Source organism: Meleagris gallopavo, chromosome 1 (assembly GCF_905368555.1).
Source record: "Meleagris gallopavo chromosome 1, MGAL_WU_HG_1.1, whole genome shotgun sequence".
NCBI lineage: Eukaryota > Metazoa > Chordata > Aves > Galliformes > Phasianidae > Meleagris > Meleagris gallopavo.
In genome coordinates, this window is record NC_139404.1 from 72,739,345 (window position 1) to 73,014,018 (window position 274,674).

General features: G+C 41.4%; 3 protein-coding genes, 3 long non-coding RNA genes and 1 pseudogene across 22 annotated transcripts; 4 read left to right on the forward strand and 3 right to left on the reverse strand.

Annotated features, from left to right (window-relative positions):
• Positions 1-14,689: 14,689 nt before the first annotated feature.
• TIGAR (TP53 induced glycolysis regulatory phosphatase) lies at positions 14,690-29,704 on the reverse strand. Of its 3 annotated transcripts, XM_003202576.4 has the most exons (6): positions 29,578-29,704; positions 26,270-26,307; positions 22,739-22,860; positions 19,773-19,850; positions 17,145-17,255; positions 14,690-16,776 (listed from the first exon to the last, which is right to left on the reverse strand). In XM_003202576.4, exons 1-6 carry the CDS (start codon positions 29,607-29,609, stop codon positions 16,312-16,314), a joined length of 846 nt encoding a protein of 281 aa, XP_003202624.1. In that variant the 5' UTR covers positions 29,610-29,704; the 3' UTR covers positions 14,690-16,311. The 3 variants fall into 3 exon arrangements, with proteins under 3 accessions (XP_003202624.1, XP_010714932.1, XP_019472897.1); XM_010716630.3 differs by lacking the exon at positions 19,773-19,850; XM_019617352.3 differs by lacking the exons at positions 22,739-22,860; positions 26,270-26,307; positions 29,578-29,704 and adding an exon at positions 20,990-21,125.
• Positions 28,948-29,855, forward strand: LOC146545409 (uncharacterized). 2 transcript variants are annotated; one of them, XM_085233996.1, is made up of 3 exons: positions 28,948-29,083; positions 29,181-29,361; positions 29,538-29,855. In XM_085233996.1, the coding sequence occupies exons 1-3, from the start codon at positions 28,983-28,985 to the stop codon at positions 29,784-29,786; spliced, it is 531 nt and encodes a 176-aa protein (XP_085090122.1). In that variant the 5' UTR covers positions 28,948-28,982; the 3' UTR covers positions 29,787-29,855. The 2 variants fall into 2 exon arrangements, with proteins under 2 accessions (XP_085090122.1, XP_085090113.1); XM_085233987.1 differs by having other exon boundaries at positions 28,953-29,083; positions 29,178-29,361.
• An 8,939-nt stretch (positions 29,856-38,794) lies between these two features.
• Positions 38,795-87,056, reverse strand: CCND2 (cyclin D2). Of its 12 annotated transcripts, XR_014885855.1 has the most exons (10): positions 86,897-87,056; positions 85,704-85,924; positions 84,094-84,309; positions 81,301-81,460; positions 80,091-80,147; positions 70,233-70,381; positions 57,983-58,096; positions 56,839-56,881; positions 54,920-55,129; positions 52,925-53,729 (listed from the first exon to the last, which is right to left on the reverse strand). XR_014885855.1 is itself a non-coding variant. In XM_085233942.1 (8 exons), exons 2-7 carry the CDS (start codon positions 85,896-85,898, stop codon positions 56,876-56,878), a joined length of 783 nt encoding a protein of 260 aa, XP_085090068.1. In that variant the 5' UTR covers positions 85,899-85,924; positions 86,897-87,056; the 3' UTR covers positions 43,236-43,469; positions 56,839-56,875. The 12 variants fall into 12 exon arrangements, 10 of the variants coding, with proteins under 10 accessions (XP_085090030.1, XP_085090039.1, XP_085090068.1 ...); XR_014885866.1 differs by lacking the exons at positions 52,925-53,729; positions 54,920-55,129 and adding an exon at positions 43,236-43,469; XM_085233942.1 differs by lacking the exons at positions 52,925-53,729; positions 54,920-55,129; positions 57,983-58,096 and adding an exon at positions 43,236-43,469.
• Positions 87,057-87,180: 124 nt separating this feature from the next.
• Positions 87,181-242,186, forward strand: LOC146545410 (uncharacterized). Of its 3 annotated transcripts, XR_014885921.1 has the most exons (7): positions 87,181-89,373; positions 99,944-100,000; positions 109,253-117,741; positions 148,225-148,320; positions 172,723-172,918; positions 204,368-204,523; positions 210,826-242,186. It is a non-coding gene; the product is annotated as an uncharacterized LOC146545410 (long non-coding RNA). The 3 variants fall into 3 exon arrangements; XR_014885915.1 differs by lacking the exon at positions 109,253-117,741; XR_014885922.1 differs by lacking the exons at positions 109,253-117,741; positions 148,225-148,320.
• On the forward strand, positions 119,456-125,121 carry LOC146545411 (uncharacterized; annotated as a pseudogene).
• Positions 126,224-137,314, reverse strand: LOC146545412 (uncharacterized). The gene is made up of 3 exons (XR_014885923.1): positions 137,229-137,314; positions 132,325-132,393; positions 126,224-126,498 (listed from the first exon to the last, which is right to left on the reverse strand). It is a non-coding gene; the product is annotated as an uncharacterized LOC146545412 (long non-coding RNA).
• LOC146545413 (uncharacterized) lies at positions 186,647-191,009 on the forward strand. The gene is made up of 2 exons (XR_014885924.1): positions 186,647-189,201; positions 189,926-191,009. It is a non-coding gene; the product is annotated as an uncharacterized LOC146545413 (long non-coding RNA).
• Positions 242,187-274,674: the final 32,488 nt, after the last annotated feature.

Sequence of the window (274,674 nt, forward strand, 5' to 3'; positions counted from 1 at the left end):
GATCTAGCTGTCCCTGTTCATTGCAGGGGAGTTGGACTAGATGGCCCTCTTCCAACTCTAAGGATTCAACAATTCTATGATTTGTCATAACAGTCCTTCAGGGCAGGAGGAATGATGCACCATGTTCAATTGCTGCATGCTGAAGCTGGTTCTGATTTAATCAGAACTCATTATTCTTTAATTTGTGTGATTTTTACTGTAATACCATTGATAAGGCATATAGCAACCACAGTAAAAATGGCAAACGTTTTTATGTAGCAATTAACATCATATGATTCAAATTATTGGCTGTTCTCACCTAAAGAGAACACCTTGAGGTACACATTGGAAGTCTCCATCTTTCCACGTTATACATCAATGCACCCAGGTCCTTGAGCATAAACAGTCCCACAAAAAGGCTTGCCTTTGCCTGAGGCAGGAATAACCCAGACTGTTTTGCCCAGCATGTTTTTCATGTGCATTACGGGGACTTTATCTTCTTCTACAATACACAAGAGGTTTGATTGGGCAGGACTAGCTTGACTGGCAGATCTATGGGTGTTGAGTAACCAGTTGGCTTTAGCTAAATGTGTGCCCCAATGTTTGAATGTCCCAGGACCCATTGCTCTCACTGCAGTCTTTAACAGTCCAATGTATTTTTCAATTTTCCCAGACTGGTGCATAACAGGGGATGTGATATAACCTCTTAATGACATGCTTTGTGGCCTGTGTGTTTTGGAAATGAATCCCATTATCTGACTCATTTATTTCTGGGGTATCTTGTTTTTCAAGGCCCAGGATAGTATTTTTGGGAGTGGGATGGAGCATGGGATATGTTTCCAGTCATCTGGTGGTTCCTTCCACCATTGTAAGCGAATGACATTTGCCATGGCAAGTTTGTGGAGTGTGATTTAATCAAGCTACCTGACCTCCCCTTATTTACATTTCAGCCATTGTCATCCATACCAAAGAGGCTTTATCCACTTGGCTTGCTTAACCTCTGCAAGTCTCACATTCATAGATAACCTGTGCAATAGGATACACCCCTTGATCCCAAGTACATCTATTGGTTGCTTCTCTTCCTTGATGGCCTAAGATGTCATTGATCCACCAAGCTAGAAATAATTCACCTTGACATTGAAGTGGCTCTGATAGATCAGGACTGACAATCCTAGCAGTCTGATCCACCCTACTGGTTATTTTTATGTTCTTCAGTGGCATGACTCTTGAGTATGTGGGCATCTATCTACATGACTTAATTTTATAGAAACATTCTCTATCTGGGCAGTAGTATCTTCCTTTCCATAATGTAGTAACTCATTAATTTGTCTCTGCACTGAGAGCTGTTCTGCTTCCATTGCTGTAACAACTCCCATAGGACACTTGTCACTAGTCATGAATCAGTACAGAGGTAGAACACTGGCCGCTGCTCATGTTCAGCAATATCTAAAGCCAGATGGACGGCCTTCATTTATGCAAACTGGCTCAATTCAGCTTCTCCTTACATAGCTTCTAAAACTTGTCTTGCAGGGCTGTATAGAGCAGATTTCCACTGCCAGTGCTTTCCCACAATATGACAGGATCCATCAGTGAATAAGGCATATTGCTTCCCATTCTCTGATAGTGTTAAAGAGGCTTCTGTTTAACTGACTGTTTAACATGTGTGACCTACTCTTCTGGTGATATTCTGAAATCTTTGCCGTTGAAGTAATCCATGATCACTTCCAAGATTCCTGGGTGACTGGGGTTACCTATTCAAGCCCATTTTATGATCAGTAGAACCCACTTACTCCACATTAACATCAGCTGCATGACATATAGTGGAGACCCTACCTTTGAACATTCAGCCCAGCACACGCAGTAGAGTGCCAAAAGGAGTTGTGCTTCAGTACCAACCACTTCCAAAACACCTTGAAGTCTTTCATATACTGCCAATCTCTATTTCATTTGGAGTGTCATGGACCTCAGTTTCTCTGTATCCCCAACTCCAAAGCCCTGAGGGTCAACCTTGAGTCTCCCTTGGAGCTTTCTGCAAGAAACTCTGGGTGGGACCATTCTCCCTGTCTGTGTTTCTTACATCTCGTCATGCTTGGACTGGCCAACGGCTACTGCTAACTGTTTAATTTGTTAAAATGATTGTTGTTGCTGAAGAGCCGATGTGAAATTGTTCTTTTTCTGAGTCACTTGAAAAGAGAGGGTTTATAGTCAGACTGTAATTCAGAATATGCAAAAACCCAAAACACCTAAGAAAGCTTGTGTTACTTTTTCTAATTGGTGTGGACAAAGCAGTTATTTTGTTTATCACACCTATAGCGATCTGACTATGTACGTCTTTACATTTCATTCCTAAGAACTGGGTTTGGTGTGCATATCCCTTTACCTTACTTCACTTTATGGCAAAACTGGCTTTCAAAAGGATATGGATTATTTTCTTCCCTTTGTCCAAAACTTCCTCTGCTGTACTGTTCCACATCATGAAGCAAAAGCATAGCATCATACTAGACACCCTGAAGAATATCAACTCTGTTACAGCTGAAACCAGGACAGAAGAATAGATTGCCTGGGTTGAAGGGACCTTAAAGGTCATATAGTCAAACCTACCTACCATGGGCGTGGAGCATCAGCTTGCCCAAAGCCCCATCCAATCTAATCTTGAACAGTTTCAGTGATGAGGAATCCACCGCTTACCTGGACAAATTGTTCCTGTGCCTCACCAGCCTCTAAGAATTTCTTCCTAATATCTAATCTAAAACAACCTTATTTTAATTTAAAGCTGGTACCCTTTGTTCTATCACTACCCTGATTTATAGAGAGTCCCTCTCCATCTTTCAAATTGACCATCCTTTGATACTGAAAGCCTGCTATATGGTCTCCCTGGAGTATTCTCCAAGTTGAACAGCTCCAGCTTGGCTTGTCTTCATAAGAGAGATGCTTCAGCTCTTTAATCATCTTCATTGCCCTCCTCTATCTATGTGTCCATTCAAAATGCTCATTGCGAGAAGAAACGTTTACAGGCACAACCATCTGTCTGCTTTCCTCAAGAACAGCCCTTTTCCCACATGCTGGAAGATGCCTGTGTTGATCACCATAGTATTTGGCAGAGGCTGTGGGTACCAGCCAAAAGATGATTCCTCAGTGATCATCAGCAGAGATGGAAGTGGTTTCAAAGTGACTGCTTCAGACCAGCTTTCTCAAGGCAAAACAGCAGGCAATATGGGCACCCACCAGGCAGATATCCATAACAGCTGGGGCCAGGATGGTACTAGTCATGGAATGGTTTGGAATGGACCTCGAAGACCATGTAGTTTCAATGTCAGCCATGAGCAGGGACACTTCCCACTGGAACAGGTTGCTCATGGCCACATTGAGCTTGGCCTTGAACACCTCCAGGCATGGGGGATTCACAGCTTCTCTGGGCAACCTGTTCCAGTGCCTCACCACCCTCTCAGTAAAGATTTTCTTCCTAAAGTTTAATCTAAATCTACCTTCTTCTAGTTTAAAGCCTTGTCCTACTGCTATAGGCCCCTCACCGTATTACTGTAAGTCCCATTAGGTAACATAAGGCTGCAGTGAGGTCTCCCTGGAGTCTCCTCTTTTCCATGTTGAATAACTCCAGCTTTCTCATCCTGCCATCATAGGATAGGTGCTTCATCCTTCTAATCATCTTCATGGCCCTCTTCCGGACACCACTCCAATAGATCTATGCACTTGTCCTGGGAGCTCAGACCTGAATGCAGTACTGCAGTGGGATCTCACAAGAACAGAGCAGAGAGGGACAATTACCTCCCTTACCCTTCCGGTCATGCTTCTTTTGGTACAAGATATAGTTGGCTTTCTGAACTGCAGGCAAACCTTGCCAGCACGTGTCCGGCATCTCATTCACCAACAATCACAAGTTTTTCTCCTCAGGGTTTCTCCATCCAAAGATCACCTAGCCTGTATTTGTACTTGGGATTGCCCCTACCCACATTCAGGACTTTGCATTTGGCCTTGTTGAACTGCATGTTTTATGAGTCCATCTCAGAAACCTGTCAAGGCTCCTCTGGATGGCATCCCTTCTTTCCAGTATGTTAACTACACCACTCAGCTTGGCATTGTCAGCAAACTTGAGGGTTGCATTCAATCCCACTGTCCTACTCATCAACGAAGATGGACTTCAAGCCTCCTTCAGTTTTATGCTTGAGTTCCTCCTTCTATGCTTGAGGTTTGCATTTGTTTTTATTCCTCTCATATAAATCAGTTAAAAATATTTTGTTGCAAGCTTAAATAATCGACAGTATTTTCATAGGTCTTCTAACTTTTCTCCAGAGGTACTCACATTGCATTTGGACAGTGCTTTCTTCTCCAAAGCAGCTGCAGATGCAAGGACAAGAAGCAGATTGGACTAAGATGGCCACTTTAAGAGTCACCAGCTATTATTTCACTTCACTGGGAACTCTGTAATTCTAAGCTGTTCTTTGGTAGCAATCTTTCACAGGGTGAAGATGATATCCTTAATTTGAATTAATAAGGATTCACTCTCTTTTTCTATTTTTTATCTGATTCTATGCTTTTTAAAAGACAATAGATTCTCAAAGAAAATCCACAGTTAGGAAAGGAGGAAGGGGCTTATGCAGAAGACATACACTGAAGTTAAAGAGAATACAAAAATCAAAAATATTTCCACACTCTTATTGCACAAGCATGCATGACTTTTCACATCAGGAAATGAAGCCTGTTTTTTGTTTTTGTTGTTTTTAAATAAAGAAATATGCAAAAGCAGCATGAATATAGGATGCTACTCACAGGCCTTAGGCAATACCAGGAGATGAAGATTATGAGGCTACTCAAATACAAGAATCCTAAAGGTCTGTATTTAAAGTTTCTGTCCTTCCAATAGAGAAAGATGGGACATGAAAATTTGTTCACATGGTGTCCCTGACAAGCAACTGAAAGTACAGTCCTGGCACCCTTACTGTAGCACCTGTTAATTTCTGAGCTTTATGTTACTGTTCTAGATCCTAAAGCACGATAATACATATTCCATCCAGAACTTTTACACTTCTTTTTTTCTTTTAATTTTGCAAATCCTCATTAACCTTCCATGTCCATTCTATTTCAAACTGTCAAATTCTTGATCTGAATAGTATCTTACAGAAATCTGAGAATTTGCTTATTAACTTAATTGAGGACCATGCAATTTTGCTGTAGCAAGGGAAAACTCCATACTGCAAAGAGAAGACTGAATAAGACCACAAACCTGTACCAGGAATGTAGGCAAGACCTTGTTCCCACTTTAGCAGTTCCCCACTTTACTTGAATAACTTTAGTGCATAAGCCAGGAGTTTCCTTGTCAAGGTAAGGGCAAAATCCTAGACAGAGCCTAAATGTTTTTAGAAGTGATTTTAAGACTCACGAAGTAGTAAGATTAGCAATATTTCTAAGGTTAACATAAATTTCTATGATTTTTGGTGCTTTACTGAGTTGGAAATCAATTCTATTCATAGCATATAAATGAGATGCAAGGCTTGTATGATTCACTTGCCCAACAGTGAATTTCACTTGTTGTTAGCTTTTACAGTTGGCAAAATGTGTAGGAAGGCACAATTTAGAAAGAACAGTTTTCCTAAGTTAAGTATTTTCCACTCCTCAAAGGTGACAAAAATTACATGTAGTTCTGCAGGTGCAATCTCATCACCTCTCATACAATAGCATTAATGACTCCTTACCTCGACCAGAGACACCTATCAGGATTTGGCTTGCCTAAATGCAACACCACCAACTACTCATCAAAGGTTTGTACTACCCCAAATTATTCCCTTCTTTTGTTGTTTTCAACAGCTTTCAGCTTGTAGCATCATTACTTTTGAAGCATATGAGCTTGCAGTCTGTAGAAGCTTGTTTCATGCCACTTTTCTAATCCTACTTCTCAAATTCATTATTTCTTCCTCTACATGAAATTTTGACCAACTTAGTTGTTGGTGATGCCTCCTGACATTTCCACATTCCTAGATTTTTTCTTCAAAGTCATTACAAAAAAAATTGCCCTAAGAGGAACTTGATCTCGAACACTACTTCTTACTCATATGTGTGTAAACTGCTTGCATGACTACTTTTTTTTTTTTTTTTCCCTAATAACATTCATCTTTTCCAGCTGAGTTGAGGACTTCCATCATGGCATTGCATTAAGAGTTCAGTTAAAATTCACTTGGTTCTTATTCCACCAGTATTCCCTTGCCTAGGCATAAATTATTTAATCAAAGAACCATCAGTTTGGTTGTGTGAACTACCTATGGTAAAACCTTATTAGTTATATTTCAGGTTTCATTTACTTCTCTGTCTGTAGAACAAACTCCTTCAGAGTTTGTTCTAAAGCTCTCAATGTTATCAATGTTCAGTTCAGCAAGATTATTTTGTCCTCTGTTCTCAAATAAAATATTTCCTTTTCTCTGGTCAGTTTCACACTGTTTGACAGATGTATTTAAAATACTTGCATATACATTTGTAATTTTATATATGCTTTCAGAATTCTGAAATAAAGATTAGTCATTTCCCATGATGACAGCATATAAAATTCAAATTTTTTTTGCTTTACAAGTGGTATGTTTCCTATTTTCATTTCCACTATCCATCCTTATTTATCCTCATGTTCAATACTACTGTAAATGAAGTAATGCATTTTGGAAATAAGGTTTAAAGCTTCTTAATCTCTATTCCATTCACACCCTGTAACAGTTCAAAATTTCCCTTCCTTGCTCTCTAATTTAAATACATACATATTTCAAGATGTTTTTGCTACTTGTTCTATTATGGAAATTCTCATAATTTCATATCTAAGATAGAACTTTATGTATGATACAGCCTTCTCACTGTTATCTCACTGAGATGATTATCCATCTAACTGGGCCTAGAAACCTTCCTCATAATTTTTGCCTATCTAGGATGCAAATTCAAGGCAGTTTTAAAATCTAATCTTTGTATTTTTGTAATTGCCTATTCACACTTTGTATTTTTATCCTTGGGTCCTTATATCACCCTGAGTCTGTATTCTTAAGGCCTCTGCTCTTATCCTCTGTGCTCCCAACAGCCACACTATAAGCTTCTAGTATTCAGGTAGGACATTCAGAGACTCAAATACAGCTTTCTACATGCTAGGGAATCCCACAGATGTCTGCAAGTGACACTAAAGATATCTCAGTACACGAAACTTGCATGAATAGTGCTGAATTTGTCATGCACGTACAGATAATCCACACAGGTTTGCCATAAACTCAGATAACAGGCAAATACCATGCTCACATACCATGCAGATGACTTGTGCTCAAGCTGTTGCTATTTGCCTGGGATTACCCTGCATAGAAAAATCCAAGGCTCACTGCTAAGGACATCATGAGAAACACATCTGGACTTGACATACTTCAAGACCAGGCATGAGGATTGTGGATCTCAGGCTGTCTCATGAAGTAACAAAAACCTGGATAGAGAAAGCATCTAATCTAAATTGTGCAAATAAATAAATGAATGAGAAAAAAAAAGAAAAACAAAACAACAAGAAACAAACCAAAACACTACAGTAAGAACAGGGCTATGTCTGGAAAACATAAACCCAATGGAGAACTGTGTGAATAATATCTATTTTGAAAAAGAACTGATACTTTAGAGGATACTACCAGTGGACTTTGCCAAACAGCATTCCTGATGACTGCTAGACATACAGCAGACCTGCAAGCAGACAGTGTTAGTAGAGCCAAACTAAGGAACAAGTGTGCTATCATGCAAAGAACTTTGTATGCATCTTAGCTCTCCTGTCACCTTTTGCAAATTAAGCCTAACTTCCTAAAACACTGCTTGTGCATGAACTCCCTACATTTTGAAGCATAACTGTTTTGGGAGCAGAGTACCACTGAACACTTCAGCATGAGAAAATATTAGCTTAAGTTGATTCAGTTTCTTGATTTTGGTGATTGCTGCAGTCATCTTTCCCTATCCTATTTTTCAACTGAGCTATCAAAAAAAAAAAAAAAAAAAGGCTATCAAACCTTATCCACCTTAACCACTGTATAAGTCGTCAGGAGTACTTGATAAGATCCTTCCCAATTCGGCTCCAGAAGTGAATCTGATAGGGATTTAACATAAACATAAGTCACCAGGCAATTTATCATGTACTGGTCCATCTAGGCCTCGTGCTCTGGTGCCAAACACCACTTTCAATTTTTTTAAATTGTTTCATTAAGCTGATCAGATATTGGTTTATTGTTTCGTCCCCTACTTGTGTGGAAATCTCATTCTGTACAGCATACGGCCGCCCATAAAGAATCTTGTACGGACCAAATTCTTCCTTGGCTCGGGGTTTTGTTCGAATTCTTAAAAAAGTGCGTGTGGCCATGGAATCCTGGCCTCTTGACTGCATTTAACTATTTGCAGTTTGATCTGATGGTTCATCTTTTTCACCTGGCCACTCAATTGCAGCCTATAAGGTGTATGCAATTCCCAATCAATTCCCAGTTAAGGTACTAATTTGTTGAACTACTTTAGCAATAAAATGTGGACCTCAATCTGATGAGATCACCCCCGGCACCCCGAATCTTGGAATTATTTCTTGTAACAAAATTTTTGTTACTTCTCTAGCCTTATTCATTTGGCAAGGGTATGCCTCAGGCCATCCTGAAAAGGTGTCCGTTAGGACTAACATATATCCATACCCCCCTTTTCTTGGGAGCTCAGAAAAATCCACCTGCCATTGTTGTCCTGGATAATTTCCTCTTCCTATTTGCCCTAGCTGAACCTTACAATTTTTCCTAGGGTTATTTTGTAAACAGACTTCACACTGTTGGGTCACTTGCTTAACAGTAGTATACATATTCCATGCTACCACCTGTTGTGTAAGGAATTTATATAATGCTTCAGCTCCTCAATTAGTCTTCCTATGTTCTGTCAGTTCTACAGCCCATAATATGGCTGCTGATATAACTATCTTCCCTGGTGGTGTGACAGCCCATCCCTTCTCTTTCACCTGCCCTTCTAGGTCATTTATTAAATTTCAATCCTCTTTTGAGTACCTTGGCTCACTGTCCACTTGCATTTTACCATCTGGGATCAAGGAGGCCACTCGTTTAGCTTCACGATCGGCCAACATATTTCCTCTTTCTTTAGCGTCATTCCCCTTCTGATGTGACCAATAGTGTACAATTGCAAACTTTTCTGGCTGCTGTACTGCCTCCAAAAGTCTGAGTATCTCTTCAGTATGTTTGATCCCTTTTCACTGAGCTGACAATAGTCCTCTTTCCTTCCATATAGCTCCATGAGCATGGATGACACTAAAGGCATACTTTGAATCAGTCCATATATTTATCCTTTTCCCCTCTGCCAATTCCAGAGCCCTGGTTAGAGCTATTATCTCGACCTTCAGGGCTGAGGTATTTGGGGGCAGGGCTTTGGCTTCCACCACCCCATCAACAGTTGTCACCGCATAAGCTGCTCTGCGAATCCCTTGTTGGACAAAACTGCTTCCATCAGTATATCAGGCATCTTTGGCATCTTCCAGTGGTTCCTGGTTCAGGTCCGGAAGGCTAGAATATACAGCTTCAGTATTCTCTAGACGGTCACGTGATACAGCTCACCTGTATTTCCACTAAGAAAGGCAGCTGGGTTAATAATGTTTGTAACTGTTATTTCCACATCATCTTGCTCCACTAAAACAGCTTGGTATTTTAAAAATCTCTTGAGAGGAGAGCCAATGTTCCCCTTTAGCCTCTAGCATTGTGGAGACTGTGTGTGATACCAATACACTTATCTTCTGTCCCACTGTAAGTTTTCATGCTTCTTGAATGTTAATTACCAAAGCCGCAACAGCCCTTAGACATCCAGGCCAACCTTTGCTCACTTCATCAAGCTATTTAGAAAGGTACGCCACCGCCCTCCGATATGGCCCAAGACTTTGTGCCAACATGCTCAGTGCCATTCCCTGCTTCTTGTGAGAGAGCAGTAAGAAGAGCTTAGTGACATCTGGGAGTCTCAAGGTAGGGGCTTTTGTCAGTTCCTGTTTCAGCTGCTGGAACACCCTCCTGGCCTCCCCATCCCAGGTTAAATCCTTTGAGCTGGACTTTAACATTACGTAAAGAGGTTTTACCATAATTCCGTAGTTGGGAATCCATAAGTGGCACCACCCTGTCATTCCAAGGAACAGCGGAAGTTCTTTAGGAGTGCATGGCTCAGGAGCCTGGCAAATCACTTCCTTTCGTGCTGTCCCAAGTATCCATGTCCCTGCAGCAATTTCGTACCCCAAATATGTCACCTGTTGCTGAGCAATCTGCGCTTTCTTTGGAGAGACTCGGTACCCGTTAAGTCCAAAAAAGTTTAGTAAGCTAATCGTCCATTCTAGACACTCTTCTTTTGTTTCTGTGGCTATTGAGAGGTCATCCACATACTGTAATAACACTCCTTCAGTGGATGGATGCTCCCATTGTTCCAAATCCCTGGCTAACTGATTCCCAAATATCATAGGACTATTCTTAAATCCTCGTGGGAATACAGTCCAAGTAAGCTGTGACTGTCACCCCGTGCTGGGGTTTTCCCATTCAAAAGCAAATAATTGCTGAATTCCTGCAGCCAGAGGCAGGCAAAAGAAGGCATCCTTTAAATCCAACATGGTAAACCATATTAATTCAGAGGACAGCTCGGTGAATAAGGTATACAGATTGACTACTAAGGATACAAATTATCTACTATCTTGTTAATTCCCCTCAAATCCTGTACAACCCGTTAACTCCCATCTGGTTTCTTGAATCGGTAATATTGGGTTGTTAGACTCTGACTCACATTCCCTCAATAGACCATGTTTCATGAATCGGTCAATTATTGGTTGTATATTCCCTCCCTATCTTCTGTCCTTAAGGGATATTGCCTAATTCTCCGGGGCTGACTCCCTTGTCTGATTTTTATTATCACAGGAGATGCGTTCTTTGCTCAGCCTGGAGTTTCAACTTCCCACACTCCCAGATAAACCTAGTTCCTTACTTCCTCCAGAATGCCTGCAACTACCAAAGTGGTTATTAAGGCCAGGCTAAGCAGTTCTATCATAGGTTCTTCCTTCACTTTAAGCTTTATTTTCCCTTTTTCAAACTTTATTTCTGCTTCCAACTGCTCCAATAAGTCCCTTCCTAAGAGATTTTGGTGAATTTGGCATGTACAAGAATCTATGTATTCCCACCTGTTTTCCCAATTTTAACTTTAGCGGTTTAGAAAAATACGCCTTTTCTGGTTGACCTGTGGTGCCCCTTACCATTACAAAATTTTCACTTAGTGGTATCAGAAATTCATTTTAAATCAAGTAAGTAGCCCCCGTATCTACTAGAAACTCTATACTTTGTTGCTTGTCCCCTGGCTTACCTTTAACCAAGGGGTCCGCTAGAATAGATTCCCCAGGTCTACATCATTCACTCTCCATAGCTGCTTGCGTCCTAACCCAAGTACCTCTTCCTGTTGATTCCTCTGGGGGCACTCACTCTTCCAGTGTCCCCTCTTCCTACAAATCGTGCATTGGTCTCTCTCAAGAGGCTTCCTTAACGGTCTTGGCCCCATCCCCTGTATTGTTGCTACCAACAGCCTCCTCTCCCTCTTCTTTTTCCTCCTCCTCTCAGTTGCTAAATGCCCGCCATGCTTTTTCCAGCAAGCTTTCCAAATTTCGTGCAGTAAGACCCTTCATTTTTTGCAGCTTCCTTCTTATGTCCCCAGCTGACTGTCCAATAAATAATGATATAAGCTGTTGAACACCTACTTCCAACCTCGGATCTAACAAGGTATGTTTTCTCATGGTGTCTCTTAATTTATCCAGGAATTCTGAGGGAGTTTCCTTTGGTCCCTGCCTAATAGCATATAACACTGATCAGTTAACTGTTTTGGGGATTGCCCTTTCCATCCCTTTCAAAACCCATTCCCTATATGTAATCAAACGATCCCTCTCTGCTCCCCTATCAGGGTCCCAATGAGGGTCCTGCCTTGGAAAATGATCCTTTATATTATCCCCAAGCCACAAACTATCTTCCGCTAAGTTCTGAGCAGTTTTCAAAATTAAATCTTTTTCGGTCTCAGTCATGGAGTCCATTCTATCCCTTATCCTGTTTTTCTATCGCAGTACTCTGTCCTTTATTCTGTTTTCTCTAAATTCCTGCTTAGCTTGCACCCTAATACAATAGCTAATCAATAACCTGTCATTCCTTAATTCACAGTGAAAGAAAAAGTGTCACTGTATTAGTAGTAGGCTACAGGATTGCCTAGGCCAGTATCTTGTCTCTAACAATGCTAGGTATGGATAGGAGGGGAAAAAATACAATACAGCAACTGTCGCAGTACACAATGCAGATTCGGTCTACTCTGCGAGACCTTCTGAGACCAAAAAACTTCTGGCACGCTGGTTGACCCAAAATCGCTCTTGCCCCATGATACGCTGGTTCTCAGAAGTGGCTTAGGCTGAAAATAAATCAACTGTGCTATGCAACTTCCCATAGCGATAGTACAAGGAGGGGTTGGTGTCCACAGCATTATCTTAATTTCACCAGTATAGTCTGAATCAATAATAGCAAGCAAAACAAAACTATAAATTCGAGTAATAGAAGCAAAAGTAATTTTGTTCCCCATAATACGCAATCACCTATCTTCGTCCAGCAAGAGGCAATCGAAGTAGCCGGGGACGATAAGACTTCTCTCAGTCTTGCACTTCTTTCACCAGGAGAGCATCTCCTTCAGTTCGTTTGTCCCTCGGGCTTCTTCCAGCCCATTCTATGGTCTCGGCTTCTTTCAGCCCTTCTCTTCGGCTTATTGCAGCCCATTTTAGAGCTTCTTTCAGCTCATCTCTTTGGCCGGGGCTTCTGGCAGTCCGTTTTAGAGCTTCTTTCTGCTCGTCTCTTTGGCCAGGGCTTCTTCCAGCCCTCTCTTCGGCCGGAGCTTCTTGCAGCCCATCTGAGAGCTTCTTTCACCTTGTCTCTTCTTTAGGACCTCTTAGGTTTCCTCTGCCCACTTCTGTCCGATCTTCCTCTCTAGTCTGTTCGTTCTGGTCCCCCTCTGTTCTGGTCCCTGTTCAGGCACCAATTGTTGCAGGGCTGCCCCGGGCTCTTTTGCTGGAGAGGCAAATGAGGTGCAGACTCCTTCACTGGTGCAGAACAAAAGGCATTTACTGTACATTTATTACCACCTTTTATACCCGCGCAACACAACAGTTTTCCCACGCAACCAAGACTGGATACATGTAAGGGTTAGACGCCTTGTGGGTGTATAAATCTGGCTCAAGTTATTGTTGAGCTTTACCACTCATTAGCAATACAACAATCTTCTTTATCCCACAAGAAACCACAGTACATTCTTGACTGCTTATATTCATATTATATATAGTCACTGGTGAAGTCTAGCATTTAGGGAGTTCACAACAACAACAACAAAAAATAAAGAATTTTTTGAATAACTTCATTGAAAAAAAATCATAAACACGCATTTCCAGGCTGGAACTATATTCCAAACAGCTACAAATACATTAAAGACTGTAGAGCATGTAGAGAAAGAGTCAAAACTACTTTAAGTGAGAAATGTTACCCAAGAAATAGCAAAGTATTTAACCATACGTACAAGTTTCCCTAAAATATTTACCTCATCAGCAGAATCAAAATGCAATTAAGCTTGGAGGTGTCAAAAAAGAAAAAGAAGCACTTCTAGACTAAGGAAAGCAGACATTGCCAGTGCGTTTTGAAATATCCAACAAAATTTCCTGACTTTAGTAGTAAAGTGTATTACATTATCTAATTGATAAAGAATGCATGTTTTTAACTTCATTAATTTGGTCAATTCAGTTGGCTGACAAAATGCAGGATGTGGCAACTATATAAAGTTCAAGGTATTTAACACCTCTTGTTATGTAACTAGCTTCCTTGAAATAAATATGAACAATCATGGACAGCATTTCACAAAAAGCTCAAGCATTTTATGTAAAAGCCATTTTACATTCCCATTTTTATTCCTGTGGATTTCCTTTAATATATCAAGAAATCAGTAGCTGTTTATTTATGAAAAAAATTTTAGATGCTTCTAAACATGAGTAATTCCTTATGCTAATGTTATCATCTCTGTTATTTTGATGAAATAGGCACTTTTTAATTTCAATCATACATAATTATACATTACGTCAGTAACAGCTGGCTTACTAAGGATATTTCTAGTTGGCTGGCTTTCTGAAAAAAAAAAATTTCTAAGCATTTTATTGCAACTATCTTTATTCAGAAATTTTTATTAACAAATAAATATTGAGAACATCATTGTTTTGAACAAAGACTGCTTATATTAAGTCATTTGACTAAAGCTTGTTTTTATGGAAATCTTAATGTTTTCCAGGATCCTACATTGCTGTAAAATCTTTACAGATAAAACCTTCCCAGATATCCTTGTACATTCATGAACTACCTCATATTGGAAAAGAGGAGCCATAAGGAAGAGGCTTTCATCTGTATCTGTAAATAAATAAAAAGAAAGTAGTTGATCGATCAATAATAAGGTCTACCAATGCAGAAATCCTCCAATTTTAACTCGCTGATACAATTTTAAGAGAGTCCAGTCCTTCATGTTACTTAACACCCTGCAAACTGAAAGACAAATCCTTGCTGACATGTTACTAGTATCCATATTTACACATCAGACAAACTCCTTTCTATGGGTAAGTTTTCAGACACAGAAGCAGATGGCTTCCCCATAATTTATTATGCAATTTATTATGCAAACAAGTCCCATTGCAAGTAAAAGGCTGATTTCCACATTCTGGAGAACTCTGCCTTATAATACCACCTCTGATTACTACAAGGCCGAACACTTCACAATTACCCTCTACATTTTAGTATTAGTAACGGACAGATAACACAGAGAACAGAAGCAGACCCCCATTCAGTGTTCACTTAGGAATTGAGAGGACTTACCTATTGAATCACTGTCACAGGAAGAAGCCAAGTACAGTCACTATAGTCAGACTGAACAATTCTGTGTCATTTAGTTGGGCAGCATTTAAGCATATGTACTTATCTATTCAACAAAACAACAGCAATCTCTTTTTCCTTCTCAAAATTCAAGTGTCTGCTTCAAGGCAAAGAAGCCAAATAGGGTAAAGTGCACAGAACAGCACATTAGGACAAAAAAAATGTCATTTGAATAGCTATTTTTATACAATTGCTGGCAGTTTATCCTTGATATTTTAACATTAGCATGTTATTTTTTTGTTTGTATGAGAATTAGAATAGCACTGGCCTTCATGAGTAAAAAAGTGTAATTAATTACTGAAGAATAGCCTGGAGTTTCCCAGAAAAACAACAACAAAAAACAGAAGCCATGTTATCTGGGCAAGGCTTCATGGAGTATTATTAACAAGAATTATGATCTCAAAGGAAATGGAGTTCTATTCAGGAGCCTTTATTTTTAAAGCTTAAAATATGCAAATGATGAAAAAGTATGTGGAGATGATAAATAAGTTGGATAAGCTTACATAGTAACACTACAGACAATCCAGTGGGGAAGTAATGCAGCACTAACAGCAGCTACAAGCAATCAGTCATCAAGCAATCAAGCTTGCCTAATTCTAGGCCAAAATACTCATCCATTAAGTATATGACTGCGATTGACAATGGGATTCCAGTCAAGTACAGTTTACCGTATTGATAAAGTTACTTTTTAAAATACAGATTGGTGTTTCAATTATGTGTTCATTCTGCTTACAATTAAAAATAAATATTTTATGTTGTGTACAGTGCTCTTCAGTAGAGGTCTCAACAACCCTAACATTTCTTACCAAAAACTCCTGCGAGGTAGGTGTATCATCATCCCCACTTTACAAATGGAAAAGATTTGCCCAGAGTTTCACAGCTACTTAGTATCAGAGTCAAGAACATGTCACCTGGCTCTGTACCAAACTTGTACCACTAGGCAATCCCCCTTTTTAAGTTATATTACTGCAGTCAAAAATTTACCTTAAAACAACATGTATATTAACATTACAATATAGCATTTTGTAATAAAACAAGAATACAGTATAGCTCATATTTTGGGTACCATTCCTCTCCTCCACCAATAATTCTTTCTCATGGAGATAACCAAAATAATTATGGGCAAATAATAAGCAGTTTTTAATGCACTGTAATAGCAAGTGCATGGAAGACATGCAAGTGACTGGAAGTATGTTTCTCTTCATAAAGGTATGCATGGTAGGCATGTCTCCCATTATGCAGTTCAGTGTCAATAACTCGTCAATCTCATTAATTACTACAGATATATTTTTCCAAGTATTCCAAGCATATTATAATTGAGAACTACTTCCCTCTATAAAAACTCTTAAAACATTTTTGAAGCTACACATTCAGCACCAACATCCACCAAGTGAGAATCCTGATTAAGACAAACACATATGATTTCAGGTTTTAACACTGATCTGTTTTCAAGTTTTATTATAAAGTGACTAACTCCTGTATTGGGACTGACAGAAGACAGTTGAGTCTTTGTTAAATTTGCTGGCAAAGTACACTTGAGATCTGAAACAAAATAACCAACCCAGTTCCTCATGTAGGCTCCATGACTCACCACTAAGATATTGGCATCTAATAACAACTTAGAAGTTCCATCGTTATCAGAACTAAATTCACAGTGATCTGTCCAAGGAAAAACTGACTCTTCTTCATACATTCCTGAGCTTCTGTTTGTTGCGCCATGCATCTCTTGATCTTTCTTCTCTCTGATCTGTCCCACATCAGCAGCTAGCTGACACAGAAATTCAAAAAAATCCCTTGCACGTTCTCTTACCTAAAGAGAGAAGTCAGAATAGTATGTTGTGAAGAACATAAGAGACTTCAGGTTTCAAAAGCCTGAGATATTACTATTTCAGTCAAAAGATTTATCACAGACTGCCATTCAAAGACAAGGCTGAAAGCAATTGCCATCAGCCTTTGCATACAACAGCTTCACGAAGAATCAATCTCAGAATCAATATTTACCTCTAAAGAAATTCTCTAATGGGTAGCCATTGGGTCAAATGGTGTTTTTAACTTGGAAAAATAAATAAACTTTTTGTTGGGCTAAGTTTTCAGTAAGATGATCCTAAATAAGCAATAACTGTATCTGCCCTAATGAAATGGCCTAGAAACTGGGGCCTAAATACATAAATGACATACTTCATCCAATGTTTCTCCTCCAGCAGGTGTGAATGTAGGACACTGCTGTCCAGCAGCCTTTGCCATAGCCTTGAGGTCTGTCAAAGGCCTTCCTTCTGCAACACCATATTTCTGTAAGAGGCAAATTACAACAAATTTAGCAACATATAGCACTTACAATGCAAACAACTCTCAAACAGACTTAGTTTCTACATTTGAGAATCTAATGTACAAGCTTAACTACTCTTCACGTTTTATCATAGTGTTAGGAGAGGAGGTGCCTTTAAATATACTTTGGAATCATATACTCTTGACACTCATTTCTACAACACAAAATTCTTAGTATACAAAATTCAACTGAGGTTGCATTGCAAGAACCTCACAGGCAGATAAACTCCATTTACTCTTCATTTGCAGAAATATTACAATAAATTCTTTCTCAAAAGAAACAAATATTTTCTCTAGAGACCTCTGTAACTTCCACATGACAGAAGGAATTCTATTCCCCCTTTTTTCAGGATGTACATTACTTCTATGAACAGAGTTATTAGACAACAAAGAAGACAAAAATGATCTTAAAAACAATATGCAAATGAACTAATAGAACATGGAATTAACGATTTTCAATGGCACATTTATTCATAAATGCCTCCACATTTATATGAGAAACACTACGAACAACACATATATATTAACTAGTCATTATGGATCAATAGTAGTCACATTATAAATTAATATTTATAATCTCTAATGTAGCTTAGAAGAGATTTAGTTGGATGTGTATTACCATTTTTTATCTTGGACATATCTCCAGGGTGCATCTCTTAACAACAGCAATACAGATTAACATTTCTACCACTGAAGATTAATACTTCACTATCATTAACAGATGAAAAATAATTTATTCAAGTAGATAGCTTTGGTCCCTTCTTGGAAGGTCTAAAGACACTGAAAAAACTATAGTTATGAATATTTTGATAAAAGCAAGGACTTTTGCCATGGGATGCCTAAACTACACCTATTACAACACCACATCCAGTGTGATTTACATTAGTAGTACCCAAGATCCCAAGTATACAAGATTAAAAATTTCCAGCTAGTAGTGTCAAAACTGTATATATCACCTGTGTGAGGTCATAAAAAGAGAAAAGATGCAATTTTCTGAAAGATCTTTCTCCATTCTGTGTCCAGAACAATTGGAGACACTTAGTACCCACAACAGCAGTATGATTTACTGTGATAAATGCCACATTTCTTATTAGGCATGCTGCCATTCACAAAGGTATGGCAGTAGAGGTTGAACCTCCCCATCAATACTTCATTTTATTGCTCTATTGTCAAAACCCTCAGCTATGCACATTTCACAGATTGAGATGTTGATGACTGTGAAACAGACACATGCTTATTACTGAGACTTTTCTGATTTCTATGCTGTGTACATGCAGTTTGCTGCCATAATAACTTACTATAGTCTTCTGAATTTAATTGTACTGGGGCACATTTACTTTAGGTTCTCAGTTCCTTTTCCTAAAGTAAAATTCACTGTTTAAGAACATTAAGAAAGATGTAAAGAAATAAATTCTCAGAAACTACTGAAAAGAAGATTCTAATCTTGAAGATTTTTTTGGATTTCTCGCACGAATGCAAGCCATAAGAGAATAAAGCTTTTTCAATAGAATCAACAACATATTTCTTATAAAGAACTTAGCTTCTTTTCAAGCTGTTCTAACTTAATTTCAGTTATCTACAATGTTGCCTTAAAACCTGTGGCCTGCAGAAACTTTAGGGGAATTTCTACTTAGTGGGATTTCTATTACAGTACAAACACCAGGAAAGGAAAAAAAAAGAAACAGAAGTTAAGATTATACCTTGTAAAACTCCATATCACAGCCCAAAATGTTTTTGAAATTACCAGGTGATTAAGCAATTAAAGAAGATTGGGAGGCATGTAACTTGCTGATTTAAGGGGGTGAACCAGAATTTGTGACAAAGAGATCACCAATGGGAAATGCTGTGAACACGTTCCGCTCTTTAAACACTTAACTGTCTGCTGCTAATATGCCATCCACTTCTGGTTTTGTAGCATTTTCTTATTTAAAATTCAGCTGATACTGTTAATGCAGCATAGGAAGGATGATTAATACTAGCAGAAACATCCAACATCTCAATTTATCCTGTTTTAAACAGTTAAAAACAGACAGGCATTACTATTATGCAACAGGGCTAATCAGGAAAGAAGATTGTTCCATTTTGAGCAGAAAGTTTTCCATTAGTCTTCATGCAAATTAAAAGGCAAAAACAAACAAAAAGTTAACATCAGGTTGTGTCATCAGGCTAGAGAAGGGAGGCAAAGGGAACATCTTCAACTTCATATACAGGGCTAAGAAACATGAAAATAATTCTCTCCATATGCAATCCATACAATACTTAATTCAGAGCATCACAGTTACATCACTATCACTAAATTTTGGCTTTCCTTTGAAATTTTGAAATCAGACAACTTTTAGTATCAAATGTAAAAAATTCTCAGTGACTAAAAACACATCATATAGCGCTCTCCACTGCTCAATGTACCATTTACTAAATCAAGATCAGCAACAAATTGCATTTTCAATATTTAATATTCAAGCAAACTCTTACGGCACTTACTCTCTCTCGAAGTCTTGTATCACACTTGATTTCCAAACCCTTGCAGAACTTATTTTTTCCTATAATCGTGGCAGCAGTCTAAAAAGTGAATATACAGTTACATCAATGAACTGTTCTGTTTTCCCATGGGATGCCTAAACTATATTACAACACCACATCCAGTGTGATTTACATTAGTAGTACCCAAGATCCTAAGTATACAAGATTAAAAATTTCCAGCTAGTAGTGTCAAAATTGTATATATCGCCTGTGTGAGCTCATAAAAAGAGAAAAGATGTAATTTTCTGAAAGATCTTTCTCCATTCAGTGTCCAGAACAATTGGAAACACTTAGTACCCCCAACAGCAGTATGATTTATCAGTGTTTGCTGAATGTTTACAGAGCTAAGCAGTGGATGTTACCACAGGGAGGCAGTAGTTAGTGCGTTTCATGCATTAGCAACAGTGATGTGAAAGACAAGTCAGCCATGCAGATTTTGATGAGTATGGCATGCAGGCTCTTGTTCATCATTGGAGAAAATACATAGCTAACAGGGGTGACTGTGTTGAAAAACAGTGTTTTGTAGCTCTGTTACTGTGCTCTTTGTATCTGTTTTAATTTCCGTGGATATAAACAGGAGGCATTACTTTCAAAGAAATCTATGTAGTATGTGGGTTGTGCTTGCAATCAGTGCATTTCTGAAAATAGATCAGTTATTGCAACTGATAAAAATACAGATCTAACACATGAAATCAGTTTCTGGCAAGTGGCTTTTTAATATACCTAAAAAAAAAAAAATCATAGAATCATAGAATTACCAAGGTTGGAAAAGACCTCTAAAATCATCCAGTCCAACCATTAATAATATTTCCCACTGTCCCTCAGTACAATATCTAAATGTTTTCTGAATACCTCCAGGAATGGTGACTCCACCATCTCCCTGGGCAGCCTGTTCCAGCATCTGACCACCCTCTTGGAGAAATATTTCCTAACATCCTATCTGAATCTCCTCTATACTACTGAAGCATTTAAAGAGGAAGAAGAGTGTCTGCTGACAATATACAGACGTGGCAGCCTTGATCTTAGAGAGGAGACACACACTGGCTGATATACTTGAAAAAAAAAACAAAAAACAAACAAACAAACAAAAAAACACAGAAAAACAGGTTATTATATTCACTTATCATTTGATAGCATGGCCAAAAAGACACAGAGAAAGCCCAAAGGGTTTTGTTTACTTTTAACAACAGACTGGATGTCTCGAGTTTTGTGCTGTACATCCCAAAATTTCTGTCCAGCTGGTATACTTCTCTTTAAATTTCCTACTTGCTTTTCTCTTGTCCTGCTCAAGCTTCAGTGTTCAGTTGCCAGGCAGAGGCAGTATCCAGAGGACAGCATGTAACTCCTATTTCCAGTAATCAGTACATATCCTGACCCACAAATGACAAAGGAGACATTACAAGACAAACTAAACTTCATCACTAACAGTTTTGACTTTCTCTCCCCCCTCTTTTTCAAGGCAAACTGCAAACTCCTCTCATATTCGAGCTGTGAAGTGACAGTGTAGTAAAGCACACTCTTCACAGATCTGCAGCTGCCAAAGAATGAAGTTCCAAACAAATGAGAACTGCAGCTCTACGCATCATTGAAAAAGCTTCTATAAAGTCTGAATAGATGTTCCAAAGAATGGTAAAACATGTTCCCTTTATGCAACGGATATTTTCTATATTAAAAGAGCGGAAATCCTTTTCAAGGAAAAGCCTTTCTCTAATGTAAGAGAAAAAAAATATTACAAAACTAACTCTCAAATAGCTGAGCATTTCAAGAAGAATTTCCCTAAGGTGGGCACATAGCACACAAAGTCTTACAAATATTAAAAACCACTATTAATATTTTTAAAAGTAATTACCACTATTTACATATTTAAAGGAAATTACCTGTCAAGTAATCATTATTATGCAATTTAAAAATATCTAATTATTGCACTCCTCCATTTCTAGCTTGTTTTCTGCTTATATTATGTTGCTACAAGTGGGACTGAGGTGCAAAACAGATGAACAAGATAATCTATGTTAAAAATAAAAGAGATCTTAACGTAAATTTTGTTGCTATTGTTTACAACATGACTTTACAGTCTCTTGAAGCAGCACAACTGAAGAAAAACAAAACAAAACAAAACAAACAAAAAAAAGCATTCAATCATTTCTTAGTTTCAATCATGTGAAGCCTTCTCACATATCCTGAAATCAGAGAATCAGTAACAGGAGACAGAAAGAATCATAGGGCTTGCATTGCAAATGTGATCTTCAAAGAACAGCTGGTGATCAATGCCACTACATACACAACTTCTGTTTTCTTCCTTTTTTTTTTTTTTTTTTGTATATTTTATAATCTTGCACACAAAATTCCACTCAGTAACTGAAAGTGTTTCTTCTTTAATTTATTAAAATAACATATCAAAGTGAGAGATATGATACTATGTTCTTTCCAAAATCCAATGTCTCTGCACATTTAATAGTACTTGTACAGACTTTACTGCAAGACTTGATTTTTGTTTAATTGGTCCGCATTCTTTTGAAAAACACAACAAAAAGCTGCAATACGTAAAACAGTACAAACAATATTCCTGCCAATTTGCTTTGTTCCATCAAAACAAGCAAATAAACTGAATTTGGTCTGTGTTACCTTTAAATCCTAATTACTCCTTTACCAAGAAGACATACACACATACAAAATAACGGCAAATCTATAAGAAAAACACAACATCCTGTGAATTGGCCTTCATCAGTTCCTAAAGGTGCTGTATGACTGAAGTTTCCACATACACAGAGGCCTTATGAAATTCTATACAACTCAACCTTCAGTTCTAAATCCATTAAAAAAACCTGTGCCTTTCCTTCATGCTATTATTTTTGTATCAGCAATAGCAAATAAGCAGCAAAATGTGAAACTTTTAATTACATTCAGTTTCCAGAAGAAGCACTTGCCTGCTTTGCTCGAAGGAGGTCACTTGAGAAGACATGAGTAAACTTTACATTACTGAGAAATAAACCAGCAGCATCTGCTTGTCTGAAACCAGTTGGAGACAGCGGCTCATCTATTCCTTGACCTACAAAACAAAACAAAACAAAACAAAACAACATTAAAACATGCAAATTTCAAATAATTTATCATTTTAGCAAGCAAAGTTGAGAGAATCTACTCAGGCATAACATGAGGGCTGCTCCAAAAGTAACGCCTCATATTTTATTATGTTGGCCCACGAAGAAGCAGATGTCAGCGGTATGGCAGTAGAAGTTGAACTTTCCCAGCAATATTCTGTTATACTTTGTTGCCTTGCAATAGACAGCAGCAGAGAGGAACAGCATGTGACGTGGAAGTGTGTATAAAGCAAAGGGATGTAACTGAATTCTACCGTGTGGATAAACAGCACCCACTGAGATTCATGAGTGCTTGCTGAACGTTTATGGAGACCAGAAAAAGGATGTTAGCACAGAGAGGTGGCTGATGGTGTGTTTCAGCAGTGGCAACAGCAGTAGTGGGTCAGTCCACCTGTGTAAATTTTTCTGAGCACGGCATGCAGGCTCTTGTTCATTGCTGGCAAAAATGCACAGTACACGGTGGTGACTATTTCAAAAAAATGGAGTTTTGTCGTTAAGAATTTGCTTTATCAAATAGTGTTATTGTGCTCTTAGTATCTGTTATTGTTTCCATGAAAACGGAGTCATTACTTTCAGACAAACCTACGTAAAATACCTCTCGTTCTGCAAGTGGAGTGCAATGACTATTCCTATGATCACGCAGTATAAAGAAAGGGAGTACAGGCTAGAAAGATAGAAGGACCATTTACTGATATATTAATGTATATACATAAGAGAAATAGAAACATGAAAACTTTTAAACATGAATCAGAGAACTACATTTTCTAAACACGAGTAGTCATTTCAGATCACTTGTCCTTTCTATCCTCTGCTAGGCTCCCTGCTAAAGGAGTCCCAGAACTGAAAGTCTGAAAATAGTTGTGACTGCAAATAAGAAAAAACGGACAATACAGTTGAGATACTGTTGTTGATACTAAAATACACACACAGAAAAACATGCACACCAGGAGAGGCAAGTCCTAACAAGCATGATATGCTGTTTCCTCTGCATTCCCTAACTACGATAATGCCCTGAAGATGAGGAAACAAGGAGTTTTGTGTAATGTGGAAAGCAGCATGCCCTCTCTCTGCCAAAGACAGTTTCACAAGAATTTTAGAGTTGATGTAAATACAAATTGTTGTAGCCTTTTCCTCTGCTCTACTCCACCTTGCACGTTGATGCTAATGCTCATACAGTTGCACAGCAAGTATGTTGGCATAACTGATTTAGCTGAAAAGTAACCCTTGCAAATATGGCTTTCAGCTAGAATTTATGAAATGAACTGTCCCAAATGCTTTAAGACAGTGCTGAGAGAATCAGAACTTTGGTAAGCCAACATTTCATAGAATGACAGAATGGCTTGGGATGGAAGCAACCTCAAAGATCACCTAGTTCCAACACCCCTGGCCACAGGCACAGCTTGCCAATCGATAGATTAGATACTAGATAAGGTTGCTCAAGGATCCATCCAGTCTGGGGCATCCACAAACAAAAGTACACTGAGAAGAGAGAAACTACAGTTCTCCAAAATCTCCAGTACTCCCCATTCCAAGTGATAAGAGAGAACTTTTTCTTTCTGGACAGAGCAGAGAGCAGCACAGTCAGAAATCCTTTCCTATTTGTTTGTTACCCATAATTCCCTTTTTATATCATTACCTCATTTTACCATTTGTAGTAAATTAGTTAGCTCTCCTTATCTTAACTGGGTTGTCTCCTTTTTTGGTCTCCCTGAAAAGGGTGAGGGAGCATAAAAGAGGCCAGGAAGCCCCTGTACAAACTGTGACAATGCAGTACCCATGCATCCACTTTGGGGCTTCACCAGGTCAGAGTACAGAGGAACAATCACCTCCTTTGCCCTGCAGGTCACCTCTCTTTTAATTCATCCCAGGGTACTGTTAGCCTCCCAGTCTGCAAGCACACACTGCCAATTCACTTTCAGTTTTTCATCTTTCAGGATCCTTAAGCCCTCCAACTCAGCAGGCTGCTCTGAAAGAGTTCTTCTCCCAGCCCATACACAAATCTGGGATTGGCTGAAGCATAACACCTTGCACTTGGCCTTGTTGAACTTCATTATAATTACATGGGCCCACCTTATGAGTTTGTCTTGGTCCCATTGGATGGTATCCCTTCCTTCTGTCATATTGACTGCCCACTAAGCTTGGTGCTGTCTGCAGCTTTGCTGAAGGTACACTCGATCTCATCATCTATGTAATTGATAAGGATGTTTGAGAGTACTGGTCCCAAGACTGAACCCAGAGGAATACCACTCATAACTGGCCTCCACCTGGACATAGAGCTGTCAATCATAAATTTCTGTCTGCGACCATTCAACCTATTCCTCACCCACCGAACAGTCCACCATTCAAACATCTATCTCCCCAAATTATAGATAAGGATGCGCTGCAGGACCACATCAAAAACTTTGCAAAAGCCCAGGTAGATAACTGTTTTGAATAAAAACTGCGTTCTAGCTAGGACTGAACAATTCAAGTACATTTAAACAATCTTCACAACAGTGGTCTGGGATATCATGCCATTCTTACCAACAGATTTTGCTGATTACAGGTAACTTCTTTCTGCATTTTAGCAAAAGAACTGTGACAACCCTGTTAAAACCAGAAACGCACCACTCTACACTGACATTCTGCAGAGACTGAATCAGAAACTTTTCATTTTTCACAACTATCAAGCTAACATTTGGATCCACTAATAAAGGTATTTTTCTAGCCTAAAGTACACAATATTACTCTGTAACAATATGTAGGTCACTCTAAAAGTAATACCTATTTACTTCCATGGAAATGACAACAGATACCAAGAACACAATCAGGCTATTTGATAAAGCAAATTCTTAACGACAAAACTCCATTTTTTTGAAATAGTCACCACTGTGCACTTTTCCCAGGATGAACAAGAGCCTGCATGCCGTGCTCAGAAAAATTTACACAGGTGGACTGACCCACTACTGCTGTTGCCACTGCTGAAACACACCATCAGCCACCTCTCTGTGCTAACATCCTTTTTCTGGTCTCCATAAACGTTCAGCAAGCACTCATGAATCTCAGTGGGTGCCGTTTTTCCACATGGTAGAATTCATCCCTTTGCTTTATACACACTTCCACGTCACATGCTGTTCCTCTCTGCTGCTGTCTATTGCAAGGCAACAAAGTATAACAGAATATTGTTTGGAAGGTTCAACTTCTACTGCCATACCGCTGACGTCTGCTTCTTCGTGGGCCAACATAATAAAATATGAGGCATTACTTTTGGAGCAGTCCTGTTATTTAGCACTTCAGTTGTTGATTATGGGATTTCTCATTTTGCAGGAAAGAATAATTTTCAATCTCACAGAAACAAACAGAACAGCTAATACTAACCTTGCAGTATTTTGTCTTTGTTGTATCTTGTTTCTCCACTGAAAAAGATTACATACAAAAAAGATTGTGACTTAATTTTCAATCAATCACTGTTCATAAACACTATAATACGTGCCAAATGGAAAGAGTTTAAATATAAATAATGATGTACAATATAGCACAGCCTCCTTTTAAAAGGATGTATTTGAAGAATTTAAAATAAAATCATTTCAAGTAGTCAACTCCAAACATGCCATCAGTATTTAATAAGATATGGAACAAAAAGGAAAGTAATATCTTAAATTCATCATAAATGCAGCATAATTTATCTACTAAAGTGACACCTCCTCGTTGGAGAGAAGGAAGAAGTAGGAAAACTCTGACTGTACTAGCCAATGGGACTTCTGTGCATTAGAGGAAGATCAACTCAAGAGATTAGCAAAGAAAGTATCAGAGCTGACAACACACCCTGAAGAAACACAGCATAAGGCAGAGCTTCTCCACTGGACCCATCACCATCTTTGTAGCCCTCCTTTGGACGCCCTCCAATAGTTTTATGTACTTTTTGTTCTGTGGATCCCCAAGCTGCACACAGTACTCAAGGTGAGGCCACATAAGTAAAGCGTAAAGCTGGACAATCACTTCCTTCAACCAACTAGCAGTGCTGATGCATCCCAGCATACACTTAGCTTTCCTGGCTGCCTGGGCATACTGTTGACTCATGTTCAATCCGTTGTTGATCAAGATCCCCAGCATCTCATCCCCTAATCTGTACGCATAGCCAAGGGTAGCCCCCTTCCCAAGTGCAGAATCTGGCACTTGCTCTTGTTAAACTTCGTACAGTTGGTGATTGTCCAGTTCTCTAATTTGACTAGACCTCTCTACAAGGCCTCTCCATCCTCAATGGAGCCAACAGCTCCTACCAATTTAATATCATCAGCACACTTGCTCAAAACACCTTCGGGTCCTACATCTGAGTTGTTTATGAAAACTTCCTGAAGAGAACTTGCTCTGGAATGGAGCCCTGGGGATCCCCACTAGTGACTGGCTGTGAGTCAGCTGCTTACTCTAACCCTTTGGACCCAAATCGTCAGCCAGTTTTTCATTATGTTTTTGTCTAGCTGCATGCTGGATATCTTGTCCAGAAGGATACTGAGAGAAACAGTACTGGAAACTTTACTGAAATCCAAAAAGATAACATCAGCTGGCTTCCCATGATCAACTGCATGGGTGACCCTGTCATAAAAGGAAACTTAGTTAAACAGGACCTTCTCCTCATGAACTTGTATGGTGCTGAATAAACCACCCTATGATAAAAACAAAACAAAACAAAACAAAATTAAGTTCCTCCAACAGCACCATATGGCTAACCAATGATAGCCATACCTTGATTGGATGGATTTTCCTGTTCCTTTCGGTATTTTTCACTGGTACTGAAGGGACTGAGGAGAACACCACCTACACTCCCACTCCTTCACCCAATAGCCCCAGTGCCCTGAAGTACCCTCTGATAGTTCTCAGGCTTCTCCCATCAACTTCATTGCTGACAGCTTGAACTACAAAATCTGGTAATAATTGGAGTGCTTTGGAAGTCAGAATATTCTGTCTTGAACATCTTAAATTATTTTGTTTTTCCAGGAGAAGAGCAAGTAAAACTGCATACAGGTTTAGAAGGAAAAAGTTAACACAAACAAAGTTAAGCATGCTTTGTCAAGACATCTCACCTGAGTGAAATGTCAGTTGCTTAAGTTTTTGCAGCACTGAGTGCCAAACACGCTGCTTGCTTTTCAAATATCTATCAGCACTGCTGGGCAAAACTCCTCAAGATGAGCTTCAAATAGATAACCAAACACAGAAAGCAAGTACTTCTAAGAGAGAACACGATATTTTACAACGTTTTAAATGCTTTCCAGCACACATGGCAGCAATTTAATTTTTCAAACTCTCCCCAGACTCTGACAGCTACTGTCAGTCTTCTGAGAAAAATGCAGCAAGCTGAATAGTGTCCTTCCTGTTGATCATCAATTAGGGGGGGGAGAAGAGCAATATTTGCTGTTTCCCAAGCAGCATAGCATAGCATACTGGAGTCTAACACCAGTCCATTTTCTGATGAGTTAATTAATTCCAAAGTGTCTGCAAGAGTCCTAGCTGAAGATCTCAAGTTTAACAAACTGTGTCAGGCCTTCATGCTTCCTAGCTGATATAAAAGGCTGTAACTAGAACATCAAGTTATTAGATAGTCTTTAAGGGAAGAGTAACTATTAAAAGGAGGATGATTAGAAGAAAAAAAAAGTCATTGCTCCCTGCTCTAATAAAATATTAACATGTATTACGATTAAGGGGAAAAACATGTTTTAATTTTCATAAAAATTAAACTCTTAACTGCTATCAATTTGAGAAAATTGGAGAGGCTTATTCTAGTTAATCACAGGTCTCTGGGAATATCCTGTTGAAGCCTGAAACTAACCTTAACAATTCCAAAGAAGTCACAAATGCCATTTAACATTTCACAGAAGAAAGGTTAGACTACTACTCCTAAATGAACTCTTCACCACTGAGTGTGAAGAGTTCATCTGAGACCTTTTGGCAGGAGAAAGGTCTTATGACCAATCACCAGAGTTCACAGTGCTGACTAAATTTAGGTGTGATGCTGTACTTCACTCAATACTATTCTGACCCTGCTTGACTTAACAGTTAACCACAGCATACCAGACCAGATTCGTGCATGCAGTGAATGTTAATACCACCAGAACCAACAACACGGCCCGTCTGGGTCAAGCGGTTCCCTGAGGACACCGCAGCAAAGCAGGCACACCGGCAGAGCTCAGAGCACCGGTACCACACCTTCCTCACGAGCCAGGCACTGGCTCTGCTTCCTGGTGAAGCTGCTTAACTAGTGCAGCTACACATCTACTTCGCATTGTTCTAGCAGAGCGGCACTGCTGACAGCAAGCGGATCAGCGCTGAAAAAGGGTCTCCAGCACCCGCGCACAGCGCTTTGTCCCGGTAGGACAATTCTTTACGTGAGGCAACGCCGAAGGAGACGAGGGGTACCCAGCGTCCGGCCCCTACCCATCGCGCTGCGGCACTGGGCCACGCTGCCCCGTGGTCAGGTAAAGGTCCGAACAGGCACTCCACGGGGGGAGCCCTGCACAGGAAACGGACCGCCCGTGGGGAGAAGGGCGGAAATCCGTTAACGTCACGGTGCGTGCTGGCACCAGCGGCGGATGGATGCGGGAAGACAGCGCAAGGGCAAAGGAAGGGTAAGAGCTCTCGCTCGTTCCCGTAGCGGAAGCGGCGAAGGAGCACGGTGCAGCGGCGGTACTCACTGGCGGACGACGGTCAGGCCGAAGCGAACCATGGCACAGCCACGCAGCTGGGCACAGGCCCCGCTATCGGCTCCTCCGGTCTGCGCTGCAACGCCCGCCCCGCGCCCGACGGTGACGTCACAGGGCAACTGCCACCGCACCTCCCCTCAGCGGCCGAGAGCACGCGGCCCTGCTTGAATGTTGCAGGCTTGTGCGCGCCGCGGTGCTAAAGTGTGCTGGGGGCATGCTGCTTCTTCTGCTTTTCACACACGCAAATAAAAATAATTGTATTTTAAAAAGCCTGTCTACTTTGGCAACTGCCAGAACTTTCTGTAGGAACATTTTTGACAACTTCGTGCCTCCATTCCAAAAGCTCATTGCAAGGATAAGCACATGCTCAGGCACAGAATCACCTGTCCTGCTTTCACAGTGGCCTTTTCCCATATGCTGGGATACACTGGAAGAAGTAGTGCATGCATTCAGTGTCATAATATTCGGGAGAGGCTGTGGGTACTGTGGGTACCAGTGCAGGTTCACCCACTGTTTGGCAGAAGAAAATGTGCTGGGGCAGAAACTCCAACTTAGTGTGGTGGTGGGTCCATCATATAACAGAGGTGTGGGCTGCACCACACCTTAGAAAAGGTGCTTAGAAAGCTATGTATGAAGAATAATTGCTTTTTAAAACTAAAAACAATGATATGTACAGTCTGAAACATTGTAAAAGCCTCAAGGCACATATTCTGACTTTACAGTTATAATCGACTTGAGTGACTTAGCTCAGAGTAATATGAATAGTGGGTAAATCATGCCAAATACAAGCTAGTTGGAGGACTTGGAAGCCAAATGATGATTCCTCAGTGATTGTCAGCAGAGATGGAAGTGGTTTCAAAGCGACTGCTTCAGACCAGCTTTCAAGCAGGCAATATGGGCACCCACCAGGCAGATATCCACAACAGCTGGGGCCAGGATGGTACTAGTCATGGAATGGTTTGGAATGGACCTTGAAGACTATGTAGTTTCAATGTCAGACATGAGCAGGGACACTTCCCACTGGAACAGGTTGCTCATGGCCACACTGAGCTTGGCCTTGAACACCTCCAGGCATGGGGGATTCACAGCTTCTCTGGGCAACCTGTTCCAGTGCCTCACCACCCTCTCAGTAAAGATTTTTTTCCTAAAGTTTAATCTAAATCTACCTTCTTCTAGTTTAAAGTCTTATCCTACTGCTATAGGCCCTAGTAAAAAAGCCCCTCACTGTATTACTGTAAGTCCCATTAGGTAACATAAGGCTGCAGTGAGGTCTCCCTGGAGCCTTCTCCATGCTTCTCTGTTTCCCAGCTTTTTCATCCTTCATCATAGATGCTCCATCCCATTGATCATCTTCATGGTCCTCTTCTGGACTTCACTCCAACAGATCTATGACCTTCTAATGCTGGGGGGTCCAGAACTGAACACAGTACTCTGGGATGTTCTCCTTAGAACTGAATAGAGAGGGATAATGAACTCCCTTGTCCTGCTGGCCATCTGTTTTTATGCAATCCCGAGCCTTCATGCCTTTTCTGAAAAAATGAGGCAGAATGTGATCTTCTGATCCTATTTACCTAAATCTTTTCAGTACACAGGATCTAGTTGGGAGATTGGTGGGACTGCTGCAGATTGGAGAAAGGCTAGCTTTGCTCTGCAGCCATCACCATTCTTGGATGAAGAGGAACTGGGGAGAGAGGCAAAGTAGAAAGGAAACTAAACTGAACAATCCCACCCACTTACTTACCGCCTGCAAGGAATGTCTCACACATAATCCATATCACAGTGATGTTTGGTAACTCAAGATTAAAGCTGACATCTGAGCTACATAAAATAAATCAGCTCTGCTGCCTAGTATTCTTTCTGGGCCAACTGACAGCACTTGTGGGAAGATACATCTACATTTTGTAGTTCACATTCTTTTTGCTCTGCATGAGTAAAGGGATTCTTTATTCAGTTGCTAGGGATTGCCATTCAGACTCTCATTTTCCCTAGTGTGAATAAGCAAAGAAAAAGAAGTTTGGGGAAATTAAAATGTGTTTTGCCATTCTTTTCCAACCTCCTGTTTTTGAAAAAAATGTTTATGAAAAAGCACACATATATCTTGGCAACCTGCAAGGATACTATAAGGAGGATATATTCTTTAACACTAAACAGTGACCTAACTGCTGGTAAAATGACAAAGTAACAGAAGAGGCAACCAAAGATAATCATTTTCCCTTCAGAAATCTCAAGTTTTATGGTTTACAGACAGCCTAATTAACCATAATATTAGTTGGTCAGACAGCTGAGTGTCTTTGCAATAGGATTTCACAACATAGTAGAATAAATGAGTCATGTGAAAAATGATTCTGGGTTGCCAGAGATCTGACCTAACTTTGAAATTTTTTTTAACACACACACACACACACACACACACAAAAAAATATATATAATTGAATATATATATATAATTACATATATATATAATTGAAGATTAAAATATAGTTTTCATTTTCTAGCACCTTAAACCACATGATAGATATTTAATACAGCAGTGGGTCTGTTTCACTTTCCTTTTATCTTTCCTTAGTACTGTGGCATAACCTGTGTCTCAGAACTGACATTTTCAGTGGATGAAATTAGTGACATGTCTAGCCTCTGAATGATCCGATGCCAGACTCGGCTCTGACCTATTTCTATCGTTTCACCATTAAAAACAATTCATGTTTTCTTTTCCATTGTTTAATCATCTTCTCTTTGTTGATATCTTCTTCATCTTCATAGCACGTATATTTTTTATTTCCTGAGTGTTTTACCTTTCTTATTTTTTATTTTTTCTTCTTCAGTTGTTTCTCAGATCTGCTGTAGCACATCTTGTCATCCTATGATTATGGGCCTGTGTTCTAAATTGACCGAGTGAAACAAAATGTTTATAAAACATATCTGCTAAAACAAGCAAAGTAGCTTATCAAATGAGGAATAGTATTTTAAGGAAATCATCTTAGGAAGAAAAATCTTTTGTGTAGCTGTGAATTATTATTTTTTTTAATGGGTAACTTATTAAAAATGAATTTCAACAGTGTTGACTATATACTTAAGTCATTATCATGTGGATTGCATAACACTAAAATTAGACAATATTGGAAATCCAGGAAAAGTTATCCCTCTGGAATAACAGCTTGCTACTAGAAATACGAAACATAAGTCATCAGCTGGGCTGTATTCTCTGTGTTCCTTCTTCATTTTGGGTTCTGATCTTGCATCCTGATCTTACAAGGACACCAGCCATGCAGAAACCTATGCTGAATTTATCCTCTTCCTTCCTAATAATCTTGCCAAGGACCTGCTGGTATGAAGAAATTCATGACTTGGTCAAATCCTAGCACAAAGTCTGTGTTCTAGCCAGTTTTCAAATTTGACAAGTTTGAGTACATGGTTGTGTAATACCTTTACAGTAACTACAGAGATTGCCTCCCATTAATTTCCATGGAAATGCCAACAGATACAAAGAGTACAATAACACTATTAATAGAGCCAATTCTCTGCTACAAAACTCTACTTTTCAACATAGCCACCACCATTATCTATGCATTTTGACCAGCAATGAACTAAAGCCTGCATACTGCACTCATAAAAATCTGGACTAGAGGAGGTGACCCATTGCCACTCTTACCACTGCAGAAATGCACCACCCACCACCTCACTATGCTAACATCCACTGTTCGGTTTCTGTAAACATTAAGTAAGCATCAGTGAATGTCACTGGATGCATTTCTTTCTGCATTGAGAAATTCAGTTACATTCTTTGATTTATACACAATTCCATATCAGACGTAATAATGTCAGATTGCTCCTCTGCTACCATCCATTACATGGCAACAAAATTTAATGGAATATTGGTGGGAAGGTTCAGTCTCCACCACTATCTCACCACCATCTGCCTCTGATGTAATGGGAGCAGCCATCATATGTTAATTGCTTTTAGGAATATGTTTGATTATTTTTAGATGGCTTTAATTGTGATATATCAGCTGCAGGCCTGTCTGACTGTCCTGTTTTCTGTTTCTAAACATAAAACCTTCAGCACTTCTTCAACAGCACTCCAAGCCAATTTGCACAGACCTTGAACTGTGGAAGCCCTGGCCATGGTTGCATGCTCTCTCTCTGATGAAAGTGTTCAGGTGAGTTTTAGGTTAACAGAGAGGTTTCAGGTAAACACTTTGCTTTCCAGATGTCTGTTAAACTCCCAGCATTTCCTCCAGGAGCTCCAAGAGTAGTAGTAGCTGTCAGTTACATTGCTGTCATCTAGTGGCCCTCAGGAAATATGCACCCACAGGTTTCACAGTTCGAGTTAGGTTCCCATTTTAGTTCTGCATGTTACTTATATTATATATTAAATCTTTTGCTCTGGTGCTGCTAGCTATCAAGGATAATCACATCCAAATTTTACAGATTTCTGTTGCAAATTTCTGTTTTGTAAGGCCAAGTCTTAATAACTAAACTTGGGAAAACACATAGTACTGTCAGGGCACTGCAGTACGATGAATACTTTACCATGTGTAAGAAGCAAATCCAGAGAAACTGAAATAAGAATCTTTTCAGTGAGGCAAAGAGGTTGACCATGAGGAAGCTGGAAAAACAGAGGGAAACTATTGTTTGGGTGTGCTGGATAACAAGTTCTGCATTCATTGCTTATCCTCCAGCAGGTTTTGTCTCATTCACAATTCTGCTCAGATGCTGAAAAACCTAATAATCAGAAAGGTCAATTTTTTGCTCTTCAGGTAATCTCTGATTCCAGCTAGAAAAACTACAGATCTTGCTCTAAGAAGCATTACCAAATACTCTGAACAACTCTAGTACCAAACATGGCCAGTCTGATGACCTTTCTCCTTCACTGGTCTATCCTAATTCTTCAGTAGTTTTTGCAAGTTACGTTTTAAAAAAAATTACATCCCAGTTTATTTTTAGGGAAAAATCATTAGTAATACAGAGCTATCAGGACATCATTTCCACAGGAGTACAGACATTTAAGGATATATTTTCCCATTTTTTCTTCTTATTTACTATACTGTGCATCAGCTTGATTCTGTAGTAGGTTGCAGCAGAACACAGAGCAGCCCCTCTTTGCCCTGCATATTACATACATGGCTCTTAGTGAGAAGCTTCTCAGCTTTTACTTATTTTAACATCTTAATAGTTCTTAGCTTAAAGTATCTGCTACTGACAGTTACCTTTCCTTACACACTCAGCTCTGGGCAGGCAGTAGTCACAGTGCAACTGAAGCCCATACTGAGCTGTAACCTGACATTCTTCCAGGCATGTGCCTATAGTAAGATCTCTCCAGTTTTCACTGTTTCCCCCTGGCCAGTAGTGACAGTAAGATCACTTGCCCTTCACTCTGTAAAAATGTTGTGTACTTGTGCCCTTGCAGTGCGCACAGATGAAATGTAAATTCTCTCTGAAAACATTTTAAAATATATGATATTAAGAAACATTAAAATTTTGTGTGTGAGGGGAGTTTTATTTTTTTTAGTATTTCAAGGAGGTGCAGAATAAGCATGGTACAGCCAGCTTTCTCCAAAAAAATGTAAAGGGACCGCCAAAATCTTTTTAAAAGAAACTTTCCTCTAACTGGAAGAAATGTGGTGTGGAAGGCAAAGTATGAGAGCTAGTCAATTTCCCTTAGTGCTAGTGGTCTGGCTGTGATTGTGCAAAGTAGTGCAGAGAAGGCTTTAATATAATGGTCTAGTATTAAATGTGGAGGTTGGTGGCCCTGCGTGTGGCAGAGGGGTTGGAGATTCATGATCCTTGAGGTCCCTACCAACCCTGGCCATTCTGTGATTCTGTGATAATTTCTCTAGAAACTACTCTGTATTTATGGCTGCAAGTGACTGTAAACATGCAAACTATCAGCAACAGTCAGATGCATAAACAAGACTATATCCTACCCTGTTTCTTCTCTATGCATATTCTATCTTTCTATATAGATTGTCATTGACAAAAGATGTACTTCACAACTCTCAGAACGTAGATCCTAATGTTTTCTATTGAAAAAAATGACTTGGTTGGACTTACCAGAGATTCTAACTGCCTTCACAACAGTTTTGCATTTATCAATGTGACTGGTAATTTACAGTACAAGGTACAAATGAACTGAAGTTAGTGAGAAAATTATAAACCTATTAAAATTCAACAATGGAGTTCCCATAGCCTTTAGCAGGGATAGAATTTAATTCTACTTGTACTGGGTGCATTAGATCTGTAGAGCTTTTTGCTTCTTTAGAGCAGCGTTGAATGAAGAGTCGTAACATAATTCAATTCATTTAAAAATACAGTAATTGCAACAGAAGTGTTTGAAAAGACTTCTGAAACAAGCACGAAGGGTATCTTCTTTGAAACATGAAGCTAAACTCTGTACTTAGAAAGACGTTACATTTGCAGTCCCCTTCGAAAGATTTCTGAAAAAAATTAACAATCTAATTCATATGCTGAGATTGTCACTGGGAAACACTGTATGAGAAACACTGGGGAATTGCTTTTTTTTTTCCCCCTGAAATCTCAATACTAAAACTTTCTTCCCTTTGCCTCTGTAATTTTCTTAAACATAAAAGTCAGTCTAGCATGCAGTTTTTTTAGAGCATGATTTTGCTATGTTTGCTGCTCCTTAAAAAGCCCTCATGTAACATAGAATCATAGAATGGCCTGGGTTGAAAAGGACCACAATGATTATCGAGTTTTAACCCCCTGCTATGTGCAGGGTCGCCAACTACCATACCAGGCTGCCCAGAGCCACATCCAGCCTTGTCTTGAATGCCTCCAGGAATAGGGCATCCACAACCTCCTTGGGCAACCTGTTCCACTGTGTCACCACCCTCTGTGTGAAAAACTTCCTCCTAATATCTAACCTAAATCTCCCGTCTCAGTTTATTTTCCCTTGTCGTATCAGTATCCACCCTCGTAAACAGTCATTCCCCCTCCTGTTTATACGCTCCCTTCAAGTACTGGAAGGCCGCAATGAGGTCTCCCAAGAGTCTTCTCCAAGCTAACCAATCCCAGTTCCCTCAACCTTTCCTCATAGAAGGTGCTCCAGCCCTCTGATCATCTTAGTGGCCCTCCTTTGGACCTGCTTTAAGAGCTCCACATCCTTCCTGTACTGGGAGCCCAGGATTTGGACACAGTACTCCAGATGGGGCCTCACAAGAGCTGAGTAGAAGGGGACAGTCACCTCCCTCTCCCTGCTGGCCACCCCTTTTTTAATGCAGCCCAGAACACAGTTGGCCTTACAGGCTGCAAACACACTCTGCTGGCTCATGTCCAGCTTCTCATCCACCAGGATCCCCAAGTCCTTCTCCGCAGGGCTGCTCTCAAGAGATCTCCCCCAGTTTGTACAAATACTTGGGATTGCCCTGAACCAAGTGCAGCACCCTGTACTTAACCTTACTGAACCTCATTAGTTTTTCATGGTCCACTTCATGGACCCTGTCCTGGTCCCTCTGGATGGCTTCCCTTCCTTCCAATGTGTTGACTGCACCACTCAGCTTGGTGTCATCCGCAGACTTGCTGTGGGTGCACTCAATGCCATCATCTATGTCACTGATGAAGATGCTGAAGAGCACTGGTCCCAAGATCGACCCCTGAGGGACATTGCTTGTGACTGGCCTCCACCCTGACATATAGGATCATCATGTAAGAAATTGTTTACCAATGGTAAGAAGACTATGATACACACAGGCCATATAATGGAATTTAACCCTATCATGTGTGGCTTCTCGGCATTCAGCCAGCTTTTTCTAAAGAAAACAAATAGGCTTTTGACCAATTAATTTGAGTTTTAAATTCTGCTCACTATGTCCAGTAACTCATTTTCAACATACTTAAGCTACAACAGAAAATCTCTTTTCTGTTAAATCTGGATTTAGTAAAACTTCTTAGAACACAAAACTGCAAGAGCACATCACTGAAGTTTCAGTAGACTACTGAACACTACAGAGGGAAAAGAATTAATTCTACAAGACCTGAAATTAGATCAGTGGGCATCTCTTGAGCTTTAAATTACAAGTGGAAGTTGGAAGATCAACCCTTACATATTCCAGTTCTTTGACTCTTAGTTATGCCTATGAAATGCTGCAGGTTGTTGGTTATGTTAAAGTGGTGACCAGAGGAAAATGATGACTCATTATGCTTTAAAATCTGTATTTGGTAACTGGTGAAATGAAAGGCTCGGAGTCACTTTCCAGGAAAGTTTCAGAAGACTTTGCCTGAATCCACAGCTCCAATTTTGCAGGATTTTTACTAGAAAGGTCTGTATCTCCTGACTCATACATCATTATTTAGATCATATTTCCCATCCCATCAATTATTTTTCTTCTATTTGTTCATGCATATTTTTTTAGTCCTATGTTTTTTCATTTTAGGAACATGTTCTCTTCCTCTAAGTATTTTTATTCTCCTTGTTCAATGTATCTTTTTTTCTTCATTTTCTTTCACTTCACTTGTCTATTTCTATCTTTAGTATTATTCAGTTTATGACAGTATTATTTTTTCTTCCATGCCAAAACAGTTTCATTCTTCAGTGCCTCTTTGCTCTACCCAAGTGCACTCAAGAGCCTTAAATGCAGTAGAAAAGAGGCTTCTTACAGTACTGTGGAGCAGGAGATACTGATTTCAAGCCACAAGTGTCACATGTGCATGAAACGTGAAACTGGAAGAGAGTTACTGTCCCGTCTCCTGATCACAGACTAAGCAAGGAGTCTGGATGCACAAAGGGTCATTTCTTCCCATTGGCTTCACCAGCTTCACCATAAAACCCTTTACTTTCAATCACCGTTTGCTCAAAGCTTATAGGAAGAAAAACTACAAAATGTTACAGTTGACTTTTAAATACAACAGATAATTGGAGATTTAAATAAAATTTAAATTGGTTGCAAAAATATGCACTCACATGTACTTACAAGGACTTTTCCACCAGTTCATTTTCATTTCCAAAAAATATTTTAATCTAAAAGCTTACCATTTTTAGGACTTTGGTCTCCTTAAATCTCACTGGATCTTTTCACAGAAGAAACACATCAGAATTTGCCTATTAATGATAAATGACATTCTAGAAGAAAGCTTCTGTGACTACAAAATCCAATAGTTCTCATTTTATACATGTGGTAACATGATCTATCTAGATAAAAAGCTGTAGAATCACATCGTCTTTTGCACACTGAATAAAAACAAGACACGCAAATTTAGGTCAAGGTGAGTTTATTGTCTATACAGCATACCTAATTCCACCAGAACACTTTTCTTAAAACCATCTTTAAACTAGTTGAAACAACAGATTATTAATAAAAAGGACAACACTGAACAGAGAAGACCTTTTAAAAGGCTATACTGTATCAGAGTCTTGTCCATCCAAAATAATCTCATATACTTTCTAAATACTTTTGTTTACACTGATCATGTCTACTACCACACTTCCTAGCATTCCCTGACCATATAAACATCCGTATCTCTTAAGGAACATATTGTGAGAGAATAGCTGACTTGATATTTCATCACACTCGTTAAAGCAAAAAAGAAAAAAGAGCTTGAGAACAGGAACTGTGCAACTGAGAGTGATTTCTGAGGTACATGAGAAAATACTAATGAACATAGTGGAAAAAATCCAGTGGCCATGTGGTTCATTGAGTATTTAAGAGACATGCACATAAATCACTGAAATAAATATCTAATATACTATTTTTCTTTTTTATAAGCATGTTGGTAATAAATTGTTTATGAGGCGCTCCTACTCTACATTCATTGGATGGAGGAGAAGATCAAAATACCAACAACAAATAGCTGAGAGACAAATGCTTTACTCAGTTATGCCATTCATCTGGCACATCAGGAGTAGTTGTTGTTTTTTTTTTTTTTAATTAACCCACAGGAAGCTTTTATGATATCTGCAATTCAGGGAAAAAATCTTACATCTCATTTGCAATAATAATATTTTTTATAACATCTTCTAAAAGGGGCACTACAGAGTATTTTTGTTATGAATACTACTGTGAAACTATTCATGTTCTTTACAAGAATGTCACATACTTATAAAGCATGCCACTGCAGTGGATGATGCTCCCAGCACTCACAGTGGTTGCATGAGCCTGCTCTGTGGTGGACAAGTCTCTGCTCCACAAGAGCCCTGCAAGGTGCTGTTGCTTCCAAACCAAATCTTGTGCCTACTACTTCCCCCTGAAGCTGCAGTGAGGTGTGAGAGCCACAACACTTACACGTATTTTCTAGTTAAATCTATGAAACTGTGAATGTATGCCCATGCATGGGCAGACACAGCAGAGAGAAGCCTCAATGGGGAGCCATTTGGTGGACAAAGACACTGCAGAATATGGGGTCAACCTTCATCCCTTGCATGCAAGTAAACCTGTCAGGGCAAAACAGCACTTGCTTAAGTCCACTGACTTGGCTGTGTTTCCACTACAACAGCCTACAACATCCTGATGGCACATTAAAGATGGCAGAAAACTTCCTGTAATTCTCAAGAGCAGGGCAGTTCTCACAGCTACTTCTATACTCAGCCATGCTGCGTGGCAGAACTGAGAGGAGCAGAGCATGTAAGTGCAACACTTACATGCTCTTAGGCCCATGCTTTCTATGTGCAGCCGTGCTAACGTCAAGCACAGGCAACATTTTGCCCACAGTCTGCATGATTTTCCATTAAGCATTAGCATGAAAACTTGCACATGCATAAGCTGCCAGAATGTTATCTGATCTGTCAGGGAATATTACCTCATATGTGTGCTGCATGTGGCTTTGGAATCTTGCTAATCACAACACTTCCAAAAATTAACTATCTTTCATTTAAAAGTGATGCAGTTGCTGAATTTTATGTGCTTTCAGTGTGAAAAGCCACTGTCAGAACAAAGCCATCCAGTTACCGTTTTCCAGCAACACAGCTGTTTGAAACCTGCTCTGTCAGGCTGTGAGGTATTATGCCCATCCCTATAGCTGCTGTGGCCCTGAAGCCACTTGGGGGAAGAGCACTTGAGCCCTCAAGCCTCGCTAAGAGCAGTTATTGTTGGCACCTTACAAGATGGAGACTTCTGCACACAGAACAGCAGATTTGAGCACTATGGCTCAGGACTCAGAGAGGATATGGAGAGTGCTGACACTTGACCACTGAGGCACAGTAGGCAGCTGGGCCAAGTTGTTCACATGGGTTGTGAGGCAGAGCTGGCCATTCTGAACAGCAAGACTCTGAGTGCGGCCATCCTGGCTGCCATCCTGCTGCCCAAGCTGTTAAGCCTGTGGGAGCCAGGCATTACCTGTGCTTGTGTGGGCACCTGAAGGGGCTGGAGTGTCCAGAGGGAGACATGTAGCCACCACACACATCATCCACACATCCAGGATTAGGGTCTGGAGGCACAAGAGGCGCTCCTGGATATGCCCTTGAACCAGTGCATTTTTTCCACTATGAAAGACCATAAGGGAGCCAATGCCCCTGCTTGCTGCAGTTTTTCCCCAACGCACCCGGTGCAACTGTGTTCCACTGGCCAAAGCACAGGCCCTAAGCAGCCACTTGCACCGATAGCTCTGCTGAGGCTTTCAGCAGGGAGTAAGTAACTGTCATGTTGTGAGGTATTGTGAAAATGGGAACCATTTTTATCTTGTCCAGTAAACCTGAGGTAAGTATACCATCTTTGAAGGATGTGATCAGGAAGGAAAAGAAAGAAAAAAAGGAAGTAAAAATAAAAATAAATCATGAACACGCTATTAGGAAAAAAAAAACAAAACAACCCAACCTGTACAGGGCATTTCCAGTAAATCACAGAATTCATCATATCTCCACTTAACCATCTACTTCAGGATTTGAAATTTAAGCAGTAAAATAATATATTATAAAAACGTTTATAAAATAGCAGCACACTCAGTGAAACAATACAGCTAAGTACTGTTAATGTGAATAAGAATGAAACAAATCATAGCTTCTTAGCAGCGCACAAAAAAAAAAAAAACAACCCAAACAAATAACCAAAACTTTACTCCATCTTCTACCCTCATCTAGCCAAATGCAGCTGAGTCCATTCATATAATATTCTTCAAAGTAGCATGTTCTTTCTGGACTTTGTCTGAAAATTGCAACCATTAACATTGCAACCAACAACTTCATTCTGTATATTTGCAAACTGTTAATACAATCGTGCAAAAAAAAAAAAAAAAAAAATTGCTCCAACTCCTTTGCCAACTAACTGCCTCTTCTTTACAGATGGAGCAGAAAAATAAATTCAAGTACACTGAATACACCTTTGTAATGAAAATCCAAGTCTCAAACCTCAACGTTCACCACTTGTATCTTTTGCACCAGCAAATTTTCTTTCATTGTCCATGGATAACATACTGGTGGTATTCAGATCCTTCTGTGACACTGAACAATATAAATCATGAGGCTTTTATCCGGAATGTCATGACGGGAATGTCACCTGAAGCAGGTGCTGGTATTTCCAGAAACACCACAACTAAAAAAAGTACACCAGATACTGGAGAATATTGACTATAAAAAGCTATATGCTTTGCTTTTGTGTCTTTTTTCTTTTCCTTTTTTTTTTTTCCTTGGCAAAATTGTCATAAACCATTTCATTTAATCCCTTACGAACAATTTTCAAAGTGCTTTTTGAATGAAATGATTTATAATAATGTTCACTCTGGATCAATAAAGTTATTGAAATGCTCAAAAGCCATGACGGGGCAGTGGAGGAAGCTGGGTAGTTAGGTCTCACACCAAATCTCATCTTCTTTAACACAGTGAATATACATTAAAAAGAGGAAAATGGACACAGCATCATTTAATTATCTTTACACGAAGCTGAAGAGCTGCCAAAAGTTAACATGGATGTGAAACATTATCTCTGTAAAGGAATATAATGCTTTTTCACAGATGATCCACTGCATCTTGTAATCCAAAGTTCAAGGTGGTCTGATTAGCCAACTAGTCAAAATTATTTGTTGCATTTCCCCCATTTACCGTGAGTACTCTATAACTTCAGCTTGGCCCACAGTTGGGTAGAAGGGATTGCCCTCATGCCAAAGATGCTGCTGTGTTTAAAATGAACCATTTCTGAAGGAGAAGTAGAAATAATCATAGGGGAGAGGGGAACTTAAAGCAAAACTAAACAAACAAAACACCTTCTTTTCTAGCTGGCAAAATAAAGCATCTTCTTTCTTAAGTAGCAGCTACCACAGACAGCAAGAATAAACAAAACTAACATACAAAGATCCAACAAACACTTCTGACTACTAACAGAGGTGACAGATCAGCAAATCTCTTCTGCATTGAAAATGGTTCAGTTGCTTCAGGGACCTTTTCCCACATTGCCCTAGCCCTTCTTCTACTGCTTTGCAATCTAGTCAAGCCATAAAATCGCACACACAGTTCCTTTCTTAAATCTAAAAAAGGGGTGTATGCAGTAAGTTGTAATCCATAGACAAGTATACTCTCTTCCCACAAATGCAGGCTTACATTTATCTAGCTTTTATAAGCATTTAATATCACTGATACATAATCAAATAACAATTACCAAATACACTGCGGGATTCCCTTCTGTAGAACATCATGGGCACCAAATGTTTTTTTCATTATTCAGTTTTTTTTCACCTAAAAGAGCTTTAAATACGCTCTACGTGGGAGTAGATTAAAAAAAAAAAAAAATCTAAAAATAGTAACAAAAATAAAAGGGGTGGGAGAACAAGCCTGACTTTCTGTGCTGATGTCCTCACAGGTTGATATCTCTCACATCTGTGGGAGTGCTGGCCTGGTCCAGTTCCTCAACGGTCTTAGAAGGATTGCTTTGTTGTTGCTGCCGGACTTGCCTAAGGTTGCTTATTAGCACCGACTCAATCTGTTCTTGACAAGCTTTAAGGCAGTCCTAGGAGATAAAAAGCAAATTGATCTGTTCATTAGATATATTTTTTTCATACTGAACTTGTAAAGTTTGAAGAGCAGGAAACGCCTATCTGCCATGGCAGAAAATAACCTTAAATTCTCAGAGATTAGGACTGTTTACAAACTCCCCTGGATTAAATCATGGGTGTCCAACCTTCTGGCTCACATGGACCACACTGAGTGCAGAGGAATTATCTTGGGCTGTAAATAAAATATGTAATATAGTTATATAAAAGTAACAAAACGTCTTGTATTTTTTTTCAGATTTTTTATTAAAACATACACAAGAGAGCAACAAAAACATAAAGCTAGTGGGATATTTGACCTTGTTTTTGTGAAACTAATGCATCATTGTGTGGTTCAAGAGAAGCAGCTGCAATTCTTATTGAGTTCTCAAGGTGCTCATCAGACATTTTTGATGAAATTTTACTCTTCATGTTCTTCGCCTTTCAGAACAGTTGTTCATAAATGTACATATTGCTAAAAACCGATGACAAGAATAATGTACGATTGTGAAGTAAGGGGTATTTTTCTCTAGTAAGATAGAATCATAGATTCACAGAATCATAAAAAAGGTGCCTGGGTTGAAAAGGACCTCAAAGATCATCTAGTTTCAACTCCCCTGCTGTGGGCAGGGTTGCCAACTACTAGACCAGGCTGCCCAGAGTCACATCCAGCCTTGTCTTGAATACCTCCAGGGATGGGGCATCCACAACCTCCCTAGGGCTTATAAAAATCTGGTAAAGAGACATGATCAATTTTTTCCTTGAGCTGAATGCCTGAAATGCCTGATTGCTACTCTATACATTCCATCTAAAAATTTTTAGTTTATGTTTTTAAATCAATTGAAAATGGAGTTGCAAATACAACAAAAAATTGATGAGATTTTTCAGAAATCTTGAAACCTATTCTCAAATTGCCCCCACATGGTCAGAGTATCAGAAACTCTAATCAAATACATATCACAAAACTAATTAAAATGTAACACAAAACATTTTATACTTTTTGTTAGCTTAAGACATTGAAAATTACAATATTTTTCAGCACCACGCTGCTGTGGTTTAACTCAGCAATGAAGTAAGCACCACAGAGCTGTTCATTCATTCCTCCCTCAAGTGGGATGAAGGAAAGAACTGGAAACAAAATAGAATTTGTGGATTGAGATGGAAACTATTTAATAAAACAGAACAGAAATAAAAATGCAATGATATCTATCTCTCTATAGATCCAACACGCAATTACTTGCCATCCGACAACCAGCACCCACCTAAGAATACAACAACCCAATTATTAACACAGTGTCTTACCAGCCCCTGACCAACACCCAACCAATTCCCATGCAGCAGTTGCCCTCAGCCAACTCCACACAACTTTACAGCCTTCTGCATAGTATCATATCATAAGCACTAAACCCTTTCCTAATTCAAGCCAGTCATCCTGGCTTCACTCCATCCCCTGCCATGCCATAATGGTGGCATATCTTCCACCAAGCAGCCCAGCCCTGGGTGCGCTCCAGTCATTCAGGAACAACCAAAACATCGATGCTTTCTTAACACTGCCTCAGCTAAAACCGTGACATATACAAGCATTCTGGATATTTCTTCTGCAATTACTGTGTTACCTTATTATTTTACAAAATAACACAAAGCCAAGTTTAATAATTAAACAATAAAACATCCATGTCTGCTTAATAACAAAAAATGCATGTCTACGGGAACTGTTGATCAGGGCCTGAACCTCTAATTGACCACTTGAACCTCTGATTGATCACGTGAGGCGAGCAATGAGTCAGCCACAGAAGCACAGGTGAAGGCAATTCACTTGTGGTACTGGAAGGGGTGGAACCTGGCTCCACGTCTCCTAGATCCCACTTAAGTGCTCAATGCCACTGAGGAAAGATCTCCTTCTGGAGTTTATTGTGAGCATTTTTCGTTTATTATCTTTCCACCATGATAATCCCACTTAGCCTAACCTCTGTACACTTATTGATTGTACACCTATTGATTGTACAGCATGTCTTCACAGGCACACATGCATGTGTAGGTAAGCTGAAATACTGTTATTGGTAATTGCCGTATTTTACTTGTCAACTGACACAAGTACATGTAATGTGTAATATACACAGGCTTCGATTCAACTATGCACACTGTGGTGGGTGCGAGAGGCAGAGCTGGCACTGCATTGCACCCTCCCCTCCACAGTGTTTTCATCTCCTATGCAGCCTGTGGTAAAGCTGTGTGCAACTGACTCATGAAAAATCTCTCTAAAATAATAACGTTAAAAGTTTATGATCTTGTGGAGCTGCATTACTAGCTGTCCAGGCCCACAGGTTGAACACATCTAGGCTGTACAACACTAACTCTACATTTATTAGAATTTCCAGATCTGTCATGGTTTCATGATTTTTCATTATCGGTATTCCACATCATAACATCATGCAATGCACTGGGGGTTTGACTGCTGATGCTCAAGTTCCGGGTGCCTGTCCAGAGGAGAAGAGCAGCTACGTTTCCCCAGGGGGCTTTGCGGTCAGCGAGGAGATATAACTCCCGGCAAGGTCACCTGATGCTCTCTTCTTTGCCTGCGCTGCTTCGCTTGCGCTTCTTTGCCTGCGCTGCTTCGCTTGCGCTTCTCTGCCTGCGCTGCTTCGCTTGCGCTTCTCTGCCTGCGCTTCTCGCCTGCGCTTCTCTGCCTGCGCTTCTCATCTCAGCGTTGTGGTAAGGCCGATCCACCATCAATTTCACATTCTCTCTCCTTATAAAATTCTGTTGATACCATATTTAGTAAATTACTTTGTTTTACCTCAGATTGTTGCCACTGTTTTCAATTATTTCGGGGTCCCTTATTTTCTTTTTTTTTCCAGGGGCGCGGATCCGCGGATCCCTCCGCCCTTCTAGTCACGGAACCGGGCCGAACCAGCCCGTAAACCGTTGACATTCTTGGTGGAGAATGCGGGCAACAGTTGCTTTTTAGCTTTTTGAACAAATCTCTCTCTCCGCTCTCAGACAGCTTCATTGGGAAAGTTTATCTGTTTCACCAGTACTGTCTGAAAGCGTGACCTTGAAAAGTCCAGGCGGACGGCCAATACTCTAGGATATTTGTAAACTTTGAGCCTTGCTATCTTGTTTCTGTAAAAGAAAAAAAAAAAAAAGAGAAAAAATGCTTTCTCTACTGAAACTGCCTTTTAAGGGGCTGCATGCCACTGTCTCTTCTTTCTTAATGCTAAAAACATACTGGGCCTTAATTAAGTTCACCACTTTGCTCTATGGAGCAATAGGTATATATAGCCAATTGAAAACATGGATGGAAATAACTATGTGGCATCTGCATATTATGTGGCATACCATTCCAGAGGGAGCTGCTAATTTTACAGGGTTGGGGATTCTTAAGCAGGTTTCCAGCCTCTCCTTTGAATTCTTTATGCGGATTTTCAATGCTCACCTGATCACGTTATTAATCTCCGTGAATGTACTGCTCACCATTTCACTTATTATTAGTATTTATTATATTTTGAGGAAGTCTGCCCCAAAACCAGTAAATACTGAGTGGCAGGGAATGTGGAGAGGCCTGGGTGAGACTTTAGAGAGATGGAAATCTTCGGTGTCATGGAACTTTACTCCAGAACACCTGAAAGACCCTGAAAATTTAAACAGATATTTGAGACAGGAATGTCGTGGCTCAGGAAGATCTGAGGAGGCCCAAATTGTTTGGGGCCTGGCTAATGCTTACCGGGCCTTATTCAATACTATCCTGGAGAGGGAGAGAGTTTGTGAAATTGAAAAGGAGAGTCTCAGGGAAACAGTGCAAAATGAGCGAGAGAGTCTCCTGGTCGAGAGAAACAGCCTCCAATCTGAGAGAGATGCCCTCCGAATTGAGAGAGACTCCCTGCAATCCAAACTCAACAGTCTTCAATCTCAACAAGACACCCTCCAATCTGAGCTAGATACTCTCATAATCGAACGAGACAGGCTCCGAGCTGAACTGGAGGATGAGAGCATTGGAACTGACCAACCTGATCAACTACAGGAAGCACCACAATTGATGTCACTTGCCCCTGTAAGAGGACGGAAAATGAAACGAATCTCGACTCAGTTAGAAGAGAAGAAAGAAGAGGAGAGAGGTCCGGAGGAGTGGCTCCAAGATCCACAAGAAGCACCCCTAAGTCCAGGGGAGGGGCCCTCAGTAAGACCACGGTCACCGGCGCCAATGAGGGCAACAAGAAGTCCCGAAAGAGTAAGAGGTGAGCAAGATATCGTTACCATTGTTGATCGATCTCTGAAAATGAATGAAATTCGAAGTCTGAGAAAAGACTTTTCACGTCACCCAAATGAGCCTATTGCCACTTGGTTACTTCGATGTTGGGACAATGGGGCCAACAGTGTGTGGCTGGATAGTAGAGAAGCTCGCCAACTGGGTGGCGTTGCTAGGGACTCAGCCATTGACAGAGGTATTAGTACATGCCAGAACCAGGCCTTTACCCTCTGGAAGCGGATGTTGTTAGCTGTAAAAGAAAGATACCCCTTCAAAGATGATCTGATGCCTGAGAAAAAGAAATGGGCTGATATGGAAGAAGGCATCTGTTATTTAAGAGAATATGCTGTGGTGGAAATGCTACATAGCCCCGATTTCATTCCTGACGAGCCAGACCAAGAGCATGATCCCGAGAGAGTCAGGTGTACACCAAACATGTGGCGTACATTCACAAAGACCGCACCAGAAAGGTACGCCAGCACATTTGCAGCAATGTATGGCAGAGGGGAAAGAAGACCCCTTATAAGTGAATTGGTTAATAAACTTCAAGACTTTGAGTTACATTTAAGCCCTCTGCGAGCTTGTGTTTCAGCCATTACAAAGGTAGCTGAAAAGCTGGACAGAATGGAAAACAAACAAGAAGATATAATAGACAAACTATCAACCGTGCCTGAAGCTGATAAATCCATGGAGGTAACGGATACATCAAATGGGGACCAGAATCCCCAAAACAGCCTATTGGAGGGGCTGATCAACTTGATTTCCTCCCAGCCGGTGGCATCTAATGTCTCAGCTATCAAAAGAAGACGTTCTCCTGCTCGAGCAAGTGACAACAGTAAGACCACATCACGTTTTGCCTTGTGGCATTACCTACGTGACCATGGAGAAGATATGAAGGAGTGGCATAAACAACCTACTCCTGTACTTCAAGCACGGGTAAGAGAGTTACAAGACAAATCAACCACCAAGGTGAACTTCTCTAAAAAGGTGATTGCTCCAGTTGCTGCAGACAGTGAAGGTAACAAATAGAGGGGCCCTGCCCCCAGCCAGGGGGGGAAAGGGATAATAGAGTTTATTGGACTGTGTGGATTAGATGGCCTGGCACATCAGAATCACGAAAATATAAGGCCCTGGTGGATACTGGTGCACAGTGCACTCTAATGCCCTCGAGTCACCAAGGGACAAAATCAGTTTATATTCATGGGGTGACTGGAGGTTCCCAAGAGCTGACTATGTTGGAGGCCGAAATCAGCCTCACTGGTAAAGACTGGCAAAAACACCCTATTGTGACTGGCCCAGGGGCTCCATGCATACTTGGTATTGATTACCTCAGAAGGGGATATTTTAAGGATCCCAAAGGGTATCGATGGGCCTTTGGAATAGCTGCTGTAGACACAGAAGGTGTTAAGCAGTTGTCTATTTTGCCTGGCCTGTCAGAAGATCCATCTGCCGTGGGGTTGCTACGAGTGAAAGAGCAACAAGTACCGATTGCTACAAAAACGGTGCACAGACGGCAGTACCGCACCAACAGGGATTCCTTGCTCCCCATTCAGAAGCTGATTCACCAACTAGAGAATCAGGGAGTGATTAGCAAGACTCACTCACCTTTTAATAGCCCCATATGGCCAGTGCGTAAAGCCAGTGGAGAATGGAGGCTGACGGTGGACTACCGTGGCCTGAATGAAGTCACACCCCCATTGAGTGCTGCTGTGCCAGATATGTTAGAACTCCAATATGAATTGGAGTCAAAGGCAGCCAAATGGTACGCCACCATTGATATTGCTAACGCCTTTTTCTCCATTCCTTTGACCAAAGAATCTAGGCCACAGTTTGCTTTCACCTGGAGGGGCATTCAGTATACCTGGAATCGTTTGCCCCAGGGGTGGAAACATAGCCCAACCATTTGCCATGGGTTGATCCAAGCTGCACTGGAACAGGGAGGTGCTCCTGAGCACTTACAGTATATTGATGACATCATCGTGTGGGGCAACACAGCAAAGGAAGTTTTTGAGAAAGGAGAGCAAATAATCCAGATCCTTCTGCGTGCTGGTTTCGCTATTAAGCGAAGCAAAGTGAAAGGGCCTGCCCAGGAAATTCAGTTCCTAGGTATAAAGTGGCAAGATGGCCGTCGTCACATCCCAACAGATGTGATCAACAAAATCAGTGCCATGTCTCCACCCACTAATAAGAAAGAGGCACAATCGTTCCTGGGTGTAGTGGGTTTTTGGAGAATGCATGTTCCAAACTACAGCCTCATTGTAAGCCCCCTTTATCAGGTGACACGGAAGAAGAATGATTTTATGTGGGGTCCTGAGCAGCAGCAGGCTTTTGAGCAGATTAAACAAGAGATAGCCCGTGCCGTGGCCCTGGGGCCAGTACGGATGGAACAGGATGCGAAGAACATCCTCTACACTGCTGCTGGAGAGAAAGGTCCCACTTGGAGTTTGTGGCAAAGAGCCTCAGGAGAGACCCGAGGCCGACCCCTGGGATTCTGGAGTCGGGCGTACAGAGGGTCTGAAGAGTGCTACACTCCAACTGAGAAGGAGATCTTAGCCGCGTATGAGGGGGTTCGGGCTGCTTCCGAAGTAATCGGTACAGAAACACAGCTCCTTCTGGCACCTCGACTGCCAGTGCTGAACTGGATGTTCAAGGGAAAGGGTCCCTCCACCCATCATGCTACTGATGCCACTTGGAGTAAGTGGATTGCGCTGATTACGCAGCGAGCGCGGATGGGGAATCTCAACCGTCCAGGAATCCTAGAGGTGATCATGGACTGGCCTGAAGGCAAAAAGTTTGGAACACCGCCAGCAGAAGAGATATCACGTGCTAAAGAGGCCCCACCATATAATGAACTACCCGAAAATGAGAAGACATATGCCCTATTCACAGATGGATCGTGTTGTATTGTGGGGAAACACCGCAGATGGAAAGCCGCTGTGTGGAGCCCCACACGACAAGTTGCAGAGGCCACTGAAGGAAAAGGAGAATCGAGCCAATTTGCAGAGGTAAAGGCTGTCCAACTGGCCTTGGATGTTGCTGAACGGGAGAGGTGGCCAATGCTTTATGTTTACACTGACTCGTGGATGGTGGCAAATGCTCTATGGGGGTGGTTACAGCAGTGGGAGCAAAACAACTGGCAAAGAAAGGGTAAACCTATTTGGGCTGCTGACCTGTGGAAAGATATTGCTGCCCGAATAAAGAATATGGTTATAAAGGTGCGTCACGTAGATGCCCATGTGCCCAAGAATAGGGCTACTGAAGAGCAGCAAAATAACCATCAGGTAGACAGAGCTGCCAGAATTGAGGTGGCCCAAACAGATCTGGACTGGCAGAACAAGGGTGAATTATTTCTAGCCCGATGGGCCCATGAGACCTCAGGCCATCAAGGGAGAGATGCGACATATAAGTGGGCTAGAGACCGAGGGGTGGATTTAACTATGGATGCTATTGCGCAAATCATTCACGACTGTGACACGTGTGCCACAATTAAACAAGCCAAGAGAATGAAACCTCTCTGGGAGGAAGGGCGATGGCAAAAGTACAAATATGGGGAGGCATGGCAGGTTGATTATATCACCTTGCCACGATCTCGTAATGGTAAGCGTTATGTGCTCACCATGGTGGAGGCAACAACTGGGTGGCTTGAAACCTATGCAGTACCCCACGCTACCGCCCGAAATACCATACTAGGTCTTGAGACACAAGTCCTGTGGCGACATGGTACCCCAGAAAGAATTGAGTCAGATAATGGGACTCATTTTAAAAATTCTCTTGTAGGTACCTGGGCTAAAGGTCATGGTATTGAGTGGATTTACCATATTCCCTACCATGCACCGGCCTCAGGTAAGATTGAACGATACAATGGGTTGTTAAAAACTATGCTGAAAGCAATGGGAGGCGGTACATTTAAGCACTGGGAGAAGCATTTGGCAGAAGCCACCTGGTTAGTCAATACCAGAGGATCTATCAATCGTGGTGGTCCAACCCAGTCCAGCTCCCTACATACCGTAGAGGGAGATAAAGTCCCTGTTGTACATGTAAAGAATATGTTGGGAAAGGCAGTTTGGGTTATTCCAGCCTCTGAGAAGGACAAACCTCTTCGTGGAACTGTTTTTGCCCAGGGACCTGGGTCCACTTGGTGGGTGATGCAGGAAAACGGGGATGTTCAATGTGTACCGCAAGGGAACTTGATGTTGAGGGAGTGCAGTCAGTAATTCCTAGTGCGTGTGTTTATATTTTGTTTGTATATATTAAGCATGATGTAGTGATGTGGAATAAGGGGTGGAATGTCATGGTTTCATGATTTTTCATTATCGGTATTCCACATCATAACATCATGCAATGCACTGGGGGTTTGACTGCTGATGCTCAAGTTCCGGGTGCCTGTCCAGAGGAGAAGAGCAGCTACGTTTCCCCAGGGGGCTTTGCGGTCAGCGAGGAGATATAACTCCCGGCAAGGTCACCTGATGCTCTCTTCTTTGCCTGCGCTGCTTCGCTTGCGCTTCTTTGCCTGCGCTGCTTCGCTTGCGCTTCTTTGCCTGCGCTGCTTCGCTTGCGCTTCTCTGCCTGCGCTGCTTCGCTTGCGCTTCTCTGCCTGCGCTTCTCGCCTGCGCTTCTCTGCCTGCGCTTCTCATCTCAGCGTTGTGGTAAGGCCGATCCACCATCAATTTCACATTCTCTCTCCTTATAAAATTCTGTTGATACCATATTTAGTAAATTACTTTGTTTTACCTCAGATTGTTGCCACTGTTTTCAATTATTTCGGGGTCCCTTATTTTCTTTTTTTTTCCGGGGGCGCGGATCCGCGGATCCCTCCGCCCTTCTAGTCACGGAACCGGGCCGAACCAGCCCGTAAACCGTTGACAAGATCTTAATGTTTTACCTGCCTTTGCTCATTTGTGTTGTCTTGAGCAAGAACTCAAAGTGCTTCTCAGTGCTCTTGTAAAAAATGAAGAGTAGGGTATATTTTGCACTTTCCTATGCAAAGTTAAGTCATTTGAGTGATTTTTCACTTAAAAAATGAGGTTTTTCTCTTGACATTACCAACATGTGCTATACCAACACAACACACAACACAGACAGAGGCACATGAGTTTTACACCAACTCAATTCACCACATAAAAGCGAAGGGTTTTGAGGTTCCCAGTGCCCTGTCACTGTATGGGTCATGTATTTGGCATCTCAAGACAAAGGCAAACAAAAAGTGTATTTACTTGTGAAAATTCAAGCAAGAAGGAAAGGTCCAGAACAAAAGAAACATCAAAATTTGAACGGTACAGCTTCCAAAATGCACACCATAACATGGTGTGGCACAGGCTATTGATTCATGCTGTTCTTGCTTTTTCTTTTAACAAGTCTTTGTTGAAGAAGCAAGAAAACCGTCTCCGAGTTAAGTCTCCAAACAAGAATCCCATACTCTGAACAACGCATTAAACTTGAAACCCAGAATAAATCACACTGTTTTGTAGCTGGGCACTGTGGAGGGAGATAAAGTACTGTCCACAACAAGGGAACTAATTATACAGCCCCAAGTATGCCAGCAGCACTATTCTCTGAGCATATTCCACAGAAGAGAACAGATTTCAGCAGCACTGGAGAAAGAGGTGTAGGGTACCCTCTCCACATCTTTACCTGCAGAACTGGACTATTTTAACAGCACCAACAGTCACTGATCATTGTTTCACAGAGAACACTGAAGAAAAGATAGCTACGAAAAAAAGTTATAAGCCAAAAATGCATTATCAAACCTCTGAGACCACTATATTACAAATTATACAGTGTAACTTAGCAGAAAGAGCAGCATACAGTACAGCAACACAAATCTGGAAGCCCTGTACATTACAACTCCTGCAACCATCAAACAATATGAACAAATAAATAGGAAGGACTCATCGCACTTAAACCAAGACAGTGATGAAATATAAGGCTGTTGAAATATTACCACATGTTCCACGTTCTTGATAGTATGTTGGGTGGTCAAATAATGTGGTTACTGAAAAAAAACGTGAGAAAAGGTAGATGAACTCTTAGTTATAGAAGAAACTGAAAAATAACTCAAGCCACAACTATATGAACACAGTATGCCACTAGTATGTAGTGTGCTGGGACTGAGACACTGTCAATACTGAGGCACTGACCTCACACAGGCAGATCACACAGGCACTATGTTAGCCCAGAAACAGAATACAGAATGCAAATGCAACTCTAGAGAGCAAGACCAGCAACATCCACTTTCTCCACACAATATCAAGTCATTCAGGTGAGTCTGAAATAGTAACGTACACAGTTTGTCCTCCTGGTCAGACTTGCAAAGACACACCAAATGCAAAGTATCTGTTCCACTGATGGCATTTATATTCATGATGCATGCAGTTAGCTTTGGTGTGTCACAAACATCCTTTTTTCTTGGGTACTAGTCAACAACTGCTAGCTGTAAAATCACGTCCTCTCTTTTTCGTGAAGCTGTCTTATAATGACCTCTATTTGAAGATTCATCTGCCAAAGAGAGAATGTGAAAAATGGCTTTTCAAATTAGCCCAGGAAAAATGGGTTGATGGGATGCTGGCTGTATTGAAGACAAAAATATTCAGCGATGTGGATCACACCAGCTAAAGCCAACAATGTTCAACTAGAAACAGATGTTTTGAATCTGATCATCTGGGATACCTGCATGTAATCAGAACCCACAAGTTTGTTCCCTCGGGAAAAATAATTACAGTGAGTAACATCATGGTGAAACAGAGCATGATGAGTCTAAAAACCTCTGCTACCACAGTACATGCACGTGGACAGACCAAGCCTTCCCTGTGCTCACATTTGTCTTGAAAGCAGGCAACTGTGGGACTGCTTATGAAAAATCTGACTAGTGGTCAAGTTCACTGTTTTGCAGGCATACTGTATCTATCTCAGTAAAGCTCCACAATAAACAATACTTCTACTAGCAACTTCCCTAAGTTTCAGTCACTGGAGCTAAACTTCTCCATGCTTCATTCTCTGCCTCAGGCTGATATTTTTATTGAAGGGAAGAAACCATAACAAAAGAGACGTTGTTTCTGAGATGAAGGAAAGCAGGTAGTTTTACTAAAATTAGCCAGCTTTTAACCAAAATTTTCAATCATGGTGTGTTTTTAGCTCCATCAGTTCCCTATGCTCAGAATAGCTTACAAAAGGCTTGGTGCTCACCTCTTGCAGCATGAAACCTATGAAATAGATCCTTGTGAGGAGACCTATAGCAGTTGTTGCCTCCTCAGTCAGGACATCAAAGCCAAACAGGAGCCCAGATCCTGGACAGCAGAAGGAGTCTGGCAACACAGTCTCAAAAATCTTGCTACTCTAATACAGGTGTTAGCAAGTTTGGTGAACTTCATTCAGAGACCTTAAGACTGAAAAGATCTGTGGAGGAAGGCAAAAAGTTATTACTCTCCTATTCTGAAGAGAGCATTTTGCAGCTAAGCCACAGGGATGCAATGAATTCCCAACAAGCACCTGTATTTCTACCCTCTGGAATCCAGATTATAGTAAAAATCTACCGTATTACTGACAAAGGATCAGAATACAAATGTAACATGATGCCAAAGCTGGGAAGTTGGAACAAGGAGAGTTTGTTTAAAATTGTCTGGTGAGCAATGAACACTGAATTCAGGCATCTGGTTGTAGGCTCATCTCACAGAGCACAGCAGTCGCTCTCGCTTGTGCCAGTCATCATCTAAGCACTGGAAGTACTCCTACATTAGCTGTGTTCCAGAGATCACCCTTTTTGTATTTGTCTCTGGGTCATGCCCTGATCTATGTCACACCCGTATCTCATCTCAGTGCTCAGATATGATGCTCTTGGAAGATCAGAAGTACTGCACAACCAGTATAACTGTAACCCAGTGGATAACTGTGGAGCTGAGAATCATAGAGCACCCAAAATGTCAAATTAATTCAGAGATGTGGAGATTCTCAGTATATGACAACTCATTAAAAAAGCAGTACCTAGTAATGTTCAAAAATGCTGATGTCAGTGTGCCTGCCCTTCACTACACTGGCAGTCACCTGATCACTCCTTCCCTTGCTCTGCAGCCAGGACACCAGCTTGTCCCAGTGCCAGCCCTGGGCTGCATGCCCACATGAGTTTCCGCTGCGCATTGCCTCTGCTCCTCACCAATGCCAGCTGCCCTTCCCAGCATTCCATGTTACAAAACTCCTCACATGGTAACCATGTCAGCAGGAGGTTAATAAAAAAAACAAAAAACAAAAACAAAACAAACAAAAAAAACACATAGTTATCAAATACACTTTAAGAATTTGCTTAATTAGATAAAAATGGGTTTTGATTGAGGAAGGGATGCCTAACATCCAATATTCCAGAGCTTGCCCCCTAGCAGGCAGGGGATTGGGCTGCCTGTCTCTGCTTGCACTCACATTTGTGTGTGGGTCTCACAGCAGGCAGAGAAGGGAAGCTTTAAAGGAAGTTTGCTTAGAGTAAGCAGGAAGTCTCATAAGGGTGAAGACAAGATGAATGTCTTTGAAGATGCAATAAAATGTTAGCACAGTGAATTTTGTGATGAGATACAAGACAGACAAGCAAGATTTTAGCATGGCTCACTTTCTCTCGGAAGGTAAGGAGAAAGATGTGCCAGCAGCTACAAAAAAAGTGAAAAGAGAAGGAAGCCTATCTAGTTTTTTTTAAAGTAAGAGCATGTACTTTTATTTAATCAGGTAAATGTTTTTCATAGGTGGGTCTTGCCTACTGGGAACTCAATGATTTCTTAGCACTGGAATCATTTTTTAAATGATGGGAACTAAATAAATTCCTTGGCCTTTTTTCAAAGTACTTTACTGCCAAAAGCGACTGAAAACTCAGATAGAAAATCCCCTGCTTCTTGGGTGGGTTTCAAGTCCATCGTAAGCATTTACCTGTTTGTGAGACTGCAAATCATTTTTCAGGAGTACAGAGCTGAGGCAGCTACACTGACGAACAGCAGATTATGTGGCTGAAACAGCCACTTACTCAAAGAAAATGCTTCTTGCTTGTAGGAACAGGTGGCGACATTTCCTGAACAGATTCTGAGAAAATGCCTGAGACCTAATCAATATTTTGAGAGCAGATCTCATACCTGTCTCCATTTAAGTCAATGGTCAAACTGAGCAGGATCAGATCTGTAAAAAGAAGAAAGAGCAGAGCCACCCATTTGTAGATTTCTACAACAAACTATACTCCCAATGTGATTTTTGTATAGGAATCTCTTCTTCTAAAGCAGAGTGATGTAAAATTTCAAAGTAACATATCCTTCTGAATTTTATTTTTTTTACAAGCAGCTATAGACTGCTGAACTTAATGAGGCAACTTCCTTACAGCCAGGCTTGGGGAAGAAAGCGTGGTAAAATATGGAACATAAGGCCTGAGCACGTGGAGCCAATTCTCTGTTTCTAAATATTCTTACATGTTACCATTTACACCGAAATTATAAAAAATTGTAAAAAGTATTTATTTAGTGCTTTATTTAATTTATGAAGAGGCTGAAGTCTCTTAGTACTTTTATACAGAAATGGATCATGTTGTACATAAAACCAATAAGGCTGTCCAGACTGGAATTGTCACAGTTTGCATGGATTTTACCTTATACAGATATCCACGAGCCTCCGATACATTTACTGTCATGTGTTAGCTCTGACAGAATTGCTCAGGTTGGAAAAGTCCTTAAAGATCATCGAGTCCAACCACAACCTAACCATACTATCCTAACTAGCAACCCTCCACTAAATCATGTCCTTGAGCAAACATCTGCATTTTGAATGTGAAAACAGTGCATTACTTAAGTCCTTAAAACAAAAAGAACTTTGGCAAAATTACAAACATGGTACATTCAGTGTGAAAAAGCTTCCAAAAAACAGTTGCTATTTGCATACTAAAACTCAGTTTTTAGCAAGAGTTAAACATTCTTTGTAGTTTTGCCTGTAAAACATCTATTCAGGAGCTGAAATTGGCTGGCCAGCTTTCAATAAAAAATGGTGACACTCCACTTTAGGGGTTTTCAAGTCCTACAATCAAAATCTACTAAGAAAAAGAAAAAAAAGCAAAACAGCAACAAAAACTCCAGTATCTGATTCTCAAGCAAACCTCAGTCACACAGCAAAATGAGCTGGAACACACTAGCAAATTTAGTCCAGACTCTTCAGCTCCAATGACTGTGATACAATCAAGCCGTCCACCTGAGGCTGCACAAATCATTGCTCTGTGCAACCACTCTATCAACCTACTATGCTGATTTTGTGAGGATCATACACAGGCCCATGATGTCAGTTCTGCCAAGGTATTCAGACTGCATGATGGCTTTTCACTGACCACGCTATCTGCATGACAATAGGCGAAACCTGGCAAAACATAAAATGGTGTGGATGCCATATGAGCAACACGTTTTGTATCAGATGAGATACTAATTAAACTTGTCAGAGGCTCTTCTAACAAAATGGAAGTTGGCAGACAAAGTTCAGACCTAGTCAATATGACACATGATAAAAATGCTAGAATTCTTACATGATAAATCCTAAAACCACCTTTGCTGTGCCGCAATCTGCAACTAACTTTAAGAATTATGATATATAACAGCTGGATGGTAGCGTTACATTAAAGAGGAAAAAAAATAATGAATTTATGGTATCTAATCAGCCCAATGACCATAATGGGCGTAACAGGAAGTGGTGTATTTTGTAGATGGGGCTACCACTTCAGTTTGTCTCACTGGAAGCATCAATACAAATTTAAGTGATACAATACAAACAAAGAAGGAAAAAAGCTATCAGGGTAAACAATCTGGCTTTTCCCTGAGACGGTGGTATTAACCCCTAGAAGTTTCATCAATTGTTTTGCTGAACACATACATATTTTACTAGTAGACTTTCATTTTGCAAGCTCTAGACAGTACTGACAAGAAAAAATTAAAACTTTAATAAGAAATACATATGAATTACACTATTTTCAGTAGGTGTTCTTTGAAAGAGCAGTAAAATGTACTGAATTAAGGGCTTTAGATTTTACAATACAGGGAATAGGCTATTCCTTCACAATATTATGTAATTGCTTTTGTTTTTTAAATGTGTCACATGGATCAACTTCCTCATTCTTCTTTATGGTCCAGTAGATTTTAATGATGAAAATAGTTCATGTACTTTCCACTCCATAGTTTTACTTTTACTTTAGCAGATGCAGAACTGAAAAACCAATTAACTTTATTGTTTCTTCTTTTTTTTTCCTGTTTGATTATGTTTTGGGAGAGTTCTTCTTTCCTGGATGGTTTTACTAGAACTGAAAAGCAGCTGAAGGAATATAAACGCTTTTCTGTGTTCTGCGATGAGCAACTTCATAGCTATGATAGAAATGTTGATAGTAAAAATGATTGGTAGGAGCAATCACAAGTAAAATGGAAGAATCCAGTCATTCCTATCAACAATAATTGAGAATTTCCTTTTCCATGCATGACAATCTTTAAAGAAAGCAAATAGACTAGGAAAGATCACGCAAAATATCATATACAAATAATTTTCTTGAGCTTTTCAACATACTAATATATGAACTAAACTGTTCCCTAGCTTCCAGTTTGAAACTAATGTTTGTAATGCCACAATGAAAATGGTTACAATTAGCCAACATGTGAGGAATCCCACTCAACTCAATCCAACCAACAGACTCTTGCTTTGCACTGGTAGTCACTAAATTTTCAAAACTAACTGCTCCAAACTCCAGAACTACCTCATCACAACCCATACAACTTCTTCATGTATTTTCCCTAACTTTACTGAAATAAACAGATGCAAAACATAAAGCATCTTTTCCATCTTGCAAGACCACGGCCAGTCTGATTTAAAAAAAAAAAAAAAAAAAAAAAAAAAAAAAAGATGGAAGCAGAAGGCAAGAGGGCTCGATAGGTATGAAAAGCCACATAACACCCAGTTCTGCCAGGCATCAAGCCACCAGTGTCAGCAACCATCAGAGCTTTAAGTAAGCTCTTGTGATGAACTTGGATCTGGTCTTCTCCACAGTGGCTCAGGACATGGTACTTAGTGTGTCATGATTTTCCAATTTCCCTTTTGCATCCCAGTTTTGGCTTTATCTTGGCAAGCTTCCCGATATTTTAATTATTTTATCAATAATTACATTTAGGAAAACACTTGGGGGCACAGAAACTGGTTTGAACCTCACAACCAGCCTGCTTTTGCACATCCAGAATGGCATTCACTTGGCAGTACCAATGTTCAGAGAAAATGCGTTATAGCAGCATTTAAGAAATAAACTAGATTGCAACACTATTGTTTACCAAGATTCCACACTAATTCTGTTAAATTTAAATACTGCATAACCTTTAACAGGATCTTAGCTCCATCACAAAGTATAAGGTTAAGGCTGGCACCAGCAGAAACTCAATAAGCAGCACTGACTGACCAGTAAGAAACCACAAAGCTGTATCTCAGAACCCTACCAGGGAAGTATGGACATCCAGCTGTCAAAAGCATAGCCTGGCTACTCGAGTGAAAACACAACTGCAGCTGGCAGGGTTCAGCAGGCCTGTCATTGCTACTGCAGTCCTAGGCTAATGGCAAAGGAGATTAAATCCTTTGTAATGACAAAGATGAGGGCAAACACTCAAGTCATGGAGCAGATCATTTCTCAAGGATTTTCCAAACCCCAAAACTGCAGTCCTTCACAACCAACAGCAGATGAACAACTGTAGGACTGTTATTTAATGTGCATAAAATATGCACACAGGTGACTAAAAAAACATGTAGTCAGTATTTCTTTACGCTCCTGCATTCCCTAATGAGATTTAGAAGCCTGGATCTGAACCCTGGATGCTTTGCCATGTGCTGAAATTCCCAAAGCTGAGAACTCTGCAAAATTTTTCTGGTTTCGCAGTACTAAAGCATAGTTGACTTTCCACATACAGGTCAACAACTTCACAATAACTGTTAACATTCCTGATGTCTACTTTAAATATCTCCTCCTTAAAACTGATTGTACAAAGGAAACTAGAAAAGGACTTTCTTAGGTGCAAGACTTTATAGGATAAATGGAGAAGCTCAAGATACTTTAGATGACAATACTGTTCAGCTGTTGTGTAATCATTGCTTAGATAACTTGACAAAACAGCAGCGAGACATGCACTGAAGAGCTGGAATTTACAGTAATTCTAGCTGAGGAATGTGTCATCTATACTCCTAGATACAGGAGAGGACTGGATTCCTCTGCTTAGTTGTTGACATAAACAGGGATTCCTTCTCCAACCAAGGCTTTCATTTGCAAAACACCGATCATCAGCATACCACTATACTTCCAAACACCCTGAAAAGCAGCTGTGGGAATATTATGCCCATTTACTGCATTTATTCTATCTCACTGTTCTCAGATTTACTGAATGCAATTTAAAACCAGAAATATTTACCCTGCTAAATGTGAATATTTCTGCTATTGTGACAAATAGCATCAATTACAGATAAGCCTGGCTGCAAAAAAAAAAAAAAAAAAAAAAATTAGTTTACTGTTCCAAACAACATTTCAAAGAGATTATATAATATGACTAGCATGAAGCATCTGAAAGTTGGCACATTTTTCTTGGAAATTTTTCAGTCTTTTCAGCACTTTGAGCAGTATACTTTGTAGATTTGGTTCCACTGTTTGCTTGAACAGTCAGTTTGTTGGTTTCCTGTTGCTCATGTGGGTACTTCTCATAGCAACAGGGAAGAACTGGAAAAAGTGACAGTAAAGCCAAAACACTATCAGGGTGATCCAGGGGGCAGATGCCATGCTTTAATTTATACTCCCTACTTAATGCAGCTTGAGATTTCAATTTGCTGATTTCTCTCCAACAAGTGTAATAGTCTGAAACCACTAGACAAAAGCTGTGAATTTGTTACCCTGCTTTACTAAACGCTGTGATTGCTTATCAAAATATTGGATTTTCTGAAATAGCTTATTTGTCTGCCTTACACCAAGCCGCTTAAGGGCAGAGGATGCCCGGAGGGGATCTCTGCTGGCCACTATCATCATCCCTTGTCAACTCGAGCAGGTCGCACATCTGCAGCAGCAAGGGTCAGGGCAAGGCTCCAACCAGATGACTGCAGTCTATCACCAGTCCCTGAGCTCTGACAGCTATGTTTGTGATGTGGAGCTCATTACTTGGGGGCCTCACTTCCTCTGTGCGCTGGCTGGCTCTCACAGCACTGCACTCTCCTCTGCATTTATGAATGGATTTGACGGAACTCGGCTATTAGCCTACAGTGTAACTGCATCACCCCATTGTTACTACACACGCACAGCACTCACTGGGGAACAAAAAGCTGAATGAACCTGAGCAGCTGCCAACTCAGGCAAAGACAACTTAGGAAACTATCTCATTCTTCCTTTCTTTGGAGGCTATTTCGTCTGTTGTTTCCTCGCATACAAAATGTGGTCTGCAACAAATAAAGCTGGATAAGATACAACAAGTCCTGATACTTGGTTCCAAAACCACAGGCTCTGAACGCTGCAAACAGGAGAATAAATGGTGTATGTGCCTTAGGGACAATGTTCAAATGCTGCCTGTTCAAGGACAGTTTTCCATGATTTTATACTGCAGCTCAACAGGAAACGAATTCTTGAATGTGATGGTACTAAATACCATTTTTGTACAGCAATTTGCAAGGATCTTTTTGAAGGGACTTTTCAGACCTCAGGAAAAAAAAATCCCAGCACTAATATATATATAGTGCATTTAAATGTAGATATTTTAAATGCCATTTATTCTGGACCCAGTTTTCAAAACAGCCTGAATCCACATTTTCAGCAGTTCACTAATAGTTGTTTTTTGACACAACATTAAGGAAAGTTTGGTTTCTTTTTCATTCTACCACAGGCCCTCAAACATGTCTTGGATTTACAAATACTTTCAGAACACATCAGTCCCCTGTGGGAATAGACTTTTAAAAGAGACTTGTGCCTGCATACAAGCCCACATGTGGTCTGCCTGAAAATCCTCTCCCTGTTGATGATGCAGGGGAGAAGAACTTCTGTCATTCGACCACAATCCTGAAAGCTGTGCACTACAGAATGTGCTCCTTAAGCAGACATGAACTTCATCATCACACAGAATGAACCAGGCCAGCTCTTCTGGATACTACCATTCAGTTTATTTCATAAGCAACTACTAAACAGTTTAATTTGAGATCTAGCCTTGCCAGTTTTCATCAATGATTTAAGTTTGAGAGCATTTCAGTACATGAATATTATTTCCCTGTTTCTGTGCTCTTGAGATAACAGGAAAAGGTTGGAAAGCACCTCTGGATATCATTTAGTTCAACCTTTTGCTCAGAGCAGAGTTATCTTTAAAACATAGTTACATGCCTAATTTGCATAAATTTTAGCCTCTAGAATTTTTCTCCAAGGTGCTTTGTAACAGAGAAGACCTTTATTTATCTAGGACTGCAGTAGTTTCTTAAAGTCCTCAGAGTCCTCTTCTCCTCTATTAGGAGATCTGGAGAATAAGAGAACAGACAGACAGTTTTCCAGACTCAAGGGAAATGCAAGCAATAACTGGGTCAAATATGTTTGACATGCACATGATTTATAAGAATGATCCCAGGCACAAAGAAAGAGGCAACTTCCAGATACACAGCTAGCAAGCTGACATGCTAAACTGATGGGAGCTCTTCTGGGAAGTGAAGAGAGAGACTCAACTAAGGCAGATGTGTGACAAAGCAGAATACTGAACTCAAGCTCTCAAGATGCCAGGCTTACACCCTACCCATTCACAGTTATCCCTCCTCATATCCCACAGTTTTACATCACAGGCATACTTGTATCCTCTTCTGAAGCATCTGGCTCCACTGGGGACAGGATACTGTGTACACTGGAGTCCTTGTCTGAGATGCTATGAAAATTCTTGACTTGCCAAGCTGTTTATTTTTCCACTGCAATGATCCACCAAGTGATGCAAAGGGAGCTCATGCATTCCCTGTGAGAAGTCTGTTAACTATTTGCCTACCAGCCTCTTGATTCCTCTTCAAGAAATTGCAAAGGAAGCGTTCCCACTCTGGCAGCATAACAGCTTAGGCTGTGCGATCCCTATCTTGCAAAAACTGCGTAAAGCTGAGCTAAACTAGCTGTTATCAACTCTTTAGAACAATAATTATCAGAAAAGGCCACTCAAATACACCAAATAGAGCATATTTTTTGCTACCCATAAGGCTGCTGAGCGCCCTGAAGTTTCTCCAAGAGTTACTCTCTGACTATTATTTTGGTAGGTGGGAGGAGTAATGAAACCAAGATTTGCATGGGGTAGTCATCACTGCCTTTTTAGACTGTGATTCAACCTTCACCAAATGGCCAAGGGCAGCTATTTATCAAAAGCCACTGTTATCACTAAAATGATACTGACATGATGCCTTGTACCATTTCAGCTAAAGCCCAAAATACTGCTTTGGATTCATACACAGAAAAACAACATCAATGTGTTTTTGAAAGAAACACTCGTGCTAGTTGTTTGCTTATCCAGCAGCAGAGTTCTAAATCAAACTGTGTTTATTAATAACATCTTTTTGGTCTAATTCTTAATGAAACACCCAACACATTACAGCATTTAATGCCAAACTCCACTCAGCCACACCAGTGTCCACCTAAAATAACTCCACCGATTTCAGCTTTTCAGTTCATGCTATTGTTTCCTAGAAAACAGCACCTTCAACTATCTTCAAGAAATAGTAGAAGTTTAGAAAATCTCTGCAGTTTAGTTACAACAGGATTTCATTATCATTCTCCTTTTTCATATGCTTGAAAATCTAAAGCTCAATTTTTTCATGCTTTAACTCAGTGTCATTTTTTTGAAAGCTCATTAAAATGTTCCAGTTTCCAAACTAAGCAATCTCTCCACCTCCTTCATTCAGCGATGGAGTTTTAAAACACTTCTTTGCTCCTGAGTATCTCAAAAACAGTTTTAAATATCAGAAGCATGCAGGGTGGCCAGAAAGTGTCTTTATATTCCTCATAGTTCCTGGGTGGCACATCAGGAAAACTTATTTTATTTACAAGTTGAGGCCAACTCCAAAATGGCAAAACTCCCCAGCACTTCCCACATGCAGCAGAATCCTGGAGCACTCTACTGCAAGCTGTACAGATCAGGAAGGACTCTCTTCCAGCTGCCTACAGTTTTCTGCAGGCTATCGAGAGGCAGGAGGGGGCAAGAGCATTTCCCTCTGCAGAACTGTGAACTCTGTAAGTTACCTTGCTTTTTCATGCTATGATGCTCTTGCAGCCTCCAAGCTCTAAATTCTTGGTATTCCCCAACCTACCTTTTGAAAACAACATCATTAACAGAGCAATGATGAATTTATTGTGTCACTGCAAGAACAACTTCCAAGCATCAGAAATTAGGAAATCAGAGAACTGAAGCTTTTCACTCCATTTTAATTAAGACCCAGCATAAAGTATATTACAATAGTCTTTACTCTTCATTAACAAAGCCTTGAGCTAACTTTTACACAATCCAACCAGTACATTTTTCTCAACAGTATATTTTACAGATGAAGCTGACATTACTACTTATCATTAAGAGTGCCTGATAACTCTGAGACCCTGCTTTCAGCTGCTTTTCCCTGTCTCTCAAGCTTTAACAGGTGAGATGAAATTTTTCAGTCCTGGCTCCTAATTCCAAAACAGAAGTCATGGGGAACACAGAATCACAGAATTGTAGGGGTTGGAAGGGACCTCTAGAGATCATCGAGACCAACCCCCCTGCCAAAGCAGGTTCCCTACACCAGGTCGCACAGGTAGGCGTCCAGGCGAGACTTGAATATCTCCAGAGAAGGAGACTCCACAACCTCCCTGGGCAGCCTGTTCCAGTGCTCTGTCACCCTCACCGTGAAGAAGTTCTTACGCACATTCGTGCGAAACTTCCTGTGCTGCAGCTTATGTCCGTTTCCCCTCGTCCTGTCTCCACGTACCACTGAAAAGAGACTGGCCTCACCGCTATGGCCGCCACACCTCAGATATTTATAAACCTGGATCAGGTCCCCTCTCAGTCTTCTTTTCTCAAGGCTAAACAGACCCAGTTCACTTAGCCTTTCTTCATAGGGGAGATGCTCCAGGCCCTTCACCATCTTTGTGGCCCTCCGCTGGACTCTTTCCAAGAGATCCCTGTCTTTTTTGTACTGAGGAGCCCAGAACTAGACACAGTACTCCAGATGAGGCCTTACCAGGGCAGAGTAGAGGGGGAGGATCACCTCCCTCGACCTGCTGGACACGCTCTTCTTAATGCACCCTAGAATGCCACTGGCCTTTTTGGCCACGAGGGCACACTGCTGGCTCATGGCCAACCTGTCATCCACCAGGACGCCCAGGTCCCTCTCTGCAGAGCTCCTCTCCAGCAGCTCATCCCCCAGCCTGTATTGGTGCATGCAATTATTCCTCCCTAGGTGTAAGACCCTACACTTGCTTTTGTTGAACCTCATCCAGTTTCTTACTGCCCAGCTCTCCAGCCTGTCCAAGTCTCACTGAATGGCAGCACAGCCTTCAGGCGTGTCAGCCAATCCTCCCAAACACATCTACCAAGTTATTTGTGCCATTTCTAAATATCTGGCTAATGAAAAATATGCTATTCTACACAAGTTAACAATTATGGCTCCTTTCAGCTGATCTGAGACTTTGAATCTTGCAGAAGACAGATCAAATTACAGGCAGCTCTCCAAAAATGAGCATCTTCCAAACTTGGCCACATGTAAATATCTTGAAAAATTACAGCATATCTAAGTTCTTCAAAGATTTAAACGTTTAAGCAGCAAAATTATCTAGAAATCCCCTTTTTACCAGGGGTGCTCTTATTTAATTAAGAAGCTTTTTAGTAGTCTGTGCTGCTGTAGGCTACGACCAATGCAAAGAGAAGAAAACTTTTCTCAGTGCCAACAGATTCTCGAAGAGGATGTGACTAGTAACATGCTAAGAATTCATTGATATTTGGGAAGAATGATTTTTTTTTTTTTTCCTTCAAAGACACAAACTCAGCCAAATTTGGGAAGATTTTCACCAGGACAGAGCAAAAAGCACGTTTTTGACAAAAACATAGACAAAATTTCAAAGAAAAGGCACAATAAGTTTTTCAACGAGAAAAATAACATCTGTTTTTTTTTTTCTAACCACTTACGAGCTACTAGGCTTTTCTGACAGATATTTTCTTTCAAACTGAATCAATCAAGTTAAAATATTCAGAATGAGAAAAAGTTGTGCAACCTGCGAGGTATTGCAAAAAGGCCTTATATTAAGAAGCACTGGGACGCTTGAGAAAGCTTCAAGTATCTCCTATAAGAAAGAACATGAGCTTTAAATACATATCTATAAATATCCAATGAACAGAATCCAAAAACACTCCTAAAAGAGCAAAAAAATAAAAGCCACATATTCCTTCCCTGACATGATCTTGCACAATATGCCTGCAGCATTCTCTGAAAGTCAATTAACAAGGGTTCTATTAGACGTAGAAGAAAATCCAAAGAGAAGGACACCCTACTGTGACTTCTCATTTGTCCCTAAGAGCCTTCAAAAACAACCCTATTATGCAAACAGAACATGGGAAGAGCCAGGTTCTGCAACAGCTGGGATCCTTGTTGAAGTACAGTCCTGAAGGTTGAAGAGCAAGGCACCTGACAGTAACCAGAAAAAAAAAAACACAAGAGGAAGTGCAGTAGGTAAACCTGTGGTTTTAATCACCACCAAAACAAGCAACTAAGTAAGCAAACAGCTGTGTCCAGCCTTGCTTGAGTATATAAATGTTATCCAAAAAACAGTCCCATGCAGCATGAACTGCAATAGCCTAGTCTAAATGTGAGTAAGGAACAGATTACCACAGCAAAGACTGCATCAGAAAGCAATGATCAAGTGCTGACAAAACTGGTAGGTAAGGATGGGAAATGCCCTCTCCCCTACTATGGAGGAATCCAGGTAAATACAAGTGTTTTGCAAGATTCCAGTTATGTAGTCCTCGTGCCCCACGTGTTGAGCCCACTTACCCTCACCTAAAACTTGAGTATGATCAGCAGCATGTTGTCATTGAAAGCCAGACTTGTCCACACTGAAGATGCGCTAGGAAAAAGATCCATGTGGCTGCACAGAGAAACTGAAGATCTATCCTAAACAACTCCCTGACATCTCCAGAAAGACAGAACTCAATGGTTGATCAAAACCTACTAAATACAACAGACAGAAACACAGCAGGACTACCATAGCATCTCCACTCTGACAAGTAAAAATAGTTTCAGAAGTTTATCTGGAGCACACGGGTATGGAACATGGTCTAGTGATGGAAAAATTGCATCATTAAAGTTTTCTGACTCAGGCAGCACTGGCTATTCTTAGAAGCCAAGCAACTCCCCATCACCAACTTCAAAACAAGAACAGATGGTCTTTCCCTCATATTTAAATTAGATGAGTCCCAGGATGGGGTTTGAAACACAGGGACATAAATGGCTGTGGGGCATAAATCAGTAAAAATGAGCATGAAAACAAGAAGCAGTCAAGGAGTTCATTTCACCTGTCTTTTCCATGTAACAAGCAAAATCAGGATAGTTTCAATCTTTCCAACACTCTATAACATTCAGACTACTGGTAGTTCCACAAGCTCTCGATGGATAGCAGCAACTGTTTTCCTTATTATTAGGATATCCACGAATATTACCAAAAGCAGCACTCATATTAACAAGTCTTAAGTCTTTCATAAATCTTAGTCTTCCTTTATCCAATTTTCTGATGTCCACTCACATCTGTTAACTTGATATCTAGAATCTAGAGTCCTTCCTGACATTTGCTGGATGCTGCATCCAAAACTTACCACATTACATCCAGTCAAACATCCAAGTAGAAAATTTCAGTCAGCCAATAACTGCCAATTTTAATAACTGGTAATTCTTGTTTTCTAAATATACTAAGTAAACTCTATAGATTTTCTTGGCCTAGATGGAACAACCATACAAATGAGTGCTATTCATTACTTGCATTGGGCCATGAAGTCTGAACTGTTATATAGGATTCTTCTTGCGTGCTTCTGCTGTTTATTGCAATGTACCACCACTGTTCCTCCATGCCTATAAGAATGGCACAAAAAGGCAAATCACCTATGTGAAATTTTCACTTGAAATGAGCGTATGTTTAATTTCGAAAGCTACATGATTTACATTACAAGCATTCAAAATTGGTAATGTTCCTTTTCCTCTGCAAAACTCACTTCTAACCAAAAGAAATGGGAAGACCTAGAAATGCACTTTAAAATTAGACTCAGCTCACCTAAAGAAAGAAAAAAAGAAACTGAAGTTCTTCCCTTTCAGGGAAACTGGAATATTCCTTGTTAGTCAAAATTTAGAACATCTGTTAAAAAAAACAAAAACAAGCAAACAAAAAAACAAAAAAAAAAACCAAAGAACAACCACCAAACAACTTTCTCTTCACAATGTTATTACAGATCTAATAATTGCACAGAATATCTACTCCACAGGCTGTAAGAGGACTTATGTTGAATACAGGTTAAGGATGATACATTAGTAACTGATAATTTTGTGGTAAGTATTTTATTTGTGGCCTGTCTTCCATTAAGTCTCACTCGTTTTCTTTCAGGTGTATTTCAACATGGCAAAACTTGTCAGGTTATCAACAGATTAAACTGTGTTTTCCACAGACCGAGCAACATGGATTTGCAGTAGCACAGACTCTACCTCCCATGGCCACTACCAATGTAGCAATGCAACTGGAGAGTTATCACTCCTACTTAAGGTGATCTGAGCACTCCTTTTAGTGCTCCCAGCTCAGTCTACCACACAGACCTGCCTGGTACTTTTCAGGCAACAGTGAATCAATATCAGATTCACCTCCCTATTGACAAAAGGACTTCCTGACAATCTGAAGCGTTAATTTCTTAAAATGAGAGCTTATAATGAGGTTAGAGACAGAAATCTAAACAGCAATCCAGGCAGCTTGGGTCATACCCATCTCCTGATTTGCTGGCGCTGGAGGATTAGCTCAGTATTCTCCTCCTTTATGCCAAATATTTTTGGAAGGATCTCAGTGAGGGTCAGAACAGCATTTTCAAGATTGGGAGCACAGACCTGCTGTTCCTGCGCACATACTAGTTTACCTTAAGCTACAGGAGATGCTGTCTGCTATTCCACATCAGTGCCCTAGAGCACTAAAGGCGACTTCTCCCCTATAACAAGCCTTAGCATCAGTCACGGTGGATGGAGTAGGCCCGAGTACAAGCTGAGGCAAAGCAGGCTCTACTCACAAAGCTGTTGAACAAAACATGGATGAGATGTAATTCCCATGAGGCCAAGGAGCTCTGGACATCCAGAGATCTTCCAGCAAGGAGTCCACTCGCACTAGAACCACCCCCTCCCCCCCCTTCCTTCGCTTCACTGGGCTCTCGGGATCAGGCTCAGTTTGATGGACAGCTCAGTTTTCCACAAAGTTCTCAGAAGTGAAACAAGAACAGGAATCCATGACACTCACCACATCTGTGCTTGTAATCTTGGCCAGAAAGTCTGTTAGGCTGTCACCAGAGAGCGATCTGTCCCCATCATCGAGCTGAAGGCCACAGATGGCTGCTCCCACACTTCCAGTTGCTATCATTGATGGTGGGTACATGGTAAAGTTAAAATCTGTAAGAACAGATCTGGGAATTAGTCCAAGCCCAGACCAGAAAAGCTGTAGAACAGAGGCATCAACATAAAAGCCACACCCAAGAGTAAAAACGTAGAAAAACTCTTGGGTCTGACTGAGCTCATTAGTCACACTACTCATCACAAGTAGTCAAAGGAGATGTAACAGATCTGCAAATTAAGATGGAAATGCAGTTTAGTCTTTTATTCTCATTGATGCATAAAGAAAATCTGGAAAATTTTCAACAGTCTTAGTTAAAAAAAATAAAGGAAAGAAGAGAAAGGCTTTCTGTAATCAACATCAGAAATTTGGATCTTAGTCACATTAGAGCTCCATGTATAACTAGAAAACTAACTGGAATAAGGTTTCAAAAAACAATGAACTAAGATTTTAAATCACATCAAATTTAAAGACTTGATTAACTCAAGCATTTAAAGAACTGTTTGGGAAAGAGATTTTAATTAACAATTCATCTTTACTACTCTATGTTCAATATCTTTGCAATTAGCAAATGAGAATACTTACAGCTATGCTATCAAAGAAAAAACAAATGCCACATTTGTTTCTTAAAAAAATAATAGTAATGACAATTTGAAAAGCATTTCAAAACTTCTCACCCATCTGTGGAAATTAGGAGATAAATGAAAATTAAATTGAACGCTCTTGTGACCTTTATAAGGCCACCTTGTGTTTCATCCTGCTGAGGCACTGGCTTACCTGTACTTCTTTTACCTAACATGATTCTTGTTTTTTCTAGATTACAAATATCTTCCTAACATAAAACTTGGTTTGCAAGTTGTTTTAATCAACAATAGCTCATTAATAAACCCTTCTCTACCAATTTTCAGTCGGAGGAGGAGAAAGAAATCCAAGTAATATCTAGTACAAAACCAAAAAAAAAAAAAAAAAAGAAAAGCTCTTGATGTATTCAGTCTACTTTACAGTCACGTGGATACTGAAGACTGCCCTTCTGCTTAGGACATGTGCCAAGTCTTCTCTATTTAGCTAGCATAAATACTGTATGTAATTCTGATGATTTCTATCTAACTGCAGAAGTTTTAAACAGAGCTTTTTCTCCCTCAGCCTCCCAAATTCTTAGATGGCAGACACTGGAACAGATGTGGAGACATCATACTCTTCTCAAGGCTAAAGTACGTCCCTGGCATCCATGAGGAACAGAGCAGTAAGACTGCGACTCTGGTGATAACATTTATTTACAGGGACAGGAAGATGGATGTCAGAACTGGGGAAATAAAGGAAAGAGCTGAAATCCTCACACAGACTTACCTGTCTCATGGAGCCACTAAAAGACAACTACTTGCAGGTCATAGCTGCACACAACTGACCCTTTCACCCACAAAAACTGAGCTCAGAAGACTTCACACTCAGATACTTCTGAATGAGCAAATTCCCACTAACAGAACCAGTTAGTATGGACTATTATTATTACAAAAATAATAATTATACTGTAGTAGTGTATATAGAGGAAAGCTGATGGGCTTGGCAATTTTTATATTGCCCTAATTAACAGTTAAGTCAGGGGGAGACTTGACCCTTACTTGTCAGTATTGGACACAGCCCAGTGAGGGCTCATCTCAGCGCACATCACAAATCACGACACGAACATACAAAGAATTACAATTCCACTGTCAAAATCAGTGTTTCATATTTGCCTCACATAAATTCATCCTGCAGAGGAACCACCCAGCCTGTAAATATGTGGTGTAAACAAACAGCACTGCCTGATACATATAGCACAAGCATTCCCAGAACGTGCTATCCTCAGTGCCTCTGCCCATTACAGTTCTTACTGGGCCATTCCCCAAGAATATGTAATACAGTGAGATCTTAAGCAGCACTCACTACTTCTTCTGACAAGACATCTTGCTTGAAAACAGACGCTCAAAACAGCCTTTGCTTTTAAGACATTCTGTCTCTTCTCACTTACTAGAGGGCCTAGGTCTTGAATATGATGATTGTTACAGCAGCTCATTCCTGCACAAACTCACCCACAGATTGGGCAGCTAGTGGCTCTGTGGAAACATGGGCCTCCAGTTTACAAAGTTCAACCATGAAAATCAGGAATGATTCCAGGACTCCAATAAACAGGTATTTTTGTAAAGTACATAAACATTTATATGTTTGAATGATAGTCCAGAGAAAAGAAGCTCTGGGAACACCTAACTGGCAAGGCTGTACCTTGAATATTGTGCTCAGCTTTAGGCCCCTCACTACAAGAAAGACATTGAGGCCCTGGAGCATGTTCAGAGAAGGGCAACAAAGCTGGTCTAGAGTCTGGAACACAAATATTCCAAGGAGTAGCTGAGGGAACTGGGGTTGTTTAGTCTGGAGGAGGCTCAGGTCACTCCCTCCAACTATCTGAAAGGAAGTTGTAACAAGGTGAGGGTTGGTGCCATTCTGCCAAGTAACTAACTACTGATAGGACAAGAGGTAATGGTTTCAAGTATGCCAGGGAAGGTTGAGGTTGGGTGTTCAGGAAAAAAAAAAAACAACAACAACAAAAAAAACCCCAATATTCTCAGAAAGAGTAGTGAGGTATTGGAACAGACTGCCCAGGGAGATGGTAGAGTCACCATCTTTGGAGTTTTTCAAGAAAAGGGCAGATGCAACACTGACTACATAATTTAGCGGTATGGTGATGATCGGTTGATGATTGGACTAGATGATTTAAGTAGTCTTTCCAACCTTAATGATTATGATTGTGGCCTTCCAATACTAAAAGAAAGCTTGTAACAGGAGAAAGACCAACTTTTTTTTTTTTTTTTTTTACACAGGTGGCTAGCGAGAGGACAAAGGGAAGCAGTTTTAAACGAAAACAGGGGAGATTTAGATTAGATGTTGGGGGAAATTTTTCACTGGGAGGGTGGTGAGGCACTAGAACAAGCTGCCAGAAAAGCTGTGGATGCTCCCTGCCAGAGGTGTCCAAGGCCAGGTTGTAGGGGCCCTAGGAAAACTGACCTAGCAGCTGACAGTCCTGCCCACAGCAGAGTGGAGTGGAACTAGATGATTTTTAAGGTCCATTCCAAGCCATGCCATTCTGTAATTCATTCAGCCCCTGGAGCAAGTAAAAAATGTTTATAAACAATTAAGAAATATTCAAACAAAATTTATGGGTCCAAAAACCTTTTCCCACAGAGTGAATCCACTAATTTATATAGAAAGGAATTAAAGAAGGATATATTTCAACAGATCTGCTTCCACTCTTGTACATGCTGCAATTGCTTGGGTTTAGTGTCACCAGGTTAAGCCCTCGACTGGGAACAATGAGTTCAGGCTCTTTGACTTCAGTACATTTCAAATCCAGACACAGCAAGTTGTCATGGGAGCTGATGGCATTACTGGCTGATAACATGCGTAACAAAGTAGGCTGCGACACAATACCTGCTTAAGTACCTACGAGAGTACTGACTTCTATCTGGCAAATCTTTTTTTTTATTCATTAGCATGAACAACCGTGCTTTACCAAGGAGGTGGTGGGATGCATCTCCAGTATTTGATTTTCAGACTTAACAAAATGCCTTCTAATTATGCACAAGAACTAAGGAAATACCAGTGACAACAGATTTTCCGTAATTTATCCCTCCTTGTTGTAATCTTCAGGTAAGACATTGTAAAAAAAAAAAAAAAAATAATAATAACTCTTAAAAGAGTTTTTGGATGGTCTGTACAGTAGCTATAATGCAGTGGGTAAGAACAAAATGCCTCCACTGCAACCCAAAATTCACACTAGCAGCAGGGAAACAGATCCTCCTGGAGGCCCAGATGCCCATGTCCTTGCGAGTACTTCCACAACACAGCATTACTCAAAGTGTCTGGCAGGGGAGAACAGAGTAATGGGGGATGCTTATGCTGTGCACCCAATGAATCACAGAATATCAGTGACTGGAAGAGACCTGAAAGATTACCTACTCCAATCCCCCTGCCGGAGCAAGAACAACTAGATTAAGTCACACAGGAACACATCCAGGTGGATTTTGAATGTCTCCAGAGAAGGAGACTCCACAACTTTTCTGGGCAGCCTGTTCCAGTGTTCTGTTACCCCTACTGTGAAGAAATTTTTTCTCATATTTATGTGGAACCTCCTATGTTCTAGCTTGCACCCACTGCCCCTTGTCCTATCACCGGATGTCAAATCAATGCTCAGTACAGCTCAAGCCACGTGTCCAGCATCCCCTTCGACCTTCCTTGGCTCCCGGAAACTTACGTTAGGATCTCCACATTACGTGAACGTTGGTTTTCCTTTTAAATCTACAAGTTACGCACTCCCAAAAACCGTCTTCATAGGAAGCCAAATAAAAGAGCCACAGTGCCCCTGCCAACTAGCACTGCTGTAGGTCGGCTTCCACGTGGGGTCACATGAGAACATTTCTATGCCCAGTAACCTTGTTAGTTCCCTTAATGTCATTCATAATGCAAATGAGACAGCAAGCAAATGGCCAGAGGCCCAGATTGACTAAAGCTCAGCATCCTGAAAGTCTTACACTGCCTCTAGCTCTAAACTAACTTCCCTCCATAACAAGCACCATAAACTTGGCTATCAAAGCTACACATGCCCAGCCTTTGTTGTGCAACAGGCAGCGATTTGTATCACTCGCCCCTATTTTTAGCATATTAATTAACTAATGCAACTGGTGAGGCAAGTGTCTCCAAATGGAGAGTGTGGCACCATTGTCTGAAGTCATCACCTCATCTTACGCTATTGAAAATCATGACAGTGACCCTCCTGCTGATATGAATTTAACCTGACATGTCCATAAAGGGATGGGGGGGTGGTGGACCAATTTTGTGCACATGGTTCTCCAGATCACCCTGGACCCTATTAGTGCAGAAAGAGCTCATTGAAAGAAAAGAAGCCACATTGTGCTAGGCCACCTAGAGGGTTGAATAGAAAAAGCTGAGGAAAAGAGCAGGCAGTGGAACAAAGGCATTAATTAACATATTTCCATATTCAAACAAAGTAATAACTACGTGAAATGTTTTTCAAGGTGCAAAGAAAGCGTGAGTATTAAGCACCATATCTGATGGGATGCAGAACCCCTCCCCAAGTCTCTTACCTTTTATCAAGAAATTCCAAAAAAGCTTTTTACACGTTATTTTAGATTGTAATCCCCGTACCCCAATTCCTCTGTGGTAACTCAAATCTTGCCATCCTTACAGGTAAACCCACACCCAGACTTAAGACAAAAGCTTGTCCTGACATTTAAGAAAAAAAAAAAAAAAAATCATAATAAAAGGGAGAAGAGGATTTAAAACATTTGGCTTTTAGACGTGTACTTTCACTTAAAATTCTTGCTGGTGCTGATAAAATCTGAATTAGAGAGAGGACCTTATAAAAAGCGCTTCTTACAGGACACCTGAAATCAGGCTATGAGCTAGATCCCTCTTTCAAATCCACACATAACCCTGGTTAAAGCAAATCCAGTGCCTGCTCTCAAGACATAGCACTGACTTTTAACTTTGCAACTCTACATCAACATACAGAAGTCTTGTTGAAAGTAAAAGAGATAGCACAAGTCTAGGAAAGTACGAACATTCAAATACTTCAAGGAAAGAAACGGCTTTTTAGAAAGCAGAATTTGTTTTGCCTTCTATACCCAGGTAATAAGTGAACCATCCTCATCTTCAACTGCATCTTTTTTTCCTTGAAAGACAATAAAAATCTAGTCTGACTTCTACAGGCAATTTCAGGGCTGGAAAGAAAAAAAAAATATATAAGAAACAGCATCATTTGAAAGACAGCCACCTATGGACCAGACAGACAGATCAAATTCAGGGTACCTAGACTTCTTTCAAACAGTATGTTCTACACCAATGTATGCACATGCCAAGAATGTTTTTCTGCACATGCAGCAAATGTGACAAATAGTCAGGTACCCTGCAAAGAACAGTTGAGCTATTTTGCTGGCTCACTCCTGCAAGCAGATCCAGTGAACTTCACTATGTATCTGAATCAGGAAAATCAGAAGTTGACAGTCAGACTAAAGGACACAACCAGAGCTGGGAACTCAGAGTTACCTATGCAAGAAAACTGCTAGAAGGGAAAGTACATCAACACCAGGCTGAACATCCTCAGTGTGCCAAGTGCAAACTCCACCTTCTTACAATGACCTTTGTTACTGCTCTGGCTGCAGGCCATTATTTTAACAGCCAACATTCATCCCTAGAATTTGAGAGAGGCATTTGCAGCTCTGCAAACAAACAGTACGGGAAACTCTTCTCTTGAGAAAGGCAACAGTTCTTAAGGGTGGGAGAAAAGAGAATTTAAAGAATAGTATGTTAAGTCCATTGGGAGAACAGAATGATGACAGTCAACAATATCCATCTATAAACTGCTATTTAAATGCTTACATCCCAATTTCACCTAGCCTTGAACTTCACCCAGCCAGTGATATTACCATGAGGACAAGCATGGATTTTCATTTTAGGAGATAAGTTAAAAACAAAAAACAAAAAACATAGGAAAACAATATAAGCAATGCTTTTGATTCTTGCCTGGTTTGATCCCAATGCACGCACTTCCAATCAGCTGCTTTCAAAAAAAAAAAAAAAGCACATGGACACTAGTTCACATGCTTTTTTGAATGCAGTCAGTAGATTTTTTTTCCTCTTGCTTTTGCACTTTACAATGCACAGAATTTTTTCCCCAATGTTAACTATTTCTGCTTTTAAAGGCATAATCAGCTGACTCCTTAGCACTTCAAAAAATGTTACACCAGTGCCAAGTATGACCAAAGAAGAGACTATTAAGTAAAATAGGATGCAGATGTAAGTGCTCCTTTCCTTTGAGTAGGTGGGAGGGCAGACATTTAATTCTACTCCTGGGTTATAATAATGCTAAGAAGATTGGCCTTGGCATTAATGTATTTAAACCATCCTAAATGCTAATGCTATCTCACAACCCAAGTGAGATAGAGACTGGAAAACATGCTGAGCACTTTACATAAGCAAGTATATGAGCACTCAACACAACATGCTCATTAGCTGATGATAAACTATTTCTGAACAACTATTTTTTATGATCATTATTGTAATTTGTTCTACAAATTCGATACGATAGCTTAATCAAGATCATGATTACATTTAGCACTTAAGCCATCAGAAGGTCAGAACTGCAACAGGTAGGAAGAACAGTAACTTATCTGACAGCATAGGAATTCTGCCAGTGTATGTCAGCAAAGGCTCTTTTTCCTTCACTTTTTTCTGCCTCATCTTCCCCAGTCAGATGGTTCTACACAAGTACTCCCCAGGCCCTGCCTGCTTGCTGATGGACCAGTAATGGCTTCTGGAGCTTCACTCTGCCAGAGAGTTTGATATACTAATATGAACTGTCCCACCCAGGAACAAGCAAGCCTTCTTTTGCCTAGCAATAAAATCATGAGGATTATTCTTTCTTCTGACACATAGTTATGCAAGAACTATTTATGCAACTACTATTACTTCACAACACTTATTTTCCTTCTATGAGTCTGATCCACTTAACAAAGCCTCTGTGGACTTTTTTCCTCTCTCTATGAAGAGCAGATTCAGACTAAAACATATAGTGTGCTTCATGTTCTGCAGGCACCGAACCTAAAATGTCTTACATTGGCTAAAAGGGAAAGAATGCACAGTACATTGCCCAGCAGGAGTCCTGAGAACCTCCTGGTGTTACACAGCACTCCACGTGGTTATCCTCCAGGTCACCAGGATTAGGGGAGTAACTGCAGTCTTTGCTCAGACAACACTTCTATTGCACTGATTTCCATAGAACTTCTGTCTGAGTAAGGACCCAGGATTTGGTCCAGAAGTAAACAAACAAATACCCACACATATAAGGGGAAGGAACAACAAACAACATGTTTCACCTTTCTCAGCTTTCTAGCATAGATGATTAAAGCCCCAGAAACAGTGGGCAGATATCTAGCACACACTACAAAACTGGCTTAAAACTGAAATACAAAAGCAAAAGTCCATACAAAGAGATGAGTCTAGAAATCTATACAGTTGCCCTCTGTCTCTGAAAATCTGCAGCGCTTTCTGCTTTCAAGTTTTATACACCATTCACATAAAATGCCAAAAATCTGTTCACTGTTATTGGCTTCTCTATTACTGCCTGTGCCCCAAAAATACACAGTTCCTCTTACTGGAAGCCTGGTTTGCCTCTCCTCCCTCAAAATCCATTCCTTTGTAGGTCCATAGACACAAAAAGCTATCCTCTGCCAAAACAGTGCCATGTACAGCCTCCATCATGACAGCTTAGCACAGGGAAGCTGTCAGATATCTCTAGTGCTGCACAACCTGAAAGAAGAAAGAATAAAAGGCAAGCTGAAGTGGAGGAAACAGGGAACAAACGGTCTTCCTCCTGCCTGCAACGTGGCACGTCATGTACATAGCTCTGCAGTCAAGACATTTCCTGCTCCTCCAGGAACAACTCCACAACTTGAAACACATGAAGTGGGCTCATGGCAGAACAGTGAGGGATAAAAAGTTACCAACAGATATAGCTAGGACAAGAGCAGCAAAGAGATGTGATTCTGGAGGTCAAAATAATGATTTCTCTTGGGCTTGCAAATAAGCAGGATCCTCTTAATCTGAAACAGAGGTAAGCATCTGGTTTTATTATACATAAAGGCAGAGAGTCTGGCTGCAGATCTCAGGTGCCTTTAAGTTTCATAAGATTCCTGAAGAAGATTTTAGCTTACAGCAGTGGCCACCAGCAGGGTAAGAAAATGAATGACATTGTGAAAGACAAGCACGTGTCAGCACATGCTGACACATCTGAACGCTGTTACTGTGCAGTGAGTGAAGCAGCTTGAAGAAAGCTGTCTTACGTACAGTCAGTTCCCAGACAAAAGGCTCTGCTCTCCCTCACTCAGCAGTATCCTGCTGGCAAAGATGCTGCTTTACAAACACAGGCAGAGCTGGTCCAGGGGTGTGCTTCACTGCCAGACCCTTCCAGAAGGGAACAAGGCTTCAGAAAGCATTGCAACAGTAGGGTAGAGGAAAAAGAAAACCTCTTGTTCAGAGAACACGCTTCTGTCTTGCCTAGAAGTAGTATGTTCAGATGGAACCAACAGCAAGGAGGGACACGCTCCAGTTTAAGTCATGCTCATGTGAATCATTACTCGCTGCAATGAATGGGGAGAGCGGCACAGAGAGAAATGCAGAGACTGAAAAACTACTGGAGAGCAGAAGTCATCACACTGAGATGAATCAGGACGGAAAACCAGAGACAGTACTGAGCTCAAGACTGAAGCCATTAGCCAACCATCAAGACCAGGTCTAGTAATGCTTCAGAATCAAAAACAGGCTCAACACACGCATGGAAGGAGCAAGGGAAAAGTCATGTCACGTCATATGTCAAAGGAGGTCATCTAGCTGAAAGAATGCAAATGGAGAAACGAAACAACAGACTTAATACAAGCTGGCAGAGAGCAGAAGCTCTCAGAGAGAAAGGGAAAGAAGAAACAGAATGGCCGATGAAGAGAGCTCCATAACAAATAAGAGAAAAAAAGGAAATAACAACTGGATCTGGAAATAAGATTGGTAAGAAGGGGCTTTTTTCACATAGGAGAGTAAGAACAGCATTGAGAAGAGTAGGGTAGCATTAAGCGGGTAGGGAGAGAATGCAAAGCCAGTATAAAGCTGATGTAACCGATTAATTTTAAAGTAAAATGCTAATTAGGCCAGAGATATCTGATGGCTTACCAAGATTGATCCTGTAGATTTGGAGCAGTATTTCTAATGAGCTCCATGTCCTTCTGCCTGAAAGGGATCACACAACAGTGGGAAAAAAAGGGAAAGCTACAGCACTGCAGTAACTGAAATGTTAATCACCCTAAAACAGTCCAAATTAGCATTCTTTAAAACATATCAACTGAGGTAGCAAAAACTGGCCTACATTGTAAAAACAGTCTCTACAAGAAGCAGGCATAGTGGTAAGCAGTTATGCATTGATATTATCCAAAAGCTGTATCTGATGTTCCTTTTCCGTCTGTAAATACACAATGGGAAATGACTCTCTCATAACTGCATATCAAGTTCCCATCACAAAAGACTACACATATCAAACTGTAGAGAGCCTACACATTAAGTCACGTACTACCCTGAAATACCCCTGTAAAACATGGCATGCTGCCCATCTACTCCAGATTTAGCTCCTGTGAAAGTCTAATATGGTTAATCCTTTCAATGAAAATTAGGGTACATTTAGCTTTTGTATACCAGAAAGAAAAAAAAAAGAAAAAAAAAACAGAAAAAAAACAGGATTTTACAGATAAATATCTAGTAATTGTTTCCATGGAATAGAGACTTTTGCTCTTACGTAAAGCGTCAGAAACCATATACAACCAAACACAAGAAAAAATGAAAACATAATGGTTCCTTACATATGCTTTCACTGCTTACTTGAAAACAAGCTTGAGAAAGAATCCTAATGTTCTGGGTTGTTTTTTTTTTTTTAATTACTTTTAACATTTTCATTCTCAGTGCTTCAGTAAAGTAACAGGATCACATTAACTGGACAGGGTCCAGTTAAAGTTATAAAACTTGTCATTAGCCCAAAATGAATGTTATGTCATGACAGCTTCTACTACTTTGGCTATCCCATATCTGTTTGTACAAACAACCTGTGGCCCTCTGAAAACAGTAGTGAAACGGGCAGAACAGAAAATCAAACTAATTCAATCTTTCTGGCACCATGTGTTAGTCAGTAGGTACAGAACTGCCGGCACTTTACAGCTCCCCGCTACAATATCATCAATACACAGCATGAAGGCCTATTTGCAAACCGTCCCAAGAGCAAGAAAAGTTCTTTCAACACCACGATAAGGATCCAGAGACGAAAAGCCTTTGTGCCACCAGCAACTCATCTTTCCATCACACCACATGCAGGCATACCCAGAGCACCTTAGCCTACCTGTGGCACAAAGGGCAATGAACGTTTGTGCATGTTTCCGGATCAAAACCAACTTGTCTTTAGGTAGAGGCAGCTTCCGTAGAATGTGCTCAATGAAATCATGTGGGGTGACTGCTGCAAGGTTCCACTTCAACTTCCCCAGTACCACGAGCTCCCATTCCTGCAGGGGTTAGTGTGGAGAAGACAAGCCATAAGCAACCTGCAGAAAACACTTTATTTCTCTGATTGTAATTATATCACTACTAAATTGGTTTTGCGCAAAGGTTTTTTTTTTTTTTTTTTTTTTTTTTTTTTTTTTTGAGTATGCTCCTACTGCTTTGTAGCTGTTTACTTCATTCTCTGCTCCCCCTTCCTCCCCCCATCAACACTGGAAAAGTTAAACTGTACTGGAAATAATGAGATCTGGCAGCTCCAACCAAGATTTTACTCTTTTTGTATTGTGTTGAATGCCCACCCACAAAGTTTAGCCTGCAATTACATTCTGACAAGGTCATTGTGGTCCTTTCCTAGTAACTTCTTTTAAAAGGCTATAGTTATTCCTTCATATCATTTAAGGTCCTAGGTATAATGACACCAAAATAATTTACATATACACTCCCTTTCAAAATGGGGGAAATCCATTTGATGGCATTCTCTCCAAAACTCTAGTAAAAAGTTCCCGCAGACAAACCTGGTGGTGCTTAAAGTTTTGCAGAAAGAAAATGCTCGTTAACACAGTTAAGAAGTGGCCTATACAGATTATACACCAATAATGTAGGATCTAACCCCACACTATTTGCATGCCCCAAACTCCCAGTGAAATCAGAGGAAAACTTGGGTGGGTATGTAACTACTGGCCATTCACTACAATGTGACACAGAAATGATACCTCATCAACAAATCTGATCCTCCTCACAGGACTTATACCTACTTTGTAAACATTTAAAATAAAGTTTTGAATACCTTTCCGTGCTCCACAGTGTGAACAAAACTCAGGCCTCAGCCTTGTCCCTGTCTCATGCAACTATCAGTCATTAACTAAATTCCATGCCCTGATTCTTGAGTCTTAATAATGCGTTAGCCTGATGGAACCCAGCATAGCAGGGTGCCCCAGCTAAGTTTGTAGAGTTCCCAAGCCAAAAAAAAAAAAAAAAAAAAAAGTCCTTTAATTTTGCAGTCGAGGAGACGTCAATGAGGGTTGCTGAGAAACCATAAACATGGACCCTACAATGCAATTTCTGCAGCCATTTCTCTGAATAGATGCCTGCTGTAACAGCAAGTTACTTTCCTATAGACATTCCTACTGGATTACGGCAAAGCTCACCATTGCTTGGAAATCTCACATTCATGTAGGTAACAGAACCTATAAATGTTTTTCTTTCTCAACTCATGAAACATTTGAACAAAGTGGCAATTTATGTTAACTGAGGACCAGCAACCACAAATAATGGGACAGATTCTGATAGGGAAAAAAAAGCATAGAAGGCTATGCAGGGAAGCTCTTAAAACAGGCTTCAATCAATGTGACATATGAAGAAGTACATTATCACTTCCTTCTCACATGGGACATGGCATATCCTGGGGCAGCCAACACCATCTATGGGACACCTGTGACAGCTGTGTCAGGGCTTGCAGCCCACAGCCCTTTATTCTACAGATGACTGAGTTCCTGGCCCTTCCCTGGGGGAATTCCCACTGGCTTCACCAAGTGATTAATTCTGGTGAGATTCAGCTTGCTACACGTAACCAACAGGATCTGTGACAAAAAATCTGAGCAATACATCTCACAGGCAGGCTCAACGCTCATCTAGCGCTCTGTAAACGTTAGTTATTCCAATAAATGACTGTGATTCTGTTTCCACTCTTCCTGATGTCTGTTTTCACCTTGAAGTCATCAACATCAGTACCAGACGGGCCTGTTAACTTATAGTGTTTAACCGAGCTCAATTTTCACCTCGGAGATAACAACTGGAAACCATACCTGCAAGAACAAAGACACAACTTCCTCAGCTGTAACAGCGCCTGAAGCCAACCCCCTATCAGCCACACAGTACCTGGCACCTCAACCTTCCTCGACGACATCCTGCAGCCAAAGTCCCCTCTTGCTGCAGAACGAGACCAACCGCACTGCCTCCCGCAGCGCCTCTAACTGCAGCACCAGGTGGTACTTCTGCAAGGCCTCGGAGGGCAGATGGCTGCGTCTCCCTACTCCGCGCAAGGCCGGCAGGCAGCAGTCGGGGAGCTGGGCGGCCTGGCAGCGCTTCAAGGGATGAAGTCATGCCCGGTTCCGCGTGTCTGCCACCAGGTGGCGAGGAAGTGCCACGCTGAATCGCGCAGCGCCGGTGGCCCCGCGGTGCACGTGTGCGCCCGCGGCCCCGGGGAAAAGGCCCCGCGGGGAGAGCCCGGCGCCAAGGTGGAAGGCGTACACTTTCGGCAGCTCCGGCTGCCAGCGCGCCAGACAGCGGCACAGTAAAGGGGAGCTGGATACCGCGTGGTGTACAGCTGCGAATGAGCCAGAAGCGGTGGCGGTTGACCCCCCTGCAGTCCCGCCCCTCGGGCACAGCACGCTGGAGTTTTGGGTCGATCCCTCTTAGTCACGTGGGTGCCTCTAGCACGTTTGACAATTCGCAGAAGAGTGTGTGGAGGAAAAAAAAAAAAATAGTGAAAAGCATGATTTTGAAAGAGGGGTGGGCAACAGGGTGGCACGAGTGCCAACTTACTGGGGGGGGGGAAAGAAGGAGAAAAGCAGAGAAGGCTGTCAGAGAGTGCTGATGCAGAGGGCAGATGTTCTTGAGGTGTAAGGGGGCTGCTTACCAGCAGCTCTTGGGGTTTGATGGAATTGTCCGTGTATATGCAAAGCTTCTCTGCTGTGAGGGGGATTGTCTCTTTTAGCTTGGAGGCCAGGAACATGCACACTGCCCCCAGTAGCTGCAGATGGCACTTTCGAGTGGGCACCACAGCTAAGAATCTGTCCAAGTAATTCATAGCCAGAGGGAAAACTTCTTCTTCACACTTCTGTTCTTCACAGACCTGCAGGCAAGTAGCACGGGTAGGGGGGAGAAAGAGACAAATAAAAAAAGAAAAATAAATGACTAATCCCACAAAACATACTAGTGCCTTGGCACTTTAGCCCCTCCTGATTTTCTTTATCGGGGAGCTAAATTCTGGGGGAGGGAGATACCTCTGGAGAGGCTGGGAAGGCTTGTCAATCGGCTTTCACATTCCTTTAGTCCATTGAATGAGAAATGAATTCAAGACACTGTGTGGGAGAGCCGAAAAGCCTCATCCAGCTGCAAGCTAGCAGCCTCCGAGATTTTTTTTCAGTAATTTCGTCATATTTTCAAAAAATCGATGAAAATATCTTAATCTCTCCAAGAGACTTAGTTTTGGTGCTGGTGGCATCCCGGGGCGGTCCCCCATCGTTTCCGACAATTGCAAAAATTCCCCCGGGGGGCATCCTCCAGACCCACGCCCGGGGGGGGGAAGGAGGAAAGGCTGGGAGAAACGCAGCAAGGGCGAGCTGGGGTGGGGAGAGGCTGAGCGGCTAGAACGCAGAGAAGGAAAGTGAAAAAAAAATATTTCAAAAATTTACCAAAAATCGGAGCCGGCGAGAAAACGCGCCAACTCGCACATGAAAACCGAGCAGGGGGTCCGGTCTACCCAACCCAGGGAGCTGAGGGGGAAGGTCTGATAAAAATCCACCCCCCAGAGGAGATCAAAAGGGGCAAATCAGGACGGTGGGGCCACGGCAAGGCAGTCCGCGGGGCTCTGGCCCGCGACCGCCTTGCACTAAATAGCGAGGTGCGGGGAGGCTTCGCAGCCTGCTCGCTCTTCCCAGCAGCCCCCGGCCACGTTGCGGTCCCGGGGCGTGGCGGCAGGGTGCTTCGGGGTGCCCCTTCTTTGGAAGGAATGGTAAGACGGGCTGAGCGCCTCCGAGCAGTTGCATGCAGCTCAATATGGCGAAAAAAAAAAGGCACGTCTTAACCAGTGCATACGTGGTCGTAAAATGCTTGCCGAGCAAAACGTGGGGGGCACTCGTCACCCTCCGTCCCTTGCCCTACCCTAGCTCCCTTTTCCCAGAAGGTCCTCAATCCCAGGCGCTCGCAGCCGGAGATGGCTCATCTTTTTACTTGCAAATGACTTTTCCAACCTCCCCCCCCACCCCTTCCTCCCCTCTCGGCACCCCGCTTTGAGCGGTGGCAGCCCCCGGCAGGGCCATTTCCCTCGAGGACTGGGGGATGCTCGAAGCCCCTGCCCCCACCTCAACCCGACGGGTGCTGGGCAGGCTCTGTCGGTGGAATAAAAGCGAGAAAATAGAAATATACACAAGAAGTAAAATCCACCGCTACCGGAGGGGTAAATGGGTGTGGGGGTGAAAGGACGAGACAGACGTAGGTGCTGCTCGCGGGTCTGCCTTCACCAACCTCCAGCATCCAAGTGGCCACCATCCTCCTCATGAAGGGCTGGATGTCCTTCTGCACGCACTTGAAGTAGGAGCACTGGGGCAGATACCGCTCCTCTATCGTCAGTAAGTTGTGCAAAACACGGTCGTCGTAGAGCAAGCTCGGGTCCGGCAAAGCTCTCCTCATGGGATCCACTTCGCAGCACAGCAACTCCATGTTCCCAAAGCGATCTCCCTCTTACTCTGATGGAAAAGTTTTTACGGGGGGGGGGGGAGGGAGGGAGAGAAGGAAGGGGGTGGGGAAAGAAGGATAAAGGAGGAGGGCGGCGGCGTTTCTAGCCCGTTCCTGCCTCCCTTGAAGTTCGTTTGTCCTTCTCTCTTGATTTCTAGCCTAAAGTTGAAGTGACGCAAACCACTAGGGCAGGCAGCTCTCGTTATTATGGAGCACTGCAGCTGGTCAGGCGTAACATCAAACGCGGATCGCTGTTGTTTTTTTTTGTGTGTGTGTGTTTTTTTCTTTTCCACTCTATAAGCTAACAAGGAACCCGGAGGCCCTCGAATAGGGAGACACATTCACAAACGTCAGTTTCTCTTTTTCTTTACAGCGGCCGAACAGAACTTGTTCCACACTTTCCTTTTCCAGGAGCCTGCCTGAATCTGAACTCCCCTTTTCTGAGAAGCCATGGGCTCCCCCGGCACCCACAGACACTACATGGTCTGTACGCGAAATGCCCTGGTTTGGGTCAGCGCCAGATGCGCGTCCCGGCCCCCCAGGCGCCTTACCCACTCCTCCCCCTTATACACCCTGACTACGCAGCCATGGGGGCAGAACCTGTTAACTGCAGCCTAACAGCAAACGCGGAAGAAGAGCTCCTTGAAGGGTGAGCCTTCGGCAGCGTTTTCAGGGTGAAATGTAGCGATAATCAGACTGTTACTTTCTCCGCTCCATTTCTAGCAGGCGAGCTGCTTTAGCAGCGCACACTCACAGCGATACAACTTTTAGGAAATGTCGCGGGTGGAGAAGGGAGGGCCGGATGGGGGCAGGGACAGTCCCGCACCGTGCGATTTCACCCCTCCTCACGCCAGCCATGCTCGCCGCTGCCGCCGAGCGCAGCCCACCACGCGCGTCCGCGGCACGGGGCCGACCGCTCACGCTTCATGTCCGCTTTCTGCACGAACCACCTGCCCCAGCCCGCACCTCGCTGCCTCGCCTACCTCTCGGCCGGCGTAAAGCAGCCGCCTGGAAAATGTGTCAACTTTGTGAAGCCTGTGCTGCAGCCCGCTGCGAGGCTGAGGCTCCCGAGGGAGAAGGAGCCACCCACCGCCGGAGCCGAGCTCCTGGGGCGCGGAGGCGGCCCCGAGGTGCGTGCGGATAGCACGCTGCCGGCAACCGCCCCCACTCCCCAACGCTGACTGCTGGTAGGGAAATACCGCCTTAAAAGTGCGAGTGCGGAGTTTAGGGCGCCGCTTCCCCTCCCTCTATTTGCATAGCCAATGGCTCTGGGGCTCTCGCTACTGCGCGCTCATTGTTACCGGGCAGATTGGATCTTAAGGACGCGTGCTGCCCGATATGGAAAGCAGCGCGAGTGGGCTGGGGGCGAGGTGCAACTCTTTACCTGGCCGTGCCGGCAGCCCTGGAGCTGCAAGCGATGAGGGGGGCCCTTTCCAGTTCTCGCTCCTCCGCAGTGGACCAGGAGGAAGAGAGGGAGGGAGGGATGGCACCCCTGGGTTGCATTTCTTCGGGGTGCAGTCACTGAGGCTCCTCTGCAACACCGGTAGGGATAGCCCCGTAGACAGCCTTCTCTTTTGCTCCCATATAACAAGCGGGACTCCCTTCCCGCGACCCTTCAACTAACGGTAGGCAGACGAGCCCTCCGCGCGCTGCTGCTGGCATTTTCCCCACCAAATAATTTGCATGTCTCCCTCTCCTCGTCCCGTCCATGAAGTGAGGGGAGCTTTCAAGCACAGGAGGAACACGGAGGCTGCGGGCACCGTGTGCGGCCCCTTTATCCTTCAAGACGAGTGCACACTGCGCGCTTGGGCAGGGATTCGCTTGCCGAGTTGCGTTAACGACGGTGAGGGGTCCCGCTGTACGTCGGGAGTGGCCAGCCGCGATCTGCTGCGGCGCGTTGAGCTCCTCAGTGAAAGGCTGTTTAACTTCCACCGTTCATTTCCCCTTCCTGACTACTCCTGTAAACAGGGAGCGTGTTGTGTCAGCCTACGTTTTCCTTCTCCAAACTTAAATTCATAAGTGCTCTCGTCTGACTTTGTAGCCCGACAGTGCAGCGTTTGTGATTTATGCAGGTTTCGAGGGGCAGGATGACGAGCACCCTAATTGTTCGGCACCGATCTTCCGAAGTGGAGTGATGTCTGGGGTAAGAAGGGGAACTGGGGAGCCTTGGGAGCCACGCGCCTCACTACAGGGAGGCCGTCACGACCCGCCAGAGGGTCCTGCCTCCCCGCCGTTTTGGCTGGGGGAGGGCCCAATTAAAAGAAATAAAAATCAGTAAGTCAGTCCACGGAAGCATTTCAGCCCCACACGTGGAGGTGTCGCAGATCTGCAGCCACGTCGGAGTAAAAAAAAAAAAAAACCAAAAAAAAAACCACAAAAAAAAAAAAAAACAAAACAACCCCCCCCGCAAAAAAAAAAAAAAAAAAAAATCCTCGATGCCATGGCTTTTAAGGTCACTAACCGTTCACAAACGGAAAACGCTGGTCCACTGAAATGAGACCGCACTGCAGGAAGCCGGGGCGGTGGCGAGGAACCCCGGTGGGCCGGGGCGGTGCCCAACCGGCGCCGCTGGCTGCGGTATACGCGACGTCGCCGCTTCGCCTTGTCCCCGTGTCCACGTGTGCTGCCGGGTGCGTTTGGAGACAACAGATGTTTTTACATGGAGAGATTACCGAGTGCCATATGTTAAATACCGCTCGCCCTTCAAGAAAAACAAAACAAACAAACAAAACCCACACACAAACTTTTCTCCTTTAGCCGAGCTACTCCGGGCATTTAAAGGCATAAGTCAGCGAAGTGAATCCCGCCGGCGTGTTCTCGGTGCGGTGCAGCAGTGTGTCAGGTCCGCGGGACGGGACGAACAGACCCCAGCTCGTCCTGCAGGTGATTAGCTCGGTGTTACGGCTACCGATTACCCAATTCCTGATCAGTTCTCATGAAGTCAGTAACACATAACTGCGTTTTATCAGTGTCACCTCAAGAGCGCTGTAAAACACTGTGACCTTCATTATTATTATTGTTGTTGATATACCCTTATTTCGTCATTACTCCCACTTACTTTGTTTTCTTTGGAAAATCCAAAAAAACACTCTTGAAAATGTTTCAGAGGATGGATGGTATCGTATCAAGTTTTGTTCTTGAGCCATAGATTAGTAGGAATGTGTGTGCACGCTGGGTGGACACAAGAGTTTTGTTTGTATACTGGAAATAAGTATTCCTTGCAGTGCTTGAAACCTGAAGACTGGAGTGTGAAACATGAGAATCTGAAAGTGAAACCAACTGGAAGGCAGGAAAAAAAAAAGAAAAAAAAAAACAACCCCAAAAACAGAAACAGATGAATGTATTTCCACACTTTCCATGCTGAAGAAAGCGCCAGAAGCAAACACCATATATAATAAAATATGCATTAGATTTGAAAGAAAATTATGCCAGCTGCGGTCACTGGATACAGCCTATCTTGGTATTTTCTTTTTTTTTCTTCCCCTTTTTTCTTTAATATCTGATTATTATCTGCTTAATTGTAAAATTCATGTTGTGCATTCAGTGGGAACAAAGTGATATAATTCACTCTTTCCTTTGGTTTCTTATTAAAGGTTGGAAAGGGATTTGTATCCCGCAGGGACTACTGCATATTGCCTATGTATTTTCAAGGAGTCATTTCCAACTGTAAGCGCAATTTTCAGCGCTACAGATCTGTCTAGTTGGAGCTTTATCATTAACTGTCCCTTCAAACAACATAATTGCCAAGCAGGTGAAATATGTCCTGTAATAATACTTGCTTTTAGATGGTCATTTTATGAAGACGCAACAGTTACAGCTTTAATAGGTTCTGAGTGATGATTAACATAGTTTTAATTCCCTTCTTTTTTATGCAGTTTCTTCATTATCCTTTCTTATTCCTTAGTTTTAACTTTTTCACAGAAGTAATTATAAAATGTGTTTGTGCAGTGCAGAATACAAGCAGCTCTCAACTCCATGTATAAGTGTCTTCAGTAGCTGAGTTTGGAAAGGATTCAAAAAAACAAAAGCAAAACAAAAACAAAAACAAAAAAACCCTCCAAGAATGATCACATGCCTAGAAATGATGTTTTAATCTTGAATACTGTAAATTCGTCACTGTTAGCCCAAGGACGTTCCCAGATCTGACACGAACATGATCTAGGCAAGCTGAGAGAGAAGTAGAAAAAAATTAGGAAAGTAGAGGATACTGTAGCACATTTAGGCTAACAAGAGAGTGAACTCTGCAAGTTTAATTCTTCTATTTTTAATTTAGGGCTGTGTCGTTAAAGTTAAGTAGGGTTAAATTCCAGAAAGTGTATTCTACAGTAAGTAGCAACTAGACTGGAAGCAGGCTTTACTACATGATGGTCTATGACCAGTATTACAGAAGAAAATCAGATATGTAATCCCCATGATGTATTCTGGCCATATAATTGTTAGATCTGTGACTCTGTATAGAACCTATAATCTCTGGTAACATAGGTACACGCATAACTGGGGCAGAATCTTTCAGTTTTTCCTGGAGGAAGGGGAATGTCTGCTTCAACTAGGGATCTAGAATTATGATTTTTCATAAAATCCCTCACTATGTGGGATACTGGGAAATTTTTGTACTCCTTAACTCTCACAGCTTTACCTTGCAAGAATGCTGCATGCTTTCCAGTGAATGCTGCAGACTTGATGTGCTTTATGATGAACTCAGTTATAAGTCTTTTACAGGGAGCAGGAACATGTAACAGGTGCTTCCTACATGGCAGGAAATCAATTGAAATACAGAGCACTTGACATTTTTACAGGATTGGGCCCCTGGTATGCAGAAACTTACATAAACTCTATATTGTTTTTGTTAAGTACTGTGGGGAAAAGGTTAGATTTGGAGGAGAGACTTCAAAGTTCTGATGGATTACAGTTATGGACAATTGATATCTCTTTCATCATTAACAGCAGTATGAAAGATACTAACTACAACATAATGCTTTAATTTTTTTCTTGGTCTGCTTTTGAATAAGTTTGCAATTTCTTGCTTAAAATTTACTTTGCTATTATTAATCTCTTGCATCCCATTGTGTGATTTCCGTGCCTCTGGGTTGTTTCTATCAGTTCACAGTTCAAAGATGGCTTCAAGATTAAATGCATAATCTTATTTTCTTTCTAGACTGTAAGGAGAACTTAATAAAAGACTCTCTGTCCCCAAACCTTCAGCTGATCCCTAATTTTGAAGCATCTTGCTGTCACACAATTTCCTTCAAAAGTAATTATATGACTTTTCTCTGCAGTATTTCATTCTTTATCTAATACATATGTTTTTTCTCTTATCAAAACAAATATATTATTTCAATTCCTTTCTATTTTTTTTTCTGCCTACACTGAAGCAAATACTGTATACTCAATACATGTATGTAGTGCACCCAGGTCTTTGCAAATGGAGAACAAGAGAGGAAGACCTTTAGAGCAAATTTTGTCTTTTGTGTGGCATTGGGAAGGTTACTTCATGCCTGAGCTGTTAGATAGTCCTGAAATTTATTCCCACAAGCAGTATCTTAAAGGCAAGTATAATAATTTTTTCATTTCTAATAAGAAAACTATGCTGATGCACATTGAATATTTTGCTGAAATGAACAAGGTATATATTTTGTGGTGAAGAACAAGATATTTTATGGGGTGCTACATCAGTATGAAATTTTGTTTCGGAAGCCACATGAATAATTGTGTTAATAGACATTGGGATAAGTAGGGCTTCTCATTTTTGTTCAGAAATAGAGAGATTTTCTGAGTTGTGAAAGTAGATCAATTTTTTTTTTTTTTTAAGTGGAAGAGAAGCTAGATTTTCCCTCGGAACACGGCTTATTTCATCTATAAAAACACCAAAAATTATCTGTAAGGAAATAGTGGTTTTACCAGTGTTCTGGTTTAAACAGCCATTGATAACAGTATTTTGGATGTCCCCTTTGCATTCCAGGAACTATGTTGTTATCTCCTCATCGTTTTACATGGTTCCGTAGGTTCTGTCCAGTGGACTAGGGGACCACTTTCCTGAGAAGCTGATGTGATGTCCAGACATAAACTGTTTTTGATGTTGTTTGTGGGTTGGTTGTTTTTTCTTACTTTTTTTTTCCTTTGGATGGGGTTATTCAAATTCTTGTTTTTTGGTCTCACTGGTAAAATAATCATTTTGGAACAGGTGCTTCACAATGACCTGTGGGCTAGGATAACATAATTTCTATTTTACTAATGTGAAGCAGGGGCTATAGGATATAAAACAATGTCTAGGGTCTCAAGACAGAACCTGGAGTAGCACTGCCTTTTCAGTGTTAGAGCAGTACCTGAAAAGAAACATCTGCCTCAGAAGAGCAGATGTCCAGAAGAGCATCAGATAAAGTTAAAGAAGAGAATCAGAACATCAGAGAAAGTTAAGAGAAATAACTTATCTTCTGAACTGAATCACAATTCTAATGTTTGCTGACAACTTCTTTCTGATGCTTAATGTAACTGAAACTTTTTTTCCCCTTACACTACAGAAACAGCATATTCTTGTCATGCAGCTGTTCCTCACTGTGTCTTCCTTCTGCTTCGGGTGAATTTTCCCATGTTCATATCCATAGCTTTTGACTCCTGTCATTGAACAGCTGCAGGCTGATACTAGTTAAAGTTGATTTTTTTCTATGTTCGCACACAAGCAGGCTTGTGAACAAAAGATTTTTAAGAAAGTTGATAAGTGAACAAGGTCTTTTGGACAATGTGATGTTGCTAGCGTTGCAGACAATAAAAATCCTTGTACTCATTTGAAGTAAAGGAAGACATAACTCAATCTGTTTTACCTGTGAGCCTCCAAGCTTCTCCCTGTAGGCTTGAGAGAGGATGTTCTACAATGAACTAATCTTTCACGTGACAGAAAGAGAAATACTATCTCTCAGCCCAATGCTTATGTTTCTATCTGCCATGTAACTTGAATGTTCCCTTCTAATGAGAGCCTTGTTTTTTATGGTCAGAGCTCAAAAACGGATCAGGAGTTCCCAAGTGGTTTCAACTCAGTGCTGATTGCAGAACTTCCTTCTGTCTGCAGAGAAAGCAGAAATAGCTATCTCTAGATATGTCCACTTCAGGCATATTAGGAGGTTTGATTCAGTAAAGTTTGCCAGCTTTTTGGCAGACATAGGACAGTGAATGCATCTAGGCACACTGATTACCATTGTGTCCTCAATAGGGCAGTAACAGGAGCATAAATGGAGAAAAATCACATACGCTTGTCTTGTTCTTACATCTGTTTCATGCTTCCTTGCAGTCAGTGGACTTCGGTTTTTGCATGTGAACCCTGGGGACATCAGTGTTATTTGTTTTTTTTTGGTGTTTTTTTTTTTTTTGGTATGTTTGTTTGTTTTTCTTCACCTTTTTCCTTAAGTCTCCTTCCTCCCCCCCCCCCCCATTCTTTAAGTAATTCTTCCACACATGGGAAAAAAAGATACAAACAGCAAAACATTAGCAACTGACCCATTTAACTGGCCCCATTCACTGTCCATTCTTGTACAAGTGAAGACAAGGATCCTGGTGCCCGGAAAGGGGACACCACATGTAATATTCAGCCAGCCCAACCCTGAATGAAGTGCAGAATGTTTTTCTGAGGAGGGAAGAGGAAGGCCAGAATGTACAGAGCTGGCCACCCTTTGTCCCATTTGCCAAAGGACTTTGCCAACACAGACATTTGTGTGTGAAGGGAAGAGCAGCATGGGCTCACAATGGGGGGAGTAACATTCAGATAAATGGACAGAGGAGGGTAGCAGGGTTGTGTCCAACTCTGCTCAGCCTCACAAAAACAATCCTGTGTCACAGCTGCTTGGGGGATTCCATATGTGGGCTCTGAGGTAAGCATACTGGGAACAGGGGGAAACACCAAACTTAGGCCTGATGCTGGGAGAGCAAAAGGGGGCAAAAAAAAAAAAAAAAGAAAGCAAATCATAACTGTAGACAACATACCAGGTTAGTCATGTCTTTGGTCTGAACTGGCTTGACTATGTCCCACTGTTGTCCTGCTTTGCTTCATCTGCCTCTTGTCTGTGATATTTCAAGTTTGCTGGGGAAAAGATTGTTGCCCGGATTTGTGTTCGTGCAGCAGTTTAGACAATGGGCACTTCTGTGAGTCTGATGTGTGGGTATTCATGCCCGTGTGCCAGCAAGAAGACCTAGGTTATGCTCTATTTTCTGTTAGGGAAGATTTGCACTCCATCTTCCCAGTAACATGAGAGAGGCAAGGAGAAATACATTAAGGCTTTCACTGCATTTACCTGTTGTACAAAGGGCTTACGGCAGACAGAAAACCAGAGGGAAGATATTACATGTTTTTAACAGCTTTAGACAGTGAAGCCAGCCTTGGGTGGATGTCAGCCTGCCAAGGCATGTCATTCTGTTTATATAGATCTATGTGCATTACGGCCTTGTGGAGAAGAGTTAGACTCGAGAAACATTTATCTTGCAGTATACTGAAAAATAAATGAAACACTATGACTAAGGTAGCTCTTAGACAAATACGGAGCCAGAGACAGCTTCTGCTCTGGAAGAGTTTTTCTACTGTTTTTATTTTATCAGTGAAATGAAGACATGTGAATGAAAGGGGTGAGGAAAAGAAGGGTAAAGGAGTGGAATATGGGTCATGGCAAGTCCACTGTGGGCACTTTCCAATGAATGTGCACTTTCTCTTCCACTTCTTATACAGGGAAAATGCTCTTAAAGCATAGCAGAGCTTCATCACTCATCAGACCCTCCCATGCTGTTCTTCTCATCCTCCACTCCTACAGACACTTTTCAGTGATGATGTATCTGGTGTCCTGTGATTTCTGCTCAGCATGCTGAATGGTACCATCTAATTTCTTCTCTGGGCCCCGTGCCCCAGTTTAGATCCACCTGCTGTGCCTCATTATAATGCCACACGTGTGTCCAGTACTCTAATTGGAGCCTGGGATGTGGTTACCAACCCTACTTGGCACAGTGCTCCTGAGCCAGTGTTGATGAAGTGCCATCCTAAGAGTGCAATCTAATGCTGGGAAGAAGTTTCTGCTAGCTGTATTTTATTGAAAATATTTATCATCTGATGCTGATAACTTAGGAAAAGATTCTTCTGAATCTTTTGTTTTCTCCTCCTAATAATGAAGGCTTAATATAGGAGGCTGTTGAGATGAAAGCAATGTGTATGGCAATGTATGTGAGTGTAGATGACTTCCTGGAACCTTAAGTAAAGAGAGAACAGAACCACAGGAGAAAAGTTAGAGGAGCAAAAGGAAACTCAGTGTTTGTAGGTTGCTTTTTTTTTTTTTTTTTTTTTTTCTTTGAGAGTGGGAGAAGGGGAAGGAAATGAGTGGAGTTAAAGTATAAGGTCTGTGAACAATGGAGACCTACAGCAAAAAACACAGTTAAAACTCTGTAGAGGGTACTGTGCCAATAGGAGCTAAGCTACATCAGTAGGCACTGATGGAAAATGACAGCTGCAGCTTAAGTCGAGGAAGGACTCAGGGCCATCTTCCATCACATTTTGACAGGCTGCAGCATGGTACTAGCCCAGAGATACTGCATCAGCTCAGTAGTCATGAGAGAGAATTAAGAAATCTGGCAGTAATCTGAGTGAGCTAAGGAGATTAGGTGAAGGAACACAGTATCAGAGACCACCCAAACATCATAAAATGCTCTTATCTAAAGACTTAAGGAAAACAAAGTGTGTTGAGGGAAGTGCTTACAAAGTGACTGTTGTGAAAACATTTTGCACTGAAGAAGTCTCACAGTCTACAGAGTCTTATTAAGAGGGATGGTACTTTGTAAGCAGGCAGGAAAATTGCTCTGAAATAGCATAGGATTGGGAGGAATAGTTGGCATCACTAAGGAAATCACAAGCCATTGAACTGAAGTAATGAACTTGAAACGGTTCACAACCCATTTGTTCACACTGACTCCACCATAGCCCAAAAGGTTTTTCAGGACTCCAAAGAAAAACCTTAAGCAAATACATGGGAAGGGGGTATTATGGAAGAGAGGGATGGATCAAGGACTTTGCCTGAATAGTTAGCTCCTGGAGCAACAGGAAATTTTACTACCCTATTGATTTTAGAAGTTAGGTCTTCATCATTGTAGGGGAACTTTTAGGTCACAGCCTGAATTGATGATTGAGCACCCAGGGAAGGGGCATGATTGACCCAGAAAACACAGGTGCAAACAATTTACCTGTGCTTCCTACATGACCAGAAGGCGTGGACCCAGGGTCTACCCTCTCCTCCCACCCTCTGGGCCCTTTTAAGGGTTAGCCTCTGAATGGAGAATGTTTTCTCCGTGAATGTCCTTTTCTAGGAAGAAGTGCTCTACAGCCAGTAGACCTTCATCACCAGCTAGGTGAGTCAGTTTTTTTCTTGTATATGACTATGCTTTCCCTGTTATTAAAAAGATCTTTACAGAAGCAGTTCTGTTACTTCACAGGACAAACAATCACAAAGATTTCAAAGGCTCTATTGGTTGGCAGGCTGCTTATGTTCAGAGAATGTCATCATGACCGGAATTGACAGAAGTTTCTATGCTATGTAGGGCCTTGTGTGGTGATCCATGTTTTTCTTCAAACTGTAGCTGAATAGGGAAAGACAAAAAAACAACATGCTTTTCATGGAAGCATGTTGTTCATCAGCTGGTAGGAACAAAGGGTGACTCAATATTCTTGCAAACTCTCCTGGAGATGCCGTCATCTACGGACCCCTACTATGCCTATGAAAACATGACTCTCTCTGAGAATCATCCCATTTAGTCATTATCTACATAATTTTCTAATGTTTCATCTTTGCTAGGTAGTAATAAAAAGGGGAAAAAAAAAAAAAAAAAAAACTAGAGGAGTAGCTTAGAACTTAAACTTAGTGCAACGTACTGCACAAGATAAGATGTCCTGGTGCTGCCCTTAATGCTTATTGATGCTGAAATTCTCCTTGCTAGTAGGCTGAGGCCTACATCTTCTCAGCATTAGCATCTTCTGATGTGTTTAACTTTGGTAAGGCTTTTTCCTTATTTGATCTAGTAAAACTGTAGCAGGTGTTGTGAGCCTGACAGCAGCTGATGTGCACCTGTCAGTGTTTGGAGAAACTGAGGAGAGCTATCTGTAAGGGGGGCTGGGAGACATTGATGGTAAGGGTTTTGGAGAGGGAGCTCTCTGTTACCACCTGGTTGAGAGAGGGATAGTTAGTGATAGCGCTTAATTTGTATAGACTTGGTCTTCTGACTTGGGGCATTTGGGGAGCTAGAACCTGTCATCAGTTGAAGACAGGCAAAGAATGTCTTGGAGGTGTTTCTTTAGTCTATGCCCCTGCTTGTGAGGTGACCATTCTCATCAAGTAATGAATGGATGTCCTCTCTGGCCCTCCTTTTGTTGTTAGCATATTAAAAAAATAAAATAAAATCTTTATTGTTCCCCATTATATTGGCCAGCTTCAACTCTAACTGTGCTTTGGCCACATGACTTTTCTCCCTACAAAGATGAAGACCATCCCTGTAGTAGTCTTTGCATGTTGCCTGCCCTTGCTGACAGAACTTTCTTTTTGCATCTAAGCTCTCAGAGATCCTCATTCAGCATTCAGCCATGCTTTGGATTGTCTGTCCTTGTACTTTCAGGAGGTGTTTTTTTTTTTTTTTTTTTTAAAAAAAAAAAGCTGGCACTGACAGAACCCAATTCCTTCAAAAGCAGTTTGGTTGCAACTTAATATGTTCAGTTTGAGAACAGGTAGTTGTATTTGTGTTGATGAAAATTAGTTGCAAATGTACAAAAACTGATTTTTTTTTTTCAGACACTTTGAAACTTATTCTCAAATTTCTTTATCAAGATGGAAAGGGAAGCTGCTTTTTTTTTTTTTTTTTTTTGCCATTCACAGTACTGTGTTTAGTCAGTGTATCAAACTGTGTGGAATTATTTGCCATGACTTGAGCTTGCTGTAATTTAAACTTCATTTCAAATCCTGTTATGGTTTGAAACATAACATTCACCTTGAAGACATGTCAATGCTCATTTGAATGAGTTATGCAAGTCCACTAAAAACGTTAAATCTGCGAGCCAGTTTTCATCTTCAAGTTCTGGCACAAACTTTCCTTTTGATTCTGTAACTTGATGTCATTTCACAGATCATAGAATCTTCTTAGCATTTTACCTTGACTTAGCTACCTTACTTCAGAAAAGTAAATGATGTCCTTATAATCAGCATTCATACTTCAAAGAAACTCTTGGAATTGGCAGAAACACTAATCAAATATATTATGATATTAAAATTTTGTGATCCTGTGGGACTGCGCTACTAACTGTAGCCCAGGGCAGCACTGGGCTGTATGTTTAAACTTTGGGTTAAATCTCAGTCATTACTTTATATAGTTTTTATCTGGTAATGTCATGTTTGATTAAATGGGTGTGCGCGTAAATATAACATTGTGCCTATGTTGCTGAGTACGCTAGGCAATGAGTTAAAGCTCTGTATTTGGCACTTACTCTGGCTTTCTGTACATATATCATCACATCAGTAGAGTTGAGACTGAACTGGTAAATGGCAGTAGCTTTTTTTTTTCCCCTAAGAAAGTGGTTCACTACTTTGTATTGTTTTCTAGCTCCATTCCCAAACGTCTAGGCTGATACACAGTATCATTACTATGTAAACTCTCATACAAAATGAATACCTTGTTCTATAAGCTCATGTCATGATTACACCAGTGGACCTCCAGTTAAGTAGTGTGTATATATATATATATATATATATATATGACCCTTTACATGGAAAAATGTACTACCATTGTAAACATAGCTATACTTCTCCCTCTCTTTTGGGGTTGCCTCTTTTATTTAAAAATAATCACAAATGATCTCAGTTTTCTGTAGAAAATGAGTATGTAAAATTTATACTAGACTTGTCCATCATTTTTGCTGTTTTTGTTCTTTTTTTTGTAAGTTGAGATAACTAATCTGCACTGCTCAGATATAAACCTAATATACCTAGTGTGTTTCCCAGCTAATTCCACCTAGCTTAATGCATTTAAAGACTTTCAGAATCTTCAGTTTGCTTGTTTTCCCACTATTGTCTGGTTGTTACTCTAATAGCAATCCTAAATATGCTTGGCTACAAATTTGTGCCCAGGGGTGAGGCATTTGAGAGCTTCAAATGTGCTCCTAAATTCCCCCACCAAACTGGAGTGAGGTTTCACTGCTTTCAGAGATGAAATGTTTGCTGAAACGGGAAGAGTTGGCCAAATTGAGTGCGGTGCCTGGGTGCCATACAAGGGCAGAGCTGGGAGCATGCAGGCCCCTGAGCTGTGGGGAGGTGGAGTGCCCAGGAGGTGGCAAAGCTTCCTTTACATGCTGAAGAAAAGATGAAAGCGTATAATAATGTTTCCCAGTATACTCTACCAACTGGCAGCTGGGGCATCAGTGGGCTAATACTAAAGAGTAAGTGCAGGCTCTGCACTCAGCTGTATCTGTGGATGATGTATCTTCTCTGCATCAACTTGTATCTGTGGATGATGTTCACAGCTGGAAAAAGACTAAAAATCACTATTCCTATCAGAAGAAGGCAGAGTTAATGTATTTGAGGGTATAGCATGCTTTGAGCTGATGCCTCATGGGGTGGTCCAGCCCCTGTGTATCATCCACACCGCCTCTCTTGTTCCAGTTATTTAGTTTTACTGGGCAGGTGGTAAGCCAGCACAGAGATCTGATGCAGCAGAAAGCTGCTCTGATGTTTCAGCTGCACAAGTTTCCCACCACCTACTCTTCACCCTAGATGAGTTCAGCAGGAGACTGGTTGAACTCTACAGCTTGTAAGCTCCAGAGATCTGGAGGAGAGGAGGAGGATTGCCTTATCTCTGTCACAAGTTGTAATGAAATCAGTACAAGCATAACATAAGCACTATACCTACCAAATAAGACTGTATCTTTTGAGAATTAATCTGTCACTCAAGAAAAGAAAATCTTTGTGGAATTGCTGTTCAGTTAAAAAGTAACAGATCTCATTGAGTTCACTTTTTTTTATGTTGCATTGTAGTGATCGAAAAACACCATGTAAGGCTGGACCCCATACACAAAGGAGAAAACTATATTGGTAAGTAAGTCTTTACTCCAGTTTTTTGATCATTGCACATAAATGCAGGTTTTTGTGTGGAGAAAAATCAGCTGGATTTAAAAGCATGATCTTCATTGCAGGGGAATTCAAGTAGTATTGATTTTTTTTTTCTATTCTGAAAATATGTTACGAGTAAAAGCCCAAATTTGCAAGAGGATTGTCTTGGCTTACCTTTTTCTTCAAAGAAGTATGAACCTCATCTCTTCAAAACCTGTTTGTCTTCTGAATCCTGAACTTTCACTTTGTTGTAAATCATGGACATGAGATCGATGTATCAAGCCTATAAAATACAATGCTGTAGAATTAGAATTTGACTCTTTTTTTTTGTTTGTTTTGTTTGTGTATGGGGCTGCTGAATCACAGCCTGAACCTCTGATTGATCACCTGAGGCGAGCAATGAGTCAGCCATGGGAGCACAGGTGAAGGCAATTCACCTGTGCTGCAGGAAGGGGTGGAGCCTGGCTCCACCTCTCCTAGACCCATTTAAGAGCTGACTGCCAGTGGGGAAGGATCTCTCTCTGGAGATCCGCTCCATCAGGAGTTTATCTCGCGAGCCCAGGACAGGGTGAGTGATTTTCTCTTATTTCTCCAATATAAATTCTATTAGCCAAGCTCCTGGATATATATCTATACCATCTGTATATCCATTGATTAAATAGGTGTCCAAGAAAACAAAGTTCTGATCTGATTTTTGGATATTCCTCTTTTGGAGTATATCTGTGATAATTACAGGAAAGAGGAATATAGTTTCTTTTTTTGTTGTTTGCTTTTTAATATCCCTTTGCACAGTGCTCCTCTACTTAGCAGCATAATGCTGTCAGAAATCCATCTTGAACGCTTGAAGTGCTGGCTCTACAGCACAATTCTTGTTTGATAAATTCTTCAATTTATCTCAGGGTATAATTGTCACTTACTCTTTGTTTACTTCAGTAAATTACTCTGAAATCCCTATTTACCATGATGCTCTCAGTGATGTAGAGAGGCCTTGGTGTGAAAGATGATTGGTTTCTCACGTATAAAGTGGATTTGCTAGTGTTTTCTTCCACCTGCTTTCATCTGCTTTGTCTATTTAGATGATTATATGATTATGTACTTGAGAAAGGTCAGTAAGAACAGTATATCTTGTGTATAATGCTATGAGACTTGCGTCTCAAATGGGGTCTTTAAGCATTACTGTGATGCAGATAATACTACTGCTGAAGTAGTGTGACAAGGTCAAAAGCATGGAGAGATATCTAAATGGTCAAGATTCCAAAGTTCAGAAGACCTTGGCAGGCAGGTAGGGGAAGCTCTTAGCCACATCCAACTTATTGTCATACCTACTGTCATACACTTCTGCCTGTTTTCCTGGGACAGAGTAACATAGGGACTTCAAACTATATATATAAATATTAAAGCACGTTTATGTGCTTCACGGCTGTGAAGTTGTATCTGGCATGTCCTCAATCAAAGAGATTATCTGTGATGGCCCCAATCTTCTATGTATGTCTTATGCTAGAGAAGGTTGAATGTTGGAGAATTTCTGCCTAGACCTCTGCCTGGCTGCATGCTTGCAAGAGCTTTTCTTCTGGCCTACTGCTTTGCTTAGGCCAGCCCAAGTAAAACAACCCCTGCAGAAAATCTTGAAACTTCTGACCAATTCACTATTTGTATACCCTAGAGTATTTATTAGTTAGAGCATGCAGTTCAAGAGCTGGCAAGAAGGTAGTGCAAATCAGGCCACGGAGCTTGGGTCTGTTTGTGTATGATTGAACATATATTAGGTGCCTTTCTTTCTCAAAGCCAAAGACTGGGTTAGTTGTCTTTCTATTGTGCTGTGGTTGCTGAAGGCAACAAAATACAAGAGTGTTAAAAATATAGAGTGAAGCCTATCTTGTGTTTTACACTCAGGTATATTTTTCAAGGGCTAGGTTCAGAGCTGTTGCTGTCATGAGGACATGTAAAGCAACATATTCTTGTTCACACACCACAGAATCATAGAATGGCTTTGATTGGAAGGGACCTCAAAGATCATCCAGTTACAACCCCAAGCCCCATCCAACCTGGCCTTAACACCTCTAGGAATGGGTAACCAGAACTCTTCCGGGCAGCCTGTTCCAGTGCCCAATACTCTTTCAGTGAAAAAATTCCTCCTCACAACTGATACTGGCAGTTGAAGACCGTTCACCCCTTGTCCTGTTGCCTTCTACCAATGTAAAAAATTGTTTTTCCTTTTGCTTATAAGTTCCATTTACTGGAGTACAGTACTGGAAGCCTGCTGTGAAGTCTCTCCAGAGCCTTCTTGTCTCCAAGCTGAATAAGCTTGGAATGCATCTGCTCAAGTGCACAGTAACTTTTTGGTGAGATACTCGGCTCTGGAGCAGGCATTCTGTGCCGAAGCAGGGAACTGCCTCGGTTGATTGAGGGGTTCCCCTGTCAGAGAGCAGCAGCCAAGCGCCATTGTTTTCTGCATGGCAGTAGCGCTCCGATGCTGTGTGGGTGGAGTCAGGAGCAGAGGCCGGGTCACCCGGTGCGTGTATAAAACCTTCCACTAGGGAGCGCAGCAACCCAGGAGTGGCGCAAACCGGATGGGGAGAAACAGCACGGTGTGTCGAATAAGATGAGGTGTGGTAGTTTGTGTGGGCAATTTGCACAGGGTAGGCAGAAGAGCAGTTCCTCTGATCACTCAGAAGATCAGCTTGCCTATCAGTTGCCTCCCTGACAACAAATCTAGCCATGGTCTCCATTAGGTAGGAAGCTCTGGCAGGAAATAATGTGACAACTCAGACAGTGTGTTCACCTAAAAATTGGTAGTTCGAGTCTCTGGCTGTGAGGAGTGCTTGAGTCTGTTGCTGCTGGTGAATAGCAGCAGGGATTCCATTTGTATGAGGTGTGAGCAGGTGGGTGATTTGCTCAGTATGGTGGTGGAGCTCAAGAAGAAGGTGGAGAGATTGAGCATGAAAGAGTATGAGCAGGAGATAAATTGGTGGAGTAACTGCTGAAATTGAGGAAAATGCCAGGGTGATACCCCCAAACAGTGGTGGATCCCCTGCTCTGCCATCATTGGGCAGAAGGAAGGATTTTAAGAGAAGAGAAGTGGAAACAAGTCCCAGCTTGGTGTCACAGGCAACCCCCATCCCAACCTACCTTGGTTCCCTAGGTGCCCTTTCATTATGAAAATAGGCTTGAGGGTCTGGAACTTATAGGAAAGGTGAGTGAGGAGGATGCAGTGGGATGTCCATAAACTAGGCTGTCTGGAGTGAGGTATTCAACTCCACATGTTAAGATTGCCTCCACAAAGAAAGAAAGGTGATTGTCATAGGCAACTCCCTTCTGAGAAGAATGGAAGGCCCATCCTTATCTGTAGGGAGGTGTGCTGCCTCCCTTGGACCCAGGTCAGGGATGTTTCTAGGAAACTTCTCAGTCTGATTCTCCCCTCTGATTATTATCCTTTATTGGTAGTTCAGGTCAGCAGCAGTGAAGTTGCTGGAAAAAATTTTGAGAACTATCAAAAAGGACTTCACAGAACTGGGCAGTGAATGGACGGAGCAGGTGTACAAGTTGTGTTTTCCTCTAGTGGCAGGGAAGGATACTGAGAGGAGAGGGAAAACCCATCTCATAAATTCATGGCTGAGAGGCTAGTACAATTGCAAGAATTTTGTTGTTTTTGACCTTGGGGGTGGTTTACTCACTGCCTGGCCTGATGTTTGCTGATGGGTCTCACCAGTCTCGAAGGAGGAAATGAATCCTAGTCCAGGAGCTGGCAGGGCTTGTTGAGAAGACTTTAAACTAGGTATGAAGGGAATAAAACCAGGCTCAGTAGAGATGAGCCTAGGGGAATGATGACAGCACTGGGGGTGAGGCAAGGGGCTCATTTGAAGTGTATCTACACCAATGCACACAGCATGGGCAATAAACAGCAGGAGCTGGAAGCCATTGTGCAACTATGACTTAGTTGCCATTACAGAAACATGGTGGGATCGCTCCTACAGCTGAAGTGTTGCAGTGGATGGCTATCAGCTCTTCAGAAGGGATAGGTAAGGAAGGAAAAGTGATGGTGTGGCTCTCTATTTAGAGAGTGTTTTGATGTAGTTGAGCTCTGGGCTGGGAATGGCAAGCCTGAATCTCTGGGTAAGGATCCAGGGGGAGGGCCAACAAGGTGGACATATTAGTGGGGGCCTGTTACAGACTGTCTAACCAGGATGAAGAGACAGATGAGAGGTTTTACGAACAGCTGGCAGAAGTTGTGCAGTTGCCAGCCCTTGTTCTCACGGGGGACTTCAACTTCCCTGATATATATGCTGGAAATTCAACACAGCACAGAAGAAACAGTCTAGGAGATTTGTAGTGTGTGGAAGATCTCTCTCTGATGCAACTGGTAAGAGAGTCTACCAGGTAATTTTCTCTACTAGACCTGCTTTTCATGAACAGAGAAGGACAGGAGGAAGACTTGAAGGTCAGGAGCTGTCTTGGACAGGATGACCACAAAGTAACTCAGGAGAAAAAGAGAATCTACCTCCTGTGGGAGAAGGGATCAGCAACTCAGGGAGAGTACAAAGAAGTTGTTAGGATGTGCAGGGAGAAAATCAGAAAGGCAAAAACCCAGCTTGAACTCAACTTGACTGCTGGGGTAAAAGAGAACAAAAAAATTTACAAACATTAACAGTAAGAGAAAGGGCTAAGGGCAATCTCCATCCTTCTCCATCTTTACTGGTTGTGGCAGGTAACTTGACTAGAGGGAATAAGGAAAAGGCTGAGGTTCTCAATGCCTTCTTTACGTCTATCTTTAAAAGTCACACTGACTATCCTCAGGGTACTCTACCTGTGACCTGGAAGTTTTGGATGGGAAGCAGAATAAAACTCACATGGTTCAGGTGGAAACAGGTCTATTACTCCACCTGGACTGTCACAAGTCCATGGGGTTAGATGCGATCCAGATGAGGGTGCTGAGGGAGATGGTAGAGCTGATTGCCAAGCTGCTTTCTGGTGTTCCCCAGGAATTGGTATTGGAGCCTGTCCTGTTCAATATCTTTATTGATGACTTGGATTAAATGCACCCTCAGTAAGTTTGCAGATGACATCAAGTTGGCAGGAAGTGTCAATCTGCCTGGGAGTAGAAAACCCCAGCAGAGGAATCTGAACAGGCTGGATAGCTGGGCTGAAGACAGAAGGATGAAGTTCAAGAAGACCAAATACTGGGTCTGGCATGTTTGCCACAATAACCCCAGGCAACACAGGATTGGGACAGAGTGGCTGGAAGACTAGGTAGAAGAAATAGACCTGGAAGCATCAGTTGTCATTTGGCTAACCATGAGCCAGCAGTATGCCCAAGGTGGCCAATGGCATTCTGGCTTGTATCAGTAGTGTTGCTGGCAGGAGTAGGGAAGTCATCTCTCTGCTTAGCCCTAGTGAGGCTGCACTTGAGTAGTGTGATAAGTTTTGGGCCTCTCAATTCAGAAAGGATACTGAGGCCCTGGAGCCTGTTCAGAGACAGGCAACAAAGTTGGTGAGGGGTCCAGAGCACAAGTCTTATGAGGAGTCACCTTTGCTGAGCAAGTTGAGATTGTTTAGTCTGGAGGAGTCTCTGGGGTGACATTATAGCTCTCTACAATTACATTAAGGGAGGTTTTGGTGAGATGGGGGTCGATCTCTTCTTTCTAAGTAGTAACTAGCAATAGGTCTAGAGGGAATGGCTTCAAGTTGTGTCGGGAGATTCAGGTTGGATGTTAGGAAATAATTCTACTCTGAGAGAGCAGTCAGGCACTGGAATGCACTGCCTAGGGAGGTGATGGAGTCATTGATCCAGAGGTGTTCTAGAAATGTTTAGATGTTGTAATGAGTGACATGGTGTAGTGGGAAATATTGGTGATATGTAGACAGTTGGACTGGATGATCTTGGAGGTCTTTTCCAATTTCGATGATTCTATGATTCTAAGCTTCCTCAGTCTGTCTACATAGGAAAGGTGCTCCAGCCCTCTCTTAATCTTTGTGGTCCTCTTCTGGAGGACATCTTTCCTGGAGTCAGTGCTCCAGGTGGGACCTCACAAGGACAGAATAGAGGGATTCTTTCACTTCCCTTGCTCACTTGGTTGCCCTTCTTTTGATGCAGCTCAGGATACCATTGGCTTTCCAGGCTGCAATTGCACGCGGCTAGCTTTGATGAAGTTTTTTATCCAACAGGAGTCTCAAGTCATTTTCTGCAGGGCTGTTCTCAAGGAATTCTTCTTGCAGTCTGTACATATATGTAGGATTGCAACAACCCAAGACCAGTACCTTGCACTTGGCCTTGCTGAACTTCATTAGCATCTTGTATGCCCACTTTCTGAGTCTGCCCAGGTTCCTCTGAATGGCATCCCTTCATTCTGTCATATCAACCAACTGCACCACTCAGCTTGGTGTCATCTGGAAACTTGCTAGATTAAGTCACGCCGCTACTGACTGCTTCCATGCCAGATATGCTCAAACTTCAATATGAAGTCAGAGGTAAATAAATGTCATGTCACAAATGATACCACCAATCCTTTTTCTTCAACCCCTTTGGTCATGGAGTGGAGGCCACAGTTTGTTTTTATGTGGCGGGATATTCAGTCCAATTGGAATCTGCTGCCCCATAGGTGGAAACAAAGCCCTACCATTTGCCATGGACTGATCCAGGCAGCACTGAAGCAGGGTAAAGGAGGAGAAAGCTTCTGAACATTTGCAGTACATTGATAGCATCACTGTGTGGGGCAATACAGCAGAAGTAGCTTTTGAGAAAGGGAAGAAAATAATCCAAAATCCTTCTGAAAGCCATTTTTGCCATTTAAAAAAAAAAAAGTAAGGTCGTGTGATCTGAACAGGAAATCCAGTTCTTAGGAATAATGTGACAAGATGAATGTTGTCAGTTCCTTATGGATGTGATGAGCAGAATAACTGCTATGACGATACCAGTTAGCAAAAAGGAAACAAGCTTTCTTAGGTGATGTGGATTTCTGGAGAATGCATATTCCAGATTAGTCTGATTGTCAACCTTCTTCATCAAGTAAATCAGAAGAAGGATGATTTTACATGGGAGTCTGTGCAGCAACAAGCTTTTGAACAAACTAAACAAGAGATAGTTCGTTCAGTAGCCCCTACGCCAGCCAGGGCAGGACAAGATGTAAGATCCAGAGTATCCAAGGTCCATGATGCTCCAAATGAAAAAAGAGAGATTGGCAGTGTATGAAGGCATTCAAGCTGCTTCAAAAGTGGTTTGTACTTAAGCACAGCTCCCCTTGGCACTCCAACTGTGCTGGGCTGAATGTTCAAGGAAGGGGTCCTCTCTACGTGTTGTGGAGCTGATGGTATGTGGAGTAATTGGGTCACACTGATCATACAACAGTCACCCAAGAATCTTGGTAGTGATCATGAACTGGATTAAAGGCAAAGATTTTGGAATATCATCAGACGGAGTTGACACATGCAGAAGAGCTTGTGAGAAGAGTTGTATGGTAAACTACTAGATAATGGAAAGCAACATGTTTTGTTCACTGATGGGTCCTGTTGTACTTTGGGAAAGCATCAGAGATGGAAGGCTGCTGTAGAGAACCTTCTTCAGCACTTTTTATAACTTGTTGTGTGAGAAGTTGAATCAAGCCAATTCGCAGAAGACCTTCCAGCTGGCTTCTAGATATTGTTGAATGAAGTAATTGGCCAGGACTCTATACTGATTCATGGATTGTGGCAAATGTGGGAAGTGGTTGCAGCAATGGAAATAGAACAACTGGCAGTGTGAAGGCCATCCCATCAGGGTCACTGAATTGTGCAAAGATATTGTAACCCTGGAAGAGAACACTACTATAAAAGCATGTCATGTAGATGCTCACATAACTAAAAGCTGTGCCACTAAAGAACATCAGAACAAGCAGCAGGTAGATTGGGCTGCCAGGGTTGACATTGCTCTGGTAGATCTGAACTGGCAACATAAGGGTGATTTATTTCTAATGTTGTGGGCCCATCAAGGTGATAGTCCCTCAGGACATCAAGGAAGAGACGCAACATACAGACGGACTTGGGATCAAGGGGTGGTCTTAGCTATGAACTCTATTGCACAGGTTATCGCAGGTTAATGTGAAATGTGCTGCAGTTAAGCAAGCAAGGTGGATGAAGGCTCTTCGGAGTGGAGGACAATGGCTGAAATATAAGTACGGGGAGGCCTGACAACTTGATTATATCACTCTCCCACAAATGCAGCATGGTAAGTGTCATGAGCTTTCAATGGTGGAAGGAACCACCACATGGTTGGAAACATGCTTACAATTAATAAGTGTACAGAGGTTAGGCTAAATAGGATTATCACAGTGAAAATATAATAAATGAATAATGCTTACCAATGTAATAGGCTCACAATAAGCTCCACAAGGAGTGATCTCCAGGAAGAGATCCTTCCTCAGTGGCAGTCAGCACTTAATGGGATCTAGGAAAGGTGGAGCCAGGCTCCACCCCTTCCTGCAGCACAGCTGAATTGCTTTCACCTGTGCTCCTGTGGCTGACTTATTGCTTGCCTCATGTTGTCAATCAGAGGTTCAGGCCGTGATTCAGCAGTTTGCATACACATGCTACCACCCAAAATACTATCCTGAGCCTTGAAAAGCAAGTCTTGTGGCAATGTGGCCAGAGAAAAAAATGATTCAGGTAATGGGACTCATTTCCAAAACAAACTGATAAGCACCTGGGCCAGTGAGTGGATATATCATGTCCTGTCATACATGAGCTGCTGGAAAAATTGAATGATACAATGGGCTGTTAAAGACTATAGTGAGAGCAATGAGTCTTGGGCCGTTCAAACATTGCGATGCACATCTAGCAAAAGCCACTAAGTCAATATTTGGGGTTCTGCTAGTCTAGCTGGTTCTGCCCAATCAAACCTCTTACACACTGCAGAAAGAGGTAAAGTCTCTGTAGTGCGCCTGAAAAAGCTGAGCAGCAGGGGTTGAGGTGGAGCCAGGAAGGGTGGCCTGGATCTGGCAAGGGATTATTCCATTCCATCTGACACTATGTGGAAGGCTTTAAAACTCAGGGGAGTTGGCTGGGCATTTGGGCTTCTGCTGGGGGATTGCCTGGGTATTAGTTGGTAGGTGGTGGTAAGATGTTGTGTTGCTAGCAGAGTGCCAGTCAGCAAATGGTTTTGTTGTTAGCGGGGCATTTGTTGGCAAGTGGTAATAGCGTTGTGCATACATATATATATTTATATATTCATCACATTTTTGTTCCTATTTTCCTTTTCTGTCTTAGTTTGTATCTCAACCCACAAGGTCTATTTTACTTCTCTCCCTTATCCTTCTTGGGGATCGGTGTAGTGAACAAATGGCTGTGTGATGCTGAGCTGCTGCTGGATTAAACTACAAAACTAATCATACTTCTGAAGGTGCTTCTTCAAGTCTTAGTCTGGAAAAAACCCGAGAAGTGTGTGTGAACGTGTGAATTTGAAGAATTCTCAAACTGATTTCAAAAGTTGTCCAAAGTGTTCTTGTGGAGTAAAAAACCTTTCACCCTGTTATTCCTTACTAGCATTTTCTACTATAACAACTAAGAAATAAATAATTTCTGGTGAAGTCTATTTTTAATCCAGTATGTCATGACTGAAATGCAGATCCTTTGCAACAGGATGTTCTTGAGAAAGCATCTCCGCATAAAGTGAGATAGGGAATCTCCAGTAGGAACTCTTGCCAGATCTGTGATGGAAGAGAAGTCTAACAGTCAGCGAAGTCAGAAGGAGAAAGCATATTTGAAAAAAGTATGAGACAAAGAAGTGAAGCAGATCTTCAGAAACTTACGCAGTGCTGTGTTCTAAAATTTTCACACATCCCCTCCCAGAAAGAAAGATAATAAAAGTGAAGGAAAAAAATATATATTCATTTCTACATATTAGCAACATGCTCAATCTTATAGCAGGCATGTTGCACAAGTATTGTGGGGCCCTATTCCCCTACTCCTACTCATGGAGTATGAAGTCCAGATGATATGCTGTTCCATAAACTCAAGCACAATGATGTATAGATGTGCTGTCCTTGTGCTATAGCGTGCATTCATACAGTGCCACTTCTTCTGGCTTTTTTTTTTTTTCCTTTTGGGGGGAAAATACTAATATAAGCTTAACACAGAAAAGATCTTAAGGAGACCTGCAACACAGTGCCTTCTGTAAAGGTTACCTAGTGTGGAAATACTCATGCATGACCTTGTACTTCGTTAGCCATCATGAGATGCTCATGTGGGGCAGCTGTGGTAAATGAGCAAAGTATTTATTGGACATCACGGTATTCAAATACAGGAAGTGTCCTAAAAGCCTGCTGAAAGTTTGAACGCCCTTAGCTATCAGACATGATATCTGAGATGCCACCTGGAAAAGCTTTTCTGTGGACAAATGTAATTCCTTCTGTTTTAGTACATTAAATCAGTACCTTGAAATTACTTCAAAGGTAGAATGATGCCATTAAATAGTTTTAAAATGCAGTGTATTCAGTTAATATCTGTGGCCAATTGGTATAAAATTATGTGTAAGTTTAGTTTTAATGTCCCCTGACATTTGCTTTGCAGTTTGGACTTTTTTTTTAAGATTTTTCTTCTCTTAATACTCTCGTATAAAGTCTTTGAAATAAGACACTGTGTGAATTCTTTTTTATTTAAAAATCCACTGTTTTTTCATACATAAATATATGAATGTATATTAATTTATAATATATATATAGTCTGTAAAAAAGACTAGAGATCTGAATGCCGTCTCCTGATTTAACATATATTTTTAAACTGAAATTAGATTTTCTTGCATTTCCAGCCATTAACTATGGCATAACTAAGAAACATCACCTTCATGTTATTGATATGTCTGAGCACACACAGATCTTGCTATTGGGTTATCCATAGGTATACTCCTATTTAACTATTAAATCTTGGATTTCAACAACAATACTTTTCTGCAAATGCTGGTGGATCTACTGGTGTAGAATCGCTGTTGTGGAGTTTCTTAGATGTGTATTCTTCAGCGCAAGACTCTTTTATCTACATCCAACTGTATGCAGTTCTTATTCTTGAATGGTTAAAAGTCAGAAATTGTTATGTAAGTCTGAGTGGAGGTAATCAGGCTTATGACATCATGCAGTTTAGACTTGAAATTTTGGAGAAATTGGATGAATTCTCCTCTCTTCTTTCATAAGGAATATACTGCATCTTTCCTGCCATCTTTTTATGTCATTGTCCATATTATTCATTTTTATTTCTGGCCTTCTGACAACATTATTTTTCTCCCTTTAATGTATTTTCTTCAAACATACCTGTTTTCAAAACTAGCATTTCTGAGTATGACACATTCCTGCACCAGCTGTAACAAAGTCAGAGGGAAAAAAAAAAACAGCCTAACAAAAGCTTCCATGTTGAACGAGGCAGAGTTTACATGATAAGATAATGCAGCATATGTAGTCCCAGAATAGGCATACACATGTCTCAGCTGAGTTGTTTATTGCACAGTACTGAAGTGGATGAATCCTACTGGCTGCTCTGCCCATATTCTGTGCATAATTCTCCTGGAAATAGAACTGCTGGGGTTTTGGAAGGAGTCAGGTGGATCCAAGGAGGTTTATCTTCATAAGCTTTGGTGCTAGATCTGTGTCATAGGTGTGGGGATGGCAGTAGCAGCCCTATGCAGGGCATAAAGGACTGCTTTTGGGACAGCTAGAAAGATAGAATAGGAAGGAACGAATGGTGCTCCAAAGTGAGAGAGTTGAGGCTTCACTAAGTGAGGTACTGAGCACTACTGGCTTTCTAAGCATGGCTCTAGTACTCACAGTAGGTTGTGGGAGATGTGTTGTGTCGTGTTTGTACTGTGAAAGGAGAAGGTAGGAGAAAGTGTTGTATGCAAAAATGCAAGTTGATGACTTGAAGGTGTACTTCTTTGTATCTTTTGTGGGTATTTTTTTTTCTTTTTTTTTTTTTCCCAAGAGTTGTCATGCTCTACCGTTGTCCATCTCAACAGAGTGCTTGGCAGATTGATTAAAAAATTAATTCTGAAGGTTGCAGAGGGATGCCTATCAAAGTGGTATAGAAAAGCAAGGGAATCTCTTTCTTACAGTGAGAAATGGTGATCTGAGGATTATTGACTGAAGCACAAAAGCTTGATATTGCAAGAGTTTGAGTGCTTCTCATTGGCTAAGGGCACTTAGTTCAAGTGTGTAACTGCTTGCACTGGAATCAGTAGTAGCATTCACAAGCTTAAAACTTATTCAGATGCTTGTGTACTGTGGAATATCTCAAATTCATCTCCTAGGATCTGCATTAAAAATGAGAGAGGGATGCAGATAATCTTCTAAGTGGGATCTGCAGAAGAAATCAAGTAAGACAGAACACATTCCCAAGATAAGGTCTGTCTAAAACTTCTGACTTGAGTTTTCTATGCCCAGTTAAGAGTTTATGCACTGAGGCAAAGTTCTGTGCTAAATGGATCCCAGTTAATTTTCTGCTATGAAAGCATTTCAATTTTAACAATAGCTGTCATTCCCAATGTTATACATAAATAGTTTAGTAATATAGGCCTTAAAACACCAGTCTGATAAATATTTATATTACTTATTTTAAGTTAAAAGCTTGCTTATGGATTGTTTTCATTCCAGCAGTGTAAACATCCTTCTAGAGTATGCAATGTAATGTTGAGATTGAAGTCACCCACCCTTTTTGCCTAGTCCTGCTTTATCATTGCTAAAATATTCTTTAGTGGATGCTGATAAAAGTATTTTTACCACATTAATTGTACAAATACTCATATTTTCTATTCAACAGAGAGGTAAAAATAGTGTTAGACACTATTGTGTCTAACAATTGCGTCTCAATATTACAAATTAACATTTGGTCAGCAAAAGCTTTGGTTCTTTGTTTATCACATACTTTTCTAGTTTAAGTAGCAATGTGAATAAATGAACACAAAACATGCCTTTATGCAAAGGGTATATTCTGGTCATAAGTGGATATTGCTTATTGTTCAGTTAAGGCTTATTTGGTAAAGAAAACTCAGCTTTATAAAATGAGAAAGAAAATGTATTTGAGGTGTGTAAATGAGGTACCCATATAAATAGGTTCAGTTCTGAATTGATGAGCAGTAATAGATAAATAACTACAAGTTTTTTGGACTGGAATCTCAGCTGTATTTATGAGGTGAAATGGAAATATTTGAAGGATGCAAATCTCCCCAGTATTATCAAACTTTAAAGTGGCTGCAGAAATTCAGTCAATAATTTAATAAAAACTCCTCTTTTTATGCAAGCCTGTCAAGTTACAGCTCTGCCTTTATGCTCAACATAATTTTAATGTTCTCAGTCCATAATTTAGAAGAGAATTAAAGTTCCCAGAAGCTCTGCTGTTTTACAATGATTTGGTGATAGTGAGATTATCTCAACCTCCTTCTCTCATATGAAAATTCTCATGTGTGAGAATGAGTGGTGTCTGGCACTGCTGATGCCTCATTACCTGTGGATATTAAAGACATGCAACAATATATGGATTTGTTTTATATATGTGCTGATACATCTTTAAGGTTATGCCAGTAAGGTTTCTGTTTATTAAAAATAAACTTTTTAAAAAAAAATTAGAAAAGTCTTTCAAAGGTTAGAGAGCTTTTAGATGACTATTTCTTGGAAAGCTAATTTTCCTTATTTATTGAATCTCTGACAGGATAAACCTCAGACAGAGAAAAAAACATTATGACTAGTGTATGTCAGAAAGCTATTATAAAGTGCTAAAAGAGATTTTTCTACCTCAAATAACATTGTGTACTTAAAAGCCTACTGCTAATGGATGTTCTAGAGATAGAAGAAAATGATACACGCTCTGCTGTTGATCTGGAAATTCCTTATTTTCAACAGTAGGAATTTCTAACTTCTGTCATCATTTGCCTCAGCATTTTAAGTATTTATTCTGCAACTGGACTTAGATTGCTTTCTTTCTTCTTCTGCAGTTCTGGATGCTGTAGTTTTTAAGGTGTGTGAGTATCTTATTTTCGGAGAAAATGAAAAAATATTTCCCTGACAAGTGTTTTTATTATTATTAATAATAATAATAATTATTATTATTTTAGGAGACACTGTGAAACAGTATCAAGATTTGGAATAACTCTTGTGGAGGAGATTTCACTGCAAAAGTGCTGGGGTGTTGGAAAAAGATACATGAAAGACAAAATTTGTCATATACTAATTCAGTATTTCAAGGATTATCTTTACTGCATACCAGACAAACTTTAATTTCCAAGCAAAAACTTGTGTTAATACCTTTTACTTGAATTATTTAAGAAAAGAAGAGAAATCTTACCAGAAGTTATCAACCCCCTAGTTGTCTCTAATTGTCAGCTACAATTAGAGCTTACAGTTTGTCTTATGTAGGAAAAACAGGGCTACTAAAAAAACATTAAGCAATTTGTTTTCCTAAGATCCAGGACCAGACAGCTCCCCTAGAGGTAGTTATAATTTCAGCTGTCCTCTGTAACAATGACCCAAGAAACCAATTCAGTCAAGAAGGCTCAACTGTTGTCCATGAAACTAAACAATTCAGCCACCTCTAATGCTCAAGACTCTCCCCAGGCTGAATGAAAGGCACTTTCCTTTTGTACATTGCAGATAACTGTGATATCACTGGGCTGTTGTCATACGTTACTTTGCCTTCAGAAACCACAGTCCATGTCTCTGTGCAGAACACCCAGTTCTCAGAGTTGTACGATTACCTGATTGCTGCCCTGATTGCCTTTTACAAGCTCATCCTCTGCAAGTACATTTGACCATGATAGCGTTGAATGAGATGGAAAGCCTGCCACTTGGAAAATTCCTTGGGGAGGCACTTCAGGTACTGTGCATGGGCAAAGTTTGCTTTCATTGCTCAAAAAAAAGAAAGAAAGAAAAAAAGTAGCCTATGTTAGCAGAGCTTAATGTGATGTTCTTGCTAAAACAGTCCCCCTGAAGTCAATGGGAGATTTACTGGAATAAGGAGACTCTTTTTGCCATTACGTGTACCAGAAATTTACCTATCTCTGTAGCTGGGAAACTGGGTGTGGCTGTAGAAAGAAGACCTGGCAAGAAAATGGGAATGGACTGCACTTGACATGGAGCAAAAATGCATCCTTTCTCTGCAGCCTCTGGGTATACTGTAGATCCCTTTCTGGACCATAAGGCCAAGGCACTGAACTGGCATCCACCTTTCTGCTTTCCCTCTTTCCTCCCTGCACGCCTGTGTGCATTGCATCTGAAGCCAGATCAGGCTTGCTTTGAAAGTGGGTTGAGTCAATACAGTAATAAGCTCATGAACAAGAGTGTGGGCTACTCCAGCATGCCAAGTTTTTGTTGACAGACGATAGAAAAGCCCATAAAATCACTTCGTTACTCTCACTGAAGCTAACAAGCTTCTAATTCTATTATGCCATGCTGCAATCACACCTTATCGTTTCCCTGCAATGTGACTGCTTATCTCTTCTTTCGGAACTAAGACATGTTCCACTGTTGCACGTATCCCTCTGAAAGAAAGAACAAGATGTCTGACAAACTAGTGCAAGTCCTTCAAAGGGCCTCTGCGATGGTCAAGTGGCTGCAGCACATGGTGTATGAGATGAGGCTCAGAACATTGGGTTTGATCAGCCCAGAGAAGAATTAGATCGATCTAGATGCAGTCTTCCACTGGCAAAATGAGTTATAGAAAATGTGGAGCTAGATTCTTCATGCAACTGCACAGAGAAAGGACAAAATGCACACGCTGCAACACAAAATTTATGATTTTTTATTTGGAAAAATTGTTCCCTCTGAACAGTACTGTACAGGATCTGGAATCTAGGGAAACTGTGGTTTACCCACCCTGGAACATTGCCCAAGGCTGACTGTACAAAGCCCTGTGAGATCTAATCTAGCTTTGAAATTAGCCTTGCTGTGAGCAAGGGGTTGGACTAGTGATGTTCAGAACACTCTCTCCACCTGAATTATTCAGTGACTTTCATCTGGTGGAAGTTCTTCTAGCTCTTGCAGAGCTGTTTTCCATTCTATATCACTGTTCCTGCCAAAGGCTGCTTTGGGCTTACTTGGTCTGTGGAGAGTTCAACACACTGTGCTTTGTTGAAAAAAAAAAGGTCCCTTGTTCTCCTTTTCCATTCTTGTGCTAAAGTATTTTCCTAAGCCATAAATTAGGAAAATACAAAATCACCTCAATTTTGTAAACATCCTTCTCATTCCTCTCCTCCTCCTGCTTCCCTTCCCCAAAATCTTGAAAGCTTTGTTCAGTCAGCCTCAGATTTCTTAAAAAGACATTCTACCCCAGAATACTATCATGCCAATGAAAGTTTATACTGATTATTTTTCATCTAGAGAAAGAGTCAAAATTGAGTTCATAATGGAAAACTTGTTTCCACAAATTTAGCAGTTATTGAATCATAGAATCAGTCAGGTTGGAAAAGACCTTAAAAGATCATCCAGTCCAACCACACCCTAACCATACTACCCTAACTAACAACCCTCCACTAAATCATGTCCCCGAGCACCACATCCAAATAGTTTTTAAACATATCCGGGGATGGTGACTCAACTACCTTCCTGGGGAGCCTGTTCCAGTGCTTAACAACCCTTTCTATTAAGAAGTTTTTCCTGATATCCAACCTAAACTTACCCTGGTGCAACTTAAGCCATTTCTCCTCATCCTGTCACCAGTGATAAGAGACCAGCCTCTCTCTCACTGTAAGTACCTTTCAGATATTGGAAGAGAGCAATAAGGTCCCCCCTCAGCCTCCTTTTCTCCAGACTAAGCAACCCCAGTTATGCTATCAGTGAGGTGCCATGAGCATGGAGTTGAATGCAAGCAGAGAGAAGCTGGGTCTTCTCTGCATCAGTGGTTTTGTGAAGGAGTCTTTCACTGATGGAGCTTTATTCAAGCCCACCTCAACACATATACATGCTTATTTACTAAAGCAAATCAAACTACAAATGGGACCAAAATTTGCATTTAAATATCCCTACAAGTAACCTCCCCATGAAAAATGCTGGTAGAGTTTATTTTACTCAGCCTTTACAACTCACTTTTTTCCACAAAAGTGCTCTTCTGCTTTTCTAAGAGTAAGGATAATTCTATGGCTAAAACACATGACAAGGGTTTGGGGTTTTCTTCCCTGCTGTTGTGTCTCCTTCAGTAAATCTGATAAAATCTCTCTGCAAATCTGCAAAATTGATGCAGTGCTTTTTCCCCCATTCACAGGAGTTGATATTAGACTTTAGACCTTTACAAGGCAACTGGATAGAAATGGAAAAAAATGTGTGTCATTTTGTGCACAAGTATGTGTGATAATTGAATGTGAAGCTGAAAATTGTTTACTGAAATGTATTTGACGGAGCAACTTACTATTCTGCAGAAGTTTGGCTGCAAAGATTGTTCCTAGAAAACTTATGTTTTTTTCCACCAAAGTGAAGAGGATAATGTTTTAATGTGTTTTAATGTTTGTTGTCTTTTTTTTTTTTTTTAAATAAAACCAAGAAAATCCAAAGTTACTTTTGTAGTGAAAATGAGATTTTTTTGGGGGAGGGGGAATATCTCTTTCCACCAACCTATACCTACCTAGCATGTGTTCCTCAGTAGGTTACTTCAGGGTACAATAACCTCAAGGTTATTCCAGGGTCATTGTACAACACTGCATCTTACCATCCACTTCTGAACTCTGCTGTGATGAGAGAGTGAGTTTCCACCTTCTGGTGATTGTCTGTCATGATAAGCATCCTTGTCACGTGAGTATTTTTCCAAATATTTATCTAGATACTTTCATTAAAAATTATCTATTAAGATGTACCTTACTGTTTAAGATCTGAAGTTCCAATTTTTTTTAAGGTGTCCCAAGATAAGTGATATCCTGCTAGACTTGCTAGAGGCAAGTCTGGCTTGAGTTTGAAGACACTATGTATGTAAAAAAGCAACACAGCATGGATATATTCAATCCTCTGCCTTTTACACAGTGTAAGTACAGCAGTTCATTATGGGCTAAATGGACTAGTGAACTTCTGCACCTTGCTTTCAGCTGTTCATAATGTGATACCTCAGAGTGACTCGATTTTCTGTGCACTGCATGTTCACAGCTGAAACTGAATTTCTTTTTACTATGGAGCTCCTTTGAATTAATTTGACTTTAGGTTCTGAAAATAAAATCCAAAACTACTAGCTGAATTACTTGGAAGTTGAAATAGAAGATTAACATTTTTGAAATAATCTTCACTTTCAATTTGTATTTTTTTTCATATTCTTTTAAAATTATTCTTATTAATTGTCACGTGGTTTAAAAAAAAAAAAAAAGCCAAGAATGGGGCCAACTCACATCATGAGATTTCAAAGAAAATGTTTTAAAAATATTTTTTGAAAATTATAAACCATTGACAAAATTACAAGTCTTAGAAAAGGTGTTTGCGTTTTTGTGATAGTAAATTCCCATAAATTCTGAAACACTATAATCTGCACCCAACACTTTAAAGCATAATTTTAAGAAATATTGTCAGTGCCAAAAGTTCAAGCTGCAAGTATTTACAGGAGTGGCTGAAAAATTAGATTCAGGAAGTAGTTCAAGTTCTGTTCACATTTTTCAATTATCATTCATCACCTGTTACATTTTTGAGCTTTCTTGTCAACAAGGTCTGAGGATTCACCTGAAAAAAATAGTAATGAGTTGCTTGAATCACCACATATATTCAGGAGCTTGAAATTTTAACAGAGGAGTAAGTATCATGAAGTCATGATAAATCTCATGCATTGGCTAAATTATCTTCACTGTAATATGCAACTATTTCTAATGTTATAAATCAGTGCTATACATAGATGGTCCCATACCAGCTGAAAAAATTATGTACTTCTCACTTTCTTGTGCAAAAGCAAATGGGGAGTATTTCAGGTATGTTTTTCTGAAAAAAAATCCCGATGGAAAAAAATGCCCCATAGTTTAGTTACTAGTTCAAGACTTGAAAGATTTTGTCTGTACTTTGCATTCACACAAGCTTGTTGTGTGATCTTGATTAAGTCTTTGAAGGTGCCAGTGTAACACTGTGCCTGTGCACCTGCACAGCACCTTTGCAAGGAGTGGAGGAGATAAAGCTCTGTGGAAGTTCTCCAAACCCTGAGTTCTGGTGGTTATGAGTGATGGTGGAACCAATAGTGGAATGGGGCAGGGTTTGGGAAGAAACCCACTTCTACTCCCCTTGGAGAATGGCCCAGCTTGCACGAATAAAGGATAGTGTGGGTTTGCTCAATTCTTGCTTCAGTACTGTGAAACTGAGTGATGTTAGAGTATCCCCTGTGAGATACCATCAGCCCCCTTCAGCTTGACTCTACCTGTCTGCCAGCCAACTGCAGATTATACCACTTTCTTTCTTCTACCCTCTGCAGCTTCTGTTCCTCTGCATTCCCAGGTTTTGAGTGTTCTAACTGACAGGACTGCTCTGAGCCTCTCTGGCACTATAGATGCTGGAGGCTGTTGAAATAATTTTGTCTGAGCCCTTTGATCAAGTGAAAATGATGCCTTGTCTAGCAGTCCCTGTGTCAAGTCCTCAAATCCAGATGCTGAACTTGTCTATGCCTGGAGGGGGAAGTAAGTCACAAGGATTCAGACATCATATTATACTGCACCCACTTCACACCTGGTGGATAACTCTCCTTGGAGTGGATATTTTACCCAGAGTCTAAATGTCTCTGCTTTCAGATATCACCTTGAAGTCACACAGAGTCTGCTCTGTGTTCATTCCAAGCACACAGAAACCTTTGTCTGGGCACATCTTTCAGACAAAGTAAACAGTATTGTATTGTGGTATATATATGGTATTGTATGTGGAGACGAGCTTTCTCAACACTGGTGTGGAGTCAGAGGTGGATGTTTTTGTATGGGGAAGAGTTGAAGGTGGGCCAGAAAGGTAGGAGAAATGTGTGTCCCAACACATCTGTGGCTGTGTTATGCCCTTCTCCCACGGAGTAGCAGCCACAGCCAGCCTGGCCATGGCCTGGATGAGCATTGCTAGTGTGACCTGTTGTGGGCCACTCTGTGGTAGTAACTGCCTGCCCTGACTGTGATGGCAGTCAGCTCTCCTCTCACTGCAGGTTCTGAGGAATATTGCAGATCCTTTCTGAACCATTCCCAGCTGTTAATGTTTTAATGTTAATGAGCCTTATGTAGTAATACAGTTTTCAGTGGCAACAGCTTTCTCCCTGTTCTTCCTTTCTGTTCTTCCACCTAAATCTTGTTTATGAATTACTTGGGTGTTATACTTTCCAGATGAAACCCTGCTAGAAAACCTTTCTCTCCCAGTTACTCTCATACTGTGTGCACGCTGAGTCACATACCTACAACATGAGTTACTCATCGCTCTCAATTTCAGCCCAGACCTGCAAAGCATACCACAGAGGCTGATCCCTCTGATTTGAGTGCTGTGCCAGTTCCAGGGCCTTTTTCCCAGGGAACAGGATCACAGGTTTGATACAACATCTAGAGCCTTGATAATTTTCACAATCAGCAATTGCCAAGCCAATAATCTATTTGTTTCTTTATCAAGGAGATTAGTAAATGGTGCTGCTGCAGTGTGCTGTTGCTAAATCTGTCTAGAGGGGAAAAATGGCCTTTATTCTCATTCAGTACCTTATAATTATATCAACTTAGCTTAACCCAGCCAATTATATTTACATGAAATAATTGAATGAGCTTTTCAAATTTCTTTCTGCCTTTTTAATTTTAAGTGACTGTCTTGCCAGGTTTATTTCCTCTCCTGTCTGAGCTTTTCTCTGAAATACATACACTTTTTAAAAGCCAATGTAATTTGTTTTTATTCTACCCTATCAGAAGAAGGGAAGCGCAGATCGATGCCTGGATTAAGTTGGGCACTGGTATTCTTTACGAATGAGCTCACATTCTTTCTCTGCATGATAAGAGATGCATGATTTGCATCTCAGCACTGAATACATAAACATACACACAGAACAGGTGAGAATTTAGCCTGATCAAAAACTGCAATTTCCAAACAATAACCTGCCAGCCTTCTGCATGTGACTGCAGACCACAGTGACTGCTTGGTGGCAATGTCTGTTCCTTCCCAGTGAAATCTGTCCCTTCTGTGAAGAAGGGAGAAGGGGAGATGACAGATCACTGCATTCTTTGAAGAGAGCAACAGCAATTTTTTTACTATACTACGTCAATTGGAATTGACAGTATGGAATTGTGATAAATCAGATAGGGTTGTACTTGCAGATGGAAACAATAAGGAGGAAGCAGAACAGAGGGAAGTTAGGAAGAATGAACTATACCTAAAACTCTGGAGGCCTATGAGGTCTGGAAAATGCCTTTGAAAATATAATAGAACAGAAGACTGAAGGTATACATGACAGAAGGGACTTCTCTTAGGTTTCAGGTTGGTTTAAATCTTCTCTACAATGCTTCTCGTCCTTCTCCTCCTGTTTTGAGTATATTCCATAGGAACCTTTCAAAAGTTCATCTGTGAATAATTGGGAGGGCCGGTCTGCCGCATTTTCCTAAGATCTCACAAAACCAGCTGAGCACCTAGTATTCCCACACTCTGTGTGATGCCAATCATTAAAATGTTATTGTTTGATAGCAAAAAGGAGAACTAGAAGGAGAAAGGCTTCAGCTTCCTGCTTGCTGTCTCCTATCAATCTAACAGAAGTCCTTGAAGTGGGATGCAATATGTGTTTCCTTTGTTAAAAACTGAGCCTTCTCCGACCCACAGAGCTTCACAACACTTGACAGAATGCACATTTTTCCAGCATCTTTTTTAATCGTAGAATCATAAAATGGTTTGGGTTGGAAGGGACCTTCTAAGATCATCTAGTTCCAATCCCCCTGCCATAGCCAGGGATATCTCCCTCTAGACCAGGTTGCACAGAGCTCCATCTGGCCTGACCTTGACCTTTCAGGGAGAGGGCATTGAGAGAGCATCCACAACTTCACTGGGCAACCTGTTCCAGTGTCTCACCACCCTCACAGTAAAGAATTTCTTTCTAATATCTAGTCTTAATCTACCCTCTTCCAGTTTAAAACCCTTTCTCCTTGTCCTGTCACTACATGACCTTATAAAAAGTCCCTCCCCAGCTTTTCTGTAGGCCCCCTTTCAGATACTGGAAAGCCACTATAAGGTGCCCCAGAGCCTTCTCTTCTCCAGAGCCTCAGCTATCTCAGCCTGTATCCATAGGGGAGGTACTTCAGCCCTCTGATCATCCTCATGGCTCTCCTCTGGACCCACCCCAGCAGCTCAATGTCCTTCTTGTGTTGATGGCCCCAGAACTGGATGCAGTGCTCCAAGTGGGGTCTCACAGGAGCAGAGTAGAGGGGCAGAATCACCTTCCTCGATCTGCTGGTCACACTTTTTGTGATGCAACTCAGGATGTAGTTGGTCTTCTCAGCTGCAAGCTAGCTCATGTTGCATCTTACATCAATCAGCACTCCCAGATCCTTCTCCTCAGAGATGCCCTCAAGTCATTCTCCACTCAAACTGTATCTGTGCTTGAGATTGCCCCAATCCCAGTGCAGGATCTTGCACTTGACCCTGTTGAACTTCATGAAGTTGGCATGCGTCCACCTCTCAAGCCTATCCATGTCCCATTGGATAGCATCCCTTTCCTCTAGCATGTCAATTGCACCACTCATCTTGGTGTTGTGAGGGTGCACTCGATACCACTGTCCATGTCGCTTACAAAGATGCTAAATAATACCAATCCCAGCAGTGATCCCTGAGGAATGCCACTCATCACCAGGCTCCACTTGGACACTAAGCTGTTGACTGCAACCCTCTGAGTACAACCATCCAGCCTTATCGAGTGACTGGTCCAACCATCAAATACATTTTTCTCCAATTTGGTGACTTGGTTTTCTCTAAGTTGGTGACAATGTCCAACTGTGAAATAAATATATATATATATATATATACATATAAAAAATCAGGAGTGGGACTGTGTTTAGCATTAGTGTAATAGGGAGCTGCTCTCTCTGACCTCAACAGGAGGTGCAATCTCATTCACCAGAACCAGGTTTTCTTGCCCATGGACACCTCACATTTAGGAGAGTCACCAGTCTCTTCTAAGAGTGGCTTACAAACTTCTGCAGATTTGTGAATCTACTGCTTTAGCACAAGGCTACAAAAGAAAGAAGGAATTGTAGAATCGTAGAATCTTTTGAGTTGGAAGAGATCTTTAAAGGTCATCTAGTCCAACTCCCCTGCAATGAGCAGGAACATCTACAGCTAGACCAGGCTGCTCAGAGCCTGGTCCAGCCTGAGCTTGAATGTCTCTAAGGATGAGTTTTCCATCCATCCTTAGAGAGGGGTACTGGGATGTCCCAGTACCTCACCACCCTTACTGTAAAAATATCCATCTATCTATAATCTCCCCTCTTTTAGTTTGAAAACATTTCCCCTTGTTCTATCACCACAGACCTCTGAGAGTCTGTCCCCTTCCTCCTTGTAGTCCCCCTTTAAAAATACTGACAGGCCACTATTGGGTCTCCCTGGCGCCTTCTCTTCTCCAGTCTGAACAGCTCCAGCACTCTCAGCCTGTCCTCATATAGGAAATATTCCATCCCTTGGATCCTTTTTATGACTCTCCTCTGAACGTGCTCTAACAGGTCCATATCTTTCTTGTACCAAGAACTTCACATCTGATGTAGTACTCCAGGTGAGGTCTCACAAGTGCAAAGTTGAAGGACAGTATCACCTCTTTCAACCTTCTGTCCATGTTTCTTTTCATGCAGCCCAGGATATAGTTGGCTTTCTGGCTATGAGGGAAATTGCTGGCTCATGTCCAGCTAAACATCCACCAGTACATCCAAGTCCTTTTTGATAGGGCTGTGCTTTATTTCTTTGTCCCTCAACTTGTACTTATAGCAGGGATTGCTGTGACCTTGCACTTGGCTTTGTTGAACCTCATGAGATTCTTCTGGGCCCAGTGCTCAAGCTTCTCTAGGTCCCTCTGGATGGCTTCCTATCCCTCAGGTGTGTCAGCTACTCCCCACAGCTTGGTGTTATCCACAAACTTGTTTAAGATGCACTTGATCCCATTGTCAGTGTCATTGATGAAGATGTTAAAGAGCACTGGTCCTAATACCAACCCCTGAAGGGCATGACTTGTCACTGATCTCCATCCAAATTTTGATCCATTGACCATGACTCTCTGGGTACAATCTTGCAACCATTTCCTCTTCCACTGATCAGTCCATCCATCAAATTCATATCTTTCCAAGTTGGAGAGAATGCTATGGAGTACTATGTCAAAGACCTCACTGAATTCCAGATAGATGACATCAGTGGCTCTTTCTATGTGCACTGATGCAGTTATGCATCTATGCAGCTAAGACACGGTTTTAAACTAAAAACTAGCTTTACTGACCTTCATCCAGGTTCTGCTACCTCTCTGCCAGCTGTAACTGGCTTGCACCATGGAGAATGTAGCCATGTTACACTTTGCTGGAGGCAGGAAGAATGTGTTGGCTTTGCTCTGCAGGGTGGGAAGTGGATGAAAATATTTTCTGTGGCTTCAGTTTGTATGTCTGCATGGAAGTCTCATGAAGTGTAATACAGTCACAGAATCATTTGAGTTGGAAGGGACCTTAAAGTTCCAACCCCCTTGCGATGGACAGAGACACCTTCCACTAGACAAAGTTGCCCAGAGTCCCATTCAATCTGTCCTAGAACATTTCTAGAAAGGGGACATCCACAGCTTCTTTGGGCAAGCTTTTCCTATGTCTCGCCACCCTCACAGTGAAGAACTGGTATAAAAACATGAGGGCCCAAAAAAATATATGAGGACAGATTTCATGAAAACTAATGCAAAAAACAAACAAACAAACAAACAAACAAACAAACAAAAAAAAACACAAAATGTTTTTAGAGGAAGGAATATTCCCAGTAAGCTTTCAAACCCTGTAATATTTTTTTCCATTAAATTCCACAGAAGTTTTCCATGGGATTGATTTCGATTTCCCCTCTTCCAAGCTCCAGGGCTTATGTTATAATGAACTAAAAGAGTTCTATCTGTACTGACTTACACTGCATCTTTCATCAGTACCACTTCTCTAGCCACAATGAGACAGTTCTGTGCTTTCACTGATGTTCTGAGACAGTGTGAAGTCTTCAGTTTTGGAGGAATATCTGAGTGAAAGAATTGCCTTTCACCAAATTCAGTCTTTAAAACCTGAAGAAGTATGACAAAATATCCTGCAAGAGCATATCCTTCCTGTTGGATTTACTTCTGGTACTCTTATGTAACAAGGTGCACAGGCTTTGCTATTTCATCCCCAACACTATGGCCACCTTCTTGTGGTGATTATAAAATAGTGATGCTTATGCAATGAATGGAAGGGGCTCTCAATCCTGACCAACTTTTTGGTGACAAGGCTCCTTGAATACAGCTGCTCTGCCTGGTTGGGTTTTGATGGTGGTCCTGGAATCAAAGCAATGCCACATTTATCATTAGGTGTCCCTTTCTGAAAGGCTCAATGAACGTGTCTTCCTTCTTTGAATATCTTGAATTAAGTTAGTAGCTTTGTCTCTGTATTACTTCATCATGGACAAAGATACTGGGATGCCAGGTGTTACAAAGCATACAATACCAAAAGTAAGCGTGAATTCCCCTGGCTGGAGATGAAACAGGTCTGCAGGGCTATGAGAGGGAATGGAGCAGGCTCTTGGCAGCACCCAGTCTGGAAGGGATGGAAATCCTCTAAGTTGATATGTAACTGTTCCTACCTGTCACATGTGACCTCATGATGATAAAGCATTGCATGGCATGAAGCTTTTTTCTTAGAGAGGGATTTAAGATGTGATGCACTGGTGAAGATGAAACCTTGTTTCTCACGCATCCTGTCCTTGTGAAATTTTGTTAAATTATGGTTTTCCCACCGATGGGGAAATTCCCCTATCACTAATATTAGCCTCTCAGCATTTTTGACAAGTAATAGTAGAAAGCTATTGTACATGCTCTGTGCTGTGGGGCCCGGGGATTTGCAAGGGAAAATCATGGTACTTTTGCTGTGAATTCATTCTACAAATCTGGAGCTCCAGGGAGTATGTAGGTGGAGAACAACTGCACTGTAGTTCAATGGTCAGGGTATTCCAGATGAGCCTCTTTTGGTACTGAATGAGATTAATGGGCAGCTTGTTCATGAGAATCAGAGAAGAAGCAGAAGAGAAGTCTTAGACTCATAACCCAAAGTATGCACTTGACACAGTTCCATCAAACTGAATGTGAGAGCTCTCTGTTATCATTTTGCATTAATGACTGGGAATTGAAGCATGGATGCACTAATTGATAAACACAGATTTAATTTGAAGGCTACAGTTCCGTACTGTTATGACTCCTTTGTTTCACTCTCACTATTTGAAGGTAGCAGCCAATGGAGGGCGACCTAGGAACTGCACTCATTTCAGCAGCTTCTGTCCAGTGCTTTACCATAAGATCAATGTTCTTTCTAGGACAGTTTTTCCCAGGGTCTCATGTTGTGCTGTTAACTTACACTGTAATGAAATCACAATGTAATGAAATCGTTTTAAAATAATTATTGTTATTCCTCATTCCTCACTCTGTTTTAGTCCTAACCTCTACATTTATTTCCCTGCCCCTCCTTCCCCCACCCCCCCTCTTTTTTTTTTTAATCTAGTTTAGTCAGTTGCCTTTACCTCTCCTGATCCTTTCTTGGACACTATTCTTGTTCAGCTTGTTTTTATTCCTATAACATCCATCCCATCCCATCTCCATGTTCTTTCCTTTAACCAACAGGAACCTGAACATGTCTCTGTTGTTTGAGCCCCAAGTTTCCCCATAAAGCAGGCATGTACAATCTGCAGACTGCATGTGGCTGGGAAAAGCCCATCCTGTTGCTCTTCCTTGCCAAGAGTCCTGGCCTGGCCCTGGGTGCAAAAACCATGTCAGAGTACTATTAATGCTATGTGAGCTGGGAAGGGGCAGTGCAGTGCTAACTCAAGCTATGACAAATACAGCAAAAAATATGCAGCTGTGCTTTCCATTCTGATAAAGGAATTTGAGAATAGGTTTCAAGATTGCAAAAAAAAAATTTTTTTTTTTGATATATTTGCAATCTTATTTTCAGTTCATAAATACATTACCTACAAAATTTCATATGGAATGTCTTGAGTTGAAATCAGATATTCAGCTCAAAAAAAATTTTCATCATGTCTGTTTACTAAACTTTGGTAAGATCTATCTTACCAGAGAAAAGTATCCCTCACTTTACAATCATGCCTTATTCATGTCATTGTTTTTTGGCACTATGTACATTTGTGAACAACTGTTTTGAAGAATGAAGCACAGGAATAGTAAAATTCCATCAAAAATCTCTGGCAAAGAACTTGAGAACTCATTAAGAATTACAGCTACTTTCATTGAACCAGACTGATGTATTAGTTTCACAAAAACAAGGTCAAATATCCTACTAGTTTTATGTTTACATGGTCCTCTTTTGTTTTGTTTTGTTTGAATAAAAAATATTAAAGATTGAAATACTTTGTTAGTTATATATATGAACTAAATTTTATATTTTATGAGGGCTGCTCTGAAATTAATGCCTGCTATTTTATTATGTTTGCCCACAACATCAAAGACAGCTGTTGGTATATCCATAGATGTTGAACTTTTCTGACAATATTCTGTTACATTTTGTTTCTCCATGTAGAAAAAATAGCACCCAATGATATTCATCAGTGCTTCCTGAATTTTGTGGAGATCAAACTGGGTGTGAGCACAGTAGGGTGGTGGGTGATTGTGTTACAGTAGTGGCATCAGTAGTGTAAAAGACAAAGCCACAGTCTGATCAGACATGAAGATTTTCATGAGCAAAGCATACAAGCTCTTGTTCATTGCTGGTGAAAATGAATAGTTAATGATGACTATGTTTTTCACTATGATGAAAAATAGTGTTTTGTAGCTGAGAATCTGCACTATCAAATAGTGTTATTGTGCTCTCTGTATCGGTTGTAGTTTCCATGGAAATAAATAGAAGGCATTACTTTAGTTGTAACCTATGTATATGTGGCCCAAGACAATTCCTCTTCACTCAGTGTGGCCCAGGCAAGCCAAAAGGCCGGATGCCAATGCCCTAAAGCATCTAACAGTAACACTTTTGTCTCCTCCTGTGTAGGCTCAGTGTTGTTGCGCTCCTTATTTTTGTTGGCTTTTATTATTCTTGAGCCAGCCTTGGTCTCCTCTGCTCTTCGGTGGAGTGGCAGACCACCCTAGCAAACCCCAGAGAAGCAATCTGATCCCCCTTGATTTGTCTTAGGCTGGTCAGGAGAGAAAAGTTGTGGTTCACAGGGAAAGTTTTGGTTAATTCCTATTTTCCTGGTAAGGCCTGAGGGTACCTTCTGCTCCCTTTGGTCTGTGCATACATAGACAGGTCAGATGAGGGTTGGGAGAAGCTGGAATATAGTAAGAATGTACTCTTTCAAAATTTAAACTCAAAAATCACCATATACATATTTATTTCCAGACATGGCAAGACAATCTGACTTGATGCTTTTTTGTTATTACAAACAACTAAAATTTTTTTCACTAATGTCTAGGAAATAGAGAACTGTTAAACTCCAAGATATCCCTCTCCACTATATCCAGAGGTCTTGCACAGCTAAAACTTGAACTTTAGAGGCAAAGCGATAAGCCACTAAAACCAAGGTCTTGTCTGCTAGCAGCACTTAAAACAATTGTTCAGTGGCTGACTAGAGGTGACTCCCTTCTGAGCGGAACAGAAGGCCTGATGAGCTGACTGGACCCTACTCACAGGGAAGTCTGCTGCCTCTCTGGGTCCCCGATTAGTGACATTACTGGGAAGTTCCCTGGTCTGGTACAGCCCTCCAATTATTCCCCACTTTTAGTTGTTAAATTTCGCAGTGATAAAGTAGTGGGAAGAAGCCTGAGGGCTATCCAAAGGGAATTCAGGGCACTGGGGCAGTTAGTTGAAGAAGCAAGAGCTCAGGACTTATTTTCCTCGATTCCTTCAGTATTGGAAAAATACTGAGAGAAACAGGAAAACACACCTGATGAACACACAGCAAAGGCTGGTGCCATTGGAGGAATTTTGGTGATTTTTTTTTTTTTTTACCGTGGGGTATTTTATTCAGCATTAGACCTGCTGGTAACAGATGGGGTCTATCTGTCTCAAAGGGGGAAAAGGGTCCTAGCCCAGGATTTGGCACAGCTCATTGAGAAGCTTTTAAATTAGGTTTAATGAAGGATGAAAAGTGGGATAAAACCAGTTTTGCTAGAGATGAGCTTAGGGGGAGCATTGCAGGACAGGGGGTGAGACCAATAGCCTAGCTGAAATGCATCTACACCAATGCACACAGCATGGACAACAAACAAGAGTAGCTAGAAGCCATTATGCAGCAGGAAAATTATGACACAGTCACCACCACTGAAACATGGTGGGATCATTCTCAGGAGTAGTGTGCTGCAGTGGAGGCCTCTAAGATCTTTAGAAGGGATAGGCAAGAAAGGAGAGGCAGTGGGATTGCTCTTTATGTTAAGAGTATTTTGATATTGTAGAGCTCAATGCTGGGAATGATAAGGTCGAGTCATTATGGGTTAGGATCAAATGTAAGGCCAACAAGGCTGACATCTTGGTGGGTGTCTGTTATAGACTGCCCAGCCAGGATGAAGAGAAATGAAGCACTCTACAAGCAGAGAACAGAAGTCACACAATCGCTAGCCCTTGTTCTTGTGAGGGACTTCAACTTACTAACAAATACGAGAGGAAGCAGTCTAAGAGGTTGCTGGAATTTGTGAAAGCTGACACGCTGGTAAGAGAGCCTACAAGGGGAGGCTAGACCAGCTGTTTACAAACAGAGAAGGACTGATAGAGATATAGTAGTTGGAAACCATCATGGGCATAGTAATAAATGAGAGTTCTTGGTTCTTGGGAAAGTCAGGAGGGGAATCAGAAAAAGTGGACTTCCAGAGCCCAGAGTTTGACATGTTCAGGACTATTGAGATAATCCCTTTGGAAACAGTCCTGAAAGGTAAAAGCATCCTGGTAGGCTAGACATTTCTCATGGATGGAAATCTCAAAGACACAGGAGCAGGTCATCCCTGTGTGCCATAAGATGAGCTGCAGGGGAAACGACTGACTTGGCCTAACAGGGAGCTTTTCCAAGACTCCAGGAAAAAAACAATTTACCATATTTGGAAGAAGGATCAGGCAACTCAGGAAGAGTACAAAGGATGTTGTAGGATATGCAGGGAGAAAATCAGAAAGACAAAAGCCTAGGAAGAGCTTAATTTGGCCACCATTGTTAAAGATAATAATATATTAACAGTAAGAGGTGAGCCAAGGAGAGTCTCCATCCCTTACTGGATGTGGCTGGGAACATTACCATTGTGGATGAGAAAAAGACTGAGGTTATCAATGCCTTCTGTCTTTAACAGTCAGACCAGTTATCCTCAGGATACTCAAAACCCTGAGCTGGAAGCTGAGGATAGAGAACAGAATAAACCCCCTACAGTTTAGAAGGAGATAGTTAACAACCTGCTACTCCACCTCTATCACAAGTCCATGGGGCCTGATGGGATCTACCTGCACTCAGGGAGCTGACTAGCAGAAGTGCTTCCCAAACCACTTTCTGCCATCTCCCCAGACCGGAGAGGTCCCAGATGACTGGACACCCATCTACAAGTGTTAGAAGAATCTGAGGAACTGCAGACATGTCAGCCTCACCTTGGTATCAGAGAAGGTAATAGAGCAGACTGTCTTGAGTGCAATCACATAGCATGTGCAGGACAGCCAGGGGATCAGGCCTAGTGATCATAGGTTCATGTAAAGCAAATCCTGCTTGACCAACCTGATCTCCTATGACCAGGTGACCCAACTAGTGGATGAGGGACAGGCTATGAGTGTAGTCTCCCTAGACTTTACTAAAGCCTTTGACTGTGGACAAGGGGATTGACTGTACCCTCATTAAGTTTACAGATGACATCAAGTTGGAAAGAAGTGTCGATCTGCTTGAGTGTAGGATCTACAGAGGAATCTGGATAGGTTGGATCTATGGGCTGAGGCCAATTTTATGAGCTTCACCAAGACCAAATGCTGAGTCCTGCACTTTTGTCACAACAACCCCATGCAATACAGAAGGTTTGGAGCAGAGTGGATGATAAGCTGCATGGAGAAAAGGATCTAGGTGTGTTAGCTGACAACCTGCTGAACATGAGTCAGCAATGTTCCCAGGGGACCAAGAAGGCCAATGGCATCTTGGCTTGTATAAGAAATAGTGTGGTCAACAGGACCAGAGAGCTGATCACATCCATTTACTCTGCACCTCAAGTACTGTGTTCAATTTTGGGCCTCTCACTATAAAAAAAAAAAGACATTGAGATGCTGAGGCATGTCCAAAGAAGGGCAATGAAGCTAGTGAAGGGTCTTGATGACCTCGATGAGGGGATTGGATGTACTCTCAGTAAGTTTGCAGATGACACCAAGTTGGGAGGTAGTGTAAATCTGCCTGAGGGTAGGGAGGCCCTAGATAAACTGGATCGCTGGGCTGAGGTGAATGGGATGAGGTTCAACAAGGCCAAGTGCTGGGTCCTGCACTTTGGCCAAAATAATCCCATGCAGTGTTATAGGCTTGGGGATGTGTGGCTGTATGACTGTGAAGAGGAAAGGGATCTGGGGGTGTTGGTTGATGCTCGGCTGACAGTGTGCCCAGGTGGCCAAGAGAGCCAACAGCATCCTGGCCTGTATTAGAAATAGTGTGGCCAGCAGGAGCAGGGAGGTAATCTCCCCCTGCACTCAGCACTGGTGAAGCTGCACCTCAAGTATTGTGTTCAGTTTTGGGCCCCTCACTACAAAAAAAGACATTGAGGCCCTGGAACGTATCACACTTTTTGTGGTGTGACTGCTGGGCATGTCCATCCAGAGCATGGCTTGTTTTTCATGTTGCTGTTGCCTCTACTAAAATGCACCATACACAGTGCCACTGTGCTAACATCTACCAAAATGATCTCTATAAATGTTTAGCAAATGTTATTGAATGTCAGTGGGTACAAATTTTCTGCATGGAGAAATTCAATTTCACCCCTTTGCTTCATACACACTTTCATGTCAAACGCCATTTTGTCAGATGCCTCTCTGGTACCACCTGTCAGTTGGCAACAAAGTGTAACAGAATATTGGTTGGAAGATTCAACCTCTACTTCCATCCCACCAGCCTCCACCTTTGATGTAATGGGCCAGCATGATAAAACAGGAGGCATTACTTTCGGAGCAAATCTTGCACTTTGTGTCCCCATTGATATGTACTAAGGACAACTTGCTTGACACAATGAGATAGGTCTATCACCTTTGACAATAGCAGAAGTTGGTCTTTCTGGTTTTCTTTCATTCTTCCCAGATGGCTGTGGTATTACTTCTAGGAAAAAAAAAAAATAGTAGTATGAGTGAATAAGAAGATGTGGAAAGAATGTTCTTCAGTAAAAGAAAAGCAGAATTGCTTCTTATTTTCATGAATGAAGGGCAAAATTACCTTGTTTCTTCACCATTCAGCTAGAAAGAATTGCAGTCACTGTGTACAATGTACAATGTAGTACATTTACACCAGGGCCTTTGGGAGAAAGCACTGCTTTTTTTTTTCCTTTTTTTTTTTCCCCCTAGTTCAACAGTGTTATGTGATGGATGGAGTTAATTTCATTGAGTTTTGCATGGCCTTCTTTCTAGTCATCAGCCCTTTGAGAAGCATGGAGGGACCAGTCCCTTCTCAGCAATTATAGGAAATGGATACCTAGATTATGGGCTTTGTCCTATCAGCATAAAGATGTAAAGATATCAAAAACGAAAAAAGAAAAAAGAAAAAAGTATTTCTGTATCAGATTATTTGTGGGACTTCTTTGTTTGTTTGTTTTTACAGCAATAATTCCTCTTTCAGTACAACACAGCACAAATTCAAGCACATTTTTGCATCATGTATGTAGTAACATGAATCCCAGCCCTGGCAACCCACTCTCATTTTTAGTTGATTTTCTAGTGAAGTTCCCTCTACCATCTTCAGGAGAGTCTTCAAGGTTGGACCAGTGAAGATATGCTTCTTGTTCCATTTGCATTTGTACACCTTGAGCTCCATCAGAGTACCCTCTGCCTGAAATTTGTTCCATTAATGTTCCACTCAGTTGGAATGAGGAAAGTCCCAATTACCCCACTCTAGAGCAGCTCAGCTCCTCTCTGTAACAGCAGCTTTTCTTGGTGGAATGCCACATTACCAACCTGATCCTACCACCCTCCCTGCTGCACAGGCAAAGGAGTCATGCCTCTCACTGCAAAGAGTCCAGTCCACTTAGTGTGCTATACACTGACTTCATTCGCCTTAAATGTCTGAGTAAGATCCTGAAAAGAGTATGACAATGTCTCTCCCATATCTTTATCCTCCAAAAAATTACAAGTCTGCTCATACAAATTGTTGAGGGAAGTCCCTAAGGCAGTGGAAGAGATGTGTTATGCATCTCCAGAATCAGGCCATCCGATAATAGGCATTTGAGATAGGCAGTAGGAATTCACCTCTGGAGAGAGTAGTTCCATTTCACTGCTGTAGAAAGTGGCCAAAAACCCACTTTGAGCACACTGTCTAGATGTTAGATGGCTAAGGATAGGAGAGAGAGCAATTTTCACTGAGTTGGAGACCTTGCCAGTGCAAATATATATTACATATAGGATATACTTCTAGAATATAGAATAAATCATAAACATAGCATATAACATTAAAAAAAAACACTGCTTTACAAACAGGATAGCAGATTCTGAAGTGGGAGTAGCGATGAGGCTGGACTAAACTGAAGAGACTTCAACCAGCTAGAAGATCATTTTCCATATGTCAGACCAGAAGCTGCCAGCTTTGTTCAAGCTGAATGATACTCTTCCCCATGATTAGTCTCATTGATTTTATCAACTCTGCTCACAGAGAACTTGATCAGACCATAGTGCTTTGGCCCAGAAAGGGAGCTACACACTGCTGAGTTATCGCTGGGACAGATTTGTCTCCCTGCTGCGCTGGGAAGGAAGAAAACCATGACAGGTCAGTAGCTGACACAGCACATACTTCCTGCTGTTAGATGCCTTGGGAAAGGAAATTAAGGATCCATCAAATTCTCCTTCTTCCCTCCTGGGCTAATAAAATGGCATAGTCAGCAGAGGCTATTATTCCTGTGTGTGAGAAGCAAGCAAGACACAGGATGGCAATAGCCCTTTACATCTTGCATTGGCATGCTGGCCATCATCTGGTCCCAGGTGAGGGTTCTACTCTGCATGAAGAGGGGACAGTGACCAGAGGCTTTACATGACCCAGAGTATAAGGTCAGTACAAAACCCTTGAAAAAAGATGTAGCAACAGTGCATCCAGTGCATTTACTGGTGAACACAAAAGCCATTTACAAGCTGAGGAGAGGAGAAGACAAGGAAAAGAAAAAGGCATGAGTTTATTTTCAGGGCAGAAAGCATGCCATTGAGCACCTACTCAAAGGCAGAGAATTGGTCTGTCACAACACACCATTTGCTGGAGATTTCTAATCCACTGTGATATTATGGCTGATGGCTCAGAGACCTTGCCTTTACTGCCAATGTAATTGGCATGCCTGGATGTTTTTGATTGAGTTTTAGCTGCTCCTGGTGAACCTGCTGAATGGTTCTGCAGGACCTGGATGTAGGCGAAGTCCCATATTACTGATCTACCCCTCTGACTTTCTTGTCTTGCGATTTACAATAACTAGCACTGTTTTTGCACCTCTAAGGTAATTAGAGAAAATGCTTTTCCCCCCCAATTGTTCTACTGGTTTTACAGTTACAAAGCTGAAAGTACCTCATCACTTTTGTTAATTCTTTCTTCCTTTTGAGCTGCCAGTTAGTAATCAATTATTATCCTTGTCATTCATACTGCAGCACAGCAGCTGGTCACAAGAAGCCTCTGTTTCATTGGGCTGGAGCCAATCAAGTCCCTCCAGCTGTCCCTTGCTGCTCTGAATCATAATGGGCAGTACTTGTTGCTTTACAAGTTCCTTTACCAGACTGCCTTTAAATATCGGAAAAATAAAATTAAACTTTATCTCCCAGTTCTACCTAATCTCATAGCACATCTGACTCTGAGAAATTCAAGTAAATTCCCTCATGCTACATTTTTATCAGGGGTGGGGAGATACTCTGTGTCAGCACAACAGATATTTTGGTCATATTTTCCATTTTACAATATGACTGCATTGATATAAAGACTTATAAAGACTGCTGACAGATCAAAGGTTTTAGTGGTAAAATGATGTGAAAGGCAGAGACATTAGCATCCATAAGGTCCTGTCAGGATTTGCAGAACAACGGTTCTGGGCCTCCCAAGTAAAATCTGGCAGGAAGGTCTGTGAGCCCACATAGCAAACGAAAAGAAAATAAGAAAAGGTACAAAGAATATTGGAGGATGTAGTGACCCACAAAATAGTGGCAATTCAAGCTCCAAGGCACCCTGATTGAATTGCAGCAGAGGCAAACACTTTTAGGCTTTGTTCTTGTATGGAGTGATAAGCTCTAAGCCACCAGCAAGGCTTTCGGATGACTTTAATTCAGAGAGAGATACATCAGTATCATTGAATTCCTGGTTGTTTTTGTCCCCAGTATCCACCGATTGATAAAGGTCCTGAGATAAGAAGTCTTGAAGAATACTCAACCAACACAAAATATCAGGGGGAAATGGATTGCTTTGGAGAATTGATACAATCATCTTGTAGAATGTTCTTCTCCATCTAATTTAATCACAAGGAAGAAAAAGATTTCACAACTCTGCTACTGATGTATTTTCATTGGCTTCAGAGGAGCAAGTCACAGGAATAGAAGTTTGGCAAATATCTTCTGCAGCAACTTTTTGCTCTCTGATGTGCCCCAAACAATCAATTTCATGGGAGTATTAAGAGACAAATTAAAATATGGTCTAAGCCCTTACATCCTGTTACAAGAATTTCAGCCCCTGTTGTTAAGGAACCCAATCAGTGTTAACTATACAGTGGCCACCACTGATATTATCTAAAAATCTATAATTTTATTGCTGTTGCAGCTCATACCAATAAAATAATCTCTGCTAAACTGTGAACACACACATACAAGAAGTTTTACAATAGCACTACACACTTCATAGAGTACATGCTTGCTGTGGTGCTTACAATAGCTTTCCCAGATAGGGCATTATTATCTACAGCATTAGAGAAAACAAAATAAATGAAGCGCAGTCACACTTCAGACATTGAAAAACCTGAGGTGCTCAATAAGTGCTTTGCCTCAATCTTCACTGATGGTCAGTCTCCCCGTGTCTACCAAGACCTTGAAGCTCTAGGTATGGGTCAAAGGAGCAGATTCTGTCCCACTGTAACAGTGGAACAAGTCCAAGACCTCCTCGTGAAACTGAACATATATAAATCCATAGGGCCTGATGATATGCATCCCAGGGTTGTGAGAGAGATGGCTGATTTGGTTACCAAACCACTCTCCATCATATTTGAAAAATCATGGCTGCTGGGCAAAATCCCCAGTGACTGCAAAAAGGGAAACATTACTCCCATTTTTAAGAAAGGAAGAAAGGATGACTTGGGGAACTATGTGCTTGTGAGCGCCACCTCTGAGCCTGGGAAGATCATGGAGCAGATATTCCTGGTTACCATGTTAAGGGACTTACGAGACAAAGAGGTGATCTGAGACAGCCAGCATGGCTTCACCAAGGGCAGATCTTGCATAACCAATCTGGTGTCCTTCTACTATGGAAGGACAGCACTAGTAGAAGGGGGAAGGGTGACAGATGTCATCTACCTAGACTTCTGCAAAGCCTTTGACATGGTCCCTCACCACATCCTTCTCTCTAAATTGGAAAGGTATGGGTTTGAAAGATGGACAGTTCAGTGAACTAAGAACTGGTTGGCAGGATGCAGCCAAAGAGTTGTGATCAGTGGTTCTATGTCTGAGTGGAGACTAGTCACAAGTGGTGTCCCTCAAGAGTTGGTCTTGGGACCAGTACTCTTCAACATCTTTATTGATGACATAGACAACAGAATTGAGTGCACCTTCAGCAAGTTTGCAGACAACACCAAGCTGAACGTTAGAGTTGTACAATTAATAAATACACCGACATTACAGTATACAATTAACAAATATACAGATGTTAAGGTATAACAGAGAGTTTAGCTATAATGTTATTACACCAAAGCAGGAAATAGAAATGATAGGTACACTCACCCATGACCTAGGCTCATGTGGGAAACTCCAGTAGAGTGGATCTCCAGAAGAGATCCTTCTCCACTGGCAGTCAGCTCTTAAATGGGTCTAGGAGAGGTGGAGCCAGGCTCCACCCCTTCTGACAGCATAGATGAATTGCCTTCACCTGTGCTCCTGTGGCTGACTCATTGCTCGCCTCAGGGGATTAAAAAGAGGTTCAGGCTGTGATTCAGCAGCCCCATACAGAGTTTATGCAGTGGAGGGAAGCCATCCAGAGGTACCTGGACAGGCTGAAGAAGTGGATCCATGAGAACATAAGGAAGTTCAACAAGGCTAAGTATAAAGGCTGCACTTGAGCTAGATCAGTTCCAGGTATTAATGCAAACCGGAGAAAAATCTCCTTGAGAGCAGTCTTGTGGAGAAGGGCTTAGGTGTCCTGGTAGATGAGAAGCTGGACATGAGCCAGGAATGTGTACTTGCAGCCATTCCCAGTCAGCATCTTTATTAACGATCTTGATGAGAGGATTGAATGCACCCTCAGTAACTCTAAGGGAAAAACCAAGTTGTGAGGGAGTGTTGATCTGCTAGAGGGGAGAAAGGCACTACAGAGGGAGTTTCAATAGGCCAATTGTCAGGTCCTGCATTTTGGTCACAACAACCTCATGCAACCCTATGGGCTTGGAGAGGAGTGGCTGGAAAGCTGCCTGGTGGAAAGGGACCTTGGTGTACTGATGGATAGTCTGTTGAATATGAGCCAGCAGTATGCCCAGGTGGCCAAGAAGGCCAATGGCATGCTGGCTTGTATCAGGAATGGTGTGTTGAGCAGGACTAGGGAAGTCATCTTGTCCCTGTACTGGGCATTGGTGAGGCCTCAATTTGAGTACTTGTTCAGTTTTGGGCACCCCAATTCCAAAAAGACACTGAGCTGCTGAAGCGTGGTTCAAAAGGCAGCAAGGCTTGTGAAGGGCTTGGAGAATATGCCCTATGAGGAGAGACTGAAGTCTGGAGAAGAGGAGGCTGAGGCAACCCTGTTGCTCTCTTCAAATACCTGAAAGGTAATTGCAGTGGGGGTGGGGTTGGTCTCTTCTCACTGAGACAGCTGGCAGGATGAGGGGAACTGGCCTCAAGTTGCACCAGGGAAGGATATTAGGAAAATCTTTACAGATAGGGCTGTTAATCACTGGAATAGGCTTCCCAGATAGGTGGCTGAGTCACCATCCATGAATCCCTTTTGGATGCAGTGATTTAGTGGTGCGTTGTTAGAGTTAGGGTAGTATGGTTAGGTTGTGGTTGATGACTTGATGATCTTTAAAGTCTTTTCCAACCTGAGCAATTCTATGATTCCACTTGTCAACATCTGTGCCCTCCTGGTGGTGAGGATGCCTCAGTATTCTTTGTACTGAGGTACAACTCTCAGAGAGGCTACAATCACAAGATACAGTGATGTTTGGATGTATCCCACAACTTAAATAAGTTACTGTGTTTGTCAAGCCTGGCAGGGATGGTATGCGTTACCCTCCTCTTGAGTTTTATCAGTTCTGTTCAGAGGACTGAATTTCTTCGGTATGAAGGTTGCATTAACACAGACAGAGCACTGCACTATGGCAGGTAGATTGCTTTGGATAATTTAATAGCCTTTCAAGTTGCTTTGATTATCTCCATATGGCCTGCTACAGTGTAGATGGCCCTTTTGAAAAGCAGTGTGTTTTGTCATTGCACACTTCAGGGGTAGAATTACTTTTTCGTAAAGTACCAGCACCAGGGCATGCTCTGCTGCTGTCTTTCTTGTTTATAATCTGCACTCTGCTTTGGTGTAGAGATCTGCTGTTGCATGGTGCTAATTACCAGACTTGCAGTTGTGAAGCCTCTTGACTCTCAAGGAAAAGAGAACTCAGGTGGAATGAGCTGTGCCTTTCAAAAAGCAAGAATTTTCAAAGAAAGGGCAATTTCTGAAGTATGAAATCACAGGATCACAGAATCACAGGGGTTTGAAGGGACCTACAGAGGTCATCTAGTCCAACTTCCCTGCTAAAGCAAGTTCCCTACAGTAAAGTAGGTTGCACATGAAAGTGTACAGGTGAGTTTTGGATATCTCCAGACAAGGAGACTCCACAACCTTTCTGGTCAGGTTGTTTCAGTGCTCTGTCACCATCACAGTAAAGAAGTTCTTTCTTGTATTTGTATGGAACTTCCTGTGTTCCAGGTTGTACCTGTTGTCTCTTGTCCTGCTGCTACATGCTGCTGAGGAGATCCTAGCTGCAACCATTTTACTCCTGCACTTTGGATATTTATTCTTATAATAAATTTTTATCCTATCATTAAAAAATGATAGGATACCCTCTCAGTCTTCTCCACACTAAACAGTTCAAGATCTCTCAGCCTTTCCTTGTACAGGAGATCCCCTAATAATCTTTGTGACATTTTGCTGGATTCTCTTGTCCTCTTTGAACAGAGAAGCCCAGAACTGGATGCAGTATTCCAGATATAGCCTCACCAGGGCAGAGTAGAGGAAGAGGAGAACTTCTTTTGGCGTGCTGGCCACACTCTCTTTAATGTGCCCCAGAGTACCATTGCTCTTCTAGGCCACAAGGGCACACTGCTGGCACATGGTCAACTTGTCCACCAGGGCATCTAGGTCCTCTGCAGAGTTCCTTTCCAGCAGGTCAGCCCCTAACCTGTACTGAAATGACCTCATGAAGGGTCCCAAAAGGCCTGGTAGAAAAAAGAGATTTGCAGAACTGTCACACAGACTCTTTGCGAAGAGCTCAATTCCACCCTAGTGAGTGACTTTTCCACATGAATAGTGGGAGTCTTATGCCATTGAAATCCTCTAGGTACAGAACTCATGCAGATTTTCACTGACAGTAGGTTCCAAGAACCTCCAACGTCATCTCTGAGGCTCTTCTGATAGAACTAGTCTGTGAAGAACAGCATGGGAATAAAGGGAGAGATTTACGGTTCTCTCTCTCCATATTGTCTTAGAAGAACTATTGGTAAAACCCATAACATCCATTATTCAAGACATGCAGATTAGCACTGTGTATTTATTTGATTTATCTCACACCTATCAAGCAAAAAGAGAAATTGTAAAAATGTATTTTGAAGTTACACGAACACTGAAGGATCAAGTGTAAGCATTTACTTTTTTATTTCTTTAAATTTCAAAAAAATAAAATTAATTTTAAAAGGAAAAAATAGTTTGTGTTTCCATATATCTTATTAAAATACTCATATCTTATTAAAATACTTCTTTTAATCCTCTGTGGGTTTTGACATGGCAACATTATAAAAACTGGCAAGTCTCAACAGACAGTTTAAAGTATGATGAATTTCGCACGTTTTGAGATAAAAAGATACACTGCTGGAATTTTATGCTCAGAAGATAGACCTTTGTTTTGGACTTTTCTACACATGTCTTGCAGATTTGTCGGAATACATTCAGAATAACTAAGAAAAAACTTTGGTGTTGTGGTACTTATCTGAACATAGAAGTGGGATCTTCAAATTCTAGGTAGCCTCTGGGACATGGTGCCACACCACTAGTCTCAGCAGGAGATGGGCTGGTATAGTACAGCAATTCTGCTGCAATTTTTCCCAGTGCAGCACTGAACTTTTGCTGTCTCTAGAACTAGGGACACTGGTGAAGAAAGATGATATAACTTTGGCTCTTCCCCCTTCCTTCACTGTGTGGGACAGAACTTTGCCTCATGAGGGAATTAATCTCAGCCAAATGGCAGTTTCATTCCCTTGTGTTTTTTGTATCAAAGTTTTGCCAACATCTTCCCAGAAGTTACTCCAGATACATGGGAAAGGAGAAACAAAAGGATAAATGAAACTAAACTTCCAGGCAGATTTTGGTTTACTGACTCCTACTAATATTTACCCTACTTTTTCACCTTTTTCAATTTTCTCCATCAGCATATCTGATGAATAATACCTTTCCTAGTAATGTCACTATACTCTCATCCTGCTTTGTCTCAGATATCCCAAAGAAAGTAAAAGTCTTCCAGTTAGATCATAGTACACATACTGAAATGGACCACAACAATTGGGCTGCATCAAAAGAAGGGTTGCCAATACGGAGAGGGAGGTGACTGTTCCTCTCTATTCCACCCTTGCGAGGCCCCATTTGGAATACTGCATCCAGGCCTGAGGCCTCCAATACAGGAAAGATGAGGAGCTGTTGGAGCAGGTCCAGAGGAGGACCACAAGATGATCAGAGAGCTGGAGCACCTCTCCTACAAATACAGGCTGAGGGAGTTGGGCTTGTTTAGTCTGGAGAAGGCTCAGAGGAGACCTCATTGTGGCTTTCCAATACTTAAAGGGAGCTTATAAACAGGAGGGAAAATAGCTTTTTACATGAGTAATTATGATAGGACAAGGAGGAATAATTTTATATTTTATATATTTTTATAGCAGGATCTATGCCAGATAAGGTATTGTGTGCTGTTGCTGTTTAGCTTTCTGCTGTTATCACTTAAGTGTGAAATCCAAAGGCTCAAACTTGCTTTTAGATCAAGACTAAAGGCAAGACATTTCTTAAAGCAGTGATCACACCAGGAACAGCAATAATAAAACTGGCATTAGATTTTACTACTTTGAGACTCAACTCTACAACTGTAACTATATAGATCAACTTATTTTCTTTGTGTGAATATTACTTTGCTGATACTAGGTGCACATCACAGGTATGACTACCTTAAGAGAGTAATTTTGTGAGACACGCTGAAAATGCACTTCCGCATCCTCAGTTTTCTCCCTTTCAGTTTCATATGACAATGTTTTCTGCTTTGTTCAATTAATATCTACACCGTCTTTTTCTAAATCTCAATTTCCAGTAATTTTGCCCTCCTTTCTCTTCCCCCAGAATCTGAGGTTTGTAGTTCATAGTTTCCTGAATATACAAGTTGCCTCTTAATATCCAACCAAAAAGTTAAGTCTAATAAAAATGCAAAACAAACTGCAGGACAGATCAACATCCACATGTGGGCTAGTGGATGAAATTCTCCTTGTCTTCATTGGAATTCGTAATGTGAAAATCAGAGTGTTGAAGGGTGTCCATGGGAAAAGTGCTACTGGTTTTTCTTGTGATAATAAACAAGTCTTTTCAGTATCGTCTGGTGGCTCATTCTTTACAGCTACAGTTTTCTATTCAGTTTGATCAGCCACTTGGAATTCCCAAGTGTCAGCTGCAGTTTAAAAACTGCTTTCCAAAGGGCAATTATGCAGCCCTATTTTAAGATTCTTAAGTACCTGCTCTTAGAAGCAGAAGTGTGGATTTAGGCACCCATGTTAAAAATTTAGCCTACATCAGAACACTACCATTCAGACTCCAAACCTGGGCAGTGAACTAGAAGTTGATGCTCTACACTTGTCCTGTTGCAGTGTCTACCCATGGCTTGCTTATTGCCAAAGAAACAAGAGTTTACTGCCCTCTTAAGAAAATGCCTTCACAAGAGCTAACACAAGGTAATACCAGTCCTCAAAGTGATGTTGGTGGCTTGATGAGAAATCTGTCCACTGCCTTCAAATTTGCATCCTGATTTGGATGATTACTGCCCAAGATTTTTTATTGTCTGTGTTTAGTACATCAACTGTTATGAAATTATATTAGTATTAATAAGAACTACTTTGGCTTTACCAGACCTTCTTGCATAACTGCCAAATCTAGAAGGAACAGAGTGAACACAGAATCATAGAATGGCTTAGGCTGGAGGGGACCTCAAAGCTCATCTAGTCCCAACCCCCCTGTCATGGGCAGGGCTGCCAACCACTAGATCAGGCTGCCCAGGATCCCATTCAACATGGCCTTGGATGCCTCCAGGGATGGGGCATCCACAGCTCTGGGCAGCCTGTTCCACTGTCTCACCACTCTCTGAGTAAAAAATTTCTGCCTAACATCTAACATAAATCTCCCCTCCTATAGTTTGAAATCATATCCCCTTTCTCTTCTCCAGGCTAAATAAACCCAGCTCACTCAGTCTTTCTTCATAGAAGAAATGATAATACTTCTGATCATCTTCATGGCTGTCCTCTGGACCTGATCCAACAGCTCTGTATCCTTCCCCTACTGGAGGCCTCAGTCTTGGACACAGTACTCCAGATAAGGCCTAACAAGGGCAGGGTAAAGGGGGACAATCGCCTCCCTTCTCCTGCTGACCACCCGTCTTTTGATGCAGCCCAGGATACTGTTGGCCTTCTGAGTTTCATCAGTCCTAGGCGCATCCTTACCTATAATATTCCATTTGAAGGCATCCTCAACTTTTAACTAGCCTGGGCTCTCCGAATCTGTTTTTCAGCTATAAGATCTTTGCAGCAGGGGCAGATTCATGCCACCAATAGCAGAAGGGTTTCACTACTCTGCTTTTAAAGTATTTTTAATTGTTCAATTCTGGTAGCCAACAGTTTCAGAAATGTCAGTGAGGACACAACTGCTGCTTTGAGTGGAACACTTCCTTTGTTTTTCCAGACAATAAGCCCTTTCCATACATTTATACATGTTCACCATATTGTTCTAAGAAGAAAGATTTGGAGCTGTATAGATTTATCCTGTGGCTAAGAGAATTTTATTTCATGTACAGTAGTTTCTGGTGCAAGATAAGAAGGGTTCCATGTAAAAGTCCTGCAGCAGGAGAATCATAAGAACAGAGATTTTTCTTTCCTTCCAGAATGGAAATCTTTCTTTCGCTACCCAAACATATCTTGATACTTTAGCATATTATTAATAAAAACTCAACAGATATTTTAGTCTAAAACCCAGATATTCATTAAACCTTCATAGCAAAATTCTCTGATAAAATCATTGCTTCCTTTGGAGGACATTCATCTTGACTGGAAAACCATTTGCAAGTCTTGTTCTCCAAACCACAACTGATACTCGGGTGACAGTTATAACTGTATAACTGGATGATTTTTAGTTTGCTTTTTTTTTTTTTTTTTTTTTTTTCATTCTGTATTTGTTGAATATAAAACTGATTGAAAATATGGTCAAAACATCCGTGCAACAGCAGTGCTATTTCTGCCCTGGTTAGAAGCCTTGTGGGATTCTCACTGCTGTGGTAACTTCTGGTTCCCTATTGGAAGAGTATGCAAATTGCACAAATAATATAATCACAGAATTATAGAATCATCAAAGTTGAAAAAGACCAGATCATCCATTCCATCCATCTGTCTATCAACACTATTTCCCCACTAAACCATGGCCCTTAGTACAACATCGAAACATTTCTTGAACATCCCAAGGGATTGACCTTACCTCCCTGGGCAGCCCATTCCAGTGCCTGATCACTCTTTTGGAGAAGAAATTTTTCCTAACATCCAATCTGAATCTCCCCTGATACAACATGAGGCTATTCCCCATTGTCCTGTCTCCAGTTACTCAGGAGAAGAGGCCAATCCCCTGCCACAACTTCCTTTCAAGTAGTTGTAGAGAGCAATAAGGTCTCCCCTGAGCCTCCACTTCTCCAGACGAAACAATCTCAGTTTCCTCAACTGTTCCTCATAAGACTTGTGCTACAGATCCCTCACCAGCTCTGTTGCTCCTCTCTGGACATGCTCCAGGGCCTTGATGTTTTTCTTGCATTGAGGGGCCCAAAACTGAACACAGCTGGGGCAGCCTCACCAAGACTGAGTAGAAAATGATGATAACTTCCTTGATCCTACTGGCAACGCTACGATACAAGCCAGAATGCCATTGGTCTTCTTGGCTACTTGAGCACACTGCTGTGTTACGTTCAACTAAGTGTTCGCTAGCGCCTCCAAGTCCATTTCTTTTACACAGTCTTCCAGCCCCTCTGCCCCAGTCGTGTAGTGTTGCCTGGGGTTATTGTGGAAAATGTGCCAGACCTAGCACTTGGTCTTCTTAAACGTCATCCTGTTGCCCTCAGCCCAGCTAACCAGCCTGTTCAGATTCCTCTGTAGGGCCTTCCTACTCCCAGGCAGATTGACACTTCCTGCTAACTTGATGTCATCTGCAAACTTACTGAGGGCGCATTCAATGCCATCATCCAGGTCATCAGTAAAGATACTGAACAGGACAGGCCCCAGTACCAATCCGTGGGAAACACCACTTTTGTGATCAGTCACCATCTGGATTTAACTCCATTCACCACTACACTCTGGTCCCGGTCCTTCAGCCAGTTCTTTACCCAGTAAGGAACGTATCTGGCCAAGCCATAGGCTGCCAGCTTCTCCAAGAGAATATTGTGGGAGACGGTGTCAAACGCTTTGCTGAAGTCTCAGTATCAACAGCCTTTCCCTCATCCATCAGTCTGGTCACTCAATCATAGGAAGAGATCAGGTTGGTCAAGCAGGGCCTGTCTTTTGTGAACTCATGCTGGTTGGGCCTGATCTCCTGGTTGTTCTGCACATACCATGTGACCTCCCTCAAAATGATCTGCTCCATTACCTTTCCTGGCACCAAGGCCATGCTGACAGGCATGTAGTTGCCTGGATCCTCGTTACATACCTTCTTATCGATGGGAGTCACAATGGTAAGCCTCCAATTTCTGGGACCTCACCAGTTGACTGGGAATGCTGACAGATGGTGGAAAGCTTGACAGTCAGCTCCACCATTTCTCTCAGCACCCTCACCTGGATCCCATCTGACCACATGGACTTGTGATAGTCCAGGTGGAGTAGCAGGTCTCTAAATGTTTCCACTGAATTGTCAATGTTTATTCTGCTTCCCATCCAAGATTTCCAGGCCACAGGTAGAGTACCCTGAGAATAACTGATCTGAATTTTAAAGACAGATATAAAGAAGGCATTTAGAACCTCGGCCTTTTCCTTATCTTCAATGGCCAAGTTCCGTGACACATTCAGTAAAGAATGGAGACTCTCCTTAGCCCTTCCTCTTACTGTTAATATATTTGTAAAAAGTTTTTGTTTATTTTTACCCCAGCGACCAAGTTGAGGCTTTTGCCTTAGTTTTCTCCCTGCTGCCTAGTTATTCCAAATCCGATGTTACTTTGTTATGTTCTTCCTACAGCATCCCCTATTTTAGATGTTGTAAAACCAGATGTTTCCTTTTATGTTCCTACCAATCACAGTAAAAAAAAGAAAAATACCCCACACCCTAATATGAAAAAAAAAAATAATAATAATAATAAAAAAATGACAAATGAGAGTATGAGTGCAGTACTTGGTAATGCCAAGACCCTCATATTAGTTCCAAAACAGGATGCTGCCATGCATGTCTAATATTCCTTTTCTACTACAACCCAAAACAATTTATCTTGCTTTCAGAGATATAAATTGCATGAAAAATCAGCAGTCATATTGCACAGAGCAAAACTGCATCTGCTTCAACAAAAGCAGACACAGGTTTCATTAGTTTTTCTTTAAGAGATGAAAACAGAGGTGTTCTACTTGGACATAGTATACAGCAAAATCTCTTACCACTGCTATTTGCTCTGATATGTCACTGCAGTGACACAACCATCTCGTTTGTTAGTTATATCTCAGACTACCTTTGCTAATTCCTTGTCCTTTCATCTGAATAGAGCTAGTATAAAAATCATATCTTATTCTGGTCAGTCATAAGGCAATTCATCCCATCTTTGATTAGAGGTGTTCATACCTCATATGTGCATATGCCATAGTTTGTTCCACAACAAACAGACAATCTCAATTTTAGGATACAGTTATCAGTAAAATTTCAAGGGATTTATTAACACTGCCTCTTGATCTGTGGAAGGTAACAATTTACATAGTTTGGGAAAATGCACCTAAAAAAATCCATAGCCTGCACTTTTTCTAACAACAGGCTGCTATTTATTATTGGCAGAAACAGAGCACAGGCTTTAAAATTTAAGGAAAAAAAGAAAAAAAAAAAAAAAAAAGACCTCTGGCAATGAGGAAATGAGCCTAGACATTTTTTATGAATGGGATAGAGCTGCTTAACTCTGACTGGCTTGCTTTCTTTTCTTCCTATTCACATCACTCAAGTCCCACCTTATTGCCTTAAATGGCATCTTGTTCCCTGGCAGCAGGACAAGTATCTGTTTGATGTCAGCACCCTTTTATTTTCTTAAAAGCATCTTTTTGCAAGCCAGTAAATTGAAAATGACTACCGCGTCGAGAACTAGCCAATTTCCAGCATTCTCTGCAGAACTGGTCTGCTTTCACATTTAAGAGATATCATTAATTTTCTAATGAATAATGAGATCAGAGAGCTTGCATGCTGTATTATGTGTAGCAAAATGCTTATGTAAATCAGTTTGACTGTGGTAGCTTCCCAGGGAACTTTAAAGCTTATCATATCATTAAATCTGATAGCAATTCTTTTTTTCTTTTTTCTTTTCTTTTTTTTTCGTAAGGAGAAAGGTCTATTCACCACCTATTTGTAGTAATACATTTATAATAAGAAATACATGTTTATAATATGAAAGAGAAAATAAGGCTACTAGATCATATATGAGATAGTGCAACCAGAAATTACTTACTGTTTGCAAGCTGCACCCTGTATTGAGTGAAAAAGCAGCCTATATTTTTACATAGTTTAACCTTGTGATATACATTGAATACAGTGAAATCCTTGTTAAAGCCCAGTTAGCTTTTGATGCCGATTTCATTTTTCTAGGCTCCCTGCAGAAGATAAAAAAGCTCTTCTAACACTTCATTTTCAGTGACCTTAAGAATACCTTCCCCTTATTCCCCTTCTTTCCCACATTAAAGGATGATCTCAAAGAAATTAAAGGAAAATGTACAACTTCCTTGTAGTTTAGTTTTAGCATCTTAGTGACAGAGATGCTTCTGATTTAATACCAAGGCTAAAAGCATTAGGATAACATTTTTCCAGTGTCACTGAGATCAGCTCTATGGATTCTAGTCCTCATATGTATCACCCAGAAAACTTAATTAATCTTCCTGTTTCCTTCCTCTGCTGCTTGTGCTGAAAACAAAGAGCATTTAATTTGCAAGTACTGTTAATTCTGCAAGTTACAGTATTTATTTAGTATTTGTTTCTCCCCCAATTCTTACAGCATTTTTCCAAAGGGAATTTTTTGCTTTCTAGGCATGTAAAACTGCTCCATTAAACCAAGGTGAGGTGACACATCCTCTTAGTTCACATCATGGAGGATTACAGTGACTTCCACCACCCATCCATGAGGTGAGTAGCACTTGTGAGTCAGGGAACACATGGTAAGTAGGTGTGGGTTGATAGGAAGACAGGAAATTCCTCTTCCACCTTAGACCCTTCAATGTTAAATATTAGATACATTTTTTTTCACGTTTGTTAGAAAATGAGCAAGAACGCATCTGCTCCTTAGGGATGATGAACTGAAATTGGTGGTGACTGGATGGGGTAAGAGGGGGGAATCGTCTATTCAGCACAACAAAGTTAAGACTGTTTAAATGCTTTCCTGAACAAGGGTCAATAGAACTAGCTCTCTCACCGAACAATGCATTATTACTAATGGAAGCAGCTAGCATCCAAATAGACATCCAAACTTCTTGGTGCTTCGACTACTTTTTGCTGCTACTTGCAGGCCAGTTGGCTGCTAAGCACTTACAGAAATGAAGCACAGAAATCTGCCAAGAGAGCCATTCAACTCTGAAGTGCTGGTTTAGAGGGCAATGGCATGAGATGGTGAATTGAAGGTGGTGTGAGGGAGGCGTGGACTCACTTTGAACTCAAGAAGCAAAGAACACCTTTTTCTATCAAAAACTTGGGCAACTCATGATCAAGTTATAATATGAGAAAAATGCAAAACAAAGAAACATACTGGCAGATTTAAGAAGAAATCTGATTTTTCAATGTCGTATCACAAAACAACACTGTTTTTGTCCTAGCATAAATATACTGTTTTGTAACTAGCACAGATATTTGAATGTCCCTTGTCCAACTGTGAATAAAATGGATGTATCCATAAATATACTGATTTTACAATACATATGGATTCACTCAAAGCTCTTCTCAAACAATTTTTCCCTTCTCCACATGTAATTTTGGATCTATCCTTCATATGTGGATAATCCACAAACATTTAAGTAATTTTCAGTAGTATTTGCTATCTGGCCTTTTCTGCTCTCCAGTTTCGTATTTGATGTAATAACAGGAACACAGAAGTATTACCAGTGAGAGACTACACACTGAGTATGTGCACATTTAGCTCTGTGTACAGCAAGGTTATTTGTTCTGGAAGTTCTGGCATAGATCATGAGCCTCTAGATATTCCCTCCCATTTTCATGATCTCAGCTAAATCTAGCTGTCATGGGAAACTCTGGACTTCAAGGAGATGACAGTCAGGACAATGCCAGGCAGCACTGGAAAAGCTTCAGGTGCAGATCTATGACCAACAAAGAGAATGGGACAAGGTGTTTAAAAATGTGCGTGGGTCATAGTTGTGTTGGCCAGGTCATTTTGGTCAGCCTGGAGCTTGCTACTGAGTTGTGACAAGATTAAAATTCAAAGAAAGCTAGGTAAAAACAACCTTGCCCCATACTGACCTTTCTGATCATCTGCATATTTTCCAGAAGGAATATGGCAAATCATGCACTCTGTCATTTATTGTTTAGGAATAGTTCTTTTCCTAACATATCTGTGGGTATGTGAAGACAAATGAGCTGTTAGGCACTGATTTACCAAAGATGAATGTTGCTCAACCAAACCGAAAACCTTCTACCATAAGAAGACTAGATTGTGGGTGAAAGAGGAGCGTCTACCTCTACTTGAGCAAGGCTTTTGACTATGTCTCCTACAATATTCTTGCATGCAATGTTAGGATGTTATGATCTGGATGGATAAAAAAATGGTTGAATGACGAGGCTCACAGGGTAATGTTTAATGGGTGTTATTCTACCTGGAGATGTAAAACAAACTGTAGGCATCTGTCTCTGTAGCTGCAGACCTGTTTAATGTCTCTATCAATGACATGGAGGGCGTGGTGAAGTGCTTAAAAATTTTCAGATGACATCATGTTGGGAAGATCACCAAATAAGCTGTAGGTCAGGCTGGCCATTCAGAGAGACCTAGGCAAATTGTAGAATGGACCAAAGTTTACAAAATGCAACAAGGACAACTGCAAAATCTTGTACTTGGGAAAGAATAACCTCTAGCAACAGTGCAAGCTTAGAACTGGCTGGCCTGAGGGCAGCTCTGCTGAAAATGACCTGGTTATCTAGGTAGGCAGCAACCTAAACACAAAGCAGCAGTGTACTCTGGCAAGACAATAAGTCAACAGTATCCTGGACAGTATTTGCAGAATAACTGGATTGAGGAAGTGATCATTTTGCTCTAGTCAGTACTCATTAGACCATAACAAGCATGTGTTACTAAGTGCAACTAAGATACCAACACAGTGGAGGGAGTTCAGTGAAGTGACACCAAGATGATAAGGAGGCTATAGCATGTACTCTATGTGGAGGCGCAGTGAATGGGGATTGTTCAGCTTTGAAGTGTAAAAGCTCTGGTTACTGAACAGATGGAGTTAGATTTTTCACAGTGGTGCAAAGGCAAGAGAAAAAAATAGACAAGGAACATAATTGAAACAAGAGTGATTCTCACTGGTTGTAGGAATAACTTTTTCACCTTGAAGTCAATAAAAATTTGGAACAAGTTGCCCAGAAAAGGTCATGCACTCTCCACCTGGGGAATTTTTCAGAACCTTGACATGGATATAAAGGAAAGAGTTCAGCAAAGAGCTACCAGGATGATAAGGAACTGAAGCATCTCTCCTGTGACGAGATGCTGAGGGAGGTGCAACTGTGCTAGGGCGAGATTCTTTTCAATAGCATGCAGCAGTAGAAGAACAATGGGCAATGAGCAGAAACTGGAATGCAGGAAGTTCCATACGAATGCAAGAAAGAACTTCTTTACTGTGATACTGACAGAGCATTGCAACAGGCTGCTCAAAGAGATTGTGGTGTCGTCTTCTCTGGGGGTATTCAAGTCCCATCTGGAAACTTTCTCATGCAATCTACTGTAGGGAACCTTCTTTAGCAGGGTGGTTGGACTCAGTCATCTCTAGAGGTCCCTTCCAACACCTACAATCCTGTGATTCTGTTTAGCCTGGAGAAGACTCAGGATCTTATCAATGAGTGTAGATATGTAAAGAGTGGGTACAAAGAGGATGAGCCATGCTATTTTTAGTGGCACCCATTGCCAGGACAAGAGGGAACAAGCACAAGCTGGAACACAAGAAGTTCCTTCAGAATATCAGGAAGCACTTCTTTATCGTGCTATTGATGGAATCTTGCACAAGTTGCCCAGAGGGATTATGGAGTCTCCTCCTTGGAGAAGGTCACGGAGTTATCTCTTGATTTGAGACCATGGCAGGGGCGCAAACCCAGAGGGAGATGAAAGGAGGGGGGGAAGGGTGAGGCAGCGGTCGGCCCTGGCCCAGCGGCCAAATGAGGCAAGTCGTGTTGCTGGCCTTGCACTCCGGCAGAGGGGAAGAGGGAAAGGGTAGGGAGATAGCAAATGTGTAAAAAGGAAAACAATGGCAATGATTTAAGGAGGAACGGTAATTTACTAAATCCAACAAAATCAAACACAGTGAGAGAGAAAAGAGTGTCCAAAGTGTGAGATCTTATGCTAGGAGACTGCACGGGAAACATATGCTTTTCCCCGTGGAAAAACGAGAGAGAACGAGTCAGGGAGAGGGATAGTAGCTGGTGTCCTGCCAGGAGCTCCACCTTTCTTCTTCTGCCACCAGGTCTTCTGGGAATGCAGCTTCTCTCCTCCCTTCCGAGAACCCAAAATGCCCAAAAAAGGCAGTCCACGGAACCAGAACATTAACTTTTTAATTCCCACTGTTTTACATTATGTTCTGTTGTTGAATACCAACAACAAAGATCACAAAACCACAACAGAGATCTTCGAAAGTCACTTAGACATGGTTTTGGGCAACCTGCTGTAGGGACTACTAGAACAGGGGGATTGGACTAGATGAACTCCAAGGGGCCTTTCCAATCTTAACCATTCTGTCATTCTGTGAAACAACTGGATGAAGACCTGAACATCGTGATCTGATGTCATACTCATAGCAGCAGACCATTCTTTGAGCAGAAGATTGTATTAGATAATCTCATAAGCTCTCTTTCCAAACTTCCTTTCTCTATGACACTTTTTCTTTGACACTTTCACTTGTGGTTGACATGAAGGAGGAGGTCCTGAGATCTTGGCAGCCAGCTCTACATGGAGTACATCACCCCCTGCCGCCTTGCAAATAGGTGACAGAGGAGAACCAACAGGCAGACAGTGTTCCTGCTGCAGTGAACTCCCTGTCCTCTCCTCCCCCTAGCAACAACAGTGAAGAATTGGGGGGTGTGGGGCCATGGCAAAAGGCCCCTGCTTGGCAATGCAGGTGCACCCTCCCAGAGATTTCCGTGCCTCCCCAGCTGCCCCTGCAGAACAGGTACAGTGCTCTGCAGGGACAGCAGGACAATGGTGGTGATGATGGTTCTCCCCATTTAGTGGTGTTACCAAAGTCTAACCTGACCTCACTTAGTATTAAAATCTCATCGGCAAAGAAAAAAGGATGAGTAATTGTCATTGGTGACTCTCTGCTGAAGGGAGCAGAAGGGCCAACATGTAGACCAGACCCTCTACAAAGGGAGGTCTGCTGCCTCCCAGAAGCCCGGGTTTAAGACATTTGGAAGAAACTTCCTTCCCTAGTTCGGCCCTCAGATTACTATCCCCTTAACGAGGAGTCGCAGTTGGTGAGGGAGACAAGGCAAGCAAAATCCTGAACCTGCTGTTTGTTAACAGAGAAGGTCCTGTGGGGGATGTTAAGGTTGGAGGCCATCTGGGGCATAGTGATCCTGAGATGCTAGATTTCTCAATCCTTGTTGAACCACAGAGGAGAGTCAGCAGAACTGCTACCTTGGACTTTCAGAGGGCAGACTAACCTCTTTAGGACCATGGTTGAGAGGGTCCCTTGGGGGGTAGTTTTGGAGAACATGGGAACCCAGGAAGGCTGGAAATACTTTAAGGAAGTAATTTTAAAGGTGCAGGAGCTGACCATCCCCAAGTCACAGAAGATGAGCTGATAGGGAAGGAGGCTGGACTGGCTGAACAGAGAACCTCTGTCTGAAACTCAAGAACAAAAGGAATGTTTATGGGCTCTGGAAGAGTGGGCAAGCTACTTATGATGATTACAGGTATGCACTGAAGCTGTGCAGGGAGAAAAATAAAAGCCAAAGCCCAGCTGGAACTGAACTTGGCCAACAGTAAATACTTCTATAAATACATCAGCAGCAAGAGGAGGGCTAGGGAGAATTTCCGTCCCTTGTTGGACACTGAGGGCAACATGGAGAGCAAGGATCAGGATAAGGCTGAGATACTTAATGCCTTCTTTGCCTCAGTCTTTAATAGTAAGACTTGTTACTGCCTGGGAACACAGCCCCCTGCACTGGTAGATAGGAATGGGGAACAGAACAGGCCCTGTATAATCCATGATGAGATAATTTTGGACCTGCTCCAAAAGCTGGATGCTCACAAGTCCATGGGGCTGGATGGATTGCACCCTAGAGTGCTAAGGGAGCTGGTGGATGTGGCTGCCAAGCTACTTTCCATCATTCTTTGGCAGCCCTGGCTAACCAGGGATGTCCCAGCAGACAAAGACCAGCAAATGTGGCGCCTGTATTCAAAAAGGGCCTGAAAGATGATTCTAGTAGCTACAGACTTATCAGTCTCACCTCAGTGCCCAGGAAGGTTATGAAACGGATAATCTTGGGAGCCATCATGGATCAGATAAAGGTCAACCAGGGGATCAGGCCCAGTTTAGCATGGGTTTATAAACCTGATTTCATTCGATGACAAAGTGACCCGCTTAGTGATGAAGGTAAGGCTGTCCATGTGATCCACCTGAACGACAATAAATCCTTTGACACTGTCCCCTGCAGCATTCTTGTGGAGAAGCTGGCTGCCCGTGGTTTGGATAGGCATACGCTCCCCTGGGCGAAACTCGGGCTGGATGGCCAGGCCCAGAGTTATAATCAATGGAGTTAAATCCAGTTGGCTGCCGGTCACAAGTGCTGTCTCCAGGGCTCGGGACTGGGGCCGCTTCTATTCAATATCTTTATTAACGATCTTGATGAGGGGATTGAGTGCACCCTCAGTAAGTTTGCAGATGACAGGAAGTTGGGAGGGAGTGTTGATCTGCCTGAGGGGAGAAGAGCACTACAGAGGGACCTGAATAGACAGGATCAATGGGCCAAGGCAAACTGCATGAGTTTCAATAGGGCCAAGTGTCAGGTCCTACACTTTGGTCACAACAATCCCAGGCAACCCTACAGGCTTGGGGAAGACTGGCTGGAAAGCTGCCTGGTAGAAAGGGACCTTGGTGTACTGATGGACAGCTGGCTGAATATGAGCCAGCAGTGTGCCCAGGTTGCCAAGGAGGCCAATGGCATGCTGGCTTGTATGAGGAATGCTGTGGTGAGCAGGACTAGGGAAGTCATCCTGCCCCTGTACTCGGCACTGGTGAGACCTCACCTCACGTACTGTTCAGTTTTGGGCACCTCAGTACAGAAAGGACATTGAGGTGCCTTGGAGCAGGTCCAAGGCAGGGCAACAAGATTTGCAAAGGGCTTGGAGAATATGCCCTACGAGGAGAGACTGAAGGAACTGGGGCTGTTCAGTCTGGGGAAAAGGAGGTTGAGGGGAGACATTATTGCTCTCTTCAATATCTGAGTGTGAAAAGTACTTCATGTTTTTGCGCAATCATAATAAAAAAATTCTATAAGAACTGCTGGACTGAACTGCTTTTACTGTCACAAAACACATGGCAGAAAAATTATGCTTGTATGACAGAAGAACAAAAAGAACGGGAATATGAAGTACAATTAGATGAATTTTTTTTTTTTTTGTCAATTCACTTGAATTGGACACCAGAACTTCACAACAGATGAAGAAAATCAAGTTAAGAACTTCACCAGTATTTGGATTTTAATTTTATATCATCTCAATGTTGAAAATAAAACTCTATCTTCTTGGAATTAAGTCCATCTTTCATTTAGAAAGGGGTTTACTGTCACAGTCAGAAACAACTTGTCAAGATAAAAAATTTTTGGTAGGTTTGACAGAAATACTCAAACTAGTGACTGCTTTGTTTAAGGAGGTTACAGTGCCTCTACACTGAAGATTTTAAAGTTTCCAAGGGAGAATGAGCTTGGGATAATAGTTATTCTTGTAACAGTGAAAATAGAAATAAAAGTGATCTCTTAATTTCAAATCTTTGTAATATGTTATTACAGAACAATATTTCTTCAATTTTTTTTTTTCTTATTGCTCAGATTTCTGAATGTAACATGCCACTTCTAATGTTACTTGAAGTACCAGATTCTGCTCTTCATAGAATCACAGAATCACAAGGTTGGAAATGACCTTAAAGATCATCTAGTACAACCGTCCTCCCACTACCATTGCTATCACAAGCTACTAAAGCATATCTCGTAGCTTCTCATCCAGATACCTCTTGAATACTGCCAAGGACAGTGACTCCACCACCTCCCTGCACAGGCCATTCCAGTGCCTAACCGCTCTCTGAGAGAAAAAGTTCTTCCTTATGTCTAACCTAGACCTCCGCTGGTACAACTTGCGGCCATTTCCTCGGGTCCTGCTTGTTGCCTGGGAGAAGAAGCCAAACCCCTTCCTTATCACAACCTCCCTTCAGGATCTTGTAGAATGCAATAAGGTCTCCTATGAGCCCCCTCCAGACTAAATAATCCCAGCTCCCTCAGCTGCTCCTCATAAGACTTGTGCTCCAGACCCCTCACCACTTTCGTTGCCCTTCTCTGGACACGTTCCAGGGCCTCAATGTCTCTTTTGTGGTGAGGGGCCCAAAACTGAACACAGTACTCAGGGTGTAGTCTCACCAGTGCTGAGTACAGGGGGATGATTAGCTCCCTGCTCCTGCTGGCCACACTATTTCTAATGCAGGCCAGGATGCTGTTGGCTCTCTTGGTCACCTGGGCACATTGTTGGTTCACAGTCAGCCGAGCATCAACCAACACCCCTAGGTCCCTTTCCTCTTCACAGTCATACAGCCACTCAGACCCAGGCCTATAAATGCTGCATGGGATTATTTTGGCCAAAGTGCAGGACCCGACTCTTGGCCTTGTTGAACTTCATTCCATTCACCTCAGCCCAGCGATCCAGCTTATCTAGATCCCTCTGAAGGGCCTCCCTACCCTCAGGCAGATCGACACCACCTCCCAGTTTGGTGTCATCAGCATACTTACTGAGGGTACACTCAATCCCCTCATCTAGGTCATCAATAAAGATATTGAACAAAATGGGTCCCAGTACCAATCCCTGGGGGATACCACTTGTAATGGGTTGGCAGCTGGACTTAGCACCATTAACCACTACCTATTGGGCATGGCCCTTTAGCCAGTTCCTTACCCATAGAAGGGTATACTTGTCCAGGCCACGGGCTGCCAGTTTTCCTAGAAGAATACTGTGAGAGACTGTGTCAAAGGCTTTGCTGAAGTCTACATAGACTACAACAGCCTTTCCCTCATCTACCAGTCTAGTCACCCAGCCGTAAAAGGAGATGAGGTTGGTCAAGCACAACCTGCCTTTCATGAACCTGTGCTGGCTGGGCCTGATCCCCTGGATGCCTCACACATGCTGTGTGATCTCACCCAAGATGATTTGCTTCATAACTTTCCCTGGTACCAAGGTCAGGCTGAAAGGTCTGTAGTTCCCCGAATCCTCTTTATGGCCCTTCTTGTAGATGGGAGTCATATTGGCAGGCTTCAAATCCTCTGGGATCTCTCCAGATAACCAGGAGTGCTGATAGACGGCAGAGAGCAGCTCGGCAATCACCCCCACCAGCTCCCTCAGCACCCTAGGATGGAGCCCATCTGGTCCCATGCTCTCTAACCATCTCCACCCAAATCACCAGGGGTGTATTCTGCGTAGCATTCCAGGCTTCCAGATCAGGGCGTAAAGTGCCCTGAGCATAACCGATCTGCCTATTAAAGGCAGATGTAAAGAAAGCATTGAGGACCTCAGTCTTCTCCTTATCCTCAGTGGTCACACTCCCCACTGCATCAAGTAAAGGATGGAAATGCTCCCTGGTTCTTCTCTTACCATTGATATATTTATAAAAGGATTTCTTATTCTTTTACTGCAGTGGCCAATCTGAGTTCAAGTTGGGCTTTTGCCTTCCTAACTTCCTCCCTGCATACCTTGGCTACTTCCTTGTAATTTCCCCAAGTAGCCTGTCCCTTCTTCCAGAGGACATAGACTCTCTTTTTCCTCTGGAGTCTCAACAGTAGTTCTCGGCTCATCCACACCAGTCTTCATCCCCTACAGCTCACCTTACAGCATTCAGGAACAGTCTGTTCTTGCACCTTTAAGACTTCCATCTTGAGAAGCGTCCAGGCTTCCCTTTACCCTTAAGCAGCGACTCCCGAGGGACCGTACTACAAGGTCAAAGTCTACCCTCTTGAAGTTCAAGATAGCAGTTTTGCTAGTCACCCTTCTGACATCTCCAAGAAAAGAGAATTCCACAATTTCATGGTTGCTCTGCCCAAGACAGTCCCCAGCCTTCACACCTCCCACCAGTCCTTCTCTGTTAGTGAACAGCAGGTCTAGCAGGGCATCACCCCTGGTAGGCTCTCCTACCAACTGCATAAGCTATCATCCACACGCTCTAGAAATCTCTTGGACTGCTTCCTCTGCGCTGTATTATATTTCCAACATATAGCAGGAAAATTGAAGTCTCCCACAAGAATGAGTGCTGGTGATCACATGACTTCCGCAAGCTGCTCATAGAACCCCTCATCCATCACTTCATCCTGATTAGGTGGTCTGTAACAGACCCCCACCAAGATGTTGCCCCTACAGGCCTTCCCCCTGATCCTTACCCACAGACACTCAACTTTATCATTCCCAACCCCAAGCACTTCAACATCAAAACAGACTTTAATATAAAGGACCACACCACCACCCTTCCTTCCCCATCTATCCCTTCATCCAAATAGAACTTGTAGCCATCCATCACAGCACTCCAGTCGTGGGAATGGTCCCACCATGTTTTGGTAATAGCAACTAGGTCATAGTTAACCTGCCGCACAATCACTTCTAACTCCTCCTGCTTGTTGCCCATGCTGCGTGCATTGGTGTAGACGCACTTCAGCCGAGTCACCTGCCTCACTCCCCGCTGAAGTATCGTTTCCCTGGGCTCATCTCTTGTGGGGCCTATTTTGTCTCCTTCTCCCACCGTAGCTAGTTTAAAGCTCTTTCGATAAGCCCCGCTAGCTCCTGTGCTAGGATTCATCACCCTCTTTGAGACAGGTGGGTTCCATGGATGAACAACAGGCCAGGAGCCGTGAAAACTGCCCCATGATCAAAGAACTCAAAATCTCTGACTCGACACTGGCCTCTGAGCCAATTATTCATTGTGCTTTCCAAACCTGCTCCATGTCCTTCACTGCCTCTGAAGGTATAGAACAGAAAATCACTTGAGCTCCCGCTCCTTGAACTTGCAGGAATCAAATGTTGTTTCTGCATTAGAATTGGATAATATTTTTTTATTTCATGGTCTTCACTCATAGTTCTTTTTGGGAGCCTTTCTACTTTACTTGGGGGGGAGGGGAGGGACTATCTGATAGTTTGCATCACTTATTCTCTAGACAAACCTTCCCTAGGAATGCACACTCAGTATCAGTATATAGGTATATTTATGTATATTTTATTATACACATTGTGAGAATACCCTGCACGAGAGTAATCAAACCAGAGAACAAGTCATGCCATGCCCAAGGAAGCGCCTGAAGAGACATTGGGAAGGCCTGGCATCACCCCAGGCCCCCGGTGCACTTTATTTAACAAAGGCATTGAGGAAAATCACCATATCAATACGACAAGAAGAGCACTGAGACATCTTGGAAACAACAGGATGGCTACTGACTGAGACCAGATAACACACCAATTAACAAATGTAAACTCTGATAAGATTGTGGACCTAGAGTACCCAGCCAATGGGGAAACAGAGGAGGGGGATAGGCAAAGGGGGGAACAAGGTACAAAAAGCTGTTGTTGTGTCCTTATGGATGCTTCTGCTTGCGGGATGCCCGCCATTGCAATTGCAAATAAAATCTGCTTTTATCAGAGACAGAAATTATTTAGATATTTCCAACAAACTAAACACCCTAAACACCTGAAATTTCTTTTCATAGTTCGCAGGCTTCTCTGAGCAATTTCATCACTGCCCACCTTAACTATGAGTAAAGGAAATTAATCAGTGGACCTAAACAGCTTTGGGAATTTCCTGATGTCTCCAGGAAGGAACATCACTTCCCAACAGTTCAGGTCCAGTCTGCTTATGGGGCCCTCTGTTCCTTTGAGAAGAGAGTCACCCACCACAACCACCCTTATTTCTTTCCTGAGGCAGTCTTAAGTCATGGGGCTGACCACCTCACCTTAGGCTCCCTCTTAAGCATATCCTCCATCGCCTCCCCACTCACCTCCCCTTCCTTTCTAGCATCTGAAACCTATTGCTTAGTAGGACCTGGGGAGGCAGGGTAGGCAGACAAGGGGGCCCCCATGACGCAAAGTCAGGACTTTTTCAACCCTCCTCATCAGTCAGGTATGTATGACTGGGATAGAGCATGGAATCCACCTCTTTTCTGGGTGTGTCTCCCTAGCACCCTTCCCTCTGGCATGCCAGCAACTCACTCCACCAGTCGATCTCCCACTCACACTCCCTGATGGTCTCTGGACTTCCTCCTTGAACTCCACCACCAGGGTGAGCAGCTCATCCACCAGCACCCACCTCATACAGGTGAAATCCCTGCTACCCTCCCCCAGCAACAGCAGGCTCAGGCACTTCCTACAGCCAGAGATCTGAACAGCTACATTTCTGGGCAGGTCCTCCATCTAGGCCATCACAGTCTTCTTGGAATAAGTCTACTGTCTGGTAGAGACCACGTTCTGCAGACTCAGTGACTGTCAGGAGAAAAGCCAGTCTCCTGAGCAAGGAAAAACAAAACTGACTGTCCTCATCACCTCACCCACCTCCCACACCTGCAACACCATATGGGTACCCACTCACTGAACCACTGAACCTCCCCATTCTCAATGGGCAGCAACAACAATTATTCCCCTAACACGCTCTGTGGGTGGAAGCTAGCTTCTGCCCTCCTCAAAGCTATTTAAAGCTTGTTGTCAGGTGTGTGACCGTCAAGGGCAGGTGTTTAAATTGTGCCGCTAATGTGCCAGCTCCACCCCTGCTGGCTCATGAGGCAGTCTATAAGTTGCCAGCTCCCCAGCATAGTGCAGTACTGTTGCTAGCTTCAAAAACAACCTTAAAAAGTGCTCCCAAGCTATTGAATCATCTTTCTTGTTCCTTTGTGGTTTGTTTATTTATTTATTTATTTATTATTATTTTATTTTGAGTGGAGTGGTTCTGTGGCCATTGAGCTGATGGCTTCCTGTAAACTTCAAGGACCCATCTTGTGCATCTAGCAACCACAGGGAATTTCTTTCTGCAGATGAGAATTCTGTGTATGATGATAAATGGAGGCATAATAAAATCTCTGTCTGGCCTTTTTTACTCCAGATCCCTTGCCCAGTGCAGTCTTACCTGCTCTGAAGCAACTCTCTGCAGCAAGTGAACTCTTGAACTCCTGTTGAGCAGCACCTTGCCCTGTAAACAGTCTCACTATAGGTCTATGTGTAGACAAATGTCTTGTTCATTGCTGTGGAAAAATAGTTGGAGACAAAGCTATATATAACTAATGCCATAAAATCACATCCTCTATGGATTTCAAGACTACTGAGTTACGCAGTGTGTAAATCCTGTGAATGAATTCCTGTTTCCATTGGAGAAATGAATGTTATGTGTTTGAATTATGATGTTATTCTTTCTGACACACTCCTATTACTATAAAGAATGTCTGCTTTTAAATCACCCTTTATGTCCAAGAAACAATTACGAGTTTCATCCAAGTGTTTGAATATCTAAAATATCTAAAAATCCGTAACATTCCACTTACATGGTGTTAAAGACCAACTGATGTTCATGTGAAGGCCAGCTTAAATTGCTGGGAGATTACAAAAAAAAAAAATAGATAGATAGATATAGATATATAGATATTTAATATGCAGTACTGATATTAAATGCTGGTATTTAATATCAGTACTGCATTTTCACATTTAAGAAATGACATAAGCTTCAGCAGACTACCCATGAGTTAATCAAATGCTAACATTATTTATTCATTAAACTGGACACTCACGCTTTCCTTTATGAGCAGGAGCAAGGCTGAGAAATACTGACAAAGGCATGCTACAAAAATAACTATTTAATCTTGTGTGGTGCTTTTTTCATGGCATGGGGAATTTACCTGCTGCATTGGTATATATTGATGGAATGTACCCAGAATTAGCAATGTGTTTTGTGTATAGTCTCTAATGAAGTAAAATCTACATTCCAATCTCTTTTAAAAAAGTATTTAAAGGATTATTATTTGTGCGTTTGTGGTAGATTTTATATTTATTTGATGCCTTTACTCTTTTTTTTAACGTACTTTTATTGCTTTGAAGAAGGATGAACATAAGTGGTGAGTCTAGTAGCTTTGGTAAATCTGCAGAAGTCATCAGGACTCATCCAGAGTCTGTAAACAAAAGAGGTGATAATGGGAAATCAGAGATGTGGCACTGAATGTAAGACTGGTAAAAATGCCTATTTGGGCTGTGGATATAGGGTTTGAATTCCAGTTTGGGCAGAATTATTGCAAAGATGTTAAACTGCTTCTTCTATGGCCAGTGGAAATATTCCAACAGACCACAGCAGAACTTTTCTCAAGGTCTCCTTGCTCAGATCCCATTCAATGCTTGTTTTATTACTGCTGTATGGTCTATGCACAGTGGCAGATCCTGGGAAGGGCTGTTTTGTTCCTTCTCTGTAACCACTACAGAAATTATGCTTAGGATATTTGTAGCATTTTGTTCTGGCTTCTCTAGCAAAGCCACCTGTTGTTGACTCACTGAAAACTATGACTCTTTATTCAGACCCAGTGAGGGCTGCAGCCTGTAAAGTACTTCTGGAACTCTCAGTACTTGCACCTGGTTTTCAGATATCTCCTCAAATTTGCATGGATGGCAAAGGACTTGTGTGTCACAACACACAGCACATTCTAATGGGACAGGCTGTATGAACTGGGTGCATGTGGGAGATTGACAGAGGTTGCCTGTGCATTTCTTCCCGTGTCTGAGAATCTTTCCCAAAATCCACTCTACTCTCACTTGGCATTCTTACTGCCTTTTTATTTTTTGCAAGAATTGTCTTCATTTAGTTTATGTTTTCAAACATTTCTCTGCAATTGATGGATGGAAGAATATTATTTTTAAATGTAAAATCTGAAATTCTTACTGCTTTAAAACATTCTAGTAGCTCAGGGTAAAAATTCATTTAACATTACTACAAGATTTGCAAGATTACAGAGCTGCAGTACTCTGTGCTCTTATACTGGATGTTAAACTAAGGACATCTATATGTAGGTGGTATATACCTAGTGGGTATGCATTTCTGTTCCCATAGACATAGATAGAAACTGAAGGAATCCAACTTTTCCCAAAAGGCAGTCAGCACATCATAGCAGCAAGCTCTAAGTTTTCATCTACTATAAGCTACTTTTTCCTTCTACTATAGCGTGGTTTACTTTAGCTGTAGGTGGTTAAATGGTTGTTTAATGTTCTAAGTGTACAGAAGCCTTAATTAGGCCATATAACTGTGTTGCTAGTTACTATCCAGATTTGTAACAACTGCCTTTAAGATGTTTCTGTCTGAAAAGCCAACCCTCTGGAGGTTCCCTAACCAAGAGTGACAAACTCCTCCTGCCTGGTAATTCTAGGACTTTTTAGTTAAAAGCATACATTACTATACAGCATGATCATTATCTGTGCTGTTTCATTCTCGGATTTTCCAGAATAAATGGGGAGGCTGTACTGTTGTATCTTGCCCATAATGCACACTGGGAACAAAAGTCAAGTAGCTGTCTGGAGTGGACAGTTAAGAACATCTGGATAGTGACTGAGAATAACATTTTAATTTTTCCTGTGTGAGAAGCATGGGAAATAGCTAATCCTGGCTCTGTCTGCTCCTACAGCAACTTCATTAACATGTCAGATATTATATTAAAGCATTACATCATTTGGACAAATTCTAATTTGCTTATTTATGGGCAAGGTAAAGTGAGATAGAGCTAGAATCCAATCTCTGTTTACCTGGTGTAAACTGGAAGTAACTGCAGAGATAAATGGACAAAACCAAGATTAGAATCTGGCCCCCTTTTTTTTGTGGCTGTTTTTGGAAGCAGCTGGCTTTTAGAAAATAAGGATGTCACATAAATCACTGGTAACAAAGTAGTTTTGGAGTTCAGCTGCTAGCAGCTTCTGACCATCCATCTCTGTAAAAGGGAAGATTGTCCATGCAGCTGTTTTCTGTCCAGAGGCTTTCAGTCAAATTGAATGGACAATTCTACATCTCCCAGGGCCTCAAGGAAGCAGTGACATTTGTGTAGTGTAGGAAATCAGAAAGACGCATCTTGTGAAATGCCATCTGATTGGAGATGGGATTCCAATAATGGAAGTCTGCTAAAAACGAAGCAATCATATCTTATCTGCTTAGCTTTGGAGGAAAAATGATGTTGGGCAATAAATAGCCAGGATAACAAAGTACGTCCTTCAGTGAGATATAGTCTGTTCATGATTGTAGGCAGAATTTACTGAATACAACAAAGGTAGAGAAGAGTACATGAATGGATGTGAATAGATGTATCTCACCCATACTTTGAAACTTTGAGGGAAGGAACTTAGAACATTTGTTGATCTCTTATATTAAATGCAGCTTTTACTCAGAAAGACCAAGGTATTCAACATACAAAATAACCTGAGACTGTATTGATTTTGGATGTGTACATTCCAGGATGACAACTATGGGATTCTATCTCCTGCTTTTTTTTTTTTTTTCTTCCTGGTACTTCTTGTAATTTTATACTTGTTTATTTTGATGCTTTTTCATGTATTGTTAGTCCACAGAGATAACTGCTACCTTTTGAGTTTTAGAAAGGCTTTTTTTTTTCACATATATAAATCATTTCATCTGAAAATAAGCTGCAAAGATACATGCTATCGGTAATGAGTGCAAACACAGCAGCTTGAGAGGCTATGTGGTGAGGATGCCCACATTTGCAGAAATAAAAACTAAAACTCTGAGTAAGCGAGGTCATCAACAGTCTTTTTTACAGGTCGCAGAAAGGTTCTTTGTTCCCTCAGCTCAAGGATGGGTTAAACAGTCTTGGACAGAAACCTTCTCCACCTTCCTGATGTGCAAGTATGTTTCCTTTCATTTGTCTGTTTTCTTTGGAAATGTCTCTCAAATATTGGGAGATCTAGATACTGCTCTATTCATTAACCAGTTAGAAACACAGGAGATGAGACAGGTCTGTCTAAAGAAATGTTGGGGATTTTTGTCACAAGTGAGTACCTGACAGGTACTTTTGCAGAAGATAACAACACAAGGCTTCTTCCTAATGTTAGAGGAGTAGGAGCCAAGAATGCTGGTCTAAAGCAGTGCTGCTGCAACACAGTGAAGAATTTGCTGACACCCAAAGAAACAAGAAAGGGTGTGATAGGAAAGAAAAATATTTTGAAAATTTTTTGTTTGCAAGTAGGGGGTGGGTGGCTGTTAGAAAACTGGGGCATTAAACATTATTTCTCTAAGAAAATCATTTCCAAAGGGTGGAGCTGTAAAATACCACAATATTGTAATTAGAATTTCAGTAAAATATTGTTGTAGGACAGAGGTTTTGACACATGAAATCTCCCCTAATTCTTTATCTTTCATGGACCTTCTGGCTTTTCTTCATTAAAGGCACCAAACTCCATCCTAGAGTAGACACCAGCTACAGCTTGAGCTGCTGAATACTGTCAGTTTTATACGAGAGTTGCAATTATTCTCAGGGAAGAAAGGGACTATGAAACTTCTTGTGGTCTGCAGGAGGAGTGTGCAAAGGAGTTCTGTGTCTCTCATGCCTAAGAGCAGCTATGTGAAGGATATGGTGTCTGTCCAAGGATTGCAGGGAGTCAATGTTGCTTACCACCTTCCCAGGGGAGTGATGTCCTGGAATGCAGTTCCTGCTGCAGTCAGAGGAGGGAGGCCAGTCTACTGCTGGTGGCCTACCACACAGTGTGGGTTAGGGAGGAACCTGGCTGGGCCTTCTGCAGGGCTTGGCTAGCACTCCAAACAGTCTTTGGCATTTGCTACTGTGCCAAGCTCCCTGCTCCACAGGATATGACTATCCCCAGCTCTATGCTTCCAGCCACATCTGCAGAAAGCATGAAGACACAGCCGTGCTTTCAGGGTGGGAGCTGCCATTCCTGCTTCTGGCACAAGGAAACCCCCATCTTGCTGAGCCTCTGAACATTGCTGTAAACACAAATAGTAAATAAGGGCACTGGCATGATTATTTTTTAAAGTGGCAGCTTGGCAGATGACAGAAGAAATGCGTACGGATAAGATGACCTTGTGGTTTTGAAAGTGAGCCCCACTATTTGTTTTGAAATGCATTGCCTCAGTGACCCTGTTAGTTCTGCAAGGCATGTCCTGTCTGAGAATGCCAAAACAGGTTGTGCACTATATTTTTAACCAAGTTAAGGTTTTGTTGAAATAAAGAGTATCAGTCAAGGGCTGTTAGGTCAGAGGGCCGCATTCCTTCAGTTGTTGATTTCCCTGGTATCTTTTGCTAAGATATCCTTTGCTAGGAAGTTGTTGGAGAACTCCTGGGGTGGGTGAGGATGACTAAGGTGAGACACATTTATCTGTGTCGCTGTTCAATGAGTGCCATCAGGGATCAAGTTCTCAAGCTCCAGAGGAGACCTTCCAGTGCCTAGTGATTAGTCAAGAAGAGATCCAGACACTATTAGCAGAACAGAAACAACATTGTGCAGAGTGTGACAATGAGAAATGGAACATAATACATGGGAGCGTTCAAGGTGCCTCCTATGGCTCCAACAAGACAAGAGGGGACATGATGGTGTCCTGTTCCCAGCTCTTTCTCTTTCTTGCAGGAAATGTTCTAAACAAAATTTGTTATTTGGGACTTTCTGACAATTGAGCTGAGGTCTCTTGTGTAAGTACTGATATTGGTTAATTGAAAGAAGTTTTGGGGCTAAGACTAGATGGCGTTCATGCTAGAGTTTGAGACCACGGGTGAAATCTAGACTGTGTGTAGTAACACTGATACAGTGATTTTTCTTTCTTTTTCTCAGTAAATAAGCATTTTGCTGAAAAAATGCAGTTTTGATTGTTAAGAAACTGCTCACAAATTTGAATTGTATCTGCTTACATGTTGTGAGAAAACTGCTACAACATCAAAGGAAAAAAAGATGTACTCCTTTTTAGCTATTAGCATTCAAAACGTGGAAGAGTTCAAGTCTCACCTTTTCCTGAGGGGATGTTACTCTAAATCACCTTCTACAGGGATTTCATATTTGGGGTATCTTAGTTTGTGATGTTGACTGCCATTCCTACAGGAGCCATTCTGCTTTCTCAGGAATACTTAAATGTTTACCAAGCTGAGGGACATTGGCAAGGAAGGAGAGTTGGGACTGAGTAAAAGCAATTGCCTGTCTCGAGGACATTTACCAATGGGAGAGTGCATTTGAGACACAGGATCTGATCTTTTGAATATTTGTTTAGGCAAAGAGGACTCAAATCAGCAAAGGGATTGAGAGTAGCTTTCACTCCTCCTGTGCCTGTGAAAGTATTGAGATGGTAATGGCAATGCTACCTTATGTGAGAGCCCCATGCAAACCTTCTAAGGAAAAAGGAAAGGCCAGAGCCTGAGACTCATAGAGCTTTGCTTGGCAGCCCTACCACACAGTATCGGAAAAAATGGAACACAACTACTTTCTCTCCATGATCAATGTTTTTAGCCTTTCATTTTATTTATTTTTATTGGGAAGTGAGCATATATTGTTTCAAGTCTAGCATGAATTATTCAATGCAAACTGAAATGTTTAGCTTTGGACTGGAAGAAAGCAACTAATAAATCATCATCTGATCTAAAATTGTCCTACTCCTTGTCTTAAGTAGAAGGGATGGAAGGAATCTGAAGTCACAGTTTTTCAAACAGTCACTTAGCTTCTTCCTCAGCCTGTAAGCACAGGTGGAGATACTTCAGCTAAATTTTAGTACGATGGCTCAGGAAACAAGACCTGCTAGAGATAGGTGTGATTTTACAGTTCCCTGGGAAAGGAGCTACACTGCACAATGGCTGTGCTGATGTTCTTCTCAAACTGGCAAACATGTGTGTGGTGAGGTGTCCTCATCAACCAGCTCTCTAGGACAGCGGATGTGTTTTAATAGAGGGGCAAGGAAGGATTAAAATGGGAGTGTGAAGAGCTTTGAGTAAAGTTGTTCATGCAATAATTTAGTGTTGGTTCAAAATAAAACTTTCATTTTATGAGGAATTTGGACATTTTTCTAAACTGGGATGAAAAAAATCAGCCACTCATGGATTTTTTGCCAAATAGAGAAATTCCTTTTTTTTTTTTTTTCAGTTAGGAGTATGAAAAAAAGTATTTTCAACTGAAATGAAGTTTGCAAAAGCAAAAGGAAAAATTCTTCAAATTGATGTTCTGAAACAGAAGCTATTTTTGTTTTAGATCTTGCTACTTATGTCTCTAATGTGACTTTTATGTAATATATTTATCTGTGTAATTTTATTATGATGGTATAAATTCTGAACAAGTAAATCTGAGTTCATGGGCAAATCTCAGGCTCTTACATATGCAGACAAGTAATATACTCAAGTACTTGCAAGTATAGCATATTGAGGATGCCAAAGTTAGTCTGATAGGCTTCTGTGTACATATACAGGTTTCTTGTGCTGTCAGTGTTTGGAAGCTGCAAATAGCCTTGGACTCGAGTAAGAACACTACTATGGAGGTGCTCAAGGCCAGGTTGGACAAGACCTGAGCCAACCCTAGTGGTTGGCAACCCTGCCCACAGCAGGGAGTTGGAGCTCAATAATCTTTAAGTTCCTTTCCAACCAAATCCATTCTATGATTCTATGATATACTTAAGATTTTCATTTCTAGCCTTCTGTAAAGCCAAGTTTTCTGATAAAAATGTATGTGAAAACTCTTCAGTAAGCATTTCTACATTAATTTTATGAGCAGATCATGTGAGAGGACAAAGCAGGCAAATGTCATTAAGTGTTCCTGACTGGAAAAGTTTTCTAGCATTTCATAGTCAGAGATTTAAGATGTTCCTTCCTTCAGCACAGATAAAAACAATACCTTCCTAATTCTTCTCTAAGAACAACAACAGACACAGTCTAGAGGAATTAGTAGCACTAACATGAAGGAAGTATCATTCAGGAGGTCCAACAGAGCTGCAACTTCTACATTGACACATGAGCAACAGAGCCTCAGTATTTGTATCATGCACTGGTGCTGCCAGTGCCATGTGCTCTACACACTGTGGCCCTTAAGTCTGCCTTGCTACAGCACAGGCAATCCATAAAAGCTACCTGGGATCTAAGAAACTCTTCCCAATGTTTTTCTCAAATTTTTGTCATTTTCATAAAAACATTTGGGTTTGAGGTACTGGCACGCTCAAACAAACAAAGAAAAACACCTTAAAAGTATTATCATATTATTTTAATGCAGAAAATGAAGCAGAATTTATATACCACTCACTGTTGCAGAGGCACCAATGACAGACATAGATACAAGTCAGCATCAGCTACATCTTGTTCTGATTTACTGCACGATGGATTAACATGAAGGCAAAAGTTTTGTTTTAGCAAACAAAACTCTTAGAAGCTCTTCATTTTGTGATTTTTTTCTCTGAAGTTATCCATGGCTTTTCAGATTTCCTTGTTATTCATGGAACTGTGCAGATGTCATATGTTAAAGCACTTTTGTGAAGCAGCTTTCATTTGATGGAGATTTGGAAAATTTGGAAATAAACTTATGTCAAAATTCAGAAATATCCTATATGGGTCACTCTAAAAGCAATTCCTCCTATTTATTTCCATGGGAACTACAACAGACACAAATAGCACAATAACACCATATAATAGAGCAAATTCTCAGCTACAAAACACTGTTTTTCAACAGTCACCACCGTTAGCTATACATTTTAAACAGCGATTAACAAGAGCCCGAACACTATCCTTGTAGACCTCTGCACCAGCTGAGGTGATCCACTGTGACTGTTGCCAAAACTGCTGAAACTGCTGAAACAAGCTGCCTACCATCTCACTCTGCTCACATCCACTGTTTGGTCTCCATCGACACTCAGCAAGCGTCAGTGAATGTCAATGGGTGCAATTTTTTCCATATTCACTTACATATCTTTGCTTCATATGCACTTCCATGTCAGATGCCAATTTGTCAGACTGCTCCTCTGTCATCTGCTGCATGACAACAAAGTCTAATGAAATATTGCTTGGAAGGTTCAACCTCTACTGCCACACCAATATATACCTCTGACATTGAGGGTCAACATAATAAAACATGAGGCATTATTTTTGGAGCAGCCCTCTTACATCATCTCTCTTACTACACACAGAAACAATGAAAGCTGAAGTTTTTTCTGTACGAATGAAACTCCTTTGTCTTTTATCTAAATATGTAAGTAATATTTAGTAAGGCCTTTGACATTGTCCTCCACAACATTCTCGTGGAGAATCTGGCTGCCCGTGGTTTGGATAGGCATACGCTCCCCTGGGCGAAACTCAGGCTGGATGGCCAGGCCCAGAGTTATAATCAATGGAGTTAAATCCAGTTGGCTGCCGGTCACAAGTGCTGTCTCCACGGCTCGGGACTAGGGCCGCTTCTATTCAATATCTTTATTAACGATCTTGATGAGGGGATTGAGTGCACCCTCAGTAAGTTTGCAGATGACAGGAAGTTGGGAGGGAGTGTTGATCTGCCTGAGGGGAGAAGAGCACTACAGAGGGACCTGAATAGACAGGATCAATGGGCCAAGGCAAACTGCATGAGTTTCAATAGGGCCAAGTGTCAGGTCCTACACTTTGGTCACAACAATCCCAGGCAACCCTACAGGCTTGGGGAAGACTGGCTGGAAAGCTGCCTGGTAGAAAGGGACCTTGGTGTACTGATGGACAGCTGGCTGAATATGAGCCAGCAGTGTGCCCAGGTTGCCAAGGAGGCCAATGGCATGCTGGCTTGTATGAGGAATGCTGTGGTGAGCAGGACTAGGGAAGTCATCCTGCCCCTGTACTCGGCACTGGTGAGACCTCACCTCAAGTACTGTGTTCAGTTTTGGGCACCTCAGTACAGAAAGGTCATTGAGGTGCCTTGGAGCAGGTCCAAGGCAGGGCAACAAGATTTGCAAAGGGCTTGGAGAATATGCCCTACGAGGAGAGACTGAAGGAACTGGGGCTGTTCAGTCTGGGGAAAAGGAGGTTGCTCTCTTCAATATCTGAAGGTACTTACAGGCAGAATGGGGTTGGTCTCTTCTTGCTGGTGACAGGACAAGGAGAAATGGCCTCAAGTTGCACCAAGGTAAATTTAGGTTGGATATCAGAAGATACTTCTTTACAGAATGGGTTGTTAGGCACTGGAATAGGCTCCCCAGGGAGGTGGTTGAGTCACCATCCCTGGATGTGTTTAAAAACCATTTGGATGTGGTGCTCAGGGACACGATTTAGTGGAGGGTTGTTAGTTAGGGTCGTATAGTTAGTTCATGGCTGGACTCGATGATCTTCATGGTCTTATCCAACCTGAGCGATTCTATGATTCTGTGACTCCTACAAGCATCTCTCACTTGCACTCACAGAGCAGCTCCTTCTCTGATCCCAGTGTTCTTGCATAGGTTTGTCATGAGTTTGAAAAGTACTTCATGTTTTTGTGCAATTTTAATAAAAAAATTCTGTAAGAACTGCTGGACTGAACTGCTTTTACTGTAGTTCTTCTAAGACAGGTATAACCGGAACTATTGATAATCCTTGGAACTGGAGTATTAGCTCTTTAACTCCCAGTGCTCTACATGATGTTATATGTATATGATGTGGAATACTGATTTAAAAAAATCATACTATGACACTTAGGTTGCTGGAAGGGAAAAAAAAAAAGCATCACCACATATAATAAAGAAAAATTTTCCCCTGATTTGGGGAGCCTGAAAAAACATTTTATCCATTCTCATTTTTACCCCAACACATGGTGTGTTGGTTAAGCCTGGAAACAAAGGGACCAGCAGATGATGAGAAGTGGGCACTGTGTACTGTGAGGGCCCGTTTGGAAAGAACAAAGTGCAGCTGTGTGACAGCCACCTCCACTTTATAATTTAATAGTTGTCCCTGAATGCTGGCAACTGAGTGCATGCTCTCAGCCTGGGGCAAACATGAGGTAAACCAGGTTACATTAAACCTCAGATGAAAGCCACAGAAGTTAAGCACTGTTCAGTTCGTGCTGGACAGGGATTAAGCACACACATACAACCAGCAACCTTAGCTCAGCTGGGGTACTTTAATTTGCCAGGCTGTGGTGACTGGTGTTGTTTGAGCCCTGCATCTTGTCAATGAATAATCTAAAAAAAACCCCCAACAACTGGTGATGAATGCTGCTATGCTGTGTCTGCAACATCAAGGTTAGCAGTTCCAAAGCAAGTGACTTATGAAAAAAAATTCAGTTCACAATTGGACTTAGTGGTTTATAACCACCCTAATAATTTTGAGAATTAGATTTTGGTCCAAGTTTTTAAAAACCTCAGAATTGCTTAGCATGAAAAACAATAGGGTATAGGCTCCTGAGTTACTCAGGTAGCTTTGAAAGCATTCATCATTTTTGCCTCTTTTGAAGGAGTTTGAAAGGGTCACAAATCTGCTCTCAAGAGAAAAAAACTTTTCAGTTGTAGGACTTGACTTTTAAAGGGCACCTAGTAATGCACTTGATTAATAGGTGCTCTCCCAGTGTGTTTCTTCTCCTCCAGCTAGTGCTTTGGGTAAATAAGGATTGAGCCTGCCTGAGATGGGTGAAAAATGCTGTGTTAGAGACACTGAACCACTGAGTCTGGTACCTGCTGGTCTCCAGTTCATGCTGCTGCTTACTGTTATGGTCTGAAAGTGCTCAGTAACTTGGAGATGGAAACAGTGCAGGTAGGATATGATAATCAAAGAGATAATCTAGAAGACTATTTACAAGCACAATAATTGAAGCAGGATTCCATGACCTTCTCCTCTCTATTCCCAGAATCAACCGAATCATAGGGGTTGGAAGAGATCTCTAGAGATTATCTGGTCCAATTCCCCTGCAAACATAGGTTCTCCAGAGAAGGTTGTAAAGGAAAATGTTCATGTGGGTTTTGAATTGCTATGCCTTTAGACTTTACTTGATGGCAAGACTTCAGCAGTGGTGTGCCTGATAATCTTACTTGCCTGGAAGAAGGCCAGAGGCTTTTGGGACAGCTGGAGGCTTTTCACTGCTGCTTGTAGTGGCAAATAAGCTGCAGGAAGGGGAACCAATACCTTCCACAGCCTGACACCTCCACTTTTCTCTTTCTTCTCCAGCTATTTTCATATCCACAGAGGAGGAAACTGAAAAAGGAGGGGGAAAAAAAAAATGACGTTGGCTGAGAAGCATGGAGTTCTCTGCCTGCCAGACAGCCTGAACAGCTCTGTGAGCCTCCCCACAGGGCTGCGTCTCTTACCTTCAAAGGCCGAAGACTGTGAGAAGAGGAAAAGCTCCCTCAGGCAAACATAGCAGGTACTAGCTGAAAGTCTGGCAGACTACATAACACACAGGTGCTCATACTCCAGGGTGTCAAAATTACAAGAATGCTTCCTCTGCAGCATGAACACATGAACTGGCTTGCATGGGATGCAGTTTGGCACCTCAAGCAGCCTTAACATTAAACCAAGCAACACTCATGCAAAACTACTCTGATTATGTCATTCACCCACACCCTTCATAACCATCAACCATTTTACTTCCCACTGTAGTCCTTCATGACTGAAACAAAAGGCAAGGCAGATACTGCTAATGATGTATAGAGAAATAGCCTCTATAAGATTTTCCACAAATCTAACTAGTGGATTTTGCAGAACTACTGAAGAAAGCATATATTACATTAACCAAAACATCAAAAAAATCTCTGAATTTACCAAGAAGTTATTCCCTGTGAATACTATGGTATGTGATGTCCCTCGCTTCCCCTCTGCTGTAGCAGAGATACTTCAAGGACAGTGTGGTTTATGTTACACTGCTAAGATAACCAATTGCTTTCAAAAAGACTTGGATAGTGCACCTTATTTTACAATAGCAAAGGAGGTGTGTGTGGGGGGGAAGTAAGTTTGTTTTCCATGCTCCTCCCTTTATCTTGCTGTCAAATATATCCTCTGGGAAAGGAAAACATTTAACCAGCAGACCCCATGAACACACATGTGGACATGCACATGCATCTTTTCCCTGTGAAGTGTCTGGAATGTGGTACTATTCAGTCTGCTGCTGGAGCTGGAGATGTCTGGCTGGTAGGGAAAAGCCTTGGCAGAAGATGCTTCAGGTGAAATACTTTCGGTATTGGAATGGGATGTGTCAGCCCATGATCAGGGGGCTTGGAATGCAAAAGCTGCTGCACCTCAGGTGAAGCGGTCATTTGGATGTGATCGAGAGCACCTTCATGAGGTGTTTTACTACAGCAGGAGAGGGCCATTTAAGAAAACTAATAAATCCAGACATTTTAAAGCTCCCCAAACACATCTGAAATAAGATGCACGTTTTTAACATAGAGGAGCAAAAAGTCTTCTGGCAGAACTTCTCAGGAAAGGGCTGAAAGGATCTTCATTGTCTCCCTGGATTACTTTGAATGAATTGATCCAACTCAGCCAGAATTTATTGCGTTCATGCAAACATTACTGCCTGGATGCTCTAGTCTTAGATGCTCATAATGAAACCTCTTGGTCTGAAAATCCACTACATCACACAGTAAGTGTAGGGAGCACACAGCAATGCTAACCCTTCCCCTATTATTCACAAGCCTGACTAAGAGTTGTTTCAAGAGCTTTGGACTGTAACTCTGCTTGTGACCACTATGTTTAAGTGACCAGAAGCATGGTGCAACCATATTGAGGAAGTCGTGCTTTTGGCTAAATTGGTAAATAATAATTTAAAAAATACCACAAGATAAGAACAAATGCTGCAGCAGCTATCATGGAAGAAAAATTACTTGCTGGTAGTCCAGGAAGCACAGAACCGGTGTGCATAAAGACAAAAAATAAATAAAGTGAAAACCTTTTCCTGTCATAGGATCAGAGAAGCAAAGAAGGAGGAGTGCTCTTTTGAGAAGCCTTATGATTTGCTGGAAAGACAGACAGAATTGTTGGTGCAGTTATTTCAAAAGGTAGGGTGCCTGTAGTGCTGAAAGCTGTAAGATGTTCCTGTGGCTGAGGAGCTGTGAATTCACTTTGTTGTTCAGGCCTGGCTCCTGTGGACTGCAGACAACCATGAAACTTACGGTGTAAGTGAGGTCTTCTTTCAGATGAGGTCTTCTCTGGGAGACCTCCTGGGATTCAGTTAGTTCAAAAAAGCTTTCAGCAGCCACTTAATCAGTTTGGAAGGTGTGACTGATCACTGTGAGGGATCTGCCTCAAGATGTAGGCCCAAGAACTTCTGTCATGGTACAAGACCAGGAAAGACCAGTGATCATCTGTGTGGTTAGTGCTTTATTTGAAAATGTTGCTCATTTTAACTCAGTAATAACTTTCTTCTTCCTCATCCTCATTTGTTAATGGATTTTATTACTCTCTAGCAGTTACTCATCTGTGAACGCTGGAATTAGATGGAAGATCTTTTTCTGTCACTCATGACTGTTAGAAATCTTTAGCAACGAACATTAATAAAGATGAATGTAAACTTTGTGGTTTTTTTTTTTTTTTTTTTTTTTTTTTTTTTTGCTATTATTAATAATGTTTGTACTACAGCAATGCCAAGGGAGCTTACCAGGTCAGGGTCTGCTCTACACATCTGGTACATGATGTTTTACAGAGCTTATGAGCTTTAAGATGCACTGGACAAACTAGACGAATGAGTAGCTGTGTAGGAGGCAAAGATAAGCGATGAAAACATCAAGATAATTTATTATATGGATTGTATTTCAACATTTTCTGTATATTCCCCCCTTATAAAAATTAACTTGTTGATACATATGTGTATGGGAGCTGCTGAATCACAGCCTGAACCTCCAATTGATCACCTGAGGCGAGCAATGAGTCAGCCACAGGAGCACAGGTGAAGGCAATTCATCTATGCTGTTGGAAGGAGTGGAGCCTGGCTCCACCTCTCCTAGACCTATTTAAGAGCTGACTGCTGGAGGGAAGGATCTCTTCTGGAGATCCACTCCACTGGAGTTTTCTATGTGAGCCCAGGCTATAGGTGAGTGTACCTATCATTTCTGTTTCCTGCTTTAGTGTAACAACTACATAGCCAAGCTCTCTGCTATACCATAACATCTGTATATTCATTAATTGTACAGTATGCATCTTTTCCCCTTTTTTGTACCTGTGAGCTAGAGCTAGTGAAATATGGAAACAACCGATTCAGAAATACTTCCCCCCAAATACGTATGATTTTTGGCTTGGGCAGTGTTTACTAATTTGAAGAACTTTACAGTTTCATTGTGAATCAAAGATTCTCTCCTTTCTTAATACAAACTAATATCTGTACAGAAGTCTTTAAATGAATTTTGCAACTTATGTTCCCAATTATATAGTCACTACAGAGAAGTAATGTCAAATCCAACAGATGGCCAGCTTTGACTGTTGACTATGTGAATATAACAAGTCAGTTGAAAATTGTGGAAAATGGGACTGGCAATGTAAAACAGCCTGCTAAACAGTAAAAGATAAAATCTTTATCTTCATGGTTACCACTGCCTCTATGTTCAGTAAATCATTTTTCAAATTAGCCATTCTTCATCACTGCTATAGGTTCTCTTCTGTTTTGAAGATATTAACACAATCACATAGCTGCACACTCTGTATTGTTTGTTTTGTCTGTTTTGTAAATCGGTGAACTTGTAAATCAATTAGAGTGTCTCATAAGAATCCATGGGATATGCAGTAATCAAAGTCAGCACATGTGGTCCACAATGAGAAATGTGCTCTGGGGAAGTCTGAGCACTGTTATGGTGAATTCAACTCATCATACTGTCTTGCTTGTTTGCAAAGCTCCCCAGCTTATTGCCTAGCTTAAGCTACTGAGACAAGTACGCATGTAGCCTAGAGCTATCATATACTGAGAATTGTATTCATGCTTTAGACATATATCTTCAAACGCAGTCAATCACCCTCAGGAGATCCATATGCTTCCTTGCTCCTTTTGTCTACATTTACTTTACCATACCTCCTTATTAATAGCAGAGATGAGCAGGAAGAGCATTGTTGCTCTGATATGTGAAAGGAGCATGTGCTGCACTAGATACAGAACAGACACAAAAAGGGTATGCTTTGTTTGCTTTCTCTCTTTGTGTGATAACAATTGTCAATATACTGTGAACTTTGTTAAGAAGTTACTTCCCATTTTATTACATATTTCTGACAGAATATAATTACCAAATTCTGAGGTGGTTGTAATGATGATCTCTTTGTGAATATGAAATTACATTTCTTCTGCCTGGTGTATGGATTGTCTGCTGTTTTTCCCGTAACACTGAGAGATTAGAAGCTCACTGCAAACTCAAAAGTGTTCATTCAGCTGCAGGGAACTTGTAATGTGAGGAAATGTCTCAGGATGTCAAAATCTAAGCTCTTTGGAGAACTGTAGCAATTCAATGAGCAGACAATACCAAGGTATTCCTTAACAGCAAGAAAATCATCTGCCCAGGGATTATCACATTGTATCAAAAGTATTTGTCTAGTTTAATATCTCACAGAATCACAGAATTGTAGGGGTTGGAAGGGACCTCCAGAGATCATCGAGACCAACCCCCCTGCCAAAGCAGGTTCCCTACACCAGGTCGCACAGGTAGGCGTCCAGGCGAGACTCGAATATCTCCAGAGAAGGAGACTCCACAACATCCCTGGGCAGCCTGTTCCAGTGCTCCGTCACCCTCACCGTGAAGAAGTTCTTACGCACATTCGTGCGAAACTTCCTGTGCTGCAGCTTATGTCCATTTCCCCTCGTCCTGTTTCCACGTACCACTGAAAAGAGACTGGCCTCACCGCTATGGCCGCCACACCTCAGATATTTATAAACCTGGATCAGGTCCCCTCTCAGTCTTCTTTTCTCAAGGCTAAACAGACCCAGTTCACTTAGCCTTTCTTCATAGGGGAGATGCTCCAGGCCCTTCACCATCTTTGTGGGCCTCCTCTGGACTCTTTCCAAGAGCTCCTTGTCTTTTTTTGTACTGGGGAGCCCAGAACTGGACACAGTACTCCAGGTGAGGCCTTACCAGGGCAGAGTAGAGGGGGAGGATCACCTCCCTCGACCTGCTGGACACGCTCTTCTTAATGCACCCCAGAATGCCATTGGCCTTTTTGGCCACCAGGGCACACTGCTGGCTCATGGCCTACCTGTCGTCCACCAGGATGCCCAGGTCCCTCTCTGCAGAGCTCCTCTCCAGCAGCTCATCCCCCAGCCTGTATTGGTGCATGCAATTATTCCTCCCTAGGTCTCTGGGAGGACTTGGTAGCATACTTCATAATAGATAACACTGCATGACAGTGCTTCTGAAGGATTTTTTTCCTTGCCTCTGCTAGTTAAGAGGTTGTATCCATTTTTTCTTTGACCAGTTTTTTATTATTTAAAATATCTAATTGTTCACTTCTGCAGTTGAGCAAACCATAAAGGAAATGAGTTTTTAGGAAACCACTTTTCAATACTCCTCAATCCTGATAGAAGTACCTTATTTTTGGAAAGTTGTGAATTAAAAATTGCATCCTTCTGCAACAGCATTTAAACTCTTTAGTCATGCATTAACATAGGTAGATAGATTAAAAATGATATTGTTACAAGTTACTTTGGCCAAATGTCTGTTTAGAGTCACTGGTCATGTGGTAATTCATCTACACAGCTTATTTGTACAGGATTTCAAAGAAAGCACCTAATTCTTCAAAATTGAGTCACCTATTCCAGAGGAAATGATTTTATAAAGATAAGGAGCTAAAGGCCAACTTTTCACAGGTATGTAGGTGCCTAAGGACACAGATAGGCATCAGGTGGGTTTTCTGAAAGCCTGAAGATAGGAGTATTCTTGAAATCCTGTGGGTGCCTGACTTTGCCTCTAGATGCCCATATGCCTCTGAGAGCATGTTCTTCAGAGTTTTGATTTGACAAAGGAAGTGATCTCCAAGGTCTCCAGAGCAGCTCTAACACAGAGGCTCCTTGAGACGGGCATGGGAGACAAAAACTGCATTATTCCATTCTTGTTATTCTAGAGTGTGGTTAAACAGAACTGGGTGGAAAAGCTCATGGCGCACTAGAAATATCACATGTAGACAATACCAATCTGGTGGCCTTCTATAACTGAGTAGCAGCAGTAGTCAAAGGAAGAGTAACTGATGTCATTTACTTCTGATGACTTCTGCAAGCCCTTTGCTATGATCCCACATCATGCTCTCTAAACTGGAGTGATGTGATCTGAAGGCTGGACTACTATCTGAAGATGGATAAAGAATTGGTTGGATAGTTGCAGCCAGAGGGTTGTGGTCAACAGCTCCATGACCAGGTAGAGGCTGGTGATGAGTGCTGTCCCTCAGCTCTCTTCATGAAACCAGCACTCTTTAACATCTTTATCAATTACCTTGATAGTGAGATGGAGTGCACCCACAGCGCATTTGCTGATGACACCAAGTTGAGAGCTGTAGTTCTTACAATAGAAGGAAGGAATGCCATCCAAAGGGACATGAGAAGAATGAAAAGCAGGCCCATACGAAGGTCAAGGGTAAGGTGTTGCACTTGGGTCAGGGCAATACTAGTGTGCATACTGGGAGAAGAACTGCTTGAAAGTAGCCATGTAGAGAAGGGGGGTTGGGGGGGTCTTAGTAGACCAAAAGCTGGACATGAGCCAGCAGTGTGCTCTTGTAGCTCAAAAGAGCATCAGAATCCTGGGCTGTATTAAAAGAGGGGTGGCCAGCAGGGCAAGGGAGGTGATTATCCCCCTTTACCCTTTGTAAGGCTTTATCTAGAATACTGCAACCAGGACTGGGGCCTCCAGTACAAGAAAGTTGTGGAGCTGTTGGAGAAGACTCAGAGCAAGGTCATGAAGATGATCAGAGGACTAGAGCACCTCTCCTACAAAGAAAGGTTGAGGGAACTGTGTTTGTTTAGCTTGGAAAAGAGAAAGCTCTGGAGAGAATTTATTGCAGCTTTCCAGTACTTCAAGAAGAATTAATAAATAAGAGATTATAAACAAGGAGACTGACTTTTTTTACACAGTCTGATAGTGACAGGACAAGGGAAAATCTTTTTCAACTTGGAGAACAGATTCATATTAAGTTTCTTTATTCAGAGGGTGGTGAGGCACTGGAACAGCTAGAGAAGTAGTGGATGCCTTTAAGGACAGGTTGGACAGGATCCTTAGGAGCCTGATCTTGTGGATATCAACCCTGTCCATGGCTGGGGAGTTGGAACTAGATGATCTTTAAGGTCCCTTCTAAACCAAGCCATTCTATGACTCTGTGAACTTATCATGAATCCTACCATTTCTCAGTGACTTCTTCGAATAGTATTACAGCACAGCTACTCTGACAGGACACTCCTTTGAGTGGTTCTATCGTGCCATATCTTTGTGGTAAACTCAGCATAGCATTAAGCATTGTAGTAACATGTAATAAGCATTGCAGGCTGGTCTTCCCCCTGCCTGGAGATACCTTAAGTTCTTCACCTAAATTATGAAGCTTTCCACACCCAAGTTTGCAGAGAGAACTGGTTGTGTCCCACAACTTAACATTGTCTGCAAAAGTCAAAGCCATTGTTTACATTAGGAACAATGGGAAAATGCAAACATGATGTATACATGATATCCTGCAATCTACAACACTGATAAGCAAAAAATTGTTACTTTTTTCCTTTAAAAAAAACCACAAAGCTTATCAAATACTTATTTTTACTATCAGGGTGAAAAATCAATTACATAGCTGTGATTTTACTGTGATTCTATGTCTGAGACTGTAGAGCTACTTCTTTCATTAGGCTTTAGCCTAACAAACTTCAAACCAACAGAAATAACTGAATACTGTTGTAAGATAATGACTCATTTTCATTTAAGTGCTTCAGTATCCTCCAAGAAACATTAATACTTAAATTCTGTGCTCCATATACACCAAATATAGTAATTATTACCCTCCTACTATAAAAACTTCATGGTAAGTCACGATCTTCAAGTGGTTTAAAATAGCATAATAGTTGGAGTGTCTTAGGACACGTACTAATTCGTAATATGTAAAAGACTATCTGTTATCCTTGCAGTCACAGGGAAGCACATTTACTGCAGAATTCGTATTAAGAATATGAATTCTTTATTTGTACTGAAATGGTAAATTCAGAGGAGAATTGAGAGCTGGTAAAAGAACAGTAAGTATAGGAGACAAAAAAAATTCTGATTTTTCTAGTGCTACAGAAGTGAAATGGTTTGTGTCTCTATACCTTCTATAGATACCAGAGCATAAGGCTTCTTTTCTTTCTGTAGACTAGGGCCATTATTAGGCTAATCAGTCTGTATGCCTTCCTATCCCTCTGCTTTTCTGCCAATGCACTGGAGAAAGCATTACATTTCTTGGTAGCGTTTGAGAGTTCTGGATGAGAAAATCTAGATAAAAATCAAGCTGCCCTTTATACCAAATTGTGGTTTCTTCAGGAGTCGTGTATGTTATGTGTTTTGAAAGGCATGGACTCTGAGACCAAGTTTTATTTCTTTCTGATAGTTTAGTGTTAAGAAATGGGTAAAACCAAGGTGTGAATTTAAATGCACGAATGTTCTCATCTGAGCTCAAAATGTATAGCATATAACCACATTATGGTCTTGATTTGTTGTCTGTTTAAAAAAAGTGTAATTTAGCTATGGTGAAATCCTGAGAGAGCACAGGAAACTTTATAAAGTAGTTTAAAGTTTTACTTAAAAATCTGAGAATTTTTTAATTTTATCTTCCACATGTATGACTACAGGTGACCACTTTTGGGTAATCTGGGTATATGGTTACCAGGTTAGGAAACGCACACTCATCTGCCAAAAACAAAGTATTTGCATGTGGGCACAGTTCTTCATGCATTTGGCTATGAGCCTCTTAAAGAGGAATGTACCTACCTGACACAGCTTTATAAATCCTACTAATGCCCATCTTTGTTTTTCAATATCTACACACTTGAAAAATTAATTTTAAACATCATTACTAAAGGCTTGTTATGAAGCTCCTTTGCAATACAAGGATAACAGTCAAGTAAAATAAATGGTATGCATAGATAAAAATTTCTAGAATTTCTAGATGTTAATCATATTTTTGGAAAAAAAAAAAGAAAAAAGAAAAAAAAAGTGGGGGGAAAAAGCCCAAATATCTTTGACTTTTCATACAACTTAAAAACTCTTAATGATCCAAGCAAGCCCTGGAGTCAAATGATAAGTTTCTGGTTCAAATATTGAACAGACTCACCAGAGGTGAAGAGTTGCAGTACCTGGTGTTCACCAGGTGATGCAGAGGAGATCACTAAAAAAAAAAAAAAAAAAAGAAGATTGGAGGCAGCCTGAGCTGCAGCAACTATTTCCTGGTTGAGTTTGTGTTCTCAAGGAATGTGGGCCTGGCAGAGTAGAGTCAGGACCCTGAACTTCAGGAGAGCAATATTTAGGCTGTTTAAGGAATTGTTGGATGAGATCTCTTCACACTTTGCTTGGTTGGCTGACATTAGAGGCCTACATTTGAGGTCCTTCTAGATGGCATCCCTCCCTTTTGCTCTATCAATTGCACTGCTTAACTTGGTGTCATCCTCAGACTTGCTGAGGGTCCACTCAATCCCATCATCTATCAATTCTGTCACAGATAAATATGTTAAAGGGTACTTGTCCCAAGATGGACAATGCTTGTTACCGGCCTCCACCAAACATAGAGCTATTAACCACAATACTCTGGCTGCAACCTTCCAATAAATTCCTTTCCTTGTCCACCTTTCAAATCAATCTCTCCAATTTAGAGATAGAAGTCTAGATAGATGACATTAGTTGCATTCCCTACACCCACCAATGCTGTATGCTGTAACTCCACCATAAAAGGGCACTAGATTGGTCAGGCATGACCATCCCTTGGTGAAGCAATGCTCTTGTAAATGGGAGTGATGTTTCCCTTATTTCAGTCCCCAGGGACTTTGCCTGACAACCATGACTTTTCAAATAAGGTTGAGGATGCCCTGTCCCTGGAGGCATTTAAGGCAAGGTTGAATGAGGTCCTGGGCAACCTCATCTAGTACTTGATCTAGCAGTTGGCAACCTTGTCTGTGGCAGGGTAGTTGAAGCTTCATGATCCTTGAGGTCCTTTCCAATCCAAGCTGTAATATGATTAAAAAATGGGACTTCATATTTTAATTCAACATGCAATTGAAAATGCATAAATCTCCATGGGAGAGAGAGTTACTGGAAGATATTGCCTTGCTTCTGGTATTACCCTTAATAATCAGAAGATGAAGCAAGGCTCTGTCTTTCCTTTGTTGGGAACACACCTGTTAAATTTGTCAGTATCCTTAAGCTTTCAATCTTAAATCCTTGGAGTTTATGAATTAGCTAGGAAAATGCATATTTGTTAATAATTCATCATTCACTGCCTGAGATTTAACCTTCGCTTCTAAAGTTTCAACAGGAAGTGGCTGACACAGTAGCAAGAAGTTCTGACTTGGTAAAACCTTCTGCCTATGCTGAAACTTACAGGTATAAGAAATCAACACCATTTTTTAATCAAACCAAGTGTACACTGCTTCTCCACAATGCATTACTCACATCATACTCTGGCTCATTTCTATGGTTCTCTTGTGCTCCTTGTCCTCTCCTCTCTGCAACTTTCCACAGGTTCCTCCAGCTTTTTAGTTATTTCACACTCCCCCCACCTCCCCAGCCTCTCTTTAAAAATTTAATTGGCAGGCTTTCTTTTAACTGTCTTGAAGTTTTTTTTTCCTCCTTTTTTCCTCCTCTCTTTATCAACTTCTACCCTGAATTGCAGTGACACCAGTTCTGCTTTTCTGACTGCAGAATCATAGCAGCTGTGGTGCAGAAAAGCATTTGAAAAGAAAATGCTAATAGGGGCTTTTATTATATACAGTAAAAAAAACCTCTAATTTAAAACAAACAAACAAAAAACCAGCTACATGTCGAATACTACCTCTAATCCAGAGGTATTGTTCTTCAAGAGTCCTCCCCTACAACATGCACTAGCAAAGCAGAATCCATAGCCTCATGAGCAATCTACCTATCTGGCATAACCACAGACAATGCTTGAAGAGAAGAAGAGAACATAATGTCTTCGTATAATTCATCTTGTGGCTGATAACAAAGTTGTAATTACTGTACAAGGCATTTTTCCATAGAGGTCTTGCAGATGTATCAAGAGCTGATTTTAAGTAGCTTCATTTCACCAGATGCTTTCAGTTCAAACTAGAAAAGACTCTGGAAGCATTTCTTTGTGAGCTTTCAGTGAAATCTACATATGAATTTGCTTCAACTAATGTCTGGCACATACATTTCTGTTTTCTGTGAGCCACCACACAGTTAAATTTGTTTGTCACAAATAACTAGATTCAGATTTCAATCTGTCAGTAAGGTATTTCTATACATAACATCTATGCTGATGGAAGAAACACAAACATGAAATGGGTTAGAGGCTCATCTGACCTGCAACGTTAAAGCAACTTACTTATTCTAACAGAAAAGTATTGAAACAATACAACGGTATGGTTTTGAGTAGCACAGAGACTACAACCACTAGCTAACAGATATTTCATAATCAGAAAAATATTGTTCTACTCACAGAGAAGTGAAATCACTTCTGATAGATTCTTAGCGACACCAAGTAAAACACTTGCAGGTAGATGAAGAGTCACATACAAAAGGAAACACTGAACTCACACAACAGGTGAAAGGGCTGTCAGGTTATACAGCACAGATTTTCAGCACACAGCCAAGATCCCATAAACACTCTCTTTTCAGCAGCTGGCCTTTATATGAGCCCAGGGTGGCTCCACCCTGGGTCCACCCCTTGTCATTACATTAGGAGCATAGGTATGGACAATTTGTGCTGTTTGACCAGCCTTACTTCTTCATCAGGTGCTTTTTCACCAGTCCAAGTCACACCTAGTAGTTCCCCTGCAAACAGTTTGAACTAAATGGTTTCTCTCAAATTAGTTTTCCATAGTTTCTTTACCAAAAAAAGAAAAAAGTTTACTACAAAATATGTTGATAGAACAAAAATGAGAAATGTTAGCATTTTTTTCTTTTTTAATTCTCTCTTTTCTTTAGAATATTAGGCAAATTTTCTGAAAAAAGAAACATTTCAGAAAAATGCTATTTATAGGAAAAAGAATTCAGAAAATATATAATACTTATAGATTGCTCTAAAAATCATGCCTTCTCTTTATTTCCATGGAAAATACATTAGATACAAAGAGTGCAATAACACTATCTGTTAGAGTAAATTCTCAGCTGTGAAACACTATTTTTCAGCAGTCAGCATCATTAGCTATGCATTTTCACCAGTGATGAACAAGAGCCTGTATGCCATGCTCATCAAAATCTGTAGCAGTGGAGGTGTCACCACTGCTGAAATGCACCATCCACTGCTTCATTCTGCTCACATTTGCTGTTTGATCTCCATTAGTGTTCAGCAAGCATTGATGAATGTCAATGTGAGCCATTTTTTTTCATGTGGATGAATTCAATTCCACACCTTTGCTTCGTTTGCACTTTCATGTCAGCTGCTATTTTATCAGCCTGCCCTTCTGCTGCCATCTGTTGCACAACAACAAAATGTAACAGAATATTTTTGGGAAGGTTCAACCTTTACTGCCATACTACTGCCTCTGGAGTCATGGGCCAACATAATAAAATAGGACACATTACTTTTGAAACAGCCCTCATAATATAGTGCCCAGTAACTGCCGTTGTCATCGCATCTCTCTTATCATAGCCCTTAACTGTTTCCTCTATTCTGCTGTTAAAAATAAAAAAATTCTAACCACGTATTCTAGCACATAGCTAAGCTTTCATATGCTACTAGTCCTTCCCCACCCCAGTATATTCCACATACACAATGGGAGTTAGGAGGCTTGGTGATTGAATCATCAGTGACTATGCAGTCACTGGGGAAGGGATTTGCCCTGATCCATGAGAGGGACTGTATGCAGAAAAGCACCTCTCACCAGAGGTTTAGGAGGGAAGTGCTATAACCCAGTTCTCCTAAGAGCATGCTCACTGGCTTAGTGGGAGATGTTGCTCACAGAGATCATGGAGTAAGTTATTAGGTATTTATTAACTCAGACTGGAAAAAGAGGGGAAGGGGAGGGAAAATCACTGGAGGGAAAATTCTTGCTGCTAAGAGGGAAAGCCCTATTTCCACTGGTGCTAAGCAAGCTCCTTGTAACATGCCTAGTAAGTTTTAATAAGTTTTGAAGGATATTTTCCCAGTTGGTGTGAGTGTGTGTTAGGAAACAGTGATTAAAATATACAGGCAAGGGTTTAACTCTTGATAGTGTCTCAATTTTGACCCCCACTTAGCAAAAAGCCCCATGACAGGAGCTTAAAGAGCATTGTGAGATGCAGTTGTACCTCTTCTGGACACGTCTCCCATACCAAGGTGCAGCCCTTGGTGGGATTAGGTGGCAAACAAGACAAAAGATCATTTGGGATGAATACAGCCCTTGACTTGTTGTTCAGGCCATCCAGCCGCTCCCTGTGTTCATTGTCAGGGCCAACACACTCCATATCATTACGCTGGCAATTGCTTGCCCAGTCTTATAATTAGGAGCATTAGCTGTGGGAACCAAATCCATGACAAAAAAGAAAAAAAAAGAAGAGGTAAAATTGGCACACACACAAAAAGGCTTTCCCAGCTCAGGCTAACAACTTGTGCCTATTAACTAAAAATGATCATTAGAAAATTCCCCTGCAGACTTAAAGCTTTTGGAAAAACTTGTTTCATGTATGCGCTTGCCCTGTTACATGAACACATAACCAGTCTTAAAGAAACATACTCTCTCGTAGTCAGATTGGGCTGGGTGAGCGGCTTTCATTCAGACACTCCATTGTCTATAAAAATTATTTTTCTCTTTCATTCTTTTAATGTTTAAAAATACATGCTAATATTAGATAATAATGATAAAGATGAAAAACTTAAATAGGAGATGGATGTTAGAGAGGAAAAGCGCTCAAGTTGTCAGTAAGTGGCCAATAAGACAGGAAAACAAGTGCTTGTATAGCACTTTGATGTTGTTTTTGTTTGGTTTGATTTGGTTTGGTTCTGTTATAGCTATCTTATATCAAACTATAGAAAAATGTGCAGAGGAGCAGCTCTCCATAAAATTCATAAAGAGAGTTTTCTCTAAGTACTAATAAATCGACTTTCTGAATATCCATGAAATCTTGCTTGAAATATATCTTCACTACAACAGCAATAAAACAAAAGTCTCTAGAACAGGCTCTCTAGGGTAGTGATCAGGGCACAAACAATTCTGGAATTCAGGGAGTTTGGCCAATGCTCTCAGACATAGGGCTTGCATTTTTAGGTGATCCTGTGTGGAGCCACTTGATGATCCCTGTGTATCCAATCCATATTAGGATATTCTATGATTCTATGATTCATAGGCGTCTTTCCTTTCCTTTCTCCTTTCCTTTTCCCTTTCCCTTCCTCTTTCCCTTCCCTTCCCTTTCCAGAATAGACTTTCTTTCTTAAGATTTCCTAATGTTAAGGCTTTTTTAGGCTTTATTATGATCCTCCTAGGAAATGCTGGAAATTGCAGTCTCTCAGTCATATAAACTTGAGCAGGGCGTGTCTTTGGAGAATACACTGAAGGGAACAATACTTTACCAGCAGTGAAAACAAATGGGCAGGTCTTCCCCAGCCTTAATGTACATGCAGGTTTTTTTTTTCCTAGCTGCTATGGATCAGAAATAGGTCCCTCAATCCAATGGCTTTGGTGAAGTCAAGGTCCAGGTAATGAAGGCCAAAATAGGCACACCAGCAATATAGCATAGACAGGAACCAAGACTGAGGACCTAAGCTTAAATACAGCTTCTGAGGAAGAAAGAAAGGTTCCTAGTGAGGGTTCTCCGTTTTCTGTCCCACACAACACTTTCCCAGAAGGATTCAAGGTCATACAGCTGCACAGCAGCAGAACTGGCCTTGGACATGGGCAGCAAATTCCTGGGATGTGCACTGGGCACTAGAAAGGATCTGAATGGGTGCAAAAGAAACAACCTTATTACTGCTTCCACTAATCTGTACTGGGAATAGTGGAACACACAAGGAATCCACTCTGGATCTCAGCTAGCTTTGCTACAACTCCTGCAACAGGCATGCTTGTCCAAAGAGCATCTTAACAGGCTGAGGCTGTACAGCAGAAGTGGTCACTCCTGTAGGCATTTTTAGTTGAGCAAGCCTTTGGCTTCCTGCACTGGCATCCTTTCCCGATGCTCCATTTTTTTAACCAGGGCTATTAAAATGAGTACCCCTCACAGAGATTCCCCATATATATAGTATCCTAAGGTTATGTTTGCATGTGACTTTACAGGGGAATTGCTGGATACTGAGAGAACTTTGTGATCTGTACTTACCCTTATCCCTGTGTACAGTGATCATGACATGCACCTGGAATAGATCAAATTTAGGCAGTGTGCTATTTGACCAATGGTCTTGCATACACCTATTTCAAAAATATGTCAGCAGTTATGCCCTAATCCCACTTTTCTTCAGCTCTCCTGAATATTGTTTGCAGTGCCAGCCTGTGAGCAAGTACAGCCTTAGCAGAAAGCTTACCTCTCAGTATTTCCCACAAGGACACATTTCTTACAGAGAAAAGTGTTTTTCAATCCGTCAGGCTGAAAGGAAGAACTTTTACAGTGCTCTGACTCCTAACCAAACAGATGGCAATGGGTGACCGCAATGCAGTACAGGATCAATACAAGAGCACATCAGGATATTTAAGAAACTTCTCCACCACCTCCTTAGAAGTACTTACAAAATACCAGATTGCAGATGACAATTTCTTCTCTCTTATTGCAAACCAACTGTGTCAAGACCTTGCTCAGACAAAACACAGATTCTGAAAGAAAGCATGTTCTCACGCACGTTTTCTAGTACAGTCTCAGGGATCAAACACAGTTAGATTAGCTTTAATCTAATAAAAATCAAACTAAGGTGCCCAACACTGACAAAACAAGAGAAAATCAAAACTGATCAGAACTTCACAACAAAGCAGTATGGACAGAATCCAAGCAGCCCTACTCCCTATCCTCCTCCTCTCACCAGCAGTTCATGCCTCCTAGAAAAAAACCAAAAGTAAGATTTTGGAAAAGAAAAGCAGGGACTAGGATATGTATGCTATAAAGGCTTTCTCAATTTGCCAAAGAAACTAACTGGCAAAGATTTAAAAAAACAGCAAAATCTAGTATAGAATACCAAAATGGCTTGTTTGTCCTGACTGTAGAAAGAATCTTTTGGACTAGTTGGCATTAAGTGCAGTGATCTCAAAACATGTTGATTTCAGACATGTATTTGCAAAATTTTCTTTTATGAGGAAGGATATTTTCCTATCCTAGGATGGAAACAGGAAATTTTATTGAAGTTTAGCAAGCTGTATGGTAACTGTTGAGTCATGATCTAAATCATTGATTGAGCACCTGGGGAAAGGACCCAGTCAGCCATGGGAGCACAGGTGAATGCTATTCACCTGTGCAACTGGAAGGAGTGGAACCTGGCTCCACCTCTCTTAGACCTCATTTAAGGGCTGACTGCCACTGGGGAAGGATCTCTGGTTGGAGATCCCTCCCTTGTGGAGTTTTCCCTATGAGCCTAGATCTTTAGAAACAGGTGAGTATCTTTCTATTTGCATCAGTTACTTTGCTACTGCATTCCTGTATCACCCTTCCTCTGCGTTTTCTGACTGTGACACAAGTTAAACATGCTGTTTTCTTTAGTTTTTTTTTTTTAAGACTTTTTACATTAAGAAGAAAGGATGACTTGATTTTAATTTGGAAGTAATTAAAAGTAGTCCATAATTTTTAATTTGTTATGATAAATATTTTCTTGAGTGTACTTTCTTAAATAATATTTTGAAATTCTGGAAGTGGAGTAATACTGTCTTGTCTGCTGTAAGGACATGCAGACAGGCCTCATGTGTGAGGGTGGGTTTTGCTTTCAAACCAATGTAATTCTGAAGGTGGGCTGTGAGTTACAAGTTAAAATGTAACTTACACACACTTGCATGTCCAAAAATATTTCTTCAGAATTGTATTTATTTCTTGAAAATGTGTTGGTTTTGAATTTTGTTGTATCTTCTCTGCTTGAAAGTTTTCACTTCTTTGATCAAGGAAAATGAAGTTATTCCTATTTTTGTCAAGTTTCGCTAGTCTTAATATTATCTAACTTCTAGAATAGGAGTTCTTCAGAATTTTATTACATCAAGCTCTTTATATGGTGGTCCGGTGTATGAAGTCTAATTAAATACTAGCTAGATGCATGAATTTACATGGATTGGTAGATGATAACACAAACTTTGTGTGTCCCTCCTTTTGTGTACTTTCTCATACACCAGGTACCCCCGACAGTATGTGATGCCATTACTGCCCTATTCCTTTTGATGCTGCATTGACCTTGGAGGACAAAAGTTTTATGGAGTTTCCAGTTCAAGTTGCATTAAGCAGTTTTTTTCCTTTTCATTAACACAAAGTAGGAAGTTAAATAACTCCTTTTTTTCTGAAGTGTCATAATGTAAAAACACTTTCTTTAGCTGTTCACTTTCTTGTGTTCTGAACTCTAGTGAACTTTGAGACCATTATTGCAGATTAAGAAAATGCATTCAAGATTGTGTTTCAGAGAACATTGTTTTTTATGTGCAGTAATATAAGAGTAACTGAGGTAAAACAAATATTTAATGGATGCACCTGAAAATGGTGCTCATACACTTTTTTCTGATTTTCAGATTTGGTTGGAAAATGCAATTTCACTGATGTTTACAGTAGTTCTTCTTGATAGTATTAACTTTGTATTAGAAGTCAACAAAAATAGCATTCTGTGTCAGCACTGAGAAAAATCTAATGTAGCTGTGTACTTTCCTCTATCATACCTTATCTTTCAAGAGGAAAGGCACATCTCTGAGCACATCAGAAAATATTCAACTGGACTTTTACAGGAAACATTATATGCAAGACTTAAAATGTGTATATTTAAAATGTGTGGAAACAATATCAAAGCTTCAGTAGTAGTTCTAAGTGTTTTAAGTCTTCTTCATAGAACATACAAAGTTTTCAATTTTCCATCTTCTTTAAAGTGGTTTTCAAAATTCCAGAAATTGCTGTGGAATGGATTTCTTGTGTTCTAACTAGCTCTGGAAATTCTCACTGATTCATCTAAAGTTTATTTCTGAGTGTAGTGATCCATACACATGCCTAATGGTCAATAGAGAAGTTTTGCTGCAAATGCTTGGACTTCAAGCTGTTTTACAGGAAAAATGACGTCAGAGCTACTGTTCCCATTGCCTGAGGAATGTAAATTCCATACTTAGGTTTCTAACACAAATAACAAATGTGCATTGCAGCTGGTTCATGGAACTACTCTGCAGTATTTGCTTAGAATTCACCCTGCAGTAGAAATGGTTTTTTTTTTTTTTTTTTTTTTTTTTCTTCATGAAATATTCACTGTATTGATCACTGTGAAGACCAAACATGAGGGAAATGCAGTATTCAAACTGATGCCCTGGAAAAGGGGAATAAGGTACTGCTAGAAAACTGCCACATTTTTCCTGAAAACACAGAGGTCAGTCTGTATCTCAAGTCATTGTAAATCAGTCCTGTTTCATGAATACTGGTTGTTCCATGGGTCAATAACAAACAGAGACAATAAATGCTGTTACTACTAGTCTATCTGATTTTTTTTCTCTCCTTTTTTAATGATATGAGCATTTTATTTTATCTCCAGTTTGAAACTTGATCTAATTCCAGGCGTCTCTAAAAAATATTTGCTATATCTTTTCTGTTAGGGAATAAATCTTTCAACTTACTGTTAGCTCCATGTTCTAAGAATAAAATGTGCTCTACGTAACAAACTTGGTCTGACAGCATCTTCCCAGCTGGAATGATGAAACTTAATATATAAATAGATATTTGTCTCTGCTCTTAAGCATGCACTAAAATTATAAATATAATTTTTCTATTGTCTCTAGTAAATATAAGAACAGATGGTCATTCTTAACTCAAAAGGTAGTAAAAAATCTCTTCATTGAACATAATTGGGAAAATTAGCACTAAACACACCAAAATAAATGGAAATCCTGTTGCTGCTTTTGAGGAAGTCTCATTAAGTTCTGTGTCTCTTAAGTTTTCCATACTATTTTAGTTCATAACTCATCATTTCCAATTGGTTTAACTTTGATATTAGAACCTTAAGTGTTGATGAATCACCAAATATCTACTTATCAAAAAGTTCTTGTGAATTTAAGTTTCTCTTTTATTTTCAGATTAAATAAAGTAATTATTTTTGTTTAGAATTTACAAAAAAAAAATTGTGGTATTCACTCTTGCAGCTGAAAGTAAATTGGGACAAGCGACAGACACTTGCAAATCCAAACACTGAAAAAAGAAAATCATAGAATAATAGAATCATAGAATGGCGTAGGTTGAAAGATACCTTAAGAGTTCCAAACCCCCTGCTGTGGGCAAAGCTGCCAACCACTAGGTTAGGTAGTCCAAAGTTCCATCCAAACTGGTCTTGAGCTCCTTCAGGGATGGAGCATCTAGAACTTTTCTGGGCAACATGTTCTGATGTTAATTGCTTCCTAATATCTCATTTAAATCTACCTTCTATTAGTTTGAAGTCATTCCTGCTTGTCCTATCAATATCAGATTGTATAAAATGTCATTATGTGTCCTGTTTATAATCTTCTGTTAAGTACTGGAAGGCATCAATGGCATCTCCCTGGAACCATTTCTTCTGCAAACTGAACAAGCCAAGCTTCATCAGTCTGACTTCATGGAAGAGATGCCCCATGCCTCTGATCATCTTCATGACCCCCTTTTTGTCCTGCTCCAATAGCTTCATGCCTTGCTTTTGCTGAGGGGCCCCAGACCTGGATGCGTTACTCCAGATGGGGCCTTATGAGTAAAGGGAGATAGTGGCACTGGTAAGAAATCATAAAATGTGTTTGCTTGGTCCTCGAGTCCAGTGCTGTGTGCCCCAGACAATGAAGTACTCATTTGAACTACACCTTAGCTTTGCAGGTACATTGTCTAGTATCTATTTCTATTCCCCTTGGCACTGACTTTTTTCCTGAGGTGGCTGGCAGCAGAATCCGATGTCCTCAAGTCATCAATATGATTGTTTTTCTTTGTAGGATGGGCTTTTCAGCCCCACTTGCCTAAGTTCTGAGCCCAGACAGGAAGGGATTCTCAGAAGAGTTGGAATGCAGCAGAAGCCCAATGGACTGAACTTTCTGGAATGTGTCATCTTTGTTTCTGATAGCCCAGTAATTATATATTCATCTAGAGAAAGTAGAAGGCCTATTTGGGGAAGAGAAAAGGAGAGGAAATAAGTCCTTCTGTCTCACGTTCCAGTAAATGACCCCCTAAACACAACCTAAGTAAGCATCTTGTTTTCTGCCCACATATGTATGTGATCCATAGGCAAACAACTTTGAAGGACTCTCTCAGAACATGAGATAACTTCGATAGGGAGCTCCCTTATTTCTATTTCTTAATTATAGCACAAATTTTATTAAAATATTTCAGTTTAAAGCAGTACATTAGTCTGGACATGTAATATTTGTATGGAGCTTATTAACATGATAGTGTCCTGCCATAACACTTCTGTTGCCTCCAGTGTACAAAGCTGGGCCAGAACAATCTTGAGAATGAGCTTATTCTTGAGATATTTGCTAATTCTGACTTCTGGTTTTCCTGTAAATAGCATGAGCTGCCTTCCTAGCAGTTTTAGGGAATTTGACTCATAGTCATCACTAGACAAGTCCAAGATGTGATCTAAGTGAAAAGGAAGGGGAAAAGAAAAATTCTTTACGCTTTTGGAAAGCTCTTTTATAGTGTTAGAAGCTTGTTGGGCTGGATTCTTCTGCTATGTATGCTTATACTCAGGTGAACTGGCCACTGCTTTCAACTATTCCAAAATGTGTATTTGTGAAGTTGGGTATCTTGCAGAGGCTCAGTGATCTGTAAGCATTCTGCAATGAAAATATCTTGATGTAGCTGCTTTAGTGGAATTCTAAGGATGAGAATGCTATGCTAAGAACTAAGCAAACCTCAGTTCTTTGGCTACAATTCTTCAGCAGGGAAACTCTGCAATGGGAACTCCTAATCCCATTCATTCTGTCTCTTCTGTTTTTCTGAGAGGTTTGGGAGGCTTAGAACTTGCTTTCAGCAGGGCCTTTAGACAGAGCTGTAGTGAAAATGTTTTAAAAAGAGTTTGAGTGCTGGAAGGCAGGTGACTTTTTTTTTTCTTCCAAGAAACCCTATCTCACGTAGCTATATCTGGTTCAGCAAATGTGGATTTGTGTATTTTTTTTTCTTTGTGGTCCCTGCTCCTTTGAAAATTAATTTGTGACTGTAGCTAACATTACTTTGATCCTGACTCTGGGATAATATCAAAGTCAGCTGTTTTGTCATTATTATTAATGTCTCTAAAGGTGAATGTTGTGCCCTCTTTCATCTGATTATCCAAAATACTGATCTGGTAGTTACGGCTAGGAATCTAATTGTCTGTGATTTTGTTGGGATTTAGATGTTCTGGGACAGATATTTCATGTTATTGCAAGCAATATTTATATGCACACAGTCTTTACTAACGCTTGTGGTAACACGAAGTATGAAAACTGTAGCCAGAACAAACTTTTTCATTAACAGCCTAGAATTTAAAATGGATTTTCCTAAAACCTTTGTTAAGCAATGAAAACCTCATTCAACACTGAAGTCCTTATAAGATAGAATGTATCTCCAAAAGGTTTAGCTACCAAATAATATATTTCAGCATAAGAATGGATTTTAGTGTTCATCAAGACATCCTGTTCAACACTTAAGAGCAGAAACTTCCTTTGAAGGAACTCTTCCTTTGAAAACAGGTATCAGATGAGAAACTGCAGTAGGACTCTTCTTAGAAACAAGCGTGGCAGAATCTGTACATTAAACTGTACATATTTGCAAAATGTCATTGGATATCAGGCAGCTTGTGAATTTCCGCTACTGCAGTAATTGATCATCTCCCAGACATTTGCATTTTGTTCCTTCTATAAGATAACTATAACAAGGAAATAGCTACTGATCCCATTTTACAGGTCCAGTACCTGAATAGAGCTGCAACAAGTCATGCTAAGAGTGCATGAAGGGGCAGAGGGACATCTAGTGGGTTTTTCACACTCTCTGCATTTGCAAGCCATTGGAAATCTTCCCAAAGGGTTTGGTTTACATTTGACTTATCACATCAGGCTGAGTTATCATAACTCTTAAGAACTCCCTTTAAACATGAGGTGAAATGTTGCAGTTGCTGTGGAGAAAGTTTAGAAGAGCACACTTTTGCTTAGTGCTAAGTGTAGTCCAGGAACTTGCTGCACCATGCAACTTCTTCCACATGTCAGCCTGAAACCACTGCTATAGCTGAGGCTTACAACAGAACTACGTATCTTCATCTCAGAATCCAGATTTCTGAACCACCTTCGCTTTGTGAGGTTTAGGAAACTTAGTTGTAATTCAGAATGTGAATCTTTTGTCTTTTGACATTCTGAAGACACAGAGCCTGCTATGAGAAAGGATAAGAGGAGCTGCAACTAATTTCATTTCTATAAGAAAAGTCATCTGGACAAACTTTCAGCAGTAGGGAGTCTGAAGGCATTTTTTTAAAGTTATCTTCATAAATATCTTCATCAGCAACTTATTTCTTGACATGACAGATGGCTGAGTGACTATAATACATTGTATTTTCCTTTCCCGATTTTTAGGTGAGACATAATGGGAAAACAACAGGGCTTTCTTAGGGATCCAGTAACTATACTAGAAGAGAACTCAGTCTGGCTGCAGGTACAGTGCAGAGTGGCTCAGAACACCCAATAGGTATTTGCTGTAGTACATTAACACTCATTTATCTGTATAGCAGCAGGGCCTGGGACTACAAGGATGGGTAAGATGCTGCCAGCTGTGTAAGAAGATAAACCTGCATTCTACCATTCTTACTCATGCTGTACATATTACTAGTCCTCGTGTGTACTAACAGGAAATTCAACTGATGGAGACCAGACTGTTGAGCCATTGACTAGGTAATAAAAGGACACAGAGGCTGCCAGCGCCTCTGTCCTGAATGAACAGGCCTTATACAGTGATGGAAGATGAGGAGGCTTCTGGATACTACTCATGCAGGAAAGTGGAAGGGGAGCAGGATGATACTACACTGTCCCGCATCTTCTTTAGTGTCTAGAGAACCTGATGGTACACAGGGTAGACAAATAATTGTTTGCAAATCAGCTCTTTAATTTCCTTTCTCCAGTGCCACGGCCTTAACTTACACTTTTCTTCTTTATATTGATTGTATATCTGCATGTGATGCTTCATGTAGTCAGAGATGATGTGGAATCCAGTGAGAAAGTGGCATATTCCAGAAAGCACAGGTTTCTTATTGAGTGTTCTCTTACGCAAATTGGCTAGCGAAGAAAACTGAGCATCTTTTCCTTTGCATCAGGTTTAATAGAAGAGCTGACTCAAATATGCTAAAATTTAGATGCATTTTCCTTTCAGTCAGCTTATCCTTTGAAACTGTGAGCAACCCTGCCTGACAACACAAAGGAATTTTCCCATGGATCAACTAAAGCTGACTCACGTGAAAGACTTGCCCAAAGTGGTCATGCCCTCTGAGCAAATACCACAGGCATGAGGATCTCTGTTCTTGGTCTAACAGCAGTGTTAGGATTCCAGAGACCAAGCCTAGGAAGGCAGATTTTATTGGAGGAGATGAGGTTGCCTACCTGTGACCCAGCCAATCTGCTCCTCTATTTATCCATGTTGCTAACGTGCAGGAGAGGTGAATGCTTTGTGTTGTCACTGTGTGATCTGAAGAATTTCCTGCTCAGTTGCTGAAATATACTAAACAGCATTTGCTGTTTGCTGAAGCAGGTAAAGCACACAGCAAAAGTCACTTCTGTGGCTCAAAGGAGAAGGAAAATCGTCTGAACATAAAAGCTTTGAGTACCAGGTTTTAGTGCTGGAGCAAAAGCCCAGTGGAAGCTACACACCCTTCTAAAATAAATAGCTCCTATGGAATAGCTGATTGTATTGTAGATGAATGCTTGCTTATTCATGTCTGCTGTGTATTTTTGGAGTGATTTTCCTTTTTTTTTTTTTTTTTTCTTTCAATGCTAATGCAGGATACATTACTCTGGATGTCCTGGCTTGTGATAAAGGCAAGGATGTGCAAAGTGTCAGACTAACCTACAAGGCAATGATGCAAACAGTTCCAGAATTTTGAGGCATGCAAAAAAAACTGATGAAAATAAGCTTCTCTTTATCAGAGAAACATATGTAGCGGTAAAGCTTCTGGCAGATGTGTTACTAGTAACTTAAAGCTAAATGCTAAAGCTAACCTTGGCATTCTCCCTCTGTGCTTTTTGTTTACTTTCTAGTCACTGGAAATAAAGCAGGGAGAACAATGTCACTTTTTCTTTCCAGTTTGCTTAAACCTTGTTTCTAATAGTCCTGAAAGAGACACTTGTTTTAAATTTCTCAGACTTTCAGAAGAACATCTTATTCATTGGTTACCTGTTCCTCATTTACCATTTTCTCAGCTTTGGTTGCTCTTAAAGACTATTTGGTCTTAATTTATTTGATATTTTCTGTTCTTATGTTGTCCACTTCTGTGACTGAATTTTGCATTTCAGTAAGATCACATCAGCTATGGCAAGATGTAGATAAATTCCCATCTCACATTGCTAAAACTTAAGGCACTGGGGGCAGAAGCTTCATCTAAACACAAAAATGCCAGTGGGATTCACTTAGTTATGTGACAAGAGCAAAGAGAATATTTGGTGGTAGCCCTTGCATTATTTATTTTAAACTATATTCAGTTTCATAGCATTTCCACATCCTCTGTTTTCAGTATCCAGCAGAATTTCATATTGACAAATGTATGACACTTACAGAAAACAGGATAAATCCTGAGGGTTTTCAGTATGAGCTGAGCATAGTTGAGGCTTCTGACTCTGGAGAGAGCTGTTTGAGTTTGGGCTTATTCTACTTTATAGATACTTCTAATAAAACACAGTTCCCAGATGTTTGGCTTGATAGGAGGGGATTGGTGAAACAATGTCCCTCCTACTCTAAGTGAAAATCATGTTTGTGACCACCTGAGGGACCTGAACATTTACAAGCTTATGGATCCCAATTAGATGCCCCCGAAGTCCTAAGGGAATTAGCTGATGTAGTCACCAAGCCACTCCCAATGGTATTTGAAAAGTTGCAACCATCAGTTGAAGTCTCTGGTGACTGGAAAAAAGGTAACGTCACGCCCATTTTTAAGAAGGGCAAAAAAGATGATCCCAGGAATTACCATCCTATCAGTCTCACCTCTGTGTCAGGAAAGATCATGGAACAGATCTTCCTGTAAGCTATGCTAAGGTATATGAAGGATAGGGAGTGATACAGGAGAACCAGCATGGCTTCACCAAGGGCAAATACTCTGACCAAACTTGTAGCCTTTTATGATGTTATCAATGGACAAGTGAAGAGCCACTGATGTCATCTATCTGGAATTCAGTAAGGTCTTTGACATGACATCCCACAATATCCTTCTCTCCAAATTGGAAAGATATCGATTTGATACGTGGGCTGTTCAGTGGAAGAGGAAATGGTTGTAAGATTGTACCCAGAGAGTGATGGTCAATGAATCAAAGTCTGAATGGAGATCAGTGACAAGTTGTGTCCCTCAAGGGTTGGTGCTAGGACCAGTGCTCTTTAACATCTTAATCAATGACATTGGCAGTGGGATCAAATGCACCCTAAACAAGTTTGTGAATGACACCGAGCTGTGGGGTGTAGCTGACACACTTGAGGGATGGGAAGCCATCCAGAGAGACCTACACAAGCTTGAGCAGTGGGCCCAGGAGAACCTCGTGGGATTCAACAAGCCAAGTGCAAGGGGCAGAGAGAGTTGGAGTTCTTCAGTGTGGACAATGTTCTGAAGTGATCTGAGAGCAGATCTTTAAATATCTAAAGGGGAGCTACAGGAAAGAAGAGGACAGGCTCTGTAGCAGGGTCTGTGGTGATAGAACAAGAAATTGTTTCAAGCTTAAAGAAAGTAGATTTAGATTGGATATAAGGAAAGTCTTTTACGGTGAGGGTGGTGAGGCACTGGAACAGAGATGTGGCTGATGCCCCATCTCTAAAGACTTTCAGTGTGAAGATGGATCAAACCCTGAGCAACCTGATTTAGCTGTGCACGTCCCTGTTCATTGCAGAGGAGCTGAAATAGATTACCTTCAAAGGTTCCCTCTAACTCTAAAGATTCTATGATTTTATGAAATCTTTTCATATATATTTTTAAACTAAGCATTTTTTGTTGTGTAATTATTTAGTTGTGTATTTAGTTCCTTCCAACCCCTACAATTCTGTGATGAGTAAGTAAATAGTTCTTTCATAGAATCATAGAATGGCCTGGGCTGGAAAGGACTACAATGATCATCAACTTTCAACCTCCCTGCTACGTGCAGGGTCACCAAGCAGTAGACCAGGCTGCTCAGAGCCACATCCAACATGGCCTTGAATGCCTCCAGGGATGGGGCATCCACAACCTCCTTGGGCAACCTGTTCCACTGTGTCACCACCCTCTGTGTGAAAAACTTCCTCCTAATATCTAACCTAAAGCTCCCCTGTTTCAGTTTAAGACCATCCCCCCCCCTTTGTCCTATCACTATCCACCCTTGTAAACAGTCATTCTCCCTCCTGTTTATACACACCCTTCAAGTACTGGAAGGCCACAATGAGGTCTCCCTGGAGCCTTCTCTTCTCCAAGCTAAACAAGCCCAGTTCCCTCAACCTTTCCTCGTAGGAGAGGTGCTCCAATCCTCAGATCATCTTAGTGGCCCTCCTTTGGACCTGCTCCAAGAGCTCCATGTCCTTCCTGTACTGGAAGCCCCAGGCCTGGACACAGTACTCCAGATGGGGCCTCACAAGGGCTGAGTAGGGGGGGACAATCACTTCCCTCTCTCTACTGGCCACCCCTTTTTTAATGCAGCCTAGAACACAGTTGGCCTTCCGGGCTGCAGGTGCACACTGCTGGCTCATGTCCAGCTTCTTGTCCACTCTCTTTCAGAGAGATATGTTTCCACATACCTTGTTTCAGTGTATAGTGAATGCCTGTACTGGCAGAGGTGTTGTAATGACTGTGGATGGGAAGAGCTGCTTGGGTCAGGCAAAGAAAAGCTAAACTGTCTTGTATTGGTTCTTTTAACTGGGAAGGTGTTCATGCAACAGCAGACTGCAGAATTGTAGCTCTTCCTCTAATTACTGGTATGCTGCAGATGCCATGAAATTTTCCACTACTGTTAATATTGGATATGCTCATTTATTTCTTTGCAAGATTCTCACTAGCTGTGGATGTCCAGTGCTTTTTCTATTGAAGGAGCTAGAGTACATGACATGATGTTGCTGTTATGCTAGCCTTCACCCAGACCTGCAGGCCTTAGTACTGCACAAAGCCTATCCATGCAATGCTAACTATTAGATTTCTTGTTAAATTTGATTTGCCACAGTGAATTTTGTGTAAGATCACAGCTTTGTGCCTCACTTCTTCTGAAGTTTTTGAGCCATAGATACGGTCCCCAGAACTGGATTTATTACATCACTGAGAAACATCTCAAGAAACTAGAATGCTTTTGAAATCGAAGCTGAAGTTCAAGGCTTTGAGCCCCATCAAAACTCACAGGATAGGTAAATCTGCATTTAGACCTCTGTAAAACACACCTTTTTTTTCCGAGCTCAATGGGGAAGTAATTTCTTTCTTCTTATCTTATGAAAAGAGCTTGGTCCTTCTGTCAACACAGCATATTCTTTCTATGTGTCATTTTTTGTATGAGTCTAGATGAAACTACTTATAACAGCAGGCCAGATAACAGAATCCACACTGGAGCAGAATGGGAGCAGCGTTAAAGGAGAGAATATCATTTTTTAGAAGCTGATAGAAACATTCATGTCCCATTATTTCTGGCTGAAGCTGACTGCCATACTCTATCAAGGCTGTGGCTGTTATCAATGTTGGATGACATCTCCTGGAGCAAAAGCCAGGCACAGATGACTTCTGGTATCCTGGAGGCAGGGTAAATGCCCTGCTGCTCCAGCTCTGCACCTCCTTGTTCCCTCCCCTTTGCTTATCCCTTGTTGTGATTTATTGGGTTGGGTTCCATGGCTGCTCCTTGGCTGAGTACAGCTAAAGTATGCAGATTGCTTTTCAAAAACTAATAAACACCCACACATACAGTTATTTAAAAACAAAACAATATAATCAGCAGTGAGTTACAGAAAATCAAGAAAGCATCAAGAGGTAAAGTCACTGACTGGCTGACCAAGTCTTGCTTATGGCTGAAACTCCATTCATAAGAAACTCAATGGAGAGCCATCTTCATAGATTCAAGCCAGGATTTTTAAGGAGGAGACAGCCTTTCTGGATGTATATATGCTGGTGACAACATGTTTATTGTCCTGAATTGATCTATTTTAAACAAGGTCTTTTTTTTGTTGTTTATTTTTTTCTTCTTGCTTTTCACTTGTGTGTATGACTTTCACAGAACAGATGGGAAAAGGACCAGAAGAGGCTAAGTGGTTTTAGCTCCTTAGCTTCTCATTTTCCACTGTGAAAGCACCAGAAAGGATAGGGTGAAAGCTTCAAAGCACTGTCTGTGCTTCATTTGCCTTTCAGTACTTCACGTGAGCAGACTCACTATGCAATCTGTACTTGGAGTTGTCTCTTGTTGTACTCAATATTCCTGTATTCCAGACTGTTCGTCACCACCCAGTTTAAGCACAGTTTTGGTGAAAAACTATGGGCCTTCACAATTCAATTTTGCAATTTAAGATTTTTTCCCTTTTCTGAAGGGGGAAGTTTTCACTTCTTTGTCATCAAGTGGTCCACTCTGCTAGGCTGATTCCAAGGTTAGTCTGACTTAACCTGGAGTGTTAGAGATGAAGTTTCCATTGGCCAACCTAACTATCAGCATTTTGTCTGAGCCGGCAAGGGTGTGAGCCAGATATCTATGGAAATAGAGGCTTCAAATAGCACTGCTTCAGAGCTATGCTACAAATGTAGTTCATTGTGAGTGCCCACTTGCAATAGCTTGACTTTCACTGCAGTCCCCCTTGCCAAAATATCATCTAAAGACAGAAAACTTGAAATTTACACTTCAGAAAGCTGGGATTGTTCACACTTTTGATGTAATGGTGTAATTCTGGGAAGCAGACCTGTGCGTTGGAGACTCCCTCTTTCTAAGCCCAGTGCAATGCCACATCCTCCGTGGTACAGCAGTGTTTTGCCTGCCAGCTGAAATTCAGCCCTTACAATGTTAAGATGTTCTCACTTCAGTGAGGAGAAAAGCACACCTAAATTTGAATCAGTCTGACTATTCTATAAGCCATATTAATCTCTAAGCCATTCTAACAATAACAGAAAACACACAATTCAGTTTATTACAGTAAGATTTCAATGCCTATATACCTCTGAAGAGCTGGAACGGAGCAACTGGGTTTCCACTTTCACAGTTTACCAAATGTGGCATCGATGGCAAATCATATGGTGATGTAAAGAACAGAGCTATATTTGTTTAAGGAACATTCAGGCTGAATTTTCAGCCTTATGAGCGCTGAGAGTGAGGAAAGGGGAAAGACTCTGAGGAAAACAAATGTTTCCTGAACTTTGAGTTTCTTTACTTTGATATATTACGAGATTTTTCTGTGATGTGACCAGTCCACCTTTATAAGCGTTGCTTTATCTTGGTGATATTTTTCGTCTAGAAAATGATTAAGCTGTCTTATTTGGGGACTGGAAAGAGCAAAGAGCTAAAAGAGATGTTCTACTTGTCAAGTTACTCAGTTACAGCAGAGTAGTTTGGCAGACATGCATTAACTCTGGCATACACATGCACCATGTGCTGGCCCATGAGTCCAGCTCATGCTATAGGAGCTACAGATATAACAAATCTAGGTATATAAAGGTATAGGTATTAAAAATATATCATCTGCTGAGGATGGGGCTCAGCAAAGTTTTCTATTACTTATTAGCTAGCCACTGGTCTGGCTTGTCTGTCCTTGGCAATAAAGCAGATGAAAGGTAGCCGATTATTTGGAGGCTGACTTAAAAGTACAGTACAGCTATCTGATACCCTATCCTTATCAAAGACTGGGACAGCAATAGCAGTACATGGAGAAACGAGAACATAGCAGGCTAGGCTGTCAAACAGTTACACCTTGTACACAGAGAGCAGTTTCCCATCCTCTCAGGCACCCAAAACACAGTTGGCAGCTAAAGGTGGACTGCAGTAGACAGTGCCAGGTCATGGCACCTGCCTCCTTATCCAAACATACGCACAGACAAGGCCTCACCTCATGAAGTGGGGAAATCTCTCTTAGAGCCAGCCAGTGAAGTTAGAGGCTCTTGGGTAGAAATTGGCCCAGACCTTAGTGAGGGAAGTTCAGCTGTCACAAACCTGGGTCTGAAAAACTGATTGTTTTGCATGATCATTCTCACCTGTGATCTTGTAGATCACTGCTAACTCAAGCTGAGAGCAACCAGCCCTACAGCCTTCTGTAGGGATATTAAAATTGTTGTCTCACATGCAATTAGGAGAGTGGGATGCAGGGAGTGCCACACTTGTTTTAAGGGCAGAGAATGTACCCTGATAGAGACCACCATTAGAGTTTTAACTTCAAGCTTCATCAGGTACCATGTAGAAGCTACAAGTAGTCTTGCTTGTTCTAGTAGAGAGCTGCTGAGCACAAAAACTCCAGTCAACGACTTGAACAAAAAGATGGAACTTCTCTCAGAAAGAAATGGGCTGAGACACTGAACCAGTCATTGCAGAATTTTTTTGCCTTATAAAGTGTTTTTTTTTAAATTGCCTATTCATTTCCATTTATGCACTGTGGTTGGATGTGCCAGACAAATTGTGTCGTACTCAGTGCAACCAGCAAAAATGGAAGAAATATTAGAAATAAGTGCTCCATGCAATAGCATACCACTGGGAGAGTCACTCAAGAATATCCTGAAAAATGAAGACCACCTACGGAGTCTACAGAGCAGAAATTCAGGTGATCCTGATTGTAAAAGTCAGAGATATGCATTAACATATCATACAGAAAGTGGGTGTGGTGGAAGACAAAATGAAGACTGTTTCAAACACATGGGGTAACTCGAGTCCAAATGTTTCAAGACCTGGTGTTAATAAATGGCACTTTCTGAGACTTCATTTCTTGCCTGCCATGAAATTACTCAGTGAAAAATCAAGAATACTTTTTTTTGTTCATTTGAAAAATCAACCAAATACTTTAAGTTGGAAGCACTGTGACACTGGTGCTCAAGCTCAAACATTTCTTATTCCCATTCCTCTCTGTAGATCAGTTTTCTAGAGAAAGGAAGCAGGAAAGAATCACAGAAAATCTGGTAAAGGCACTAGAGGGACAGCAGAAGACACTGAAGTGTCAAGAGTAGCATAAAAATATATTTGCCTTGAGTCACAAGCACCTTATCAGGAGAGGACACAATATCCAAACATAATTTCATCATGAGACTACATAAGTCTTTATAAGCAGATGGTACCAGCAGTGGCAGATGTGATACTGCCTTAAATACTAATTGTGTTGCCAAATGTACTTTTCCACTGGAAAATAATAGTGATGTGCTAGGTGAGTCTGGTAACAATCTGGTGGAATTATCTTGATAAATGAGCTTTAAATAAATTGATGGAATATAAAATGCCTTATGAATAATTTCTTGTCTTTGTGTGATGCTTCAGGAAATGAAATGTGTGGGTAACAGAAGACCTCCCAAGAAAAAATCTCCAAATATGCTTTCTAAAAGCATATTTGTCAGCCCTACTGAGAAGCTCTATGAGTTGTTGAAATAAGTCTACCCAGCATTATAGAATGTGGTGTGCTTCATTTCAATACTGGTAAGAAAATTCTTGAAACTTGTTTAAGAAGCAATAACTATGGTTACTGCTCTGTTTCATTTTGCTTCTGTGAAGTAGGGCCCTGACGACTGCCAGCAAGATGGGTGAGGTGCTACCTATCAAGAGAGCTATGGGTTGTTTTTTGTTCATTCTTAAGGGTAAATGAAGAAAGTTTCTGAAAACTTAAGCTTGGAGTATTTTTTCTACTCTTATCTGTCATGTGGCCAGCTCTAATATTAAAGACTAAGGTTTAAAATCATTATTTAATTTGAAAATACCTGTGGTGGCAGGGAGAAAGGACAAACATAGGAAATAGGAAATAACTCTGGAAATGACATTTGAAGATGCTGAGTCCTATTTTCTGACACTGCAGGAAAGCACATAGTGTAGTCCTTTCATGCATTGATGGATTTCTTTTTCAAATTGAGTAGAAAGTTTTCTCAGGCTGCTCCTCTTGAAAGCTCTTCCAAAACTTCCTTCCTCTTACAGTTTGAAAAACAGGTGTCCAACCCTTTGCCTTGCCTGGGCTATTTTGAGCTGCATATATGTCACTCAAAAAATAATGCTAAATATTCTAATTATTTCCTTGGAAGCTACAACTGATACAAGGAGCACAATAACACTATTTAATAGATCAAATTCTCAGCTATAAAGCACAATTTTTCAAGATAGTCACCACCATTAGCTATACATTTTCATCAGCAATGAACAAGTGCCTGCATGCCGCTCTTGTCAAAACTTGTACTAGTGGAGGTGACCGACTCTTGTTGTAGTCACATCAATGGATGGCAGAGGGTACAAATTCTTCCACACAGAGAAATTCAGTTCCACATCATTGCTTCGTATGTACTTGCTTATCAGATGGCATTTCATCAGATGTCCCCTCTGCTGTCTGTGCTATGGAAGCAAAACATAATGCAATATTGATGGAAAGGTTCATCCTCTATTGCCATTCCACCAATATCTGCCTCTGACTTTGGGGCCAATATATTAAAATAGGAGGCATCACTGTTAGAGAAGCTCTCATAAAATATATAATATTTATAGTAGTAATAAAACAGACTTTAATTTTTAGTAATTTTATTAAAGCATAAAAAAGCAAGCAACAACAAAAAAATAAAATTAGTGAGATATCTGAGCATGTTTCTGTGAAATCAGTGCATCAGCGTGGTTTGATGGAAGTAACTGCAATTCTTAGTGAGTTCTAAAGGTGTTAATCAGGGATCTTTTATTAAGTTTTACTATTCCTATAATATATTCTTAAAAATAATTGCCCACACATGTGTATACAGCCAAAAAACAGTGACATAAAGAAACTGTGATTGTGAGACAAAGGTATTACAGTTGGAAAGATTAGTGCAATGGAGTGATGATACAGGAGTGGTATGGCAAAAGGGACAAAAAGCAACTGAATACTCTCCTGTTTCCCATGATCTAGACTCACAGGGGAAAACTCCACAAAGGAGAAATCTCCACCCAGAAATCCTTCTCCAGTGGCAGTCAATCCTTAAATGGTGTCTAGGACAGGTGCAGCCAGGCTCCACCCCTTCTGGTCACACAAGTGAATTGCCTTCATCTGTGTTCTCAGGGCTGACCCAATCCTTTCCCCAGGTGCTCAATCAATGGTTCAGGCCGTGACTCAACATTTCCCATACAGAGAGATAACTTTCTCTGATAAGACAGTTCTTATAAAAGTCTAATAAAGAAACATATTATGATTTCTGAGTTGAATATCTGATTGCAACTCTATACATTCCATTCAAAAATTTGCAGGTGATGTATTTATGTTGAAGGAAAATGGAGTTGCAAACATACAGAAAAATTGATGGTTTTTTTCAATAATTTTGAAATGTATTCTCAAATTCTTTTACCAATCTGGAAAGCAAGGTGCATGTTTTTTACTGTTCACAGGACTTTGTTCAGCCAGTGTATCAAAATGCATAAAATTATTTGCCATAACTTGATTTGGCAGTGCCATGTGCCCTCCCTATGCCCTGGTTTCAGTTCGTATAGTGCCAGTTGCGCACCTCTATTTGGTTTTTGCTGAGCAATGGGTGTGCATCCAGATCTGGGCAAGGTCACTTGGCAGGGCAGAGCTGCTGCCAAAATGGTGCAAGCATAGGGCAGCTGCAAGATGGGCTGGGCTGAGTCACACGTGTGATGGACATGTCTGGTTTGAAACATTCTTTTGATTTCCTGCATATATTTCTCAAAGAGTAGCTTATACACATTTTTCTATGCAAACACTGTCTTTAGCTTGAACAGCTTTTTTCCCATACTTTCAATGCTTCCAGAAAGGAAAGACATACACTTTCTGAACTTTTTTTTGATTCTGTAGTGGAAATGCTAAGTCACTGCTTGAAACAGTGATTGAGCACCTGGTAGGAAGGCAGGGCCAAGCCAGGAGAGCTCAGGTGTATGCAATACACCTGAGTGACTGGAAGGGGTGGAGCCAGGATCCACCCCTTCCCAGACCTCATTTAAGGGTTGGCAGTGGAGGTAAAGGTATATTTTGGGAGATCTCTGCATATCTGTGGTCTTCTGAAAATAGATGTCTTCTTTTCTTTATTTCTGTACCCACTGCTGCTATATTTGAGCAGGTCCTCACTTCCATGGTTTGGGGCCTTGCTGCTCTGCTGTTGTTGTTGCTTTTTCCATTGTGTTACACTTGGTGAACCAGTGACAGCAGCGTGCTTACTTAAGATCTTAAAAGGAAAATGCATTGGTTGGTTATTGGGACCCCTAATACCCCAAAGAAGGAACTCCTGTTCCCTGTGGCTGAGTGCCATTCAAATTATTAAAGAATGGGGAACCGTAAGGGTCAATGGTCCTTTTATTAAATGTTTTTCCAAGATGGCAGAATTCTTAAATGATTTAGCTTTGCCAACAACAGAGAAAAGATTAGTAAGTGGCAGTCGCTGTAGCATGGCAGCTACTACTATTAATGTGTATCATTCCTCTGAGGAAGAGCTAAAGCAGGAAAATAAGCTTTTAAAAGCTCTTATCAAATAATTGGAAAATAAAATTACATTTCTGGTTGGCCAATTGCATTTCACTTCTAAAGTAAATAACTATATCATTAGAAGGGGAAAAGGACTCAGATCGACATGATCCTCGTATCCTGGTTAAATCTGAAGATAAAATGAAAATCAAGCAAGCTAGAGTCCAACTAGAGGATCTGGGAACCTCATACCTTCTAGGAACAAGACCAATAATTACTCAAAAAAATAAGAAAATCTAAGATAGGCTGGCAGGGTTGCCACTAGAGGAGTGTTCCCCTGCCCACAATATGTTGAAGGAGAACAGCATGCCTGTAAATGGCTGTTGATCTCATGGATTTATTACAATGATTAAAACAGAAACCACAAGACAGAATACCACCATCTTGGCTCTTAAGATTATGGGGGCTGAAAGTGTGGTAGGACAGGAGATTTCTAAACATGCATCAATCAGCATACATGCACCCTTCAGACAAAGATTATACATGATTGTAATGCATAAAGATGAAAATCATTCTCTAATTCAATGGATAATGGCTCCATGTAGAATCACATGGCCAAATAAAAGCAATGTTCCTATAAATGCTGGTCAATGAACTTTGTTCCTCCCAGTGAGGGAGGAAATCTCAAGAACAGTGCAGGAACTAGAAGAAGTAGAAATTGTAAGAACTTCACGTAGCTAGTATGACCCATATAGATTCTAACATTCAGGACCTGCTTCGTTTTCATAATTACTCATTTTTTTTTCCTGTCCGTAAAGCCACTATTTGTCTGCCTTCATTGAAGTTCTCTTCTGCAGCTCTTCTACTCTGAGTTGTCAGCAATGAACTTGAATGATCAGACCCGTGTGTAGCATGCAAGAGGACCTCTTAGAAATGCTTGTTAGCTACTGAAGGTTTTTTTACTCATTTGTTACAAATAACTTACTGAATTAAAAATCTTTAATTTACAGTGAATTTTTACATCCAATTATTAGTAGCATTTTTTGCGTAGAGTTTAACTATTCCTGCCAGTTTCAGTGCACCAAGCTTCGTAAGTTTACTGTTGCTGTGGGTAAAATTACTACCATGTTTATTGAGTTCCTCCTGTTTACCATAATATTTTTTCCACAGCCTTATCACAGCTTAAAACAGCTGCAAAGAAAGTATACAGACTTCATCCCATGTCTAGGGGATGCCTAATCTGTGCTTCAATTCCTGCCTCTTTATATAAGATTTGCTACTTGTTTCAATTCTCTTTCACACTTTAACTCATCTCATCTTGGAGAAAATTCTTACTTTCTAAATGTTTTGGACTCCAAGTTTCTGCTTATTAGTGTACTGTCACATTTTAATAACCTAATATGAATTCATACAGGAAGGTATGAATGAATCTGGAGACTGCAAGCAGAGAAATAATAGGAATAATACAAGTTGGACATATACTAGCCTTACCTCCCTGTTGTCTGTGGGTAAATTTAGCACAGAGAGGCCTGATTTCATTTTCCACAAGCAAATGGCAAGCATATCTGTAATTCCAAAAATAGATTTGCTCCTTGTGAACACCTTCATGGTGAAAACAAACTAAATTAAAATTCTCTCCAGGATTTTTCCTACCATCAGAAGAAGAAGCCTGTATGCACTTGAAATGAATAGAGAAATATAGATGTAAAATGTTATTACTACGTGCACAAGCACTCTGTCATGAGGAATTTTTTTGGCAAAAACAACTGAGTGATAAACTCCAGAGACCTGAATGTATCATGAAAACAAACCTTATCAACAAAGCAACAGCACCCTTTCCTAAACTATAACCTGCTCACTCATGTTAATGGGACCTATGAAAGATTTATACCTGCATGCAGTGGCCATAACAACAAGGATGATTACAAATACAAAAGCTCACTTGTACCAGGTGGGTGAAATCAAGAAAGCAGATCTTGAGGTGTCTGTTACAGTGGGAGAAGTGCTGACACTTAGTTTTGGTTTCTCAGTTAGTTTCAACTAGGGCCTTTGACTGAGGGAGTCATTACAGAGTCTCTCCTGGAACACAATCATTTAGTAAGCGTTTCAGGCATGTATCAGCAAAAGCAAGAGGATTACTCATAGATGCTCTGAAGAGCAATTGCATATCCAAGGCATAATTCAGGATTCAGCCTTACTGAGGTTATGCTTTTGTCGTGTTTTCTTCCCCATCATGATTTTGTAGTGAGGAAGTTATCACTGGAAGATTTCACATGCTGTTCATGTTTTCCCAAATGCGAAGAGAAAAAAAAAGAAAGGTTAATCAGCGGTTGCGAAAAAGCAATGTCACTGAAAATCACTGGTATGGAATTTCAATACCAGATATTCTCCTTTACTACCTTTTGGTATACGATTTTGCTGCAACACTACAGGGAGAGATACTGCAAAGGAGTACCAGTGTAATGGAGAACATGGGCCTAAAATTAGAGATGTCTGGGAAGTAATGATTTTTCCCAAAGAAACATAAGATTGGCATTAAAGAAAAGTAAAAAAAAAAAAAAAAAAAGAGAAAACATTGAAATTTCAAGTGTAACATGGAAAGATTTTGTATTACTGAGCTTAGAATTTTTCTTCCTTCTAAACAACACTGAAGATTTTTAACAAAAAATATTGCCTTCCCCAAGAAAACTACACCTACAGACATAATTAAAAAAAGCTCTTTTAAAATATTTCCTTCAAATCATATATATTTTTTTCTGCCTATGTCATCTTTTATTTCCATCTTCTGCTTCTCACATGGAACCCACTGGCTGGTACTCAGATGGTAACAAACTAAAAAAATTAGCACATCTATCTTCCTTCTTAATCAAGCTTCCACTGCTTTTCTTTTTCTTTGTGTTTGTTAGTGCTCTTTTATTTCTCTTGATGGAAACTTGTTTGTTTTCTTTCATATTCCTTTTTTTTTTTTTTTTTTGTCCAGCACTTAAGTGTCTTTAATAACCTCTGTTTGTTCCTGGCTTCACCTTTTATTGTGTCTTCCACCTTTAACATTTGTGCTTTCATTCCCTTACCTTCTTATTTTATATTACTGTCTGCTGGCAATCTTTCCCATTTGTTTCCCTGAAAATGACATATTCCACAGGACTTTAAAAAGATTAACCAGTTTTTCCTCACAATATTGAAAGTACTCAATAAGTATTATTATATCAGTTTTAGACATGAAAAAAATATAGGCAGAAATGATGACTTAGTTTGACCATAGTCATGAAACAATTAGTTGCTAGAGTTTATTTAACTTTTAATTTATACTTTTCTCTTAATCAATCCCTTAATCCATTTTTCTCTCTTTGTTCTGCTGCAGCAATACTCTCTTTTAAACCTTCCTAAAAACATTTTGACACTGGACTCCTTTAAATTCCTACACTACATTTTTGCCTTTCCTAGCTGGAAACTAGCCCCAGGAGCTCCTCACCATGCCAGAAGTTTGCCCAAGGACTTCTCAGTCGGAAGCACAACCTTTAGAATTTGAGGTTGCTACATGTGATCATAGAGAAGAACAAGGAATTTTCTTTCCACCATTTTTTCTTGATGACTCAGAAGGATACAGGTTTGAGAACATGGAGCTGAGACATGTGAATACTATTTGGGGAGCTGAAACCAAACTGTTATTCTAGCAGAAAACTTCGCATATGGTGGGTTGTTCTGGGCTGTTGGGAGTGTAAGCTGCCTGCCCTTAAGAGGAGGAACAAGAATGAGTTAATGGAGTTTTCCTTTGGATTGCTCAGGCTGAGTTTCAAATTCAAACCTGAGTTTGAATTTCAGAATGAAGGCTTGCGTAACAAGAGGTCCTGGGAGGATAGAGAGGACCTTGTCTCTGCTTCAGGCTGTGAAGGATAGTACTTGAAGAATGCAAATTATTAACATGTGCATGATGTGTGTGTTGAGGAGTTGGTTTTTTTTAATCTTAAAACCCAATTATGTTTCTGGGTTTGGTCAGCTGGGCATGCACGCGTACTATACCTAAGAAGTTGTTTTTCCTTTTGAGACTGCAGATGAGAGAGATTTGATAAACCTTGGAATGCACATACCAACAAAACTTCCTGATTTTGAGAGACCACTGTGATTCTAGTTAATGTTAGGGCCATATGTTAAATATAGACATCCAATTTCCAGCACAAGCTCTCCACTTACCACTCCAAATGTGTTCAGCACAGTTTCAAGGAAATGAGATAGGCTAAGCACAGTTTATATAAAACTTAGCATGTATTTTGTGCTTTTCTTCATCTTTTCCGAGAGGCTCAGACATTTCAGGGGAGAGGAATGGGAGACACACATATTCATATGCAATAGAATCCTTCCCTCACATGGCACAAGCTTGAACACAATTGCAGCCCTCGTGCAGGCTGTGTTTGTGGAGGTGCCAGAAAATAGAGATAAAAACCTACAGTGTGCTTTGTCTCTTTGAGGTGAGTATGGTTTTTGTAGCACAAATTGAACAACAATCCTCAGAAACTGAAACTCTTGTATGGGTTACCTGGATATACTGGCATCCACAAAGCTTTCTATGCTCCCTATAGTTCTCAGGGTTGCAGTCTTGTTAGCTCTCGTAAGATAAGCCTGTTTGGGTCAGAGTGGATAACCAGCAGAGAGCTGGGCTGTGAATCAGTAGGTAGCGTTCTTTCCATTGAGTCAGTGTTGAACTGTGTACCTATGCATACTGCTAAGAAGTTTTATTGAACTTCTAGTGCTACTGTTCTATTGAAGTTGCTTAATTTTGGACAAGACTGAGAAACCAACCTCACAACTACATTTGACTTTTGAAATATCTATGGTCTTTTCTAAGCATCGGTGATGTTTACCAGGTATCCTGATTGCATTCTAGCATGGAAAATATATTTCACTCACATACAGCTCCTTCTGTTACTTCAGTGAACTCTTGTTCTTCAAATTTACAGTGCAATGTATTCAGGAGGATATGTTGTATTTAATGTCACCTTCTGATTTTAATATTGGTTGAAATGGTTTGCATACACATGACAAATCTGTTTTTCATAAGCCATTTTTTTCATATATCTTGGGCGTCCTTCCCATATACACACAATACTTCCACAAAACTTAAACCAGAAATCAGAATAGGTGGAAAGAACACCACATTCCTCAAAGGCTAGTTTATCTCAGGGCTGTTGATACCATGGCCCTTTTGTCCCCTCAGTTCACAATGAAATGCAAATATTATGTTGTGCTTAGGAGACAACAGCCTTTGTCAAAGGGGTATGAAGAAGCATGTGTGGTCTGAGGAGGTCCAGGTTCTTTTGTGTGTCCTGTTGCCATTGCCATTCACTGCAAAGGAAACCAGCTCTGAAACATTGTGCTTAAGCTCACTTTTACTCATTTTCTCACTTGTCATGGCTGACATGCATGTCTATATGCCACTCAGTAATGGAGAAAGAAGCCTTGTTTGCCAGCATCAAAACATACATGCTGACTGATGCTTATTTTGTTTGGTCTAAGATTACAGCTTTTTATAGGTGTCTGAGAAAGCAGATGGATGAAGAAGCAGTTCTTGATGGCTTCTGTCAGCTGCTGACAATACCTAGTAATGTGCTTTTTATGAAAGAGACCTGATGCCTCTTGTGGATGATAGAGTGAGTAGGTGTTGTGTTAACCAGTAAAAATTAAAAGTCACTGAAGAGCAGGAACAGCAAATGTGAGATTTTGACTGCTTTTTGTTCACAAGGAGATGCTGTCAGACTCTAACAGTTTGTGTGATTTAATGTCACATTTATTTCATACACTTTAGCAAAGCCTTTCACAAGCATATTGATGTTAGACCTCAACTTTTAAAGATGTAAGATACATGTTTTATTCATAAAAAACAACCCTCCACTAAATCATGTCCCTGAGCACCACATCCAAATGGTTTTTAAACACATCCAGGGATGGTGACTCAATCACCTCCCTGGGGAGCCTATTCCAGTGTCTAACAAACCATTCTGTAAAGAAGTATCTCCTGATATCCAACCTAAATTTACCCTCGTGCAACTTAAGGCCATTTCCCCTCATCCTGTCACCTGTATCAGTGAGAAGAGACCAACCCTGCTGTCATTGTAATCACATTTCAGATATTGGAAGAGAGCAATAAGGTCTCCCTTTAGCCGCCTTTTCCCCAGACTTTAGTCTCTTCTTGTAAGGCATATTCTCCAAGCCCTTTGCAAGTCTTGTTGCCCTGCCTTGGACCTACTCCAAGGCACCTCAATGTCCTTTCTGTACTGAGGTGCCCAAAACTGAACAGTACGTGAGGTGAGGTCTCACCAGTGCCGAGTACAGGGGCAGGATGACTTCCCTAGTCCTGCTCACCACAGCATTCCTCATACAAGCCAGCATGCCATTGGCCTTCTTGGCAACCTGGGCACACTGCTGGCTCATATTCAGCCAGCTGTCCATCAGTACACCAAGGTCCCTTTCTACCAGGCAGCTTTCCAGCCAGTTTTCCCCAAGCCTGTAGGGTTGCCTGGGATTGTTGTGACCAAAGTGTAGGACCTGACACTTGGCCCTATTGAAACTCATGCAGTTTGCCTTGGCCCATTGATCCTGTCTATTCAGGTCCCTCTGTAGCTCTTCTCCCCTCAGGCAGATCAACACTTCCTCCCAGCTTCCTGTCATCTGCAAACTTACTGAGGGTGCACTCAATCCCCTCATCAAGATCGTTAATAAAGATATTGAATAGAAGTGGCCCCAGTCCCGAGCCCTGGGAGATATCACTCGTGACAGGCAGCCAACTGGATTTAACTCCATTGATTATAACTCTGGGCCTGGCCATCCAGCCCGAGTTTCGTCCAGCGGAGCATATGCCTATCCAAACCATGGGCAGCCAGCTTCTCCACAAGAATGCTGTAGGGGACAGTGTCAAAGGCTTTATTGTCGTTCAGGTAGATCACATGGACAGCCTTACCTTCATCCACTAAGCAGGTCACTTCGTCATAGAATGAAATCAGGTTTGTCAAACAGGGTCTACCATTCATAAACCCATGCTAAACTGGACCTGATCCCCTGGTTGACCTTTATCTGATCCATGATGGCTCCCAAGATTATCCGTTTCATAACCTTCCTGGGCACTGAGGTGAGACTGATAAGTCTGTAGCTACCAGGATCATCTTTCAGGCCCTTTTTGAATATGGGCGCCACATTTGCTGGTCTTTGTCTGCTGGGACATCCCTGGTTAGCCAGGGCTGCCAAAGAATGATAGAAAGTAGCTTGGCAGCCACATCCACCAGCTCCCTCAGCACTCTAGGGTGCAATCCATCCAGCCCCATGGACTTGTGAGCATCCAGCTTTCGGAGCAGGTCCAAAATTATCTCATCATGGATTATACAGGGCCTGTTCTGTTCCCCATTCCTATCTACCAGTGCAGGGGGCTGTGTTCCCAGGCAGTAACAAGTCTTACTATTAAAGACTGAGGCAAAGAAGGCATTAAGTATCTCAGCCTTATCCTGATCCTTGCTCTCCATGTTGCCCTCAGTGTCCAACAAGGGACGGAAATTCTCCCTAGCCCTCCTCTTGCTGCTGATGTATTTATAGAAGTATTTACTGTTGGCCAAGTTCAGTTCCAGCTGGGCTTTGGCTTTTATTTTTCTCCCTGCACAGCTTCAGTGCATACCTGTAATCATCATAAGTAGCTTGCCCACTCTTCCAGAGCCCATAAACATTCCTTTTGTTCTTGAGTTCCAGAGAGGTTCTCTGTTCAGCCAGTCCAGCCTCCTTCCCTATCAGCTCATCTTCTGTGACTTGGGGATGGTCAGCTCCTGCACCTTTAAAATTACTTCCTTAAAGTATTTCCAGCCTTCCTGGGCTCCCATGTTCTCCAAAACTACCCCCCAAGGGACCCTCTCAACCATGGTCCTAAAGAGGTTAATCTGCCCTCTGAAAGTCCAAGGTGGCAGTTCTGCTGACTCTCCTCTGTGGTTCAACAAGGATAGAGAAATCTAGCATCTCAGGATCACTATGCCCCAGATGGCCTCCAACCTTAACATCCCCCACAGGACCTTCTCTGTTAACAAACAGCAGGTCCAGGATTTTGCTTGCCTTGTTGTCTCCTTCACCAACTGCATCAGGAAGTTATCTCCCACACACTCTAGGAACCTCTGGGACTGTTCCCTATCTGCTGTATTATAAATCCAGCAGATCTCTGGAAAGTTGAAGACTCCCGCAAGAACAAGGGCGAGAGACCTTGAGACCGCAATCAATTGTCTATAAAGTGTCTTGTCCACTTCTTCATGTTGGTTGGGTGGCCTGTAGCAGACTCCCACAGTAATATCAGTCTTGTTGGCCTTCACTTTTATTTTGACCCATAAGCTCTCAACCCTATCATCGCTATCACTGATTGCCATACATTCACATTCTTTCTTAACATAGAGGGCTATACCACTGCCTTTTCTGCCGTGCCTGTCTCTTTTGAAAAGTCAATAGCCATCCATCACAGCACTCTAGCTGTGCGAGTCATTCCACCGTGGTTCCATGATGGCGACCATGATGCTTCCATCATAGCTTTCTGACTGCACAATGGCCTCCAGCTCCTCCTTTTTATTACCCATGGTGCATGCATTAGTGTAAGGGCACCTTCTTTTTGAAATGAGTTTATCTTGAGGTCTGGTAAAAATCATAGAATCATAGAATGGATTGGGTTTGTAGGGACCTCAAAGGCCATCTAATTCCACCCTCCTGCCATGTGCTGGGTTGTCAACCACTAAATCGGGTGCTAAATCAAGCTGCTGAGGGTCCTATCCAAACTGGCCTTGAACACCTCCAGGGATGGGACATCCACAAGTTCTCTGGGCAACCTGTTCCAGCATATCACCAACCTCTGCCTAAAAAATATTCCATCTAATATGTAGTCCTAATCTTTCCTCTTTTAGTTTAAACTGTTCCTCCTTATATAGTCCAAATATAAGACTCCAAATAGTCTTATCATTATTGGACCATGTAAAAAGTTGGTCTCCCTCCTGTTTATAGGCTCTGCTCAATTACTAGATGGCTGCAACAAGGTTTACTCAGAGCCTTCTCATCTCCAGACTGAACAAGTCTCCTTCAACCTTTCTTCACAGAAGTGTTCCAGCATTCTGATTATCTTTGTGATAATCTTGATATCTTGTGGTCTTTCCTGATTCCTCTGGAACTGCTCCAACAGCTCCACATCTTTCTTGCTGAGGGTGCACTTTTTTCTGCTGTCTAGGTCACTGTTAAAGAGCACCGATCCCAAGACTGATCCTCAGGGAACACTAGTTGTTACTGGCCTCCACCTGGACACAGAAATGCTGACCACAACACTCTGTCTGTGACCATCTAACCAATTCTGAATTCTGAATATTCTAGCCTTCAAATCTGCATTACTCCAATTTAGATATAAGGATACGGTATGGGACTGTATCACAGGCCTTGCACAAGTCCAGGTAACTGTTCTTCGTTTGTCCACTGATGCTGTCACTCCACTGTAGAAGGCCACAGGATTGGTCAGGTGCGACCTGCCCTCTGTGAAGCTCTGCTGGCTGTCTTGGATCACCTCATATTGCCTTAACATAGCTTACAGAAAATTTCTTCCACGTTCTTCCCAGACACATATGCCTCCAAGAGTAAGGGCTTTCAAGAGAATATTGTGGAAATCAGATTCCAGTTTTCATCAGTTCATTTAATCATTTAAGGTTCACCAGCCTCTAGTTTCTCAGCTCTTCCATTCTCTCTTTCTTAAAAATGGCAGGGATATTTCTCTTTTTCCTCTCTTTGGGGACTTTGTCTGACAGACATGACTTTCCAGATAGGATGCAGAGTGGCTTGGCAACCACATCAGCCGCTTCCTTTGGAACTCTGGGATGCATATTGTCCAGCCCAATAGGCTTGCACATACTCAGTCTCATGAGGCAGTCTTGGACTCACTCTTCTCTTACAATGAGAGGGATTTTGCTCTGCCAGCCCCTGCCTGGCAGTTCAGGGTAATGAGAGATATGGGAAACCTGACTCCGAGTGAAGACCAAGGGAGAGAACTTGTTGAGTATCTGTCTTCTCCATATCTGTTATAGCCAGTTCTCTTCACATTAGTCAGAGAGGGTGTATTCTCCTTGCTCTGTGTCTTCTGACCAGTGTACTTGTAGAATCCCTTCTTGTGATTTTTCACATCCCTCACCAAATTCAGTTCTATGTGGCTGTTGAAACTGTTCCTAAGCAGGAAGAGGAGATTCATAGCGGATTTAAAAAAAACACATCTTGTTTCAGAATCATTGCTTCAGAAGGCACTTCACTGAAATACAGAAATGTCTCTAACATAATGCATTCTCCACCACGTATTCTTCTAAGGAAACATATGATAAATTCTACCATAAAGCCCTAGAAATGATACACCAAGCTTTCCAGGATTTACATGTTTCTTTGCCCTTTCAACAACTTCTCTAAAACCTCCATGTATCAAAGTCTAATGGTGATCTATAACCAACAGTGAAGAAAAGTTATGCAAGACATTGAGAATTACATTGTCATAATGTGGCATATTTATTTAATTCATATTTCATTTATGTAGTTCAGGCTTTAGTTTCCAGTCCAAAAATAAGAACTGGAATAAATTCAATGAGGAATCAAAGAAAACCCACCAAATGATCAAAATACCTCCCAAACACCAATTTTCACTATTCATATTTCAAGGAATTAAATATTGTTTTAGTGCAAGAAATAACTGTACACTACTCTTAGCATTATGAAATTAATAAGCTACTAGGAATTTTCAATTTCTGATTGTGATTTCACATCAGTATACCTCTGCTCATTTTAAAGGAATTACCTCAGAATTACTCTAATGTGAAAGGAAAGCAAGCTCCTGTGATTCTTTAACTACTCATACTAAGCTGTTCACATATGCCTCCAAGAGTAAGGGCTTTCAAGAGAATATTGTGGAAATCAGATTCCAGTTTTCATCAGTTCATTTAATCATCTACTTTGGTCTACTGATCACTTCTGCTGCTGTGCATGTGTTTGTCCTTGTAAGTGATGTCAGATTTATGGAGAAAGAAAATACCCTCTACAGAACCAGCTGATATTGCTCGAAGAAAAATAAGTTATTGGTCACTCCACCTCATACAGATGCCTCCTATATATTTCCATGGAAACTAAAACAAAGAGCATATAAGCTAAATTAACAGCACTATGATAAATTCTCAGCTACAAAACACTATTTTTCAGTATAGTCACTATCATTAACTATACATTTTCAGCCGCAATGAACAAAAGCCTACATGCCACCCTTGTAAAAATCTGCACCAGTGGAGGTGACCCACTGTTTTTTAGCTGCCTTTATAGGAAAATGTTGCCAGTGCACTCTATCTTTTATCAGACCAAACTGCTGAGAGTCAGAAGCCAACAAATATGGACCACATGGTGTGTGTGGTAGGACAGTCCAGCTAATGTGTTCCATGGTCTTCAAACTGATATAGAGCCTGGTGTTACTGTGTTGCAAGAGATACGTTTTCTTCTCTGACCTGACTCTGGAAGTCGAAATCTTCAGCTTAGCATCGCGATACAGTGGTCAGAATTAATGGTTTGGCTGAATTTCAGGAAATCCAGAAGGATCACCCCTTTCCTATCCCAAAAGGGTGCACATCACTTTAAAGGAGGGCTGTCTTGAACATTTTCTTCAGTGGGGAACTCATGTTGCCACTCCATGGATTGCTGTTTTGACTCAGCTCATAGTGGCAACATCACATCTCACTATTAGTACTGATGCAATCCAGGAGACTGTCACCTTCATCCTCATATTGGTTCAATAGGTCCTGACAAGTTTGTTTACGGTGTTCTTTCTGTTGCTGTGTGAGCATTTTTGGGACCCACCTGGCTCAAACGTGATGTTCCATTGTTGCTACCATCATTTCCAATTCACTGAAGCTGTATGACAGCTCCATACACAGTTCCCTGATCATAACCTGCCAATATGCACAGACAAACTGATGAAGATGCTCTTCATTTCATAGTGTGCATGTGCATGGCCATCCATGTGTATGTGGCTTGTCTTTCACATCTCTGTCACCACTGTTGAAACTCATCACTCACCACCCCACTGTGCTAATATCCACTGTTTGGTCTCTATAAACATTCAGCAAGCATCAATGAATGTCAATGAGTGCAATTTTTTTTTGCATGGAGGATTTCAGTTACACACCTTTACTTCATACACACTTCCATGTGAGACACCATTTTATTAGACAGCCCTTCTGCTACCGTCTGTTGCACAGCAACAAAATTTAATGAAATATTTGAGGGAAGGTTCAGTCTCTACTGCCATACCACCACCATCTGCTTCTGACCTTGTGGGCCAGCATAATAAAATAGGAAGAATTACTTGCAGAGCAGCCCTTGTATTTCTAATCTTTCCTAAGACAAAGTTTTACTTCTAATAAAATCTTTTTTGGTCTTGGTTATAGTTTCTAAGGAAAAGTAGATTGTAGTTGAAAGATCGTAAGCCAGATTTTAATTTTTTTTCCTGTCAAGAACAAACTATGCTATGACAATCCATTTTTTAAGATTCATAGGAATCCTCCAAGGCTCTCACTTCAAATATGACCTGTGGTTCTCATCTAACAAGTAGGTAAGTCTGTGCTTAGCTCTAAGTGCTGGGAATAGTCTCACTGAAGTGACAAGTGCGCTTTCAGGCATTGTGATCTTTTTGTGCACCTTCTTCTTCTGTTATAGATCCCCTGGAAAAGTCAAGAGTATTTGCCACTCTGCTCTTCCCTTGTGTTCCTTTTGCCCTATCTCAAAATGAACTTCTTAAATGTTGTTTTAACAGTTACTAGGCTGAGAAGTGGTGTTCAGCAGTTCTTTGGCTGCACTATGTGCACAGGGAAACACAGCAGAAGGGTCTGAAAGGTCTGAAGGTCATTCTCACTAGCTCCTTCCTGTACGGTACAGTTAGCGTATGTAGGCCATAGAGTCAGGCACAGAATAATGTAGGTCAACAGAGATCTCTGAAGTCTGGCACATAGAGCAGGACTAATTTCAGTTCTAGAAAAAAGTTATCAGGGTCTTCTCTAGTCAAGTTTTGAATATCCCAATATTCAAATATTATGTAAGTACTAAAATAATTATCTCTAATGAAATGTAATAGAGATGAGCTTGAGGTTTGGAATCAGGTATGGTTCAGGGCTGGAATCAGATTTCAGATGATTTTAAGATTCAGGGATTTAGCACTGCTACCTTGGCCTTTTTATCTAAGTATCTCTTATATTACTTCCCCCATTCTCCACCCAGGCTGGATGTGGCTCTGGCCAGCCTGATCTAGTGGTTGGTGACTCTGCACATAGCAGGGGGCTTGAAACTAGGTGATCATTGTGGTCCCTTTCAACCCAAGTCACTCTATGATTCTATGATACTTCAAATGGAAAGTAGCAGTTTAACCAATCTAGTCCAACCAAGCCTAATCCAGCATTTATCAATATACACAGAAGAAGTAGCTTCTGCAGTCTCTTGATTAACTGAGCATAAAATAAGCCACCCTCCCCTTTATCTTTTAATTAGATGTGAATGAATTAGTTCAAATCACAATTGACTTACTGACTTCTCTACAAGTACATTAACCACTAAGTTTTATTTTTTCCCTGAGAAAATCAATTTTTTCCCGAATGGGAATGGAATTCAGAAACACTCCCATCGTGTTTCCTCACCCCAGAGCTTTCTTACACACAGCTGTTAATTGGCTGGAAGTTCAATTGCAATGGCTGGTTGAACACCGGCATAATATGCGGACGTTGGACTCCCCTTCTGACACAGGGCCAAGGAGAGCATCTTGGGATGAGAGGTGTGCAGGTGCCAGCCCACAGGCGGGACATCGCTGCCCTCTGCTGGATGCTGCCGTCCACTGGGCTTTCTCTTCCTCGCACCCTCTGGGATGGGGATGCAACCTTGCCTCTGTTTAATTGAGCAGACAAACTATTTATGTGTGTATTTGCTGCAGAGGAACAGCTGCACTACAGTTTTATCTATCTGTGTTTCTTGAAATTTATTTACGTATCTTAAAAGTCTGTCTCAGATGAATTCTGATTTCATACCTCTAAACACTGTGATTTATTTGCTGTGAATACCTTACAACAACACTCCTACTGATGGCCTTGCAGAAGCTGAAGTATGTGTAAGAGCTTATAGATCCATCTTGCATTTGGGAGACATGCAGGCTGGAACCATATCCTGCATCACCTCCTCCATCTGACAGGATCAATCATGCAGTGGATATATGCAGGGGAAATAGTGAAGTTAGGAAGAGAGGGCACTGAAAGCAAATGATGTAGCAAACACTGAAAGCAAATGATGTGGCAAACACCTTGAGAGAGATCTGAAGACAACTATCCATAAACTATCTTCATGGCATCTCAAGCAAAAAATGTATGAAAATCTCTCTATCATCAGAATGTTGCCTGCACAAGAAAGATGTGGTATTTAGGAACTGCAGGGCAGGTAAACCATCTTACATTGATCACGGGCAGTTGTGTTGAGCTAAAAGATCTTCATATTTGTGATAAAGTTCTTTGTGGATAAAGATACTTACGGAGGTCTTAGACATTCAGATGTGCTTGATAGCAGTGCAAATCTGATGGCCTTTTTGAAGTGAGGCATTACACCTGTATCGGATAGGTATAGAGTAACCTGACAAAAAAAAAAAAAAAAAATGCAGATGTCATGTAAATGATGTGACACCAGTAACTGGTTTAGCTTTATCACATCCCAAGCCCCCAACTTCAAGTACAAGTAAATTATCAGTAAGACTCCTTCTAACTCCCATAGGAAATCACATGCCCCATGATGAGACCAAGGGCCAGCAGCTACATTTGGGAAACTGATAAGACTACTGCAAGCTGATCATGGAATGCTCTCATTACAGAGGACATTGCAAAGGCAGGACTGTAAGAGGCTTTGCCTTGGTGCTGGCCCTGACTGTGACAGTGGAGGGGGCAGAGTAACAGTGGGTGAAGAGAGCTGTTGGAGTGCACGGCATGTAGAATTTCACTCTTGATGTTCCTGCTCCAGGTGAGCAGGCTTATTTAGGCTCTTTTGGCCAAGTCACCCCTCTGAACCAACCTTTTCTATGTGTAGACAAATGGAAGATACTCCGTGTGCTGGAATTAGCACATGTAAAGTGCTAACTGTACAAGAGCCCAGTTGTGGTGTGCCAGAGACCTGTGGGGAGATGGGAGAGACTGCTCCAGGAAAAGGTGGGAAAGGAAAAGTGGTCAGAGTCTTGGTCCTTGTGGGTTACGCAAACTTTCCTACAGGCTACCTGAATCACAAGGGCTCCTGGTTCACTAGTGCTGGGCTAAGATCTTCACCCCTTGCTCCTGTACTCAGACATGCAATTACTTTACTAGTCACAAAATAAGCCACTATACCTGACATACATTCAGATATGGGAAGGGAGAACTGATCTCTGAGGTTTGCCTGGAGGAAATTGGTGCAGACTGCTATTTCTGAAGACTTGAATTTTGACCTTCCATTTTATAAAAGCCCAAATGATGTAGAGCTCTTTCTGTCCCATTACTTGTTCCAGAGAGAACGTTTACCTCTAAAATCACCCCTCTGCATTTTTGCTAACTATAGAAATCTGAATGTGGTCTTATTTCTTCTTTGGTGAATCCCAACAGAAATCTCACCTGAGCATTTTAAAAGCACACAAAACTCATGTAATTAAAGTAAAAATTAAAAATTGTTAGTCTTCTAGATAAACCTGTCCAAACATGCCCACATAATTAGTGAACAAACGTGCAAAAATGTTAATTCTCCAACTGTTGTCACTGGATAATGAAACAGCTCTTTGAATAGAAGATACCATAAAAATGTATTACTATTGCAAATAATAGGAATATATTCCTTCTTAATGGTGAATCAAGTGTAATTGCTTTGCCTAAAGAAAAAATAAACCAAATTGTTCTGCTCATATATTTGGTTTACTGTTGAAGAACAACTGTCTGTATAAAGTCTGATTCCCTCAGGTGCAGATTTATGACAGCAGTGACTGCTGGGATTAAGTATCCTTGTATATTTGGCCCCATAGCTTTGCTCAGTATCTAGAACACCTGTGGGAAGATAGCTGTATGTGGCTGAGTTAAGTCACACTGTTCTGTTATGAATTACTCAGAACTGGATTTTGAAAAATAGATAATGTTATCTGAAATCTAGTCTTTTTCCTGGCTGTTAATTTGAGACCAGTGAGTGCTGCATTAGAATTGCACTAGTGGTGCCTGTTGAATTTGGACTTGTAAACTGCTTTTTAAAGTTAGGCAAACTTCTGTGAATTCATAATATCTGTGTCTTTCCCTTACTCCAGAGCCTTGTTTAACTGTATATGAAATTGGTTAACAGTGGAGAAAATAAAATACGGCCTCTGGAATATTCACTGAAAGCAAATACTTCTGGAGTGATGCAGCTCTCCAAAATGCATTACTTTTATTTTCCCATTAAATTCTGTAAACATTTATTTCAATATTTATTTAGCATTATCACTATCACTGCAAGAAACTCCAAAGTTAAGGATCACAATGGCATTTTACTGCCTCCTACCCTTATCGTACCATACCTAGTAGCTACATAACATTATGCAGTCATTATCCAATGAAACATAATAGCGATGGCATAAGACAGACAAATATTACTCTTATTACAAAGCCAAGAAAACAGAAGCAAAAATGTAACAACTGACAAGGTTGCAGGAATCAATGTATTATTATTAGTAAATAAATACTTTGTTCTCAACTCTCTGATACACCAGGTACATATCTTGATAACAAACTGCTGTTCTTTGAGGCCAGTGTCCAGGATGGCTTCCTAACAGAGCAGCCAGCCAGCATGAGTGGGGAAACTACTTGCAGTGATCCAAATGTCATTGTAGTAGTCATGTTGACCATGGATGTCTTCTGTCTCTGCTCAGGAGTGTTATATTTCAGTAGACTCACAAGCTGCCCTGATTTCCACAGAGTAGTTTTCCTGGCATGTGGTTGAATGCAGCTTTGTAGGTTGCTCCAAAAGAAATGCCTCCTATTTATTTCCATGGAAAGTACAACAGGTATAAAAGCACAATAATGCTATGTAATAGAGGCAGTTCTCACCTACAAAACACTATTTTTCAATCTAGTAACTACTACTAGCTATGTATTTTTGGGAGCAATGAACAAGATCACGCTCAAAAATCTACACCAATCAAAGTGACCCACTGTTGCTGCAGCCACTTCTGAAGTGCATGGCCTGCTGACACATTGTGCTAACATCCACTGTTTGGTCTCTAGAAACATTCAATAAATGTCAGTGAATGTCAATGAGTACAATTTTTTTTTGGCATGGAGGAATTCATAGAATCATAGAATCATGAAAGTTGGAAAATACCTCGCAGATCATCCAGTCCAACCATCCACTTATCACCAGTATTTCCCACTACACCATGTTTTGATGACACCAAGCTGAGTTGTGCAGTTGACACAATGGAAGGAAGGGATGCCATTTAGAGGGACCTCAACAGACTTGAAAGGTGGGCCTCAGTGAATCTGTTGAGGTTCAACACAGCAAAGTGCAAGGTTTTGCACTTGGGCCGGAGGAATCCCAGGCATCTATACAGACTGGAAGGAGCGGTCCTTGAGAGCAGCCCTGCAGAGAAGGACCTGGGGTCCTCGTGGATGAAAAGCTTAACATGAGCCAGAACTATGCTCCCGCAGCTCGAAAAGCAAATGGTATCCTAGGCTCCATCAGAAGAGGGGTGGCCAGCAGGGACAGGGAGGTGATTGTCCCCCTCTACTCTGTTCTTGTGAGGCCCCATCTGGAGTACTGTGTCCAGGTCTGAAGCCCCCAATAAAAGAAAGGACAGAGCTGTTGGAGAGGGTCCACAGGAGGGTCACAAAGATGAAAAGAGGGCTGGAGCACCTACCCTACAAAGACAGGCTGAGGGAGCTGGGCTTGTTTAGCCTGGAGAAGAGAAGGCTGCGGGGTGACATCATTGCAGCATTCCAGTACCTAAAGGGAGCCAAACAGGAGGGGAGTCAACTCTTTACAAGGGTAGATAACAGCAGGACAAGGGGAAATGGTTTTAAGTTGAAGGAGGGAAGATTTAGATTGGATATCAGGGGGAAGTTCTTTACTATGAGAATGGTGAGGTGCTAGAACAGGCTGCTCAGAGAAACTGTGGATACCCCATCCGTGGAGGTGTTCAAGATGAGGTTGGACGGGGGCCTGGGCAGCCTGGTCTAGAATTAAATGTGGAGGTTGGTGTCCCTGCCTGTGGCATGGGGGGTGGATCTTGGTGATCCTTGAGGTCCCTTCCAACCCAAGCCATTCTTTGATTCTATGATTCTGTGTCCCTCAGTACAACATCTAAACATATCTTGAACACCTGCTGGGATGGTGACTCTACCAACTCCCTGATCAGCCCATTCTAGTACCTAATCACTCTTTCAGCAAGGAATTATTTCCTAACGCCCCACCAACCCTCCCCTGGAGCAAATAGAGGCCATTCTCTCAGTCCTACTGCTAGTTACATGGGAGAAGATGCTGACCCCTACCTTGCCACAACCTCCTTTCAGGTAGTTGTAGAGAGCAGTAAGGTCTCCCCTGAGCCTCCTCTTCTCCAGACTAAACAATTCCAGTTCCCTCAGCTGCTTCTTAAAGGACTAAATAATATTAAAATGTCCTGTATTTGGAATATCTTTAAATGGGTCAAAAGGGAGAACATTACCCCCCTAGATAAAACTATTCCTGGACATATCCCAGGATTTCTGGGATCACCTTACTATGAGCTTGCAGTTATAATTGAGAAATGGGGTCCCCTGCGAGTTAGCAGAAATATTTCTTTCCCGTCCAGCATGACACCAGCTAGCCTTGTCCACGATGGCATGGCCACTATTAAATGCTTTAAATCAAGCAGAACTATTGAACAATCCTTCAGAAAACAAAAATCAACTACTATGAGATCGTATTGAAAAATTAGAACAACTTGGCACATTAACAGGAGAGAAATCAAGCCTAATTTTCCCTATAAAACAGGTTCACAACATTACATTAGAAAATACCCAGGCTTGTAAATCAACGGATCTGGATGATTCAGAAAGCAAAACCTCAAGGTTGGATCTCGAAACTCCATCTGAGATGGATCCCTTTGAGATCCAACCTATAACTCTGAAAACAAAGAAAATACAATATAGACCAGCAGGGGTGCCTCCTGATCAATGGCTCCCTGCCCAAAATCATTTGCATGTAACACCTCCCTTATACAGCAAAATTAATGGACTTACTATAGCGATTCTGGCAGAATTCTAGAGAAAGTATACCAGCCTGGTTTCAAGGTTATGGGACTCAGGGACAGAAAGTATTGTGGTTAATGGACCAGAAATTTCTAAGTTAGTGTCCTTACACCCTGCCGTCAGACGAAGATTATATGCCACCATTCAACATCAGGACAAAAACCATTCATTAACAGATTGGTTAATGACAGCGTGTCATGTTACTTGGCCTAATAAGACTATGTACCATTACTACTACAGGTTTGTGGTCGTCCATGGAGGACCTTCAGACCTATATTCTTGAATTAGACATGAGAGAGGTGATATATGAAGAAATGTTTGAGGGCCTGGATTTGGCAAAATTTTTGGCAGACACGAGAGACTTGATTTTACAGCAGGCTCCCTCCCACCTTTATGGAACCTTAGTTTCCATACTGAACCCCATGGTGGCTTTGGAGGCCATTGTCCAACAGGCTGCCCAGTTGGTAGAGAGCCTAAGAACAAGGCATAATGTTAGGGTGGTAGAAGGATCCAAGGTACTCCCAGTCATTATGACCAGAAAGACTGCCCCATGACACCCCAATAGCCCCATGCGAGTGTCCCAGAAACAAATGTTTAATGATCTCATATGGGCTGGGATAGCCTTTGCTAAGATCAGTCAGCAGTCTAATCATATTCTAATTCAATTGTGGAAATAGCTACGAGATGATCAGAAATTTCAAAATACTCCCAAAAGATCAGAAATACAAATAATTCAACAAATTCTGGTAAGAACTTGAAACTTGGAGGACTTTGTAGTCCCTAGTAGAAGAAAAAAGCAGCCTCCTCAGGTGACACGAGCTACAATGTGCAAGACACCTGAGGGAAAACACCTGGCCATAGAACAGTTTATGGCGTGACAAGGGATGTTAGATGGGACGGGAGGCCCTATGTCAAGCTAATGATTTTTTGGTCCTCAAAAAATGTACAAGGAGTCATGGCACTGGTGGACACAGGTGCAGAAACTTCAATTGTTTGTGGTGATCCAACAAAATATCAAGGAGACAGAGTAATGATAGGTGGCTTTGGGGAACAGACCATTACTATCACCATTACTATCACGTGCTTGAAACTGGGGATTGGGTCTCTCCTGCCCCAGGAGTATAAGTTGTCTATTGTCCCAGTCCAAGAGTACATTTTGGGCATAGACATCTTATGGGGTCTGGCTCTCCAAACAACTGTAGGAGAATTCAGACTCTGACAGAGGTGTATTATTGTCCAGCTGGTGCAGGCAACATTGAGAGGCCATGTGAAGCATGAGCCTATTTGACTGCCAGAACCGTACTGGATTATGAATGTGAGGCAGTATAGACTCCGGGGGTGGGGGGGGGGTGCAAGATAAGATATTAAGGACTGTGCAGGAATTAGAAAAAGTTGGGATTTGGGATTATAAGACCTGCACATAGCCCATATAATTCCCCTATGGCCAGCGCAAAAGTCAGATGGCACATGGAGAATGGCAGCATTTTATAGAGAATTAAATAAAGTCACACTGCCTGTTCATGCAGCCATACCCAATATTGTCTCCCTAATGGACACATTGAGAAGGGGAATAAAAACCTACCATTGTGTTCTAGACTTAGCAAATGCATTCTTCAGTATTACAGTTTGCATTTAAATGGGGAGGAAAGCAGTGGACCTCTGAGGTACTGCCACAGGGATATGTACATTCACCAACCTGGCAAAGTGGTGATGGGGGGGGAGAAGGGGAAGCTAATAATGTTAGCTAGTATTACTGTACTGATGATCTTCTGTTGACTTCTGAGTCACTGGTTGCTGTAGGACAGGTGGCAGATTCATTGACTACCAATCTACAAGAAAGTGGATGGGCTATAAATCCTCAGAAGGTGCAAGGTCTGGGCCTGTCTGTAAAATTCCTGGAGGTAATTTGGTCTGGAAAGACCAAAGTATTACCCAGTGCTGTCATAGATAAGGTTCAGACATTCCCAGCCCCTACAACACCAAAGCAGCTCCAGGAGTTCTTAGGTGTATTGGGATATTGGCATTCCTTCATATCTCATTTGGAGCAGCTGCTGAGACCATTATACAAAATCACAAAAAAGGGGCAACTCTTTGGATTGCACAGTGGGCCACCCAGGAATGGACTATCCATGCCCGACAAACCTGGGGCAGAGATATGTGGTTAGACATATGGAATGTGGTTAAACACAGGACTGTATGTGTCTACCACATTTCTGGCTACCAACCCCTACAGTCACTGGGAAATGATGAAGCCGACACACTGGCCTGAATTCAATGGATTGAGAATTCATCATCTGAGAACATTGCCCACTGGTTACATCAGAAGCTGCGGTGTGCTGGACAGAAGCCAATGTGGGCAGCTGCTAAAGCATGGGGACTGCCCATACACCTACCTGACATTGCCCAGGAATGTCGAGACTGCAGCGCTTGCTCCAAGATGAGACCAAAATCGTTGCCTGAAACAACAGCCCATCTTGCTAGAGGACACAATCCTCTCCAATGATGGCAGGTCGATTACATTGGGACCCTCCCTCAGTCTGAGGGGGCGAGATATTTCCTGAACTATATTGACACAGCAAGCAGGCTAATGTAGGCCTATCCAGTGCCAAGAGTGAACCAGGCATATACCATCAAGCCTGCCTATGGGACACCTCAAGTTACCAAGAGCGACCAAGGGACTCATTTTACTGGCACCACGATACAACACTGGGCAGAAGAAAACAACACTGAATGATGATTCCACCTGCTGTATAATCTGACAGGGGCAGGCCTTACTGAACACTATAATGGTATTCTTATGGCTGCCCTGAAGACAGACTCTCAGTCCCTGCAGAGGTGGACAAAGAGACTCTATGAAACCCCATGGGACTGAATGAAAGGCCTAGAGATGGCAGACCCAGTGCCCTGAAAATGCTACAGACAACATGGGCCTCCCTGTTTAAGATCCAAATTACAGGCACCAATAGTCAGGTAAGACCCCAGACTGGCAATGAAAATAAGCTTCTGCTCCCTACCCCTGAGAATCTAGAACCAGATACTCATAGAATAGTCTTGGAAGGTGCAAGTAGGACTGAATTGGTGTAGCCTACTTGCACCTTGGGGAAGATTATTAGAGGTGGGAGGCTCAGTAGTCCCTCCAGTAATTGGTACATGGCCTACTGACATTGTGGTCAGCACTCCGGTCTTCACTGCTAAGGGGATCCACATCATGTCCCTATGGCAGATCAGGACTCCCCCTTTGGTGCCTGATATATTTATGCAGCTGCAGATATCTGGCCAAAGAGTGTGGTACAGATGGCTGGGGCATAAACCCAGTGCGAGCCAAAGTGTTTATCCAGGATAGGAATATGGCCTGTATCTTGCCCTGAAGGGCAGACCTTTTCCCCTCCTGATACCATTGAACCATCTGTATTATCTCCATGAGTCTTCTAGCCTTCAGGATCACTGGAAGGAGCAAAATGTCATCAAAGTGTTTCAATGTCATTGTGATATCAAGCATGACACCTGGTGATGTCCTACGTAGGATGATGGAACATAAGATAGACCTTCACCAAACAAATGCATGGCTCCAGTAGTCCCATTGAGCACTGGCCCATGAAAGAACATAACCTTCAACTGTGAATCAACCATTGATCATCTTATGTCAACCTGCATCACGACAGGCAATTGTACAGGAGTTGTGGTGCATCAGATCTTTGTACTAGGGAAGGCTCACCCTTCAACCAGACCAATCATTGGTTCATGCTCTGAAGGGGCAGAGCCTGGCTCCGCCTCTCTTAGACCTCATTTAAGAGCTGACTGCCACTGTGGAAGCATCTTTGTTTGGAGATCCCTCCCTTGTGGAGTTTTCCCCCCGCGAGCCTAGATAGTCAGAGACAGGTGAGCACTTTTCCTTTTCCTTTGTAGTACCATTCCATTTGTGCTATTCCCTTTGCTGCTACACTCCTGTATCACCCTTCTACTGCTTTGACCTTTCTGATTGTAACAGCCAGTATAATAAAACAGGAGACATAGCAGCCTTCATACAATCAGGTACATTAGATACCTCCACCAAACAGAAAAATAACACAGCCACGCACATTGTCACCACAGCTACTGAATTACTGAGAAGATAATTAATGATTGCAGACGTAATCATTGGAGAATCTTCCTGTGATCTGCTCCTCCTGACAATACTGTCATGAGTTTACCAGTCACCATGGCACTCTTAGATCCAGCCTATATTTACAGTGAGCAACAGATTTAAAGAAATATCAGAAAATATCAGGAAATGACAATGTCTAGGAAATTAAATCATGCTAGATTGGATTCAGGTTTTAGTTGTACAGTCATAAAGCAGGAACAGTTGACGGATGGAGCCCAATTTTACTGCTCTGAAATTAGTGTATGATGAGAATTAAGTCCCCGTGATTTGATGGATTGGTGCTTCCTGCCCTTCTGCTCCAGCACAGGGACACAGGAAGAACCAAGTGTCAGTGTTCACTCTTGAGAAACAGGGAATCTAATACCCATAAATGTCAGTGGAAGGATCTGCACACAAGGTACTGCACATAGGGCTCAGATGAACATCCTACTCCAATCTCTTTTCTGGGAATAACTGACTTCTTTAAGAAAGTGCATTTGTCATTCATCAAAAAATCATTTTTGGGGCAACCTTTGTTAGCTGCAAAGACAAAGAATGAGTCATTCATCCTTAATGCAGCAAAATGAAAACTTGGTCTCTACAACTTAGAGGTCCTGGTGTCTCCTTCCCAGCTGCAATGGGGCCATGCCAGCTTCTTTATCTCCTGTATTTCTTATTTGAGAGGGTCCACCATGATGTGACAGCTGGTCAGAAGTGGTGAAGTAGAGTTGCTTATGTTTCAGATAAGGACTGAAAGCATCACGACTGAAACTTCTTACATTCTATTTATTATATTATTTCTAGTAGTATGTATTTTATAGATCCCATCTCCTTTTATAGATCATATGATATTTATATACATATTCTGTTATTCTAATATGAATGCCTCCCTGAAATCAAGATGTATTTCTCAGTCACCTTTTCAGTAATAAGAAAGTCCAATCCCCTCCCACATAGAGAAATACTAGATTACAGTTTGTAACCTGTAACACATTGTTCTACCCCTGCCTCATGTTTTTAACAGCCCGTAACCCAGGATAAGTAGCTAGAGCAGCAGGCTAGGAGCTGGTACTTACACGTGGACTTGGCTTTTTGCTGTATAACTCAATATGGAGTTCAAGTAAATTCTTTGCTCCTCTTTCTCCCTAGCTTCAATTGGTGTAATTTGTGTAATGAATTAACACAGGTCATAGCCTTTCCCGTATTTTTCTCAGCTCTTTCTGCTGATCTGAATTATTGATACAACTTAGACCTCACAGTTGAGATACTGCAATTTCCAGACAGAATAAATAAAAATAAGGAAAAAATGAAAAGAAAGATGTATAACTCTTATAGAATATCAGGGCAAGCATCTACTTCAAAAGCAAGAACATTGTTTAACTAAAAATGAGCATGTGGAAATCAGAGTGTTTTTCTCCTAATCACTGTCAAAATATTTGTTACTAAAAGTTTTCCTCATTAACATTTTCTCTCTGACTAGACAATCAGTAAAGGATAATATCTACGTAATAAAACCCACTTATCACAGTTGCACATTGTATGAAATATTTGCCACTGGAAGGGTATTTTTATGTATCTTCCACTCAGCATCCAAAATTATTTTTTATCAGATTTTTTTTCTGCCTCAAATTAAAAACAATGTGAACCAATGAAATCCATCATCCAAAGCTGTTCACCATTCTTCAACAGAACAGATCAGGTATAGCCTTTCTTATTACAGTTTTGCTACTGAAATTGACTTATAATAAAAGTTATTGGAGATTTTTATGAAACTTAGGGAAAAGGGAAAATGCTTGGCTTGCTTCACTGTTAGTGATAAAATCATCACCAGGAAAGCATAACTTCAGAGAATGCCTCAGGAACCCACTTTATAATAAAAAGACTATGAAAGACATTCAAATTCTTCTGGGCAGAAAAAAAAAAAAAAGCAGGCAGAGAGTGAAAGGGAGATTTCCTCTCACCATACAATGAAAGATCACTTCATATTTTCCCTTGGTTTGTTAGATGGTCAATTGTAAAGCTATGTTATGTGAATAGATGGAAGTAAAGGATCTCAACTTTCATTGAGACTGGGTTAAAGATCTGGTGCCTGGGATGGTGGGCAAGACAGGGCCCCACCACAGGGGCTTTCTATGTACTAACAGCACAACTCGCCACAACCTGCTGGGCAGGCAGCAATACTCACAAGAGAATCTCAACAGGTTCTCAGCAGATTGGTACCTCAAGCCTCAGACTTGTATAGGCACTTAACATTTAAGAGCATGGCTAATCCAATCACCAGCAGATTTGAATCTGTGTAACTCCCATATAGCATATTTTTGTAGGCTTAAAGTCAATTTTCTCATCAGCCCTCCCTCTGTGCAAGCAGGCAGATTCCCTCTTTGAACACACAGAAGTAACCCTTCTTACTCAGCCCATCAATTTAACAGCTTTACACCTTCAAACCTGTTAAATGGATGCAGCACAAGAAGGGCAGAGTAGTGTGGTGAGTGGTGGAAGGCAGCTGTTTCATGCTGGCAAAAAAAAAAAATAAAATTCAGAATGCTGAAGGCTCAGGTCAATCTCACTTTCACACAGAGAGCAAACTACCAGTAATTTCCCTTTCACACCCCACAGTCCCTGTTCCTGTTAGCTAATCATTTCTTTCTAGTTGTAACCTCAGGTTTTTATACATCCTTTTCCGTTGCATTCAGTGAGCACCCATCAGCATACCTATCAGAAACTATATTGTTTCTGATATTGGTGTGAGTGGTGCGGTCAGATGGGATTTAGCCCCTGCCTGTGTCTGCGCACAATCTCACACATACCCCTTCCTTTCTCTTGCTCGAGGGACTGAAGCAAAAACAAATACAGAGGGTGCCAAGCACTCCTCAAAGAGAGCACTGACCATGTGTGCCTCCTGCTTGAATGCAAAGCTCTGCCAGTTGAAGAAGGGTGCAATCTGATCCAAGGAGGCTTTATGTTTAATTTTGTTCTCAGTCATCTGTTCTACAAATTCCCAAATAGAGTCTTCCTCCTTTCTTTAGTCTTAGCAGTTCACAGCATGCTTTATCATCCCACATAACAGTGGTACCTCTGTGCTCTGGCAATAGATTAGAACAGTCCTGATAGTCAAGCTCCTTTTAAGGTGTCAAAGGGCCATCAGGAAGCTGTGAACTCCTAGTTTCTTGCCAGCACTCTGAATCAGTTCTAAACTCCAGGAAGAACCAGCATCTGAAAACCCAGTGGAGATTGCAGGGAGGTTTTTTTTTGGCCGTCCTCCAGCACTCTCCCTGTCATTGTTCACCTTATGTGTGGAACAGACCTCGGATGAGATCTAAGTCACCTGTATGAGTCACACCTGAGCTGCTGTAGCTGCTGGAGGTTAAATAGGACTAGAATGGCTACTGTCTTGTAGGATATTGCAGTCTTTGATATGTCTTTGATATTTTCATACAGCCTATTTGCTATGTTCTTTGCTGACTGGTTCTCTTACAAATAGTTTGGGTGTGGTTTTTTTTTTTTTTGTATGTTTTTTTTTCTTTGAACTTGCATGTGTCAGCGATAAGTTTTCAAATGCCATCAGACTGCAAACTTGGGGATTGCCTTTGGTGATGCAGAGTAGGGCTCTGCTTCTAAAACAGGAAGACAGATTTCCTCATCATTCTGAACCAAAATTTAAAGTTGAAGTGGAGAAGAAAGAGGATTTGCAGTGAAAGTTTCCTCTCCACTTAAGACCAAAAGAAACTTCTCTAAAGAGATGATAGTACTTTGAACTAGTAGATAGATTCTGGTTTGGTAAGAGGACAGCACTTAGGCACTCCCAGCTGCTGGCATGCTGTTAGCTTGACATGTCCTGAGAAATTCAGAGTGATAACAGCCCACTCAGACAAAGAAAATCAACAAAACCAAAACAGGTTCCCCCAACATCAAGATTACATAACAGAAGAAAAAGAGATAGGTATTACTTATTGGTGATTCCTCTCTGCAGAGAACTGAATGTCTGGTATTATGAGCAGATCCTCTTCTTAGAGAAGTCTGCTGTCTCCCTGGGACTTAGGTGAAAGATGTCAACAGGAAACTACCTCGCTGACATTCCTCTACCCTTTACTGCTTTTCCATGTGGGAAGTGATGAAGCACATGGGTTTAGGGCAACTAAGAGGGACTTCAGGGCCTTTAGATGCTGGCTGAAGGAATTGAGAGTACAGATCATCTTTTCTTCTCTGCTTCCTGTATTGGGTATGGACATTGAAACTGATGAGAGGATGCTATTTTTAAACACCTGGATTTGTGACTGGTGCCACTGCCAGAACTTTGTTTTTTCTTTATAGCCAAAAGACCTGCAAGGCACCAGGTTTGTGGGCACTGGATGAAGTTCACCTTTCTCAAAGGGGAAGGAAGTTCCTTGGGAAAAAGCTAGTTGGGCTCATTGGGAAGGCTTTAAACTAAGTCTGAAAGGGACAGGAGGGAGAGTGAGTCTTTGCATGATATTACATAGCTATTTTAGAGGGACAGGATGTTAGCAGAGGCCCTTGACCTGCTCCCATGAGAGGTGCTGGCAACACTGCAGCACATATGAAATTCTATGATGATGAGTCAGGTACCGCTGGGGCAATAGGAGAAGGCAATGAGGAAACTCAAGAGGAATACTTAAAAAGAATGAATGCTTAAAACAAACCTCTAAGAAGGTGACAAGGCCTGCTGCCCATCTGAAGTGCCTCTACACAAATGCATGCAGCTTGGAAAACAAACAGGAGGAGCTGGAAGCCGCTGTGCTACCAGAAAACCTATTGATAGCCACACGCTGTTTGGAAGGAACAAACAAGGAAGGAGAGGAGGGGGTCTGCATGAGGAGGCTGTCTACATCAGGAGAGGAATAGAATGTGAAGAGCTTTCCCTAGAAAGCCATCATGAGGAAGTTGAAAGCCTATGGGTGACAGTTAGAGATCGAGGTAGCAAAGGGAGCATTGTGGTCAGTGTCTACTACAGGCCTTGTGATCAAGCAGAGCTGGTCAATGAAGTCTTTTAACTCCAGCTAAGGGAGGTGTTGCGATCACAAACATTCGTCCTTCTGGGGGGCTTCAACCACCCATACATCTGGAAAAGTAACACACCAAGATGCAGGTGATCCAGTAAGCTTCTGAAATACATTGAGGATAACTTCTTTAGCCAATTAATAGATGGCCCCATCAGGAGAGATGCAATACAGGACATGTGTTGCTCACCAGTGCAAATAAAATGATTGATGACACTTGGATGGGAGGCTGCCTGGGCTGTTGTGACCATGGTATGGTGGAGTTCATATGCTCCTGAGGGATATCAGACAGTCAAAGAGTAAAATTGGGATGCTAAATTTTAGGAAAGCTAACTTCAGGGAGTTAGTCAACAAAGTCCCCTGGAAAACTGTCCTCATGGGCAGGGGTGCAGAGCAGAGCTGGCAGATATTTAAGGAGGCTTTCCTCAGGGCACAAGAACTCTATCCCCAGGTGCAGCAAATCTGGAAAGGAAGAGACCAGCATGGCTGAACCGGGACCTGCTGGTCAAACTGGATAGCAAGAAGGAAATGCACACACAGTAGAATCAGAGACAGCTACCATGAGAAGAATATAAGGAAGCTGCTAGGCTGTGTAGAGATGGGGTCAGGAAAGCCAAAGCCCAGCTTGAACTGAACTTGGCAAGGGGTGCCAAAGAGAACAAGAAAGGCTTCTACAGGTAATTCAACCTGAAAAGGAAAGTCCAAGGGGTGTTCCCCCTTAGTGAGTGACAAAGGGAGGTTGATAACAATGGACACGAAGAAGGCTGAGATACTCAACAACTTTTTTGCCTTGGTCTTCTCTGATAACTGCTCATCACTCAGCCCTCGAATTAATGGTTTAGAAGGAGGGGACTAGGGAAGCAATGCTGTGAGTGAAGATCAGGTTTGTAATCACCCAAGGAACATGAATATCCACATGGGTCCTGATGAGATGCATCTCAGAGTGCTGAGGGAATTAGCTGATGTAGTCGCCAAGCCACTCTCAATGATATCTGAAAAGTCATGGCAGTCACGTGAAGTCCTAGTGACTGGAAAAAAGGCAAAATCATACCCATTTTTAAAAAGGGTAAAAAAGATGAGAACTACCAGCCTATCAATATCACCTGCATGCTGGGAAAGATTATGGAACTGATCCTTCTGGAAGCTATGCTAAAGCACATGGAAGGCAGGGAGGTGATACAGAAGAACCAGCTTGTCTTCGCAAAAAGGCAAGTCCTACTTGACCAACCTAGTGGCCTTCTGTTCTCATGTAACTGCATCAGTGGAGAAGGAAAGAACCACTGATGTCATCTATTTGGAATTCAGTAAGACCTTTGTCATGGCATCCCATAACACCTCTATCTCCAAACTGGAAAGATAATGGATTTGATGGATGGACTGTTCGACAGATAAGGAACTTGCTGCAGGATCAAACCCAGAGAGTGGTGGTCAATGGATGAGTGTCTGGATAGAGTGGCGTCCCTCAGGGTTCAGTGCTGGGGTTGATACTCTTTAATATTTTTTTTCAGTGACATTGACAGTGAGATTGGGTGCATCGTCAGAAAGCCTGCAGATGACACTAAGCTGTAGGATGTATTTGACATACCAGAGGGACAGGATGCCATCCAGAGGGACCTAGACAGGCTCAAGCAGTGGGTCCAGGAGAACTTCATGAGGTTCCACAAAGCCAAGTGCAAGGTTGTGCACCTGGGTCAAGGCAACCCCCACTACCAATATAAGCTGGGGGATGAAAGGATTGAGCACAGCCCTGCCAAAAAGGACCTGGGGGTACTGGTGCAAGCTTGACATGAGCTAGCAATGTGCCCTCACAACCCAGAAAGCCAACTGTATCCTCAACTGCATTTAGAGAAGTGTGGTCAGTAGGTTGAGGGAGGTGACCCTGCCCCTCTACTCTGCGCTGGTGAGACCTCACCTGAAGAATTGTGTCCAGATGTGGAGTCCTCAGTACAGGAGAGACACAGACCTGTTGGAGCGTGTCTAGAGGAGGGCCACAAAAATGATCCAAGGGATGGAATACCTATCCTATGAGAACAGGCTGAGAGAGACAAGACTCTTCAGTGTGGAGAAGGCTCTGAGGTGACCTGAGAGCAACCTTTTAAATATCTAAAGGGGAGCTACAGGGAAGAAGGGAACAGACTCCTCAGCAGGGTCTGTGATGGTAGAAAAAAGAGAAGTGGTTTCAAACTAAAAGAGGGGAGATGTAGTTTGGATATACAGAAAAAGAGATGGCAAGGCACTTGAGCATGTTGCCAGAGGTGTGGTGGAAGCCCTGTTCCAGGACAGATTCAAGGGCAGACTGCACCAGACTCTGAGCAACTTGATCTAGCTGTAGATATCCTTCTTCATTACAGGGAGTTGGAACACATGACTTTTCAAGGTCCCTTCCAACTCTAAAGATTCTATGATTCTATGACGTGCAAGCAAGATCCAAGATTCTCTGAAATCATTGGCATCCCTTCTGTTGACTTCATGAGACTTTGGATTATACTTTGAATTTTCAAAGGAGACAGACTTTTAAAACTGTTTGGAGAATGAAAAGGCCAGACAAAAGTTCCCGTGTGATGTTTAGGGCTACATCTTAGTTTTTCCATTATGCTTGTCAGCAGTGTATATCATCAGTAGGTAGTGATGGAGACAAAGACACTATCTTTTTGCAAGAGACTAGTGTTTATCTTTCAATAATAATAACTTCTTCAGCTTAATTTCTCATGCTGTCCTCTATGTTGGTGCCGTAAGATCAAGTATTCTCTCACCCTAAAAAGCTGTATTTGATAGATAATAGCAGAAAATTTGGACAGCATACCTTCAGCTAATTATGTCAGTGGTAGTGATATTCAACTATCAGGGGGCAACTTGCTGTATAAAGAATGAGAAGAACTGCAAAAAGATCATCAATGGAAGGATAAAGCCTACAGTGAGGATGCAGAAGATCCAAACTAAGGGAAGAGTGTGCGTGTGCTGCCTAGAGCAGATTGCTGGAAGAGGGCAAGCAATAATGTGTGGAGAGGGGAAGCCAAATACTGGACTCAGAGTATTCAGAGTGAAAATGATAGCAAAGATGCTAAGGTAGAAAAGTATTTAGCTGGGAAGTTATTTGAAGTGGTAGTCCTCTTCTTCTTTCCTTTGGATCTTCCTCCTAGTTACCACTACCCTGTGGGATCCCGTGGATCAGCTGAAAGGGGGAACAAACCTGACGGAAAACTAATGATTTTCTGCCCTCCAAGAGTAGCTGTCAGTGAATCAGACACAGACCTGGCTCCCACACAGCTCTTCAAGCAGTGTTGCCTGAACAGTGGAGGGATGGTACAGTGCAGCCAGGGGCTGCTATCTCTGGTAGTCAGGGATATCCACATTCCTACGTATCACATACTCCTTCTCTTGAAAGTATAAAGGGTAAAACAGCTTACAGATTGTGAAATGTGAAAACCTTCCTACTCATGGGGCTTTATCCCAGCTAAGAGCTGACCTGGGATGCATATGGCCACAACCAGCCTTTCCACAAGTCCTTTGAGTGTTGCTGCTTCTGCCCAAGTCTGTAATTACCCCCCAAGGAGGGATAGGTCAAGGAGCCATGCACTTTTGAGGCCACACAACAGTTAAAAAGGAATTTAAACTGAATTCAGTCACTTCTGCCCTGAGTTGCCTTTTGTTAGGAGGTCTCTGCCTCACTCAAAGCAGCACGGTGACACTGTTGAATCTCTCTCCCTTATTCTCAGGATGCTGTTTTTAATAGGAGCTTTGATGTAAAGAGGTGAGGGCCAAACATCCCACACCCAGTCTGCTACCCATAATTTGCTATATGGTGCTGTTTAGTGCCTTACTGAGCTCCATACAATGCTGATCTTCTCTTTGTTCTTACTGCATCCCACCTTGGACTTGGCTATTAGCTGTGAGCATATCTGGAGGTAGATCACACAGACCACTGAGCACTCCTTCCCTGAAAACAAAAGCTGAAGTGACACAGGCCAGGCCAAGAGAAGGTATCTAAGAGGCAGTTGCAGTGGTTCTGCCTACCACTATGTGCCAGCATAAGCAGGTAAATTCCAAGAAGATACAGTCATCAGCAGCTCTGTGAATACAGGAAAGTGGTTACAAGCACTATCTGCCTCAAAGAGAGAAGAAACCGCAGACTGACTGCATACTCACCTTTCTTTCTGATAAATCTGCTGCTCAGAAACATTTGCTGATGTACTATAGTACCTGAGGCTACGTAGTTGTGAAAACAAATATGCAGATAGATGCAAAGGCAATCTGGCCTGGTAAAACAGCCTGCATTTTAGCATGCACATAATAAAACTCACATACAAAGGAGAAAGATGTTTATTCCTCAAAGCTGTTACATACTGTGTCCAGGAGAGAAAAATTTGCTAAGGTGCACAGTGTAACTGTCCTGTTCCAGTCAACGCAGGACTGTTTTGCCCCAGCATGGTCCCCACAGTTTTACATACTGACTCAAATATAGTATCTTCTTTACATTCTGAGACTGCTCAGCAGGTAAGTCAATTTCATAATTCAGAAGATTTTCCCCATTCTTCTCTTTACATTTCCTCAATTTAAATAATCACCTTGTGTTCAAATTTCAGACTTTGCCTGAAAAAGAGGGAACGAGTGCTTGCAAATGTTCCTGCCTGGTCAGTAAATGATAAAATTATCAAGCCTGACTGCTTGAAAAGTGCTCTGCAGTTGAACGTTTCCTATTCAACACTCTGTTCAAGGGACAGATTCTCCATCTATCAAATGTCCATTTATTGTCCAACTGGAAATGACTGGAGATGGGTAGGATGGTGAGAGGCAAAGAGAAAATATTATGGATGCCTTCCTGTTCATTCTATACCAGTGCTTCATGAGCTGTTTTATCAGCTGAAGTTACAGTTCCCCCCACATCTCTTCACCTCTCTGTCGTACCCTTGTTTCAAGAGCGGCAGGGAAGGGAATGGCTCTGAGTTTCAATCCCACTACTACATTCTTCCACAGCATGAAAAGGCCTTAACAATGTGCAGAATCTTATCAATATCTGAGATTTTGTATTTTCATTATCAAAAGGTTTTATTGAAACCTGGGATTTGCCACAGAGGGTGTTATTTAAAAATAGGCCAAGTTTGCTTTTGAGAAAACAGATAACATTACGTTTTTATTTGTGGTATTTCTTGTGCTGCTCTTCCTACTTCAGTGGAAGGCTGCTGGGGATGTTTAGGGAAAGGCTAAGATAAATGTACTTCAATATCAAAATAAACAATAGAGGGTAATGGGCAGCTTGTATTATTCATGCTTATACTGGACTGTAGTTTGTGTTTAAAGAGAGTTCTCCCAGAGCTTTTATCCAGTGATTCCAAAGTCCAGAAGGATCAAGTCAGCTCTGTCATGAGTAATGACTGATATTCTCTGTGGGGCACATGTGGTTTTGAGCACAGTACTCTGAAATTACAGCAGGCTGAAGCCTGTGCTGCTAAGAGCTGTTCAGCTTCCCACCACTTCTCAAGTTCTTCTCCAACTGTCCTAGGAGCACTACACCTCCTCCAAGGCACACAGTGGGACTGCCATTGTTCTTAGCAATGGAAATAGTCAGAGTGGCTGCATCTGGATTGAAGTCATCCATGGCTACACAAAATCTGTCTCCTGCTTGGAGCTGCTTTGCACAGCTGGAGGAGGAAGAGCTGAAGATTTTCTCCCACATGAGAGCTCTCATTCCAGAAGATAGACACTAACTTTCTTGATCATATGTACTATTTTGGAATGCCTTTCTATCCAGGCATAGTTTCTGTAATGAAGACAGTAATGGGGAAATGATGATTTCACTGTAATGATGTAGAAGAGAGAACATATATGTATTCATGTGCAGATTATGAAGATAGAGAAGTTCCACAAAATCTCTCTTTTGAGATGGTAGCATGTTGCCAGCAAACAATAAATAATAGCAACTGTAGGAGAATCCTTCCACAGGAATCTGCCACAAAAATTACCATAACTACTCACCAACCTCTGGTCTGGCAGAGCAAAAGCTGGAAGCTTAACATGCTGCATAAGGGGAAAAGAGAAATTCTCTAGGGCAGACGTTTGGTGATCAGAATGGATCATGGTTTTCCTGCTCTGAAGTGTGTGCAATGAAAAGAATGAAGATCAGAGTTAACCCAATTTTTGTTTCAGGACTTAAGTCCGAAAAGAGCAAATATGAAATCCTTGATGTTTAATCTTTGATTCCATGTTTTCTTGCTCCCATGTATTTGTTACATCAGGAGATTTTGACTCTAATCTACCATCTGAGAATAAACAAAACAAAGTGTAATTGTCTCAGAGAACAAAATTAAGACAAGATTGCTAATTTGAGCCAAATTTTGGTGGAGAGATTCACTCCTTCATAGATGTGAACAGACAAAACATGCAATGCTACTGGTCCATTAGGGCATATAACATATTCTATGGTCTGATCCTGCAACTCCTATGGGATACAATCTGATGCCTCAAGTGTCCTGTTCACACTGAATGGCCCTCTAAGAAGCACCTGATGTGAGACATTAGTCTTTACAATCTAAAGCAAAACTAAGAAAAAACAGTTGCAGAGTTCTGGAAGCATCAGTGCAAAACACAGCTGTACAAATGGGTTCATGTTTGATCTCTTTCTAAGAAGACATTATCTTATATACATCTCAGTGCATACGGCACTAAGCAGATAGTTTATTACTTCTGCAGTTCCTAACAGACTGAGTTGCTGGCACTATAGGCATTACCTTTATTCTCTATTTCTTTCTTGCCATATCCAAATGTTTGGGTTTTGTTTCAGTGTGATGCTATTCTACTGCAGGAGAAAGCAGGAGGCAGCAGTAATCTCTGCTGTGCCTCAGCTCCACAAGGCAAAATTCTTGCCAACTTCTCCCTTTGCTTACACATAAGTAAATCTGCTGGTCTCAGTGGACTAACCCTCCAGCTCCAAATCAAGCCTGTTGACCTCAATGAGTATATCTTAGAACACAACACTGCTAGTGTTCTATTGCTAGTTACTACAGGATTCAGCGGTGATAACTTGCTGGAGTTTCTGACATGGGAAAACCTTCTGTACTTTAGGGAATACCACACAGGTTCAGGTGATATGGAAATAGCTTTAAAAAGTCCCTTTCTCTTTTCCTTGTGATTGTCAGAGAATCTTGGAATCTCTCACAGTACTCTGAACACAGATGCTTATGCTTCTCCAAGCAGTATGAAACTTCATCTCAGGGCAGTATTCTTTCAGGAATATCTGGCAACTCTCTTACAGAGAAACTAGTCTCTGTGCTTCTGGGATTCAATTATATTTCTGCTGATAATGAACACTGGTGTTTCTAAAAACAAAATGTGAATCTGTGCTTCAGTCCCAGGTATTCTAGGTATTAGTCCCTTTGGTGAGAATAACAAGCAGGATTTCAAGAGGGCAGCACTGGGAAGATTTTATTTCTAAATTAATTCAAGGAACCTACCTCCAAAACCAGTTATACTGAACTACTATAGCCAAGCGTCTGAAAGTGGGCAACTGACAAATTTTGATTGTCCCAACAGCCTTACTTGCTTGAGAGTATGAAAAACAGAACAATATTTGGCAACATGATCTCCCTTACCCTAGAATTTCAGTCTCTCCGGCACACAGCTTGAAAGGACAAGAAAGGAGATTTATTATTCGTTAATATTGTACTAATTGTTGATATCCCATTGACATGAACAGTTCAGAGAATTCCAAGTATCATGCAACTCTCCTGCCAGATTAGAATAGACTGACACTGCTACAACTACCTATTTAAGAAGATTCGCCAGATTTTATTTGCATAAGAATTTAAAGTGAAAAAACCACTTACAACATCCAGGAAATGATCACTAAAAATTAATTACTGCACATTCTTTTTATTAGCTCAATATGTATGTGTCAGTTTGTACATAAAACATCGAACACTCAGGCACCAGACTAAAGCAGTCATGAAACAGTAAGCTTCATTCACTTTTAGAGTTCCCTTTGAGTCCTGCTGGCAGCAAAGAGGAGCCCTGCAGGCTTCTACTTGTGCTGCAGCCTTCTGTTTAAAGGAGGTTGGTTGGTTTCAGAGGAAGATCTCTCTCAGCAGCTCGTGTTTCAGTAGATAAGTGAGAGAAGGGGAGAAATGAGAGGAAATACAAAAGAGCAGGTAGAAAACTCATCCCTGTGTGAAGTCTCGGCCACTTTCCTTATTGATAATTTTTAGTATCAGACTAACAGTCAGAAGCACCTCCCAAGTTCACTGCTGTGCTGTGCCAGGGAGGAGATTCAGAATTCTCACCACTCGCCCAATGACAGGGACTAAATTGCCCACACGCTTTTAGCCGCCAGATTCCCAGAGCAAGCGGAGCAATCTTCCCTCGTTCCCCGGCTCGGCTCTGCTCTCCGGGACACAACGGGAAGCCGCCGCTTCTCAGGGCCCGGGCCCCTAGAACTGCCGCGGCACAGACGAGCCGCGCCCGCCCCCTGCCGGTACGGGATGGCGGTACCTGAAGGAAACCGGCTAGGGCCGCTCCAGCAAGGGACTCCAGAGAGCACAGCTGAGGTAGCGCTGCTGGAGAGAGGCGGGTGCTGCTGTTCAAGCGAGAATTATTAAACATGGGTTTTAATTCAAACTGAACGGAACTTACTCATCATCCCAGCCAACTGCAGGTGCAGAATCATGCCAGTCCAACTCCCAGCAATGAACACCAGTGAGTGAAGTGCAAAAATGCTCACCAAGAGACAGCAGCTGCAGTGAGAACATTTTTTTTTTTTTCCAATGGTTCAATGCTGTTTGGCACTTACATAGCTGTGGCTAAGAAACTGAGTATACCTTGAAAGGAAGTTGGGATTGCATCTGCCAGTGCACACTCACAAAGCGATCTAAGAATGCTCACTGCCACAACTCCCACCTTGCTTCCTCCCACTGCTTAGCTCTCTCTGCATGATGCCAGCCTTGCAATAACCACACATCTGCATAGCCCATGGCTACTTATGCTCTGTGGTCCCAAGCAGTGGCAGTGACTGGCAACATGCAGCTGCATAACTCAGATCGTCTGGTTGCCAGGATACAACCTTGTCAGCAGACCCTAAATTTCCTTAAGAAGAGTTCTTTTTTCAGCCTGAGCTTTTTCCATCTCCTTTTCTCAGTCTGTGTAATGAGGACGGGAGCAGTGAACAGTGGTAGAAGTAGTGACACTGGAAGATTTAAGTCCTCCTACCACCAAAATCTGCAGCAGAAATGCTTGTCTGTGTTACAGTGTCGCTGATGCACGGCCCATTTATTTCAAGACAGGACTGATATTCAGGAATTTGAGACTCCGTATTTGTATTTCCAGAGCCCTCTGCCATGAATGTAGGCAAGTCACTCAACATGAAGTCTTGTTCTTACAGTAGCTGATGGGAGCCTTGCAATGGAATTCTGTTCTTCAATATATAAACAAACAAACAAACAAACAAAAAGGATAAGGAAAAAAGAAAAAGAAAAAGAAAAGGAACAAGATAATGAAAAAGAACAAGAAAAAGAAAAATGTTCCTCATTTGGCATAAGAACAGATAAGAGAGGAAGTGTTTTGGGGCCAAGACTGTCTCTTTCTTTCATGACTGGGGGTCCTTTAGTGCATTAATTACATATGGAAGAAGGAACAAGAGCTATATACTTGAACAAGAGAGTGAATTTGAAGTCCCATCTAAGGGACAGAAAATAAAAATTACCCTTGCAAAGAGAGTGGGTACACAACTTCAGCTCATGTTTTTCATAGACTGTCAGACTGAAGAGACAAACAGAAGGGCAGATCCTGACAAACAAGAGAGCCAGATTGGTGGCAGATAGGGTAGCCTGATTTAATGTTGCAGGAAGGTCAAAACAGAAATTTTAGCATCAAAGAAAGGAAAAGGGCTGCAAAAGCTCAGTGCTCACAAGTAGCACTTACCAGAGGTATCATATAAAATTAACTCTGCTGTTATTATGTCTATTGGAAAGAAAGGAGGTGAAGGCCATGACCTGTGGAGCAGGGGTCAGATGTTACAGACCATCAGACAAAGGAAGTGACAATGGGGAACATTTTTTCTCTGAAACATTACCAGATGGTAGCTAATCTCAGTCAGAGGAGAGGGCATGGCCACCAAATCTATGCAGCTTCCTGAACCTGACACTCAGACATTATCAAGGGAAAAGACTATTTTTACAACTGTTACATGAGAAACTGTGCAGTGCAACCTGTGCAGTTAATGACAGTGCTGTCCTGATTTGGGACAGAATTAGCCAAGATCAGTCATAAAATATGTATTTGCCTTTTAACTGTTTGTTCACAGGAGATGTAATCTAAAATAAGTTGAAAACTGCTTTCTTAATGGAAATTTTTCCTCCCCACCCTTCTTCTGGTTTTGAAAATGATTATGTATTTTGCTTTAGAAGAAAGAACAGAGGAAGGGTTGCTGTGAACTGGCACATCAACACATACGCTAATGTATTTCCATACCTGTAGCAGAAGCAAAGATCACACACATACAGGTGGTGGTGATTTCATTGGCCACAGAGCAATTATCTATGCAGAGCATTAGGACACAGACCTGAGAATAGAAACCTAAATGATTTTTGTGGTGCTCATCACTACATGATCTGTGTTTAATCTTGACTGAGTTATATTTTCACCATTCTTATGCTGTTCTGTCTGGGAAATACAGGACACTTAGGCATTTGTAATGGTTCTGATCTGATTTAAAGTCCTCAGTTCAACTAGAAACTGGGAGCAGTGCAGCATGCTTTTCTTAAAATAACCTGCTGTGCAATGCCTGTGTGGTTTTATTTACAAGTATTATAATTTTATGTGCCTGCTATATGAGAATTCCAGCATTGAACTGCGGAAGCAAGAGCTGGAACACAGGTCACTGGAAGCTCAGGCATGGTACTTAAAGCAACAAATCCACCCTAAACCCACTGTGGCACACTCCCATGTCATTCTGCTATGTGCTGTCTTCCGATCTATTTAAGGAGTACTTCAACCAGCCTGTGATGAAGCAAGATTAAGAATACAGCAGAAAGATAAGCTCTACCCATGCTTCCAGGTTGTTGCCTTGGGAGAAGCTCTGCTTCACCTTCTCAGCATTGTTAATGATCGTATTTCAAACTGTTTTTCTTGTGCTAAACAACACAGGAAACAGAATACGCAGTGCTTGTAAAGAGCCTTGCCCTACCATTTCACAGAATTTACTAGTCTTGAAATTGCCTTCAAAACTTGGGTCTGTTGAACCTAGGGTGTCTTTCTGGTTTCTTTCAGATGCTGTATTATTATTGTGTGAGATGGACTTTGCAGGGCAAGCAATCCTTTTGAAAAGATACTGATTTGCCCTACACTGGCAGATATTTATTAAGAAAGTGCCAGGAAGTGACATTATTTTATAACTGCAGCAGCAGAGCAGTGCTGGTTGGATTTCAAAGCTTCAGTGAAAACATTCTTCATAATTTCAGATTGTGTTGAACAACAGATTCAGAGATTTTAACTATAATGTTTCTGAAAATAACAAAACTCTCACCCACTCAGAGATCTGGATATGAAATCTCAAATTCTGATAGGGAGAGAAAAGAGTGATGACATTTTCTTTCCAGTTTTATATCAGACCCAGCAATAAACCTTGCTAATATGGTTCCTATAAACCAAATAGACATAATAAAAGTAAACTGTACATAGTTCCTAAGTAGAAAGTGCAAGAGTCTAATACAAGTACTACTGGCATTATTCAAATATGCAAAAGGCAGAAAGTTGAAGAACAGCAGAAGAATAATGAAATGCAGGGAAAAGATGTATTTCATATGCTGTAAAATGTGTTCAGAAATGGAGCAAACAGATAAGTAAGCTGTCTTGGTGTAGCAGGGAAGGTTCTCACTTCAACAGCAAACAGTCTGCAGTCATGGATAAGGAAAGAGGTCAGGAAAGGTTTGGAGTTTTTGAAACAGGTCCGGAGAAGCACCTCTGATGGGTTGAGGGAGCTGGGCTTGTTCAGCCTGGAGAAAAGAAGGCTCAGGTGTGACCTGATAGTGGCCTTCTGCAAAGTCCTGGTGCAAGAGGAAGAGAACTGCTTTCAACTTTCACTGTCTCTCAGCCCTCTATCCAACCGAAGCTGAAGATTTCGACAGGTTGAGGCAGGGGGTAAGAGGTGGGGAGAGAGAAATGTATTGAATTACACTTTAAAGAAACATGCATAATTCCTAGAAATGCTTTGTGTCAATCGCAAAGATCCTCCTGGCAATAGAGCTAGTTTACTACACAACACATTTGTTTTGTAAAAGGAAGCAACTGAAATCTTCCTCTTTTTTTCTTCATCTCTAACAGCAGTTGGTACCTATGTTTTCTTCCCCAATCATGCCTGTAAGTTCAATCAACTGAAATGGTTTAAATACATACACGAATGGGGCAAGTTATGTTTCTCTAATAGGACATTGAGACAAAATGTGTCCCTCTGTGACGTAACCGTAAGATTTCTTTCAGATCTGTACTGGTCTGCGAAGGACAATACTTATCCACTTCTGTAGAAAAATGATGGGCAGCAGAGAAATTAATACAACATTCCTCTAAAGCTCTATCACAGACCCATAGCTAAATCTAAAGAAAGATTTTTCTTCTACCACAAACTTTACAAATGTCTGAAACTGCACTTCAAGAATGTTGCTCCTGTTGGACTTCAAGAGCAGAAAAACAAACTCAGACCCTGTAATAGTTCAGCACCATTACTTAAAAACCCTTTAAATGCTAACCAACATCTACTGTAAATTTTAAAAATGTATTTTCTGATCATGATCAAGTTACAGGATTAATTTCAAACACTGAATTTTTTTTTGCTTAAGCCTTTATGTGTTTATGGTGTATTGCTTGTGATGACAATCTCACTTCTAACAGCACCATCTCTGCTTCAGAGCCAGGTCTGCCTGTCCTTACACTGAACTCAGCACTCATTTGAAAAATTGTGCTAAAACAGCCAAGAAGCAATCATATTTCTGAAATTGTATATATATATATTTTTAAATGAATACATATACATATATAATCTGGCACTATTCACAATAGTTTTATCACTTCATAGCCTCTGCTGAGAGAGAAAGGCTGTGGAGCCTGAAGCCTTTATCTAGCTTCTCTTTGATGAACTCCTTGTGTTTGTCTTCGTAATTTCTTATTTTTCACTGGGGAAGCACTGGCAGAGTGCACCACTGTCTGGTGGAATTTGTCACTGAGATCAGTAATGTTAGGATTTAATTCCTTGTACCTATAAACTCACCAAATGTTCCCAGTTTGACCTGCGTGGCTAAATTTTATGCTCATGTCACAGAATGTGAAATGTGCCCTTCCTCTGATGAGACTCTGATGAGGAAAAAAAAACCAAAAAAACAAAAAAACAGATAAGTAGCAAATGAGCAATCTGAAAAGGCTTCCTGGACGCATCCACATAAATAAAGGAATTGTAAAAGCTTTAACTCCCAAAGATCATAATACAGAAAATTTCAAAGTCCTGTAATAAATATATATTTATTTGTTTTTATGACTTCTGATAAATTGATATTTAAGTCCTTATTATAGGTGCCTCATACCTTAAAAACTAAATATAAACAGCATTTATATTTAGAGGATTATTCTCCATTTGAATCTCTAGAATTATCAGAGATACAATGATTTAGTTTTCACGTGGATAAAAAAAAAATATTATTTCCATTTAGTACTATGGAGCAATTTTTAAGTTATATGATGGAAGGAAGGCTGCTGCCAAGAACAATGAGGGTACTCAGACTGAGATCCCAAACCAAGATGCTGGTATGCAGTCCTCTGGCTGTAGTGAGTGCTACAGCCTGGCACTACAGGCCTTTGCAGTGTTAGGTGAGGGAGACAGCAATTGTGTACGATGTGACCAGGTAAACTCAGCCTTGTGGCTTAGCTGCAGGATGAGGTGGAGAGACTGAGGAGCATTAAGGAATGTGAGAGGGAGATTGATTGCTGGTACCAAACCCTGTCAGCTCCTAGATCTCAGCAGCTAGATGAGGCTCCGCACGAAGTGAGTCACCCCCTGCCACCTTGCATACAGGTGACAGAAGGGAACCTACATGCAGACAGTGTTCCTGCTGCAGTGAACCCACTATCCTCTCCACCCCCCAGGAACAACGGCAAAGAATTGGGGGATGTAGCGCAGTGGCATAAGGCCCCTGCTTGGCGATGCAGGTGCGCCATGCCGGTGAGTCCCCAGACCCCCCAGATGCCCCTGTGAAACAGGTTCAGTGCTCTGCAGAGTCAACTGGACAATGGTGGTGATAATGTTTCTCCCCAGGTAGTGGTGGTCCCCAAGTCTGACCAGTTTTCACCTAGCATTAAAACTTCATCGTCTAGGAAAAAACGATGGGTCATTGTTATTGGCGACTCTCTGCTGAAGGGAGCAGAAGGGCCAGTATGTAGCCCAAACCCTCTACACAGGGAGGTCCGCTGCCTCCCGGGAGCCCGGGTTAAGGATATGAGGAAGAAACTTCCTTCCCTAGTCCGGCCCACTGATCACTATCCCTTGCTGTTGTTTCAGGTTGGTAGAGATGATTTAGGCAGAACTTCCCTAAGGACTCTGAAAAAGGATTTCAGAGCCTTGAGGAGACAGGTAAAGGGTTCAGGAGCACAAGTTGTGTTCTCCTCTATCCCTCCAGCTATAGGGAATAATGAGGGACTCGATATAATGGGCCAACGGATTAATACCTGGCTCAGAGCTTGGTGTGCCTGGCAGGGGTTTGGGTTTTTTGACCTCTCTCTGTTTACATGAGACTGGGCTGGCTAGCGGCTGATAGCAGTGGCTTCTCCCACTGGTCGAGAGGGATCTTAGGATGGGAGTTGGCCAGGTTCATTCAGAGGGCTGAATGAACCTGGCCCAAAGGGGGGTGGGGGTATAACTGGGGTCACTAATACAGAGCCTGAATGTAATGTCCCTGTTCTTGCAGGAGAGGGATGTGCTTGTAAGACCCCATGGTCTTGTGCCTTGGTGGAAGAGGAGGATGACTCACCCCTTTGTAGGAAGAACATGAGGGCAGATGTGAGGTTGGTGGCTGTGGAAACAACTGAGTGTGTTCATGAGGGTACTAGGGTTACTGCCACTCGCAAGGAGACCAAGCTCAGGTGTCTTTATACTAATGCACGCAGCATGGGTAATAAACAAGAGGAGCTGGAGGTCATTGCGTGTTCGGAAAGTCATGATATAGTTGCCATCATGGAAATGTGGTGGAACGACTCCCACAGCTGGAGTGCAGTGATGGAGGGCTACCAGCTTTTCAAAAGAGACAGGCTGGGTAGGAAAGGTGGTGGTGTAGTTCTCTATGTTAAAAAAGACTATGAATATGTGGAAATTAATAATGTTGATGATAGGGTTGAGAGCATGTGGATCAGAATAAAAGCAAAGGCCAACAAGACTGACGTTATTGTGGAAGTCTGCTACAGGCCACCCACGCAGGATGGAGAGGTGGACAAGATACTTTATGAACAGTTGGCTGAGGTCTCTAGGTCCCCCTTGTTCTGGTGGGGGACTTCAACTTCCTAGACATCTGCTGGAACTACAATACAGCTGACAGGGAACAGTCTTGGAGGTTCCTAAAGTGTGTGGGAGATAACTTCTTGACACAGCTGGTGAGGGAGCCAAGGGGAGGGGGAGCAATATCCTGGACCTGTTGTTTGTTAACAGAGAAGGTCTGGTGGGGGATGTAAAGGTTGGAGGCCGTCTGGGGCAAAGTGATCATGAGATGCTAGATTTCTCAATCCTTGTTGAACCACGGAGGGGAGTCAGCAGAACTGCCACCTTGGACTTTCAGAGGGCGGACTTCAACTTCTTTAGGACCATGGTTGAGAGAGTCTCTTGGGAAGTAGTTTTGGAGAGCGTGGGAGCCCAGGAAGGCTGGGAATATTTTAAGGAAATTGTTCTAAAGGTGCAGGACCTGACCATCCCCATGTCACATAAGATGAGCTGGCAGGCAAGGAGGCCAGGCTGGCTGAACAAAGACCTTTGTCTGGAACTCAAGAACAAAAGGAATGTTTATGGGCTTGGAAGAGTGGGCAAGCTACTTACGATGATTACAGGTACGTAGTGAAACTGTGCAGGAAGAAAATTAGAAAAGCCAAAGCACAGTTAGAACTGAACTTGGCCACTAAGGTAAAGGAAACAGTAAATGCTTTTATAAACACATTAATAGCAAAAGGAAGGCTAGGGAGAATCTCCATCCCTTGTTGGATGCCGAGGGCAACCTGGTCACCAAGGATAGGGATAAGGCTGAGGTACTTAATGCCTTCTTTGCCTCAGTCTTTAATAGTAAGACTTGTTACTGCCTGGGAACACAGCCCCCTGCACTGGTAGACAGGGATGGGGAGCAGAATAAGCCCTTCATGATCCATGACAAGATAGTTTTGGACCTGCTCCAAAAGCTGGATGCTTACAAGTCCATGGGACCAGATGGATTGCACCCTAAAGTGCTGAGGGAGTTGGCAGATGTGATTGCCAAGCCACTGTCCATCATTTTTCGGCAGTCCTGGCTAACTGGGGATGTCCCGGTGGATTGGAAACAGGCAAATGTGATGCCCATATTCAAAAAGGGCCAGAAAGATAATCCTGGTAGCTACAGGCCTATCAGTCTCACCTCTGTGCCCGGGAAGGTTATGGAACAAATAATCTCGGGAACCAGGGGATCAGGCCCAGTCAGCACAGGTTTACGAATGGTAGATTCCTGTATGACAAACCTGATTTCATCCTATGACAAGGTGACCCGCTTAGTGGATGAGGGTCAAGCAGTCAATGTGGTCTACCTGGACTTCAGTAAGGCCTTTGACACTATCCCCCATAACATTCTCATGGAGAAGCTGGCTGCCCATGGTCTGAATGGGTATACACTCCGCTGGGTGAAGCACTGGAAGGATGGCCGGGCCCAAAGAGTCGTGGTCAATGAAGTTGGATCTAATTGACGGCCGGTCACAAGCAATGTCCCCCAAGGCTCAGTACTGGGGCTGCAAGACCATTGATGATCATTGATGATCTTGAGGGATTGAGTGCACCCTCAGTAAGTTTGCAGATGACACCAAGATGGGAGGGAGGGTTGATCTACCAGAGGGGAGAAGGGCACTACAGAGGGACCTGAACAGACTGGATCGATGGGCCAAGGTTAACAGCATGAGTTTCAATAGGGCCAAGTGTCGGGTCCTGCATTTTGGTCACAACAACCCCAGGCAACCCTACAGGCTGGAAAGCTGCCTGATGGAAGGGGATCTTGGTGTTCTGATGGACAGTCGGCTGAACATGAGCCAGCACTGTGCCCTGGTGGCCAAGAAGGCCAATGGCATCCTGGCTTGTATCCGGAGTGGTATGGTGAGCAGGACTAGGAAGGTCATCCTGCTCCTGTACTCGGCACTGGTGAGGCCTCACCTCAAGTTTTGGATACCTCAGTACAGAAAGGACGTGGAGGTACTGGAGCAGGTCCAGAGAAGGGCACCGAGGCTAGTGAAGGGCTTGGAAAATCAGCCCTATGAGGAGGAGCTGAGGGAGCTGGGGCTGTTTAGTCTGGGGAAGAGGCGGCTGAGGGGAGGCCTTATTACTCTCTTCCAATACCTGAAAGATGCTTACAGTGAGAGCGGGGTAGGTCTCTTCTCACTGGTGACAGGTGACAAGACGAGGGGAAATGGCTTCAAGTTGCGCCAAGGTAAGTTTAGGTTGGACGTTAGGAAACACTTCTTTGCAGAAAGGGTGGTTAAACACTGGAATAGGCTCCCCAGGGAGGTGGTTGAGTCACCATCCCTGGATGTGTTTAAGAGCTGTTTGGATGTGATGCTCAGAGATATGATTTAGCAGAGGGTTGTTAGAGTTAGGTATGGTTAGGCTGTGGTTGGACTTGATGATCCTTGAGGTCCCTTCCAACCTGAGTAATTCTATGATTCTATGGAAACATGAAGGCAAATCTAGTGAGCTTTCTGCACTCGGGGGTGGCAAACTCATTCTGCTTTTATTATATGTGTCAGCTAAAGACAATGAGAAGAAATGTACTTCTGTAAATGATTATGTTGAGCATCCCTTGATGATCTGAACACCAGCGACTGCTGATTTCTGCAGAGAATTGCCATTTCCATGCATTTTCACATTAAATCACATTAAAATGAGGCATAACTGTATGGTTGAAGAAAGCATATTGCTTCTATAGCTGTATCTTCTCTCAGATGTAAGTACGTATCCAGATTTGGAAATCTAAAAGCGTGAAACTGCTCAATTCACATTCAAGCTTGGCCTTCTTGCTGATTTTGGCAATATTTCTAGAGTTGCTTTGGCAAAATCTAAAGCACCAAATATCCCAATAAAAGTTGACAAAATTCAGTGTTAATAATTTCAAATAGAATCCATGCTCACCTGCAGTTCAGATTTATTCTCTATGAATAATTTCATTGAAGGAAATGGTGACAGCACCTGCAAATTATCGGGAAAATATTCTGATTCAATTTGTAATTTCTTCAGTGCAGCTTGAGACACTTCTCAGTGCTTCTTCCATCCTCATCTTCAATGTACTGTGGGACACATTGTACTGAGGAGTTTGATAGTGCTGTACAGATGGAGTGGTGATATCATTGGGCTTTTTCATTTCTACTTCCTATGAACATTTGCTTTATTCTTACATACCAGCTCTTTTTCAACATGTTTTAGACTAGAAATATTTTTCTTTTTTCAGGGGCAGAGGAAGAATCATTTCTTTTTTATTTCAGAAAAGACCTGACAAGTGAGTTTGTGTTGCTACTCAAAGAAAAAGCATTAAAAAAATAAAAAACAGAATCTGTGTTTAGCAAAGTAATTTGCATAAGCTGTACACTTTGTTCTTAGAGTTGGAACAGTTCTAACGTATGACAAATTCTTCTGTCCGGGCTGTCTTCCAAAATCATTTTAATCTACCCTGGCAAAAGAACTGAAGTCTGAGTTCTTCACTAATTAACAGCCTTCAGTAGAAGGGCCCCAGTTGAAATGCTGACACACTTAGTACACGCTTTATTTGTGAAAGGAGATACTGAGCTCATTTGATGGTGCCTCCTGCTCCATTATGCTGCGCAAAATTTTAAGTGGGGAAACAAAATTGGTACAGTCATGTCTTGTTAACATTCTGAGTTAATAGAACACTGAGTTTTTCCATTAAAAAAGGCATTATATTGGGAATTTCTTATTTTTGAATAACTTTAATAAGCAGAAAAATGATTAAAACCAAGACAGTTCATCAGTGAATACGAACTGACAATCACTGTTTTTATGAAGCATTATGGATTACCATAGCTGAGACTATATCTCACTAAGTACCTTCTGGAAGCACCAGAATAAATGCCAGTGTATCTTTTACATGAAACTAGAAATTACTGGAAAGGAAAGCCAGGAAAAAAAATAGCTGTCATGGTAACCCTGTAGAGTTCCTATAGAAGGTCCCATGAAAAAGTTTTCCATGCTAGATCCATTAAAGGATTCAGAGCTTTTAGGCATCCAAAGTGTTTCATGAAATGCAGAATCCTTGATCAAGAAAGGATCACAGAAAATAGCTTGTGGAGAGTCTGGCACATCAAAACATGGCAAAAGCTATAGGAGACATATAGGTAATCACCAGTACATAGGAAATGGTGTAATGCTAGACTCCTAGAGGAAAGTAACCCTGCTAGTGCCTCCCACCAGTGAAGGCTCTCTACTGGAGCCCTGCGCTTGAGCCAAGACAGCTCTTGCTTGCAAAGTCCAGCATTCCACAAGAGAGACAGCCTAGGCTGGGTGTGGATTCAGTTCCTGTTCTGTTGTGCTGTGATTTTCCATCTTTTAGCAGAACATCCTACCAAAGAGTTACATGTAAAAAGATCTTCTCTTCCAAAGATATTGAGTCAAATATTCACACTCTGCTTTGGAAATTGGAATGCGCAACTGCCTGGGATGAAAAGAGATCTGAACCTAACTCTTGACTATTTCATGAAAGTGCCCAGTATGAGGTAAGGAAAAAAACTGCTTTTCTGGCTTGTATGGAGTTTCAGCTAGAATTGTGCTTTGAAAAATTAGTTAGACTCAACTGTACAGCTGAACTACACAGAGAACTCCTGTGCATTGCAGTCATTCTGGTCAGGGAATTGAGTGAAGCACATCTATCCTGCCATAGATGTTCAGATGCTTAGTGAGCTGTAGGAAAACACTTGGGAGAGGCAGCAAAAGCATTTAGGCAGCTGCATGGTACTTAAGGAATTCAAGGAATCTCAGTCTCTGTCTAAGACTTTCCTTTTTGCTCCTTTGCAGTGACTTTTTACAGAAAAGGAAAAACAGGAAGAACAGGATTTTTTTTCTCAGGCATTCCTAAAGCATTCCTCTCATCAGGCCTCAATCTGCTTGCCTGTTGCGGCTTCACTCCTGAAAAGCAGGAATGTACTGATTCTGTAGGCCATGGTTTTCCCCAGCAAATAAGCTAGCAAATGCAATCAGCATTCTTTGTAAATCCTCATCTTTGCCTTAGGAGGAGAAATTTCAAGTCCATTTTCTATGAAGTTTAAATGTGAAGTTTCTACAAGCACAAATGCTCCAATATTTTCCCTTCCTGAGTACAGAAGAAAATTTCATCTTTCTTTTTTTCCATAAAATATTGGCTGTGTTGAATGCTAGTCACATGCTATCAGAAGAAAAACATCATGAATGCTTACATGTCCCTGTACTATCAGCCACGTGCTCCATCAATGGGAAACAAATGGTCCACTGAAACACAGCTGGCCTCAACACTCTACATACCAAGCAGATGCAAGCAGAATGCCCTAGGGAAATAAGAAACACAGTATATGTGATGTAAAAGGTTTACAGCTCAAGAATATCCTTTTGAAAGTCTAATGAATATCTCCAACACACACACAATTCAAATACATACCATGCATCAGAATACAAAACTGCAGATAATCTCTGAAGAGATCAAAGAAAGAAATACACTGACATCAATGTAATCATACAACCTCAGCTTATCATTGGCTTATCAAAGTGTCTCCAATCTCAGGATTTTCTGTGGAAACAGTAAAGGGAGATTTTTTTCTTAATTTTACACCTTCTGTTTGCTGCTCAAATAAACTTGTATGTTGGGTTTGATGTTTTTCTGTGTTTTGTGCTCAGCCTGACTTAGGCAAAATTCAGCATTCTTGCCACAAGGCTGGAAAAGGACTATTTAAACAGGCGGTAGTTCAAGTGACTAAAAAATACAGGCTTTTACATGGTGACTTTTGAAAAGATCTTTTTTCCTGATAATACCTTATGTGAGGTAATGATGTGAACTATCCAGTGAGAAGAATATTTAGAAGGAAAAAAAAAAAGGGAGGAGGGAGATGGAAAAAATCTCTCAGGCTTAGTCCTATAAAGCTGCTTTTCTGCATAGACCTTCCCAGTTATTTCACATTTTTCTTGGAAAAATCTTCTTTGATAGTTCCACCAAAAGTTGAGGTGGCAAAGGTCAGGCTATAGAGTTGAAGAGTATAACCTTATCCATTCTTCCTTCTCAATGAAGAAAACAGGTTGCCAGCTTCACTAGAAGACTGCTATGAGAGACAATGTCAAAAGCTTTGCTGAAGTCTATGTAGGCTACATCAACAGCCTTTCCTTCATCTATCACTCTTAGAAGATTAGGTTGGTAAAGCAGGACCTGTCTTGCACAGACACAGGCTGGTTGGGCCAGTTCCTCCAGTTGTCCCAAACATGCCATGTGATCTCACTCAAGATGATCATCTCCATTACCTTTCCTGGCACCAAGATCAGGCTGACAGAACCTTCCTGGATATGGAAGTCACACTGGTAAGCCTTCAGTCCTCTGGGACATCCCTGGTTGACTTGGAATGCTGATAGATGGCGGAAAGCAGTTTCGCAGTATCCTCTGTCAGCTCCCTCAGCACCCTTGGATGGATTTCATCCAGTTCCATGGACTAGAAGAAGTCCAGGCTGAGTAGTAGATCTCTAACTGTTTCCACCTGAACTGTGGGGGGTTTATTCTGCTCCCAACCAAGACTTCCAAGTCAGGGGCTGGAGCACCCCGAGGATAACTGATCTGAATTTTAAAGACAGGCGTAAAGAAGCCATCCTGTAAAGGATGGAGATTCTGCTTAGCCCTCCTCTTACTGTTGATGTATTTGTAAAAAAGTTTTTTGTTGCCCTCTACCCTAACAGCCAAGCCGAGTTCAAGGTGGGCTGTTGGCCCTTCTGATTTTCTCCCTGCACCTCCTAAGAGCTTCTTTGTACTCTCCCTGGGTTGCCCTTTCCTTCTTCCACAGGAAGAGGTAGATTCTCTTTTTCTCCTGGAGCCTCAGAAAAAGCTCTCTGTTCATCCACACTGGTCTTCTTCCCTGCTGGCTCATCTTGTGGCACAGGGGGATAGTCTGTTCCTGAGCCTTTAAAACTTCCTTCTTGAGAAACAGCCAGCCTTCTGGACCCCTTAATCCTTCAGGACTAAATCCCAAGGGACCCTCTCTATCAATATCCCGGCAGTTCAAAGTTCTCCCTCTGGAAGCCCAAGGCAGAAGTTCTGCTGTCCCTTCTCCTGACTTCACCAAGAATCAAGAACTCTAGCATTTCACGGTCACTCTGCCCAAGAAAGCTCCTGACTTCCACATCTCCCACCAGTCCTTCTCAGTTTGTAAACAGCAAGTCTTGTGGGGCACCCCCACCGGTAGGCTCTTGTCCTGGCTGCTCTACTGTATTTCCAGCATATATCAGGGAAGTTGAAGTCCCATGAGAACAGGGGCTGGTGATTACACAGCTTCTGCTAGCTGTTCATAGAATGCCTCATCTATCCCTTCATCCTGGTTAGACAGTCTGTAACAGACCCCCACCAGAACGTCCACCTTGTTGGCCCTCCCCACGGATCCTTACCCATAGAGATTCAAGCTCACCATTCCCAGCCCTGAGCTCTATTATATCAAAACACTCTCTAAATAGAGAGCCACATCATCACGCCTCCTTCCTTGCCTATTCCTTCTCAAAATCTGATAGCCATCCATTGCAACACTTCAGCTGTAGGAGCGATCCCACCATGTTTCTGTAATGGCAACTAAGTCACAGTTTGCCTGCTGCACAATGGCTTCCAGCTCCTGCTGTTTATTGCCCATGCTGTGTGCATTGGTGTAGATACACTTCAAATGAGCCCCTTGCCTCACCCCCAATGCCATCATCATTCCCCTCTGCTCATCCCTAGTGGGCCTGGTTTTATCCCCTTCACGCCTGGTTTAAAGTCCTCTCAACAAGCCCTTCCAGCTTGGGCTTCCTACTAGGATCCATTTCTTCCTTTGAGACTGGTCAGACCCATCAGCAGATATCATGCCAGGAGCCAATTAAATCATCCCATGGTCAAAAACACCAAAATTCTTGCAGTTGCACCACCCTCTCAACCATGTGTTTATGAGAACACCTGCTCCTCTCAGTATCCTTTCCTGATACTGAATGGACGGAGGAAAGGACATCAGGTACACCCACTCTGCCCACTAACTGTCCTAGTCCCTTGAAATCCTTTTTAATAGTCCTTCAGACATTTCTCAGCAGCTTCATTGCTGCTGGGCTGAACTATCAAGAAAGGGTAATAATCAGAGGGGAGAATCAGACTAGGACGTTCCCTAGAAATATCCCTGACATGGGTCCCAAGGAGACAGCACACTTCCTTACAGGTAAGGATGGGCTGCCATATAGGGCCTTCCATTCATCTCAGAAGGCAGTTGCCTATGACAGTCACTCTTCTTTTCTTCTTGGTGGAGGCAGTCTTGAGGTGTGCAGTTGATCATCTCACCCCAGTCAACCTCCCACCGTATCCTCATTCACCTCTCCTTCAAGTTCCAGAGCCTCAAACCTATCCCATAGGGTCACCTGGGGAACTGAGGTAGGTCAGGATGGGGGTTGCCTATGATGCTGATCTGGGATTTGCTTACACTCCTCTTATTCTCTTAAATCACCGCTCTCTGCTCGAGAATGGCAGGGCAGAGGATCTACCACTGTTTAGGGGGGAGGGGGAGGGGATCACCACAGCATCTTTTCTCAAATTCAGCAGAGTAACTCCACCAATCTGCTGCTTGCACTGTCTGATACTCCTTAATCTTTTTACCTTCTCCTTGAGCTCTACCACCACACTGAGAAGATCATCCACCTGTTCATACCTCACAGGTGGAATCCCTGCCATCCATCACTGACAGCATCAGGCTCAGGCACTCATTGCAGCCAGAGACTTGACTGCCACATTTTTAAGCAGGCATTCTGTTTGAGATGCCACATTCTTTTTTTTTTTAATTATTATTATTTTTTTTATTTCCCCCAGAGCTTTCTGCTGAACAGAGATCATGGCTAGACTTGTCCGGGAGGCTGCTGATAGGTTAGATGGTCTCCTGAGTAGGCAGAGACACTATGCCCTCCTTGCCCTTGCTCCTTGCAATTGGAATAACGATGAATAAATAAATAGATTCTAACAAATAACCAAATAGACTGGTGGAAGTGTGCAGTTGGGAGATAAAAGAAATGTGGGTGCAAAATTGTGAAACAGTAGAAAAGGAGGTTAAAGAATGGCCGGGGGGGGGTGGGGGTGGGGGGGCAGTGAGAGAATTGGGTAAACAAATGGTGAAAGAGAAACTGATCCGAAGCAGACACTTGACATTTTGAGACAATTTTGCCCTTCTACTGACCCAAGCAGAGAAAGAGGTCAAAAGGCTAAGCAAAGCTTTCCCCAGACTGGTGATTGAATGAGTGCTAATACCACCCTGACCTGGTCACTGGCTCTCTACTAGCTCTGATTCCGGAGAGTGAGCTCCCATAATGCATTTAGTTGTGTGATCTGTAGGGCACTGTGATGAAGGCAAATCTCTCTTTAAAAATCTAACAGAATGGTAGCTTCATCACACCAGCATGCCATCCTTCACCGGTCCTTGAGGGGTCATCTTTGACCTGCACTAATGTAAACCTACTAAAATCTTCTGGTGTGTCTGAGGCACAACTACCTTTGGCAGTATATCAGTGTCAAATATTTATCCATTAAGATAAAACAAAAAGATAATTTCCAGGTCTTTAACTTCACTTGTGGCAAAAGGACAGATAAACTTTAAAAGCTTACCAGTAACAGCTAAATGACTTAGAATATTTTGACAGAATATGAAGTATATGGAGATGGCTGAAGCTCATGGTTTTTAAAGCCAATGGAAAGATTTCTGTCTCTCAGTGCTGAACTGGTCTGCAATAGACTGGATGCAATTCAACTGAGGCCCACAGTTTCCAGAAGTTGCTACCAACCAATGGCTATTCTGTGACTCCTATCAAGTGAAAAAATGGTTGAAGTAATACATTTAGTGATAAGTGACTGCAGACAAAACATTTTATGTTTTTCAAAGAGGTCTGTGGTCAAACACCAGGAAAGGAAGACTGAAGGCAGAAATGAATGTACACATCCCCTCTACAGAGGAATCAGGAAGAACAGTGAAATGAATGCATACTGACAGTGTTTTCTGTAAAGTTTTTCATCCAGAATACTGCAGGCTGAAGTCACTGTCTCTCTCTCAGGCTGACTCTTTTCACTGACAGTGAACTGCTGCTTTAAAATAAAAACCCAGGAATCGACTTACAAACACTACATTGCCAAACACTGTGATTTCTCAGAAATTGCTCTCACTGTATCTTTTGTGTAAAATATTGCCTAAGGAATCCTTGTGCAGTTATGAACTATTATGCTTGCTGCAGTATTAAAGTTTTTAACTCTAAGTTAAAAGTTAATACTACATTTTTAATGGGAAACCAAAGTATTTCCTTGAGATCTCTTCTGAAATCTTTTGTTATGAACCACTTTTTTTTCCCTCAGGTTTAGTTGAAAAAAGTACTAATGAGACTCTTGAGGAATGCATTATTATTCAGCCACTCTATCACTATTTAGACTATACACTAACATTTTCTTTCCTAATTGGTTAGGCAGACTAACAGAACTGGAATATGTTACCTACAGAAATTGGAATTTTTAATTTAGGAGACTTTAAAGCAGGGACCAAGCAAATGTTTACGAGGAACAGTTCAGACAGCGATGATCCTATTGTGGAGCAGGGACATCTCCATGGAAAATAAATCTTCAGGAGACCTGGTTCTGTGCCTACAGATAGGAAGGAGTGCTAGCCTGGAACATGCTGAACTGGGGAAGGTATATAGTAAGATTCAAACTAAGGTTTAAGAAAATATACATATGAGATGAATAACCGCAAATGAAAGATGACAAAAATAACACAGTCATTTGAAATGTAGGCTGAAAATAAAACAGGATTCGGTTTGGAAAATGTATGCTAACATACTCGGGGAAACAATCAAAAATACTATCCTCAGGGGGAAAGGAAAATCTGGAAATCATTTATATTACAAAGGAGTCTTCTGGCTGATTGAGGACGGTGAATTAGATGGCCGTATTTAGAGTACAATTGTAATGGATGGAGCCCAGCTGAGACTTCCAAATTTAAGTTCGCTGCTGCCACAGCTGAGGACCACAAATACTCACAGTAGCCTTCTACCAACTAGCTTTGGGAATAAGTTTGGTGCTGAGTCCCTGAAGTTTCACCACCACCATCAGCCAGCTCTCCATACAGAGACTGTGGTAGCTGGTTGCACAGTGTTTTTCAAAAGTATGAATAAGTTAACAGACATTCTTCTACTTCACTCCAATTCTGTGTAGTAAGGAATCTGAACAACAAGGATTCTTATATCTTATTACTATACATTAAAAATCCTGTTGTTGGCTTCTATTGACACAGAATTGTACCAGTAATGAAGAGTCAAAACTGAGATCAACTGGAAGAAAAAAAACTAGGCAATAAGGAGGGGAAGAAGTCAGATGATGAGATAAATCACAGAAAGCACACAGAAAAAAAAAATAAATCACAGAGTGGCTTGAGTTGTAGGGATCTTAAAAATCCTCTAGTTCCAATCACCCTGCCATGTTTGTGTTTGTTGTTTCTTCTTCCAGCTATTCCAATTGGGTGTCTTCCATTGACTCCTGATATCTCTTGTCTGTTTGGTAGGAAACAGAAGGTAATGTTTCCAAAAGAAGAAACCTACAATCTGAGGAGCCTATCTTTGAGCTCTATTACAGATGATAGACCAATCATTCCATTTTTCTGTGCTGCCATCCACTAGATCAGACAGTAAATCACATTCCTTATCCTGCTTGGTCTTGAACACCTCCAGGAGTGGAGGCATCCACCACTTCTCTGGGCAACCTGTTCCAGCACCTCACCAACCTTCGGAGTGAAAAATTTCCCCCTAATATCTAACCTAAATCTCCCATTTTTTTTAGTTGAAAGCCATTCCCCTTCATCCTATCACTATCACACTGTATAAAAAGTCAGCCTCCTTCCTTATCATAATCTTCTTTTAAGTCCTTTTAAGGCTGCAGTGAATTCTCCCAGAGTCTTCTCCAGGCTGAGCAACCCCAACTCCCTCAGATTTTCTTCCAGGCTGCAAGCATACGCTTCTGTTTCATATCCAGTTTTCATCCACAGAACTCTCCAACTCTTCACAGCTGCTCTCAATGACTTCTTCCAGTAAGTACACACATCTGGGACTGCCCCAACACAAGTGCAATACCTTGCACTTGGCCTTGTTCAACCTCATTAGGTCAATGAAGGCCCACTTCTCAAACTAGTCCAGGTCTTATTGGATGGATTAGAACTAGCAAATGGAAATAAAAATCAACAAAACAGAACTCCAACTGCAAATACTGACAATCTGTTTTTTTTTTTTTTTTTCCCCCCAGTTCTAGTAAATTACTAGACAAACTTTCACCTTGCCTTGTCTACCTTCTACAGTTACCTTCTCTACCCTTCTGCTTACATGGGGATTTAAAGTCATCGGAGAAAATTCCTTCTCTACCTGCCAGAATGACCAATTTGAACTCTGGACCCTTCCTTATATTAGGAATTTTAAACTGTGGAAAGACATGCTGACAGAAATACCACACCTCACCTGATATAATGTTGGCAGCAACTTTTTACCTAGTTAGAAAGAACAACATTTCAGACTATTATTTCTTCAAATTCTAGGAGTAATAATTTTTTTCCAATCTGTCAGGAGTAAACTCGTCAACTCCTACCATAAACACAAGTCCAAGCACAGTCCAACTGTAAAGGAATTTATAACAGCTGATGGCAACAGATGGGGATGTCTGTGCTTTTTCTGCATGTTATCTACAGTCTCCCATAGTAAACCCATTTGTACTTACATGCAGGAGTTACATGCCTTTTTTACCAGACTGAAAGAATAGCTTGTTTCTCTCTGCCCCGGTACTCACTTTACTTTTGTTGTTTCTTTTTCTATCTGTTCCAATTGGATGTTTCCTGCTGGCTTCTGACAAGCCTGTCTACTTGGTAAGAAACAGAAGGTAAGGTTTCCAAATGATGCAACCTACAATCTGAAGAGCATGTCTCTGAGTTCTGTTACAGATAATAGCCACAGAGTAAAATAATCATTCCATGTATCTTGTTGTTGATACTATATCTCCATCCAAAACAAGAGTTAATAAGGCTTCCCTGTTTTAACTACATCACGCACTGAGATGAGATAATCAGCTATACTGGCAAATTAGGTTGATCTCTGTGGTCCTCCTGTTATTTTTCACAAAAGTCTTCCTGTTTGCTGTGAAAGGGATTTTGTTATCTAATTTTTCTTGTTTTCTATCATTGTATTTTATGAACAAACGGAGCCATCAGAACCCCACCATCTGTTGGTGGGCTTCAGATTAAACACAGAGAAGCTGAGCTGTACAAGACCATTTATTTGATTCACTGTGGAAGATCCTCTCTGAGGGCCTTCAGTGGTGGAAAAAGCAGCACCGCTACTGGCATAAGCTATGCCAGTTGTCTGCTGAGAAATTTTGGACTGGCAAAGTCTGCTCAGGCAGAGGCTCAGGCTGAGAAGATAAAGTCAGCTCACTCAACACACGTGCACCCTCCCCATTCACAGTCCCTGTTCTGGAATAGAAACCTGCTAGTGTGAAGAGGGCCAGCTTCTTTACTGAATTCAGCTGAGCCCTTACAGATTTAATACCAGCAAAAACAAGATCAAACTTGGACAAAATACACTAGTAGGCCACAAGACAAACTTGATTCGCTGACTTTCTTTATAACTTTCTTGTATATACACTGGCTGTGTAAAATAAGAGAAATGGCCGACTGGGATGAACTGTGAAGTACACAGCTATAGGTCCTGATGATGGGTTGTGATTACAGTTTGTTTCTTAAAGGTGTGAAAAAGGATCACAAATGTGAGCGTAGGCACTGACTGTAGCAGTGTGCTGAAAACACATCTCACTTGATCTTCATTGTCACTCCTTGGTCTCTTTCAGTGCTGTTTTCCTCGCTTCTGCTTTCTACTGAATATTTATGTTTCAGATTATACTTTAAAACTTTGATTCCGTTTTTTAAAAAATTCTGTCTTTCCAGTATTAGACATTATATTATTCATTTTCTTCCAATACAGTATGCAGTCTCTCCTGATAATGTAAAATTATTATTTTTTTTTCTGGCTCATATTCTATGTGCTCACTGGTCTTTTTCTTACTGGCATTATCTGGAATATTCAACAACACGCTATTTACTACTTTCTAGATTATTTGAAATCCCTCTTATTTTCCAGTCCCTATATTTGTGTCACAATATGCTTTCCCTGGATCTGATTTTTATGATACCACTATACACATTTCCGCGTAACAGACTACTCACTACAGAAGAAAAATCTTCGTTGGTTTGACATTGATCTTGAACTTACAAATACTTTCAAGTGCAAATTAAAGCGTTAAGTCTAATGAATGCTAAAACCATGGATAGCACTTGCTGGGGAATGAGTGCTGGTCAAAATGTATGAATGATGGGGGGGTTTGCTGCAACCCCTGGGTTGCTCCAGAGATCATGGAGTTTGCCTTTGCTTGGGTGGTTTTTTTTTTTTTTTTTTTGCCATTTTCTCACACCTTCCATGAGAAATTATCAAATGGAGAACTGAATCAAGCTGTATTGCATTCAGCATGTACTGCACAGTAAAAACTTGAGATAAAGAGCTTAGAACCTGAATTTTGCCTGAAGAAAGATACTCAGGTATTGATCAAGGTACTAAAGAGGTAGCTTTTACAACCAACATTTTTTTAGACAGATTTCTTGAGTTTTTGCGTTTTTTTTTTTTTGTGGGGGGGGAGATTGTGTACACATGTATTCTTAATTCAAATGTTTGCCAACCAGGAACTGTGCAACTAATAACTACCTCCTACAAAACAGCAGTGTATATATGAGTTAGAAACAGTGATGCTCTGCTAAGTGCTTGTCTGACATCAGTACTCCATGCCTAAGAACTACAGAACCACAGAATTGCAGGAGTTGGAAGGGACCTCTGGAAATCATCTAGTCCTTCTCACCTGCTAAAGCAGGTTCCTTATTTTAGGTTTCACAAGTAAGCACCCAAATAGGTCTTCAATATTTCCACAGGAGATTCCACAACCTCTCTCGGCAACCTGTTCCAGTGTTCTGTCAACCTTACTGTGAGGAAGTTCTTCCTCATGTTAGTACAGAACTTCCTATACTAAAGTATCAGGCCATTATTCCTTGTCCTACCACTGTGCACCACTGTGGGAAGAGCCTGGCCTCATCCATTTGTCTTCCATCTCCCTTTAAATATTTATAAACATTTATCAGACACTCTCGCAGTCTCCTTTCCCCCAGGATGAACAGACTCAGGTTACTCAGATGCAATGCTTTCTAATTTTTTTCCTGAATCAGCCTCAAGAATAAAAGAAAATGGAAATGCATAATGATTCATTATCTACACCATGTTCCTTGATATAAACATTCTTCCCACGTCTAAGAATTGTGTTTGAGTACCAGGTGAAATTATGATAGGTCTTAGCCAGTATGTATACTGAAGTCAATGGCATGTTACCCACAGTAGCAACTTGTGCCACTTTTGACATAAAATGTGTACATTACCATGGGCAAAAGGTAGATGTTTATGAGTTTATTAAACTCATCTTACTATTTCCATGGAGGGTGCTCCACTAACAATGACTACAACTACCTAAAGGTTGCAGATCCTATTACAGACTCATTTTTGAGGACGCTTCTAAACTAAGGTTAGATTAAAAGCTTTAAGTCCCTACCTCTCTGTGGCTTTTATTTCTTACCATCTGCATGGCAAAAGAAGGCAATGATAGAGCCTGTGAGTAGGACACAGCATATAATAAAGAAGAAAAATTGACTCATGCCTTCCAACATCCAGTGACAGCTCAAGAGAAGTGCTATCTCTATCCAGAGAGGCTGCTCCCTCAGCTGCTAACCCTTAAATGAAGGCGAGGAGAGGTACATCCAGGTTTCACCCATTCCTGTCACTCAGGTGCATTGCTTGCACCTGAGCTCCTTAAGTTAGCCACACCTTTTCACCTGGTGCTTAACCATTGGTTCAGGCTGCGACCTCACCCACTGCACCTCCACCCCTTCACAGCATGAAACAATGCTTGAACAGGTTAATTTTTTTCCCTGCTGCCTTATCTTACAGTACATAGGAACATCCTGTTCCTGTGCCTTTAAGAATAATGTCCTGCCTTTCTGGATGCTTCTGCCCTTAATGACCATCTCCTAAGGAGTTCTGCCAATCAGTGTCTTAAATAGTCCACAGTCTGGCCTCCAGAAGCCCAAGGTAGCTGTTTTTCTGACTTCCTTCCTGATTTAACTAAGAATCAAGAACTCTGTCATTTTATGGTCACTATGCCCAAGATGGCTTTCAACTACCACATCTCCCACCAGTCCTTCTCTGTTTACAAACAGCAGATCTAGCAGGGCACCTTCCCAGAGCCTCTCTTACCAGTCTTTCTTAGGAAGTTATCTTCCAAATGCTCCAGGAACCTCCTAAACTGCTTCCTCTCTGCTGTATTGTATTTCCAGCAAATGTCTGGTAAGTTAAAGTCCCTCAAGAGAACAAGGGCTAGCAATTGTGAGATTTCCACCAGCTGCTTGTAGAATGCCTCTTCATCCTGGTTGAGCCGTCTATGATAGACACCTACCAGGATAACAGCCTTGTTGGTCTTTGCCATATTCCTTATTCATAAGGACTTGACTTTATCATTCCCAGCACTAAACTCTACAGTACCAAAACACTACCTAATATAGAGAGTCACCTCACTGCCTCTCCTTCCTTATCTATCACTTTCGAAGAGCTTATAGCTATCAACTACAGCACTCTAGTCATGATAATCCCACTATGTTTTGGTGATGTAACTATACCATAGCTTTCTTGCTTAGAATGGCTTCTACCTTATGTTGTTTGCTGCCCATTCTGCATGTATTAACGTAGATGCACTTCAACTGGGCAACTGGTCTCACTCCTAATCCTGGCATGCTGCACTCAAGCTAATATCTAGCAAGCCTAATTTTTATTCCCTTCTCCCTTCAAATCTAGTTGAAAGCCCTCTCAGTGAGCCCTGCCAATTCCAGGGCTAGAATCCTTTTCCCTCTTTGAGGAAAATCCTTCATATTCAAGCCCCCACATACAGGAAAGGAACCTTTACAGTTTTTCTGGTGAGAAACCACGACACTGTTGACAGCTTTGAAAGAACTAGTCTAGATTTAACCTAGGTCTAACTTCAAGTTGAAATTATTTCAATTGATTTACAGTCAAAATCTTAATTCAAACCCTCCTGGCTTGTGCTAATGATAATACCATTAAAGAACACGATCTGAAAAAGAATGCAGTGGTTTATTTTATCTGATAAGAAACATGCATGTGTCAGATGAGGAATTCTGTGTCTCAGTTCCCTGTACATGCTTACCCAATTTACAGTACAAGAAACAGAAGAATTTTGTCTTCCCCTATTAAGGCAATAAATTGCTTACTGCAAAGCAGCAGTAACTACCATTTGTAAGCAATTGAGATGTTCCTACACTCAAGGAAAGACAGATCTAGAACTGAGCTACAATAAGAACCCAAGTTTGTGTTCCACACTTGCAAACATCTAGTATTTAGTAACACAATGCATACTTTATTTTCTTATGGAAATTTACCAAGGAAAAGGTGTATCTTAAAAATATTTATCAGACACAAACCTCTTTCCTGATTTCTTGTGGTTTTTTTTTCCCCCTACATGCAGACATGCACACAAAAATAATTAAAAGAAACACTTTTTTTAACCATCCAACTCTCTTATTTCTTTCCTCCAAGAATATAACAACCTATTTTACAGAGCTCTCTGTTGACTAATCAGAAAGTATCATCAGATATTGGTGAGTGAAAAAAAAATAAAAATCAAGACAGACATAAATATGAAAATAATTATTTACCAGAGAAAAGTCAGAATTTAATTTGGTAGTCTTAACTTTCGAGTTTATAGACGGGTTCACACTGAAACTGGAGTTTTTCAGAGAAAATGAAGGTCTTTCAAAAATCTGTCTCAGTGAAAATATAAGCCTTAAAAATATAGGATGAGCTTGCAACTTTTAATTTATGCAGCTGAAAATATTACACAGACTTCTGAAGCACAAATTCTTTATTTCCAGAAAACATATCTTTTGGAGATGAACGGTAATTAAGTTTTTGAAATAAAATTGTAAGATATCTTGGTGAATGGCAACACTAGTATCCTAATTTACTAACTTTTATTTTTTTAGGAATATCAAAATGCACTTGAGAACAGCACATGTTAAGTACCACAATATCATTAATTTTTATAAATCTTGTTAGAAACCAAAATAATTACTAAGGAATGCCAAAAAAGAGGCAGGACAAGGTAGCAAAAAGTGAACAAAAAGTGAACCTGTCAAATTCTCTTCTCTGCTGTTGGAAAAAAGTAATGGCTTAGATGTGCTGGAGGCCCCATTCCTGAAAATGTTCAACACCAGGCTGGACCAGGCTCTGAGCAACCTGCCAGAGCAATAGATCTCCATGTTCACTACAAGGGTGTTGAACTAGATGATCTATAAAGGTCCTATACAATTAATGAATATACAGATGATATAGCGTATCTGAGAGCTTGGCTTATGTAGTAGTTATACTAGAGCAGAAAAGAAGGACACTCACCCTACCCTAGACTTGTATGGGAAACTCCAGTGGAGCGGATATCCAGAAGAGATCCTTCCCCACTGGTGGTCAGCTCTTATATGTGTGTAGGAGAGGTGGAGCCAGGCTCCACCCCTTCCTGCAGCACAGCTGAATTGCCTTCACCTGTGCTCCCGTGGCTGACTTACTGCTCGCCTCAGGTGATCAATCAGAGGTTCAGGCCGTGATTCAGCAGTCCTCATACAGTTCCCTACCAATTCTAAGGATTTCATAATTCTTTGTAGACAATCAGCTGGCTTTAACCAGGGTTTTATTTAGTCACTGAAGTCATATATTCCAAAATGTCCAGAATTTTTGCACTGAGATACTATATACTTTCTGAGTTGCAGAAGGAATAGCAATGACATGTTGTTTTGCAGAGATAGCATCCGTTTTCTTAAATATCACAGTGTCTTTTTCTATACCAACCATAATCCAAATACTAACTGCTTTTCATGCTATGTAAGATACCTTCAGGCCAATGCTCTTATGTTCATCTTTCTTGAGAGGAACTTTCTGTTTTTTTTTATTGTTTGCATGTTTGTTTTCAATTAAAAAAAAAAAACAACAGACATGTAACAGTTTCAATTATTACAAAGTATAAACCAAAACATAATTAACTAAGCAGATGCTATATCATTAGTATTATTCATGAACAGGCACTATATCATCAGTGTTATTCAATAGCGTTGAGAACAAGTTATACTGCACAGTTTTTAATGCTCCAAATCCTGTAGAGTCTTATGCTGATAGTTAATTTAACAGTTTGCATATTTTTTGATGTTTTCCTGTTGATTTCAGTGGAACTGTACTGTAAATGTTCACATTTGAAAGAGAATGCTATACAACATATGCTGTCTCATCCTACTGCATTTATTGTTATTGTATTATATCACAAAAAGCCACAAAATTTCTAATCTCTAGTATTACTGCTGCAGAATGATGATGATTTTTGGTAGGAAGTCTTGGCTATAGATACAGTGAAATAGAGAAAGATTGTCAACTGCACAGCTGTTCTCTTTTCTGTTGATTTTTTCATTTTTTTTAATGCTACAAAAATCATCTAAGATCAGTAGCCAGGAGGGGAATTTAAATTTTCTTTTATGCTTTTAGTCATTTGACACACATTTTTGATAGTCTTCTCTATAATTTCTTGTTCAACTTCCTACATCAATCATTTCATATTCCTAAAGTTAGGAGAAAATGCTAACAAATTGAAATACAAAATGATTAGGAAGACTCAAAAACAGATACACTGCCTGTAATTCTTTTCATTCGCTTTATTTTGAAATAACTGATTTTCAAGTTGGCTGTGTCTCTTTAAATCAGAAAAAAACCCCACCCAGCTGAATTCATTCCACCCAGAGTTTGATTGCTTCAATCCTACCTGACTGTAAAAGAAAAACAGTTCTGTCAGTGTAATTGAGCAGTAGGATAAATGGAAACAAAAGACCCCGAGACGTCTTGCTGTCATTGAGCCAACCATCATTCAATTCAATTTACGCAGTGAGTCAATCTCTCACCAGATAAGGCAACTGAAAGAGTTGCTGGCAATTAAGATTTATGTATCCAATATAACACATAGAAGGCATTCTATATGATATATTCTATATGATAATTGCTTGAAGCAGTGTTGTGCAGATCCTGAATCTGACCAAACATTGAACCTGAACAACAGAAAAAGTTCCCCAATCAGCAAACCAGAGCAGAGTGCTCATGAATCTCAGGGACAAATACAGCCAATGACTGATTAGAGATCTTACCCAGAAAGCTTACTTCTCTTGACTCAAACTCATCTGTCTGACACAGCCAACTGTGCAGCTCCTCATTCCTGTCTTAATTAAAAGAGCACAAATGTCTTCCTGGGCTAGCCAGACCACGATGAGTATGTACACATGGTTCAGTCTAACAGAGTACAAAAAACAAAAACCAAACCAAAACAAAGAACAAAAAGAACATTGAAGAGAAAAATGGGCTTGAACTGGCTGCAAACCACATATTGCTTCTCAGTAACTGAGGATGCCTAACACCATGATGGGGAGCATGATATAGAAACCCTTAATGAGAAACACATCTGTATTTTGATTCAGCTGTATCTTGTATGTGTAATTTCTACTTATGATTTAAGTACATTCTGCTGAATAAAATCCCATGTAACATCATATAACTTCAGATAAGTAAGTCTAGTATTACATATGAAAACCTCAATATGTGGAATATCAAAAAGTACCTAGATAGAGACAAATGAACTCTGATATTCAGGCAGATGTGCCGAGAGAGGTCCAGGACAGTGCAAGTATCAGCTATCCCTCAGCTTGCACCCAATATCTACTGGAAAGACAAAAGATGTAGATGCTCACTGTTTTTCCACTGTTACCATTGGAGCAAAGAAGCCACAATTTCATCCACAATGCAATGTGAGGTCCTCACTTGGAGCTCCAGGCGATGTGGTTGGTGTACGCTCTTATCTTTTCCTTCCCATGACACATCTGTCTCAGAGGCCTCACATTTGTGTCTAACATCAATTTCAACAGAGGCTGAATTTAATATGCCATACCTTTCAGTTTATCTAAGAACAGTCTTTTATGTGTGAGTACTAAAAATTTTTGTTTATCTGGATCTTAACATGAGATTGTCACATCATCTTTCCCAAAAAGAAAAAAATATTTGTGGGATGCCAGGATAACTTAGGGTCTTACAAAGATAAAAGAAACAGTGACAGTTTCCTACTACTGAAAATAAAAAAGCCAAACATTGTAAGAGTTATAATTCTATACAAACAGAGAAAACTGTAGGATTCGGATTTATCTTCATGAGTATGCTAGCTACAGGAAATAAAATTGACTAATAACAATAAAAATGACAGCCAACATAAGTCACTTGAACAACTCAGCAGAGAAACCCATCGTAAAAAGAAAGAGCAGAGGAAGAAAAATGTCTGTCAGCTGTTCTTCACACACCTTTCAAACAAGCCAGATTAGGGATAGGTGAAACTAGAATGAGGCCACAGAAGTGAATGACCTAGAACTATTCCAAAGAGAATTTCTAAACCACTGAAACATGTCCAGGCAATTTACCCGTCACATGAACTGAATAATTTGCATTTTGCTTAACACCAAGCTTGCCTATAGGAAAGCACTGTCTACATTACCTTATAAGTCTTGCATGATCAGCATCTGTAAATAAAATAATTTACTTGACATTCTCATTTACTTGACATTCTCATCTCAGTTTTTTCTTTTGTTTTGTTTTTCTTTTTCTTTTCTTTTCTTTTCTTTTTTTTTTTTTTTTCCCAGCCAGGGAGCTTTCAAAGAATGGTTTTATAATTAAGGTATTGGGATTTTCTCACCAAATGTATACTTTGCTCTCCCTCATACCTAGCTCTGGGCCAGAAGGCAGTGAGACAACATTATTTCCATAAGAACAGTAAGACCACAAGGAGACTGAGGATGCAGGCATGAGTGGAAACTGAGGCATGCCAAACCTGCCAGCCCTGAAAGTCAGCACTCGCAGCTAGCCTGCTTTTTGCTCAAAGAGCTGCAGGACACCAGAGACACTCAGCATAGAACTCTCAACAAATCCTCACTCATTTCAGGTGATCAGTAATCCTGAGGCTGTTTTTAGATGTTTGGCTCTAACCTCTCTGGTATTCAAACACAGTAAGATAGTCTCTAGTCAGCATTATGATGTTCTACATCAAATTCAGCTCTCTGCAAATTACACAGGTAACTTAGATATTCTTGTAATCGGAGCTGTAACAAGATGGATGTGTCCATTACCTTTATGCCTTTTTCCATGGTTATACTGCTGTTACACCTGAGCATCACTGGTCAACTAGCACATCTTACCCCTATAGTAACACTGCTGAGATAGGAAAGCATTCCTTCAAAAATGGAGGGTGGAAACCATAGAGCTCTGGTTCATCTCTCTTAAAATCAGAGCTGAAGGCAGTGATAAGCTCAGAGTAGAAAACACATCTCCTTATTTATATTCCACTGCTTTAGCCTTAATTCATCCTTGTTTTCCTATTTCACTTTCTTGATGTTTTAAAATAATTCTGGTGAATATAACATGCTGCAGTGGTGTGGGGTGGATTACAAAAGAAGGGCAGTTAGTATTTGATGCCAGCTAAAAAGCAATGGGAGTCCATGAGAAAGCAAGGCTACAACAACATGGGTGGCAAATTTAGAGAACCTTGCCATTCTGCTTATGAAGAACTTCTGACAGGTTCTTGGCAATACCAGGTAAAGCATTTGCAGATAGACCAATAATCTTAAAAATAATAATAACAAAAATCCTCTCTTCAGTGGCTGGTCCTTGCGTTAGCCCAGGGTGACTCCACCTTAGGTCCATTGCTTCTGGTCACATGGGGAGCACAGGTTGGAAACAATTTGTCTGGGCTCCCCGAGCCCATCAGACCACTCCATCAGGTGGTCAATCACTAGTTCAAGTTGTGATGTAACACTTCCCTTATGCCTGTGTACTGCTACAATGCAAGCACAACAGCAGCACTTGCCCAGGAGAAAAAACCTCGGTACCATGGTGAAGATTGCAGAGGGAATTATGAGTTTTATGGTAGTTTAGTGTGTGTCATCAATTCAATTCCCAATGAAAGCTAATCTAATGAGGCCAGGTGATTCGAAGTGTAAGTAATGAGTTTCTGAAAACGTTTTCCATCATCTGGTTCAGTAGTGGCCAAAGTTACTTTCATTTAGGTGTTGGA

Bases quoted from the DNA above. Each gene is read 5' to 3' on its own strand.
- LOC146545409 (XM_085233987.1), top strand. From the start codon at position 28,983: ATGTTAATACCACCAGAACCAACAACACGGCCCGTCTGGGTCAAGCGG. The intron at 29,084-29,177 runs GTACCACACCTT...GCATTGTTCTAG, and splicing joins CGGCAGAGCTCAGAGCACCG to CAGAGCGGCACTGCTGACAG. The intron at 29,362-29,537 runs GTAAAGGTCCGA...TCGTTCCCGTAG, and splicing joins CCACGCTGCCCCGTGGTCAG to CGGAAGCGGCGAAGGAGCAC.
- TIGAR (XM_003202576.4), bottom strand. From the start codon at position 29,609: ATGGTTCGCTTCGGCCTGACCGTCGTCCGCCA. The intron at 19,851-22,738 runs GCAAGTGCTTCT...TTCACTTTTTAG, and splicing joins ACCTCCTTCGAGCAAAGCAG to ACTGCTGCCACGATTATAGG. The intron at 16,777-17,144 runs GTATGTCATTTA...TTCTCTCTTTAG, and splicing joins GAGGAGAAACATTGGATGAA to GTAAGAGAACGTGCAAGGGA.
- CCND2 (XM_085233904.1), bottom strand. From the start codon at position 85,898: ATGGAGTTGCTGTGCTGCGAAGTGGATCCCATGAGGAGAGCTTTGCCG. The intron at 70,382-80,090 runs GTAAGCCATCAG...CTGTTCTTACAG, and splicing joins AATCTACAGGATCAATCTTG to ATTTTAACTTTACCATGTAC. The intron at 43,470-70,232 runs GTGAGTGTCATG...TTTATCTCCTAG, and splicing joins AGATTACAAGCACAGATGTG to GACTGCCTTAAAGCTTGTCA.